The sequence below is a fragment of the Plectropomus leopardus genome, chromosome 10 (genome assembly GCF_026936395.1).
Source record: "Plectropomus leopardus strain MGB_pleo_1.0 chromosome 10, ASM2693639v1, whole genome shotgun sequence".
NCBI classification, from domain to species: Eukaryota; Metazoa; Chordata; class Actinopteri; order Perciformes; family Serranidae; genus Plectropomus; species Plectropomus leopardus.
Genome location: NC_142185.1, coordinates 30,778,969 through 31,018,635, shown reverse-complemented (window position 1 = coordinate 31,018,635; position 239,667 = coordinate 30,778,969). Strand labels below are relative to the sequence as shown.

Here is a 239,667-nt window from a genome sequence, read left to right as displayed (position 1 = left end):
CTTAAATCCGGGAAATGTCCTCAAACCCTAAAATTGTCGTGAAATCGGAGAAATGTCCTGAAATCTGAGAAATGTCCTCAAATCTGGGAAATGTCCTCACACCCTAAAAATGTCCTGAAGTCTGAGAAATGTCCTAAAATCCTACAAATGTGGGGCTGTTGCGACTGGCCCCTGGCCTCCTGTTAAGCAAAGCGAGAGGAGATTCCCTGGCTCAGGGCATCGTCTTGTCTCAGTGAAAAGGACGCCTGATGTTACAGCAGTTTGTCTCCTGCCAGGATGAGCCATCATGAGTAAGCAGGTTTGTCAACATGCTCCCTGTTTGCACTCTAACTCACTCACAAGAACGCATAAAACACACACAACACATAATCAGCAAAATCATCATCCCAGAAAACAGATGCTATCGACGCCACAGCTCATTACTCCTGGATCGCTCGCCTGGATGCTGATGAGGTTTCTCAGGGATCTGCTGTACTGTACATCAGCCTTTCATCGAGCCAAGCACTAATTAATCTGGCCCGACCCCGAGGACCCCGCACAGTCTCACTGAAAACAGGAAGGAAAGGGTAGGATATGAAAGCATTTTTCAACATTAATTACCACACAAATTTAACTGGTGGCAACAAGCTCCTCAGCTGCGAGGCCAAACGTGAAAATGAGCAGCAGCTGTGGGACGTTTTGTGCCTGTTTGTTTCTCAACACCAACTTGAAATATTTGACATTGTTTCTGTTCCTCACAAGTTTTAAGAGTACATTGGCTCGCAGCAGCATCACAGTTATAATGACGATTTCTGGAGGTCTGTCAGCTTTGGAAATGACTAATCGTGCTAACTTTACTCTGCCCCACGCAGTCAGACAGCTGTGGGCGTTGTTAAACAGCAAAGTCAATCACCCACTCTGTAAACACTGCTGCCACACAAACAGATCACTAACTCACATTACTAACTAATAATTGATTTTTAAGAGGTGCAAGAGCTTTTCCTGTTGGACTTTGCTTGGCAGTGTTGGCCAAATTAAAATTTAAGATCTGTCAGTATCTGCAGCGACACTCATCAAGAAGCATAAAGAGAACGCAGCTTTGCAAACGTCCTCTCCTGCAGCTGTCTGCGAGGCGCTGCCGTCCGTTCGTGCAGCAGTATTTATTGTTGGATGTCAGTGGGAGTCCATCATCCCGCTGAAGTAGCACGAGTAAGATTAACTGTGCTGAAAATTAAAAGTTAATGTTTCCCCAAATTTGTTTTAAAGAAAAAATAATAAATGTCTGAATTTTGTTCACCGCAAACATTTTTGTCCCCAGTCGACAAACTATTAACCCTTTTGAACCTGGATCAACAACAGTTTTATTGTGCTGTGTTTCACAAGCATGTAAACCTAAGAAACCTTAAAAATTAGCTTCTTTTTAAAACTTGTGGAAAGGCAATTTTGTTGTTTCTTAAGTAGCAATGATGTGTAGACGATAAAGGAACCGCCGCTGACACCGACTTGGTTGCATAAGAATTAATTTATTACAACAAAGTTCAGCATCCACCAGGCACCATGGTCTGCCTGGGAGAAGATTCAGGACCAATGCGAATCTCTGTCTTACAACTCATGCATGTCTCTTATATAGATACAAGCATCTACACATTCATCAGTAAACATTCCTCACCTATTGTGTTCAATCACAAAAATAACCCCCAAGGGGCCACAGTCCATGTCATTTAAGCCTAGTATCAATATTCTACTCATCTGACTCCGAGACGTAATCATCCCGAGACCTCTGAGCTCAAGATAAGACCCATACAAACAGAGCATAATACACCTCAACAACGAGGCAGGAAATGTGAAGAAGAGAAAAGTGAAAAGACAATGACTGGAATATTAGCTGTTAGGGGATTATTAGATATTATACAAAAAAAGGAAAAATGTCCAGAAAACTGATTATATTAAATAAAATAGAGGCTGCAAAGGGTGATTTTTCTTTTCTTGGCAACGTTTATGTTTCCCCAGATGATGTGCAGATTTTTAGGAATTCTTTTATCTGAAATGGCTTGAATTATAGTGCATGTAGCTGCTGAAAATCAGAAAAAATGTCCCTGGGGGCAGCGTGATCCCCCAGACCTCTCTAGGTTTGGGCTCAGCCCTGAATGTTTATGTCTGCTTTCTCCTTTGTATTTACACAGTACGACTTTGCAGATAACCAGTCCAGTGTTAGGTCTACTTATCAAAATTACTCTCTGCTGAAAATGATAGATAGTTCAGATCTCTGAGCAGCAATAATTCTGTCACAGTCAGTCTCATTTTAAATTGTAATTATTGTAATTTATCTTAACTGTATTGTTTAATTGCTTCTAATTGGTTAGATTATTTAATTAGTCTTCTTGTTGTGCACTTTTGCTTTTTATTTTTGTGTGATGTATTTTTTGACGTCATTGTAAATGCTTGCTTCCAATGATCCATCGAGTCTACGTAAAGACTGAACGAATATATGTTGAAGAACGGACAATAAACTGGTGATAAAACCTAAATGACCACAGTCCAACAATAAAAACTGGGAGAGGAACAAACTCAGCTGCAGTGGCAGGTCTGTGTGTGTGTGTGTGTGTGTGTGTGTGTGTGTGTGTGTGTGTGTGTATGAACCATCACCCCACCACGCTCTCTGCTCTGTGCTAACTGTCTATTGTCTGTCTCTCCCCTGCATACTTGTATGAGTATTTTTCCAGAAATCATGCATTGTTTGACCGGGCTAAACACTGCTGGAGGGGTTTTGTGTGTGTTTGTGTGTGTGTAGGTGTGTGTAGGTGGTACGTAGAGTTATTTTTGCATGTACAGAGGGGGAGGGGGTTTTGTTGGGGCCCTGAAACTCTCTCATGGAGGCCAGTTATCGGATCACTCAGTGTTTCCGCCTCCGACAGTCAGGAAACGAGACTCGTAACTGAGAAAAGGTGACAACTCAATAAAAAAAAAAGGAGATGAGTGGTTGACAAATACGCATCTATTATGGGCCCATTCTTTTCCTCCCTTCTCCATAAGTCATTGAATTTTAATTAGCCAGCTCTGTGATATTTACACACAGCATAGTGTACCATACTTTAAACCCAAAAATAAATTTAACTTATCATTTTAATATTATTATTTTTAATAATTGTAATGTAATAACTGTATAATTGTATTATTGTTTTGCATGAAAGGACACTGGCATTTTAAACCGCTGTGTTTCACTGTGCATATGATAATAAATAATCGTCTTGCATAAAAAAAGCAGCTATGTCCCTGCAAATAACCGTGTTCGTAGCACTATCCCTGGTGGATAAACAGTGACAGGTTGCCAAAAAAACTCTCACAGTTGGGGTCTAAAACGCTGCAGGAAACACAGCGTTGGATTCCCAAATCAGACCCTCATTTGGTGGCTAAAATCTGTAATGACTTACCAAATTCGAATGGATTTGTTTTTGTTTGTTGGTCTCAGATGTGACGCAGATGCAGCAATATTAATGGAACTATAAATGACGATAAAATCAAACGCAAGGATGTGAAGAGCAGGTAGTCTGAACTGGAGAAATCGACTTGCCATGCAAAAAATGAAATAAAAATAAATAAATAAATAAATAAAATAAAATAAAATAAAATAAAATAAAATAAAATAAAATAAAATAAAATAAAATAAAACAAAACAAAACTGACCAGACAAATTCTTTTACAAACTGACCCAAAAAACACACTGCATGACCAGACACCAGTAGAGGTCAGAGGGAAACTATGTTTGTGGCTGAAACTTTAAGATCAGTTGGAGCGGGGACAGAGGGAAGGGATAAAAACATGAAGGAAGGAGACACATAATAAAAAGAGTAAAAACATACAGTAGAAGGGACAGGAAGAAGGAAGGAAAACTGTCTGAGCCAGGCCATCTGTCAGTCTTGTGATCTCTCAGTGCGCCGAGTCACCAAATCTCTCAGTCAGTCAGACTGTGGAATCCACAAACATTGACTCAAGACCCCAGTTTTGTTGGAAATCAAGCTTGATGCTCTCGGTCCGAAATTTCACCCACTGATGTTTGTGTGGGCTCGGGACCAAAGGTGTGTTTCACCTCAGCTATGTTGTGACAAAGAAAGAAAAGTTGCATGTTGTGACTCTGAAGACTAGTCTAATTTAAAAAAGGAAAAACAGACAGAAGCACAGAGAACAGCTGTTGCTCTGCAAGAGTTAAAACAGCGTAACAAGTGGATTTTAGGACATTTCTAGGATTTTTGGACATTTCTATGGTTTATGGACATTTCTAGGATTTTAGAATGTTTTTTGGATGTAGTCTAATCTCTAGGACTTTGGGACATCTCTAGGATTTTAGGACTTGAGGACATTTACAGGACTGTGGAACATTAGGGGCTTAGCCAGGACCTCTGTGTGGGGAATCCTCCTCTGTCACTTTGGTTTTTTTGGATAAAAAGCTCTGTTTTCATGCTGTATCATGTGCTCTGGCACCTTATGTATACTAAAATAACAAAAATAATTCCCATTGCGAATCACTTTATTTTTTTATTGTTGATTAAAAAGTAGTTGAGGGGCCACTTGGCACCCTTGCAGGGGCCAGATTTGGCCTGTGGAATTGGTCATGGAAATTCCAATTTTTCAACTCTAGCAAATGAGCAAATGATGCGAAATTTGCATTAATGTGTTGCGAAAACGCACTACTCACGTCTTTCATGCTGCTTAAATCATTTCTTTTGCATCTATCGTGTCTGTCGGGTCCAGCGTTTCCATGGTGCCGCCTGGTGTGAATTTGCACCTTTGCAGTGACTTTATACGTAATTGTGCTGCAAAAAACACCTGTCACATCGAACGTGTGAACACGGCATTATGATAGCATGCCAGGTGGCCCATCAACCATTTTCTCATTCACAATAAAAATAAATAGATTTGTTGTTGCTTATAAAAAAGTGCCAGGGAAGGATCCTCTGGTCCCCCAACAGGGACAAGCCCAAAATGGCCTAAAATCCTAGAAATGGCCCGTGTGTACACCTGACCAGTGAGGGGCTGCTGCAACTGGATTTGCCTTTTAGACAAAGATAAATCAGGAGAGCAAACAGTTTTTATTATATGTACTGATAAATATTATCAGTGTTTTTTTAGTTACTGGCCCCTGGCCTCATGTCATTTTGCAAAAGTGCCCCCCAGGCAAAGCAAATAGAGTAGCCCTGCTGTAAAGGATAAGAGATGAGAACTGAGAAGGGGGGCGGGGGGAGGAGGAGGAGGAGGAAAAGGAAAAGGAAAATGAGGCATGAATAAAAAATGTAAAGGTTAATCGGTCTTTAAAGAAGCATCTGGACGTGGACGGATGGAAAAAGAGGTTGGTGAGGTCACAGTGCTGTGTCACCTCAGTCAACACGGTGAGTCATTCAGTGCAGATAAGTGAATGTGTTTTATGAATGGCAGCGAGTGACTCAGGGCTGGAGGGGGGGGTCAAAGGAGAAAATGACATGGAAGATAACGCGCATCGTTGGCCGCATCAGAGCACGGATGAGCAGACTGTGACTCAGGGAAAACATACACTTTGAACCACATACTGTTTCTGTGACGGCAAGCAAAAGAGAATAAAAAAACATCAACAACAAAAACACACATGAAAAATGCATGTTTATGATTTTAGGACATTTCTTGGATTTTAGGACATATCTAGGATTTTGGAACATTTCTTGAATTTTAGGGCATTTCTATTATTTAAGAACTTTTAAAAAATGATTTTAGGACTTTTCTGAGATTTTAGGACATTTCTTGTATTTTAGAATATTTCTATGATTTTAGGATCTTTTAAAATAATTTTAGGACTTTTCTGAGACTTTAGGGCATTTCCTGTATTTTAGAATATTTCTATGATTTTAGGATCTTTTAAAATAATTTTAGGACTTTTCTGAGATTTTAGGACATTTCTTGGATTTTGGGACATTTCTATGATTCTGGGACATTTCTTGGATTTTGGGACATCAGGGGCTTAGCTAGGGCCTCCTTTGGGGAGTGCGGGGGATCCTCCACAGTCACTTTCTTTTATATTTTGAAGCTGTTTTAGGCATCCACACATGTAGACTAAAGGTACAAAAACATGTTCCAGTGTGAATCACTTGATTTTTATTGTGAATTAGAAAATGGTTTCATCTAAACCTACACAGCGACTGTGCAGTGTGAGTGTGTGGACATGTACACGTATGGGTCTATAGGCTTTGAACTATCTTCCTGTTCACAGAAAAAAATGCCCAGACTTTTATTATCCAGTAAAACTCTGGCAGAGAGAGGGAGCGTTTTCCACTGAACTCAGATCAGCAGGAACAGGGTTTAAAGTCCTGAATGCTGAGCTGACTGATCTCCCCACTAACCGCTTCCCCAGTGATGGAGACGGAAAACATCTCTGGTTAAAGCCATCATCGGGATGCCCACAAGACTCGAGTAAAGAGGTCACGAAACTGCACAGGACGGTAAAACTAAAGCTGTCAGAAATATACTAACAGCACTTTCTTTAAGTGCATTCAAAGATTAAATATTCCTTCTAACTACGGTTAAAGAATTAAGTTTATGTTTCAGTTTTTTAAAATATTTCAGCATAAATGTATCTAGTTATAGAACATCATCAGTCGAGGCCTGAGGGTTTCACAACGTGACCTCATTATATCTTATAAGACATTTGTGTGAAATTTTGTCATAATTACATCACAACCTTTTGGGCTCACAGTGAACTTGACCTTTGACCACCAAAATTAGTTCAGTCCAAGTGGACATTTGTGCCAAATCTGAGGAAACTCCCTCTTGAGATATCACGTTCACAAGAACGGGACGGACAGACGGACATCCCGAAAACATAATGCCTCCAGCCACGACTATCGCAGACGCGGTGACATGAAAAGACAGACAAGTTTAGTTCAGTTGTTTGAAACGTTTCACAAAGACTTGACTCATTTTTACAATAAATAAATAAAATTACAACATGATAAATAGAAAACAAAATGTTTGTGGCAATTACAACCTAAGAAGTTTAAATTTGAGACCGTATAGTGACTTCAAAGGCTTATATTTATAAACTGGAATTAAAGATGTTTTAAGGACCTGCAAACGTCTAAATATTTTTGTGGTCTGGTAGTTAGGCATTGAAAGGCTTATTTGTCTTTAAACAGAAAATACAAGATTAACCCTTTGACACCTGAGCAAAGCGGCTCGATTTTGTTCAAAAACATGGGAAGAGGGCGATGAGCAACTTAACAAAAAAATGGCAATTTTTTTTCAGTTTGTGGGACATTTCTTGCCAAGTTGCTCATGTTTTTTTCCCCATGCTTCTGAAAGAAAACAAACTAATTTTCTCAGGTTTCAGAGGTTTAAATGCCAGTGAAAGGCATCCGAATGCAGCACGAGAAAACTTATCCTGATCCAGGTGTTGAAGGGTTAACAGTCAGCAATAATCATTTCTAAATTAAATTAAATGGCTGAAGCGGATGTTGCATTTAATACTCTTTATTCACTATTTCCTCTTCAAACACATTTTCCTGATGTACATGTACATTTCCATTCAAAAAGAAAAAAAAACTCAAGTGAGGTAAAAGTCCTGAAAAATGAAATAGTATAATGGTTGTAACCATCAAACTCATCGTCACGATCACGAAGCTGACAAAAAAGCTCTTTTGCATTAACTATTTCAAAAAAATATATATAAGTGCGACAAATTTCATATTCCCCACCCCCACTTTAATTTTTTTTTTTATAGCAACAGGCATCCCTTCATACACACATGCAAACAAGCACACACACCTCCACGCATTAACGTAAACACAAATCTGCTGCAAAAAAATATTCACGACTCTTCGTCTAGAAACTTCAGGAGAGCCTCCGTCACATTCCTATGGTGTAAGACTTGTACTTTAGACAAGCGAAACCACTACATATCTGATCCACGGCTTTCTCTGCACACACTCCGGCAAAGAATACATCTACAGGCGCCGTAAAGAAAAAAACACGCTGCACTAATACAAAGCCCAAACAAATGGGACGACCAAAGGCGAGGAGAGGGAGAGAAGCGATGGGATCGATAAGTAGTTTACAGCAGAAAAAAAAGTGGGGGCCAGAAAATAATAAAGGCAAAACACACTTCATCCTCTGTTTTTTTCTCTCTCCATATCGTCCTTCACAAAAACTTCATACATCGACACACATACACCAACCCTGACGAGGTGACTAAACATGAGCCCTGCTGCACCCCACACATCTAGTGGGGGAAGGTAAAGCTTTCATTAACGGGCACAAAGTTTCAGTCGTCAGAAAAAAAAACGTCACAAGAACCGTAAACACATGAAAGTTGGGTGGACACAAAAAAAGATGCAGAGGATTTACATTCCAGGCTGCGTTCACTATCGACTCTAGAAAATGCACTTTTTTTTGTTTGTTTGTTGCATTTTCTTTGACCTTGCTCACAAATATTTTTAGTGAGCGACGTCAACAAAAAGCCCAAGAAGGGACAAGTCCTCACCCGCTCAGCAGACTTCAACCTGCAACTGTGAGCAGCAGCATCACCACAATAAACCAATTTATCATCACGCAGATGGATACAAAAAACGGGGAATGATTCAGACTGTGTGCTGCTATTCTAAGAAAAGGATTTTAGCACTAAATCAGTGTTTGTCCCATGCTTTCAACCAAGGCAAAGATAATTTTAGGGTTAACAGTATGATAGTAAATTCAGCTGTTAGCACTAAAATAAAGCTGCGTTTACAGTACGAGCGTCACAACAGGCTACAAGTCATTTTCAATGGAAGCTGTGACACAGAGCTGCAAACTGACGGCCAACAGAAATCAAAGTTGAGCTGGTGTCTTTTAACCAGCTGACACTAGCTTTCTGTACACTGAAGTGTGCATCAGATGCAATCTGGCGACTAAATGTGATGTTACGAGGATCGTTTGGATTTTTTGAAGTGGGTTTTTATGCTGTATGTATGCACAGAAACGCCCCGACACGCCCCCAGTTTGGAGAAGCAGGCTGAATGCCGACACAGAAGCTAAGCAATGTACTGCTGTGGATGGATCAGCAACAAAAGTTTTTTTTCAGTTTCAAAGTAGGTTTTTTTTTTTAAACAACATTCTCACCACTTTATCTTTCTGTCAGACTGATTTCCACCTGGTAAAAATGAAGCTGTTAAATCGCTATTTTCAAAGCCAGACTCCATTCAGAAAAACAGTGATTGAATATTGCTGAACACAAGAGCTCCTGTCTACCACTGCTTCCTTCAGTGAGTTTGTTGGTGTTATTGTGTGACTTTGGTACTTTAAAGGGTTAGTTTGGATTCATCAAAGTCACACAATAACACAAACTAACACAGCAATCAGAGCAGCAGTAGACCAGCAGCTCCTGTGATCCGTGAGCTAAAATTACAGTTTTGCCAAAGGAGTCTGGTGACAAGGGGATGGATGGGGAACTGATCTCCATTGGAAGAGGCTGTCTGACAGAAAGCTAAAGCAGTGAAAACACTCAGTGAAGCATACACTTAAACTGACTGATGTTTCTTAGGTGGGGTTTTCTTTAGATGGATAAAATAATTTTTGATCCTTATTTTCTGTATCTTATTCCTGCTGCTTCTCCAAACTGTGAGCATGCTGACATCTACTGTATATACACTGACTATGGATAAGTACACCATACAAAAAATCCAAACTTGCCCTTTAAAATGGGGCCCAGACATTAATCAAAAGCATACATTTTTCTTTTTCTGACGCTCAGTCGGGGTGCTTTGTGGCAAGTTGCAGCAACACAGGAGCCCATGACGTAAGCAACACTCCAGTGAGTTGGCGATAATGTCATGCTTTTGCATTGAGGCTCGGAGTGTGAACACAACGTAAGAGGGCACTACCCACTGAGTGATGATAAGGTTTCAGAGAATATGGATGCACAGATAAAACCCGGCGCTGCAAGCTGAAGTCTGCTGGCTACCACCTTTAGGCATGATCTACTCCAATAAGACCCTGCAGTTTGGGTAAGAAGAGAGTTACAATTAATACAAAGACAAGAACAAAATGAAGGTGAGTATAAGGAGGGGACGTCTCAATGTCAAGGGCAGGTTAAACCAATGTATCCTCCCAAAATAAAAAAGGGACAAAACAAAGCTCTCAAAAACACATTATGTCCCTGAGAACCAGCTCAACTCCCTCCAGCAATCGACCATGTTAGCTTATTTACATTCCTCTCAGGTGGCTGGGTTTGGAGTTAAAAAAAGGCCTCTTTAAAGTGCTTCTGTTAGAGTGGGGTCTCTGCTGGGTGACCTTCAGCTACTGTGCCAAAGTTTAGCTCGTCAGTGCACTTCAGGTATTGCTTTGGTTTGGATGGGGACAACACTGTCGTCAAAATCAGCCTCCGGATTACGTGGAGCTACAACGCTAGGCAGTCTGTCAAATCAAGGGTGTAAATATATATATATATAATGTCTGTTTAGAAAATCAGTTTCAAAAAGGCATTGAGGCACGAGTGAGGTCAACATGGCTGCCAGTGACAACAAGGCCCAAGGAAAAGACGACAGGAGTGAAACGAAATGGCTGAGAACGCTGTGACAGGAATGACTAGACACATGAGACTGTAACTAAAAGACAAAAACTAAAGAGAAAAAAAAAACGGTAAAAGAAAAATAAAACACACAAAAAAATTCTTCAAATTCAAACCAAAATTATTTTGCTCCCCAACCAGAAATGTTTGTATTCCCCCAGGCTGCCTTGTTCACAAGGTTTAAAGAGGCTGAAGGAAATGCTTTCTCTCATGATCACCATTAAAAAACACTTTTAAAAAGCGTCAAAAGGCACTTGAGTGCTTCGGTTGCTGGTTTTAACTTTGGTCCAGAGCGAGACAGTGTGTGGCACCTCATATGTTGATAAAAAAAGACCTAGGTGGTTCCCATACCAAAGTTCAGCAGCTAAGCCAGCAGAGCGTGCCCTGACCCCGGCTGTGACCTGCAGAACAGGCTGAGCTGACTGTCCCACGTACAATTTTTTTAAGTCGGCAGGAGCTGTGGGGCAGCCAGATAAGAGACGCTCCTGGTTATCTGTATAAACACGAGCCGCAGATGATGAGCAGCAGCAGCAGCAGCAGCACGGGAGTGTGCAGGAACAGAGGGAAGAGTAGAAACACAGCAGGTGTCACTTACACGAGACGTTTAAGAGCAACATTTGTCCTCTTGAACCTGGACGCTACAGAAAGATGGTATGTTAAAGTCACTGCCATGTGATAGTAATGCCACGCTGCAAGAGTTCAAAACTTACAGCTAATAATAGGCTCGGCTAGAAATAGTAATTTAAAAGGTTTTAAGGGGGGCAGCTCCGTCACATTCGAGCCGTAGGGGGAGAGATCGTGGCTCAAGTTAGTGGTAGCTTCCAGGATTCATAGAAGTCCAAAGAGTCCAAAATGGGAGTGGCATCTCAGGGTGTGCAATATCATATCATTCACCATAATACCAGTTAAAATTATTGATATGATGGGAAAAATTCATATTGTGATGATGGTAATATTGCAACTAATGTTGTCATACTATTATAGAGGGAAAAACAAGCATGACTGAGGGTGGATTTGGTATTGATTTCTGTTGTTTACAAACTAAAATGATGAGAAATAATTTGAGAAAAATTTAAAGGCAGTCGTTATGCTGACATGTGAAACTGTACACATTTTGTTGCAATTGTATGTTTTTGAAATATTTTTTTTCTGTATTGTGTCATAACTTTAAGAATATTATCGCAAAAACATCGTGAGATATTGTCACATTATTTTGTATAGTTTTTACCGAATATTTGAAGGCAAACTGTTTATGCCGACATGTAAAACTGTAGATTTTGTTGAAATTGTTTGTTCTTGCAATGATTTTTTCTGTATTTTGTCATATCTTCAAGAATATCGTTAATGCAAAAACACCTTGAAATATCATCATATTATTTATGGGACATATCGTCCACCCCTAGTGGCATCCCACTGGCAGACATGCTGGCATTTCTCTTAACATACCAGTTGCACTCCTTGGTGTCTGTGCTCCCATGACCACAAAAGGGGTTCAAACACTGCGTGGTTACCGGATAGAAGAGGACAGGAAGTGACTAAGCTCCCCACACATGTAAGGTGACAGTGCTGCTGCTGCTGCTCGCACACCCATGCCCAGTTCCCTGCGTCGAAGATACCTCCTCCAGGAAAAAAGAAAAAGAGGATAATTATAGACGGCCCGTACAGTTAGAGAGCCAGTCGCTGCGTCAGAGGAGGATCCCGTTTCAGGGCTGCTGTCGAGCCTGCAATGGTTGTGAGGGACGACCCTGCGGGCGCACCATGTGCTGCTCCTTTTAAGGGAAGGGACAGCCAGTCAGCCTGTCACTCCAGGACTCCCAGCCAGCTTTCAACGAGGCCATGCTCTGAGCCGGGGCCCGTGTCCACTCACTCAGCTTCCCACAATAGCCAGAGGATTGTGACATGCGGAGGTCACTGGTGAGGCTTTGGGCTTAAAACACAGAGGAGCGTAAACTCCTCAGACACACAGGAGCCTGTCTATCTGAGGCCCAAACTGTCTCGCTGCAGATTTCCGCTCAAAGCCGGTCTCCACTGAAAAGTACAGGGCTGAGTAAACTGGTTAAAGGGGGAGGAGGGGAGCTCGTCCTACACTGAGATTCACAGTGGAAAATAAAAATCCGCACATTTTTCTCTTGCATTGTTTACAAATCACAGGCACTGCCGGCATATCGGGGAGACAAACGTCTGTGAGAGATATTTACACGTCAAATGAATTAAAACAAATCGACTCCTCTAGCCTCCCCTTCATTTTAGATGAGAACAAAGTTATTAGTGTACCACCTTCATCCCTCCCCAGTGAACTTAACTTTTTAACACTGGTGCTCTGTTTTTTGGGGGGCCTTCACCTATTATATTACCCCTGCCCCAATAACACTATTTTTCAATATTTTACTTTTTTTCTCGCCTTTTCACTTTTTTCTTCTTTTTTTTTTTTTTAAATCACAGGAGAAAACCAAATTTAAAGCAACAACATCTTTTTCCTCCCTGTCTTCAAAAAATATTTAAATTATTGGGGGGTAAATCGGCAGGTTAAGGCACAAAACAACTCTGCTAAACAGGGAAACAACCAAACATGAGGAAAAAAATATGAACACTTAAAAATATCACTTTCTATTCAATGACCTCGACAACTCTAGATAAGGAATGAGAAAGGATTCCAAAAAAACAAAGCAAAACACATGTCCACTTAAATATACTTGTGCCTTGAGAGGAACAGCATTTATTGCCTCAATAATTTTTTTGGGGGGGAGTTTTTTTCTTCAATCATTCCTTCCCTCTTCTCAAAAGCAGCAGCGGCAGCGTTGCCCTCTTGTACGTCCTTCCACTTGTTGTACTTTTTGTCAGTTGCACGGCAGCCATGTTGGAATGTTCTGGTTGGCGACATAGTAGTTGCTGAAGTTGTGGTCTCGGACATAAGGCGCCGGCTGATAGTAGCAGGTGACGCAGGATGCATCGGGGATGGCGTTCTGCTCCGCCAGCACACGGAAGGCCATCAGCGAGATGAGGTGGAGAGTCTGCCGCCGCTCGTGGCCCATGAGGCACACCGTGCTCTCGTTGACCACTCGCCGCAGGATCATGAGGTAGTCGTACTTGCTCTTCTCCTCGCCTATGAAGTGGCTCTGGAGGTAGGCCTCCACCTTGCGCTGCTGCTCACCGATGTCGGGGAAGTCAATGAAGAAGCGGGAACACATGTACCGCTCCAGGCCCTTGAACTCCTCCTCGCTGGCGGGCCGAAAGTCCCGCACCAGCAGGTTGCAGTATTTGAGCAGGCCGCCGCCTCGGATCTCCTCGGGCCGCTTGGTGGCGATGAGCTTGTTCCGCAGGTGGCTCAGTGCCATGCCAAAGTCCCCGTACACGCTCTCCCCACTCACAGTGGGGTGAAAGGCCTGTGACATGGGCGTCTGTGCGAGCTCGTAGAAGGCGAGCATGGAGTCCAGTACAATCTGAAAGGAGTCCACACTGAACTCAAACTGCCGGCGTATTGAGTCCACAAACTTGAGTTCCACGTTGCGGCCGTTGTTGTTGGAGAGGGAGATGAGGCTCCAGCGGTCTTGCTCTGTGTTGACCTTCACCAGCTTCTGGACATAAGCCTCTTTGAGAGTCATGGGTGTAATTTTCTCTTTGTTCACACCCTCGGGCAGAAAATCCAGCAAGGTACCCAGCACCACGTCCTTAATGAGCCTGAACTCAGCCTCGTGCGGGAGGTCCACCCTGAAGATGACGTCCAGGTCCTTGTAGCTCCAGCCGATATCCTGCACCAGCACGTGGCTGGCCGTGGAGCCGTTGAGCCGTATGTCCTTTACTCTGATGCCGCTCAGCTCCAGGCGGGAGCGCACCCGGGCCACAATGTCTTTAAGCCGCACCTCTAAGGTGGGGAAGTTCCCCCGCCCGTGAACAGGTACGACCTCCGTGAGAACTTCATCCAGCCGGCTCACCTGCTCCCAGGTCAGGACGCTGACGGAACAATTCTTCAATTCCTCCCTGTTATCCATCTTCTCAAAAAGTTCAGATTAACTGAGGTGACAGGAGAGAAAATAAGTTAGTGATGGCTTTAAAATGACACGAAACAAGTCAAATCTACAAAATTACAACATATTCAACCCTTCTTTTTTTTAACAACACAAAGTAGATCGAACTTTGCTGAAACAATGCCAATTAATACAAACATACATAAATGTAATAAATTAGGGTGAAGTCAGGTAGTGTGGGACATCAGGTAAAATGGCACAAATAAGATTTTACATCTTAAGCTCTATAAATATTAGCAGCCAAACGCGAAATATGTTCTTTAGTTTTTGCTACAAATAAGCTTTACATGAAAATATCATTTTTACTGGTTTGAGACAACTAAGAGTCAAAAAATATCTGGTCCAAGAGCTTGCAAGTAAAGCCATGTGGCATTTTGTTTTTTTCATGTTAGTAATAAGAGTTCTGCAGCTAAACACTGAGGGTAAAACACGAATGTGATTTGTAGGGTGTTGCTTTTTAGTAACTGTTTGAATTATAAGCAAAATATTGTCACAACACTCTACTTTTTATGGGAAAGGATTTTGATTGAGTTCATGATGTATCAAGGTAAAATGGGCTGAAAATTTCAGCTAAAATGGGACATTTTTCTGAAGAGAAACCAGTATGTTTCAGGCTACCAGGTGCCATAAAATCACAAATTACGCAATTGTGTGCCATCCTGTGACATTTCAGATATTTTTTTGCAATTTTTTCACTTAAAAAGTATTAAATATGATGCTTTGGGTCCATATCTGCCACAATACTCCAGAATAATTGTTACACATATGCATGTCCATCTTAGACGACATGGCACCAAGGAAACAGGCAACAAAAGCACAGAGAAGGCATAGCAGAAAAGTTGGCCAACCCTTTTTTTTTTTTAAATAAAATGCAACAATGCAATTATGTCATGATTTAATTAATTAACTGATAAATGCATTTAACCATTTAAAAAACAAACATTATTGTCAGAGTTTACCTTACCAGCTGTCCCCATTTTACCTGAACATATCATAAAATTGAGGTCGAGGTTGTTTGAAGGCGCAAAGTTTCTAACATATTTTACTCAGCAACATATTTCCTTCAAATAAATACAACAAAAATTGCAACAAGTTATAAAGTAACGCTTAAGACAGTGTGCAGTTTTAAGTGGTCTTCTACCAAAAAGTATCTCAAATGACCTGACTTCACTCTTAACTTCCTTTACAGCTTTACAATATCTCAGTAAAACAGTGGCAGCATCATGACCCATTCAGCACGAGCACAGCACAACGCGAGCACGAGACAACCTGCTCGCCCTCCGTTAGACACACAGTACAGGACACAGCGCGTGAGGCTTCTAGAACACCTCACTGCGCGAGCCTGGGTTTTATTCCAGAACGGCGGAGACAAACACTAAGCTAGTTTAACGTGCACTAAAGCCGGCGTTTCCGAAATAAAAACACGCATCCGACACTAAAAGTAGCGAGACAAGTTACCGTTAAGTTACACACGTTTCGTCAAAACACCACCAGTGATCATTTGTTCCAGCTGATCAATTTAAGCCGCGACGAATGCAACATAGTTAACCGCTAACTTTACTCGTCGCTAACTGCTAACGTAACAGTTCACCTTTCTAACAAGTTAGCTTTAAAACTAACGCTAACTTGCGTTGCCATTACACAAGCTAATGTTAAATTTGACTCAATATTAGTCCATATGGCGACAATCCCGTTTGATAATTCAGCAAACACACGCACAACACGGTTGAATTATCAAAAAACCCTACTTCTTACGCTAAAACATCCTAATTGATTTCATTTTTTTTTAAATTATCGTTTCAATGTAGCAAACTTTAATTTTAGTGAGTCTTAGTTCACGCTTACAGAGTTTAAAAAACACGGTGTTCTTGGACAGAAATGAACAAGAGGGATGAAAGCGGTACATACATTTCCAAACGCGTGCTGTGAAAGCATCCAAAGTCAGAAAAAGAAGATGTTAACTTTAAATTCGTGCAGACGCCTCCACATAATCCACAGCCTGGGAGACAAACACATGTAACGCTGTTGCTGTAAACTCAGTATTTGAACCACACTGCTGGCTGAAGACACGCCTAAAGCCGAAGCACGACCCACTGACACTGATACACAGCCGTGACACGACACAGTCCCCCTGCCTATATACACCGTGGATTACACCGCAATTACAATATTAACAATATATTGCGTTGCGTGATTAAAATAAAACATTAATTTTGTTTACTTACCAAAAAATTCCAACTTTTATCATCGGGAGATCACACAGGAGTAAAATCGCCGACTTTGAATATACCAATGCGCCGAGCGCCGAGCGGGGCATCTGATTGGCCGGCGAGGTTTTTGTGTTGCCAAGTAACCAGCACGGTCTCCAGGCAGGCGACGTTCTGTGGCACAGTGGAGTTTAAAAGCAGCACGCGTCTGTTCTTTCAAAATAATTTGAAAATCCACTGGTTATAATTGCATTTTTAAATGTTATGTTTAGATTCTGTTCATATTTCTGCTTCACCAAAGGTGTACAAGTGTTTTGCAATATATATATATATATATATATATATATATATATATATATATATATATATGTATGTATATATATATATATATATGTGTATGTATATATATACACACACATATATATATATATATACACACACACACACACACACACACACACACATATGTAATGTAAATATATACATTTTTTTTTTTAAAACTGTTATGAGCCCTGCAAAAATAAGCACTGGGCCCCTTCTGTGTCACACTCATCTGTGTCACTGAATTCAAGATGAACCTTGAACCCTAAAGCTGCCGAGGGTCTGAAACTCTGGGGCGGTTGCTTGCTTTGCTTGTTTTTGATGAACAGATTTTTGGTTTAGTTCTTAAAATGTCAACAAATATTGAAAAAAAAACATTTCAGAAGTGCAAATATATTATTGCAAACATTAAAAAAAAAAGAAAGAAAAAGAAACAGAAAAGTGGTTGTATATTTGGATTTTTTTGCTTGATAAAATTAAATCTAATTTGATGTTTTATTTCCTGTAAATCATCAAATTGAGTCACTATTTCAGTGCTACTTTATGAACCTTAAAATACTAGCATGATGGTGAGGTGTATGAAAAATGTTGATATATATTGCCATTAATATTGCATCTATATCTGCCCAAATTCTAAGAATTTCTGTCTCTTTTTTTGGGTGTCATGTAACAGTGTTAAAGGGGGGCAAACACCCCACACATACTTTGAGACCTTAGGGACTGTTCTTTATTTATCAGGGGAAGGGGTGGTGCGAAGAAAAGGGGAGGCCTGTCAAATAGTTTTTAAGCACTGAGGAGGGAGGCCTTTTTTTTGCTTAAAGAAGAGGCATATATCTTTAAATGTTTGATGTATTTTACCGTCAATTTAGGTGTGGTTTGAAAGGCATATTTTCTTTAATAATCGACAAAATTACCAGGAAAACAAAAAAAAAAAAGAAACTGATTAAAAAATCATTGAATTTTCATATTTCCGACAGTCCGTGTCACTGTATTCTCATTTACAATCCAGCCAAAAATAAACCATTTGCAAAAACTAACCAGCATGCATGCAAAGTTAGAAAACAAAAATGACAAAAAATGACAATATGCCAATACAAATGAGCAATTATGAGGTTTATATTTCTTAAATAAACCTAGCTGTTACCACTGATGTTTATCTCCAACTGATTGACAAGGTAGACCATAATAATATATTTTTCTAACATCAACATTTAATAAACTCAGAAGTCAGTTTATTGTATTGTGGTTGTTTCTAACAAGTCTAAGTCTATTCGCACTGAAATCAAATGAGGCCAAACTTTAAGAAACATCTCTCAGTGTAACACAGCTCAGCTCAAAAGCACATTACCCGAATTAAGTTGAATCACTTTAAACCAAAACTAAACTTTATAAATTGTACAGATGTTGTTAATTTTTGCCATAAGTGTACCTAATAAATTGGACTGTATTAGCAGTATTTGTTTATCTGGAATATCCTTACACATATCCAATCTGTTATACTAAAAAAAATAAAACAAACAAAAAAACCCCATAGTTGAGTTATTGTCATTCATTACACTTTGCATAGTTTTTTCCATTAGTCTAGTTTGAGTATGTTATATTGCAGAACTGATGGCCAGTTGATTAAAAATATTTGGTAGACCTATAATGTTTATTTAGATTACTCTTAGACACAGGTGCTGATTTTTTTTGGGGGGGGGGGGCACATCGCCCTCAATATTTAGAACATGTGCATTTTATCGGCCCTAACACAAAAAGGAAAGTAGCACTGAGTTTATATTTTGACCAAATGAAAGACCTTTTCATCATAAGTTGATGCAAAGTGAAACACTGGTGCATAAACATTCTCCAGATGGAGGAAATTAAGTGTTTGGAATACGTCCTTGATTCTTGATATAAAAATAGCTAAAACAAAAGCAATCAGACTGGTCTCAGTGTTGAAAATGTCCCTTGCAAAACAGGAAGTAAGCCACCAGACATTATTTTGTACATTATAAATATCTGAAATTATAAAAAAAAACATTATCATCACACAACAGTGCTATCAGCTGTTCAATGTATAATGCAGAGTCCTTTGCATAGTTTAGGCCTGTGAAAATGTTGTGGTATGTTTGGGAAATGGAAGAACAGGCTGCTGTTTAATAGCAGAGGGAGCAGGAGACTCAGACGCTCTGCCGACGGTCCCGACAGGACGTTAGTTCACTGGAAACAGAGCAGGCAGACATGTACTGGGCGAATGCCACCAACGCAGCAGGGGATCCCTCCCTTAGACTTCTAAGGTAGTCGAGACTCGAACACATAAAAACATTCCTCTGTAAATCTCTTTCTGTTGCACACTCTCACACACAAACACACACACACACACACACACACACACACACACACACACACACACACACACACACACACACACACACACACACAAACACACACACACACACACACAGCAGTGGAGAACCCCCCCTCCCGCTGTGACGTGCTGGAAGTGAGTTTTTCCCTCACTCAGTCAAAGGTGTATTTTTGTGAATGATGCAGGGAAACCACGAGAGGCATGAGTGCGATGATTCCTCGGAAAGTAAAACACAGGCCACAGAAAAAAGAGTGCTGCCTTATATGATGATTAACAGTAGCTGAACAGCTTAAAGTCAGTGTGCAGTGCAAAGCAAAGCAGGTTTTTAACCCTTTGAAACCTGAGCACATTTGGTTTTTTGAAAATCATGGGGAGACCCGGATCGACATCAGTTTTCTGCATACAGACGCCTGTCACAAGTATTTAAACTTCTGACACGTGAGCGAATTGGTTTAATTTCTTTTGAAGCATTGGAGAAAAGGCAGTCAGCGGCTTGACAAGAAATGTCCCGCAAAATGCAAGAAATTTGCAAAGGTGGAAAAAACAGAGAGGTAGAGATATTATTAGAAAATTATCAAAACACACATATATTTAAAATTAAGTATTATAAATATATTTCTATTTTATAATTAATATTAGATACCTTTTTTGTCTTTATTTCAGGCATTTCCTTGTTTGTTTCTCTATTTTATTTTTTCTTTTCGTTCAGGTAATTTTCAAATAAATAAGTTCCCATAAGTTTTTTTTAGGACCCTAATGGTATCTCGTTAAGAATTTGCCTTGTTGCCAACGTCAGCTCATGGCCTGTGGGGTTCGTTTGGTGGCAATCTTGAACTAACGTCCACACATATGATGAAAAACATTAATTTTCATTTTTTAAAAAAAGCCATTCAGGTACCTGGGAACCTATTTCTCCTGCCAGACTAGTAAAATTAACTTTAAAAGTATGTGATAGTGACGTTTTCTACATGACCTCAGTCATATCAAAAGCATTTCAGTTACTTACCAGCCAATACTGCAATTTGATATTTTTTTGACAAACTAAAATTTGACTATTAGCCCAGAGGATTTGGTGGTCAAACACTTGCTTAGTTCATCTTTCTCATATGTGAGGATTTGCTGCTTTAAATATCTTTTGGTTTTGGACCGTTCATCAGATAAAACAATTGATTTGTTGATGTGGCGCTGAGCTCTGGAAAAATGTGGATGATTTTTAAAAATATTTTCTGACATTTTATACACTTTTTCTTAGAAATTACACAATAAGAAATGATTCTCATTTGCAGCAACAATATTTGACTTTACTGCGCATGTGCCTTTTTAGTCAGAAGGATGATGAAGGCCTGATCTCAGAGCTGAACTCAGAGAGATTCACATTATAACCCTCCTGTCTCATCAGTTTTCATCACGTAGACGTGCTACCACAAAGCAAAGCCCCACACACCAACGGACACATTCTGCATGAAAACTTCATGAAAACTTCGTCCTTTGTGGGGGGTTCAGTATCTGTGCGTGATGATGATGGAATAAAAGCTGTGTGTCTGTTCTGTAAATTTCAGTTTAATATCAGTTTGAGTGAAAGAAAGATGCAGACACAGAGGGAGGGAATCCCCTCTCTGCTCTGTTAATTTCCCATCAGTGTTGCTGCTGACTCACTCACACTGAACTGATGTACAGTCGCTCCCTCAGGGGCTCCCCCGCAAAACAACACAACCACATCTGCACAGCTGACACGGCTCAAGCTCCCCGCTGTCGATCAGAGGTTTCATCTCATCTTCTCCTCCCACCACTTATGCCGCAGAGAAAAGGATAAATCTCTGATACGGGAAACTGCATCTCAAGTCTGATCATAAACTCTCCTCCTTACTGACTCACTTATTGTGTGCGTGGGTGTGTGTTTGTGTTTGTGTGTGTGTTTGTGTGTGTGTGTGGGTGGGTGTGTGTGTGTGTGTGTCCTACAGCTGTCTTATCACATTTCCAGTTAAGCCAAAAACACTCTTCAAAACTCACGGTCAGTTTCACAGTTTTAAAAAAGATACTAACACTCAAACTAAACAAAGCCTATCTGGGACGATGCTAAAATATTTGACTCTATTTTTTACTTTTTAAGAGGCACATTTTACACATTTGACATCGAGCTGATTTCCTCTTTCACTGAATTTCTTGTTACAATTATGTTTCTACATTCTTGTCGTTTTCTGGAGACAATAAGAAGAAAATATTGAGAATACACCAAAAATATAACGAATTAGTCGAATTATGGTTATATTTATGACTTACTTTTTTAACAAGTTTCAACCTCCGGGACTGAAAAATAAAGCAAACATGGAAGTGCCCAAAATTTTGATGAATGGCGAAATTTCCAATTTGGGCCCCCAGTAGCTCACCTGGGAAAGCGGTCGCTCTGTGAACCGATGCTGTGTCCTTGCTGGAGCGGCTACGTGTTTGATTCCATGTCATCACCCTTATCTCCCCATCTCATGCTTATCCTGTCAAATAAAGCCAAAAATAATCTAAAAAAAAGCCCAACATTACAGCAGAGATAAACGTGTTTACAAACTGGTACAAAAACTAGCTTTGGTCCCTTAATGACAAATTCACGTGGGATGAGCCAGACACACATGGTACAACCGCTCTTTATTGGTGAAGAACAAACAGGCAAATGACACATTTAAGGCCTATAACGATTTAACGTCTGCTATTCTGTTTCGCGGTGGTTGCAAAAGCCAAATGAAACTAGTTTACTCTCTTACATCACTTGCAAGGTTATTAAATGGATTAGGTCGGTTGTACCATGTAAATGACCCTTCTTTTTGATTTCTTGTGTCAAAATTATATGAAAAAACAGTTCATCTGTCTTTGTATGTTTTCTGGTTCAAAGTTATGAATATTAATGTTTTCTGCCATTTGTGTGGACATCAATTCAACATGGCCACCGAACAAACCTCAGGGGCCATGAGCTGACATTGACAACAACGCAAATTCTTAACTAGACACTATTAGGGTCCTAAAAAAACAGGTTTCAAAAGAACTCCATTTGGGTACATGGGAACGTATTTCTCCTGCTAGACTTTACTTTTCAGCTGTAAAATATGCCGCTCACATCTCAATCACTGGATCCCAAATATGTTTTGTATTTATGTCTTTGGATTAGACACACAAGCTTTGTGGCTTATGTCAGTATTACTCATATTAACACATACTGACCAAGAAAAGACTTAAAACGACCACAAAGAGATGTTAAGAACTGCAAAAAGACGCAATTGCAACAAAAAATGTCAAAATGACCACAAAGAGACGAAAAACATACACAAAGAGACACAAAACAGCCACAAAGAGACACAAAAACCACAACCACAAGGACACACAACATGACCACAAAGCAACACGAAATGACCAGAAAAGGCACAACATTATCGCACAGGGACACAAAATGACCACAAAGGGACACAAAATGACCACAAAGGGACACAAAATGACCACAAAGGGACACAAAACAACCACAAAAGACACAAAATGACCACAAAGAGACACAAAACTACTACAAAGTCTGTGTGTCTATATAGGAGAGGAAGTAGGGCCTTTTTTATTTCTGTGCCAAGGGGCCCACTGACTCATAATCTGCTCATACTTGTGTATAGATAAAAAAAAAATAAAAATCTGCCAATACATTGCTATCAAACTCCCAAAAATCTGTGTCTGCATCATCCTCCAGGACTAAAGTAAACTGACTCAAAGAATAAGACTGGTTGCATTGCAGCTATAAACATATACATGAAGATAAAATATTTGCTCTGTATTTAAAAAAAACTTTAAAGTTCAAAAGCTTTAAGGTGAATTGTGGCCTCACAGGTCCGTTTAAACAGAATCCAGCTGGATTGCTTACAGCATTGTCCACCTTTGTGTGAGTTTAGCACCAGATTTAGACAGAGCGATGCTATGACCAGACGTTTTGTTGGCCACTGTCAACATGGCCTCAGGGTGTTTGGTGAACTGTCTGGACGAATATTAACCTTTGACCTCTGAACCCTTTCTGACCCGAGTGGGCTGACAGGCACTGAGAGCAAAAGCAACTTTCACTAAAGCGTTTGACATGTAGCCCAGTTGGCACTGTACGTTTCTGCAAACCACGGATACGTTAAATTTGCACGTTCCATAAATGTCATGTTAATGTTTTTAAAATGACGTAAAATATGAGCTGACTTTGACATCGGCAGGATGAAGACCAGTGGATCACCAGTGCAGACTTCTGTTTAAAACCAATAACCAACAAAATGGTTATGATTTAACACATTACATCTGTGTTTCCAGCAGCTTTTTGGGCAACAAACATCAAGAAAGTGCACAGATAAATACCCTTTTTGCAAGACAGTATTTTTTCTATTTCTTTCAATAATTTTAGTTTTTAAAATTTGGCCAACTACATAATTTCTCAATTGAAAGCATGTTTAGGCATATTTTAAAAAGTAAACTCAAGACCTATATTTTTAGATTGGCTTTTAATTTAATTATATTGACTGTTTATATATTTTAGTCTCACAGTTTTACTACCTTCTATGTCATTTTAATATTTTTTTTACATATTTATTTATTATTTTACTTTGTGCTGTTATCCTTTCTTTAAATTCTCATTTACAGTTTTCATTTTACTTATTTATTATTTTTATTATTTTTATTATTTGTTTTTTCATTTAAAGTGTTATACACATAAAGTCTGATTGGTTGATTGATTATTAATTGATTCTATGTCTGCATTATAGTCAAGCCCCTTGTCACAGTCACCATATTTAAAACATGCAAATCGAACGCCCACGTCTCCCTGACCTACCGTCATGGACAGCCAAGTAACGATAGTGTTTGCCCAAAGCCTCATCATTGTTAGTCATTATGATGAAGTTAAACTATTAAAACATCTCAGTACAGTTGTGCCGCAGCGGAAGCAGACATTGTTTAAATGGCGAGATACGACTGGAGGTTGATTCAGGAAATATGTCTTCTTTATAATCATGGACAAACTGATCCTTTAATGATTCTGGGACTGTGTAATGAGAGGCAGTGGAGCAGCAGGGGGACGGACAGAGCAGAGGACACAAAGATAACTAAAGACCGGGACTGAGGTCGTGGTGGGCTGGATGGTTACTGCTGACAGGAAAAGCACCTACACAGAGATGACAGTGTGGACGGTTACAGACAGTTCATTACGTGCTGCCATACTGGCCAAAGCTGAGACCTTGAAATAAGGCAGGATTCTGGACCACATTCATTCATTGTCCGTTACCGCTTGTCCTCATAAGGGTCGCGGGGTGTCTGAAGCCTATCTCAGCTGTCATTGGGCGAGAGGCGGGGTACACCCTGGACAGGCTGCCAGACGATCACAGGGCCGACACACAGAGACAGACAACCATTCACACTCTCATCACACCTACAGCCGATTTAGAGACGCCAATTAACCTGCATGTCTTTGAAATGTGGGAGGAAGCCTGAGAACCGGGAGAAAACCCACGCTGACATGGGGAGAACATGCAAACTCCACACAGAGAGTGCATGGATCCTGATAAAAACATGTCCGAATTAGAGAAAGGGTGAAATCAAAGCAAAGCAAAGCAGTTAGGCTGGGGCACCAGGCCCCCAAATCATTAAATCTGCCCCGAAACCAATGAAAGCAGCAGAGGGCAGCTGGATGAGGGTGCATCCCCACTATAGGCAACCAATTTGCCTCAATTCACGTCCGCCCTACCCCGCCGGTTGTGTCCATCCACACCCCCCCGCCCCTTTTTCTACCACAGAAAGTTTCACTTAAGTTATTTTGTGGATTTATGCAAAACTGATCAGAAAGTCACTGGAGCGACAGCTTGAGTGGCTGTTTTGATGTAAGCACCGTTTGAATTTTTGAAATTGTCACTAGTGGGGCTGCACCCTGAGAGACGGAGCAACGCATCATCATATTTATCAAGAATTTCATCTGAAGTCTGACTAAAACTGAGACTAAAACAACGTCTTCTGTAGAAGTCTGAAGAAGTCACTTGACACCGCTGAACATTTTACTGTTGAGAAACTTTGACGCTGAGATCTGTTTGTCACTGTTGCTGTGCTGTCAGTCTGCTGCGATCTATCGATCAGCCGTGTGATCAGCCAGGTGTGTTATTTGTTTTCATTAACACTTGTTTTTTAGCGGTCGAAAATAGTAAAATTAATCTCTTGGGCTCAGTTACTTTGGTTCAGACAGGAATTTGCAGCCTGATCCGCACTCTAACATCGTAATGCACACCTGGCGCACAGTTTGAAGTAGGTCAATCTGTCAGGCACAAATATCTATTTCAATGAATTTCTACCTGTATAAATGTAATTAAATATGGATTAGGTCACTCTGTCAGGTGGAGTCAGTCATTTTATCAGAGACAAACATCAATCAGAATGGACTACTACCTGTATAAATTTAGTTACATGTGGAATAGGTCATTCTTCCAGGCACAAAAATCTAAAACAATGGACTATGTCTTATGTGAATGTAGTAGAAGGTGCTGTAGGTCATTTTGTCAGGTACAAATATCCATCAGAATACACCACATCCGGTATAAACGTAGTCAGCTGGGGAGTGGGTCATTCTGTCAGGTGGAGTAGGTCATTTTATAAGGTACAAATATCTACCAGAATGGACTGGTACGTGTATAAATTAAATGTGGAGTTAGTTATTCTCTCAGGCACAAACATTTATCAGAGTGGAAACTTCCTGTATAAATGCGGCGTGGGTTATTTTATCAGGTACAGATATCTATCAGAGTGGACTACCTCCTGTATGAATGTAGTTAAAGGTGCAGTGGTCATTCTGACAGGTACAAATAAAGGAAAAGACCACAACCTGTACAGAATATATATACATTTATGTATTAATGGTAGTTTTTTTTAAAATTGACGTGTTTCCATCAAGCATATTTTATATACGCAATTTCAATTTGTGTAGTTCAAGGGTTAATCGAACCCCGCCTAGTGTTTTTCAGGTGTTTATAGGTTTCCACTGGACCTCCATGATGCTACACGATGTTTGTTTGCTAGATTTCTATTACAAACACAAAGAAACAAATATTCCAGAGTCTGTTTACGTGGTGTTATTTTTGTCAAACCATCTGCTTCCTGGCTGTGAAAATATCCAGTATGTATGGAACTGCGGCCCCGTCACAACACCCTAAATCAAGTATCTGCGCGGCGGCGACTGAACTGATCATGATGCTGTTGTTTACGGATGAACAGCAGCAGGTTGTGGTTGAGAACATGGCTCACACTACCTGAATTGTGTGTGTGTGTGTGTGTGTGTGTGTGTGTGTGTGTGTGTGTGTGTGTGTGTGTGTGTGTGTGTGTGTTGTTCATCCTGTTTTGCTCTACCACCTGCTTCTCTCCGGCACCGTGCCATCTGAGAAGTGACTCAGTGTGTCCAGGCCACGGATGGATAAACAGCCCTCGCCATTAATACGTTAAACACACACTGAGACACACAATTGATTCGCATGTACCTGGGTACACGTATTGCGCCCATGTGAGCAAACACACTCACACGAGAGCGCCATTAAAGGTTCCACTACGTCAAAATGTGCTAATTTTTTCAGAATGACTCAGTCAGACGGTTAAAAGCTCTGCGCTTTCTCTGACATCAGTTTGTTGGTTATCTGAGGACGCACTACTTTCCTCGCCCGCTCCATATGCTCGTTATTTCATGATCATGTGAAGCTCTGCACTCTGCTCTATGACTTTATCTGGCTGGTGCACTTTACTACGCTCTAGCCAGCTGTTAAAATAAAAAAGTCTCCCCTTTTCCTCCGTCCTCAGCATTGATTTATGTCACCCTGCAGAGTTACTGCCAAAATAATATGTTATGTGCATAAGTGAATATTAAAAAGGCGTTTTGGGACTGACCCCACCGGTGGATCATGGACCTGAACAATACTTGGCGCTCTTCTCCTCAGTGCAAAAGATAACACGCTGTACTGTAGATTTTGTTCGAACATTGTATGAAACATTTTGTGCTTTTTTAGGTGTTTGGCTCTCGTAGGGGGAAGAGGGGAAACCCCGTCTGTCTGCTGAGCGTGATCATTGACAGAGAGTGTTTTCCACTGCAGCGAAAGAAGAGAGAGAGAGAGAGAGACGTTGGCAAAGAGAGCTTGTGACAGAGGGATGAAATTTGTGGAGTAATTGAAAATCTGACAGAAAGTGACATGAGAGAGGGAGATGACAAAGCTTTTAATGATCACTCACTGAAACGTCAGTGGTGCTCGGGGGGAGTCTGTGTGTTGGCCGACTCGCTGTATTTACTTCAGGAACCTCAGAGCAATCAGTTTTTCCGATAACCTCACTCTGTCTGTCTGGACGACAAAGAGGCTGAGAAGGATCCGTCCCGAGATCTCACGCACTTAGTCATCAGTTAAATCAAACCGAAGTGAACTCAGTGAATCTAAGGGGAATTAAAATGCTGAAGCAGGCACATGGAACGAGTACAACACCATATTAAGTTGTCAGTAATATCAATTCAATCAATAAATGTGTTGTTTTCTAACCATCTATCACCAAAATAAACCGAGCAAAACACAGAAATTGACATGGATGGATCCTCTCGTTTAACCTGTTTCCAGATGCGTCAACAGTTTACAGACAGGTTTGATTTTGTCGAAGCCAAAATGAAGATGAGCTCACATTTGGAGAACCTTGCAGATGAATGCGAGACACGAGATGGGCGCGCTTCTCTGCATTTTGCTTCTTACACGACAGTAATTTGTTTTTGAGTGAGTTGTCACATTTGCTTTTCAGCAATCGAATGTGGGTGTGGTTCGGGGACCCTTTGCTTTGCCAAAACACGGCATTTTAACCCTTTGAAGCCTGAACAAATTGTTTCGGTTCTTTAAGAAACATAAAGGGAAGGTAACAAGCCGAAAATCTAGCACATAAGAAAAAACAAGAAAAATACTTTAAAATAAGCAAAAAAAGCCCGAAACAAATAAGAAAACGACCTATAAAAAGTTCTGAGAAAAAGTATCTATTTTAAACATTTTATTTATTTTATTTTTTCTGTAACATAATTTTGAATATATTTTTATAAATATAGTTTTCTGGACATTTCCCCCAGGTTTTTACATTACAAACAATCTTTCTCTCCTTTTTAAAACAAATTTGTGGGACATTGTCTTATCTATATGTTTTCAAAAGAAATAAAACCAATTTTCTTAGTTTTCAAAGGGTCAGGTGTCAAAAGGTTAATGCCAAACATGATCTTTTGTTAATCATAGCCAAGTGCTTTCTGTGCCTAAACCTAACCACACGTTAACCACAGCATCGCTCTAAAGTTTCAACATCAACTTTCAACATATCGCAACAGAATAATGAGGAAATGTATCTGTGGTTTGCAGAAATGCACAATGCCAACATTTTTCTGGTGACTGATTTGCTTTCCTGTCAGTTTCGTCTTTCAGTCTTTGATGAACAAGAGTTTTACGTAACATATACGTAAACATATTGATGACTTCCAATTAACCAAACCTGAATCATGAAACTGTTATATTCATATTTTTTTATCAGTACCTTGTTTTAAAAGAAAGTCTCCCTGCCAATAGGAGCAGAAGATGAGAAAAAGCTCAGTTTTGGGTCGATTTGGAGAGTGATGAGAAATGACCTATTTTGTTGTTAAGCTGGCTGACTTGTTGGCATCGAGGGTTTGAAAATGCAGGTCACACCACAACTAAATAAAACCCAAAACATCCCAATTTAATCCAGACTTTGGGAGGCGGCCCTGACTCATCACCACATCGCTCCCTCTTTACTCTCAGAGCTGCTGATGGTTCTTTTCCTTTTCTCCGTCCTCATGTAAACAGTCCAGCTAATCCAGGATTACTACAACGTCCGTCCTCTTTATGTCTCTTCTGTTCCCTCTTTGTCCGGACATACTGAGGACGTTTAACGTTCGCTGTTGCAGGGCCAAAGACAACAAGGGTATGAGTAATTTTATAAACAGAGCGGCTCTGGTTCAGCAGGCTACGGCGTCTGGAGACCAGCCTCACAACATGTGCTGAAACGACACTGAGGCATGATGGGACTGATTGCAAACATGTCCATAAAAAAATAAAACCACAGTTTATGGATGTTCTGTGTACATCACCGTGTCGCAGCTAAATAAAAAAGAATCAGAGAGGAAATAGCTTGTTGTGATGTGATAGCTAACACGTTGTGGTTAGTTTAATAAATTTCCTGTGACTGATGGAGACAGTGTGGTGTTTTTTTTCTGTCAGCTTTTGGACAGCTGGAATGATCTAAGTGCTAAATGTCAAACAGTGACGGTACACCACCTGAACTGTGGAAATACAGCGTAAGCTTTGTGTCAATGATGAGTTTCCCTAAACAGAACAGGAAGCTACAAACACAGAAACTATCAACACGCTTGTGAAGCAGATGAGCAGAAAACGAACGCTGAAACCTGCAGACATACAGAAACTAGAACCTACTTCATGGATTTCTTTGTCCTACATACAACATGTACAGTGTAAATATGTTTCCTGTGTTCAGATGCCTGTCACAAGTGGCTAAACCTCTGAAAACTAAGAAACCTGGTTTGATTTATTTAGTTTTTTTTAATAAAAAAGGCAATGAGCAACTTGGAAAGACATTTCCTGCAACTTGCAAAATAAATAAATAAATACATGGTATAAGGTGATGAAAAAATAATCTCAAATTTAGCTGGGGGGGAGGGGGGCTTTATATGATATTAGCAAAAAAATAGGGAAAAATGACCATAAAACTGTTTTTATAAATCTAATCATTATATATTAAGAGTTAATCTACAAAAAACAACTTTTTGTTGTAACTTTTTGTACATTTTCTGTTGCTTTGGCCATTTTTTGGTCACTCATTGCCTTCTTTCTCTCATGCCTCTGAAAGAAATCAAGCTCAGTTCGCTCAGGTGTTAGCCCCATTCACACACTGGAGGCCAAGGGTACCGTACAAAGTGCCACCTGCTATTCAGTTTTTAAACATTCATACACACGCACGCACTGCCAGAACAGCCATCAGGAGCATTTTGTGGTTTATATTTTACTCAAAGATAATTTGACATGTTGACAGGAGGAGCAGGGGATCAAACCCCCAACCTTAATTAGCTGACGACCCGCTCTATCTGCTGGGCCGCAGACGCCTTCAAAATGTTCAACAGTCAAATTTTGCTCAAATCCCACAAATGCAGTTTCAGTGAGCGACATCTCAATACACCACGATGTGTCATCTTATAACCATTTGAAGAAGCTGCAGGCAGCTACAAAAATCTATTTACTCACACCCTGCAGCTCACATCATATCTAGTAACATACAAATTATTAGTTAATATTGATTTTTTGTGTCAGCAACTCTGTACCCTGTAGCCTGACCTAAACCTGCTGAACCTGACACAACACAAAACTCCTCACACAACACAAAACTCACACAACACAAAACTCCTCACACAACACAAAACTCACACAACACAAAACTCCTCACAACATAAAACTCCTCACACAACACAAAACTCCTCACACAACACAAAACTCCTCACACAACACAAAACTCCTCACACAACACAAAACTCACACAACACAAAACTCACACAACACAAAACTCCTCACACAACACAAAACTCCTCACAACATAAAACTCCTCACACAACACAAAACTCCTCACACAACACAAAACTCCTCACACAACACAAAACTCACACAACACAAAACTCACACAACACAAAACTCACACAACACAAAACTCCTCACACAACACAAAACTCCTCACAACATAAAACTCACACAACACAAAATTCCTCACACAACACAAAACTCCTCACAACATAAAACTCCTCACACAACACAAAACTCCTCACAACACAAAACTCCTCACAACATAAAACTCCTAACACAACACAAAACTCCTCACAACATAAAACTCACACAACACAAAATTCCTCACACAACACAAAACTCCTCACAACATAAAACTCCTCACAACATAAAACTCCTCACACAGTGACGTAACAGTCGGTGCAATGTTCATGGTATGCACAAGCACTAAACTTATCAGGGACCTGTGTGTGTCCTGGGATCACAGCTTTCCAGTTCACAGCGATCTTTGCAACAGGAAGCACCTGTTCACTTTCCCTCCGTCTATCTCAGACAAACACACACACACACACACGAAATGCCCTAAGTGCCTGGAAAGTTTTCTAAACATAGAGCCAGAGGTCACCTTGACTTTAAGACCACACATACTTTTTTTGTCCACAAGTAAAAGAAACTGTCTCAAACACACACACACACACACACACACACACACACACACACACACACACACACACACACACACACACACACACACACACACAGGTGAGTGGAGTGGATGAGATGTGATTAAGGCTCACTCAGCAACAGGAGATCAGAGACTGCTCTGCACACATCTTCACAGAGACATGGTTAAACCCCGAACATCCCGGATCAAGCTGTTACACTGGATGGACTGACCTTGTGAGCCATAGGGACACAAGGCTGGGATGCAAATTCAAAAAATGCACTGCAGGAATTGAATAATGCCACCAGCAGCAACGTGCCCAAAGAACCAGATGGAATTTTCACAGTAGCTGCAGACTTAAATCAACTCATCCTTCAACTCCAAAGATGTAGCAGGATCAAGGACAAAAGTAATTTCGTTTTTTAAACTTGGTTTAAAAAATGACCAATAAATCCTTCTACCTTCTACACACACACATGCACACACAAAATATACATACACTTGGGTGTGAGTTTGTGTACAGCACTGGCAGGTGTACAGTCTAAATATTAGCTATTAGGCATTAAATATATTCATGAATGTTCAAATTCTTCCTCAGGACACTATATCAGCTCTCTCAGTCTTTATCTACGTTCAACTTACCATGCGTATGTTAAACTAGTCAGCCCAGAGAGGCGTGAAATCGTTTACTGTACGAGAATAAAGTGAAGAAGCTTCATTCCAAATTAAACAGCAACACAATGAAGGCGAAGACGTCAAGAACAGATATTTTTTTCTTTTTTTCCCCCTTTTTTGTATGAAAAAACAGTAGGTTGTTTCAGACCTCACCAGGTGTGTTTCCATGACATATTTCACAAAACTTAAGGGATATGTGGCAGGCGATTCAAAATGTCACAGGCTACAAAAGTAGGAGCACCCCCATCATACGTGAGGCCACGCTTCCAGATGAGCTGAACACATTTTACGCTCTCTTTGACCTCCTTAATAAGGACTCAGCTGTGAAGTCTACTCCGCCTCCAGAGGACCGGCCACTCTCAGCGACCACAGCAGATGTGACAAAACTCCTGCTCAGAGTGAATATAAACAAGTCTGCCGGCCCAGACAACATTCCTGGACGAGTACTAAAAACTTGTGCTGATCAGCTTGTTAATATTATAAATGCTATTTTTAACATCTCACTCTTACAAGAGACTGTTCCCTCCAGCATCAAGACAGCCATCATCATCCCTGTACCTAAAAAGTCTGCTGTGTCTAGTTTTAATGACTACCGCTCTGTGGTTCATACCCCCATCCTGATGAAGTGCTTTGAGAAACTGGTTCTCCTGCACATCAAAGACAAAACCCCTGCCAGCCTGGACCTTCACCAGTATGCTTTCAGAACCAATAGATCCACAGAGGATGCCATATCTACTGCTCTTCACTCAGTCTTCACTCCTGGAGAATAAGAACAGCTACATCAGGATGCTGTTTGTTGACTTCAGCTCAGCATTCAATGAAATCTCTCCCATGAAGCTGATGGGAAAACTTAACACTCTGGGCTTCAGTGTAACACTCTGCAACTGGATACTGGACTTCCCCACATGCAGACCCCAGAGATTTTGAAATGGCAGTCACACCTCCTCTACATTCGTGTTTAACACCGGAGCCCTCCAGGGCTGTGTGCTCAGCCCCCTCCTGTTCACACTGTACACTCCAAAACATCAGGAGAACTTGATTGTGAAGTATGCGTACGACATCACCATCATTTGTCATATCACAACAATGATGAGAGTTCATACAGGGAGGAAATCAACAATCTTGCAGAGTGATGCATGAAGAATAACCTACTGCTCAACGTCAGTAAAAACAAGGAGCTGATTGTTGATTTTAGAAAGGAGGCAAAGACACACACCCCTGTCTGTATCAGTGGAGCTGAAGTGGAACAGGTGAACAGCTGCAGGTTCCTTAGAATTACTATCAGAGAACTTATCTTAGTCATCACACATCACCACCCAGGTTAAAATAGCACAGAAAAGGCTCTACTTCCTCTACGTACTGCCTATTAAAACTTAGGAAGGCCTGGTTAACTTCTACAGAGGAGCAATAGAAAGCATACTAACTCGAAACATCCCAAAACTGGCATGGTTCGAGCACAGGAAGGCTCTACAGCGGGTGAATAAAACTGCCCAGAACATCACTGGTTCCCATCTACAGAGCATCAGTGACCTCGGAGAAGCGAAGTGTCTGCACAGAGCCCAAAAGATACTGAAAGACAGCAGCCACCCCAGTCACAGTCTGTTCACCCTGCTACCATCTGGAAAAAGATATGGAAGTATCTGCTGCCGAACCACCAGACTATGGAGCAGCTTCTCCGGAGTCCCCAAAAATGCTGTTGTCATTTGAACAAAAGGCCAAACCGCAACAAAAGTTTAAATTTTTCATGCAAGAACCGCTGCAGTGTAAATGGCAAACAAGAAAAAGAGAACCCTGAAAAATGGCAATTCAGTGCAAAATAAAAGACAGCAAAAAGGTTATAAAATGTCTAAAAAAAACTTTCTGAATTGTCCAAGTGTCTTGTATCCATCCGTGGGCTCACAGAAATCCAAACACAATGTTTTATAACCATTATAACCCTGCAAAGTCAAATGTTTTTGCACTGACGTACTTTAATTTTTTCCGGCGGTCCATTCTCCTAAACGCAATTTGATGGAAAACTTTTTCTGGGACCATAAAGAGCCCGGGGAAGTGAGCATTATATACAATTTAAGTTATTCTTTAAAAATCATGTGAATGTATGTATCTCTCCAATATACCAGAATTATTTGTATGTTTAAAAACTTATGTTAAAAAGTATTAAAAACATGAAACAGTTTTGCCAAAAGGTTATGTTAAATGCTTGATGCTCATATTTCTTCTGCATAAACCCAACAGAAAATTCCAGATAGTCACATTTTAACTCAAAGTATCCTCAAAACTCAAGTTTAACATAGAAAGAAGAGAAAATGTTTGATGACAAAAATCTGGTGTTTGTGGCTTCCTGCGTGGAACCAAACAGACGTCACTTTGGTTTTGTTTTTGGGGACATTGAGTACATGTTTCTTGTGAAAACGAAATAACAAGCTCTGGCAGGACGAACGAACGCTCACTCACACCAGCACGCACTTACAGGATGGTGGTTTGCAGCAAAAACATGACATAAAAACCTGTCAAATATTTGCCTCCATTAAAAATGATGGTAAGACTGTCTGCGGGCATCAATTAATTTATTTACCTTGTATCAGACTGTATTCCAGTGAAGAGACACAGACCTGTTTAATTAAATAAACACACGCCGAGTCGCTCTACAGGTTCAGAACACTAACACTGATAACACCGACACACTCGAGAGCTCTGTGAGAAATGAAGGTGATGAGAAAAATTTTTCCTGAAAATGTCATTAATTTTGTTCATATTGGTAGTTGTGTTAATAAAACATTATATCGTAATACTTCCATAGATAGACCGGGTTATTATTTGCTTATTTGCTTTGAAGACAGGATCAACATAAGTGTCTTGTGTTATGTTCATTTAAACCTCTGAAATCTGAGAAAATTTGTTTGATTTCTTTTGAATAGATGGCTAAAAAGGCAACTTGGCAAGAGATATTTTGCATATTGCAAGAAATGTGGGAAATCCAATATTAGTTACAGAAAATGAGGCAGAAAAGAGAGAAAGAGAGGAAAATATTGGAAAATAATTCTTGAGTAATAATTATATTTTTATTTTATATTTCCAAGACATTTGCTTGTTTTTTTTTCTTTTCTTTTACATTTGTCTTTTCTTTTTGTGTGTGATTATTTTCGAGTATTTTTTTTTGTAAATTTGACAAATTCTTTGTTAATTTTAGTTAATTTTTTGCAAAGTTGTTCATTGCCTTTCATGTTTTGATATGAGATTAAGCCAATTTGTTCAGGTCTCAAGGGGTTAAACCATAAACTCATCAGGCATCAATATGGGACATGCTTTTATTTCCTTTCACACAAAACTGTACCTCAGTAAAAATGGAAATACAATGAAATTGTTCAATCGAACCTCTTCTTTCCATCTCTCTAAAAATCAATTAAATGACTGATCTGTAGAAAATCTTACCAAGCTAACCGTGTGGCATGTCCATATTGACAAAATTTTAACCATTTATATCTGTATGCGTGATCTAAGCAGCTAACTAAATTGATCTCCCTCGGCAACATACATCCAAAAGAACTTTATTTGTCTAAATGTGTAAGTAAAAGGGACTTGCTGTTTAATTGGAATTTGAAGTTTTTTACTTTTAATTTACTAAATTTAATACAGAATAACAGACTCTTTAGTGCCACTATTTTCTCCTTGATGTAGTCGACTGATAGTTCACAAGTTTGTCCTCAGCGAGCTGAAGTTGGAGCCTCTACTTTGTCAGATGGTGTCAGCAGCATCGTCCTCGATGTAACTGTGAATTTTTAGACTCTGATATTTATATTTTTACCTGAGTAAAGGATCTAAGTACTTTTCCCACCGCTGGTCGGACTTCCCTCAGTGAACATGAGATTCTTCTGCAGTCATTATCAGGCCACATGAACTGAATTTAATAAAACCCCAAAAGCCAAATGACATATGAAAAGAGATGATGCGAAGGAAAGAGAAAAAAAGCAAAACAAAAAAGCAGAACACACACAGATGTGTTCCTTTCCATTTCCAATTTCAGTTTCAGAGAAGCCTCTCAATTCTCATTTCATATTTTTATTTTTGACTCCTAACATATTTAAAGTGCAATTTTCTTTAATGACACCCAGCGCGGTCGGGAGGTTGGTGTTACTCTGCTCAGCCTATAGTAGTAGTCACCTGTAGTTTGGGTTAATGTTCGGTTAGGTTTAGAAAAAAATAAAAAATAAATAAATAAATTATGATAAGAAAAACATTGTATTTGTATTTAAAATATCTGCTTTTGGGGGCACTTTCAGGGCAGTGATGTCTTGGTGGAAACACATAATAATAATGTTTGGTGGCTAAAAAGCTGCTGGAAGACAAAGAAATCACTTACCTAAAAAAACAACCATTTATGTTGTTTTTTCATCTTGGACAGCAGTCCTTTGATTAAAAAAAAAATGTTACTTTTAGTATGTGATCTGCTGTGAAAATAAAAAAAGATTTTATTTGGGGCCTGCATTTTCTCATAATTACTTATTTTTCGACTGAAACTCTGACTGTCTTGTTGCAAGCTTTCATAAACTTGATGTCATGGAAAGAAAAGTGCCAAAACTCGACTGTGAAATATTCAGTTAACTGAAGTTATATCACATGTGGACAATGACTCACAGCTCAATAATACTGTGGTTAAAATTAATTCATCCAGCTGACATTTATTATCTTTTTATTTAAAAATGTCAGCCCAACCCACATTCCTCTACTACCATTAAAAGGTTGCATTGGTTGGAAACAATAACTATATGTGAAGCATTTTTCTAAATCTGGAGACTTTCTTAGATAACATTTTTTAACACCAATGATGTAACTTGACTGAAGACAAAAACACTTTTTTTGATAAGAACAAGATAACAGATAAGCAATTTATAAAAAAAAATCTATGTTGAGTTTAGCAATATTTTGTATTGACTCTGCGTGGGTTCAATGTTAAAAAAAAATAGAAACATCAGATCATTTCATGCATAAATGATGTGCGATGACATTGACATTGCATGTAAGGTTAACTCTGCAGTTCCTCAGTTAAAGTGAACATGAGCCGATGCATTTTCAGCATAATAACAAAGCAGTCTGTGACTAAACAAAACCTGCCACAGAGAAAGGTGCTTATTAGCATGTGAGCTGCCAACTTGGAAGAAGCCGCTGTGTGTTTTGTCCAAATTGTCGGGCGGCTCGCAGCCAGCATCCTGGAGTGATGCGACAGCAGGCTGAGCAGCAGAAACCACAACACATTTATCTTCTCAAACACGTCCGAACAGACGGAGAACACCGATTTCATTTAAAATGAAGCACAAGAATTTATATATTTCTTACTTACAGGTCAGTGTTGAGGTTGAACGAACATCTTTAGTTTGAATCAGGCAGTTTCATTTGGAGCCGAGAGACTGGACTCTGGCTCTCATTGGCTCCAGTCACCAAAGAATCACTGAACTCTGCCCAAACAGGCCGAAAAGGCTCCACTCAGCAAGTTTACCAAATCTGACTCAGAAGAGCCGCAGCAGTGGAAACTAACTAAACATCACTCGAGAACTGCATTTGAGTGCAATATTGAGGTACTCGCAGGGCTGGACGCAGGGTTGTAGAAATACTCAGGTCCAAAAACTGAGCTTGCTAGAGAGGTTCGGGTCATGCTCCCCTGAACATTTTTTGATTTCCCTGATGTAAAGATGTGCAAAATTTGGATAACAATAGCTTTGAAACCATGTCACCGGGCAGTAGCAAAAACAATCTGTTTTTGTTTGTGTTTGATATTTATATCAGTGGTGTGAAGTAATAATACTTTGTTACAGTTGTTGAATGAATCTGTACTGTACTGGAGTATTTGTATTTCTGCAAACTTTCACTTTTCCTCCACAACATTTCCTAAATAAAATGTGTACTTCTACTCCTTTACATTTCGCCGAAGCATCTTAGTACCAAAGTAAAAACAGAAAACGTTTGGTTGCCTGCAAACGAGCAGGTTTGGTGAATCAGTGCTCCTAACTTAAAGTTACATTAATCACAATTAACACGCCGTTCCAGTCGGTGGATGGTCACTTTTTAACAGAGCTTGTATGAACACAGCTGCAGCACAGAGGCTAAAATAATACTCCACTAATTTTGATGTGAATTATTAAAGCTCAGATGACTGTGGATGAATAACACTGAAGAGCAAACAGTTCACAAGTAAAATCATCTAGTTACGTCACCTCATCTGTAGGATCTCTCATCCAGTCTGTCTGATGGATTTCCTGACGTTCCCCACATACCGTGAATATTGTGAAAAAACACCCACGGAGTACCCAAAAACCACAGCGTCTACCAAATATTACGTATTGACAACAAGAGCATTCACTTCATCACCCACACACACAATCAATGACTATTACCACAGGAGCAAGTTGCTCTCTTTGCATTTGAAAGCAAAGTTATTTTAAGGTATACACCTCGAGAAAAAATACAGAGGACCTGACCACTTGTACTTGAGTAATTCGCTTTTCTGCTTATTCTACTCCACCACAGAGCGCCTCAGGGATGATGTTTTTCTGCAGGCTGCGTCAGTAGTTAGCGTCGCCCTGGTTCCCTCATCAAAAAGCCTATGGGATTTTTCAGTTGGATTCTGGATCATTGTGGAAAATCATCTCTGTGGTAAATGAACGTTCATGATACAAACACGCTTTGTTCAGCAGATAATCTGCACAGATGAACACCACTTTTCTGATTTTTGAAGCCTAAATGCAAACGGCAGAAGTAAAAGCTGATGTTAGCCTATAAATGAACTACAACGCAGTCGCGTGATTTAACATCACCGGCACATTAAGGCTGGAAAACCGTATTTGGCGCAGTTTGGCTTGATTACGTTGTGTAGTATCATTTAGCCATTTGTTAGAAACCACCTTGTTGAAGACACATACAAACTTCAGGGTTCACAGCGTAGTATTAAATAATGTATTTTATGCTGTAAAACAAAATGTTAAAGTCTCTTAGGTTTGTGTTAACCACAGACCTTAATTAAAAAAAAATAAAAATTTAGAGACGAGGGAAGTGGAGGTGCAGAAATGCTAAAGAATTTCCGAGTTTTAGGACCCATTAATGGGGTTTTCTATATACATGTATTTTTAAAAATAAATTGAATTAATTTCAGATTATCTAAGAAGTATTTCACTACTGGAAGATGATGTTTTCATAAACTGTCTATGCTGTGGAAAGACGAAAATACGTTTGAACTGGTGACCACAGTAAAGAGAGAAAAGGGGCTCAGGTGTTCGTATTTGCTTAAGAGATAGAAAACCTACAACTACCAGAATGCACTTTGCTTCACTGGACCAATAAATGCTCCAGCTGATAGGTGACAAAATGGGAGCTTGGCTGTTTTTTTCACAGTAAACAAAACAGTTTGAAGGCTGGAATAGATAAACAGATAAACGGTGAGTTCAAATATGTTTCTGGAAACATCAGTTTGCTTTGTTATATATAGCGCAGTGACGGCGTCCTGAGCAGAGAATGAAGTCGTACCTCTGTAGATGGCGTGTGCATTTGAGTCCCTGTGCGTGGATCACACCGGCTCGGTCAGCGACGCTGTTCTACGGCAGATAATTTTGAAAAAGTTTAAGGTTTAATGTTTGTGAATCAGCTGCTCAACTTTGTTACAAAGCAACAAACTCGACAGTCAAAGCAACATCTGCACGAAGCATCACAGGAAGTTCAAACAAACAACACGCTGAACAAAGTCTTCGTTTCTGATCACTTTTCATAACATCTTTATTGAATTTGTGTCTCAGTTTTAAACATATTTACAGATACTTTAATTTTATTTTTTTTTTAGTTCAGTAAAAATACAAATACAGAACACTCAATTTTCAAAATCAACGTCGCTCCCAGCGACTTGATGGCCGCCCAGGTTTTTCGCCTGGGGCCCCCCCCCCCCTCCCTATCAGATACAGGAGGTGGTGATGATGTCAGCGTGATGTCAGAGACCGGGGGAAATATACCGAGAGCCGAGACCGTACTGCATCAATGGACTGTTATGATCGACTGCCACCAGAGATGAAAGAAGATGATACGGGATGGATGACGGAGAGAAATGTACGGAGGTTGTTGAAGGAGCAGAGGAATATTCTGTATGTACACTGATTCAATCTGCGGAGGACTTTAAAACAAAAAAAATAATGATGATTTGTTTCATTTATTTAAAAAAAAAGGTTTAAATATAAAGTCCGACACCGACCTGAATGTTGGCCAGAAGTTTGGTCAAAGCCAAATCACATTTTGATATTAAGACGTTTCCCTATAAACCTTCACTGGTTTGTCAAATCAAGATGTATTTACTTTTTTAAATTTGTTTAAAGGGAGAGTTCATTTTAAAATCAGAAACATATTTTTTCCTTTTAGCTTTAGTGCTGTTTATCAGTATAGATTGTTTTGGTGTGAGTTGCAGAGTGACGGAGACATCTGCCGTAGACATGTCCGTCTTCTCTTCAATATAATGGAACTAGATGGCACGAGGCTTGTGGTGCAAAACCCAAAAAAACAAACGGAAACCATTTTCTCTCTACAGAACTAAAACCACTAAAAAGTGCAGAAGGAATTGTGCATCTACTGTTGGCTCACCTAGTACCACTGAACTAGGTGACGTTACAGTTCAGCCGAGGAGGACGCCAATAATGTTCACATCTGTCGCTGTCATGAGTAGATGCACTCTTCCTTCTGCAGAGCGATACAGTTGGTGGATGTAGTTCAATAGAAAGAAAATACATTAAACTGCTCACAGCAAGGTCTGAGGATTATCTTGAGTAACCAGGTCATGATTTCTGGAAAGAGACATTGCTATTGAGTTTTTAAAATGTAAATTTTTGGTGCTTTAAGCTCCACAAGCTGAGTGTTATCTCGTTCCATTACATTGAAGAGAAGGCAGACATCTTTACGGCCGACATCTCCAACACTGCAACTCACACCAGAACAGTCTAGACTGATAAATAACACCAAACGTTAGAGGAAAGATATGCATTTTTGATTTTGGGGTAAACCATCCCTTTAAAGTTTAAGGCAGATACTATTTTATATGTGAAGTTTTTCATGTCTTCTATCATGTCACTCCATGAAAAGACCAAAACCAACAATCTTTTATCTTTAAGACTTCCTTATGCTGTCTGTGGCTCTAAGCCCAAAACCCATTCATTTCTTATGAAGATAATAAAAATATCTAATTTAATATTTTAAGTCAGATCAAAAATATATACAGGGTTCCTACACATTTTCATGGACAGAATTTCAAAACGTTTTCATGACTTTTTAAGGTATCATAATGATTTTTTTTGCGGGGGAGCAAAAGAAGGAACGTATGTGACGGTAAAACAAAACGTCACACTTCTGTGCATATTACAGATATGTTACGTCAGCAGCTACGAAAATTAAATTTGACTTTATTATACAAAACCTGAAGGTTATCTATGAAAGAATACTGCAACAATTTCATTACACACAACAAAATTCCATGACTTTCTCAAAACTTTTAATGATTTTTATAATTTCGATGACTTTTCAAGGCTTGAAAGGTGTGATTGTTAAATTCCATGACTTTCCCATGACTGTGGGAACCCTGCATAAAAATCAAAATTTTAAGACGTAATTTCAAAAAACAGATGGGGAATGCGGTATTTTTAGTTACTCAAGCAGGAGATAACAGTACATTTGTGAAGGACTACTTTCCGATGCGGATTTATACACATTGGGTGCTCTAGTGAGTATTCCTGGTATGTGGGATCGACTCAAAATAAACTACAGTGATGAAGCAACAGTGTTGTGTTTTTTTTTAACAGTTTTTGGAGAGCAGTGGAGCTCTGTGGCACGGAGGAATATGATATATCAGGCTTCGGACCCACGCTGTCATTTGGATCAAATCTTTGTTAGTTTTGGTCTTTTCATGGGATTTATTGACGACAAGAAAAATAAAATATCTCTAGCCTTTAAATCTTAACTTTTACTATGTCTTTGTATAGTGCACGCACTTTGTGCTCACTTAAGTCGAGCAGCAATTTGAGGCGTTTTATACATTTCTAAATAACTGAATGTAATCCTTATTGCCTTTTTCCATTGTTGTTGTTAGCAGCACTGTGTCAAACTTCTGCTAAAACTGTGCGAGCTGTTAGTCAGTGTACTGATACGTTTTTAGAGAACCTTGTAAATGTTAAAGCAAATTTATTTTGAAGCTCTGAGAACTTTATTTTTCTACTCCATCACAGTTGTGCACGTCGGTCTGCACATATAATGTGTGTGCAAAATAAAAAAGAAGTGTGTGTCATAATGACGCACCGCAAAACACAAAGCAAAGGTCGAGAAAGAGCACAGTATCGGACAAGGCGTCACACATTTGACAATAAGGCTTAAAAAGAATTAAATGCACACTCACACACAAAAATTCTTACTGGTTTAGTGCAAATTCGTACTTTTTTAACTTCAATGCCTGCATAAAAATCATCTTTAGTAGTCGCACCACTCAGTTTCTTCTCTTCACTTAAACCAGTCAGTTGATTTGCAGTTTGAACAAACTGCAGATTCACGTCACACAAACGGGCTTATTAATGAGCTCACACACACTCAGAAAATGACCGAACATTCGAGATACACTCACTTTCTCAGTCACACACGCAGTCATTGCACAGGTTTATTGAGCCCATAATTAAGCCTGTTTTTTAGAAATGAAGTGACTTTTTCTGACGAACAAAACATCATTGTTGAAATTCCACAAAGGATCAGACTTTAATAAAAAATGACAAAATTAAGAATATTTGGCTGATGGAGGTGAAATCTTTGACATGGTGTTACAGCAACGGCAGAAAGCGATACTAAAAAGTAAAGTGTTGTTGAAATATTGGATTATTTACCTCGACAGGACTCCTTCAGTCTCACTTAATACAACAGGAAAAATGTAGTGAAAGCATCTGTGCTGTGGTTGGTTTTATGAATGTATTATTCCTCCTCACTCTACAACATTTTGAATCTGCATCATTATTTTTCACTTTAAAAGAAAACTAAGTAGCTGCTTATATTCTTTGAATTATATCTACTCTTATTGGTATTGGTTGTTATTATTGTTTTTGTTTGGTAATTATTTCTTTTGTCTGGCATTTATTCGGCATTTTTGTTTGGCTCTTATGGTTGTGTTGCCTCTGCAAGAAACTCTTTTTGATTCTGCTTTTCCTTGTTTGTCGAAGTACTTTGTAAACTCTGTTTTTAAAGGTGCAATATAAATAAAGTTATAATTATTACTGCTCTTATTTAAAAAGCAAAGTGATGGTTTTCATTTCTCATTTTTGAAAACCAAACAGAAAAAAAAGAGCAGGTCAACTCAGGGGTTAAAATGAAAACATGAAAAAAGGCAATGAGCAAGAAACTGGTAAAAAAGTGACAAAAAATCTGAAATTATTTTCAAGAGAGAGAAAATTAGAATATACCTATTAAAATGTAGGAGAAATGTACAAAAAACTATAATTATGAGTATTATGATAAGTATTTAAGATGTTGTTACAGAGTATATGAATATTATCATATGTATTTTGGCAATTTTTTAAACTACCTTCCCTGTTCATTGTTTTTTTTAATTTTCTTTCTAAGTTTCAGGTAATTTTCTTCGAACTTTTTACTCTTTTTTAAAAATGTATTATTTTTTGGATCATTTCTTGATTAGTTGCTTGTTACCGTCATGTTTTTGAAAGACATAAAGCAAATTTTCAAATAGTAATAAAGGGTTAGACAAACTGTTAATGCTGATTAGGCTTCACTAACAGCATCTTTTTGGGTGAGATTTGCAGGTGATGGATGTCAAAAACGCTTCTACGCAGGCTTTCAGTGGAGGATCGGCCGCAGGAAGAACTCTGAGATACAGAAGTTCACAATGAAGCGAGAAGCGGAAACTCTCTGAGTCAGTCCACGTTCAGTAAATCTGTCTGGACTGTTCTTAAAGCCGAGATGTTTTCGTTTGTTTGCTAACATAATATTTCCTAACAGACTGTACTATCTCCTATCTGAGGAAGCGGAGCAGTAAATCCCTCACGCTGCTTCGGATGTAACAGAGAGAGTTGTGTCAGGAGCGATAACTGGAGGCAGAGCCGAGCTGAACAGACAGCGTGGTGTGTGTGTGTGTGTGTGTGTGTGTGTGTGTGTGTGTGTGTGTGTGTGTGTGTGTGTGTGTGTGTGTGTGTGTGTGTGTGTGTGTGTGTGGTGACTCTGACTTCTCTCAACGAGGCCGAGCTCTTGTGATATCTCAACATACGGAGCCACTTTATTATTCTGAATAACAAACTCTTACAAAGAGGAGAAAAAAGGAAAAAAAATGTGCAGTTTAAATTAAAAGCAAATTCAATAAATTTCCCAAATTTGCTCTGTTTCAGGATTTCTTACTTTTCCCAGAACTCAATTTTTCTACAGATTAAAAGATTTTGATGTTTGTTTGATATGTTGTCAAATTAATCTGCAGTCACAATTAATCACTAAACAATAACCAAAAAGGGGAAAGTTTGCAGCTGTGATTTAATGATGAATTTTCTGTTTATCTGAAGTTGAAAAGAAAATATTCCGCATTTTTATCTGAAATAGTTTTGAGATTGACAGATTATCCAAAACTCGGACATCATGAAATTAAACTTCATACTTTTAAACTTAAATTCCAGTAAAACACAGACACACAGAGGGGAAAAATGTGAGATAAAAGCCGAAAATGAGAGCGGAGTTGTGCGAACAGTGTTAAATAAAACAGAACTTTAACATCACGGTGAGTTTGTATGACTTACAGTCGATGCGGTCCAAACTGGTGATTTGGGGATGAACAGAGCGAATGTGTCATGAGAGCTCAGCAGGGAGACTTCATTTATTCAGCTCTTTCAGTGCTACACTCCTATGTTCCTCTTCTTCATAGCCTTCCCACACAAAGTGCACAAATTTATGATTTACAGCAGGTTTCTTAAACCACCACACACTCATACAAACACACTCACACACAAGCTTTGTTGGGTCCTAGTCTGATCTCAAAATGTTTGACCTGAAGATGATTTATGGACAAAACAAAAAGGGAAAATAAGAGAACAAAGAGGTGAGAGAAGAAGCTGGAGAGAAACGGTGTGTGATCTGAAAAAAGGTGGAGAGAAAAAGCAGCATCCGAACGTGTAGCAGCAGAATGTTTTGGGGTTTGTGGTTCGTCTCTAACTGGGAGAGAAACTGGAAAGATGTCGAGGTGGCGAGTGGTGAGGATGGGGAGGCCTGCTGCTGTCCCCGTGTCGTTACTGTTCCACTTACAATGGTCCACTTTTCTGAAAAAAAAGGATTAGAGGAGGAGGAGGAGGAGGAGGAGGAGGAGGAGGAGGTGGGGACTGTAACCCGCCCTCGCACTGATGATGTGACGAGCTGCTAACAGTTCCAGGTCAAAGTTCATCTGAGGGTTAAACAGGAGGTGGAACGGGGAGGGGTCGGGTCGGGGAGAAGCGAAGGGCTTTGATTCAACCCTGTGTCCCCATTAACGATTTGTCCAAACAAAAAAATCCCCCAAAACATGTCTCCAACAGACCCTGTAAAGTCCTTAAGTCGGCCCGCCTGGGAAAAAAAAAAAGACACTTCCATCAGTACAGCGTCAAACTGACTGCCTGATCCTTCACAGAAACCCCCGAAATGCACTCTCAGTGCCTCCGCTTGAGTTTGTATGGGAGGAAAGTTTGGTCAAATCTCAAATAAACACTAAAAATAATGATAAAAAAAAATAAATCAAGCCTCCCTTTTTTTGGGAGTTCAGTCCTTCAGAGTCAATTCAAGCCAGTCGTGAGGCTGAGCAGCACACCCACCGTCTCTCTGATTCAAAGAGAAGACAGAGAGATCGACAGAGTCAGAGAGTAAAACATAGAAGAAGAGAGGGAGACTCAAAGTCCTCTCCCTCCGTCTCCTCTCGTTGATGTCTGCAGTCCAAAAGCAGGTGAGAGTCCGTAGAGCTGAATGTATGTTTGTCCAGTGTTGGCGGGTGGGTTTTTTTGGGCATACAGGCAGGCAGGCGTACAAGTGGCGCCCCCTGGTGTTGTGTCGGAGAGAGATGGCAGCGTGCGTCTACCGCTGAGCCGGCTCGCTGCCTGGGAGGGTGATGTTGCCCAGGTGGAGGACAGGAAGTGGGTGAGCCTCCGTGTTGAAGACCCAACTCTCAAACGGCATCAGGTCGTCGCTGGAGAATAACAGGTACAGATACCTGAGGGCGGTGGGTGAGTGGTATGTGTGGGGGTGGTGTTTGACGGAGGGAGGGAAAAGGGGTGAGGATGAGAAGGATTGAGGGTGAGGAGGGTGAAGAAAAAGAAATAAGTGAATCACCGCAGCATAAAACAAAAAATCATTTCTGCAGGTTTGTTAAAGCAGAGCACAAAGTCAGCTTAAAGGGTCGGTTCACCCCAAAATCAAAAATGTGCTGTGATTTGTCAGTCTAGATTGTTTTGGTGTGTATCGTATAATATATATATAACGGAACTAGATGGCACTCGGTTTGCTAAAAGCACCAAACAAATACATGTGAAACTCAACGACAAAGTTTCTTTCCAGAAATCACGACCCGGTTACTCAAGATAATCCACAGACCGTGCTGTGAGCAGTTTCATGTAGGAACTACTTTTTTTGTTGCGAACTACATCCTCCAACCGTATCAGCAGCTCAGCTGACACCCCTGACTGAACTGTAGGTGAGTAGATGCACGCTTCCCTCTGCACAGTGATTTGTTTGGTGTAGTTCAGCAGAAAGAAAATAGTTCCTACATGAAACTGCTCTGTGAGCTCTGTCTGTGGATTTCTGAAGTAACTGGGTCATGATTTCTGAAAATGTACTTTTTTTTGGCGATTTGAGCACCATAAGTCGAGTGCCATCTTGTTCTTTTATATTGGAGAGAAGGCAGATATCTGCAACACTGCAGCTCACAACAGGACTATAAATAGCACTACAGGTAAGAGAAAAAAAATGTTTTTTTCATTTTGAAATGACCTCTTCTCCTAAATTTGTAGTTATATAGGAATTCACATGAATGTTGTTTTTGAGCAAATGCCTTACAGTATGTTCTTTGTTTACCTAAATTCTAAAATATTTGTTTCCTTGTTCAGATTTCAGGTCTGAAACCAGTTTATCACCATTTGGTCCAAATAGGAGACTCTGCTCCACATGAGCATCTGTGCTGACGTTTTATTCTCATTAGTTTGACTGAGCTGACAGGAGGTGACTTACAGACGTCTGTGAGGTGTTGGTCCGTGCACGAAGAAAAAACTGACAGTTTTTCCCAGTGACAAAGAAGACAGAGATTTGTGTCCAGTGTGAATTTCAGCCAATAATCTATATAAATCAACAGTTTTGTGTAAAGATGGCTCTCGGGGGTTTATCTTAGTCACACATACAGTTATTCTGAGTCCTTTGAGTCCGCCTTAACACAGTTTAACTTCTTTGTGTTGTTTCTGCGGTCATCGTGATTGCATCTAATGGTAATGCCCACACAGGACCCTCACTGTCCGCACTTCTGTGAGAAAAGGTATTTGATGTTTTCTGCAACTTGAAATGCTTTGCACGGTATATCAAATGTTTTTATACATGGAACATAAATACGAGAAAAAACCCCCCACATATATTCATTAATTTACAGCTAGAATAATTAAAAAAATAACAAACATTTGATGCATTTTTTGTGAACAGACTCCAGTGTATAAAAAATTGGGTAAAGCTCAAATTTTGAGGTTTGATTTAAAACCTGCTCACTTGGTTTATAAAATCTAAATAACGTCAAAAGAAGTCAGACAAACACACACAAAGTGCTGAGGTGATTAGGTTTCACATCAGCAGATGTTTGGATGCTACACCTTAGTGCGACTGGCAGCCAATCAGCAGCCTGTTGCTGTATCGCTTTGATGTGATCGGCCCGCAGTCAGCGGGGACAAATATTGAGGGCAGAGATGGACACCAAAGGCTGCATAACACCGAGACATTCAAATGTCACCGTCTCAGAGAGCCAGCGTGGCAGCTGACCTTTAACGACTTTTACACCAAAGACAAATTTTACTGCTGTTTGACACTTCGTGGGTGTTAATTTCAGACACATCCAAGGTAAAAACGGAGGCCTGATAAACAGCTTTTCTGCTAACAGAGGGGCTGGCACAGCAGCTAATAAAGCCCAGTTTGGTTTGGAAATGATTATGTTTGATCCGTCACACTGTGTGACTGATGGAAACAACTGTGTGCAATGAATTAAATCTGTCAGCAGGAGAATAAAATCCACAGAGCGGCCAGCAGGGGGAGTCAGAGAGCCACATTAGTGAGTCACGGTCTGCAGACAGAGACTCTTCATCCTTCAGTGATGATGCTGATGATGCACCACAGAGACATCAGAGCTGCCCTTTGCATTAATCAGCATTTAAAATATATTGTGGCAATTAAGACAAAGAAGAAACAACAGATGCCAGTGTGTTGACTTTCATTATAACCCTTAGAAGAGTAAAGCTGATGTGCTGCACAAAAAGTGTTTGTGGTCACATGACTGCCTCCATAATGAGAAGAAATGAACAGAAAATGAAAATAAACTGTCAGACAATATGATTTATAATGCGTCTTTTAAATCTTCTGTTACATGTATATAAATTTAAAGTTTTCACAAATCTGTGTTCATTATGTCACTAAGCAACAGGATCCTTTTCTCCTCTATCACCCCTGTTTCTGCTGTAGTGTGTGGGACTGTATGTAAACAACAGCTTGTGCAGCTAAATAACACTGTACTGTGATGTGGTAACATGATGTTAGCACAATCAACTTTATACTTGTTTTATATACATTAATTGTGCTCTTAAATCTGCATTTGGTAACTTTTGTAAAGCTCCACAAATTTTAACGGCCGGTATTGACCCATCACAGATATATCAGAATCACCTTATGTGTTATCCGATATGCATGGTATAAAAAAAAGTTGATTTATAACAGACCATAATGCAGAAAGATGTTTAGAGAAATGTATAATTGTTAAAATCTGAATATAAAGTTTACTGTTTCAGTGTAATGTTTGAAAATAAAGGTTATTATTAAACTGTAAAATATCTTATTTCCATTACATATTTACCATACCCACAACAGTACATGAGACAGATAATCTGTAAAATAATCATGTCCCTCCTCCTTCTCCTTGTGCTTCTAATGGGCATTTTCTAGAATTTACTGCTGTTAAATGAAAACGTCCAATAAGAGCTAAGGAGTCTGTAACAGCTGTCAATCATGAACTCAAACTAGACAGCGCAGATCAAACATAAAGCAGGATTCTGTTGTTGCATTGCCTTTTTCTCGCCTCAGATGTTTCCAGAAACATTTCAGTGTACTGTTTAGCTGTAAATCACTAAGTTTTTGACCTGACCAATAGGTGCTGCTTCATTAAGATAAGAGTAGAGAATAGTTCCTACATGAAACTGCTCCCAACAAGCTCTGTGGATTATCTTGAGTAACCAGGTCATGATTTCTGGAAAGAGACATTGCTGTAGAGTTTTTTAAAGTATTTTTTTGCCGCTTTGAGCACCACAAGCCAAGAGCCATCTAGTTTTGTTACACTGGAGAGAAAGCTGACATCTCTACAACCGTGTCCCAAACACTCGCCAACTCACACCAAAACTATATGGACTGAATAACAGCACTTCAGGTACGTGGAAAATGATTTATTAAACAATTTATATTTTTTGGGGGTGTTTTTTTATGTTTTGGATGTATTTTATAATAATAATATTGATTTTTTGGGGTGTGTTTTAAAAAAAGATTTTTCTGCATTGCGCGCTTCTATTTCTCATACTGTACTATACATACTAAGTACATTTTTCAGATCATACTTACTGACTTTTACTTGAGTAACATTTGCAATACAAGGCATTTACTTGTGATGGAGTATTTTCACAGGGTGGTATTAGTACTTTTACTCAAGGATCTGAATACTTCCTCCACCGCTACAAAAAAGCCAAACATTTTCTATAGCTGCTTGTTCTTTATAAAAAGCATTTAAAAAGCAAAAATCGTAGCGTGAAGTGGATTGTGTGTTTGTCAGTGTGGTAAGTGGAAACATTACAAAACAATGCTTATTTTTGGCCTTTTTTAAAAAGTGGGTCATTTTAAAATATTGCAGAGAGGAAGCAGCCACTGTTAAATAAAGAGCTGAACACCTCCAACTCGTCAGCTACATAACCCGCTCCTTTATCCGTGCTCTGCTGCTGTGTGGAAAACTGCTCATGTGGCGGGCAGCAACAAATCCATTCGCAGTTGCTCATGTCACGATGGAAAAAGGCCAGTTATTGATCGACTTCTTTGTTAAAACAACTTAAATGTGTTTGTCTATGCTGTGAACAGATAAATCTATTGTTCTGTTGATTTCTGATAAAGTAGCAGCTCAACAAGTGTTTAGTGTTCGACCGTACTTGCTAGCACCAACAGTAATCACTGTATCTCGAAATCAGCCAGGGACTGAAATCATAGCAGTTTTTGGGACATTAAACTAAACCAGATTTTGTGTTTGAGGCTTGCTTTTGAAGTTGGAATTGATTTAATTTTTCATTTTCTGTAATAAGAAAAATGTTGAAAGGATGCCTGCTAGAGGTCTGTGACTGACATGCTGCTGCTTTTATCTTTAAAAAAGAAATCTGCTAATTTATTTAAAAAAATTCCACAGAATATGAGCGAGTAATTGTTGCAATCACTTGTCACTGACAAGTTCTTTCAATCAGCCAACCCCACCGCCTGCCCACCAAATTATAGCATTCACCATGAATGCCATTAATTAATCATAAAAGGTGCTGTTGATTCGTAGATCGAGCAAATTAATCAACCTATTAATGCTTACTTGAGAGTCTCGGCGAGGAAGAAGCTCTGCTGCACGTCATCGTAGGTCGGGTTGGAGGAGTAGACGTCCTTCACCCCCGAGAAACCTCCGCTCACCCGGCAGTACTTATCGATGGCCTGGAGGAGACGAGGAAAGGAAAAGAGGGAAGGAGGCAAAAAGATGCGCAAGTAGTGCAATAGAAATGGCGAGAAATACAAAAAGGAAGACAGAAAAAGCAATGAAGCAGAAAGAAAAAAGGCGACAGAGTGACAAAAGATCAAATGGAGAAAGAAAAACGAGAAGAAGGAAAAGGGCAAAGAGAAAAGAGTGGGGGGGGAATGGAGAGCACAATTTTAATAAGCTTACAAAAGCATGCTATAATTAATTCCTTTGCTTGTGACAGATTAGAGCAGGTCCTGGGGAGACCCGTACAGGAAACAGCAGCTGTAGAAAAATGGGAGGAAAAGAAGATTACCACAAACGCCTCCCCTGCATTTACATTTTATTCTGACATTTTCTGTTTCGTCCCTCCTCTACACAAAACGGCTTCATAATGAGGGAACACGCTCATTTGATTCACGTAACGTTGGATCTGAAGGGAGCTGCGGCATAATGGCAAAGTAAAAGTTTCCTCTAAGCGATGCAGAGCCTTCTTACAATCTCCCAATCAGGTTGTCTTTGCAGATTTCCAATGAAATGAGAGTTGATTGGAAAATATGAGCTGTTGCTTTCTAAACACATCTTCAGTTCTCAGTTTTGAGTTTTTAGCAGCTGTCTGCAGTAAAGAAAACATGTAATCTGTGCATGCATGGGCTTTAAGCTACATTCAGGGCGAGGTTGAATCTGATTTCTTTGGACATGAGATTGTCTTTAAATCCCAACACAAAGACACATGGTGTCCAGCCTTTTCAGGACAATTTTAAGCTACTTTTGTAGGTGGTTTGAATTGTAATGTAAATCCCCTCTCTGTCCATTCGCTTTGGCTTTTGAGGGTTTATCTCCGATCCCAAATGCGACAGATGTGATGTCGATGTTTCAACGACAACAAAAACAATAAAAATGGAGGAGAGCCAGACAGTCAGATAACAGCAGAGCCTGGACCATTCAAACGGTTTCATTTTCTTCACTGCAACTCGAAAAACATCCAAAATAAGCAACAATGACCAACTGCAAGTTACTGACCTGTCGCATCCAGAAAACACCTCTGCACTAAAATTCTGCACTGACAGCACATATACTCTACCAAAACTAGCCTTAGATATTGATTCACAACATTTTTCACAAATTAGAAAATTATTACTTTATTTCTGCTGACTTCCATTTTGATAAAGAAATCAAAGATATATATATTATTCAATCATTTAACCGGATAGTGAGGACTTAAATTTCTGAGGATTTAGCAAACCTCGAGGCAGACATGAAGAAATCCCGACCACCACGTTGTTAATTATGCGTAAGTTTAAGCCTTAATAAAGTTTAAACAGGTGAGATTCACCCCTGTACAGTTGTCACAAATGGGGAAATTAGCTATTGTCGCCAAAACATTTTTTGTACCTTTTGGAGCCAGCCTCAAGTGGCCATTTAAGAAACTGAAATCGTGGCGCCTCGGCTACATTTTTAAGCCCCGTAAGTTGCCGCTTGGACAGAGCAGAGGACTCTAAACACTGCTATATGCCTTTCAAAGGCGGCTGCAGAGTGAAGTTGTTGCCCTTGTTCTGGAAGAGTGACCTTGCAAGGTGTGTAAACAAACTGTGACGCACGCACCCAATGACAGGAAACGAAGAGGCCGCCCTGCAGTCTCCATGCAAGTCTGCAGCACGTTCTGAGACTGTTGACGGCATGACATCAATAAATTTACAGAGTATGTGGTGGATTTAACCTGTAAAACAATGGAAGCAGCTGTACCCAAAACTACAGCTGAATCGTTCCAAAATCACCATAGATTATCAGAACCATCTGGAAACATGGAAAATTACAGAGCAGCAGCAACAATGTAAGTAGCCAATAAAATAAAAAATAAAATACTAAACTACAATGCAGGAATTGAAGGAGCTTATAAGATCACACTTTACTGTAGTTATATTTTGACTGACTGACGCATCTACTGAAGCCGAGTGTATTGAGTCATTTCTAATTTCAATCTCCAGTCTATTCAGATTACAAGACAGATTCACTATAGCGAGATTTTCAACGTGCCATCTGGCGAGCGGTGGAGGTACTGAGGTACTGCCAGTTGTTCAGATCAAATTCAAAATTAATTTTGTGGTAATTTACAAATCTAATTCTTTTAATCTAAAAGTACTAAAAACGATGTGTGAATAAAAATGTCAAAGTAAAATAAACAACTTCAATGACTGTTTGTTACATTTAAATGTCACCACACCAACCAGGACACATCATCAGGTGGAGACAAATGTGTTTTGATACTGTCAGACGCAGTGACATGAAATGGATCAGTTTCTGAAATGTAAAAGTGATGTGGGAGGCAACCCTGAGCCGGGAAAAGCTCCAAAGCGTGTGGTGAGGAAAAATGACCCTGAATACATTAAATTTGAATTCATATCTGCAGTCAGAGATGCTGAGCTGAAAATACAGTGTGGTGAATGTGTGGAAATCCTGTCATATGAGGCGCTGAAACCATCAAAGTACCAGTGACACCTAAACATAGAGCGGTGGGGATGTGCTGGGAAGCAACGGGAATATTTCCAAAGGAAGAGGGACGGGCTGCAGACACAACAGGAAGTCATCACAACAGCCAACAGTGGCATATTTATTTTTTCTCCTTTTTTATGTTATGTTACGCTTTATTTATCATTTATTCAGTCAGAAGTGGGCCTTAAAGGTCCAGTGAACAGGATTCTGGGGAATATAATGGCAGAAATGAAAAAAAAATTAAAAAAATAAATGTTTTGTTAGTGTATAAGCACCTGAAAATCAGAATTGATGTGTTTTTGTTACCTTAAAATGAGCTGTTTATATCTACATAGGTAGTGAGTATTCATCTAATGGACAAACCAAACACTGGCTCTAGATAGATTTGTGTTTTTAGATCGGCCAACATAGTCAGAAGCCCCTCTGCAACGAACGAGGAGTGTCATAAAACAACGATTTTTAAAATCTGAGACTGCTTTATTTAGTGTTTTCACTGGTTTGAATCACGAGCTGTTTGTTTTGGAGAGAAAGAGACCTCTGTGGATAATTCTGCTCCGGCTTAAAACCTCTTGAATGTGTGGATCCGAAATAAAGTGAGGACATAAAGTTATCAGAGAAAAAAGGTGAGCCCAAATAGGAGGCGCTGAGTGAACGCCTGTCTGTTTGTGCCAAACAGCATTGGGGAAACACTGATTTGTAACATGTTTTTACCAGTTTAGTTTTTACCTTGTCTCTTTGTTTTGGAGAGGATGAGACCTCTGTGGATAATTTTTTCTACCCATAAAAAACCTCCTGAACCATGAACACTGAGTGAACTCTAACCAGAAGTTTCAGCTTGCTGCAATCTGCAACCTCACCGCTTTAATTTTTATGTATATTATCATTTTAGGAAGCCTATTTAAAATATATATATTTTTAGTATTTAAGGATGCCTTAAAAAAATGTTTAGATGCCTATTAACATCAGGTAAGAGACCACCAATGAAAACTAGCTCACCAGCTAACTCCATGTATTTACATCTATTTAACTGTGGATTAATGTTGTTTTAACATTGATTAACATTGTTCCTTCTTAAACAAATACATTACAAATGACAAAATCTACCCACATCTCACACACTGTTCCTTTAAGTAGTAAAAAGTTTAGAGACCCTGCACTATAGTAATCTTATGGATTTTCCCCAAAAGAGTGTCAAATGAGTGCGCCAGCAAAAAGCAAGAAAATGTCTTCACAGATAATAGCACTTTTTCCCCCGAGAGCACACCTCGATGATGCCCTACTGACTAAGTGTCAAGGGGCTGTTTTGACTCTGAGGAGTAAAAAAATGTAACCTCTACTAGAGAACAAGTTCAATTTGTGAGCAGGTGCTTCCCCCTTCTGCACACACACACACACACACACACACACACACACACACACACACACACACACACACAATAACGAGTCAGCAATACCTCATTTAAAATGCAGCGGTCGTCCAGCTGGTGACTCTGACACTATGCTATTACTGTACCTGTGTGCTCTATTGATTTGCGATGAGAACTTGTTACAGTGAAATTGGTGCCTCCATAAAAATTCTGTCTGCATTACACTCCTGCTCATACCTTATTGACTTTCACTATTAACGCATGTAATTGAAAGCATTATCTCTGTCCTTGTCTTTCAGTGTCTCTCTCTCTCTCTCACACACACACACACACACACACACACACACACACACACACACACACACACACACACACACACACACATAAATGTCTTCTCCTTCCATCCTGCCCTCGGGTGACCGTTTTGCTGTCAGCAGATTTCCATCGCAAGGAGTTTGGACCTTAACGCCTGTTATTCATGGACTGCTGCGTGCAACGTGTATTTGCCCTTCTGGATCCACACTGCAGTGTCCCGCAACAGCCTGCACAACACACACTCAGACACACACGCTGACACACACGCAGACACACATAAACACACACATACACTCAGACACCGGTATCAAGCCGAGTATATCCTTCATTAAGTCTGGGTGCTTAAAAGACAATGCCAATGCAAAAGTGCAAAAAACTGTAGTTCCTCTAATGGCCACTTGGGGCTGGCTCAAAAGACAAAAAAAGATAAAGGCACAATTATGCTCAATGTTACACATGGAGCTGGAGACAGACGGAGACTTTTGTCTGTTCTGTGTTCATTTTGTCTGGATTTGAGCACATTTTCTGCATGATGAAGAGATTTACATTAAAAACAAAAAATGGTTTATAGAAATATGTGGTGAAATTAGCGTAAAGAATTCTCTGTCCTCATTTTGAGATGTATATAACGGCTGCACAGACCTCCGTTGTCTACAACTCCACCTCTGTTAAAAGGCTTTATTTTATTAACGTAATCTCGTTTGTTGTTGTGAATTTTTCACCCCATCTTCTCGTGCCATCTATTGGCTATATCTGTGCTAAAATAAAAGACGCATGGAGGAGAGCGGTGATGTTTACAACATTATAAATAGACAGATCTATTTCCTTATGTAAAGGAGCATAAATGAGCCTTATATCCACACAGAAACAACATGTCAAAGTACCCATCTTTACAGAAGAAATAAACATTTTGCAGCTCGGTAGAGAAAATTGTTTTGATCGCTTCAGCTGATTGCCAATTTCATGACAACTGTATGGTGAGATCTGATATAACTCACCTATTTATATTCTATAATTGTGTGTAATTAAGGTCACCGCCGCTTTGACTGACAGGCTGTCTACGAGACATCATCACAGTCTGTAGCCCATTTTACATCGCCTGTTCAAGGTGGGAATGCTGCACTACTGACTCCTCCACTGCTCCATACTCTTGTCCAAATATGGCCACTACTGGCCCCAAAAAAGCAAGATGGCAACCGCCGAAATGCTGAAATCAAGGCTTCAGAACAGAAGTCAACCAACCAACCAATGGGTGATGTCACCGTAGCAACATCCATTATTTCATACAGCGTGGGAACTTCAAATAACCCTATTGGGTTACAGTATTTTCCCAGTAAAACTGTACCCATAAATGTAGAACACACACACACACACACACACACACACACACACACACACACACACACACACGAACACACACACAACGACCATCTGTTCTAAATAAATTATCCGATAAAAAGTCTACCTGTAGGAGAAGGAGGAGGAGGAGGAGGAGGAGCAGCGTGTCTGCAGCTGCTAAGTGAGGACACATGTCACATTACAGCAGCTGGGCTTCACCTACACACACTCAAACACACAAACTGCACACACAAACAAAAAACAACTGACGCATGGTCTATGTGTGGCACATACAAAAAACCAAAATCTCTCTCTCTCTCTCACACACTCTCACACACACACACGCACGCACGCACGCACACACACACACACACACACACACACACACACACACACACACACACACACACAGAGTAGTGAAAGCGAGCCAGTGATAATGGCTGCTGTGAGAAGAGGAAGCGTGACAAACAGAGGCAGGTTCAGTGCAGCAGATTGATGCAGCTGGGGTGCATGGTGAGTGTGTGTGTGTGTGAGTGTGTGTGTGCCTGTGTGTGTGTGTGTGTGTGTGTGTGTGTGTATGTGTGTGCGCATGTGTGCGTGCGTGTGTGGGGGATAAAGAGAACAACAGAAGAAGAGAGGAGGACGTCAAGCTTCGTGTGAACATAGAGAGAGCCTCAGGTGTTGTGTGAGAAAATTCTCTGTGTGTGTGTGTGTGTCTGTGAAAGAAACGAGAAAGAAACATGAAAAGACAAACCAATACAGAAAAGAACGATTTTTAGAGATCATTTTTATCAGAGATCATGCAGTAAGCTAAGAATCTGAGATGGCCCAAATCCATTCTAAATACTAAACTCTTGGCAGGTTTTGAGTTTGCAAACTGAAAAAGTCACAAAATAAAAGTCTACTAGAACAAAGTCAGTTAATGGTAGGTAAGTAAGTTTTTACACTAATTGAAAAAACAGTAGACTATTAAGATTAGTATCTGCTGCATACAGTGTACAGTTAATACAGTATGGAATGGGGACACAGCAGTGAAGGTGTGTATCTAGAGCTGCTTCTGAACTGAAGAACCAGGGATTTTTGTGGAGGATTTAGCATTATTAAATTCCTAGAAGATGATGTTTTAACCTACTGGAGACTGCACGTTTGTAGTGTTAAAACATTTGGATAACCAGAATTATGTAATGCTTACAAATGTATTTTTTCAGGTGTGGGCCTAACAGGCCTTAGCCCACCAACTTGTACAACCGGCCATTCTACAAGAGAACAAATTTTCCCTTAACTTTTATTCCTTATTATTCAAATTCACAATAAAGACTGAATAAAATGTTTCTAAACACAACATTTAAAAAATATATATATATATTTATTTGAAGTTATTATTATTATTATTATTATTAATATATTTTTTCAAAGTTAGAGTACATGGTTAGCAATGGACTTGACATGACATTATTCAACGTGGATTCATTAAATGACAAAATTAGTCATGATTCCTTTGATCTGACGACCTTTACGGACATATTTGGACTTCAAAGATAAGGAGTTCCCATTCATTTTTTTTGTCTCTCTTTTACCATGCCGGTGAATCTGAAAGAATTAATTTGGTGCTTTTAGTTTTCTGTAAAATGCACTGAAATCATTGAATTTTGTAGACTTTAACTGAGCTGATGATGTGATGCATGTCCATATTAACAAAAGCAGTGATCTCTCTCTCCCCTGCAATCAGCTTCCACCCAGATCATCTGAACAAGACCAAAAAGGCAAAAACTTATGTTAAGCAGGTAACTTTGAACTTTTACATGCATGGTAAGATCAACAATAAGATATTTATTGTCTTTATTTAACTTTTGAAAACTGATTTGAAAATACCTCATCATTTATGACCCCAAAAAAAAAAAGTTTCCAGCATCCCAAATCTGCAGAAAGTAAATTTGCTTTTTTTTTCTTACCCAAATAATATAAAGACAAGATTAAATACACAAACCCTATCAGACATAATCTTTTCCTACAATTTGAAATGTGAACTTTACTTAAACTCAGTGAAATTAATTAAAAAAAAGCAACCTAAAAATTAAATAAGATCAGCACAACATGTCGGCTCTGTCACCTTCATTAATATGCATGCGTATGTGCATAATTAAATAATGCAACAGAGGCAAAGCTGAGCCCTTCAGCAGCGGCTCTCTTTAGTGTCACTCATACTCGGCACAATCATGCATCGTAAACACACTTTGCCAAATGTATTTGCTTTCCGCACAAGCACGTACGCACTTACTCCCACTCAGAAAAACAAAGAGAAGTAGTTTCACTGCTTCGAAATGGAGGAAAAATAGGTGACAAGAAGATTGGCAGGAGAAAGAGGGAAAAATGGAGAGTATGAAAAGAGTAGGAGAGTTAGAAAAAAAAAGATGACAAGCAAGCCGGTTGAGATTTAGACAGACACATCGGCTGCTGTGTAGAAGACAAGCTCTCTAATCCTCTGTTAGGAGAGGAGCAGAGGAGTGAAAAGGAGAGAGTGCTTTTATTTCTGTTCTACTTTCAGAAAGCATTTCATTTTTAAACACAAGGGGAAGAATAAATAACTAATAACACCTGAAAGAAGCACATTCACCTGCGAGCTCCACTGTGAGGTCAGAATCTCTTCTGACCAGGGTTCATACGCTTTTACCAAAACATTTCTTTGACTTTTTAATGACTTTGAGGCAAATTTTAAATACCAATAATTCTCTAAAACAGCCATTTATACTACTTACTTGCCTTTTTTTAAAAAATAAAAATGAAATGGAAAAAAATTGGAAATTTTTTATTTATTTTTCTTCTTTTTCAAAATGTTGGTTCCTTCTTTCCTCTTAAAATATTTTGTCTGTATTTATAGAAAACATTTTAGGAAACTTTTTCTTTTTTGTTAAATTTTGAAAGGCATGTTTTATTTAAAAATCACAAAAATTACACTATTTATCACAGCCAGAAAATCTAAAAACAAAATCCGTGATCCCTGAGCACATTATGTGTTATTATACAGGTTTGTGAAACAAAAGTCTGACTTCTCCAAAACTTTCTGGGCATGTCTAGTTTTCGAATGCCTGGAAATTACTACCAGCAAATTCCATGGCTTTTCCATGTTTTTCATGACCGTATGAACCCTGTATGACACTGCTACAGTCTCCACATACACAGACCTGAAAACACGATAAGAAACTGGAAGATAACACTTCACGAGACCTGCACTAAATCTGGTTTCTGAGCTCAAATGGAGCTGGAAACAACTCTGGCTGTCTTGGGCACGGGGGAGAAAAGGCATGAAAACAGCTTTTTATTTTTCCAGAGAGACACATGAAGACTTGCAATTACCCGCAGTCTGACCCTCTGATTCAAACTCATCTACTGACTCAAAAGTCAATATTAAATCACAGTTTAAAATGCAGCAAAACAGACTTGGATCACTGCTTCAATACTTTTCAATGGACACAAAGCATATAAAGGAATATAAAGAAGCTGTGACATTTGACTTGATCGCAAAGCAACGGAATCAAATTTAAAAAAAGTCATTCTTAGGGGGATATTACCTTAGAATACTTCCTCTCTAATGATAAAGCCCAGAGTTTAATGGTGCAAATGAAATTACTTTATCTGCAACTGCAATCGCTAACGGGTGAGAGCATAAACCTGCCAGCTGTTAAGATTCTTTCATTTCATCTACGACTGTGCTTTTAATACATCACTTAATGCCACAAAGCAAAGTGAATGTTCTCATATTTCTAAGTGCCTCCTAGATCAACAGCGAATTCATCCAAAGCTGAACTTTCCAACATTCACCCACTGTAAGTAAAAATCACAAATGTACTCTCTACGCTCACTTCAGGCTACACACTGTGCTGCAACGGCCTGAAACAGCACAGAGAAAACTACAGCTGGACACTGGTTTAAAATATTATCTCTTTTGGCTCAAAAAATCAAAGATGGCGACAGCTACAATGTCGCATCAAGGCTTTAAACAAAAGTTCACAAACCAACAGGGGACGTCACAGTGGCTCGGCCCATTATTTTATACAGTCTATGATTTATTCAGCATAATAGCTATGCAAGAATAGCTTTTTTTCAGTTTATTTGTAAGAGCTTTGTATATGTTTCTGTTTTTCTTATTTCTGGAAAACCAAATAAATATAATTTTCAAAAACAAACAAACAAAAAAAGAACAAAAAACAACAACAAATCAAACGTACAAACTAGATCCATCCTGGAGGCTTCCTTTGGATCATTACAAACATGCGTATATAATAAATTAAGAAATAAAATAAAAAAATATATTAATAAACACATAATTAATTAAAGAATAAAAAGAAATGAAAAATATAAAGTCAGTGATCTTCAAATTTCAGTTAGAGATGCAAATAAAATACTACTTTAAAAAAGCACTCATTACCGTACCTAAAGATCTTTATTTAAACCGTTATGCATCATTTACCCCGGTGTAATTAATTGTAGATGGATTTCTGACTATTATTAGACCACGTTTCCCATAAACTTCACTGAATCCTGCTCCCTCTCTCCCCTGTGATGCTCTGTGTGCTTTGTTTTCAAGAGTGTGACATGCGAGCAACAGCTGATGATCGATGGAGTGAACTTTTCCATTAGACTTTTGGTTTTTCATTTAGTTCACAACTCTGAAAAGCCCTTTTTGTTTTTTTCGTTTTTCTTGTTCACCTCTACTTGTTTTGAGCCGCAGAGCAAATCCGACAGATGTCTCACCAGATTCTTCAGCAACACAAAATGAAGATGGGATTTTTTTACAGCAGTTGAAATGATAAAATGTCTGTTATTTACCTGAGCCGCCTCCCAGCCCCACTGCCGATATTTGGGATCGTGGGTGAACCTCCACATGTACCAGTAGGTCTCGATGACCTCCGGCCGCAGGATGTAGTACTTTTCGTTCTGCCGTACGGCCACCGCCTCCAGGCCGCTGTCGAACTTAAAGGCCTCCGGGCCGAGCTTCAATACTTTGGGGGGGAGAAGAGGAAGATGGAGGTGCAGAAGAGTAGAGGAAAGAGGGGAGGGGACAAGAGGGGACACAGAGGAGGGAAAAGAAAGGAACGGAGGCAACAAGACACTGGTTAGATGGAGGAAAGTTTACCACAGTTCATCTACTCTTCCAACAGAGCTAATAACGTGTACCAACTTTCAGATTACGGATACTGTCACAGCAAACCTGCACACATTTGCCAGTTAAGTGGAGATGGGGCTCAGGACTTGGGATTGTACAGCATTGTAACATATTTAATTTTTATTGTGCACATATTTGTTAATGTTGGGGGGTGGAGGGGGGCAAAATGGTTTTAGGATGTAAGAATGACTGTGCCCTGATCATTTAATAGCAGCAATTTTGCACAAATTTGAGATTTTTTAGGTGAAGTGGGATACAGGAGAATAATGTTTGTAAAGTTTTATGAAGTGATGTTTTGTACTTTATTTAATCAAATTGTGTCGTTAATTTATTTATTCCACCTACCTGCCCAGGGACTATGGGTGGACAACAGCAACATTGCTTAAACCTGGTACACTGCATCTCTCCTTGCTTTATATAGAGTTATTGTTTTATTGTCCCTGTCTAAATAAAATGACGTTACATCACCACATACTACCCACGTAGTTTTGGTACAAAGCCTGTCGAAAATCGGCCAAGTATCCATTGTGCGATGGACATTAAGACTGTGGAAAATGAATGGATAGTGCATGTTTCATGCGTCAGACCTGACTGTGTGTGAGTATCAGGAGCACACTGTGATGTAACTCATAGCTACCCATTGTCTGCTTGTGAAGGTTTTGATTCATAACCCTTGTCTACAGAACTTTTTTTTTTAAAAATTTTGCTTGACTTATTTTCTACCCCTTTTCTATTTTAATGTTTTATTATTATTATTATTTAATTACCCTACCCTTTTTTTCTTTTCTCTATCTATTAATTTGTTTCGTTCATTTTATTTTCTATTTATTTATTTTCTAAATTTCATTTCTTTCTTTATTTATCAACTTATTTATTTACTTATTTTCCCTTTTTACATGATTGAAAGGTCTTCATGTTCATTTGGTTGTGTATATTGTTTTGCATGTTCACATAAACCAATAAAAAGAGACTTACAAAAAAAAAAAAATACTGTGGAAAATTACTGAGAAAATGAAGGAGGTGGTGACAGACAGCACTGTCACTGAAAGGACTAAAATACACTGACACACACGCACGCATGCACGCACACACACACTGGTTGCCATGACTGCTCATTAAAAACTAACAAACTCAACTTTGGACAGCCTGACCGCTGCTATCAAACTCCCCGCCACCAAACCAGAAAGTTCTCTCTTCCCCCCCCTCTCTCTCCATCTTCATTTGTTGCCATGGCAACCTCTCCTCTTTCTCTCAGCAACCTCACGATTTCTGTCTAACGCACTTACAATCATGATGCAAGATCACACGCTGGTGTTTCTTTGCTGACAACTTATTGATCCTCGCCGGGGAAAACATCCCGAGCAGGTATTTTTTAAAGGTCTCCTTTGAATGGATGAGATATTTACGCTTCCAGCAGCTGAAAATGTAATACCTACGAGAAAAGAAACATAACCAATCGACCTACCAGGCTCTCGAAAAAATAGTATTCCTGAGACAGATGCAGTGAATTTATTGTCCTTTCGGTAGTTTTATTGCTTTTTCTAAATATCACTCCAGCTGCACAACAAATCACTTTGGGGGATCAAACAAAATAAATCAGTTCCTAAACTTGAGAAATTAAAATTCACTCTCAGGGACTCTAAAGATTTTAAAAAAAAAAAAAAAAAAAGTCAATGCTTAATAATTAACAATTATTTCAACAGCTTTTACACACTCCCTCTTGAATGGCAGAGAAATATTATGTAATTACTCAATATTACTATTTACTCTCAAAAGTTTTACCTACAAGACCTTCTCTCCTTTTAACCTTCTTTTCTTTTGTTTATTTATTCTCTTTTTTCAACTCTTTTTTAATATCAAATCAATGTTATTGAGTGTTGAACTGTGCTTTTATGGACTTTCAAGGTAGGGTGGGAGGGGATGGGTTGTTAAAGAAAAGAAGAGTGGAAGGAAAAATAGTTTTAATTGTAAGACTGTATGATTCAAATAAATCAAATAAAACTAAAGTCTGGTTTGAAGCACTAGTTAATTTGATGCAGCGTTTTCATCAAAAATTGTTTCTGGCTGATAACGTTACCTCTGGCCCTTCTCACACGTTATTTGAAAAATATCAGCTTTTGCCATCACACAGAAGATTTAGAGTCCCACAGGCTCAGCTGAACAGGTTGAGAAATTAATTTGTTCCTCAGTCTGTCAACCTTTTAAATCAGAGTGTGGCTTCTAAATCGCTTTGGTCGAACACTGAATGTAAAAGGCAGTGAGTGATATGCTGCACTGGACCCACTTTTTGTGATGTTTATTGTGATTTGCAGCATTTGTTGTATTACTTTTGTTGATTCTTGTTTGTATTTTTAGTATTTATGTGAAACTTAAATATCTTAAACATCCCAGGACAAATTTCAGAATTTTCTTCTGTCATTAAACTGCAATCAGCAGATCAGTGTATTAGGTACTTAAACCAAGGACTGACAAAAAAGAGTGTTTCTGTTGATAACATCCACATCTTTTGACAATGAAAACACTGTGAAATGCAAAAAAATAGATGATCTAAAGTGTAACGAACTGATATAAACCACACTGCTTGGCTGAGGATTAGGTTTTGAGGTCACAGGCATGCAATTACAGCGCATTATAGCAGTAACAATATCGGCTTAAATGTAAGAATCACCACTGTTATAAAAGGTAAAATAATATCATCTTGTTATCACCTTAAAAATTATTCTTATTATTATTATATAAATATATATTTTTAATTTTAGAACCTAAAAGATTAGCAATTTTTGAACACCATAGAACAGAGATGGTCAAACACATAGGCCTTGATTTATCTATTTTTCTATGATATGTTTTAGTATAGAAGCAATTTTAATTAATTAATCTATTTAAATTTTTATTTTTATTTTTTATAAATGTGATAGATGTAATTTTGATATTTATTTCCAATTTTTGTACAGGATGTTTTTCTGAACACTTGTGGAGATTTGTTTTCTTCAAATAGGCTCCTCATTGTGATTCATTGCTCTCATACCTCCTGCATTCACTTCAGTCAGGATTGGGTGAGAACTGCCAGGTTTAGAAATCATTTGCTTTATTCTTGTCCCCCTTTTTGCACCCTGATGAAGACCTTAGGGTTGAAACTGGTCGGTGTTTTCATGCAAGTCGCAATGTTTTAAATAAAGGCTTTTAAACTGAATAGAAGTACATTTGTTGCTGCTCCACACGAGTGCCTCAAGATCGATTTTTTCCTTCTAATATCTTAAGTTTAGTATTTTTTTTCCCAAATATTTAGCTTTACAGACGATCTGTACTGTTCAATCATGCCAGTTTAATTCAGAATCAAAGTGTGTGTGTGTGTGTGTGTGTGTGTGTGTGTGTGTGTGTGTGTGTGTGTGTGTCTCCCTCCTCACCCGTCCTGTCGTAAGACTCGTGGCAGGTGTGTGCGATCTCGGCTCCCAGCTGCAGGTAGTGTCCGGCCTTGTCGTCGGGCGAGCCGTCAGCGCCCAATGCAAACATGCCGCCGGCGAAGCAGGCCAGGTGGCCCATCTTCCTCTCCAGGTGGCCGTTCTTCCACTCACCAATGAACGTCAGACCGCCATTAGATTTGCGAATCAGGTGGCGCTCGATAGCCTTGAGGGAGAAAGTGTGTGTTGGTTAAATGAGAATGTATTTAGGTAAAAGTGTGAACGTTTGTTGGAAAATAAGTTGGAATGAAGCAGTATGTTTTCAGTGAGAATGTGGACAGAGGTTCCACATAAAATATTAGGTGTATGTGTGTGTGTATTTGTATGCAGGTAGAGATTAAAACAGCACATCAAGTTGTGTGAAATGTGTGTGTTTGCGTGAGAATATGGATTTTGGAAGAGATAAGGTCAGAAATGTGGAATGACAGTGTTTATTATAGAGAGAATGTGAATGGAGGTTATGAATGGAATTTTAAGTGTATACGTGCGTGTAAATGTATTAATGGGGTTAAGGTGTGTGAAGGGGGCATTGACATTTAGTGCATGTGTAAGAGGGCAGGGAAGAAGAAGAAAACAGGACAAGGAGAGCGTAGAATTAAAAATCCAGCCACATCCCTCAACCTCCGCTCTGCAGCGTCTGTTCTGCTCACTCTGTGACACTCTCGATGACTGACAGACATCTGCATCAGCCACAGACCACTAACATCTGCATCAGCCACAGACCACTAACATCTGCATCAGCCACAGACCACTAACATCTGCATCAGCCACAGACCACTAACATCTGCATCAGCCACAGACCACTAACATCGGCTCCCCGCTGAATCCACCTTCCTTTATTAGCAAAAACAACCTCTATTTTGTAACCTACAAACTAGGCTTGTGCGGTATCACGGTATTATAGGGTATTTAAAAAACCCAAAGGCATGTTTTTATTAATACCGTCATATATATAGGCAGTCCTCTTTCTATGTATGTAGTGCACAGCACGCACCACCAGAGCTCAGTCTTCAGTCTCTACTGATGAAACAGGCAGCTGAGCTGAAAGACTCAGCGACACCTAGTGGTGGAGGAATAAATTACAGGACTATAAACGGCCAGCGACCAGCAGAGCGAGACCGCGGGAATAACAACATGTTTATTTTTTATATGTAACTTGGAGAATTAAGGATTTATTTTGAACAAACCAGAGCTGGTGATTATTGTAACATAATGACTACATTACTAGTTACCAAGATGGTTTGGGTGAGTTTTTTGTTTCTGTCAAGTTTGAATGAAGTGTGTTTTATGATGAGTTAGAAGGCATTTAAGCTTCATCAGTCTTCTGTGACCAAGTGAAAGTTTATAAGGTGAACAGTTGCATTTAAGGAAATAATAAAATTAGGAGTAAGAATATCAATATTCTTTTTTTTTTATTTTTCAAAGATATTTTTGGGGCTTTTTTGGCCTTTATTTGATAGGACATAGAGTATTTATGAAAGGGGGAGAGACAGGGGACGGCATGAAGCAAAGGGCCGAGGCCAGAGTCAAACCCACGACGGCTGCGGCGAGGACTCAGCCTCTGCACATGGTCCCGCTCTATCCACTGAGGCACAGATGCCCCTAAGAATATCAATATTCTTAACATTTCCTGTGTCTCTAGTGTTTGTTTATTAGTCTAAAAAGCTGAAAGTAAGTATCACACTTGCCACCTAGGAGGTGGGGTGGGGGTGTCGGCGCCGCACACTTACACTGTCATACACAGTTCACCCCGGTGAAATTTCAGGAGGGTATGAAGGTATGAGAAAAATTCAACACTGCCCATACCTACTATGAACCTAATTAACATACTATAAATATAAAACAAACCAAAAAAAAGAAAAAAAAATACTAAGTTCTTGCAATTAGTGGAGGCATTTCTAGCCAAGTTGCTCGTTTGTCTTTTATCCCATGTTTTTGAAAGAAATCAAACTAATTTTCTCCAGATTCAGAGGTTTAAATACCTGTAAAAGACATCTGAATGGAACACAAGTAAAGTGACGTCCATCCAGGATTTAAAGGGTTAAAAGGGAATGTCTTTGTTTAAAACTCATGCAGAAAACATCTGATAACATTGTACCTCGATGGCGTCATCATAGGTCTTGCGGGCCTCTGTGTCGGTCTTGTCTGACATGAGCCACGCCTTCAGCAGGTACTCGTAAAAACTGTCGCCAAGTCCTCCAACTGAGGTGTGATCTGCAGAGAGGGAGGAGAAATAAAAAGGGTTAAAAAGTGCGAAACACGGCAGAGGAAAAAGGAAAAGCAGCGAGAAACAGACAAATAAGAAAGCCAAAGTGAATTATTCATTCTTCGACTTTGCCTGAAAGTCACTGGCAGAGAAACATATGGCATCAAAAGCATCCATCGAAAACCCAGGCTGGTTTTCTTCTTCCACACCCACAATATATTGGCAGCATTTTTTCCCCCACTCACTTCCCGTTTTTTTGTTTACCGTTTCCCTGATGGGCTCACATTTCACTGTCCCCAATTGTCCCCTTGAAAGTTTACACAGCTTTCATGGCTGTCCTAATTTGCAGGACACCACATAGAGAAGATGGGACGCAGCCAGCTCTCGTTCTGACCAGACTGTGAAAATAACTTATTTTCTCCAGAGGGACTTTTGAGCCCCACTTGATCTGATTTTTTATAATGACACTTTGGTCTGTTTCAGGGGCAATTTCACTGACCTATAGAGGAATTACCAACTATATCACACAAAGAAAATAACTTGTGCATTTAAAATTTGCCCAAGAGTACCAGTATGACAGAAGATACGATACATTTTTCACTTTTCTGAAAAAGCACATATGGTTTGATTGCTTTTGTTAATTTGGTTTTGTGAATTACACATAAATCATTGGCAAAAGTACTGATACATCTTTCACTGCTGTGCAATATTCAGAGTTACTTTAAACTGAACAAATTAAGTAAATGGGTCATAAATTCTCCAGTTTTATGGGGGAAAGTTCAATACTCCTCTGATCATTTCCTGAAAGGGATAATTTAGACTTTTTGAAGTGGGGTTGTTTAAGGTACTTGAGTGTATTACATGTGGTAGGTGGTAACTGGCCCAGTTTGTAGAAGCAAACAAGAGTCCAACCTGGAGGATAAGAAACGTACTGCTGTGGAGGGGCAGCATCAGACAGAACATATTTAACAGCCTAATTCATAGTTATTATATATATATATATGTCTATAATTTCAATTGTTTCAATTTTTTTGTGTTAAGGATGTTTATCAATCCTGCATAATGAACCTTTGAAGTGCTAAAAGTAAATAACTCCTTATGCAAAATGGCTAATGTCAGAATAATGTATACTAAATTATTGTGCTATAATTACTGATGCATTCACGTGTTCATCACTTTAAAGTTGCACCTCGTAAAGGTGGAGCTAATCTTGTTTGTTTTGTTGATCATATTTTGTATTAATAATCTCAATCTGCAAAGTCACTAAAGATATCAAATAAATGTAGAGGAGTAAAAATTACACTATTTCCCACTGAAATGTAGCTATAGAAGAATAATGTAGAAGAAAAGGGCATTACTCGAGTAAAAACAGTAGTTGAGTACATGTACTTTGTAAGTACCACCGATGCCTCTCGCTGCATTATCTCAAAAGTCTTATTGAGGCAGCAATCTGGGATGAAAATGGATTAATTTACCTTCGACTTCACCGGATGAAACTGTTATATCCGTCATCCTCTGCGTGTGACTATCTCTTCAGCTCTGTGTAATCATATTCGATATCTGATGCAGATTCTTTGTGTTTCATCTAAAGAGATTCTTTTCTGTTTGTGATTAACATGCCCGTAGGTAAATGGGAAGATCGGAAAAAAGGATGGGGACGAGAAAAAGATGAAGAAGCAATGAATTATTCATCTTTTGTCACACGGAGAGCACAAACCGCACAAACAACCTTGGAGTCATCACCAAAGGCAGAGTGTGCTGATGTGTGCGTTTGAGTGTTCATGTTAGTGATCAAGAAAACTACTTTAAAATGTGCATATTGAAACATGGTAAAGATTTACTCACATTTTGTAAACATAAATGAATAAATGAGCTGAAATCCTTTTGAAACTGTTCTGAAATTGATGTAATAAAAGTATTTATTGTTGGTGAGCCAATCAAAGAGACTGTAGGACAATTAGGATGGCAATATCAAGTCTGTGTGTCTGTTATTTAGAGTATTTTAGGACTCATATCACTGGCATTTTGCTGCAATAGATACTTCCCACATGTTTTATGCAGAGCATCAGCAGCACTAAAGCACTCAAAACGACACAGACTTTCTCTGGGGTGTTATTTGGCAGTTAACGATGCATGAGCACGCAATGAAATGTTTTCTTTTTCAACGTTGCATAAAAAAAAAAAGAAAAAAGAAAAGTAAAGTAATTACAATAAGTCCCTTGTTAGAGATACGGCACTGTTCTTCTGCACTGTTCTCTCCTGGATGGAAAATAACCAGCAGACCTAGATGGATGCTGGTATATTTTGTATTCATCTTGAGTATTTCTGCTCCGCCAGCATCTGGCAGGTCACCAGCCCTCTTCTGGTGGCTCTGTTCCACGCCAAATTATCATACTTGGTTGGTGAAGTACTGAAAGTGGCATGTGGGTATTTGTGAGTCTGCTGGCTGGAAGGAAAACACTTTCATGTCCTGGTTGAAACGGCGTTGCACCTTGGCTGTTTGTGGAGCTCTTAAAGGTGTCTAATGAGTCGAGAATATGTAGCAAATCTTCTTGGTGGAAAAGTCAGTCTACCTAGAAATAAATCTACCACGTCTTTGGTCACAAATCAAAGCATTTGTTGAAATTTAGGATGAAAACACAAAAAGTTAAGCATCTATCAGGATGCTGGAAAAGAGATTTGACTGTTGAGCGTCAAATTCAAGCAATGAGGATTCAGTTCTAGTAGCAGCAGCTCTTGTAATCAGACACAAGTTGCCGAAATGGTTTTACTTTACAGAGCTTCTGGGCTCACCTTTAGATTAAAGAGAAAGTTCACCCAAAAATGAAAATTCAATCACTATCTAGTAATTCTGATGCTGATGGAAAGTCGGATGAAGGTTTATAGTCCACAAATCACTGCTGGAATTGCACAAGGAAAGGGTGCTGCATTTGAGCCCACTGCATCAGTTGATGGATGTAATTCCACCGTTTGGACACTAAAAACTGGCTTCAAAGCCCAGCACTCTTACTGAGGGCAGTTAGTAGATGAGTGTACCTTTCTGGGGTTTTTTTTTGGGTGTGCTTAAAGTGACAAACTCTCCAAAAAATAGGGCTGGTAAACAGTTGAAAGCAGTATGGAGGCCAGTGTAAATGCTACAGCGATAACTTTTTTAAAACATCTGTTACTTATTCAGTCTCTCTCTTTAAAACTTGTTACTTACTTTGCACTGCTTGGCTGGAGACAGACAGAATTTATAACGTTAATATAATAATATAATAATAATAATAAGTTTTTCATGACTTTTAAAGTACTTTTTTGTTTTCTTGCCCCACTTGTCCAGCATTTCTCAAACATATCAGATTCAAACTATCTTTGCACATAATTTCAGCTAGTGAGGGGGAAATGAAAAAACGTATGGAAACGTACAGTAAAGAAAATAATGTCACATATTGACGCATATTAGAGGTATGTGATGTCAACAGCTACGGAAAATAAATTTGCTGTTATGTTTGATTAAGTGTAAGGTTATCCATAGGAGATTACTGTATTCATTTCATTACACACAACAAAATTCCATGATTTTTTTTCCAAAACTTTCATTGAATTCCATGAATTTTCCAGGCCTGGATTGCAAAATTCAAAGACTTTTTAAAAGTTTTTTGAAGAAAATGGCAACCTTAAACTTAGCATGTCCACTTGGTTGATGTTTCCGTTGCTGCCAATTGGAGCCGATAAATACTTGTGACTACTGCAGACTTATTCGTCCTGGAGAGGGATGACAATTTTAACCTTTCCCACTTGAGGCAAAAGCCAGATGTTAAAGGGTATTACTGTTTTTCTGGTCCAGTTGAAGAGGAGTGTGAGAGACCGAAGGGCAAATCCCTGGAAATGCAGGATGGATTTCATATTACATTCTCACAACAGAAGCCAGAATAATGCTGGAGTATGTGGTTTGGGAGAAAGAAATCTGAGCTGCTTTATTAAGCCGGCTGCTGCTGTAAACAGACCCCTGATAAGCAGCAGAAAATGAATGGACGGAGAGACAGTACTGAACGCCATTATTATCATTTCGACTACAGTTAATGTCCATTCCTGGCGCTGAGGGGAATTACCAGCAGCCCTGAGCCAAGTAGCTACATTTTTAAAGCTTATTTATATTCAAAATGTTGATTTGGCTGATAACACAGTGGACTTAGTTTGACAAACTTTGGAAATTACAAGATGTTGTCGATAATAGATTTTAAAAAGTTTTAAAAGTTTACTTATTTTTCAGGGGTGAAACTCTTCACTTGAGGACAGAGATCCTCTCTCTTTGGATTTGGATTGGAAGTCGATACCCCTCTGTTCATGCACAGAATAATTCATTAGCAGTAGAGAGAGAGAGAGTGACGGTGAATCCTCTATAATACAGTAAGAATGATTTCACTGTAACACAGCCACTGTTTAAAGATAGTTTATCCATGAAGACCTTGAAACTTGAAACTTAAATTCAACCTGATAATTGCATCAGGACACACGTTAGGTGAGGTCACTGTACCTTCATCTGCTAGAGTGACCTGATGAAATGTCGTGTGCTTACTAATGTCAATTGTAAGCAATAGGACGTAGTATGTGAACAGCATCGTAATAGGATGCAAGGATTCTCTTTTCTTCACCTATGGACACTTACACACCTGTCTACAACTTTTGAAGGAGTGTGTGAGCCTCTGCATTCTAGTTTGGATAAGTCACCTTGACTTTTAAATATAAATATCTAATGAGTTCATCTTTGAGTCCAAATGGACGCCAAATTCGAGGTAATTCACTCAGGGAGTTCTTGATATATTGCATTCATAAGAATGAGACAAAGGACAACCTGAAACCACAATGCCTCCAGCCACGGCGAACGCCAGCGCGGTGGCATAAAAATATCAGGTCGAGAAAAAAAAGGATGCTGTTGTGATCAGCGTCTTCACTATTTCACAAAGGATTATGGAGGGTTATACGCTTTTGTGTCTTTTGTTTAAGTTCTGTTTTTTCTCGTTTTGCTAAATCTAACATTAGTTATTATTTTCTAAAATGGTTTACTTTATTTTAATTATTTTTTATCTTATTACTATTTTTTTTCCACCTTGGACTGTCTGTAACTTCTGCTGTTAAATTATTGTATTTATTTATTTTTATAATTATAAGTATATTTATTTCTATATATTATTTGGTTTTGATTTTTAGCACTCACATGTAAAGCACATTGAGCTGCATTTTATGTATAATAGGTGATAAAATAAAGATTATTATTATTATTTTCACTGAGTATTAACCCTGTCCTGTAAACCACAGAGAAATGCCCTGTTTTTATATATTTGGCTGTTCAAATAGATGTCAGGTCACTTTCAGTACAATTGATGTGTTTCCATATCTTAAGTGTGTCAAAAATGACAACTTTTATGTTTTTTGTGTGTCTATTTAGTATGGGCTCTAGGGAAATGCACAAGCCTTATTTTACCCAAATCTGTTCTGTGGTCTCATTATCATTATCTGAGTGTGTTTCTCTTCACCAAGTTATATTATGTGGACTGGCTGCCCGATAGCACCCTCCAAAGTTGAGGAGATGATATATGTGACATCTTCCTTCAAAAGTCCTGCTCACTGCCTCGGTGTCCACAAGCCTCTGCCAGATTCAGTCCTCTGAAAACCAGACTCTCATCTAGTTTGGAGGCTCTGGATAATTTCTTGCTGTGCTCATCTTGCATTGTCTCCCTATCACTCTCTCTTATGTTTGCAAATCTCTTGTTACTGATTGAGCTGCTGTTTGATTTTTGTTACGATAAAATATGTGGAAAAAACATCTGAGGTGTTGGCACATGAAAGCTAAACCTCTTGTTTCCAACATGGACCCTGATGTATCACAGGGAGCACAACACAAGGAACAAGTAAGAGGAAAATCACAGCATCAGATCAGAAAAAAGATAATACACCACCCACAGCTCCAACTGCCCTTTCACATGAGACAGGTTTTAAATGTAAAGAAGAAAATAACAGACTAAAATACAAGCTGGAACAGGAAATGCTCATTCAAGTTCTGTCTAATCTTTTTTTGTACTTTTCCCTTGTCCTTCTACCTTTCTCTGTTTCACAATCACCTCCCACGCTCTTTCAAGTTAGCATCCACCCACACGCCCTCCACCGCTCCACTCTCCATCTTTTTTCTGCCAATCAAAGGATCCGGGTCACGCAGGAGGCGCCTGTCAATCAAAGGCAGGGCTTGCTGAGGAGGCGCCTTCAAACGCACAGTATCACCGCAGACACACACTTGTACACAAGCGGACGTCTTCACAAAGCTTCAAACACACTCTGGTTTAAAACACAGCAGGTCAAGGGCTCAGGCTGCGGAGGTAATACTAATAACCTCTGTGTGCAACAATTCATTTCCATGCAGCACCGAACCTAAAGAGGAACACAGCAGCAAAGGGCAGCGATGATTTAGCTCAAACTCATACACCACACTCATCTTTTTGACTGACGACTATATAATGTTGACAACAACATCATTATGGATTTGCAAAAGGGAAAGTGCAGGTTAGTGTATTTAAATATTTGTTTAAATTAAAACAACCAATATGGCCAAAAAGAAAAAAAAATATTCATATGACTTATTAAAACTTAATGGAAAGTAGCAAACAAAGTTTATACCACCTGGAAAGGCTGTGACCATGTAAATTGGAATTTTACCATTTTACACGGACAGGAATATCCTGTTTTAGAAGTTCCCATTTGTGTTTGAGCTCATTAACACCATATTCTGTGTGTGAGAAACCTGAATATTTTAACCGGAGTACTCTAAAGGAAACCATGATGTATACAGAGAAATATGAATAACTTGATTTCTCTTTGCTCCTGGATATGATCATTAGCGGGATAAGCCTCTTAAACAGCATATAATAAGGTGAATGTTTTAAACATTTTAAACAGCATATAATAAGGTGCTTGTCAGAAAAAATATTGGGGAAAAAAAAGGTTGGTTCAAATGTGCAAGTTTGCTTCACTCACAAGCCAAAAAACAGCCACAGTGGCCCGTGGACAAAAAACTGAATTTCCAACCCTGGTAATCACGTCAGCTAATGATGGAGCCGACAGCGAGCTGACGTGACTTCATAATTTGCTGAGGTGACCTGAGTGTATGTCGTAAAGCCCTCCAAGGCTAATTATGATTTGTGACTTTGGACTTTAAAGATGAAATTGAAATTGAATTGATATTCAGCCTTTTGGAGCATGCTTTATCATTGTGTGAACTTTGACCTGATTAATTTGTAAAGCACTTTGTGTTGCCTTTGGGTATAAAATGTGCTATATAAATAAGTCTGCTTTGCCTTGAGTGGCTTTATAAAAACACAACAGGATGTCTGCCAACATTCAAAATAAAAAAATGACAAATTTTGGCACTTACGGTGCAAAGAGAAAGAGTATCTGAGGTGAGGGAGTGCTCACTGTTTAGATCAACGGAGCCATCGATATAAGCATGTTGAGCAGTTTTCCTGTAGCTCCTGTAAGTGTGTGCACACTTCACAAGAAAAAAAGACAGAAAAAATCCAAAATGCTGTGATTTTTTTTGTAATTATTAGCAATTCAGATTCTCAATTGTGCTCATTGATGGGTGTTTTACTAGTTAAAAACAACTGAGCCGATCACAGCGTTGCAGATTGTACTGCTGAAGTTAAAACTGTGAAGGAAAAATCTATGGCGCTACTCAAAAGAGATAAAAGGTGTTTAAAGAGTTATACACGATGCATGTTAATTCATATTTGACATAATCCATTTACGTTAATCAGATATGATAATACTCAGGTTGAGCCTGTTTGTCAGATGTGAGGGGTAAGTGTGTTTGGATTGTGGGTCTTAATTTTGTTAAAGCTGCAACGAGACATAACGAGATATCTAAATAAAATCTTACAGAATAACAAAACTGGCAGAAGGTGTGGCTGAGATCAACACGACTGTTGTTTTAAGTCAGTTGGGAGAAATATTAATTCTTGGAAATTGACTAGATCACAGAAACAAAACTAAGAAAACTGATGACTGTATGATTGTATGATTATAATTCTGATTATTAGGCGACAAAAATACATCCATAGACAATTGGAGCAAATATTTCAATTTAACTTTAACTTTACGAGGCTGTACATGAACAAATTCACACACATTTAAGACATAATTTTATTATTTAGATTTCTTTCTGTTTCAGAAATAATTAATTTTGCTGCATGGAAATACAGTGATGAAGAAAGGAGTGTTTGACAGAGTGTCGTTTGTGTGCCAACAAAGAAGAGCGTCGGTGAGCAGGTTAAAAAGAAGGGGTGGTGTGTGTGTGTGTGTGTGTGTGTGTGTGGGCAGAGGAGTGTGTGGTAATAAGGCTGTCAGTCACAGCAGGATCTCATTAAGACAGAGGAGCTCAGCCTCATTCCTCATTAGTCGAGCTTAACTACTGTCTACACACCTACACTACACACACACACACACACACACACACACGCGCGCATGCACACACCGGCACGCACACACAATATTTCACATACAGCGATGCATTCACACACACTCTCAACACATGCTTCTACCCCTCACATGCTGTCTCAAACTCCAGCACACATTCACATATTATTCTCACCCAGCGCTTAACAACCACTTACAATTTAAATGTTCATAATTCAAACACACACACACACACACACACACACACACACACACACACACACACACACCATAACCAGGGTGAGAGACAGTTTTTTTGCGTGCAACAGGCTGGCTGAAGAAATCCACTCTCAATTTTACTCTTTTACAAACCAAGTTGGACGTTAAAAGAAGATAACAAATCCTCCAACCAGCAGCTGATTGATTGCGTGCCACAGCAGCTGATACAGTAGGAAAACACTCGAGCCACAGGCAGGTTCTGGCTGCTTGTTTTTGTTAATTTTGTGCCCGGATACCAGCGCACATAAATCTAACGCGAGACAGCCGTGCTGCATCAATTCAGCCCTGAAAGCTCGGTCTAAATGTTCCTGTAATGAATTTAAATAGATGTCCCTGTTTGACTCTGCGGGAGTTACAGGTGTTCAAAAATATGCAAATAATCCCACAACAACACGTTGTACACGCCGCAATTATCTGAAAACAGAATTGTTATTTTCTGCCTTCCTGACTCTGTGAATGATAATCACGGTATCATGTCGGCGCTGTGAGCAGCGACTGTGGAGGATCTTTGTTGTTGCGTTACTGATGTGTCTGTTGTTGATTAAAAACACGTTTAACAAGATAAGTGAGGTTTGTCTTTCTGCGTTTGAAGTCTTTTCTCTGACATCTGCAATCCTAATTGTGAACAGTGACACCAACTGGACAAACTAATTTAAAGACAAATAAACAGGCCAACATTCATTAAAAGGTCCAGTGTGTGAGATTTAGGGGGATATATTGGCAGAAATGGAATAAACCATAGTAAGCATGCTTTTTTAGTGTATAATCACCTGAAAATACAAATCTCTGTATATTTTTTACTGGAGAATGAGCCGTTAATAACTCGTCTACAGCATCAGCCGTGTTGCACCTCCATGTTTCTACAGCAGCCCAGAACAGACAAGCCAAGCACTGGCTCTAGAGGAGAAGGCCATTAAGGTTTTTCTCTTTGTTTTTTAACATGAAACTGCTTTCTTCACTGTTTCTACCAGTTTAAATCACCAGATCCGTTTGTTTTGCAGCTAAAGAGACCTCTGCAGATTTTGGCTCCTGGTAAAAACCTCCTAAACGTCTGGATCTTAAGTTATCAGAGAAAAAAGGTGAGCACATATTAGCACGTGCTGGGACAGCGGCCTGTTTCTGAAATGCCAAACAGTGTCAGAGGAGCATGGATCTTTGCGTGAAACTTCTTTATTTGGTGTTTTTACTTGCGTTAATCAATCAGTTACCATTAAATACCTCCTGAATGTCTGGATCAGAAAAAAGATGAGCACACATAACATTATTTGAGTAAAAAAAAATGTGAGCACACATAAGCAGGTGCTGGGCTAGCGGCTAGTTTATACTTCTTTCTACTCCTTTTTGCACATGTCAGTTTGTGGATGGGATTTATTGTCTTTTATTGTTATTTATATGTTTTTACCTACTATTTTTGCTGTATTTTACATGTTAAAAATACATCAATCAATTAAACATCTCTGACGAGCCAAACAGCATTGGAGAAACACTGATTCTTAACGCGAAACTGCTTTATTCAGTGTTTATACCAATTTTCATCACCTAGTCTGTTTGTTTTGAAGAGGAAGAGACCTAACGGATAATTCAGCTCCTGGTAAAAACCTGAGCAATGAACAATGAAGGAACACTGAAGTTTCAACTGGTTACAATCTGCAATCCTCGTCTCCAGATGCCACTAAATCCCCCTAAATCTAAAACTGTTTTAAGGGCTCTTTTGGGTGAGGAAGATGAGTGGTGGATGGCTTGATACTTTTACAAACCACTGCCAACAATGTTCCCATATTTGCGGCTACTTATTTCAGACCCTGGTCTCAGTATATGTAAAATTTGGAGCTAGAAAAAAAGTTTTATGCTTTGTCTGTGTGAAAACAATGTTAAGTCTAGACATGTTTTCGGTTCGAACAAACACCTAAAAAAAATTGACCAGCACATCAACTCTGTTTTTTTCTTTCTTTTTGATTATTTATCTATTCTTTGGTTCATGTTGTGGTTTCTCAGTTTGTGTGGTTTAGTGCCAACATTTCACCCACTGCCTCAGGCTGCTTTTTGATCATTTTTCTTTCCCAGAATGCACTGCAAACAGTCCCCAGTTACTGACACCCACAAACAATCTACACTGGACAAGGGTACAGCAGTCGCATGGTTGGTCATGATTACTTCATATCTTAATGAATAAACTGAAAATGAAGCAATGAAGAACAGAAGCAGTTTTCTAATCATCTGGGGCACCTTTGCCTTATCATTTATTTTTTGTGAGGATTTATCAACATTCAAGGGCAGTTTTTGCTCTGAGCCCCTTCGGGTTTCACATTAATTACATTCCTCTCTCACCTAACTCCCTCCCCCCTGCTAACAGCACCATGCAGCCTCCTCATGCAGCCTCCTCATGCAGCGCTCAGGGGCCTCTGCAGCAGCCCAGGTTGGTTCTGGAGGAGCTCCAGGCTTTAATTAAACTGGTGCTGCTTTGCTGTAATAAACTGAGCTGGTGAAGGCAATTAATGTGTCCTCAGCACACGTACAGTAACATTTAAGGAGATCAATAGATGTGTGAGGTGATGTGTGCAGAGACACTGATCATGCGCTCACAGACACTCACTGACACGTGCAAACACTATATCTGCATGGCTCAAATATAAACACAAAGAAAGACTCTGACCACGTTCACATCGCAGCTCTAAATGCTCAATTACGATTATTTCCTCGGATCTGATCTTTCTGCCGAGACTGTTCAAATTCATATTGAAGTGTACCATATCAGAAATCAGTGTTAACACATCTGTCCTAAAATGCCTCACAAGCAACCAGTAATAGCACACACCTGCTCGAATCCTCTGAATTGGATATTTGACTGATTTTATCCTGCCAGCCGCATAGTACAAAGTCTGTGTAATGTCCCATCCATCCATCCTCCTGGGGGACCCTGCAGCGTTGCCATGCCAGATGAGATACGCATATAATCTCTCCAGCATGTTCTGGGTCTACCCTGGGGCCTCCTACACGTTGGACATGCCTAGGAACACCTCTAATGGGAGGCGGCCGCCCAAACCTACAAGCTTAAACCATGGATGTGTGAGAAAAACACATACAAGTTCCTCTACCATCATTCTCATGGCAACCGCATGGATATATAGGAGGAGGATTGGATTATATTGAATTTAGGACCACATATAAAAGTGGCTCAAATCTGATTGTAAAAAAAAAAAATGTTTTCTGTAACCACACTAAAAAAAAAAAAAAATCAGAATTATGTCACACAAGAGCAAAAATTGGATTTTGGCCACATTTTCTTGAAACGTCTGTAGCCTCAGTCTCTGATTCTCTCTCTCTCTCTCTCTCTCTCTCTCTCTCTCTCACACACACACACACACACAAAACACATCAAACATCCGTCATCACCTTCCCAGTCATGCAGCTCGCCAGCTAACTATCCATCTGTTAATGTACTCATCCATCCATCAATCAGTGCACCCTCCCTCTATCTTCTGTCCATTTATTTTGTCCTGCTTTTGGCCCAAAGTCTGTGCACTTACAAGTCCATCAGTCTGCCTGCCAAGCCACCTACCCATCCATTAATGAGCCCCTCCATTTATCTATCCGTCCATGAGGGCTCTCCATTTGTTTTGTCGACAAGTAAAACAAATAAAACAAGAAGTTTCATCTTGCTGGACCACAGTAGTGGTTTAAAAAAACTGTATTTTTTAAAAAAACAGTACTATCTTCCATCCCCTGTGCTCAGTCTGTGTAAATGCATGGCCTATTCCCTATTTACTTGAGAGTGTTTTGAAATTGAATAGACCTGATTTGGCGCTCTCGTATGTGGTGACTCATTCATCTGGACAAATGAAAACAACAAAACATATTCAATTTTAAACAGATTTCATCTTTTCATTTCCTTTCACTGAATGAAAGCACAAACCTGAGTGGCTAGTCGCATCTGCTCGACAGGCGCTCGGTTAAAAAAATCATTCTAAAGCAAGTGTGCGCAAAAAAAGGAATAATTTAATATCCACGAGGTTATAATATTCTGTTGGAATATTAAGACAACAAACCACAGATCTTTATATAAAGTATCTGTCATCCAGCATCTTAGTCGCTGTTAAATGCTTTCTCAGGTCCAAACTTCTCCCTGCTGTAATGTTGCAAAGTAAACAAAAAGGAATATTTAACAATCCCCTGTGAGAGTTTGGATGATAACTTGAAATATCCCCAACTAACTGTAGAGAGAAACGTACACACATCCAGATTGCACCGTGTGAGGGAAAATGTAAAATATTCTGAATAAATGTTTGAAGGATGACTCAAAGGACCGATATCACGCTAAAAGTTCAGCAGCAGTCTGAAGTCACAGCAGCCAAAAGAGAAAAATCTCAAAAATGTAAAGATTTTAAAGATTTTAATTGTCACACTGGTATTGAATAATATGTGCCGTGAAATCCAGACTCTAATACTACAGTGTGCTTTAAGGCTGATGGGCCATAACTTATGATAACTACCGTAAGAGTGAAAAAATGAGTAGAAAAGGACATATTCAATATAAAAATTCAAAGAGAATAATTATAAATATAGGCAATATAAGTATTAAAATGCTAAGTTGTATTTTAGTTCCGTGTGTAGACAAGTTGTGCTATATCCCAGAACATTAAAATGGAAGTAAAATGTACATACGTCAAGGATGTTTGACATGTTTACACTTCACAAAGTATAAATCTACATGTGAGCAGCTAATCTCACAATCAATCAGCCTCATATTTAGGACTGCATGCTCGAGGATCTCTCGCAGTGATTCACAGTTGTTGAAAAACCTGTTTTATTACATCACTGACTGCTGACTTCTCACTCGTTTTAACCGGCTGGTAGTGTCCGCGAGTTGGAAATCGACTCGGCTAAAACAAGCCTTTACCATCTGCTGCAGGACACATTCTGGCTTTTGTTGTGACTGAAAACTGACATCCATAGAAATGTTTGGACTCATTTTTTGACTGGAGCATCTGCAGATATTTCCATACCCAATATGTTGTGGATAAGAAGATGAATAAATACCCATTTTTGTTATCTTAGCCTCCATCTTGATTGTAAGGGAGCAGGGAGGGATAATTTCACCGGGCATTACTGCACCACCTTTCAGCTGCCATTACTGTGACCTGATTTTATTCTTTCTGCCTGCATGGCGTCATAGCACAGCGGAAGCATCTCAGAAACAGAGCATTTTGCTTGACTGATTTTGTAGACGGGCAGATTTTGTTGATTTGGTCATTTTTCGTTGATATTTGTACTTCGATCCAAAGTAAATAAGTTGGTTATGTATTAAATGGTTTGTTTTTTTGTGTTTATTGTTATTTCCTGCGTTTTTGTGCTGTAAAGCCTACAGATAAAGTTAAAATTGTTAAAAATGTAGTTATGAAGCACATGGATTTAGGATGTGTGGCGGTGTTTTTAGTTGCTAAACAAAAAAAGTCTAATTTATCCTCAAAAACAAACTTTTTCTATATTTCCGGTCAGGAAGAAAATACGATCTGCGCTGTACAACATGCCACGGCCCTGTCAGAAATGGACAAGGTATGTATTTGTATTGGCTTCTGAAACAAGTGCCTCATGTCTGCTGTAATTACAAGAATTGTCTAAAGTGGCCGCCATCGGTTTCGATGCCTGCTGGAAAGTGGTCACCTGGCTGAGATCTGCACTCTACTTTCTAGTGTATTTTCCAATTACTGTCTTCCACAAACACATACAACTTTATTCTAAATATGTTATATTTTAACCCTATATTTTAGCTTCTGCACTATTTTACAGTATGTCTTGATATTCAGTTTTTTTTGCATGATTTTATACTCATTTGCTTGCATACTGTTAGAGAGAATCTGACATCTAAGATATTCATAGCCAAGAACCATGTCACTGTACCTACTGTGCATATAACAATGAATAATTTGAAATATGCAAATGTACAGGGTGTTAATTTGAAAGGAATGACAGATGACTGTGCTGGACGAGACCGAGGATATAAAATAAACTCTGAAAACTTTCAGCACATCACTTAACCAGCTAAGACAGGTTTGTACCCAACATGCACCTGTAATCAGAGTCGGTACTTAGAATCCTTCTTTATCCTAAAACTGTATTTTGACACATTCATTGAATTTGTACTGTTAACCAGATAAATACTGCGTGGGTTTTCACTTGTTTGTTGAGGTTGTGCTGCTCTATTTTCAGTTATTGTTTCCATTTATTCAGTGTGACCACAATTAAACAGGCTGTTTGTTCATCACCACGTGTCAAGCGGAGGTGAAACACCAAATTATTGTAGGTGTAACCACCAAACACATGTGGTGCTGCACCAGCTTTAATTATATACTCGTCGTAAATTACTTTAACCAGAAATGACAGGATTCAGGGCAGGAGTGGTGTGTTACTGCACGTCTAACTTCACTCTGCGAGCTGATAATTCCCCCTGGCAGACCGCCAAACTGTAATCAATATAGTGGGAATACTGCGTTCCTTCTCTTCCATCTTCCTCTACTCGCTTCAATTTGTTCTCATTAAAGAAGATCCACTCTGCTCCTTTTCTTTCCTTCACTTAGTGTTAATTTCTCCTGTTTCACTTCATATAGTCGCTCATCTGAGTACATGATCATTTAAAGCTGACATGAACACTTTGACACTTTTCCCAAATGGCTCCTTGTAAATCAGTGATCTGGGAATTCAAGGGTCTTTTTTTTCATGTAACTTAAAATAAATGAATTTGAAATGCAAGATATTTTTTATGCAATGTGCTAGTTGAGCTACATTTTCATTGACTAATAGCCACAAAAGAACATGAATGCACATGCAAAATTTTAAGGCATTTAAGTCAGGGCACTATAATGTGAAGCAGTAATTCATTACCAAAGCAACTACTGACGGAAATGTTCTGATGCAGTTTTAGGTCCCTGTCAAAGAAAACCAAAAGAGGGGTACTTACGTTGGCCCCAGCGACCCGTACGAGGGTTCAGGTAGTTTGGGTAAAGCCCGTTGGGTCTGTCCATTTTGGCTAGCAGCTTCCGGATATGCATCACCTGAGATCAAAACCAGACACGAGAGTGTAATCGAAAATATTCCTTATGAAAAATGGTGAATCTACTTTATGTAGTTAACTGCTGCCATGAAACTTAACCTATTAGTCCTTTTTATAATGCATATGCTAATAAAATAAATGTTTATTTTTAAACAGCGACAGCAAAAAAACAGAGAAAACGTGCATATTGTAAACAAAGCAAAAAGACAGCCACCACACACAGACACAGATAGTAAACCACGGTGTTACCTTCTGGTAGTAGGCGGGGTTTCCTGTCAGGTAGGTGAGGTGGACAAACTCCATGTGGAGAGTCCCGAACTCTGCCAGGATGCTGCTGCCTGCCGACGCCCAACCCCAGTTACGACCAACACCGCTGAAGACAAGGAGGAGGAGGAGGAGGAGGAGGAGGAGGAGAGGTGAGAAGATGAAGTGGTGAAGAGAGAGAAAAAGGGCAAGAGGATGAGAGATTGATGTGTGAGAGCGAGAAAGAAAGACAGAGAGAGGATTGGACAAAGAAACAAAAATGTTAATTCTATGCACCCAATGTAAAAAGAGTAATCAAGGTTTTAACTGGCCGATAGAATACAATGACAATATTGTATCTGTAAGTGCTGACACGGTTTTCAGTATGGACGGATGACTCAACTCATACTTTGTCAGGCTGTGAGGTTTCTGGCTGTCTAGAGGTTTTTTTTTTAGCCTGAAATAAAGTCCTTCTGTACTGAAAATAAAATAAAAAATATTAAAAAAAGAGTTTCTAGTATCTAAAATGGAGAAAAAAACGAAATGAAGTTAAATGATCAAAAGTCATGATCAAAAATCTTGATGATGAACTTCATTTCTGTAAATATTAAAGACTGAATAGGGATTGAAAATTCACAGCAACTGTAATTCTCTCCGAATGTGAGATACTAAGACACTAATGCGCTTCAAAGTTTAATAACACCATTAAACCAGAAAATATACTTTATCACACAGTGTTGGTGTTGGATTGACTGCAACAGGTTCAGCACCAGTTCAGGGGTTTGTCTCGTCACATTTACACAGGACCATATGTGGCACAGGAGGCATCTGGAGCTGCTTCAATTTTACATGAGTGCATGTAACATTAATGCATTGCAACTGGTGTGTATGTGTGTGCGTGCGTGTTTGAGTGAGTGTGTGCCTGTGTTTAGGAGGAAGCGTGTCTTTGTCTAAACAAGCTTAAAAACACACAGTCTTACATGTATGTGTGCTTGTATGTATATATGTAATGTGATGTTAAATGCATTTAATGTACATAACTGTGTGTTTAACAGTGTGATTTAGGAGAACTAGCTGAAGTCAAGGCATTAATGGGGATCCCAATAAACTAAATTAAACTAAAGTGTTCGCTCTTCAACATATCTGAATGAGCTCGAGAAAAGGAGGTCTTCTCTTGTACAACACACACTGTCAACAATGCAACGCATATACAATAACAGGATGCTGATCACACGCTCACAAACCATGTCAGGGTTTATAGTTACAAAGTAGCCTGCAGGTTCACATAGCAATTTTATTTCTTCCATTGTTCCATTCAGTGAATAAGTTAATTAATAACACAGAGAGAAGTGGGGAATGGCTGGAGATAGAAAGAACACACACACACACACACACACACACACACACACACACACACACACACACACACACACACACACACAGTCATACAAACTGACTCAATTCCTTTTCAGGTTGAAGTTGAATGAAGCGACGTTGGGAAAAACACGAGGGCACTGAATTATGTAATAACGAGTGATGAAGGTGAAAGTACAGTTTGTACACACCTACACACTCCTGTGAAGAGGTCTAAAAATCAGGCAAAAAAAGTCAAAACACCTGTGTGGGCAGACTCAATTTTAAAAGACTTAGAGCTGTTGCAGTTCAGAAAGATGAAAATGATTTGTATTTTTACTTTAAAGATTTACTTAACGATTTTTCAATGCAGGATTTTCACTTGTAATAATGTTTTACACAGTGGTATTAGTACTTTAAATTCAGTAAAAGAACTTAATACTTTATACACCACTGTGCCTAACCTAACATTTGTCCTAAGCTCTATGAATTTTTTCCCTAATATATATGTATATATATATATATATATATATATATATATATATATATATATATATATGTATATATATATATATAGAGTCAAGTCAAGAGACAGAGGGAGAGGTATTTCTTCAGAAGTTAGAGGAGACCAAACCAGAGCTCAAAACACACCTTTTCTTTTTAGACTTGCCTATTCTGTGTGACCATTGATGTGGACCTTTCACTTATTTTTAGCATTTTACTGTATATTGTTTTACTTTTGCATTTTGTTTTTTGATAATTGTATCTGTAAGGTGACCTTGAATGTCCAGAAAGGCACCCATAAATAAAATGTATTTTATTTATTATTATTAATGAGCCGCAGGTTGTCTACTCCTGAACTAGGTGACAAAAGGTGCATATATTGGTATCAACATTTGCAATCTGCCAACTGAGTTGGAAAATATTGAGGTGTATTATGCTCTGTTTATATGGTTCTTATCTTGAGATCAAAGGTTAAGGGATGGTTAGGCCTTGGGGTCTGATGGCTGGAGTATGGACACCCGGCTTAAATTACATGGAATGTGTCCCCTTGGGGTTTTTGTGAGTGAACACAATGGGTGAAGGAATGTTTACTGATAGATTTGTAGATGCTTGTACCTATATAAGACACATGCATGAGCTGTAAGAGGGAGAGATTCACATTGGTCCCGAATCTTTTCCCAGGCAGACCATGGTGCCTGGTGGATGCTGAACTTTGTTGTAATAAATTGATTCTTATGCAACCAAGTCGGTGTCAGCGGAGGTTTCTTCATCGTCTACACATCATTGCTGCTTAGGAAACAACGACAATATCAGCATATTAGATATCGACAAAAAATCCAATGTCATGCATCCCTATTGGACACAAACACGACTCCATAATAACGATAATGTTTATCTGTATCTGCCAAATGTGTAAGTAATCAGTTGTTTCTGTACAAGTCTGTCGCATCAATCTGTGACATAATGTCAGTGTCGTGTTCACAGTTTAGGTCCAAAAGTGGTCAAAAAGTACTAATACTAGTATAATCAAATAATTTTATTTTGACATGCAGGTTTCTATGTCTTCTATGTCTTTTGATGTGAAGCGCTTGGTGCATGGAATTTCTTTCTTGTAAAACAGGTTGGGCTGCATTTCTTGTATGACAGGTGCTATACAAATAAAGTTTATCATTATTATTATTATACGAACATCTATCACGGCAGGTTTAAATTTTGATAGGGAATAGTGAGACTTTTTTTTATCTACTAAAAAAAATCTTTAGGAAGAAAGAAGAAAAAAGGCTTAAATTGACAAAAAAAACAATCTGCCAATCAAGTCACAGCAGAGTTCGTTTCGGGCTGCTCAGTCGGCCGTCAGTGATTTTGAGTGACACTTCTCACTTTATATTCCTCTCAGCTGCGGGATGAAGGGGACGGATTTCAGTGTCACTGACCTCTTAAGGTTGACCATGGCCCAGGGGATTCCTGTGGGGGTGTTAAAGGCGGGAAGCAGCTTCTCTGCAAGCTGGACCGCCTTCAGCTTGAAAACCTGTAAAAGAAGAGAACAGAGAAGGAGAGGGTTAACTTTGGGATTTGTTATCTTGCCCCTTTAACACCTGGTATATTCTGCAGTCTGTCAACCTTTTCCTGCTTAATATTCTTCTCACAGCTGACAGGTACGAGCATAAAACAACTGCCAACCACCAAAACAAATGCAGGATGAAGGCAAATAAGGCAGAGTGAGATGTCAGGAGACAAACGATTGCTAAATGATGGCCACAGAGTGTCAGAGCTGTACAGATTTATGGAGGAGTCTGGCAGACTAATATATGCAAAAACCCTGCCTTCAAACTGCGCTGCAGTAATATGAAATGTTGCAGAATACCACCGAGATGTCTGGAAGAAAAAGCTTGGAGGTCAAACCACAGCGACGGAGCGGCAGAGTGAGATACCAAAGCACACAGTCGGAGTTGGGTTTCTATTATCGTGACTGGCGTCTAATTTATACGGAGTGAAAGAGAGAAATGGACATGTGTTCGTTTTGAGATTACACAAGTTCCTTGCACTCGTCTGACAGATGAAGGATCACAAAAATCTGCTGCAGCCCTTGTTCTTTCCTCAGCGTGCCAATCAAAGAGATAAAAGCAAACTAAGGTTATTCTGCTGCTGAACTCGCTGCATACGAGCAATATGCTGAAAGCTGGAAATGTAACTGTGGACGATGTCCAACTGCTCAGAAGAGAGACGACTCAGGCTGAAGGCGTTTACACATCAGGGGCCAAACGACAGAAAAATGTGAATTATTTGCCTGCTAATATTTCACACCAAAACTAATTGCACAGGCAGCGATGCAAACAGTGCAGCAACAATTAATCAGTTATCCTCAGCTAATAAACTAATCATCAACTAATTTAATCACTGATTAATTAGTTTGAGTTTAATTAAAAAAAATGTATTTATTTATTTTTTAATAAACATTTTTAATTATTTTTCAGAATACAGGGCTGTTATTGTATTTTCTAACTATCAAAGAATACATCATTTTTACTGCTATTTTAATAATCAAAGCAGATTGATATAAATTTTCTTTCCTTGTTACAATTTCTTTGTTTTAAAACACTGAATGTATTTGTGCTACTCAAGCTGAGTTTCAATTTAAAGGAACACCTGTAAAGAGCATTATAAACCCACACAAATATGATTCTTTACAAAAGTGTCATATTTATGTCCAAACAAAACTGAAGTCTTATTTAAAAAATCCAATTATTCACAGCATGACTCGAAGACATCAGAGGCAAACATGACATTCACAGCAGGACGCCGACTGTAAGAGTTCTTCTGTTTTTTGACAGCTGATGAGCACACGGCAAATACTCACATGAAAACATGTCACCTGTGTTTAAGGTCCTGAAATAAAATCCAAAATCCACAAGTGGCAACGAGAGACAAAAACAGAGCTGACAAAAAAAAAAAACCATCAAACTGACAACAAATTATAATTCAGTGTTGTGATAATTCAGGTTATTATTTTTAAATGTAAAATACTTTAAAAGTTTTATAATCAAGTTAAATACCACTTGATGCTTCATCTTCTTTGTTCCAGTATTGTAGCAATATAACATTTTGATAAACAACTGGATCTCAGTTTAGGCATTATGAAATTATACTACTTAAAAAAGCGAACAGATCGAGACAAAAGTTTCACTTGACTTTTTCTGTAGAAACAAATAGTTTTACTGCACCTCAGTAAAACAGATTATAGTCGCTCGCAACAACTGGCTGACAGTGTTTTTATCAATTTATGCTAAGCCAATACTGAATCAACTGCTGGTGCAGTGTGCTTAAGAAAACGAATTGCTTAATTTCTCCCAATAATTCATGATAAATAATATTTTTTTTGTGTAAATGTATTAACCCCATGACACCTGGATCAATATCAGTTTTCTTGTGCTGCATTTGGATGCATTTCACAAGCTATTTGACAGCTGGAAACATAAACAAATTGGTTTGACTTCTTTCGAAAATTGGGGGGAAAAAAGGCAATGACCGATTAGGCAAGAAATGACCCACATATTGCAAGAAATTTGTAAAAAGTGACAAGAAAATTACCTAAAGATTAGTTTTAAAAAAGAGTAGAATTGTTAGAAAATTCTCTAAAAAACTGGGAAATGTGTGTTTTTTTTATATACATTTTTGCTGATTTTTGGGCCATGTCTTGTTAAGATGCTTGTTTCCCTGTTACCTTCTAGAGCTCCAAATATTCTTCTGAAGTTATGAAATCTGTGAAAAACAGTGGGGCCTTTCTCAACGTCTCTCTGAGAAAAAGTCAAAAGTTTTGTATACAATTATGAAAAGAAAGCGAGAACCGAACTAAGTGACATGTCTGTCTTTCTGTCTGTCAATCTCTTTCACTGCCTTTCAGCATCACAGACAATGCTGCTACGCCACCTGCAAGTGCACCTACACACGCATCCCTGACACGCAACAAACAGCACTGGATGAAACATATCCGATTATAAAATTAATTATTATGCCACTCAAGAGGACATGTTGTTTAATTGCATGTTTCAGCTCTTTTGTCTGGAGTGAAAAAATGGAAACTAATGTCGCAAATGATTATATGAAAAAAGGAAAAGAAAACAAACATAGTTCGACTAGCAGTCCACGACAGACAACACGAGTCACAACAAATTTGACTGTGTAAATTCTTAGCCTGGGACAACCCTAATATGCAGTATATGAGCTGGCTGAGGGACGACAGAATTTGTTGTAACTCCAGTTTGCTGCACAATGTTAAAGGAAAGGCTGGCTACAGACTGCCAGCAGAGAGGTGTATCAAAGAGGGCCTTCACTGTACAATCTGTCTACATGGCTACCTCAAATTCTTAACCACATTGTTGGAAGAGTGAAAAAAAAGCTGACAAGATGTTCAATTTCCACTTTTGCAATGTATATTTTGCTCCTGAAGGACAGTCGTGGGATAAATGCACAAAGAGGGAGTTGTACAACTCTCAGACAGCAGTCAGGGAGAGCAGCGCCACGCAGAAAAGCACCGAGGCTGATTCATCAACACAATCTGTCAGGGCTGAGCAGTTTTATAGAGAGACCAGATCTATGGAAAATTCTTGCTGTCTCGCAAAGTGAGAGGGAGCAATAACACATGCTGGTGTTTGCAGAATGCTTAAGCAGCCAGTGGGACATCTTACAGAGGACTCGGAGGTCAAACTGTGCCGTTAAACACGAGACAAATATAGATACAGACGAGGGGACAGAGAGAGAGAGAGAACAACGCAGGTGGACAGATGTAGAGATACGATGAACATGAATGGGGCAGAAGTTATATAACTGAGGAAGATGAGAGAGGATTAAAGACCACCAAAGGTTTGTTTCTATCCTCTCTCCAACTCTCATGCTTCCATCATTTTTTCCTGCAACAAGTCGCCTCTTGTGAGATTTGGGTCTTTTAACGAGACTACAAAAAGGAACAAGAGGTTACAAAAAATGCCTAATTTCTCTGTAGGTTCCTCTCTGCAATGTTATCAGACTCATAATAACATTTGAAGAAGGCATCCTTCTGGTGGTTTTGTGTATGTGTGTCGGGTCATGGTGTGTGCAGTCATGCACGCCCAGTCATCATAAACGCTCTCCACTGATTCGTGGCCTGTCTGCTGGCCGCACCGAGGCCCCTAACGAACTCCACTGCGTTTTATTGGCAATCCTGCTGCTGATGTCATCAAGCAGGGACAGGATCCAAACGACCCATCAGAGGAGACGGCCAGCCGCCCTCACAGATAAAATTCTGCAGTTTATGATAATCATCTTCCTCCGCTGCTTTCATCTACAGGCAGGGTGGAGAGAAGAGGCTGCAGCAGCCAGGTCCTCTCCAGAAACAAGGCTGTTATTGTTGTTTGTTAAAGGAAGTAAACCTGCTGAGAGGAGGAGAGGAAGATAGAGTCGGCTTAATTAGTGCCTCAACATTTTCCTTATCTTGTTTATATTTCTATGGAGGATTATCACACTTGAGACAAGTGGTGCTCTGACTGTTTTCACTTGTGTAGCTGAACTCTTTGCTCAGCAGCTGCTGTGAACAGACTCAGAGGAAATGCAACAATATGCTGCAAAATATGCCACATAAACGGAGGTACACTCAGGGTGCTGATGTGTCATGATACTGGAAATTTGTATTATGTTATGTTATGTTATTATTTGTTGGTGTGATTTGGTGCAGCTAGTGCTGTTTTGTTCATATGTAGTTTGTTTTATCGTAAGTCAATTAATTTGACAAATTTCCCTACACGGACAATAAAGTATGTTGTATCACATCGCATTATAAATTTAATAGTCCATACCAAAACAACTAAATACTACCGAAAAAAAAACACAAACAAAAAAAAACCCACAAGAAATCCTATGTACTTGAACATACACTCCTTCATTTAAAAAGTTCAAAGGAAATTGAATTCAATTTTTATTATTAACTCCTTGATGATTCACCTCTAAATGTGGGGTGCTGATCTATGTGGGTTCATGAAATTTTGTGGGTAGGAAAAATATTAATAAATAGCTTGCTGTATATTAACATTTCTCCTCCGTTGTTGTTCATGTTGTTCACTTGTAGATGCAGGACTTGAGAGCTGGTCTTTGTAGTAACCGATTTGTCCCGCCCCGCCTCCACTGTGATTGGATGGCTGGATTAAAAGTGACAGTGACAAGCTCAGTGTTTTACCCAAACTTGAAAATTTTTAATTTCTCTGTGACAAAAAAACAAACCAAACATTCAGCACTCTGCACAAAATAGACACTCAGCGCTTCGTCATGCAGCTGCCATTTGTAGCAGTCTGTAAATAAGCAACACTCATTTTAAAGGATTAACTAAATACACTAGCCTCAGAAAAAAAATTCTTTTAGATGAGTTGAGATGAAGCTGTCTCTGCAGCTGCAATTATCACCATCCTGCACTATTTGTTTGTTGGCATTGACTTGGGACAACAATATTGGTTCTTGTAATATCCCTAGAGCAGACTTTCCCGCCACAGACTCTGAATCATAAGCCCCTTTCCCACTGCATAAAAAATCCAATAATACCTGGCTTTTGTATTTCGTGGGAAAGTTAACAACTGGCATTCACACCCGGGTCAAATGACTCTGCAGTAGTCATGGGTATTTATGGGCTCCAGCTCCAATCAGGAGTAATGGAAATACAACACCTGGGTGAACAAACTGGTTGTAGCCCCCACAAAAACCGTTCTTCCCCGCCCAAGCAGCGTTCAAACATCAATCAAAATTAGTCTGCACTGAGACTGAAAGAGAGGCTGATTAATTTGTCTAAACCAACTGTATCACTGGTCTCCATGCTGCTTTCTACTGTTTACTAATCTGTTTTCTGGCCTGGCCGTGATGTCAAATGTGACACACCAATTGTCAAAACAAAACAAAAAGGCATGCTTGTCTGCTGCAGTGCTGTGTTCCCGGCTCTAGTCTACTGGCAATGGAAAAGGAGTTTTTCCCTTGTTTAAAAAACCTGTGTACACATGCTAATTTGGGTAAAAAGGAAGTCATAGATATGATCTGAATGTTGCATATAGCTCCTTTAAATGATCCTTCAGATGGAGTTAAATCACACACACACAAAATCTGATTATACAACAATAACTATAAGGAACAGACAGGATTGGGTTGACAGTTCAGGATGTGTTTGTATAAACATAATGTGAGAATGTGTGGGAGAAGACCTTCAGTTCTCTTTTCAATGCAGAACACAGTGCAGAGTACAGTTTTTTTGTTTATCTTTTTGTAATTTCTTTTTGTGGCTTTTTGTACTTGTTCGCACTGTTCTGTGCGTTTCTGTCTAGACTCTCGTATCTATCAGAGCTTCTCTGCTCTACAGTGAGTTCAGTCTCTCACAGCTGCTTGCAGCTTACAAATGATATCCTCATGTGTAATAACTGGATCATTGGCTGAGTTTAGGACGTGTTTGAGTGGCGGATTACAGCTCTCCCTGTCCCTGGGAACGTAACATTCATGTGTCATTTGGCAGACGATTTCATCCAAAGCTCCTTACAAAACCAATGCACACAGTTATTTTTTAGCACGGCTGGTCCCAGCAGGAGTCGAACCTCTCACCCCGGCTGTGTTAACGTCATTCCCCACCATGAGGGGCCACAAAACCAGCCTGTGTCCCCCTCTAACCTCCTCACCCTTCCCTGCCATGCTCTAAATCTGCTGTCTGGGAATTTGGCTCATCGAAACAAACAACCCGGCGGCCTCGGGGCACCACTAATCCTGAAAGAGGGAGAGAATGCAGAAAAGATTAATACGAACGGAGAAATGGGATGGAGAGAGGAGTAGAGATAGGACGCTGCTAATGGGCGAATGAAGGAAAGATAAGAGGAAACCAGCAGAAGGAAAGAAGAGAGATTGGTATTTAAATATTAGGGCTCAACCGATGCTGGATTTTTGGATAAATACAGGAATTATAGTTGAGTGATCTGATAAAAACATATTGGCTGATATTCAGTTAACAAACAACAAGAATATATGATAAAGAGCTTTTAAATTAACTCCTTAAAGTAATTAAAAATAAGCACGTCACTCTCTGTTGGACCAATGAGGTAAAAGCGACAGTTTCCAGTTGACATCACACTTGTCAAAATATACACTCATTCTGACACATCTGTGATAAGTTAACCCTTTGATATCTGAGCAAATTGGCTTGATTTCTTTCAAAAACATGGGAAGAGTGTGACAGCAACTTAAAAAGAAATGGTCCAAAAAACATAAAGAAATTAGTAAAAAGTTAAAAGAAAATCAACTGAAAATGAGAAAGTAATAAACAAACAAAAACATAAGAGAAAGAAAATGACCCCAAGAAAGTGCAGAAAAAAACCTTTTCTTGTCACATTATTGTAAATACAAAATTATAAATATAGCTTTTAGGAAAATGTTCTGTTTTTTATTTTTTTAAATAATATCTTAAATAATATCTTATAACCATCCACAGCTAATTTTCCATATATATTTTCTTTTGTATTTGTGGGACATTTCATAAAGTTGCTCATTATTTTTTTCCCTTATTTTTGAAAGAAATCAAACTAATTTTCTCAAATTTCAGAGGTCTAAATGCTAGTGAAAGGCATCTGAATGTAGCAAAAGAACACTGATGTTGATCCAGGCGTTAAAGGGTTAAAATCGGCTTTTAAAATCATCTAAGCCATGCGAAGTTTATGTGCTCTTAAAAAAATGACCAAATTTATTGCCCGAGCTTGTCTTATTTCCAAAATCTTTCTGCATGTGTGTGTGTGTTCACCGAGTCCATCCCTCAGTGATCGATTTTCAAGTGTGCTGTAATGCATTTTAAAAGGCTGAACACTAAAGCTGTCAAACCTGTAGGGAGAGAGATAGGAAGACGTTCAGGGAAAGCCAGACACCAAACAGTCTGGACTCGTCCTCCCAGAGGATTTTTTTTTTTTTTTTACCTCAAACCTCTCAATATCTTAATCTTGTCTTCTTGCTACAGTAAATATGATGTCAGCAGGAAAGATGCACATCTGCCTTGTGGATATTTTGTTGCAAGAATTTGGAGATGAGGTGAGGAAGAAGACACAAACCAAACTTTGTTTTGATAATTTAAGGATATACTATGCAGGATTGTCTGTCAATGTCTGTAAACACACTCGCCACCAAAAGTGAAAATGAAGGGCCAGCTTGTTTTTATTAAAACTTGCAATATTTGCGTTTTTTTGGCACTGTTGCTGACAGTTTGCTACCTTCATATAAAGTGCCAACCTAATGTAGTCGCTGTGGTACACGCCCATAAACGTACCAAACACAGAGTCACTGCAGAAAAGAAAATACAACGTCACACACTAATGGGTCATTAGTTATTATTGAGAGAGAATACTTTTCTATGAGCCTATACACTGTTTTTTTGTTTGTTTGGGGTTTTTTTTTAAGAAAAACCCTACATAGTATATCTTCAACAGTATAACACTCTTTTTAGTGCAATTGAACTACAGGACAAGCAAAGTTTGCAAAAACTGGTGACTCTGTGTTTCAGAGCCTTTGATTATGAACATTCAGTGTTTGCAACAGAATAAGAATCTATTTGTGATGGGAAGGAAGGTCTCATGAGAAACACAGAGGGAAAGAGAGGGGATGAGTGAATCAATACACTGTGTGCCACTCTACCATGAAATGAGATTGTACTCAATTTGAATTTTCAAATTTAGAATGATTGGACAAAATTGAGAAGTGAAGCAGAATGCAAAGGGATTGAGTTAATTGCTGCACTAACATCATCGTGAATTCCTGGAGAGACTGGTTATTGTTAGAAAAGGACAAGAAGGTAAAAGATAAAAGGTAATAACTTTCATTCAATATGCAGAAGGAAAAATCTTTACCCCAGCCCGTCTGCTGGTATGTCTGATGTTCAGGGTTTTTTTTTGTATGTATTTTTCTTTAAAATGTGTCTTTAAAAATGTCTTTAAAATGTACAACCACAATATTAGATTTGGAGCAGCATGAAATTTAATTTTGTAACATGTTTTGTAGAGGTGGGCAATTATAGAGAAATCAAATATTACAATATTTTTGACCAAATACCCTGACATCAATATTGTGACCTAAAAAAAGAAAGAAAATGAGCCCGGTGTAGAAGGGGGGCGACTAACCAGACACACTCACAGGGACTCACATGTACTAACATACATTTTCAGCTGGACTGTCAACCACAACAAAAAACAGAGAAGCTCAGGTTACTACACACACAGAGGTAGCGTGCATCATTTTCTGCTCAGGATGCCATTACTCCACTAGATCCTCACAGCAAATACTACTTTACTGCTTTATTAATGTTCTGAATGTCACATACAGAAATTATTAAAATAAATTGTATTGGTGCAACTACCTTAGATATAATAAAGCCCTCAGGGGGCTCTTTTGCCCCCCAAAATCTGTCTGTTATTACACTCAAATATATACTTACACATATTGTACTAAGGATAAACAGGAAGGAAATCCACACAGAGAGGGAATGTGAAAAAAAGAAAAACTAGGAGGAATTACATTTGAAAGCCTTTTATTATAGTAAAAAAGTCATTAAAAAAGCCAACATTTTTCAGCCATTACTGGTCTTCTTTAAAGCATTTAAAGCTATGACTAAGACTTTTAGTGGTCGAAACATGTTGGCGTTTTTAATAATTTAGCCAATAAGACTTTTTAATGTAATTCGTCCTTGTTTTTCACATTTTTGGAGTGCCTGTATTTCCTTCCTGTTTATCCTATTGGTTCCCGTTTCCATGAGCACCTGACACAAGTTTTTGACCTACGGTTGATTTCAATAGCCTACAGAGCAACCAGTCATCTCTCTCTTTTTCTACATATAATACTAACTTCTGCCATTCAATAAATGCAGGTAATATTATTCATTCTAATCACCGACTTGGTCTCCTCTGACCTAAATGTCTCCTTAACAAATACATAGCGTGAAAAGACGAATACTGAGCATCAAATGACTTAATGAGATCAACATTTTCACACTGCAATGAAGAATCTGTTAATACATACAAAACACTGTACACACACACACACACACACACACACACACACACACACACACCATACACAAGCAGACACACACAGTCTCTGGTGTAAGCAGTGGGCCACTGTTGACATGTAATGGAGCCTCCTAAAGGGATTAAGGGGTAGACTGTGAAATGTGCTGAATGCGCCTGCTTGGTAAGAAGGGCCCTGAGGGCCAGCAGGAGAGACAGGATTAAGTCACCCGCTGTGAGTGTGTGTGTGGTTACTGTGTGTCATTTTCATACTTTGTCATGCCACTTTGCCATCAGCTGATCCATTTGCTCATATTGTTTAGCATCCAGTGGGGTTGCATCAAAGGCAGGAGGCACAAAGACGAGCTGCCATGGAGACCATCGTCAAATTAGCGGTGTGATCCCAGCATTTGTTGCCATCACACCGTATCACACTGACTGCTGTCAGCTCTGACAGATATTTTGCATTTAGCATTAATGGAAACGGTGCACTTGTGAAGTCTTGAAAAGGATATGACTGATGAGTTATTCTGCCCTCAGCACTCTGAAATAAATGTGGCTTGTTCTGCTGTGGAAGTCCCACCTGATGTGCTTATACTGCATTAGTCCTCTAGACTATCCTTTCTTCAATGTTACGTCTCTTCCCCCGAGGACGGCTGAAAATAGAACAAAGCTGCTGAATCTTTCTCCATGCAAGAAAACATTAAGTAAATTTAAAATGTGGGACATCCAATAAAGTAAAGTAGAGGGCGTCTAGAATAGCTGCAATTGACCCTTTGCTGAGCTCCTCCGTAAAGCTGCTATGAGTCAATCCTAAGTTAGCATCTCGAAGTGGGCACGTGAGGCTTATCAATCTTTCCGAACGAAGGAAAATGCCAAAACCGTGCATATGTAACATGCGAGTCCGACAGCAGACATTCTCAGACTTTAGAGCAGGGTGGATTTTTTGGCTGATATCAGACACAATAGTCAACTTGTTACACTATGTTTCCATTGTCAGTCTGACATTGGGTCAACACTAACTGATTTCTGTGAGGGATGAGGATTCGATTTTCCCAAAACAATCACCACAGACCAATATATCTGCCGGAGTCTAACACTGTTTCAAGTCCAGCCTGATGCTTAATAATGCAGACAAACTGGATTTGCCCGAGTTTTTAAGATTTGAATAGAGTGAAGTATACAAAACTAAAATGCACTACTGAGAAATCGTGTCCATTTAGAACAGCGTTGATAGTAGCGTCTATCTTGTCTATAGCGCTCGCTGCTGTTACTTCTCATTGGTTGTGGCACACTGTTTGACCACAGCTCAACAACGGCATTAGTTCTCCCCCTGGTGTAAGTCCCTCTGCAACATTAATTGGACGTTTTTTTTTTAATTTCAACCCAGAATGTACTGTTTCACGTCATGAGCCCAGAAACGTAGGAGGACAGCTGAATCCATCAAAGATCATCAAAAACTCCTTCATTTGCTCCAAGGTAATATGCTTACTAACTTCAGGTAGCATAGCATGTTAGCATATAAGGACAGCTCAGTATTAATTATAAGTAACTCATGCTTTAACTTCAAGTTTGGTATTTGTGAACCATTTGAAGCTGTTTGCGCTTTAAACAAATGGAAAGCAAGATAATTTAGTTTTGCTTGCAAAAAGCTAAAAGATACATTAGATAATGAAAGCTATGGGGTGTCATAACTAAATATGCATGAATTTGCTTAAAATAAAACAATATGTAATTATTTATCCCGCTGTACAAGAACGTTGTTGCTCCTGTTGCTGTAAATTGTCAAACCTGTGGAGCCACTTGAATTGGGACCAGTGAGCTTTTCCCTCCAATTAACTACCTTTTTATTCACACCACTCAGCATATGTATTATAACGTAAAAGCAGCTCTCAAATACATTTTGAAGTCCTTTCTGTCTACTTTTCTCTGATATTTCAGAAATTTGATATTCTTTCCTCTCACTGATCACTATAAACAGAATCTGAGTATATATGCAGAATCTAAAGGTGACGGGACAAGATTTCCCTATAATAAGTGTTCTAGTCCCCATTATGGTCCACGTGTAGTCCAAGTAGCACTGACAATGTTTTTACAGCAGGTGAACAAAGGTAAACTTGGGTCTGATATTGTCATCAGTCTGAAAGCTGATGGGCTTCAAGATTGATCTTTAACAGATATAAGTAAAAACGACATCTTAACATGTCACTGGCGGTGCCAAAACTTGAAAAGGTTGACGACAGCAGCCAAGGAGGGTGAGGCTTAGCAAAGGGTCAATTTGTTGTCATAATTATGGGCTTTTAATTTGAAGTTATTTTGCATGGAGTTTTCTTATCATTCTTAAATAACTGAAAAGTAGAACTTCCTGTGTGAACGTCTGTATACATCTGCAATTGTTCACCATTAAATCATGGGGCGATATCTCTTTCTTTATTTCCCACTCTACATTGGTCTCTTCTTTCCCTCATTAACTTAATTCTCTATCTCCTCTTTTGTTCCCTGTATTCAGTGCATGGTCCATTTACCCACATCTTTCTGCTTGTCATCTCCGTTACAAGAATCTCTCACTCTTTTTCTGTCCTCTTCCCTCTACATCCATTTCTGTCTCATCTCCACACCTCTCTGACTTAATCCCATTTGGACTCTTTTAACCTCGTCGTCCTTCCAACTCTTCTCCCTTTGTGACTTTTGCAATGTGGTTGAATCATCATTATCAAAATCTAAGCAGGATAGATACCTTGTAATTTCCCCCTTGGTTTGTAGAGGCACGGTAGGCCATTTGTTTGCAGAGTGGAATTAAAATTTCTCTCCCGTTTGCTACAACATCTTTTCCCCTCAGTCTCTCAGTGTGTGTGTGCAGCTGCCTGCTGGAGCCGAGCTGCCAGTTACTGAGCATGTCATCACAGCAATATCTGCAAAGGGGAAAAGGACTCCCAGGGGAAGCCAGACGGCTGTTGCTAGAAACAACTGGGGTGGCCTCAATATGTGCTGCTCTCTTGCAAGAATGTCAAAACATTAAAGTTTGCATATTTGAAGCTGCTGTTTCAGATACAAAGACTTTATGCAAATTGTATATATATTGTCATTTCGCCCTTTTAACTAATCTGGCAATAGTCAGATAAATACGTCACTACAGATTTGTTCATTTTCTAACTATTCTGCACACTGGCTGCACCTAAAAGGCAAGAAGAGCCAGAAAACTCTCATAACACACAACAAAACTGGCCTAATAAGCTGAAGGTGTCATTCAAGATTCATTTATTGTCATTTTACAACATGGGGTTGCACAATGAAATGCAGTCGTAGTCCCTTAAGGCCGGGTGCCCACATAGCATTTTCTTTTTTCAGCACCAACATGTTTTTTTTCAGCTGTTTAGGTTATCCTGAGAAGCTTATTGTTAATATCTTTATAGGAATCAGAAATCCTTGACTTTTCCCAAGGTTTTAATGATTTTGACAAACATGACTTTTCCAGGTTTCCTGTACTGTGATGTCAGGGTTTCCCACACATTCCTTTTTTGTGGCCACCACAACTAAATTTTTGGAGCTAGACTGTTCATACGGAGTGTTACGGGAATATGATTAGTTTGATTATGATTAGTGCACTGGGGGCAGAGACGGCGCAGCAGAACAACAGGCGCACTGAAAGAGCAACTCTGGGTCTAAAAGTTTACTTTCACTTACAAAAAGTGGTTCCTCTCATCCATCAATCTGATCTGATCAGCTTTGAACGGATCGACAAATTAATTATCTACCCTGCGAGTGACAAAATGCTGCGGAGGTGAAAAAAAAACTATGTGGAGCTCTGCCTGATGCACTGCATTCACAGACTCTCAAAAACCTCTGATTTTAGAGATATGCAGAATGATACAAATGCTTTTCTGCTCGAGTGAGACAGACGCCCTTCTGCAACCCAACAAAAACAAAAAAACAAAAACAGATGTGCATTTCCTGTAGTGCATTTTTTGATTTTTGCATCAGGAGGATTGTAAACAACAGAAACAGAAAGCCTGGGGAATTCTCTGGGCGGATAATATGTCCAGCACATTAAAAATTCAACACCAGGGAAACATTGTCCATCAACTTTGACTAGGTTTGAGTACTAAGCATCAACAATGCAAACATGGAGTCCGCCTCGCCTCGTCCCACCGGAGTCCTCTCCAACAGCCTGATCTGGGATTCCACGACTGAGCCAAGTCTCTGCACAACAGTCCTCCAGAAAAATCTCCCCACTATAAACCAAAGTCTGTATATACTGTGCATCCTTGTGTTGCCGGATAAAAAGTAAAATATCCTTGTAACAGACACCTTTTTTCTGTTTTTCCTTGAGTCTGACCAATATTGGATTTTTGGGGCCATTGCCAGTATCAATTGGAGCGTAAAAAAAAATCGCAATACTGCTTTATCGGCTGATATTACATATATATGTAATTATGCAATGTTATTATCCCTCAGATATGGTTATCAAATACTTGTGACAAAGATATGTAATGAAGGCAGGATATTTTAGAGTTTAAAAATACCCTTTTTTTAAAAAAAAAAAAATGCCATCAGAGCACTTAAACTTAATTGGGAATTTGATCATTCTAAATTACTGTAAGTAAAACAAACTTCATACAGTGTACGCTGGACAACTTAGAAGCCGATGTAATCCGCAGATAAAACTGTCAGACCCAAATATCAGTCGGCTCCAATTTTTGCCATCTGCGACATTGCCCCTCTATGTTTGAAGCTAGTGAATGAGAAGAGTCTTATTCATGTTTACATTTTGACTTCCAGAATGTGAAGCCTCAAATTGCTGTTAGCACACAGTGATAATTTCATAATTACTCCACTTCTCTTTGATTTGTTTTGCCTTCCCCGGAGAAAATCTGGGCACATTCACCTCCTTACAACTTTGCCCTCTCTCACATCTTTTTGTGCCGAATCCCTAAAAGTTTTCCTAATTCACAGTGATGGCGATGCTAGCCAATTCCACTCTTTCCTTTTATGCCGTGTGTGTCTCTCTGGGTTCCTGCTGGGCAGCGGCGCAGTGGCAGTCAGTCAGAGGGAGTGAGATGCCCTGAATTTGTTTGACAGGTTCAGTGTTTGACAAAAAATGAGAGGGGAATCAAATGCTCCCTGGCGAGATCAAACAGACCGGCGGTGTGTATACTGCAGTGTGCAGTCATATCAGTCCCTGGACAACACGACAGTTAAGCTCTATATCACAGCACAGACAGACAAAGACAGAGAGTGAGAGGGGAGTAACAGGTAAAGTGCAGCATAATGAAAGAGATACAGGGACAGAACTGAGAGGATGAACAACTGACAAGAATCTGAGAGAAGGGAGAGGAAAATACAGGATGTCTTGGTAGCAGAGACAAAAGGCGTGTTATTTTCTTGTCGTTTATGACAACTTCTTGTCTTTCACTTTGACCCTGTTTACGATTGGTTTTAAAATGTGTCATGGGTAATCGGATCACAAGTAAACAGCCCTAAATTCAGGGTTCATACACATTTTTACCAATAAATTTCCATGACTTTGAGGCAATTTTGAAGTAGATATGTTCTCTGAATGATCATCGATACTTCTTCTACAATAGCTTTTAATATATACATATATGATAAAAATATTGAATTCAAAACCAGATTAGAACGGAATATTTAAGTATAACTTAGAGACTGTTCATTATTTATGAACTAACTATTTATGAACATTATTTTTTTTAGTTTGCCTTTAGGAAAGAGGATGCAACTTTAAATGTTTTAATTTTTTTTGCTGCCATTTTTTTTAAAGAAAAATTCCTTTAAATAAAAACTTTCCTTTAAACTTTTTTTTTAAACCCTTCATTAAAAAATTATGACCATTGTTGTTTGTTGTTACAGATCTTTGGGGATTTCTAAAGAAAACGTTGGCATGTTTTTTTTTTTTTAAAGAAAATTTTTAGAGAAAACATGCCTTCCAGCCTTTTTTATCACAGCCAGAAACTGTAAAAACAGAAATTATTACTAGATTTGCAGATTTCAGATGGTCGTTGAACACATCATGTGTTACTATATAAGTTTGTAAAAACAAAAATTCCAAAACTTTTCCAGGTCTGGAAATTGCTCTTGCAAAACTCATGACTTTTCCAGGTTTTTCATGACCGTACGAACCCTGTAAATAAAACTGTAAACAGCCACCAAGACTCATTGTGATCTGCTCACTCAAACCATTGCTGAGGTGGTCTTGGACACATTTGACCACATACAGGGTCCCAAGATTCCTTTAAAAGTCTTAAAATGTCTTAAATTTAGTTTTTGATATTTCCAAAAGTATCTGGAATCGGTAGTAAGGGAGGCATTTAAATTTAATGGTTGAGCGTGTCTATTCTTTGTTCAGTTTTTATGATTATTTCACTCTCTATGCTCAAAACTAGTGAATCAGGTTAATCTTATTTATGTTTATCACCACCATTATTGCAATTATCTTTTTCCGCTGTCTGTCTACGAGCTTTCCCTTCATTTGCTGCTCTATTTCTGTCATCCTCCTAACTCTTTATCTTCCATCGGTCCACAGGGTGGTTGTACTGTAGTGTTTAGTGCACAGTCTGCAGCCTTTTTCTTAGACGCTCTCATCTCGTTATCCTACATTACAGCGCTCGGCTTGCTCCCCTGACTTCTCCCGTCTCTGTGCAATCTGCTGTTCCTTGCTCAAATCATCCCCGTGGTTCCAGCCCTTCTTTTTTTGTTTGTTTGAGGGAACAAGGAGAAAAAGTCTCAGTTTTTCTTCCTCCTCACATGCATAATGGATTTCAGCCAGGAAAAAGAAAACTTGAAGTCACATGGAAAAAATAGTATTTAGTCCTTTAGGCACTTGAATCTGCAGTAATAATTTTATCACTATTAAATTTCATTTACCAGCGAATATTACTTTTAATGGAAACAGTGATGCAGCACTTAGACTGAAGAATGCTGTCAGGTCAGTGGTAAGTCTTATTGTGGGAAATTTAAATACATTAGAGTTGGGTCGATTTTCCAATTTGCCGGTCCAGGCAGGTATACAAGCTCAAAGTGGTTTGATTTATGAAAACCGACTGAACCAGCATTCGTCATTATGACACAGCCCTAAATCCAAATAAAATTGCATTGGTAATAAGCAATTTGACAGCAATAAAGTTGTATCGTATTGCATTGTATCGCATCGCATCACATTGCATCACAACATGTTTAGGAATCATATTATATAGCTAAACAAGCATATTTTCCAAAGTAGTGGAGTGGTTGTTTCTTAATTGCAAGTTCCATTTACTTAATTGATAATGACATCAGTGAAATTGCAGCAGTAGTAGAGTGCCAGATGCAGAAAAAATGCAGAGAGGGAGATGTCTGTACCACTGCTTCACTAAAGTCAGAGTGACACAAATACATCACTGTACTAAACTCTACTGAGCTGACACTGGTGGGCAGCATACCTGCCTGTATACAGCACACTCTGCTGCAGTCCTCAGAGGTTTACTATCACATTTGCTCAAACAATCAGAGGACAGTATGTCAGACTGGAGGGAAAACACCATCCGAATGTGGGTACACTGACTACAGATCCTAAGTTTCTGTATTTTTTTTAAAAACCGAAGGTAAACACACCCTTGAGCTAATGAGCTGCAGGTATTGGCAGAACAAACTCAAGAAGAGAGAAAAAGACACCGCTCACCAAAATAGCTGCAAGAAGAAAAGCCGACAAAACATTGTGTTTGATAAATAGGTTGTTTTATCTTTTTCGAATTGTAGCTGTTTTTCTATCTTTCTTGTCAAGTTTCTCTTCCTGCCAGCAAAAGTAGCTGATGTAGATTCATCAGACATCATGTTATCCTCAAACTCTCCTCTACCTCCTGCTGCTTTGAAAGTAAACAGAAGGCTAACGAGCCCCCCAAAATATTGCTCTGATTAAAGACACACAAAAAACCCTTCAAACATAGTTATTGAAAATGCTAAAAGTTACACTCTTTTCTGCTCTTTCATGATCTCAAAGTGGAGATGAAAGAAAAATGCCGCTTTGACCTTGAGATCTCATTCCCATCCAAACTATGCACCTATTAAACATTTTAAACCAAAAACTTCTAAAGAAAAATCCATTTCCTTATATTCTTATTTCAAAATCCAATTATGTTTTCTTCCTGTAAAACAAAAGATGACACATGATACCACGACATCCATCATCAATTAATCTGCAACTTTTAGACGCACAGAGCCAACATTCATTAGGCAGCTATTAACAGCAAACTACATCAGTATGTCTAACACTGTTTTTCTGGCTAGAATTCATTCACTTTGAGAAAAGTGGTGTCTGTGACCAGATTATACGCAAAGCATTTTACAGTGAACTGCTTCAGCAACTGACGTTACGTGAAGCATACAGTGGACTTTGTCTCTCTCTTTCCCTGATGGACACTACTATCTCGTCAGCATTACACCTTCAAGTAGTTTTGGGCGATATATATCGAATACACTACAAGTATTGTGGCTTTTTCCACATGTGATATATAAAATGACTATATCGTGAACACCAAGTATAAATTATCACATTGATTTTAAACACCACTGATGTTTAGGTTCTCTCAATCTCTTCTACGGCCGGCTCTCTACCTCTCACAGGCACACACTCTCACATATACACACACACACACACACACACACACACACACACACAAACACAAACACACAGAGCAGGGCTTTTGCAGAGCTCCAGACTGTGACTATTTAGTCACATTTTGCGACCACAGAGCAACACTATGACTTACAAATACTATTAATAAATGAGCTAGAGAGCTGTTAGTTTGTTTCCAGCTTATAGAGAATTAATCATCAAGTTTAACGTCCCTGCGGTAACAGTCTAACTTAATGAGTGTTTGTATTTGCATAACTCCAGTCACGACTATTCAGTCCCATTTTGCGACCACGAAGCACCAGTGTGACTTGCAAATATTAGTAATAAGTGAGCTGGAGAGCTGTTTGTTTGTTGTGCGCTCACAGTGAATGAATCCTCACGGTTAAGGCCTTGTTTTTTAGATTAATTGATTAAATGCCTTTTAAGACTTTTTAAGGATCCCCGGGAACCCTGGAATAGAGAGGAGAAACAGCAGCGTGGAGATGAGTAAAAGAAGGAGATGATCTAGTTATACCAGTGTAGACGGGCGACCAGGAGAGCAAGCAGAGGTGTGAAACGAGAGAAAAAGGTAGTGAGGACATCAGAGGAAGAGGTACAAACAGAAGGAGAGACTAAAAGAATAACGGTGGGGACGGACAGAGCAGTAAACACAATCCATCACCGCTGCTGAACAGAGACCAACACCTCCTCCACCTGAATGCTGATCTCAGACTCTTATTCTCTGAATCTCTCTCCTTCCTGTTCGTTCTCCTTCTCTGTGTTTCTGTCCCTCCGTCTGCATTTCCTTCTCTGCCTCTCTTTCTTTTCCTATTTGGTCGGACATTATTCACCTGTTTGTCCTTTATTCTGATGGTTTTATACAAAGATTTGTGACTTGGAAATCTTTTATCACTTCCATTGTTTTGTAATTCACAACAGCTTTCTACTAGAGAGGCGTTTTATAGGTCTTATAGTTCGAGCGTAACTCCTTCATTTCCTCTCAAGTCTTTATAAAGAGCTTGTTTCAGTTATACAACTCTGAACCAGCTGGGAAATGTGATAACCTTTAATAATAATAATTAATAATGTGTTAACTTCAATGTCACAGAAGTTTACTGAAGCATTTATCTCCTGGAAGTGACACTTTTATTGTCTTTCAATGATTATTAACCCCTTGAAACCTGAGCAAATCGGCACCAGAAAATCAGCAAAGAAAAAGGAAACTAAAGAACAAAAACAAACAAGAGAATGGCCTAAAAATGTGCTAAAATAATTCTTACAATCATAAATATATTTTCTGTTAATTTTTCTATTTTTTTATCATTATTTTTTATTTTTAAATTTTGTATTAATTCCCTCTCTGCCCTTTTTTTTAAACATCAATTTTCACTTTTTCTTCTTCTCACCTTTTACCAGTTTCTTGAAATTTGCTCATTGCCTTTTCTCATGTTTTTTTTTAAGAGAATTAAACTTTTCGCTCAGGTTTTAAAGGTTTAAATATTTGTGAAAGGTGTCTGAATGCAGCACAAGAAAAAACTGATGTCCATCTAAGTTTCAAAGGGTTGAGCACATAAAGCACAGAAAAAATAAATAATGGACATTCAGAGATGGTGTCTTCAGCATGAGTCACTCCTGGAAAATTTTCAATGCACTCGAAGCGACAGACCAACGACACAAATCCAAAGTCTGTTCAGTCAGTTCTTGGAGCGATAGTAGGAGCTTCCTGGCTTCCACCTCCTGTCTGAAGATTAACTCTTGGGCTCTGCAGAGCCGGCCTCAGAGATCAATGGCTGGCCTCCATGCTTCGCGGCACTTTATGGCACTTTATTGAAAACGTGATTAACAAATGCAAACAATCAAAATGAACTCTTCTGCAGAAGGACTTTAAGCTGCTCTCTTTGGTTTCTGTGGCCTGTTTTAAAGCAGGACTTTTGTACGTTTTGTTCTTCATGCCAAAGTCAGGGAGCATCTCTGCTGGTCTTTTGACTGTCTTGTTTTTACAGTTTATTTATGGCATATGTTAACATACTTTTTAACATACATGTTAACATTGTTGTTCTTCCTTGAGGTAACTTTATTTTGTGCTCGTTTTATGTTGTATATGGTTGCTTTGGAGTTAATTTTGTATTTTTAATCCACGTTTCTGTCTGTAACTTTTTTTGCTCTCTGTGTTGGCCAGGACACTTTTGAAAAAGTTTTTTTTTTTAATCTCAAAAGGTTTTCCGGTTAAAAAAAAGGTTGAATTACAAAAATTAAAAGCAATCGAAATTCTGCGATTAATTGTGATTAAAAAAACCTGACAACCCTAATTATTTCCTTTTTCTTTACTCTGCATCCCATCTATCTTTACATCTCCTCTGTCTCGATCTTTCTTACTGTTCCACGTCTCTCTTCTGTTCCCTTTGATGTCGTCTGTCTCATCTCCTCCTGCCGTTTCCTGCTCTTCTTCGGCACTAATGTCTTAATTCAGCCCTGTTTCATGTCTTGTTTTCTCTCTGTGACTCGGCCCCTCCCTCAGTCACAGCTTCATCCCTAACGACACGCTAACATCCAACTGGGAGCGACGCTGATAAACTCTGCGTCTGCTGGGAGTGGGCCCAGGGGAGCTTCCCAGTAACAACCGTCTCCTCTGCTGCTGGTTGACTGGAGCAGTTGAGGAGGTTAAGTGCCTTGCTCAAGGACACGTCCGATGAAAGTGAAGAATGAGTCTCACTGGCTTTCCTCCCCCCTCAGCCATTCATCATCCTCATCCTCCACTCCCATCTCTTTATCTGTAAGCATCACCTTCACACACCCTCCGCTCATCCTCGCTGTCCCGTCCCAGTTGTTCCTCCACCCTCTCCTCCACTCCCTCCATCACTGTCTCTCCTCCGAGCCCTCCTATGCTCCATCTCCCTCTTCTCCCACCACCCACCGCTTCTATTATCGCTCAAGTGCGCTCTGATGAATGACTGAGTTTGATTTTTTAAGGGGAGGAGGTGGAATCAAATCGGAGAATAAGAGTTGACGTAAGTTTTGCCTGTGAGGCACTTTAGCATATGTTGTTATTCAGAGTGATTTAAAATCTCTCTTCATCAGTTTCAAAAAGCCAACGCGCGACCTCTGCATCACTCAGTGTGGTCGGGCAAAGTTTAATGTGTGTTTTCAACGTTAGGGGCGTTATTCGTGGGAGTAAGCCAAACTTGTAGGTGATTAGATCAGCTTTTACTCATTGTTGTTGCTTTTACTAACCGACAGATGACTAATAAGTCCTCTGCTTTGTTATATCACCTGATGAGGAGAACATTTATGAAGCAGCTATACCATCTGCCACAATCAACTCTTAATAAACGCGTTTTTATGTATATTTCGTCTATTTTTCGAAGGAAAAACCTGGATAGTTCTACATATTGCTATTTTTTTAAAACTTTGTGCCAAGCCTGCATCATTATTCATTCCTCTTTTAACTGATCAAGAAAAATAATAAAATAAAATAATAAAAAATTTTAATTTTTTTTTTAAAGTTTTTTTTTCATATTTTTATTATAATTTTCTTTTATATTAATGTATCTTGATTTGACTTTTATCTCTCACTATGTTTATTTTATACACCAATACATCAAAGCAGATTTCATGTATGTAAAAACCTACATGTCAATAAAGCGGATTCTGATTTTTATTGTCATAATTGTCTTGTTTTTTGGAAACCCTTTTCAAATTTAAAATTTCTTATTAGCTTTTTTCATTTTCTACTCTGATTCGTCTTTATGTCCAGGTCTTCCACATCTGCGCTCTCATCATCTCTGCACCATCAGTACAGTCAGAAAATGGCTATAACGGCACTATCGAAGCAGTTTCTACCTTTACATGGTCCTGGTGGCTCGTTTAGGAATACGGACTCTGTGTATTTCTCTGTGGATTGAGCTTTTTGATACTTTCATGATATATACATAGCTGCTTCGCCTGCTTTACAATTAAAAAAGACATTAACATTTTACTTTTTACAATATGGGACCTTTAAAATAGTTCTAGAGGGGGGTTTAATAAATCATGACTTGCAAGAAAATACCCATTATTATATATTCTGGTTCACTAATGTGAAATGAAGCTGAATGACGATTCTTTTCAACCCGGAGAGAAACAGAACCCTCATTTTCAAATGCAGTTTAAAATGAGGGCAGCATTAATAAATAAAATAATGAATGAGGACTCAAAGAGCTGATACTGAAAATCAGCAAATGTGTTTTCAGGCTGTGTTTTAAATAAAATGACATATTACTACTACTACTCTCCTGGTACCTGCAAAAACCTCCTAAAATTGTAAAAGAGGGCGCAGAGGATGTGGGCGTTGTAGTGAACACATATTTGATGTATTTGCTCCCATTACAGAGGGAGCGCTGCTTGGCTGTGCATGAAAGCGAGGAGTGGATGGGATGGACAGAGAGAGGAAACAGAAAAAAAAGAGATACATTCAACTTTCATCAGCTCCTTAACCGAGAGCCAAAATCTGCCTGCTGACCTTAATAGGAGCAGAGAAGAGGAAGGATGACGAGAGGAGGTGAAGAGGAAAAAACAAAAAGAGGAGAGGGCTGACAATGAAACCTCCTTGCTCCTCGATAACAACACGCATACAGCTGAGTACTCACTTCCTGTCCAGAGAGGTAGTAGGCGGCCAGCAGTCCTCCTATGAAACGGATGTTGACCTCAAACACAGAAACCTCGGCATTCTGGAAAAACAAGAGAGCACAGAAAAACATCAGCTAGGATGACGCAAACAATTTATATAATTTTTTCCTGTTCATTTTATGACGTAAGTCAAATCAAATTAATTGCCATTGTACCATCTATGTTTGTGCAAGTAAACTAAGAGTGACATTATTCTGGAACAAAGTGCAACATAAATGACATCATATGCAAGGACACAAACATTTTTACAACACAACACAGTCCCAGAGAACATATATCTAAGATCTATGAACAACAATAAAACAACAGCAGTATGAAGCTGTAGAAATAAAAAATGAATATAATCAAAGAGTCCAGCAAAGTGTCCTAGATAAATAATGTAAAGTAAGAGTCTTATATAAGTTGAAAAGAAACAAACAAATATTGTTCCTCTTCCTGTGGTGCTGTTTATCAGTCTAGATTGTTTTGGTGTGAGTTGCCGAGTGCTGATGATATCGGCAGTGGATTTCTGCCTTCTCTCCAACATAATGGAGCTAAGTGGCACTCGGCTTCTGGTGCACAAAGTGCTTCAAAAATTAGGGCTGTCAGCATAAACGTATTAATCTTGATGCAGTTAAGGGCCGGCTATTAACGCATACATTTTTTTAAAATCACATTAATCGCTTACTGACATTTCCATCTTTAAGAGGCTAAAATGGGCTTTAAGTTTTAAAGGTCGATTTATGATACTGGTATCATCTGAAACTAGAAGATCTGAGGAATATGGTTAACCATGTTAACAGATTAATCGTGATATAAGGTCCCTTATTTATTTATTTTTCTATCAAGCTAATTGCCATCTAAGATTTCTGTTTTAAGAGGCTTTTCTGGGCTGAGTTTTAAAGTTACAGTGATGACATTGGTATCATCTGAAACTCAAACTGAAGAATCCAGTAGTACCACTGCATCATGTCATGTTAGGGAGCTACACAACGCTCCAAAGTTAGGCTACATTTTAGCAATGTCACTGCCATTTAACAGGGATCCCTTCACCTCCAGAAGATGTGCGTACCCACGAGCCTCCCCTTTATAGACCTGCCCACTTTATAATAGTCCCATGCAGTTTTTCGCTGTCTTTTGATTCCTAGTCCAGGCAGTCTGGTAAGAATTGTTTTAGCTTGTCAATATGGACTTCAAAACTTTCAAAAAATTGAAAACACGCAATTAAAAATATAGCTGCATTTCACTAAAGGAATTCTGCGATTGATCGCAATTTAAAACATAAATTGTTTCACAGCCCTAAAAATAATTTAAAAAACATATAAAAAGTTCAACAGCAATATTTCCTTCCAGAGATCATGACCCAGTTAACATTAGCTGGCTGAGCACCGCTGAGCTAGTTAATGTTACAGCTCAGCTGAGAAGGACTCCAGTATTTTTTTTATTTCTACAGGAACAACGCACAATAAAAAGTCCCTGCACAAGAGTTAACTAGCAGCCAGTTTGCATCTCTAGTCCTTGAGCAGGCAGATGAAAAAACAACAGAGCAGCAAACATATCTCATAAGACAGCACAGTACATAAAAACTTGAAAAACTCAAACTGAAGGGGAATTTGAATTCTGGAGAAGAAAGTAACATCTGAAATCAAAAACTCCCCAAATCTGATAATACTTGCGTCATAAATCTGTAACCTGCCTGCAGATTGATGTGGAGCTGCACAAAATGTAAGCAAAAGCCTCAAACATCACCATCAGAGTTAAAAAAAAAAATCCAGATATTTACTACAAGTGAGTTTTTCTATGGATAACCACTGCACACACAGTTTATGCATACATTTCCTCCACTAATTAAGCCCATTGTTGTCGCACTGGCTATTATTTTATAGCTTGGGGTGCTACGAGGAGGATGAGAGAGTACGCCAGTGTTCACCCCAATTTTCTTGTTTGCAAAGCACAGCTTAATTGGGGCTAAATCTCAACAAAATCTCCTTTTTTCCCCACTCTAATGTACCCTGAAGAATTATCGCGCTGCTGCTGGTCCTCTTCTGGTTTAGACAGATTTCCCAGAAACCACAGCGATCTCAGTGGCCTCGTATCAGCATGTGGTCTTCAGCATTTTCTTGAGACAACTTAAAATTATTTAAGATTATCACAGCAAAGTAATGAAGGTGAAATATGTACATTTTTGGGACTGACAACTCCCTTGGTACCATGGTAACCCTGACGTAGTAAGACTACGACTTGTGGCCAAGTGCATTTAAATGCTGAGAGCTGCGTGCAAATTACAATATGATCTCACTCTGATATTTTCGCAGAAGAGATGAAAACATACAAGAGTTGAGGACTTAACCTCCACATCTCTCTAAAGGGCAGTCTCAATGACCTCCATTTGCAGTAAATGCACTCCAGAGGTGATAGACAGTAAGAAGCGGAGGAGGAGAATACGAGCATTGTCTGAGTTTTAAAAATGGGGCTTCAACATTTGCTACTGGAGGTCGACAAAACGAACATAATTGCCACACTTATTTGTGCTCTCTTCTGTTGCTGCATGAGGTAACTGTAATCTTTAGTCAGGAGCAGGTGTCCGCAGACAACATTCATCACCTGTTTTGACGCTCAACCGTAACAGCCTCCAGTTTCGGGTCACCAGTGGTGGCTGCCAAATCACTGCCAATTTACCCTTGACTTCCAGCTACCCTCCACTGACATACAGGAATACTTCAGCTGCAAGATGACCTTTTCATATCACTTTACTCCCTACGTGTTGCCTTGAATTTGTGAAGATTTTTTTTTTCTCTCAAGGGTGAACAGGAAATCCAAAACAGGCACACATTTTCCATGAATTAAAGTAATCAGGGTCCTATTTTAACAAAACCAAAATTGTAACCAAATATCTATTTGCAATCTTTTCCACCACCCCAGTATGATCCAACTCATTCATCATGTTACAGGCTCAGTACCTCCCAAAACAAATTCCCAAAACACCCTGATTGCTTCAGTTCATGCAGAACTGTTCACCATAATTGTTCACGTTTACTGTGGAAGAAAAACTGCATCGAGGGTTGTGGAGCTGAAAAATAAAACTGAGGATCTGCACCATAATTGTGTTTATTTAGCCTTTATCTGACCAGTTTGGTCCCATTGAGATTAAGAATCTCTTTTTCAAGGGAGACTTGGCAAAGACAGTCAGCAGTGAAAAACACAAAATTGCAGAGTCACAAAATGTGTAGGCTGATGTAATTTTTTTGTTATAAAATATTTTATAGAAATAAAAATCAGCATTGTTTGGGAACTGGACAGTCGTCTTGGCACCCCTTCTCTCACAAGACTATACAAATAATTTCTATCAGAGTGTTTTCTGATCTACTGAGGACCACAGCATTGTGTGTACATGTAGAGCAAAGCTGCCTTATCCCTCTTTTTTAATGATCTGAAAGCTGTCTGTAGTTTGTAGGATTTTTGCCTCTAGTTCGTAACAAATCTGACTGCCTCCGAAAAAAAGGGGGCCGCTCTACCTGCTGCATCTCTACAAACTGCCTCCCCTCTGGTGTCAGAAAAGACAGCAGGGACGTAGCAGCACCTACAATCGACCTTGAGTTAAAATGATTTCGCACACTTGTCAGAATGTGTGATAATGCAGCCGTGTCACTAGCAGCTGGGTCCTCCCTCACATCCCATGAGTGCAGTTGTGCTGGCGGGAAGAGAGTGCCGAATCCTGACTGTAAAAGGAATGAGGTGGAGAATCTGTCTCATCTCTGCAGCTCCACCTACGTTATTTTCTTCTTGAGTAGATCCCACTTTGTCCAAGACCCCTGAGAGCATATCTCTACTGCTCTTGCTTTTTTCCCTCTACAAGGTTCCCTCTCTGTTTTTATCATCTGTCTTTTGTTTGCACACTCCATGCGTTTCAATGAGGTCAGTACAGATAAATGCATATGCATTAACCTCGTAAATTCCTAATGCAGAGAGCTCTCTCTTGAAAATTAGCTTACATACCATAAAACTATGCCTCGTTTTCTCAATAATTAACCCAGTACATTTTTTCACACAATATCATATCACGCAGATTATCAAATTAAACTAGTTTATAAAATTGATTACACAAAGTTTTTATGTGGCAGCAATGGATGTCTACAGACACCTTTCAGCCACTTTTCATCATTTTAAAATAAGTGTAGGCCGCCGTGTAAACCTCTTTTCAAATCACACCTGTTTGCTGGAAGCTGAAATGTCACAGACAATCCCTTTAATGTCCAATTATGAAAATTAGAGCAACTACTTTTTTTTTTTCAAGTGCGCAATTAATCTGAAGCTGGGATGTCATGTTTGTTAAATTGTGCTTTTGATGGCCTCACACCTATAAACTAATTGGTTTATTTTTAAGGGAAAGCAAAATGATGTGAAATACAGGAGATCTTTCCCTTTAGTTTGGTTCTCCACTGATTCAGTGAGCTTTAGCGGCACATTTTAAAGCGCTTTCTGTTCAGAAGTGAAGTTTTAATGTTTTGTAAAAGTAAATGTCTTGCGTTTTTTTTTCTGCTAGCTTTGCTGACAGACATGAGAGTAGCCGTGTTAACATCAGTAACATAGTGCCCACTGCTCACCCTCTGGTCTCTACTGGTTAGCTTGTGTTGAAGCGAGCTATCAGTACCTCTCATTCAGCAATTTACAGTCGTCACTCCCATGGTGGCCGGACAACGTTGTTGCACAAACACGGTGGTGAGCTTTCAGCCTCCCCTAGGTTGAGTAATCTGTTTCCTTTTGAGCCACTCAATTGCTTTTGCATTGTTAACTGTGTTAGCATCATTAGCCTAGCCAAAAGTACTAGCAGAGCTGCCAGTGATAACTTAGTTAACAAGTGACTTAACCCCCAAACTCTCTTTTTCCCTTAAAACTGATGTATAAAGTTATTTGGTAATGTTGTTGATAGGTTCAGGTCCAAATCTCGACATTTTAAAGCAAACTATATGAACTCTACATATTGTGTTTAACCCTTTTTTCCTTCTCTCTGCTAAAAACATGAGCAACTTAAAAAGACAAAAAATACCAACAAATTGCTAAAAGAAAGTTACAAGAAAATCACCTGCAAATAAGCAAAAAATAAATAAATAAATACACAAAAGTGCAGATAATTAAATGAAAAAAATTTAATTATCTTATATATGTTATTACTTTTTTTCCGGCCAAATTTTAAATATAAAATGTATTATATTTATGAATATGGTTTTCTGGACATTTTTCCCTTTTTTGTAATAATTTTCTAATAATCTTCCCCCCACTTTTTAAAAACTATTTTTAAGGTAATTTTCACCTTTTACTGATTCCTTGCAATTTGTGGGACATTTCTTTCCAAGTTGGTCGTCGCATTTTTCCCCTACGTTTTCATATAATAATAAATAATAAATAAATGATAAATAAATAATAATAGCTTGTGAAAGACTTCTGGATGCATCACGAGAAAACTGATCCGTGTTTCAAAGGGTTAAATATGCAAAGCGACTGCCCTCTACTAGTTGAAACCTGGCTTTTGCAATTTCTTTTTTTCCTACTGGCTGATCTGGTGGCTGGTGACGTATTTGATGGCAGCTTTTATCACCAGCCAATCACACGCTTTTTTCCATTCTCATGATAGAGGCACTCTGTGGTTCAGTTACTTTTTTATGCCAGAGAGGTTTTACGGCACACAATTAAGCCGCCTACACAGCAGGCCAACTAAGGTGCACGATGTCTCCGAAGCAATGCTGCCTCACCACCTTTGGTCAGGCACCACTAGCTAGCTGTCACCTCACCCGGCTGGTGGTGGAGTACCAAAATTAACCTCTAGACCCACACACATAACCGGTCTAAGTGTTTTCATATTTTAATCTTCACCCTTAAACTGCAGAATAAAACAGCTGCCCATCAGGAAGGAGACAGCAAAGCTACAGAGACTGCTACACATGGAGTGGAAGTTGTGTTGGACTGAGTGATGGTGGTACGGGAGGCTCTCGTAAAGCTCAAGGCCAGCTTTGTTTGGCAGCATCCATCTATCTAACTCCCTGTCTGTCAGTCACCCTCGCTCGTTAGCCATTTACAGCTGTGGTTTAGGAGGCCGGACCCCAATGAGCAGAGGAGCTATAAAACCAGCCCGAATTTAAAATCGCCTGCAGTGAACACAGATAGGACAGCGAGGAAGCACGTAGGTCCTGTGCGCTGGTGCATGAGACTCGCACAAGAATAGAATTTTTGATTACAATGCATTGTTTCGTTCTGAAAGTACAAAATGGGACAGCAGAGTCATTTCTGTCTCTGATCTTAGAACATGAGATAGCTCTTAATGACATACTGTACTAACTCTCCCCCGAGGATTACATCCACTTTCCAACCTTTTCTGCTTTCTCTATTAATATCCACCACCTACCAGAATAAACAGAAATCTGTCAACACATCTTATAAAACATTTCTTTGCTTTTACTTTCCTGTCACAAATAATAACTGTTGTTTATTTCAACTGGATCACTACTGTAAAATGCCTCATCCTGCTATTACAGGCATATTTTGGTTAATGTATTAGCAGTGGTGGAAAGCTCAAGTGATGTACTTAAGTACAATTTCGAAGTACTTAATTCATTACTTTTCCTGCAATTTTACTTTTACTACATGACTACATGACTATATGTATTTAACAAACTTCATTATTTCATGTAATGTTTTGAAGGTGACAAACTATTTCAACACTCCACAACCTCCACCACGTATGCAGCCAGTCATCTGCAGTTCTGACTTTTAAGTTCCATGTATTTGTTTCATGGATCTATCAATTTAAGTTTATCATCTCACCTTGGTGAGTTTGTGTGAGCTAAACGTGCATATAGTGTACAATCAGTTGCCAGATATGTGATCAGCAGTATCCCAAATCTTTCTGGTTCCAGCTTTTCAAATGTTAATAATTGCTGGTTTCCATTCAAGCAGTGGGTGAGGAGCTGGACAACCCGACTCGCTACCAGATCCCAAACTTTCTGTTGCTGCTGTACACAGGTTAGACCTGGTGCTGCTGGCCACCATCCCGCTGGGGGGTTTGTGCTGGCTAAATTCAAGCTGCTACAGCTGCCAACATCAAGGTTGGTCTCCGGTGCTGCTCTCCACTAGACAAAGTACAAAGCGGTGGAGAGCAAGGCAGAGGGACGGTGGGGTAGCTAGCCAGAGGGGCTGAGTGAAGTCGGTAAAATAATATGAATAAATAAATCAATGTATCGGAAACACTGGGTTACACATGGGACACAGCCTGTGTGAGAGGCATGTGTGTGTCGCTGAACCTGCTGTCTTTGTGAAATCCATGTCAGCAGGTTGGAGAAGCCAAACTGACCACGTGAGCGGCTCTGCTCAGGCGTGAAGTGGCTGCTGCTCAGCTGCGGCACATCTAGACATAGATGATAGAGTCTCTCTGATTTTTTGTGTATGATGCAGTCAGTGCTCAGCAAAAGTAGACAGTGAAAAATACTTCTAATCAAATAATCATATTGACATTATAGCAGCTCCTACTACAGTTTCAATGTCTGTTTTTGTCACAGATGTAGAAATGGAAATATCTGTTTTATTCAACCTTTCCTTTTTCTGCTTCAAAGTGAAAGCCCTTTGACAATGTTTCTGTCAAATGAATTCCTTCAGTTGTTCACCAGGCTTTTTTATTGTAAAAAACTTGTATGTCTGTATTGATGACAATACAGTAGCCTGCACTGTATTGTCAGTGGAGCATTGGCTTTTAATAGGTGAACTACAGTAGTTAAAACAGCAGGCAGCTCTGAAGCAGCACCGCAGCAACGATGCTGCCAATGTGGACACTGCAAGCATGCGAGCCGCAGCACTTCAGCAAGGTAGCTGTCATGCACTGCTCACACATACAGTGTGGCCTGGGCGTTATGGAAAGGACAGCGTGCAGGTGCTCGTGGTTGTCTTGTGGTAGAGGCTTAGGACAGACGGGGTGATCTGCAGCAGGAGGGTGTATTTTCACATTCACATGCCTTTTATTTTCTTCCTTGCCTTTTTCAGATCTCTGCCTACCGCAGCTTTCAATCACAGATAAGGCTCAAAGACACGTACCTAATGTGTGCGTCTCTGTTCTCTACCTGCCACTTTCCTGAATTACGTGTGTTAATGGCGAGATATTAGAACTGATGCACTGCTTCATATTGAAATATCAGTAGCTGAGGTGAAGTGAGTAGCTCTCAGCACAGTACGAACATTTTATCAGCGAGCGCGGTGTTTCTTTGTGTTCTTTCAGGAGCTGTATGCAATTTATGTTGCCACTGCTTACTTATACCCAGCATTCTGTGTGTTATGTAATAAATGCCTTTACCAGAGCAGGTGAAAGTACATAAAAACCTTCAGCATTCATCTGTTATTATTCCCTTCTCTTTCATAATCCTCCATCTATATTTTTATAGCACAGAGTATATTGTAACAAAAGCGCTGCACACAAAACACCAAGATTTTTCTCTTTTTTTTTTTATTCGCAGTTTGTGTTGTGCTGGTGTGCAGCCGAACACAAGTTTGGGCTCAAATATTTCACTGGAGCATGACAAAAATGTGATGATAGTCCTTGAAGTTTGAAGGCAAACAACTGGAAAAACATGTCATCCAGGCGACTCCTCTAAAATATTAAATTCTGCGATGACATGTCATTCCGGGAGACAAGATAGAGGAACACACAGAGCAGGGGAAGTCACTGTCAAATGTCTTTCACCTTCAGCAAGAGGGGGGCGTCTAATCATGACGAACATGACAGCTTTCACCGTGTAGGACTGAGAAAGCTCTGCAATGTCATGAAAAATAAACAGCAGAATGTTACTGGGGAGGCGGTCTTCTCTGCCTCTCATGTCTGAAGGAACAGTGTCACATGCACCAGCTAGGAGCTGAAGTTTTCATCATGGAAACTCCCGTATCAAATTTGAAGAAGGAACTCTTGCTCCTTTATGATTAAATCTGGTTAATCAAGCTGAGCTGGAACGTACCCTTTGACAGCTCGCGTTAATTTATCTCTCCATCTCCGCTTCTCCATCTCTGATCAAATCCTCAATTTAACTGCGGTTATTAATGCGTCAGTTAACGGAGTCCATTAATTTGGTGGATCTTTGAGCCTGCTGGTAGATGCAGACCTCACGCCGACACATCCATCATCTGAGGGCAAGCTGCAGCGCGGGGGCCCCCAACAGGACACGGGAGACTCGAACAATGACTCACTGCTTGGCTCAACCTGACATGGCAGCTATTTAATCATTCATTAGCGGTGGTGGACGGTGGATGTGGTGGCGGCAGGTGGGTGGCTGAATTGAGAGGTGGTGGAGGGACTGCACACAATAGAAATGTGCATGCATTTGTTATAAGCACGTTAGAGCTACAAAACTATGATTCTAAGCAAAGACGATTTAGAAATCGGGCAACATGCACTTTACTGCACTCATGTGAGATCAAGCCAAATGAAATTACGTCAAGATCTTGCACATGTTCAAACACACACACAACCTTAGAGGCTTAAGTGTTGTTATTTTTTTAGTGTCTCACAACAGAGTAATTATCTTAAATTGCACTGAAAGTTGACACAAAATCAGCAAAATCATGATCAACAGTTTGTTATGTCTTGGTTTCTATTGGTCATGGTAACATTTTGGTTCTGAGAATGAGGCATCGTGAAAAAAAAGAAATCAGGTGGGTCAAGAGAGACAAGTGGTATTTCTCTGTGCTGTGAGGGATTACAGACATTACAGGTACATTAACTATCAGTTTTAAATCCAAACAAAGTGAGTAGACTGATCAATTTGGGTTCATTTACGGCTGGTTTACAAGTCTGATTACTGTACGTATGACGTTTTGTGGGGGTGTAATGATCCATCTGCTTGGGTGAAATATTTTGGATTTCAGAGAAAAGATGGATCAAGATACAAAGCAAATGCCATGTAAACAGTGACGTGAGAGAATGTACACGAGGAACACGAGGAACCGGGCATCTCAATCTGCTAACTTCTTTCTCTTTCTACAGCAATATTAGCTGCTCTCTTTTAAGAGTGTTAGGCTGAAAAATGATGCATGTGGGCTGAAATTAAACTCTGCTGTTCTGTCAGGAGGCACAGTGATTTAGGAAAACATCTGTGAATGAGAAAAAATGTAAATTAAAAATGTAGTTTGTAAAGATATAAGAATAGGAAAAGTCTGAATCATAATGCGATGACACTAGTGATTTACAGCCCTTTGTTTCTTGTCCCATCAGTCTTTGTTTGAGCGTTATTTTCACAGATCACAGCAACTGAGATCGGCACAATGTTACTTGATGCCAAAGCTACAATAATAAAAGGAAAGCAATTATCCTTCTGAGGACGTGGGGCAGTATGAACCTCACAGTAGAGCTTATTTAAAGACATGCTCATTCGAACAAAGTCACTCCTGATTTTAAAATATAATTTGATTAAGTGAAAAAGGTTAAAAACATCCTCAGTGTAAAAGGTCAAACTGGCCCTGACGAGATGGCGCATGCACACACACATGCGCAGCGGCAGTTAAGGTCAGTGTAACGTTCGGCGACTTGGCTTCACACATGCATGCACAGGAGAGTGATTAAACTCGACTAAGAGTGATGTCTTTAATCTCCTACATGGAAATCCAGGCCATGCCCTTATTCCTGCCTCTGTGTGACAGGAGCGGCTGGGTGTGGCTGCACCCTTTGGGTTGAACAAATCTTTGATTTTCACGAGGGGCCAAGCTTAATAACATTTCTGCTGCCAATTACACAGCCAGGCTACTGCAGGCTTGAAGAGTACTGCTTCCTATGAGGCGGGGAATTACCTGTTTTGTAAAAAGCCCAAGCAGAAAGCCAGAGTAATGCCGCCGCCATACTGCAAAGATTCAGCTGAAGCTAGCTTAACATTTCATGAATGCTACAGTAGCTGGAAGCCGCTGCCTGAATCCTTCGCCTAATGCATGCAGGTATAAAGGCATCAAACCAAGCCGTTAATGAAAACATATCGACACACCTCCCTCCTTCTCTCGCTCGTTAACAGGAGCTTCAAGTCTCATCTTCTCTTCTCCTCCCTCTAATCTCCTCTCTCCTGTGTAACCAAGGGGCCTCTCCTCTTCTCTCCTGCCTCACATTCTTATTACTCAATTCAAACACATTTGCATTTTTTTCCTCATTGTCTCATATTCCTGTCATTGTTATTGCATTTGTAATACTCTTAATAATTTGCCACCTTTTTCATAAGGCACGGATCTCATATTGTTTGTTGCTGAGGCGAGTTTTATTACAGCGGCTGCTCCTGCAGGTATTTTGGATATCGCTGTGCCGAAAAACACAGTTTTCGCTTGAACATTTCGATTTAATGAATCCCAGTGTTGCCATTGTCAGGTGAATGTGTTTATTTTCATTCTTATCGTCATCATATTAATGATTTTTCTGTGTTTGATAACTACACAAGTTCCCAATAACAGCTTATCTGTTTCTCCCCACTCACATCTAAACACACACCCCTCTTTTTCTGCTTCATTTTGTCATGACAAGGTTTCTTTTAATTTTCCAACAAACCATCCTCAATCTCAGAATTTTCAGAGAACTGTGTGGACAACTCAGCATGACTCAATAATGTTCTGATATGAAAGACATTTTTGAAATGTTTTTAAACGTTATTCACAGACAGCTCCACATAACACCTTACAGACGTACTTTACAGCACTAACTAACATACATGATGCACCTATTTTTAGATTCAGCATGACTTACACTTCAAAATATACAAAAAAGATGTTCATTGTAACTTTCCAGATAATCATCATATTTGGAAGATTTCTTATTAAAAGTGAAGGTATAAAGTTAATAAAGAGTAGACTATATTCCAATTAACCCCCAATTTGAACCCATATACCCATATAGTGCAACTCTCACCCCATCCATGTCAACAATGATCAGAGACAGAAGATGTCTTACTTCAGTGTGGTCTATATATTTTCCCCATGTGGTGTCATAAAACTGCACTGTGTGTCTTAAAATTGTTGAATTTTATATCATGGCTCCAGTTCTTTCATTAATTTTTTACTGGTGGTGGCCTTTTTACGAGCTACTAGGAACGATCACAAGGATAAGTGTGGTGGAAAGACACTTAAATATCACTTTCATTTTTTAAATGATTTTTTAAAGCCAAATTTTTTATGCCTGATCTGAGGTGGAAACAGTTAGTCACTTTTTTTCGTGGTAGTCTTTGAGTAACGTAACGTCATCTCCATTTCAACACTATAACAACAGTGTAGATTTTTAGCACAAGTAATAATTATTTATCAAATAACTGAATTTAATATAACATGTTATTAATACTCACATTAATATGTGAGTTATGTAGCTTTGTGAGCTGTGTGTCTGTACTCTAATAATATCAAACTTAATAAACCAAACACTTCTCAGTGGCCTTACAAAATAACTTTCGGTAACAACAAAAACTCCTACTTGAACTGAAGCTGAGTAAGTAGGTAAACTCCCCTCAGAAAAAACAGAAATACTTTACACACAAAGGCTTTGCGAAGTGTGTGACTGTAGCTGGAGTAAAATAAGCGACAGTTTGCTGCAACATCCAAAACACAGCAGGACATGTAACAAGCAACATTACTGTGAGAGGACAAGTGAAAAAAAATTAAGACCTTTGCAAACAAAATTTAAGACTTTGTTGACTTTTAAAGGCCTTAAATTTAAGGCTTTTTAAGACTTTTAAGACCCAGCAGTTACCTGGTATATAAATGAAGTCACCATTATTATTAACATTATAATTATTATCTTTTTTTTTTAAACTTGTCAATAAAGGATACATGGCCTAGGGTACAAAGGTTTACCTGACCCCTCTCCCTCTCTTTCACCTCTATCTGTCCACAAATTGTCTTTCATTTCATGTCTTCTCTTTGCTTCCTGTCTCACAGCCATCTTTTCTGCCCATCTTTATCCCCCTCGATCTGTCTTCACGGCTGATCTTTCTTCCTCCATCTTTTTTCTTGATTCATCCATCCAAACTCCTGCCTCCTCAGACGGTGATTAATCTTTGCTGGTCTTCCTCTTTCTGTCTTTCTTTCTCTCTCATCTCTCTATCCCTGATGCTTCTTTCTTCACACTTGTTTTACTGCTGAGCCTCTCTCCACCTTTCTCTCCATTTCCCCTCCTTCTCCATCCCCAGCTCCTCCCTGTATCCCTCTTTCCGCTGCTCGACCACAGTGATCCAGAGGTTAATTAGCCCTCCAAGTGTCAGACTGTTAGATCCCCTCTGCCTACCTGCTAGCTGCCCTGTGATTGCCTCGGTAGGGGGACTAACAAGCTCGGGAGTCAAACATCGGAGCAGGCAGAAAGAAGAGAAGAGTGAGAAAAATGAGGAGGAAGAGCGAGGAGAAAGCACGGACAGAATAATGATTTAAAGGGAAATGTAGGGGAGACAGATGTGAGGAAAGAGGGAGAGAGGAGAGATGACAGCTTAGCTATTATGGGGAAGCAGAGGGAAAAGGGGAAGAGGAGACGAAAGGTAATGCAGAACAAAGGAGAGGAGGATATGTGAGGATAGAGAGAGGATAAAGGAAGGAGGGAGAGCTTTGTCAGGTGGACGAGTAAACGAAGGAAGCCTAGTTAGGTGTGAATAAATGTTCATGAACCAACTGGAGGATAGAAACAAAAATAAATGACAGGCGAGAACGGAAAAGGGGGAAAAAAGTAAATATCAAGTTGGAGAATAATAACGAGCTGGATAAAGCGAGATGGTGAAGAGATAGAAGATAGAGAGCAAGAAATAAATTCAAAGGAAAGGCAATAAAAGAAAAACTAGGAGGATGGACAGAGGGTAAAAAGATAAAAAGAAATAGACGAAGCAGATGATGATAGAGGGACTGATAAAAATTGTGACTGTCAAATGTAATGAAAGGGGAAAGATTATGGACAATAAATGAGTCAAATACAAAGACTATGAATAGATTATAAATAAAGGGACAGAGTGATGGAAGAGCTACAATAGATTAAAAGATTCGAAAGATTCAAACTATTCAAACATTCTATTCTATTCTATTCAAACAGGACCACTTGAAATTTATTTTGTTTTTACAGTTTCTGGCTTTGATAAGCAGCACAATTTTTGCTTTTCTTTTTTTTAAAAGAAAAGATGCATTCCAATCCAGTTTCCTTAAAAGAAAAAAAGAAGAAAAGAAAACAAAAACTACATTTTTTTCAGTTTTCTATAAAAATTGGCAAATATATTACAAGAAAAAAAAACAATCTTTTTAAAGAAAACAATCCCATCAAACACATTGTTTTCTTTAAATATAAATTTTAAGGAAAAAAAAAAGAAAAAAATGTTTGTTTTCGATAAAAATCACCAGAAATAAAATAAGAAATTTTTTTTGCCAAAAAAAGAAATGTGGGTTTGTAAGGCATGTTTTCTCTGAAAATAGGCAGTACAATAGATAAGAAATACAGCCATTTACAGTTGTATTCCCCTTCCTTGGGCCAAAAGTGCTTAAAAATTATTTGACATGCCTTAAGGAAATATATAAAAAGAGAGACAGAATGCAGGGAGAAAACAAAGAAACTTTCGTGATGAACAAATAAACAAAAAAAAAAAACAAAACAAAATAAACATGTATACACATACTTAAGTTACGTTACATCACCAGCTGCAGAATTCCCCTTATGTTACATTAATGTGCTTAAACTTATTACACACAAAAAACCTCCATGATTTTTACTAGTTGTATTACTTTCAAGACCTAGAAAATGTGATTGTAAAATTCCATGACTTTTGCAGGTTTCTCACGACCGTGGGATCCCTGGCTGTAAGAATATGCAGGGAGCAAAGTAAAAACATAACAGAAGCAAAGATAAAGATGGCGGAGATGACTGACAGCAGGACGGGAGCTGGAAATGGGAGAGGAAGGCTGAAACAGAGAAATAAATGAGGAGAGCTGCAGATCTGATGCACGAGAGAGACGAGAAGAAGGAGGCTGTTAACCAAAAGACAGAGATTAGAGAGACGGGAGTAGAAAACAGAAAGAAATGGACAGAAAGGAAGATGAAGGCTGATACAAACAGACACTGAGGAGGGAAATCAAGCAAAGAGCGCTGAGATAATAACTCTGAAATTAAGTGTTATTATTGCTATTGTTTCCCTTTTAAATGTAACCCCCTTTGACTGCTTTAAACAGGAGCAGGTATTCTAACTGTGAGGAAACACAACAATTATGATACAAATCATTGTGCAGCCTTATCATAAATAAGCGTGGGGAGAATATGAGCAAGAGTTGTGTGTGAGACATGACAAATGAAGAAAATACTCAACACTTCAAGGTAAAAATGTGGATGATTGATTTTGTTTTTTAACCAAATAAAAACAATATTTTTTGTAACCTTTTCAACATTTGTAAGAGAGTTATTTACGAGTAGTGAATAAGAGGCAGCTGATGTTTGTATTTTGAATTTGTTTTGACACAATTTGACTGATCCAGATCAGCTCATAGTGACAATATGGTGCTTCAGGGATTCGAATCAAACTTGAGCAACACTGTCAGAGTATCCTGGTGCTGGATTGCATTTTGAAAACTGCAGCAAGAAAGCTGCATCAACTGCATGAACTCAAAGTTTTTGTCTTAGGCTCTCATCAGAAAGGGCAGCCTATCAAAGTGATTGAAATTTAAGCATTTAGCTGTTGACCTCATTAAGAAATTATGATTCGTGATTCCAGAGGTCTTTTTTTTAAGTGTTCTTCACAGCAGGAGCAGGTAATCACACTAGTGTTTGTACCCAAGTAGCAAGATTCGTTAAAACGTTTGCTTCCTCCTAAACTCTGTAAACGGATATCTGCATATGTACAATGAAATTGTAGGCAAGAGTGAGATTTTGGTATCAAAAGTGTTCTGGTTTCTGTTTGTTGACCAAGTAGCGCTGACAGATCGCATTTGAGCGGGCTTCGGTTGCCTGCAGGTAAGCAGTCTGTATGAAGAACAAACTGGCCAAACAAACAACAATTTCAGGCTAAATCTGATTCCCTTTGTTTATCTTTATTATTATTATTATTTGGTCTCTGAAGTTTGTACATGTTGTCCCTGTGACCTTAAAGGATCCAGGATAAGGATCCTTTAGGACTGGGGAACTGGAGCGCTGGGATTTAAGTAAAGTGAGGTTAGGTTTGTTTTAGGTCATAATACCGTCTCTCTATCTATCTTTTTCTTTCTCGTTTTTTCAAGGACTTATCTTATTTTATGGTTCATCAATTAACGTGTAACAGCAAAATTGTCATGCAAGGTTTGATGCGGGTTTACATATATCTTTGTAAATCTCAGTTTGTTTATCAAAAACCACTTGGTAAACTGACGGTAAATGACAATATCTGTTCACAAGGTTTAACCGAAATGTTTACTGGATCTTTCTCAAACTGCTATCTGAACTGTATTGCAATCACAAGAAATGTTTGATTAAAAAGATGTGTGGAGAGTTGCCGGGTTAAACTATAAACTGATTTGTCTGAGTGAAATCAAAAAACCCAAACATACATTCCTCCAGATAAACTGGCTTTTACAAAAAAGTTCAAAGTGATGGGGTAACAAATGAATTAATCAAAGAATTAACTAAGATTAAACCGAACACACAGCAGCTGAAGACTGTGTCCCTGTGAGCGTCTTTCACGCTCAACTAATTTCAGCACATCTGCTTTTAAAAAGAGCTTCATGAGATGCCAGGTCAGGTGATGCTGTACACTTAAGTTTGTACCAAAAAACGTCCACTAAGCACTGCCAAACTATTTACATCAAAGTGATTTAAGAAAAAAAAAAAAAGGATATTATGGCAGCTCGCTAAAAATTGCTCTAACAGACGAAGTCTTAGCGCAGAGCGGCTACACAGGAGCCCCCAAAAGTATCGGTCTCTGACCGTTAGGCCAATAACCAAGATTGCCCTCAGAGCTAAAGAATTCCTGAGTATGTTGTTGTTTTTGAAAAATTAGAAGAAAGAAGTTTAGGTACACACCACTCCGAAGTCCAGATTTTGTTCGATCCACTCCTGGCCGTCCTTGAACTCCTCGTGCAGACCCATGATGTAGAGGGTGTCCAAGGCATCCACAATGGTTGCCCCTAGTTGGGAATTGCCTGCAGAAGACAAACGGTAAAACAATTAGGAAAATGAGATTCATTTGTCCAGTCACGCACGAACTAATTCGCTTCATATAAAACCTCACCTCTGGGAATTATGGGCGGAAAACTAATCACAAAACACAATGGGCCTAATTTGTGGAAGGAGAAACGAAGATAGTATTTGTTGCATTGAAAAAATAAGAAAGTGCTCAGATGAATTTTATATATGCAATTAAAACTTTGCTGCATGGTCATCCATGCACAACAACACAGGAAAAAAATGCAAAATCCATTTAGAAAGAGATGTAAATTGTGCTCGGACAATCACTGAGGGAATCAATTGATATGTTAAATCAAGATGAGTCAGAAAATATCTTACTTGGAGGAAAGCCATTTCTTCCAAGCAATTAAATCTGTGCAATGTTATCCCCCAGCCAGCATTAGGCGCTGTGACATGAGGAGACCAGATGAACACTCAGTCTGTCTGTATAACTTTTGTATATTTTTTCAAAATACATGTCTATAAATAAATACCAATAAATACGTACATATCACACACACATAACATACATGTGTAAATAAATGTATAAATATTCATATTGTACCTAGTCCTTTGTTCTAGGACTAGGTACAATATGAATATTTATACATATATTTACAGATGTACACATTAAAGTGTTTTTACAGGTATTGTATGTACTCCTGGCAGTAGAATAAGTCACCATAAACCTTTATAAAGGACCAGTCTTCCAAAAGAAAAATACAACAAATTAAAATAAAATAGTAAATATATTATAATATAATATATAATATAATAAATACATTAATAAAATAAGTAAAAAATAAAATTAAATTAAATTAAAATGAATAAATAAATAACAGTGTACAGTGAATACATCAGAAGCTGAAAAAAATTACTTGATACAGATTTTTGGTCATAATGTCCAGCACTATTCAAGAGACAGCGATTCGACTATAAAAAAATAATGTAAAACATGCAGCTATTGCTAAGTTGCCCTTGAGCAAAGCCCAACTGAACTGGGGATGTTCAGTGCCCTGCAGCTGTGTACCTTTTGGATCAAGGTTAAAATTAATATTTGAACATTTTCATGTGATGTATGAACTCTATCCACCTGCATGTGTGACCAGCGGGAATTAAAACATTGTTGAGCCGCGACCGATCCTCCTCCCCTGAATTACAGCAGTCTGCAGCTGACGCAATTAGGTCAGTGTCTCGCAACAGAGATAAGACATCAAGTTAATTAGTGCAGAGATAAAATATCAAAGGTGTCAGATCATCATAAATAATTTGCCTTGTTCGCTTGAGAGTCTTGGTTTGGATGTCATCGACACCAAAAAAGTGTTGTGATTCTGTTCACGTATTTATAACATAGCTCTCTGTCAACAGGGTGAAACTAGGTCTGTTAAAGCAAAGTACAGTATCCGTAGTTTCACCATCATTGATCAGCCACCTCCTAAACCCATCAACATATATTACGGTTATTTCGTGCACCTGAGAAATAAAACGTTACTGATTGCCCCTTTATGTACGTTGCAACATCATCAAGCAGCGCTGGTTCACTGCTGCATTTTCACTCTTTATACTGTTGTAATTTTACTACAGCTGAGGTCAGCAGCTCTGTGACTCCGGCTTTGGGACCGTTATCTCCTCATAATGCACAGCCATTAATGCTGTGCTTTCTAAATACAACAAGCTTTGAATGTATTGTCACAATCACATCACCGCAGGGTAGATCTGACCTTAATTTCAAACAGGGAACACACATCAGTCAGTCTGTCCGTTAGCCTGACAGTTTGTTAAATCCACGTTGTTCTTGTTGTTTCCTTCAGTTGTGATGATGCTCAATAGCTGCTTTCAAAGGTTTATTCAGTATGTCATCTTGTGCTATTCATCATTAGAGTCATTAGAGATATTTGCACATTTGTGTTTCCACATTAACACTTCTGCAGCAGATTAAGTCACCACAACACTTCGTTACCACGATATATTCAACAGTTATGCTAATGAGATCAATAATTAATTAGAGATACTCATCTTCTGCTGAACATGTAGTCACCATCAGGAATGCTAAATTTACAGAAGCCACACTCATTCTGTCACCATATTCCATTATCAAATATAACATTTTAAAGTTTCTTTTAGATTATATCAATATTTTTTCCAAATATTAATTAGTTCACAATCCACATGAAACTTCTAAACTGGTTCGCCTGTTACTCCTGTTATTTCCCTCCCCTAAAACGGGTGAAAAACATCCTGAATAACATCACAAGCTGAGATTTCATTAAACAAAAAATTATGACCAGTGTGTTAACAGCATGCCAAACTAATCAGCACACGAGGCCAAATTGACACCTAAGTGAGCACATGGCTGGTAGCATTGAAAAGGTTATTTTTTTAAACAGGGTTTGGTGCAGTCTTCACTCCACATAAATCACTTCCAGTGAACAATGAGGGCAAAACACCATCACTGATCTGTTTTTGCAGTTTGTGGAGCTCTGCAAAGGAATTAGTATGGGGAAAAAAATAAAACTGATTCTGATATTTTGTGTTATTTTTGGCATTTAAAACAAATCTATTTTTTGGGGCCTGCCGGGGTTTCTTGTTGGCCTGGCAGACCACCAGACCTGTACAATTTCAGGGGAAACACTGGGCTATTTTCAGGTCAGTTCAGATTGACTACATTTAACAGACACTTTGAATGTTGCATTGTGCTACAAGGCTGAGCTGCAACACATTAATAGTTCATATTTACGGATTTTGTTTGACAAATGTACAAAGATAATTTTGCATTTTTGATATTAAAAATACCTTACAAAAGTTACTTCTCCTTGTTCAGTGGGATCAAGCACACAATTACCCTTGGTCAAGAGATGTTTCTGCAATATTTTCATGAATAATTTGCAGTGTAAAATAAATGCAGTCAAACAAAAATTACTACACCTCTGTAAGAAACATTGGAAGGAGGAGATTTGGTGCTAGCCAAAACTCAATTATGTTCAGATTAAAGAAGATTACTACACAGAACCTTATTTAACATTAAAGTTTAGGAGGGGACAGAGGTCCCTGTGTGCCCAGCTGAGGTCTGGGACCTTGCCTCTGGCGATAAAAGTCAGTAGGTAAAAAGGAATTCCTGAAGAGCAGCGTATGTGTGTTTTGTGTGAGCTTGAAGTTGTTGAGGATGAATTTCATTTTTTGTTCTACTGCTCTTTGTGTAGTGACCTTTGTTAGAAAAAGATCGGGTGAAGAACCCTGACTTATTTTGGTTGGCTGAGTGTGATATGTTGAGTTGGTTCTTTAAGGAGGAGATTTATGCCAGAGTCACTGAAAACGTATTACGCCAGAGAACACTGTATCCACTATAATAGTAAAATTGCCTAATATTGATTTGTGTATTTTGAAAGGCACCTTGTATAAATTAGAGGATGTATTAGAAAAGGCTATGTGACCATCTTTGTATTCTTGCATTGTTATCGTCAGTGTCTTATAAGCCCATGTGAACAATTAAGTGCATGACAGTTAAATAAACCAATCAATCAATCTCCCTTTGCAAGTTAGTCCAGTATATTGGTTTGAAATGGTTTGTATTTATCAGGTTAACCAAAGAAGAAGATGAACTTACATTGGAGACCAAAGTTAATGTTTTTATTATTATTATTATTATAAGAATAACCACCTGTAATTGATATATTGGCATAATTGTATTCTGACTATAGATAAAACACTTTAAAGCACATCTTGGGCATCATTTCGTAAACACAGATGGAGCACCTCTGTGTCATAGGGGTGGGGGAAAAAATTGATGCAGCATAGTATTGTGATATTTTGCATGGCTATTTGGTAATGATACATGGATGCCAAGTATTGATTTTTTAGTTAACCAAACTGTTTATACTGAAAATACAAATTACACTTTTGGTAGCCTACTGGAATAATCAAATTAAATGCTTTTTCAGTCCACTACATACATTTCTTGCTGCAATAAAAATATTAAAGTGAGATGAACAGACTGAAAGCTTAAACTTATTAGAAAAGACAAATATTGACAAAGTTTTCCTTTAGGGACCTAATTTGCAGTTGTAATAAATTCAAGGTTCAAGGATACCTTATTAGTCTTATAAGTAAAACTGTCTTGGATAAAAAGAAATTTCTGCACAAACCAGACATCAAATACAAACAACAGCAACAACAAATAAGACATCAAATATTAAATAAGACACATGCAAAACATTTGCTAGTGATAAAATACTGAGCAAATTGGACACTGACTCACAAATTAGAATTATGGGGCTTACTACTGCTACCCGGGTACTCATTCACTTATTACGGTTATACTCAGCATAGCGCAAACGTAAAAGATTACAATAATATTGTATCGTGCCTGAAGTATTGTTGTGATAATGTGATAATATCATATCGTAGACCTCTTGTGATTCCCACCTCTACTGTGTAATAGAGATGATGCATTAACAGCACATTTATTGTGTAAATATCAAACTGTGGGACTAATATTTTCCCTCTTATAAAAAATAAATAAATAAATAAATAATGTCAGCTTACTTTCCTTACCATTAAACAAAAGAACCTGGAATAAATCGCCTCACTGATATGTAAAATTATACTGCGAGGTGTTTCAAGATCTCATCAGATCACCTCAATAATCTGTTGATATGCTAATCAAATCTACAACTGCCCCCTGTGTTTAGTTTAGTCCCATGCATATACACTCACAACATATTTCAGTGGTAAAAGTCTGTGGCACTGCCCTTTAAATTCTTCCCTATTTCATATCAACCTCAGCGTGTGCTGCTGGAATTCCTGAGCCTCCCGGCCATCCCCTCCTTATCTCTGACTCCATTCAAAAGCAGAGCGTCTGGCTTCATGCAGGAGCTGCAGCGTTATTATCATTATAGACAGGAACCTCTAAATCACTCTAAAAATACACTGCAGTCAGGCAGGCCAGGCTGATAGCAAGATGCCCTGGCCGCCTGCCGGATCTTGACAGATTGGCCCGACTGTTGGTGGAGCGAAGCCCCCTCTGCTGCACCACACAACCCCCAGCTCCCTCCCTTCTGTCACTTTCATCACCCGCAGGTACGCTGTAGGCAGTCGTAGCAATGTGACACCATTGAGGCGAAGATAGAGGCCTGTCAAAGTTCTCCAGTCGGAGAATATTCCATTGATGTCAAGGTCTTGTGTAACAGCTCCTGAATACAGTGCTCCCAGTGTGTTCACAACAATGATACACCAAAAATGAAAATGTGATATTGACATTAAGTTATTTATACATGTTTTTTCCCCTCTAAAATACCAAGAAGCGTATTCCCAAATGTATCAGAAACAATTCTTATTATTTCTCTTGATGCTAAAAGTGCCATCTTGCCAGCAATCCTCCAGAGTAATCCAGGCATCTTATCATTCATCTTTAACATGCATGTTTAAACATGTTGTTGGTTCAGTCTTACAGACAAACATCCTTTTATTTTGAAGTATTTCAACTGAATTGTACAGATAAGGAAGAAGGTGCAACATAAATGTGAAACAGAGGTATTTATCGTTCCCCTTTGCTCTGCTGATACACACTTCATGATAACAGTACCACTGTTATGTCTGCATTATAGTGAAATATTGAAAATGCATCCTTCTGCAGCTCTCCCCTCTCTGTCCTAAGCCTCTCCCTGACGACAATGTGCACACGCGTCATACAGTATCGCAGTGTTTCCCATACACTGATTAATTTAATCTTATTTTATTGGAGATGTATGCATCCGGTGCATTTGCTCGGCCCCTCCTCACCCTGCTTTCTCTCCATTTCTGTTTATCTGACCACAAATGAGACAAGATTTAGCTGCTAGCCACCCCACAATCCCTCTGCCATGCGCAACTGTGGACTTTGCCAGAAGAAGACATGGCAGCAGCTCGAGTTCGGCCAGCGCAACCTCCCAGCAGGCTATTGGCCAGCAGGCCGCGGCAGGTCTAACCTGCAGCCACTTTTACACAAAGATGGCGCTATAGAGCTGCAACAAAATCCCACCTTTATACTGCCCTGCACATTTACACAGAACCAAATGATGGCGGCATCATGCTGCTCCAGTGTGTGATTATACACTGCATCGTCAATCAAAAGAGCCATGACGGGCGTGACGATTAACACACGAGCATCCGCCTCTAGCGTGACATATAATATATGCATCAGCAGTGTATTATAAACAATTACAAAGGCATAACATGTCAATCACAATCATTTACTGTCTCTGTTATATATGCTCGGAGGATAAGGAGCTCCTGAATCTCATTATTTTCATAGTTCGTGGAAATGTGCAGCCGCTGTTTGATTGGGTGGCACATAAACACACGTCATGAAAATGTCACGTCTTTCTGGCTTTACGTTTTACACAGACCTCGTCATAGTGCTATTACTACCTCCGTGCTCAGCTCAGAGGCAAGACCACCCTGTTCCCACTTTCTGCGATCTGACGTTTTATACAAAAAGGAAGGGCGGCAAAATGGCGTGATATTCCCTCCTTTATCAGGCAGTGTAAATGCAGCTTGTGTAACAGCAGCAACACAGCTTGCTGACTGAGCTTGCTGGATTCATGGTGCTGCAGCTGCTGGCCGTTCTCTTCTCTTTCGAGTGGTCTGTAGCGACAGAGAGTGAGGCAGAGGACACAGTGTGGTTGGGGGCTGTAGCTAATGTTAGCTGCATACAGTGAACGTTAACTTAAGGCCGCAGCTGTGAGCCTTAAGCTCTGTTTAGGAGAAAGCTAAACTATGAGCAACCCCCCCCTTTTGACAGCCATTGCTACTGGTTATTTGTTTTTATTGAATTTATTGCTATCATATGCCATGTATTCCTTTAGCCAACTGAATGTAAATCCAGGGCATCGCTGTCAAAGAGCTTATGGCTCAGTATATTTTCTCCGAATAAACAATTGTTGGTGACCAGTGGGTGATTTTTTGGGTTGCTTTGCACTGTAGACAGTTGTTGCCAATGCTGGAATAGCAACCTTCTCTGCAGGATTCTCCACCACTGAATCAGAATTTCACCACCTGAAGAGACATGTACGCACTTCTGCATTTGTAGAGCAGCCCAAAGAAACGCCCTCTCTCTGAAATGACCTGTGACTGGACAAAGTCTACTGTCACAGGCTAGATTTTCTGTAGCCTTAAAACGGAGCCAAGGGGAGGTGCGGGAGTCTAGTTTTCAGAGGTTATTATGTGATTTTTGCCCAGTGACACAAAATTCAACTGCCTATCCCAGCTTTAAATGTCCAATATTATGTCTAATAGTCGTCCCTACACATATCTACAATTAACGTTACTTTTTATTGGTGCACTATTATGGTTTTTAGCCTCAATGTTGATGATTTTTTTTTTTTAAGATTATTTTGGGGGCTTTTTTCGCCTTTATTTACAGACAGTTATAGTGCGAAAGGGGGAGAGGGAGGGGATAACATGCAGCAAAGGGCCGAGGTCAGAATCAAAACCACTGCTGCTGCGGCAAAGACATAGCCTTTGTAAATGTGGTGCCCCCTCCACCAGCGAGCTAGTGGGCACCCCAATTATTGGTTTATTGACAGAAAGATTCATGGTCAGTCTGTACCTAACATTGTTTTAATTTTTTTTATTAATCTTTGATTCATAGATCCAAATGCTAAACTTACAGCCATACTGGATTAACTAAAGCCAGTTTGTAGGATATAACAATTTCCATGTTTCATCTAAAAGGTACGCAGAGTCCTCAGTGCAAATGATCTAAACCAATTTATGATGGTGGTTCAGCCTACTTTTAATATTCCTCCTATCTATCTGTTCTCATTTATTTATCGCCCTCCCTGGTTTGTAATTTCAACCGCAACTTCAAAGCAGAAGAGAAATTAAATTTACACTTTACTTGAGCTTCTCTGACTCTGATGCGGGGTTTGTTTTCCCAACCTTGAGAAGTTCAGCTCACTTTCATGTTTGGATATAACCTTGTGATCACACCTGAGCAGTCTCTCCTCTCCATCCCCTTTCTGCTCCATCACACCCTCCGTCTTTTCATCTGCCCCTCCCTCTTCAACCTAACCATCTGTTTGTTCTCATTTATCACTGCCTTACTGTGCTTTTTCAAATCTTTATGCGATTCTCCGTTCAAACCCTGATGCATGAATGTTCCTTTCACCCTTTTGACGGTGCATTTTTCTGTCATTGAGCATTTTCTCGCTGTTAAATCTTCTCTGTTAATCTGACTTGATCGTGCCTCTACCTGTCTCATCCTCATATCTGGGCTTGTATTGTTTCACTGTCCTCCTTGTCAACACGGTACTGTTTCTGTCAGTTTCCACCACCCTCTGTGAGTCTGAGCTCTGTGCAGCCCTTTCACATAATGCCAGCAGCATCAAATGAAGCTGAATTGGCACTTCCAAAAAGGTGGGTTTAGGGTTGCCAGGCGTTGCTTATCAGAGACAAATTGGCCAGGATGAGGTTTATTTATTTGGGGAATTATAGCCACAGCCTCGAGCACACACACAGACACCCTCAGCTGAAAACACACTCTTCCTATCCCGACATAGATACAAAATCACTCCCTTTTTTGAAATCAGTTTTCTTGAGCTGCATTCAGAGACCTTTCGCAAGCTATTTTACTCTTCGTAACCTGAGAAAACACGTTTGAATAATTTTGAAAATATCGGGGGAGGGTAAGAATTGTCCCACACATGGCAAGAAATTAGTAGAAGGTTCCAAGAAAATGACATGAAAATTAGGTATAAAAAAGAGGAGGGAGGGAGGGGGGCTTTTCTGTAATTTCTCTGTTTTTGTCCCTTTTCTGCTCATTTTCATGTAATTTTCTTGGAACCTTTTACTTGCTTTCATAAATGTTGAATGTTTTAAATTATTTTACAGAACTTTAATTATTTTTAGCACTTTTTTTTCAGGTAATTTCCTTCTGTACTTATTTTTTCTTTTCCTTCTCTTTCTAAAAAAAACCAAACTAATTTGTAAGTCATTTTCATATACTTTTTACTAACATTTTGCTCATTCTGGGACCATGTCTTGTTAACTTGTTCCTTGCCGTCTCCCCATGTCTTTGGAAGAAATCAAACCAATTTGTTCAGGTTTCAGAGGGTTAAAGTGACACCACACAACTACGGCAAGGCCACAACTAACCCGATAAAAAAAATTTTAAAAAATTTTTAAAAAACAACACAGAAACACAAATAAGACAACATACATGCACCTAATGCAAACACATACACTTCAGAGGCAAAAGTATAGATGTTATCAGCATCAAACAGGCACAGACGCACCTCTTTCATCTAATGTTACTGGTTTTCTTTTATCTATTTATTTTAAATAAAACTTTTTTGTTTGTTTGAATTCATTTATTTATTTTAATCAACAGTCCTTTTTTTAATTTGAATTATTAATATTACCCTATATTACTAATGAGATACTTTTCTGACCAAACCATCTTCACACAGCTGCTTCCCTATAATAAAGCTTTCTCCATGCGTATCTACAGTTAATCTCTCTATTTCAGTTTTCTGTACATTATTAACCGGTACCCACGCCTACCCTCCTCTCCTATCTGTGTCATCCTCGCCTTAATTACTGCTACTTTTTTTTTTAAAGACACCACACACCTTCTTTCTACCTCATCTGAACTCTCTCATACACTCCAACTTCCTCTCTCCATCCATCAACCCCTCTCTCTTTTTCCCTCATTCACAATCTCTCTTGCTCTCTCAAACACTTTCTGTGCCAGTTTCATTAGACGACAGGTTTCAGAGCTCTTCGGTATGAATTCACACGAGGCAGGGAAACGTGATGTCATTATTCAGTCTGCGTTCTGTCTGTCTTGTAAACTGTCGGCTGTGGGAGATGATGGAGAGCTCAGGTGTGTGTGTCAGAGAAGACGGTCGTGTACGTGCGTTTAGTTGCTGGATTTCATTTGTTTTTTGGGGGGGGCTAAAATAAAATGAGAATGGAGAAACAGTGCTTGGATGTGCATGTGGAGCTTTTGTAGTTCATGCATGAGCGTGCTTCCTCCGTGAGAGTGAGTTTCTCAGCAGGATCAGATTCAGAAGTCTGGGGGCAAGTGAAGATTTCTCTTGACAAAAAGCTGGACTGAGCACTGGAGTTGCTGCATTTCTAGGACTCCCTCCCTCATATTCACCTTTCTAGTAACCTTTCTCATTTTGCTTTCGACCTCCTCCTCCATCCCGTTCAGTCTCGAGTCTTTACTGTAGAGCTCCTTCTGATGCCCTCCACACAACCTCCTGCACTGGCTCACCTCCTCCTTCTGCCTACATTCTCTCATTGTAACATCCAACACAACTGTAACTGTAAAGTTGAGCAAACTCTGTAGAAAAGTGCACTACTTTCTCCATAGTGTGCAGCAAAGTTGAGAAAACTTAATAAGTCTTAACACTCATGGGGACTAGATGAAAGCAGTTAGAATGAAATGGGTTCACAATGAGGTTGTGCATCATCCAGAATACTAGAATATTGTTTCTTGCAAAAGATGCTGTTGATTTTCTCAAATGTAATGTTCAGTGGTGTGACACACATAAATAAAATTCCATTCACCTTCAATGTGCTGAGCAAAAATGTCAGAGATAGATATCTCATAAAAAAGTGACAAGAAGACAATGTGCACGGTGGCCCTTTGAACTGATTCACAGTATAGCACTTTTGAACAGGAAACCCTCAAATTTGGTTCTCAAACAGTGATCATTAATCCCCTGCACCAATATCAGCTCAGCTGTCACGCTTCTCTGCCAGCTCAGCCGGTGTGGATTATTGTAAACAATAAAGTCTGCTGGACAAACTATGTAACACAGTGACAGTAGTCCCCATTCACAAAGAGTGCGTGCACACAATTTTCTGCAAAAATCCCGGATTCACTCGTATTTTCTTATCTTAATTTGTTCATACTAAGCCAACAGATTTCAAACAGCCTCAGACCACGTTTACGCACAAATGATGAAGGTTGTTGTTGTTCTTTTTTGTATTAGCCGCTATGCTAACAGATGCTTTTTAAATCTCCCGCGATGGGTTGCACACATAAACACAACTTCAAAATGTCCCACTCGTTGCGCCCAAGATCACGTTTTCCAGCTTTATGTTTTACACAGACCTTATTTCGAGGTTGTTCCTACCTCCTGTTCCAGTTCAGAGGTGATACCACTCTGTCCCCTCTTTCCCTGATCACACATTATATACAGAACGGTGAGGCAGTAACACAGCGTGATATTCCTGCCTTCAACAGGCAGTGTAAATGCAGCTTAAAAACAGCTAACATACCAGCCACTTTAGTTGGGCTCCAGAGAAAAACGTGGCTCTCAAAATCACAAATTTTAATTATACTAATGGAAACAACTTTTATCCAGAAGATTACCTTGTTCTTTCTGTATTCAGCCTCAAACCCTTTAGTCTTTGTTCCAACATGTTAGTCTGTGTCAGATTCAAGACTTATAACACTCACAGTCACAGGCTGCTTCACAGTTGTGTGAAAACTGTACAGCAGACAGCCCCATCTCCTCCTCCTCCTCCTCCTCCTCCTCCTCGTCCTCCACCTTCTGTAGCTGCAGGTCCGTAGTGGCATTTCAGCCCCTTTTTGTAATGAGCCCAGCAGCGATAAACAAAGCCAACCCTGGGCCAATTCGGACCAGTCTGGCTGGCAGTGTGCAACTGGTTACCAACTTATTTGGCAGCAGACTGAAACATCTGCTGTGTTCTGTTTTCTGCCTCAGAGGGTTACTGGTCAGACTGGGCCTTCCGCTCAACATGAGCTCCCCAAATAAACCCCAGCCTGAATGCCCATCTCCGGGCCCGTTGCCAAACAGCCTCAGTCTGCACTGGTCTTACTGTAGCGGAGTCATTTGATAAAATGTGGATAAAATAAAATCTAGCGACATATAGCAACTGCGACATGATAGCTTGTGTTAAATCTGTGCGTAAAGAAAATGCAGTATGTGCATGTAAAATGCAGAACTGAAGCATCAAAGGAACGCCTTAAGTTCTGAATTTCAGAGCCACATTTGATAGACCTACATTATATACAATATGTCCAACTGAAAGCCAGCGCTACAGGCCAAGCCCGGATTAGACTGAATCACACAGCACGGATCCACAGGCTGTATGGACTGTGGATAAATCCCTATAATACTCATACAATGCTTCTGCAGGGATGCATGTAGAACATCTTCTATGGTGATATCACTGTAGAGTCTACCTTGAATACATGCCTGTAACAAACCTGTCTGGGTTTATTAAGGACAGAACAGCTGCTCACATAGATAGAGTCAAAGAGTGCATCATTTTCTCTTTTACGCAATTTTCTTGGCACTTAAAACCTGAAATGCAGTTAAAACACACACAAAAAAATGAAAAATATCAAATATAATCCCTTTTTGCCCATTTGATGCCCGATAAATGTTTTGTATAACTTCAAGTTCAAGCAAAATGGAAATCTTCTGGGCTAAAACACATTTTCCAGTGAAACAAATTATTTAAACGGTGCAGAGGGATTTAAATCGAATCCTTCACATTTGATTGGACAACTAAAAAGAGGGCGGGCTTTCAGTTGAGTGTGATACCAAGCTACAGCTGAGCGAACTGTTGGCTCCACAAACACCTCCCTCATATGGGGCACGTTCGATGTGAAAATGTGCACCATTTTGTCAGGTTATTTTAGGGTTGAACGACACATTTTCTCAAAACAGTGTGAGCGGTGTGCAAACAGGTTTGGAGGTATGTTTTCTCGTAGGTGCTGGGCGTGTCAGAGGTGTCACCCAGTCAGCAGGTGTAAATAAACCTCGGTGTCTTAAAGAGCAGTGTGCTTTTATAACAAAACAGAGTGATGGACACTGGGGATAAAAGAAAATATTAATACACTTGAGTGTATTATTTGCCCAGTGTTTGATGAATTTTTATAAACGCCCCTGAGTGCAGGATTAGTCATAAAACATTAGAAACTGTTTGACAGTAAGAGAAAAGAAAGGGATACTGATGTAAAAGCACTTTTTTAAAAACATATATTTGGCATTAAACAAATGAAATATTATCAATTAACACTGGGCACAGGATTAAAACTGGGAAATGTATTTTTCATTTCACTGGGTCTTTAAACTGATGGTAAGATGAGAAAAACAGACCAGCTAAATTAAAGGCTAAATAAGGAAAAAGACTGAGAAATGTTTTCCTCTCCTCACAGAATAAAGCTTCAAGCAAAGCCTACGAAGGTTGCACACAAATAACAGAAGTGCAATGAGGCAAGATCAGATCTATAGATTTTTTTTGTACCCAACTGCAGTACAAATACCTATATATACTTTAAACATCACTATTACTTTTTATTTTAAATCATTATCATATAACATTACAGAAGATTATATTCCACATCTCTCACCCTGAGTATAATTTTCTTGTAGTCCTCTTCTACGTGACAACATCTAAAAAGCAAACTTTAAAAAAGCGCAAAACATTATCGTAAATGGAGATTTTAACAAGGTACAGCAGCGCGGCCATCCACTGAAAATCATGTATTGCTTCAAGGCAACAATCTCCCACAAGGACACAGGGAAAGCAGAACTCTACAAAGAATATTTTTCATTATGCACTCCACCTCTTCGTTAAAAAGACACCCAAAAAAAGGCAGTCTAAATTATCCATCTGCCCAACTGTGACAGAGAATATGTGGGCTTTGAGCTGGTAACTGGGGAAGTAATTGGCCTTCTTGTTTCCTTTTGTTCAATGTGTGACTCAATCTAGTCTTTGAAATGTCCAATTTGTGCTCCCCACACTTGTAGCGGGTAGATTAATATATCTAGTTCAAGATGTTAAAAGTAGGTCTATGTAGCCCAGAGAATAACAGCAAGAGTAACTTGATCAAAGACATTTGGGAGAAATAATAAAAGTTGGTCAAAACGGGGAGATTGATTGAAGGGGGAGGCGGGGTGAAATAAACTCAACAGCTTAGCCAGAGAAAGTTCGGCAAAAAATACAGCACACAAGGTCGTCAGAACTTGGATTACAGTAAATGATCGGCGCCAAATACAAATCAAAATATTAAAAACAAGCTCAAAACTGTCGTAATCTACCAATGTAATGTTAGACTGATTAAGATTCGCTTTATTATAACTTCTTCTTGTCTGATCTTCATGCCAATCCGCCCCTTAGAGCTACATTTGGTGACTATAAAGACAATGTTTTGTCATATTTGCTAAATTGTCCCTGTATCCACACAGTACTGCATGATAACAACCAATCACAGCTGAGGAGTCTGTAACACAGCTGTCAGTCATGTCAATCACTGCTCGTGTACTGAGGTCAAACGGTCAAATTCGGCAGCACTGATCAAATATGAATAAATATTCTGTAATTGCATTGCCTATTTGTCAGATGTTTTCAGAAACATTTTTAGTGTACTGTTTGGCTGTAAAATGAGAACGTTTTGCTCTGGCTGTCAGGTGGTGTTTCGTTTTGGTTCACTGTTTAACACGGCAGCCAGGTCACAAATATTTACACACACACACACACACACACACACACACACACACACACACACACACACACACACACAGTGTATAGATTATATAGATTAGATTATTGTTAAGAATTAAGAATTGTGTTTGATGGGGCGTCCAGTGGCTTAGTGGATTGAGCAGGCGCCCCATGTATAATGGCACTGCTGTGCCAAGAAGCGGTCAGGGTTCGAGTCCGCTCATGACCCTTTGCCGCATGTCGTCCCCTCTCTCTCCCCCTTTTGCACTGCTGATCTGTCCTATCTAATAAAGGCAAAAATACCAAAAAATAATCTTTAAAAAAAAAAAAAAAAAAAAGAATTGTGTTTGATTTTATTTTGTTGTACAATTCATTATTTTACAGAATTTAAATCTCACTCTGAGTTACTGTTGTTTACAAACTAAAGATTTGAGATTATTTTGTTTTGTTTTTACTGAATATTTGCTGTAACATTTAAGTTGACATAAAATTAAAGACAATAATAATAAAAACACTTATTTTGCTGCAACTGTATTCTCTAGAAAGTAAAAATTATGTATTTTTCAGTGTTCTATTAAATCATCAAGAATATTATTATACCAGAAATACCATGAGATATTGAGATATTACTTTAGGGCCATATTGCCATCACTCATGGTATTTGCACAGAGTCTGTTTTGTTCTTACAAAATTTCTGTTATGTCTATACTGTATTTCAAGAGGACTAGAGGCACATTCATGTGTTTCTAATGGGAATCCTTGAATAAACAGTAAGCAACAATAAACAATAAACCACGGGTAGGAGGACTAACCAGGCAGCTCTCCACTGCCACCAAAGCATGGCTCTGCTCCCGCGAGTCTGTAACGAGCTAGTTACACCAATATTAATAGAAACCCTAACTGAGTTATGCAGAGCTGCATTGTGGGTAATGGTTCCAAACTGACTCATCCAATTATTCAGTGGCACTACTTTGCAGAATGCAGCTTTTATCGTCATCTGGTCACATAGACGGTGAACAATAAAAAATCTAAAGCCTCTGGGTATGAACTTACAAGGTAATGTTTTTCATAAAACTTTTTTTTTCTTTACTCTTTCTGAAGGGCTTATGCACATTCCTGCTGGACTCAGCAGCAGGCAAATCCTCCTGTTTCCTCCTGTCCAATTTGGCACCGGCAGCCCTGCTGAAAGTTTAATCTGAAAGGAAAGAGGGGAGTATGGGAGTTCTGAAGGAAATTCTGACGTCTTGTGGGGACCAGAATTCAATTCTCTCCTTATTCTCTTTTTTGCACTGCAAATGTGCCAACCAAAGTCTGCAGAGCTAGGAATAATGTAGGAGCTGAACCCAACCAAACTGGAGATATACCAATTACTGCTAACAGGAGCAGATCAGGCCTGAACTGGGCCCAGAGGGCTCTGACATGAAAAAAACACCATACAAAGGGGCAAAACTGTCAAAGTCACATATCTGTGGAACTTTCAGATCGTATGACTATCATATCTCATATCCCATGTTTAAAAAGTCTCTGTGGGTTCAAATTTCTTGATGATAAGCAGCACCTGACGAATCCAGACAAGTGTATTTTTATCAGTGTGTTGTCCTGGATAATGACCAGTTTACTCTGCCATGAATTACCATAAATCGACAGCTCTTAACTACGTCATCATACTATAATACTTCTACTTAGCAATACAGGAACAACAAAGCTCCTTCTACACATCTTGCTACATCACTATCTTCCTTTAAATCACTTTTAAAAACATATATTTATCAAAAGGCAGTCTTGTGATCTCTTTATAATAGATTGATTTATTAATATATGGTACCTGAGTCTTGCATTGCACTATTTTGATTTTGTTTGATTTTCTTCTGTGCTGTATTTCTTTTTTCTAACATTTTTTTTGTTGTGTGTTTTTTAAGTGTACAGCACTTTGTAACATTGGTTTTCATAAGTGCTATATAAATAAACATTATTATTATTATTATTATTACATGGGTAGTTGCTAGGTACATGTCCTATGTAACTGAAAGAACGCAGTAAACTCAGTATCAATATGTCAAGGAAATGCACCCTATTATTTTCCTAAATAATGCTAAATTGTGAACAATAAATTTGGCATGGCTCGACTTTTCCACTAAGTGGGGCTATGTGTTGTTTTTGTTTTATGTCTAAAGTGGCAGACCAGTTTCCCTCTTGGATATTAACAAAGTGAATCCTATCCTATCCTATCCTATCCTATCCTATCCTAGAAACAGCCCAAGCTAACTTCTATGTCAGGTGACATTGCCACAGTAGACGCTGTCATTGACATTAGAGACAAATGTCTTAAATGTAGACTGAACGACTTTGTTGTGTGACTTCTTCTACAAGCTTGTTGAGACAAGTTGAGCCGTGTCTGTGTGAGTTTGTTGGACCTGTTTAACAGCTGCAGTTGTGCTAGCTTGTCCTAACTGGGCAGATGTTCACGGGTGCGGGAGGTGAACGGGTCTGGGGACGGTCTTTCGGCGCTGCTTGTAAGTGCAAAGACATAATCAAAGACATCAGCTGCGAAGGTAAACCTTCTATAATACACATAAGTGTTCAAGCTGCTAGAGAATCTAGTCAAGACCACCTCCAAAAGTGATCTGAGCAGTCAAAACTAGAAACACATTAAGGACACACTGGATGCATTCACACCTGTGCATAAAGCAAAGTAACACAAGGTTTATACTGGGCCAATGTCCTATTTCCCTCAGCACCCATTTGTGTGGGAAAAAAACAGAGAGGAAAAAAAAAACGCTTTAGTCCTTACTGGAATTAACCGTGATAAAAAATGTATGCGTTAATGGAACTGTAAATTGCTCTGGATAAAAGCATCCAGCTGACAGCATGCTGTATTCATAAAGTTTAGATAATCACTGTAGTAGTACTCTAGGACTCCTGTCTGCAGGTTATTTAATATCTTGCCCTGTAATCAATCCATCCTGGCAGTGCACCAGTGAGCACTTTATTTTAACAGAGACTAATACACTTGAGCTTGAGACAATAGGCACATCTAGCTTTTAAGAATTCGCCTGCGCGGCTGAGTTTCAAATAAGCAGATCAACACTCTGATGTCTCTGTAGACCCCATATTTTTATGTTTTCTCACTCTGTCCTTTTCTCCAACATTAGAAGTGCATTAAGAGAAAGAAATGGACTCTTCTTATCCAACTCACTCAGTCTTCCACATTATGTCTATTCACTTTCCTTCAGAGGAGTGTCTGAAAACTTGGGCCTAATTCATACTTCAACGGCTATTTTGCGGCATCACGGAAGGAGGGTCACAAACAGATCATGCATTAGTGTTGGGTTGATTTATGTTTTTTGTATGTCCAGTGTATAAGCTGATACCGGTTTAATTTTATACAAACTGGCTAAACCTGCATTTCTCATTATGACATATTCTGGCAAATTAAAAGGTAGCCTATATCAACAACCTGTGCTGCCGGCGTCACAGTCCATTTTTAATCCAACCTCGTAAAAAGCAATAAGACAATGCCATTAAGACTGTGTTGTTTTACTAGTAAGTTCATATGTTTTTTGTAGTGACAGGATGAGCAATGGCAGAGTTAGTGCCTGACAAAAACTAAAACTGCACCAACATGGCAAAAAAGCAGACAAAAGAGGTTACTGCGTTTTGAGCTGAACTTTTTTCTGGACGCCCTGTTTCATATTATTTTTGTCACTCACTGACAGTACTGCAATAAATGATCTCGAGCACACAGCTGATATTCCTGTGGTTTGTTTACATGATGGAACTGAAGTGCATAATTGATGGATTCAAAGTGGACAGAGAGCTCAGTTGTTATGTGACGCTATGAGATGCTGTTAGCAGGTGCTAAGTCCAGCGTGACACCTAGAGATAACAGTCAGTATACTATATAGAGTTTGGCTTAACATCAAACTTCGTCACAAATTTTGACACCAGCCAAACTGTACCATGCACACCAAGAAAAATGCAAAGACCCAAGTGAGGCTTCAGAAATCACAGAGAAATAACTGGGCAGGAAGGCAGTCATGGGATTTCGTGTTCATTGGACATTATCCAGCTGAGCAGCAGAGAAGATGCTAACAATACTCATTCTGTGCTAAATGAACCAAAACGAGACAATTTGGCCACAATCCAGTGGACAGAAGACCCAGTATAAATAAGCCTTTGCAGGAGCAGAACTGATTTAGTCATGCATTAGGCATTGCTGTTGCATTGATTTTTTACTCCAATTTATCATGCATTAAGTGTATCGGTCTACTCCATTGGTCCGTTCACACAGTAAACACATGCATGGAGGTCTTTTTATGGTACAGGATTTGGACTCTGATGTTTCTGGATTGCCTTACTCTGCAGCTACACATACATATGTTATTTCTGTTTCACTGCTCCTCACACCCATGAGTGCATTGCCATGGTGCCGCTACACAACCCTTTTCCAGGATGCAATGCACTGTTTCGCCCTGGGAGCCATTCATGTGAAGACATGACCTAGATGCTGCTGAAAAAAAAGTACAGCTACATGGCTGAGAGCGAGAGCAGACTTCTGACTTAATGGTTATCACGGTATCCACATGTGCCCTGCAGAGAAACTGCTAGAAGAAACGAATATCCAATAGCTGAAGATTACACTCCTCAGTGTCTATTGATTAGAAAAGCTGGAAAATCAAAGCAGTATTTGATCTGGTATTGTGGTTTTATGTGAGTCTGGATGAGGCATTATAGCAAACAGAATCTATATCGAGCCACCTCCCTTTATCATCAGAGCAACAGGTTTTAGAGATGATCACACAGAGGTAAATTCTTGCCTCCAAAAAATGAAAACAGAGTATTTCTGCTCTCATCCAGTATAATGGACCTTTAGGGTTTTGCTGTGATTTAACCCTTTGAAGAAGAAGGCAATGAGCAACAGAAGAAGAAATTACCCAAAAATTTGCAAGAAATCCTACTATAAAATGAAGAAAACTGGCTGTATTCATTTTTCTCCTCCGTGTGTTGCCATCAATCTGAAATTGCACATGGGCATTGAGACTTGTCATAGGCTGACTGACGAAGCCCTTTCTCCCATTCACCCACTGCCTGTGCCTGTTTTGCATGAAAATACCTCATAAATTACGTTGGCTTGCTTCTTCAGTGAGTCAATAGGTGAAAAGACGGACAGCGCCACTCTGTTACTGCAACCCACACTGTGGTCGAAGGTGGAAATGCAGTTTGAATGACAGAAATTAAGCATTAAAGCCATAGACATTTTTCATTCTTTCACAGTGGTTAAAAATCTATGTTGTTACAAAGCTGTTTTTAAACTGTTTATTTGCATTTTTGTCAAAGTCTGTACAAACATATACGTGTGTGTGGTCTGCACAAGGTTGTGGCACACACACATCCCCTTAAGTCTGCATGTAGTTGTGGTGCACAAATCCCCAGGTGTGTACTAGTTAGTAAAAAGTACAAGAAAACTGCAAGAAAAATAGTTAAATAGAGAGAGAGAGGGAGAGAGGGAGGGGGAGAGAGAGGGTTACCTGAAAAAAATGCAAAAAAAAAGAAATTTTAGAACATAATTTTCAAATATATAATGATTATTATCAATATGTTTTTTTCTCTATTTTTTTCTTTTTCTCCATAGCTTTGTAGAAGTAATTTTCTAAATACACAAATTTCTTGCAATTTGTGGAATTTTTCTAACCAAGTTGCTCACTGCCATTTCCCCAAAAGCTTTGGAAGAAATCAAACTCATTTGCTCAGGGTTCAATGGTTTAATACTTGTGAAAGGCCTCACGAGCAAAGTGATGTTGCTTCAGGTTTCAACAGGGTTAACAACCAATGAGTGAAAACCAAAGTAATCTTATAATGGACAAAGCAGGCGCCAGAGCTCCAGTACTGGGCCGGAAGAAGGGTCAAGCGTCCAAACCTCCATTTCAAATCATCTCTATTGCTTCCTACCTAACAGGCCTCCAGCAACTACATGCCTGAGGCAGTGTGTGATATCATTTACCGTGAGCATGTCAAACTGCCAATGGAAGAAAAGTCATGTGGCTGAGAAGTGAGAGACTCTCCACTTGCAAGTTTAGATTAAAATCATCAGACGGCGAGTTTTCAGGGGAAACCAATAAAGCAGCAACAGTCAGTAGGTCAAGTGTGCAGGGCAGGCCTCAGACTCACCAGTGCGTTCCCTCTTGTGCAGACAGGATTAAATCCACTGAAGTAACTCCAATAAGGTCACTAAAAGCCACAAATGAAGTCTGTAGAGAGAAAAAACTCCGAAAACTGACAACTCTCCAGATCCGCTATTGTTGGCTGAGAAATATCTCTTACGCAGAAACTCAAGTAATCTTCCAGCCACCCGATAATAACTTATCAAGACAAAACACAGGTTTCCCCGACTAATAAGCAAGCTTCTTTTTGTCTCCTATTGTTCATATTACAATTGTTTGTCAAGTTTGGTTACATGTTGGGCTGAAAATATGCTGTGGTGGTATGGATTCTTTTAACAAAGACAACTTATCATCAGCTGACCCGAAAAATTGCGATCTTAGTTGTTTATCTATAAAGTGCATGAACCTCACAACAGACTGGATTTTCGACTTACAGTAACAAACAGAGTGATGACGACTGAATCATATGTAAGGTCCAACATGGGTTGAATGCACCCTGGCAGTTATATGTCATATGAGATGTTTTTATCCCAAATGCACTCCATTTTTATAAACTACGATCGTCTGATCACATCTCTCTCTGTGTCTGGGCTAAGTCTCACTCCCTCTTCTTCTCCTCTAAGTTTTGGTGTCATATAACTGAGTTTACGGCAGAAAGTTACAGCGCAACGTCACTGTGATGCTTCTTATGACTTCAGTAATTTCTGCTGTTTGATATTCGACACACAGATCTGAGTCTGCTGGCTCACCACAGCAGCTTCAGTCTGACTTTGGTATGACCTATGACAGGTAACAAAGGAAATAGTGTTATGGGTGGGATACTGAGTGGAGGCTGTAGACACGGAGGCGGCATTAGAGCCAAAGTAGCTAATTTTTCAATGAATTTATTCCTTTATATCAACTCAAAAACAAATTGTGAAGATGGTCACATCACTGACATACCATCATGTGACCACGGTATTGGAGGTTATTGTCAGCACTCGAGCTGCTCATCATCATTCCTCTTTTTTTGTTTCTTTTTTTTTTTTCTTATTCCAGAAAGTTCCACGGGTACTGTAACCTGATTAGCCGCTGCTGAATGACTGACAGTTAGAGTTTTATCAAAACTGACTGACGGAAAAACGGCCTGTGTTGCCTAAGGCTGTGTGGTGATCAATGGGAAAAGGGCTCACTCTGTTAATACTGATAAATCTATCTACTGGTATTTTTCAATGAAAAGGATACTTTCCGATTCTCAACCAGGTCTGTGTCAACACAGTTTGGGAGTGTGTGCAAATACAACAGTGTCTGGACTTCCAGTATGCTAGAAGCACTAGGAACTTCCCATCCGTGAGCAAATATCTGCGAAAACCATCATTTTGCATCATCTGTGACCTGGTTGATTTTGGCTGGGAGCTGGCGACACGGAGAGCACCTTTACATCATTCATCTGGACACACATTTCACAAACTGTGGTGACACAGACCAGGTTGAAAAATCGTCAAAGTATCTGTTTAATCAATGAATCGTTAAGTCCAATCAAAGTATCCAAAATTCACATCTTAGATGCCAGAACAAGCAAATATTTTGATTTAATAATAAGCTACACGATTCATTGATTAACAAAAATGACTGAATTTGATACTTTGCTGATTAATGCATTTTTTAGGCCCATGGAGAGGGAGAGGGAGAGAGAGAGAGATGTCTCAGTCATCTTCAGGCTATATCCAAGATCACATCTGTCATGCTGAAAAAAGGTGATTCATGCTTTACTTCATCTCGCCTAAACTACTGCGACTCTGAAAACTAGGGGAACGTTTGGTTTGTATGTGGAGAAACAGCGGTGTGGACTTACACTCACACTGAAGTCCTGATCAATGTAAAGTGACCTGTGTCCCCTGAGAGCATTTTCCAGCAAACACTGAGGAGTGTGTTTAAAGATCAGAGGCTGTACCGTCCATCTACAATAAACAAGGCCACTTCAGCTGCCCGTGAAGGCCGGCCTTTGCTTTGACTGACCCACAGCCTCAATAAAGGTCAAATGCTTTCAGGCTGAATCAATGGTGGCTGATTTTCCTCATACGATTACCCATGGGTATTATTACTGTGTGTGTGTGTGTGTGTGTGTGTGTGTGTGTGTGTGTGTGTGTGTGTGTGTGTGTGATGAATAGACCTGTCCATCATCTTGCTGAACAGGCTAACCACCGAGGACAGACCTAATATGATCAAAGCCACAAGACAAAAAAAGCAGTCATGTAACTGGCAGTGTGAGTTGTTGGTTGGTTCATAAATTTGAAATGCAGCTCAGCACAGTGTGTCAGTTTTTTCTAGCCATAAATATGTAAGAAAAACGTTGAAAGTCAGGAGACTCAAATTAATCTACTGAGAATGCTTTAAGTAATGCAGTCATGTTTTTTTTTGTCCTGTGTACTTCTGAGGATGTTTTGGTCATCAGATTTTGAGGAGTGAGTGCTCTTGACTTTTATGCTACTCTTTGCAGCTGAAGACATGCTGCTTTGTTTGGGTAAAAAAAAACAACAAATCGTCAAATATCCATCTTGAACAGCAAAATCCAATTTGACTGACATAATTCTAAGTTGGGTTCCGCCCTAATTCTGGGGCCCATTCAAACTTTTATGTGTATAAAGGTTTAGAGCATGATATTGGAAGTAGTTGTTGCAGCAATTTACCACTATTTACCATTTGTTACACAGATTTTCTGCTTAATTTAAGCATTTTTGACCACATCTTATCTTCAGATTCACAGAGTAGAGGCATGGCTGGAGCTTTGGCTTTTTTCAGTATATTTATCATGTATTTTAAAAGTTAACTGTAACATTTTGGTGTCTAAAAAAGTCTTGTTCAGTGTTTGGTTGCATTAAAAGAGCCTCTAAGTAAGGTCCTGGTTTTACACCCTGGGGTCCAGACCCCCATTAGGGGTCGCCAAGGCTTCACATGGAGTCAAAGGCCTTCTTTACTTTACAGGATATCAGAAAACTTTTATCTGTAGACAGTGAGCCTATATCTCAGCAGCATTCATTCATTTTTTGAATGAAAACTTAATGAAATCACCTTTTTTAGTTTAGATTATTAATTAAGATATAAATAAAAAATAAAAAAAATGCAGGAGAAAAGTATGCAGTTAAAAGAACAGATGAGCTAATAGAACAATGGCCAAAAATATGGAATTGTTAAAAAAGAGGCCTTTTAATTCATGAATGTTATAAAGAAATTCAAAATACATAACACAGACAGAAAATTGTATAGAAAGTTCCTAAACACAATTAAAACTTTCTGATACATTATTGACAGGAAGTAACCCGCTCAAAAATCATCCAAATCGATTTTTTTTTAATGCAATTGCTGCAACTTTCTCCAGTTATTGCGTTCATTATTTGGATCAATTGTAGAGTTTATCAGTTGCTCTGCACCATTATTGTGATGCATTAAGATAATATGAAATATCCATTAAATATGTCCCTTACTCTACTAAACAGTTTGGAAACCACTGCTCTAAGCAGTCATATATTCAGTTTTACCAGGAAGTAAGTTTTGCTTTAATGGTTTCTAACCAGTTTTCCAATAGCAAAAATTAGCATGAGCATTATTGCAGTTAACCATGGTTGTAAATGCACTGTGCTAATCAAGCTAGCAGCTAGCGTTCCACCCTCACTCCAAAATATGTTCACCTCTGGCTCCAAAAATCGGCCTAAAGCTTCAAAATTGGAGTTCACAATACCATGGGTGACGCCACAGTTGCTGTATGTATTATTTGTAACAGTCGGTTGTTTTGCCTCCGTGCACAATGTTTTTGGGCGTTATTGTAATACTGACATTGCTGGAATATTATGCAAAAACTATCTTTAGCTGTTTGTACTGACATTTTGTTCCTTCCTTCCTGTCCTGAAAACATCAGCTTTTTCTTCACCATCAACTCTATGTGGGTGTGTTTGTGAGTGAGTTTGAGTTTAAGATAGCTTGCCGCGTCTGACACAGCTTGAACCATGCTTTTCTTAACCCAGCTTGAACTGCATTTCCTTTACAAGGCCATGTGTTATCCCTGCTTGAACCGCTTACCCCCGAGACAAAGGCCGTGTTTGTATCTCTACTCAAAATCAGCTCTTCTCATTCTCCACAGAAGAAGAAAACGGAAAAAAGGACAAAACAGAGGCCAGGCAGTGAACTCAAGGTTATCTGAGCCTGGTGCCACAATGAGAGCTCCAGTCCTCGTGTTACCATTCTGGCCTCTCCTCCTCGTCTTCTTTGCACAGATTAAGGCTGGGCTGTAAGGCGCGGAGCGAGCGCACACAGCTTTGCCCTTTGTGTCTCCAACAACTGCGTGGAAGGCATGTTTAATGGAGGCAAATTGTACTCAAACTGTGCCTGTGTCAGACAGGAAGACTGCTCAATTGTACTCTGGCGCCGGACAATACTGTACAAGCAAAAGGAAATCATTCCACATCGGCTGCAGTCCCTGTGGTCAAAACTGTAGTTATAATGGCTCTAATTGTCTCTGATTGGTTTTACCATCAGAGTTCATTGCACTAGGGTTCACTTTAAATGACAAAACATCAAAGTGATTTAAATCCACAATTTGCAGTCAATCAGCAGTTCCTGTTTCCATTCAATCACTCAGCCTCTGTGCATGTGTGTGTCCCTTTGGTGCAAGCTGTCAATGCTCCTAATAGTTACAGCAACACAGCAACAAGAGCCTGCTGCATCCCCGATATATGGCTCTCTCTTTTCTGTGCTACTTTCGCTTCACGCACACAATCAATACAGCCAAGTTCTGTAGGAGGATGGGATATGCCTCATCAATACTGGAAGAGTGTTTTGTGAAGAGTGTGAGGCTTGATTTTTTTTTCTCCTTTGTGTTTTACCGACCACCCTGTGACTAATAACCGTGAGTGAGTGAGTGAGTGAGTGGGTGAGTGAGTGAGTGAGTGAGTGAGTGAGTGAGTGAGTGAGTGAGTGGGGCGGAGCTGTGCCGAGTGTGGGAGAAAAGAGATGCTCATTGGCATAGCATGTTATGTAACACATCTTGACCCTCTATCCATATAAACAGTATTGTCTAAATCTAATGTCTAAATCTTGAAAATGTATCAATATATCATACAAAGTCTTTATATCGCCCAGTCCTAATATGCACACAAGCACACGCATACACGTGCATGCACACAAAGACATGCTGCAGATGAACAGTGAGACACTCGAAAACTTCAACAAACAGGAACACACACAAGCAGTATCTATCTACCATTTAGCAGCAGCTCATAAAGTAACACAGGTGCCTCTGGCCAATTTGCCAGACGAAACATTCCAATTTGACACAAAAGCCTCATAAGCATGCATCCTCACACACAAACACAGACAGGAACCTCAGGCACAAACATACACGCAGAAACCCAGAAAAACACACAAATCAAACTGGCAACTGAAACACTCGGATAAACAAGCATAAAGCAACATCTTCACACGCATAAATTCACACTAAGCAAAGACTAATGTAGGATTTTGGACATCTGTATCAGCACTGATTATTCAGGATTTGAATGTCCAATAAGCAATGCATCTATTGATATGCATATGTTGACATTATCATTTAATTTAGAGGTTCAAATAATTCTCTCAATCATCAGAGGGGAAGAATATTCACTAAGGCAAAGGATGCCTGCAGCACACAGACATTTTATCCATATTTATTGCTCACCATGAAATGTGTTTATTAATATTAGCTTTATAAAGCTGAGACTGTGGGCTGCAGATCTCTGGATATTTTTACACCGTCTTTATCCGCCGTGACAGCTACAAGACCACAGAAAAAGACATGCTATCGCCTGACAAGGGAAGAAAGGTGTAGTAGCAGAGTAGACTGAGGAGATGTGAAAAGTGTGAAGACATAAAGTGCTGCTTTTCTGGAGTGTTGGCCATGTTAACGCTGGCAGGGTCTGTGTGGAAGAATCCACTAATGCCAACGTGCATCTTACCAGTGACAGTTAGTGGGTTTATACAGGAAACAATGGAGAGACGTCTCAAAGGGGCCGAGCAGAGTTTAAGCAATAAAAACTATTATACATTCATATTATTTCCTACTTTCATTTAATTAATCTTTAACCAGCATCAGCCCTAATCATAAATATCAAATATTAATTAATTTTCAGAATTTTAAGCCTTTAAATGCCAGGTTGTTGTCATGATGCCACTATATCTTTAGATGAAAAGAATTATTTTCAATATACTACAAGCTAATTAGATTTTTTAAAATTATCCAAGCCTGCAATATGTCAGTGATTAGCAGCAACATTGACTGCCAGTGCACCTTGTGGAAACAGCATGTATTTTCTCCATATGCCAAATATGGTAAAAAAAAAAAAAATGACATCAGCGGGTAGTAAATAGCAAAAATTACAAATTCCAAGGCAAAAGCCCCACATGGCACCCAGAAATGATACAATGCATGTTTTTATGCTTTGATGGCTGTGGGATCAAAACTTGCAGTGTGAATGGGTTTCAATGGTGCATTTTTTGCACTTAACAGTATGAATGTAACAGTTTTGCTTAGAAAGTATATTTTAGACTTATTGTAGGAGCTGAGCTAGAAATACAAAGACTAAACAAAAATACATAATCTTGCCAAAATGTATGGCATATGCATAAACACAGCCAAAATTATCCAAAAATGAAGAACAAAAAGCAAACAAGAACTGCCAGAGAAGCTTATAATTCAACTCTGCAGGGTGGAAATTTATAGCCTGCGATACTGTCATTCTGCATTGCTTTTTGTACAATGACACAGATCAACAAAAGTGAAAAAAGTTGACTGACAAAATGAGATGTGACCTGTGTACGTCTCCATTGATTTTTCTAATGATTGGTTTTCAGAGGCCAGACTTAGTCTAATCACTTTGCACTAAGTTATACGTTATTGAGAGTCTATTTTTACAATTTAATTTAATCATTTTAGAAACTTCTGTGTGCAAAATGTTTGTTTCTGTGACAACTTTCTGCTGCTACAAGTGCAGTCCGAGTCGTGTGACCTGTGCTATCATGGATGGCAGCTGCAGAGGCGGAAACCAAAAAGCAGCCTCCAAAACACAAATCACAGATGATGAGAGGCTGCACTGGACTGACCTCTCTGTGGGAAAAATAATCACTGCCAATGGCAACGTTTCTCTCTCTACAAACAGGGATTTCCCTCGTGACTGGACCCTGACAAAGACCTCACAAAGTGTTTGTACTCCCACTGTCTATTGCAGAATCTAACATTATAACATTTTGCCGGGTAAGGACGAGTGAAGTATTCCCAGTACTTCAAATGCATGTTCTTTTATCTGGCATTTGGGGATGTGTGTTCTCTGCTTGTGGTTTCGGTGATCTTGTGCTTCTGCTCGCAAACGCTCTTCCCAAAGTGATATGCTTCCTGCCGGGGGCATTATCACATAACCTTGTACACAAGGGAAAAGCCAGGGTGTGTGTGTGAGTGAGTGAGAGAGTGAGTGAGAGGGAGAGAGAGAAAGAGACAGCGTGTGTGTGCATTCATGCATGCATCCATGTGTGATTTACAACTATGTGAGCAAAGTGCCAATGGGTACAGACAGCAGTGGGAGAGAGGGGCTTGCCCGGCTTACCAAAGATATTTGTGGAATGTCCTTTCTTGGCGAGGGGCTTCAGCTCGTTGTGACCCCAGCCGTACTGTCTGTAGCTGTCCCATGCATGCTTCATCATCTGAAAAAATAAAAACCACAACAAAACAGCACGTTAATATATGTAAAGTCTCCAAACTTGACACAGGAAGAGTGTGAAGTCACAGCCACAAATCTCCACACTCACGCGGTCATGAGACGGCTGGATAATAGGAATATAAATCAATCTGTTGTATCAATGCATCGATTTATAATCCTACTAACATACATCGATAGGTAAACAGCAAGTTGTTCTCCTTGTGTGACTTGCATTAATCTAAAATCATTTTTCAAGGCATAAATTGTTTGTATCGATACCAACAATTTCTGCCTTGTATGTATGTAAAAAAAGATAATAGGCCCCTTTTAAGGTACCAACAAACAATCTTTCATTTTTCTATCATCAAGATAAAAAAGTGACTGTAATGTGATGCAGATTATTGCCAAATAATCCAGATAATACATTTAGACATAAAAATTAACTCCTGCTGGCCAACTGTCCTGCTAAAAGCCACTTCACTTTGGTTTAAGTGTTTCTTTTTTTAATCTTAAATTGATTTGCACACCAGGGCAGAGCTATTGATAAGTTAATCAATCAATAAAAATTAAGAATAAAGACAAAACAAATTCCTTAAATTTAAAAAAGAAAAAAAATTGAAACCAGCACAACCACACACACAAAAACAATGGTTTAGTAATGGTTTAGTAGGGCTGAGGGGAGTTCGTGACCCCAATGACTTTAATATGGAGGATGATGCCACCGAATCAAAGTTCACCGTCAAGCCTGCCTTATTCATAACACAGCGCACACACACGCAAATGCAGGTATGACAATAAACCCATTTAACACAAACTCAGGATGTATTCTGAAGCTCTCTCTTTGTATTTCATGTTAGTGCATCACTTCCTCTCTCTCTGTAGACATTTGTCTACCGGATAGAACAAAATTCTATTCTTCACATGAGGCTGAAAGAGATCGGCTCGGGGAGGAGGATGCGGATAAAAAAGAGCAAGAGATTGTGAGATGAGCCCTGACATGGAGGCTGATGCTGAGAAGAGGCGCTCCAGGGCAAACAGAGAAGATGACGCAGCCGAGGAAGGAAAGAGTGCCAGCTTTTACTGAAGCGCTGCTGCTCTCTTTCAATTTCTGACCGTTTTTTCCTCCTCCACAGCCCTTGCTCAAGTGGCATCGACAGCCTCAGAAAAGTACATTTCCTGTCTATGTGGTTGTGTCAGTCACTGTCTGGTTCTATGGACATCTGTTGATTTCTTTCTCTATATTTTGTGTCAACCTGGCAGCTTTCCTATCTGTCCGTCTGCCAGCCTCTCCCTCTCTACATGCCTGTCAGCTCGTCACATCGTTTCAGTGATGACCTTGATGATGACAGTGATGATGATGACTAAGTTGGCACTGATGCCCAGCATCCCACAGCACACAGTTGTTCTTATTGCATTTTTTGTGTTGCATTTAAGCTCCATTGTTCAACTCCAATGTTTTATCAGTATTTTGCCCCCTTCTCATGTTTAGGTTGGAAATTTATTCTTATGACATCCTGTTTGCTGAAAAAAAACTCTCTCTCTTTTTTAAGTTTTCTATAAAAATCACTGACAATTCTTTTAAAAAGAAGGAAAAAAATCACCTTGTTTGAAACATGCCTTTCAAACCTGCATGTTTTCTTCAAAAGGCAGTAAATACATTCTGAGAAAGTGAAAAACGTTTCTTGCTGAAAAAATACACAAAAACAAAATTAATCTAATAAATAAATAATATAAATTCATCTTTATATTACATTAATTTAAGTTATTACACACAACACATTTCAATGATTTTTCCAACTTTCAATGGTTTTTACTAGTTCCATGACTTTACTAGTTCCAGGCCTAGCAAATGTGAAATTCCATGACTTTTCCAGGTTTTCCATGAGAACCCTGATATCAGCATTCCTGCAAATATCTTGAAAGAGTCCAACTGAAACCTACTCCTCCACCTGCTATTAAATATACTTTTACACAAAAATATTATTCAAACTAATTTCTTCATCTTGATGCTAAAAGTTCACACAGAGAGCATCTCAGTAGTAGCGAAGCTGTATCACTCTGTTTGTGCATCTCTTCGTGTGTAGCTATTTTAATCCTGCAGGATGGTGAGAAATCCCTGAGAGCTCTGAGAGAAATTGTGTGTGTGCAGCACCAGGTGGGATAATAAAAACTGAACAAGCTATCAGTAATACACACAAGGCTATTGGCAGGGCTCAAAATACCTTTGTTATTGTGAACATGCACTGGTGCATGTTACGTTTTAAATTGCATGTACCATTTGAACCATTTGAACCAAATTGTTTTTGTCCTTCTTTTTCAGCACGTCTGTCACAGCCACGCAACACATTTCAGACCAGAAGAACTTCAACTTCAACTTTTCTTTCATGACAGTTCAAATATGAGGAAAAAGTCAACATGTTTTAATGTAATTTTAGGTTTTAAGAGATTTTTTGCCATTTCTGATGCTTTATTGAGAGACAGAGACAGAAATGAAAGGGGAAATTTAGGGAAAGACCTGCAGCAAAGTGCCCTAGGCCAACCTGGATCCAAGCTGCTGCACTAAGGACTCAAGCCCTCAACGGCATGCACTCCTTGCAGCGAGCTACTGGGCCACCATGTTTTAGTGTATTTGAGCTGACTTTCTCTTCAATTTTCTACAAAACTGTGAAGTAAAATAACTTTTACATGGTCATTGTCAGGGAAGAGGAATACAATAAAAATTTCAGCAAACATCTAAAAGCAAACATTTATGGGATTTAAAAATGGGTCGTTTTTTAACATATTACAGCATAATTTAAGACGACTTTCCCTATGCAGTAATGCACATGATTTAAACTACTACCTTACACAAATTGTATACAGTTATAGAAACATTTTGAGGAAAAAAATCCATTGTTCTTCTTGGAAAAAATCTAAGAAAACAGTTCAAACATCTCATATTTCAAAAGCTATTTGAAATATAATGTGTAACAAATTAAAGCTGTCAGCCCTGCATGACATATTTTCGGTATCTAGTTATGTGCACAAGTGCATGTAGAGCTGAGAAATTCATGCACAGCTAAAATCTTACATGCACTACTGTGCATATGAATCTAGTATTTCGAGCCCTGTAGTGCACTGCATCACATACCAGTAAGGGGACGGTCAGCCACTGTGTATTTCTCTACTACCGAGCTACGCCTGGTTCCCTCCCTGCCAGCATGTCTGCTGCCTAACTGCATGCCTCTTCATGCCACCATATGAGGACGACCATCCAGATCCTCCTCCATCACTCTCTCCTTGGAGCAGGCAGGCGGCCAAGCTAATAAAGACAAGGGCCAGGAGCTTCATTGTGTTCTTGGCCTCGTGGCTTTCCATGACGCACTCCATGCACACACCAAGGATTATAAATCAAATTAATACACACCGTGACATGGACACTAAAGTGTTGGCCGGCTCCCTGTGATCTGTGTTGATTGGATGCTTCATCAAATTTTGATTGGCCCATATGCCAAGGACAAGCGCAACAGTGCAGGGTACTTGACAATGTTGACAAACTGCTTATTTGAAGGACCTTGGAATACTAATTGGACATTAAGCCACAAAATTCTGTGATTGATTCTGACAGCTACCTCTTGCCATCAAAGCATCTTGGGAGGCACAAGAGAAGGAGGAAAAATTGGTTTGCATTGGCGGAAGTGGCTGGTTGCTTCCACAATTAGAGCTGAACCTCATCGGCAATGACTGCAAAACTGGGCCGACACAGAAAAAAAAAGAGCCAAACCAAACATTTTTGTGATCTCTGACAAGAACAGTGAAACCATTATCAATTAATAATGGCTCTGTGTAGTACCAATAAGTCACCAGTAGATCCAAAATCATAGAAAATCATCAACAAGCTCTGTTTTAGCCAAATGACTGCTGTATAAGATGAACTGCTCGCTGTGTGGTTAAAATATGAGCAATTACAAAATTTTGTAAAATGATGTATCTTCTTAAATAAATCAAAGTGTTACCCAAGTGTTACCCTTGAGATAAAGTTTTGACAAAATCAATGACAATGTGAGAATGGTTCATGGGATACTTAATAAGCAAAGAAAATACTTTAAAATGGGACATGAACACAGCAAGATTGTGTTTTCTTTGCCTGGTTTTAAAAGCATTAAAGTAAAGTGACATAATTTTCTTACCAGACTGTTCTAGCGGTTCTATAATTTGGCTTTACCCATTTATTGTATCCACACTAATTATGATTATTTATCACAAATGTTGTTATATGATAAATATTTTTCTTTTTTCCCCCAATTGAAAGGGTTTCTTTTGGGGAGTTTTTCCTTATCTGCTGTTAGATTTTGAGGACAGAGGGATGTCACATGCTTTAAAGCCATATGAGGCAAACTGTGATTTGTGATGTTGTGCTTTATGAATAAAATCAAATCTAATTGAATTTCATTGATCTGCATTAAACTGAATCAAACTGAATTGAGTACATATTTTGTATAAATACCAATAGCCAAACCCACTACATAGTCCCCATATCAATATTCAGGTTTTTGGTCAAAAACATTGTGATATTTGATTTTCTGCATATCACCCTGCTCTATTTCCAATAACATTTATTTCAAAAGACTAATTATTATAAGCCTGGCTTTGTCGGATTCATTCACAGAGATGAATAAATCTGGAACCTCGGAATTCATTTTTCCATTTCTAGCTGGTGTTGCCAACAAACAAAATGCCTCCGGACACAACTGGATAGACTTCATCTGTAGAATCAGAGCAACAAAACATCTGACACAGCGCTTATGGAGAACATGCTGCTCTGTCAATCATCAAATCAAACCAGCCACATATTGGACAAATGGTTGTGATTGGCCAGGCGGGCTGTAAATCTGTCTAAAAGAAGGGGGACCAGACGCATCAGCCAAAACAAATGAAACATGAGCTGGGAGATTCGTCTGGTTCCAAAGTTAAATCACTTTGGCTAGGCTTTTTTTTTTCCCCAAGTGGCTTACCATGACTGCCCAAATAAAGAATCCCAAACCACTACGTCAAAGTCAACCCACACACAGCTTAAGATCCAGACAGAACTGTGTGGCGTGTATCTTTTAGATGTGAAATTATCAAACCCAACTGGCACATTGTCTTGACTGTTTTAGGCATACTATTACATTCAATTACTTGCAAGGATGGGCTGTTTTCACAGCAAAGGAACCACTTAATATGCTTTGTTTTTGGTTGCCTAAAACCTTGTTCTCATTGCACAAAAACTGGCTAACACCTGCTAAAATCTGGCTTTTTAATGAAATGGGAATGCATATGATCGGCATTTACACGCAGATCAAATGACTGCTGCAGACATGGGTATTTGTCACCTCCGGCTCCAATCAGCAGTGATGGGAACACAACACCCAGGTAAACGCAGTGATTTCAGCTCCTTCACTGGCAAGAAGTAGTGATGTGCCGTCACTAGCTACCATCTGCAGTGCTCAAATTTATTGGAAGTTAGTCTACACCAGGTTTAAAAGAGAAACTGAATAAGTAAGAGAAGAGAAGAGAAGAAGAGAAAAAACCACTGAAGAGTTTCAACAGACCTCTGTTTCTAGTGTTTTGTATTGTTTGCCTGTTTGCCTGCCTATCCACGACACTGCATGGACACACTGACACACCAACCCCCCCACACACACACACACACACACCAGCTGATAGAAAGGCAGGCTTGTGTGCTGCAGTGGTGTGTTCTCTGGCAGTGGAAATGTAGCCTACTGCTCATATTTAGCAGGTTTACCCATGTTTGAAAAACCTGCAAGCATGCTTTTCTATAGCCCTAAAATCATGTTTCTATGTTGGTGCAGACCCATAAAGTAACACATATTTATTCAACATCTTGCATTCTGTGAAAAATGACTCTCTTTGAGTGATTTCCAACCTGCTGAGTTCTTTGGAAAATATAGCAACTCCCATGAGACTGTACAACCATCACTGTCTCCAGTTTGCTACAAGAAAATATCTCAAGCTTTGTCTTCAAAGTAAACCGAACAAATCCCTCTCCCCTATCCGAACCAGCATTTCTGTATCACCTGTATCATGTCAAAAGTCCTGCGTCCCTTCAATCCACTTTGTGCCCCACTAGCTTCCCCGTCACACTCAGCTGTTTCTCCCAGTGAGTCCTGATGGTGGTTTGTCCTCTTGTCAGTTAGTACCCACTGTGAATGACTACATCTGGGACTGTGGAGCATGACAGCAACCAGCAGCTTGTGGTGTAGGATGAAGAGAGCCTGTTCAACCCTGACAACTCTCCAAAGTAACACAGACAGACAAACACAGTCTGCTCCTTTGCATGATTCATCATCTCCTCTGTGGCAGCTGCTTGGTAAGACTGGGAGTCACTGTAATCCGTTTCACAAATATATACTTTATAATGCATGTCTCCACTATTCACATCTATTAAGTACCTCTATATTAATTAGGCGGTGCAGTAAAAAAAACCTTTTTACCTTCAAATCAGGACTAAACAACGTGCAGTGGCACTGGCTCCTATTTACTGTTAATAAATGGAAAGTCAAGTGTGCACCCTCTTTAATTAAGTTTACAGTGACATTTTTGCCAGTACCAATACTGAGATAAAGGTTTTTCATTTCATCCAAATACCTCCATGTGTGTATTTTCTCCCTTGGAAATTCCTATTTTCACCGTGTTTACAGGAACAGTCTAATGTGATGAAGTCTTCACACTACAGCTTCATTAGTACCTGTCCCTATTTTTTAAACATGATGCCACAGTTTGCAATCCCTGAGGCACAACTGACTTCAAATGCAGAAATGAAAAACATTTACTTGGTAAAACACTGTCAATTGTATTTTTTGCCATTTTTGTTGCTGTCATTGTTGCATTATGTACAAAACTTTAGAAATGCAGACAACATTTTGTTTTATTTGTTACATTGGAAAGGCTTTAAAATAAACTTCTTTTTGAAATTATGCCACATATTTTATACTAAGTGAAGGCAACTTGGCCTAAATTCTACATATATTTTGAATATTGGTTGCTAAAATACACACTGTATCTTTCTGTGTATATTTTTCCCCCTCAGAATTTCAACAGAATGGGATTTAGATGTGGCAAAATTATCTGGAACAAAACTGAATCACTGCCTGTAGTTATTATCAATCTGTCGTTGTCTGTTTTATTTTCCCTTTTAGGCCACCACAAGAGCCACAGTAATATTTGACAAGCCGTAGTACACAGTCTAAACATTGCTCATATTCGTAGTCATATTTTGTTTAGAGGTGATAACAGAGGTTGCTAGAATTGCCACATCCGGAAAAATCTGCCCCCCTGCTGATGCAGTTAAATGCACGATCTTTTGGTCCGTGTGTTTGTTTAAATGACAAACAGTCTGTGGTTAACATACAGCAGGGCTATGCAGTAGTTCCCAGCAGAAATGTGCAAATGTGATGATTAGCATCCTTTCTATACATATTCAAACGGTATAGCCAAAGCCAGTTTCAGCACTGAAACAGTGTCTACATAAACAGGACAGCCGGCAGGAGGGGACAAAGGACGGCACAGGTGTGACGTTTTGACAGCATGTAAAGGGTGCGACCAACTGCGGGACATTTAAAAAGTAGATGTCAGCACTTAGACGTGGAAAGTCAGTGGTCCAAAATGGCCCCAAATGGGGAAAACAATGAGATTCAGAAGCTCCTTACCCTCCGAGCAGAGGATGAGATCAGGCACCATATAACAGAGACGGTAAATGGTTGTTATTGCCACATTATGCCACTGTTATTGTTTATAAACTGCTATCAATGTATGTTTTATGTTCCTTTTTAGGCTGACTACTGGTTAAGCTCCAAGTGCCCGTCACACCTCTTTTGAGTCTGCCATGCTGGCATGCTATCTAAAGTCATTATCATTATCTGTCACTCTAAGGCAATGTTTGGTATATGGAGGTGAGCCCGCAGTCGTACACTGTATCATCATTAATCAGCACACTTATCTGTTCTGTCTCCAGTCCAACCACATTAATATGCACACTCGCTATCACATGTGGAATCTGTGTCTGAAAAACGTTAGAAAACGTAATGAATCATGCTTCGTTTTATTCTGTGCCCGAGAGGACAGTAAGACCGTCGCTGTAGATGTCCATTATCACCTTCTACGGCAATCTGCATATTTCCATGTGGCCCAGCCTCTACACTGCCACTGTAAATTTATTAATCATGCCACATTATACGCTTGAGCTTGCTTTGGAGCGAACTGGCAGCCCAGGTGTGGCTGTGTGTTATTAAGGTCAGAGTCTGAGGGAGATGAAAAACTGCTCTTCCCCTCCCTTTCCCTATCGACTGACGAGCTTGAGAGTGAAAAGTGAAGCCTTAAATATGGTGCTGGGTTTTTACGAGAAATGCAACAGTGTTTCTTGTTCGAAGCAAAACAAATTGGTTTGTATTTTTCCATTTCATTGATTTCAAAATTTTCAAATACAGTCCAAAGTGCAGACTGATTTAAATGTGTGCCAGTGTGGTCTAACACTGTGAGAGGCTGTATATTTCTTACTAAAATCTCTTGATGTTTAATGCTGCTCCGAGGTCAACCACAACAAAAAAAGGCTAGACAGGCTTCATTAAAGGGATATTTCACCAATTTTCAACCAGCTTTGTATCAAAACGTGTAGATGAACTGTGTCCAACCTTCCTCCATCTAGCAAGTGCCTAAATATCCCCCCTTCACCCCTCCCCCTCCTGCCAAATTATGGTGTTTCATTGTCTCTTTGGGCTGATGCTTGAACTACAGGTGTATTTCCACATTTCCATGCCGCTGCCACCACGCACACAAAGAATATAGCACTGCTCAAAAGACACACCTACCATTCTCTCTCTATTTCAAACTCAGACAAAAATCCGATAAAATGGAAAAACTCGGCAGTGCTGAGCCAACATAAACCAAGATAATGTTACTGCTCTGCCTATTTCTCGCCTAATTTGACCCATTTTGCTGTAATGGCGAGAGTTGGTATACAGGAAATGGGCACCACACTGCTTCCTGCCCAGTAGAAACAGAGGCCATAAAAACTGAGATTAACAGTCAAGCTAAGCAGAGCAAATATAAAGCAGGATTCTGTAACTGTGTTGCATATTTCTTGCCTCAGATGTTTTCAGAAACAAGTTTTAGCTTACTGTTTAAGTGTAAAACAAAATCCAGCCGGCCACCATTGTATCAAACGACAAGGTTGCATTACGAGAACCAACAGATGAATTCTGGGAACTGTAGGTTTTTTTTAATCTTTTGAGCAACAGCCAATGCCACAGACCTTTTCTCCTGTTTTCTCTGATCATGTAGCACCAATTTCAAACGTATTTATGCTGAACAGACAGCCGAATTTTACGTGAGGACTGAACTGCTCCTCAATCATTTGATAACATATTCTAATATGCACAAGAACCTGTGATTAAAATTGTGTGTGCATGTGCATAAATGTGAATTTAATTAAACAGTGTTTTCTTGCATAACTTTTATGCAAAGCGTTTAGATTTTGAGAAAAGGCGGGTTGCTCTCCCTCTTGATGCCCAACAAGATTGCACAGTCTATTAGGAGCTGTGACCTTCACCATGGCAGCCAATTGCCTGCTTGCTGCCTGTTCTAGAAAAGACGCCCAATCTGCCCGAAGCCATCTCTTTCCCAAAGGACCAACGGCCGTGATTCATGCACCCTCATCCCTGATGTGCCACGGTCTCATACACACACACACACAGTTACAATGTCCAGACACACACAACCACAGGGCAGTGAAATATTCATAAATCCCTTTCAAGCCAGCGGCTGAGAGCAAGGCCATTACTTTTGCCATTGTTTGAAAAAAAAAATTTAAAAATCAGCTTAGCTGGCACAGAGGAGGCACACAGTGAGCTTTTGGGGGTTTGGGGAGAAGGAGAGCTGAGCTGGAGTTATGCGCCGCTGCGATTGACCTCCAGAGTCAGTTTGACTGATTTAAAGCACCCGTCCGCCCGCCCTCGTCTTTCTCATCTCCTTCCAACTCACCCCATGGAGGCTTCCTATCTGGCTTAACGGAAGGCCTTTCAGAAGATGCACAAGGGTGGCGAGATTGTGACATCTGAATTGCTAGCTGCAGTAAATACATTCATGGCACTTAGGCAGAGGGTGGCAATAAATTCCCTGTGAAATAGAGACAGTAAAAGAGTCTAGATAGGCTGTTTTTTCATGGCGCCAGAGCCAAGAGTTCAGACAGATAATGGCTAACAATACGGTAAAAGTAATGAAGTGTGGCACCTACAAACAAATTACAATTCACTACCCCCATCATAATATCAGTTTCTGGTTCAAAAACATGTTTGTTTTCTTTTTGTGTGTTTTTTCATGACAATGACCCTGTTGAGTAACCTTAATGCTGTATATCTGCTATAGTAGCTGTGGCAGTATCGATTTGTACTTACTGTGTTGAAAAACAAACATACACCCCTGTTCTGTGGTTAACTGATGGGTTAATGTGCATCTGGTATAATTTCGTGAGCATGGTGTTGCTTTGAGTAGTTTGATCTACATGTTATGTTACATATGTTTCTAAGATCTTAATATTTAAGGTGGACATTTTTTTTCTTTGTACATTAGCTATTGTCCTAATTGTAATGGAAATGTTTGCCTAAATTTGTACTGCACTATACGTTGGTCACTTGTGCTATGTGTTTCCATGTCATTTGCAAAAAGTCAACCAATATTTAAAAAAAAAAAAAAAAGAAAAAAGTTGAATGCTGTTTTAGGTATTAAGTAAAAAAAAAAAAAAGTCCAAATTGTATTCACTTCGCCAAACTAGCCAGCCAGCTCAAAAAGGAGGGACAAAGAAATTATTTAATAATTGTAAGCATTAATGTCTTTTAAAAGGCTGGGTACCAAACTCAGTACTTTTAAAGGTACGGACCAAATTACATCTGTACGACTGAGTACCTATTAACGTTACATCTATCTATGCCAAATGTTAGTACCCGAGACCACATCTGGGTGAGAACACCAGGTGAAGATAAGAGGCAGAAGTGCCACGAAATGCCACGAAGCCTGGAAGCCAGCCGTGGAGCTCCACAGCCTGCAAATGAGCTTTGTGGAGCCGCTGGGTTCAAACACACTCAGGAGGCGGAAGCATCTGGATGCCGGGAAGCCAACTACAGAGATCTGTCAGCCACTTTGTTAGCTGTTGTCACTTTTCTGGCAAGCCAAAACTATTGCTGCAGCACCGATCTACCACAAAAGTTTCAGCATCTGGTCTTTTTGTCTTTTCTACATTATATTAGTTATAGCCTAGTATAGACAGAAGATTAGAAAAAGAGGAGCAGAATGCATTTCAGTCTACTGAGTCACCCCTCCAGGCTGTTTAAAAAATTTTATATTTACAAGTACTAAAAAGATGCACTGTTGGGTACCAGAACCTAAATTGGTACCAGTACAATTTCAGATGTAAACAGTACCCAACCCTAGTCTTTTCACATTTCATTTAGTTCCACAAAAAATAGGTACACTGTAGTGAAATTAGAATTTATAAATTGTGGAAACCAAATGCAGTTTACTTTTCACAAAAGCTTTACACCTCTCCTAAACTGGAAACAGATAAATTAAAAAATATGGGAACAGGATGCAAGAGAAGACACAGAGTGACTTCTTTAAACTCTAACAGCTGGCGCTATGATGCAAAAATTACATTCTAATAATGAGACTGGAAAAAAATTAACTGACATGAGGACCTTTTTTTCCAGTGATTAATGCTGCGATACTTGCTTCATATACCTTCATGTGACTTTTTGAATCTTTTAACACTTAATTTACCACCTCAGCTTGGGTAAGAATTAATGATGAACGTGGGTATGCTGTCGCAGTTTGAGTGTGCTGGACTTCCTGGCAGCCACCCTGGCCAACATGTTTTGAAATTTTAATATGTGCCTCTTAACATGTCCAAAATCCTCCCACACTGCTGCTTTAAGGGTTTTTCCTGATGGCTACAAGGCTGAGATGCAGTCTCCCCTCTCTTACTAAATTTATGCAAATAGCAAAAGCCATGCGCACGTCATGTTTTTGCCAAAGACAGAGCATGTCACATATCCCACAATCTTTGGCGAAAGCAGCAAGTCTGCAATCAAAACAGAGCCGCAGGGGATAAAAAGTACAAGCATATTTGAAGTCGTTTTTAAATTCATTTTATGATGACATCAGCTGATCTAGCATTTCCTGAGCATGGTATGAGGCGGTCTAAGAGAGAGTAACCAGGAACATCTTGTAAAGAATACCATTTTACAATTCAAAGCATTTTAATTACTTTGGCTGTCAGCTGCTTTTTTGCTTCACAACAACATTTTTTGCAACATGGATCCCTTGTGCAGATGAGTGCACATAAAATGTTATACAACAGAAGCGCTGAATAAAAATCAACTTGCAAAAAAGTAGAAAAAACGCAGGCAATAAACATTTTGCTTTAATACATTTTGGCTTCTTTTAATTTAACTCCTTTACATAACTGTAACTTCTTAAAGGGACAGTTTACCTCAAATCACAAACACATTTGCTCTTACCTGTGGTGCTATTTATCAGCCTAGATTGTTTTGGTGTGAGTTGCCAATCATTGGAGATTTCATCCGTACAGATGTCTGCCTTCTTTTCAATATAATGGTACTAGATAGTACTCTGCTTGTGGTGCTCCAAGTGCCCAAAAAATACAGCAATGTCTATTTCCATAAATCATGACCCAGTTACTCAAGATAATCCACAGACTTTGTTAAAGCAGTTTAATGTGTGTACAATTTTTCTCTACCGAACTACATCCACCAACTGTATCATTACGCAGAAGAAAGTCTGCATCTATTGCTAGCTCACCTAGCTCAGCAGAGCAAGCTATTATTACAGCTCAGCCAAGGAGGATCCCATTAATGTTAACATCCAGAGCAGATGCAGGCTTCCTTTTGCTCAGTGATACACCACAAGCTGAGTGCCAACAACTTTCATTATGTTGGAACGAAGACAGACATCTCTATGGCTGATATCTCCAACACTCAACTCAGACCCAAACAATCTAGATTGATAAATAGCACCACAGGTTTGATTTTGGGTTGAACTGTCTCTTTAATGCAAGTGCAAAACTGTTTCAGCACTGACAAATTATTCCTAATTTTCATATATTTCATTTTTGTTTTAAACTCCATGTCCACCCATAGCTCTGCTTATCGTAAGCTCCAGCTACATAAAATGTTTAAGTATTCCACACATGCCGCTTTTCTGTTGCGTCCCTGAGGACCTGCAGAAACCCATCCCCACACTGCAGCCCTCCACCTTGTTCTCTGGTAGCCAATTCCAAAATGTCAGACATCAGAGTTATTGAAAGCATAAAATGTTTTCTGCCCTGCCTGCTCGCTCTTAATAGAAGAAGAAAAAAATGCAGCTTGATCTATGATGCCCTTGCATGCAGGTTGCTTCTTCTTTATCTCTTGCAGTGCTGCACAGTTAACATGACTAAAGCTGTCAGGCACACCCTCCTATTCAATCATGAATACAGACACACACACACACACACACATACACACATACACACACATACACACACATACACACACACTCAGATGCAGTCATACAGACACAGGTAGACATTTTGTAAACAGAAAAGATAAGGAGAAACTGTGAAAACGTATCTCCCCGTCAGTTCTGAGATCTTGCTCGTTGATCCAGGCGGAGAAAAGATGACCCTGTTTTTGTTTGGTATTTTTTGTTGTATTAGTGGTAAAAAAAAAAAAAAAGAAAGAAATAAAGCTGGAGATAAAGCTGTTCTTCTGGGGCAGCAGCTCACAAGCACATAGAGCTGCTGTTGGGTGATCCTGTCTCCCGCCAGCTTAACTGTCACTCTTTCTCCATCACCTGAACTCTAATTGGCGAGGCTCATTACACCTCTCCTAAACTTAAAACGATTGAGATGCCCTCTGTTTAATTTACCACCAGTTCTCCAGTTAAACACGATTAAGCACTTAGGCTTGGCGGATGGCTCTGTCCCACTATCAGACATTTCAGGAGATATAAACGACAAATTGTTCACCATGGGTTAAAGAAAAAAGACAGTATTGCACGGGGGTGGGTGTACAAAATTCTATATAATATGTTTATAATTATACATGTACTGCACACATGTACTGTAGGATAGAAGCAGATAAAAAGCAACACCTACATGCTCTGGCTCAAGTCCTGCTTAGACACCACATTCATTTGGAAACCTCATTAGAATATTCTTGGCATTTTTTTGTCAGTGTTTGTGATCAAACTTATTGAACTTATTCTGAGTTGATGATGACGTCTGTGTGGTTAATAGCTCACAAAAAATGCTGCATTTTTCCACACATCAATTTGTGGTATTCCTCCACAAATAGGTGTTGCAGTGTCTTTCATCTCGGCTGACTGTTCCACCAGCAAAGACTGATTGATTGATTTTGATTGACTGATTTTTAACTCTGTGCTGGTATAGTGTTTACTGCAGTTTTAGGCAGGTTTTGTGGATTTGTTGCATTTAATTGCATTACACTGCCAGGTGTATCAAAAGACAGAACTTAAACACGAGCTGTAAATAATATTCTTGTTGAGAAAGACTGAGGAAGAAAATACAATGTCAAGAGATGAGAAAGACAGCAGTATTCATTTTCCAAGGCAAAAATATGTTTAAGCAGAGGATGGATAAAGGCACAGCAGAGGGAGAGAGGGTTTAATAGAGTAAGGCAAACAAATGAAATGAATGTTTCTGTACCAAAGAACCTGAAGAAATAACCACAGCTGAGGTCTATTTGATGTTGAAAAAAGAAAAGATGAAGGCTACACACTGACATTGAACAACACCTTGACACGGAGCAAAAGGAAAAAATTATGATCATAACTAGTCGAGATTTTGTGAAGAATGTGAAGTTACAGGTGTACTTGCTTTTCAAGTTTTCCATGCTTTAATCTTGTCAGGAAAAAATGTGAAATTAAAAGAAGCACAGGTTCCTCAAACATAGAGATTAGAATTTGAGAAAGGTGCTAAATACATGTTCAGTCCTTGAAATCAATTTCACAACAAGTTGAAAAAGTTCAGGCCAATGGCCTTCAAAAAACTTTATTTTGCTGTATTTAAAATATCTATTTCTCTTATTTCTCAATATGTGCTCTACTTTTCAGCTACTTGTGTTTCTTTATTCTTTCATAACTTTTGCTCAGTTTCTCGCCTGCGTAAGCATGTCTGATCACAAAAGCTGTGCTTGGAGTTGTCCCAAATTATGGCTCTGAACCTATCAATAATTCTTTTGGTTATTTGTGATATGGTTTATCTTAGTAACACTCTAACATTGACACTGCAATCACACAGCAGGGGCAGAATGGGAGGAAAGAGGAAAGCTGCAATTATTCCAGCTTCGGAGTAGTCATGTCTTATTCCAAGATGTTATCTTCACCAGTAAGAAGGAAAGGATAATCGCTGATGAGTTGTCGGTGCCGCCAAGTTAGTGACAACCACTGGTTACGCTGTCTCAACCCCGTTGCTGTGGAGACATTATACCCACCCTACGGCCTCTCGCCAGTGTGCTCTCAGTGAGTACATGACTCTATTTTAACCTCTAAACCTCCTTTAGCACTGTTAACTATTAGCATCATCATTTTTACTGGCATGTCAGAGAAATAGTGATAAAGAATAAAATACAACCAAAACACAATACAAAAACATGTGAATGGGACACCCCAAATATGCTACCTAAAGCTTTTGAGAGGGAGCCCAAACAATTAACATGTAACATCCAAAAAAAAAACAATACAGTCAAAACAAAACAAAACAACTTTAAATACCAAAAAATGCCCAGCACATTACACTGTAGTACTACTATTGTACCATATTGGCAAAAACGCACACCCACAGGATAGACCACATATACCAGTCCTCTGTCCTGAAGGTTAATACCTGTATTCATGAATACATTAAGCAGCTGGGAGCCCAGTTGACATATAGCACCATGCATAATGTATAGATATACATAATGTCTTCTGCAGAGGGGAATCAGTTGTCAAATGTCATCTCCCTACCACAGGTTACGAAAGGCTGGCTGACAAGACACCATCAAGCTTGACACAACTAGACATGATTGCTTCACAAATAATATGTTGTCCAGCCACAATCCGTGTTCAAGAGGACATAAAACATACACAACAAAGCTGGGGAATGCATGTAGCATTCTCCACCTGCCGCTTTACATTCTCAAGATAGCTTTTGTTTGTCGCCCCTGCCCATTCTGTCGTCTGCTTATTGTTCAGCACAAATCAATATAGCAATCCTGATAAAAAACAAGAAGATTTTATGAGCCTTGTTAGAGCAGCTGGATGAGGGATATTCCCTCAAGGAGTCTGCAAAATGATGCTGTTTTAACCCCTCTTGTGCTGCATTTGGACAGCTTTTACAAACATTTAAGCCTTTAACCCTAAACAGATTGCTTTGACTTTGGCTTTTTTTAAATTTTACATTTTTCTATCCCTCTTTTTTTAACCTCTGAAACCTCAACAAACTGGATAAATTAAATTAAATTATTAAAAGAAACATGGCTAAAAAGGCATTGAGCAACTTGGTAAGAGATGTACCACAAATTAAAGAAACAGGAAAAGGTGACATGAATATGACCTGAAAATTATTTTTTCAGAAGAGAGAGAAAAAAAGAGAGAAAGAGAGAGAGAGAGATTATTAATAAAAAAAAGTTTAGAATAATGAAAAAATATGGAAAACGTCAAGAAAGCTATATTTATAATTATTATTGTAACTATTCTTAATCTATTTTTTTATCCATGTATTTATTTAGATATTTTTGCTTTTATATTTTTAAACATTTTTTTATTTTTTGGGGTAAATTTCAGGTAATTTTCTTATTACTTATAACTTGCAACAAATCAAGCTAATCTGCTCAGGTTTCAAAGGGTTAAGGGAGACAGAGGGGAGGAAACAGCTGCTAGAGCAAGACATGGTAAGGAGGGTAAGAAAGAGATATTAAGGAAAAAGTAAGAAAGAAAATGAAAGAGATGGACAAGAAGCAAGCAAGAGGGAGATAAAGGGTTAAATACCGGGATAAGAGAGAAAGAAGGAGAGGGGGAAGAATTAGAAAGAGAGTCTAAGGGAATGATGAAAGCCGAGCTGTGCCCTACCCCGGAGGCAATTGTGCTACAAACACACACACGCATGCAGTATCGGCCTGGTGGGCAATCAACATACAAGGCCATCTGCCGAGCGCTGTCAAGGTTTCGAAGAGCGTGAGTGAGCGAGAGGATGAGGGAGGATGCTAGAGAAAAAGAGAGAGTTAAGTACAAGAGATGGAGGAGGGGATTCTCACTGCCTATCTCTGCAGATATTCCACATCTCCATTGGAAACCTTCGCTGTCTCTTTATGGGCCCATACGTCCGGATAGCAGCACCATTTAGATCGCACTTAAAGGGGACTGCTTCGGCATTCGATTTATCTGAGCTTTACAGCCACACTCCATAGCTCTCTGTAGGGAGACGCGCTCACCCTTTTCAACGCGAGCCACAAATCAGTAATTGTAAGCACATCATTCAACAGTCACAGCTGAGTGACTGACGAGCCAACTCCGCAATCAAATCTACAGCCTTCGAAATAATTGTACCGCCTCCCGACGAGCCAAAGTAGGCCACGAGACTCAGATCTGAGAGATTCCTCTTTTCAAGTTTGCACTGCAATTACTGATCAGCTGTCAGTCGAAGGCAGTCGGCATCATTTCCCTTCAATACGTCATTAAGGATGTTTCTCAAGGGGGTCCTCCTGTCTGCAGCCCTGCATTCACACACATGGAGCTGTGTGGGAGTGTATGTTGCGCTGACAGTGTAGTTATGCATATACTCTGGCCTAGTATTTTGTCGATACCTATTTATTCTGAATAACTGAAACAGTTTTAATACTCCCTCTCCGCATTATCGATACACAGGAACAGCTGCACTTTCTCATTCTCTTTCTTATTGTAAATGTTAAGTCATCAAGAAAAGTCATCAAGAAAAGTCATCATTGTCATAATATAGCCTTGTTATATTTATTTTTAAATAAACCTTTTAATTCTATGCCCTCATTTTAATTGTTATCCCTGTGGTACTGAAAATTATATTGAATATCAATATTTTTCAAGGTATTGTATTGAAGTTAGACATGCTAGTATCGTGACAACAAGAGAACATAGATAATCATTTACATTACTGGAGAACATCATTTTAAATTCACATTATATTTTGATCAGACAAGACCGCATCAACCAGAAGTTTACAGCCCTACGGATGCATCAATTTAGGGTTTTCAATAAGCCATCTAACTAAGCATCCTTGCATCTTATTTTGAGAGGTTTAGCCTTTACCCTAAAACAAAAACAGATCTGACTAGTTTCCAACACATATGAGAGGACAGAACGTAAGCAAAGACATTATGTTGCAAATTCTCCACTGAAAAGTAATTATACCCAGGGCGAAACATCGACTTCTACCATTACATTTAACATCTTTTTGATTCCTGCATTACCGATTCTAGAAATTGTCGAGACTAACTAGTGTTTTTCCAACATTATTGATGAACAAACCTTATTGGAAGTGAACTGTGCCTTTGTAGCACAGCCCATTAACTGCAACAGCCAGCTTATTTCAACAGCTCTGGGCCAGCAATACTTCATGATCTGACAGGTGAATAGTACTGGAACAGTTAATAGTCAAATTCATTCCATTCCTTTTCTTTTATTGCCCTAAAGCGCTTTCCATCTCCAGACAAAGGTTTAATGGCCGCTAATGTTCGGGTCGCGTAATTAGCAGAAGAGAAAAAGGGCACACAGCTGTGAGCTGATGGCAGTGGTGGAAAAGGAAGGTTTTTTTTCCTGTAAAGTCTATGAAATATGTATTTGGAAGGCATAAAAACTAGGTTCTTTTCTATTTCTGGAGGAACAAAGGGCCTGAGTGGCATGACTGGTCCATAGAGCAGCAAAAGTGCCCTACTGAATTCCTGATTTTTCTGATTTCTGTCCTCAGTTAACATAACCAGCAGTTATCTATTTAATTAACAAATCCCAGTGCAGATTGAGAGTACCAGGCTGCTGATATAGTCACAAAGGCTTGGCTGAATAATGTTATTAAGACTAATAACTACTATCACTTATCATAACTGTCAGACCAAGCCAAAAAAAAGACACTATTTTGCCAATAATTCTGATTTATTTGAGCCTGATCAACAGTCCACAAACCAGCTGCATCCCAGCTAAATCAAATATTGGAAAATATTCAGAAAACTCCAGGAAGAATTCAACATAATTAATCATAATCTGATATCTTCCAGTATTTTTACCTTTTCCAAATGTCAAAACATTTTGTTAAAATTTTGTTACAAATCTCACAGTCATTGTGTCTTGATGTGGTATTTTGGAGGGATTTTTGACAATTTATTGCTGACTGAGAAGAATGCTTAAACGTAGCATCAAATCTGTGTAACAAATTGTATCAGCAATGGCATCAGCCCAAAAATTGCTTCAACAACTTATGAGAAAAATTAAACATGGGAATGGCCATCATATACTTGTGTAATAATTTTTCGCAGTCCCAATACACCTTTAACTTTCAAAGCTTGAACAGGGCCAAACAAAAACACGATGTTTATTATGACTACTAAAACTTGACACTCAGTGCTGAGCTGCATCTCATATTAAGCTTCATGTTCTTCCACACAACCACTAAACGTCCCTCACAGCTAAGAAAATGTAAAAATAATCACGATTGATCATTAAACCCCCCCTCTTATCATTATAACTAGAAGCAACGATTGCAGTTATTGATCCCTCACGTTGATGAACTGAGCAGAGGGCCAAATTGGTAACCAAACCAAAAATAACTCGAAGAAGTGATGCAGGGAAGACAGTGTCAAACAGTGTCAGACAGATGGCATAATCCCAAGGAAAGTGATGTGGTAACAGACGGGCTCAAAGACTACCTCTGCTTGAATTACCTCTTACATGAAACATAAATGATGACAAGAAGATGGATGCTGATACTCCTCCCTTGACTTGAATTTGCAACATCAAAATGCAGGCCAAATGTCTGCCTGTAGCCGGGATTTTAAAAAAGAAAAAGAAAGTCTGTAGTCACAATTGTACGCCAATGCGCGATTATGATTTCTCCCTGGAACCACAAGGCAATCAGGAAAAGGGGAGTGCGCTGCACCGTGCTGTAGCTCATACAGCTGCTAGTTTCTTGCTCATTTGGGAGTGTATGGCATTCTCTCTGAATGGTAATTATGAGGGGAACAAAAGGGGCATTTAGAGACAAAGGCGGGTTTGGAGTGAATGGGCCAACTCCCATGCACGGCAAGTGTTCTGACTCCAAGTGCTGCTTCAAGAGAGGCGATATGAGGTAATTATGCAGGAGAACTTGCAGAGGGGGGAGAGAAAGGAAGGAGAGGAGCAGAGAGAGAAAGATAGGCCGGGGTTGGCTTAGTGTCTATAGAGAGCGAGACCAGATAGTACCATCTGCATTCTGCACGGGCACTGTCCGTCTGGCTCGCTGTTGCCTTCAATAAAACCTGGCGCCGAGACAGACAGCGAGCAACAGAAATGTATTCCGACGTACAGTATAGTGAAGCACAAACTGGCCCCCAAACAGACACACACACACACACACACACACACACACACACACACACACACACACACACACACACAGGATACAGGGGTGAGTAATATATCGATTACACTCTATGAATCACATGATTTTTTTAAGCCACCGACATGAGACTCAATTTGGCATTTCGGTTCTCTTGCTTTCTCCTATGTCTCTCACTGACACAAAAAATAAATTTAAAAAAATCATAATAAACATGAAAAAATAACAAGCACTCCCCGGCCATCCAGACCACTCTCTCTTGGACAAAAGTGTGTAAGCAGACGAGGTTTGTGTTTTTTCTATGTGTAGGGCTCCAGACCACAACCATTTAGTCGCATTTTGCAATGATGGAGCACCAGTGCAACTTGCAAATATCGTTACATTACTAACTGGAGAGCTGTTAGTTTGATTTCTGCTCAAAGTGAACACATCCTCACCTTTAATGGCGCCACTGTAATGGTTTAACTTTTCGCAATTAGCCAGCAGTCTACCAAAAGCCTTCAGTTCACAGCAAAAACATCGAAAACTTCCAACTAGAGACGAGCCCGGTGCTTCAGAATAAAAGCACCAGTGGTTACACTTTGATTTATGCAATTATCAAAACATTTTATTTAACTTAATCATAACAGTACTTCAACTTTATTGTAACAGTGCTTTATTTATTCATATTCATTAAGACAGTATTTATTTTACATATATATATATATATATATATATATATATAAATATAAAAAGCACTTTATTTAACTTTGTTGCAACTGTAGTTTATTTAGTAGTTTAGTGTTATATTAATCTACAGTAGAGATTTTGAAATATCGAAATATATGTACATCACGTACTGTAATATAGCCTAAAAATAAGCAATATTATTTAGGGGAAATATCACATCACCCAACACTGCATTTCAATGAAAACCAATCGTGTAGCTACAAGTTTTCAGCCCAGTCTATTGCACGATGGCCTCACTGAATTCAATGTGAAAGGGGAGTTGATGGCACTTAATAAGTGGACCAATGCCCCAAATCCTGCATGTCTCACTCTGGAATACATATACTCAATACACAACCCAACAATCATACTTGTTTTTCTCATGAAATTTAAGAAATACAGTATAGTGGCACTTTCTCTTTCAAGATTCCTCATTGGATCTTGTGCTCTACATGCCGATATGTAAATGCCATGGATTTGAAATATTTATATGGTCTAGAATACAGATTAGTAGTGTGCCAAAGGAGACGGTCCTTATTATATAGTAGTCGAGTGATAGATATGGATAGATTTATTGACAATAATGAAAATATATAGATATCAATAACCAGATATAGCTGCAATTTGCAGTTTTAATTTAAGTGCATTTTTATCACACTGTTTCGTTGATTGCTCTTGCGGCACTCACACTAATATGAGTTCCTACAGTGTAACCCATCAGTAAGAAGCAGTAAAATAATCTGCAGCAATTCCATGATGGGCTCTAATGTGCATGGCCAAAAATGACACCACAGAGGTAAATCCCAGTACAAATTAAATCTACTTAAGATACATCTGAGTATTTAAAGTCTAAGGTGATCTTACCTCTCTGATCTTGTCACGTTTCTCTTTGGCGTCAGGCTCTGGCGGCTCACCATCGCTGACGCCCACCACTTTGGGCATGGGGACGGGCGGCAAAGGTTTAGGCCCCGCATCCTTCTTCAGGTCCTCCACTACTTTGTTCTTCTCTGTCTGAATCTCAGCCTGCAGCTCTTCGCGTGACTTTCTCAGCTTCTCCTTTGCCTCCTGCAGTGCTCGCTCATGGTCTGCCCGAATCTTGTCCCGCAGGCTCTCCTCCTCCTCCCTGTAGGAGGCAGGTAAAAGGCAGGAGGTTAGTTTTTTTATTCTTTATTCTTTGTTTGGATCCCCAGTAGCTTCCACAAAGTGAATGCTCGTCCTCCCAGGGAGAACAATCAATTTTATTTTAACCAAGTCTGACAAACACAAACAAAATCAAAACCGTTTGGGGGGAAAAAGGTGTTCAGAGGGGTTTCTTTTTTGAATTAATTAAAGATGAACTTAGAGAACAAACACTGAACCTCTGGGAAATAGATGTGCAATAGTGTTGGAGATGAAAACAGGAAAAGTTATGTGTTTGCTCTCTGGAATAGCATTTCTGCCCATTTTTTCCCCTGAATGTCTATAAGGTTTTATTTTATTTACTTTTATTTAAAACAAAAACACATTGTTATGATGTTAGAAGAGGTGGTCACCAAATAAGCAGGTTCAGAATCCTCCGAAATAAACAACCACAGACTAAAACTCGCACACCTCTAATTCCAATCATTATGGAAAAGATAAAACCATCAATCTCTAATGGAAACCAACCCCTCCAACCCACAACTTGCAATTACATCGGCTCCCGGAAATAGGACAGGTGTCGAAGAACACAATGAGAATGCAAGCAGTGCCAGAATGAGAAACATCATCTTTGGTTTCACATGGTGATAACAAGCTCCAGGGTGTTGACACAACTTTACCCCATGAGGATGCGGGTCAGTAATGAAAAACAAACGCAGCGGGATGCTGAAGCAAAGGTGACAAGAGGACGATGACACCGTACTGTTCCTCCACTGTTACTGAGGGAATAAAGTTTCTTTTTTTTTCTTCTGAATCTCACTTGGTTGTAAAATGGATTCCCACAAACACAGTCACAGCCAAATAATAAACGATGTGCTTCAGGTTGATGAGCTTACAGTAGGGCAGGAGGCGGCTTTTTGGGATACATCAGCTCAAGTCTGCTACATGAAGACACAGGCATTAGATGACAAACCTTTTTGTGTTTCGCCTGGGAGATGCAGTACCTTTCACTAATCACAATTATGTGTACGGGCCCTTTGTGTTAATCACATTCAGGAGATGGGTGCAGTGTGGGTGGAAGGACACGAATTTGAATATGGTATGCATTTGTTCAATGTCAGAGAAGCTGATTTACATTTGAAATTATGATGTTACTCTTAGCTGTAAAACTGCAGCTTTAGGTTTTAAATCTACCTGAATGGTTTTTGCGTATTTGCACAAGGCAACACATTAAATTATGAAACATTAAAATGACGTGAATGGAACAAGGAAAAAAGAGAGTAAGGACACAAACATAAGATTAATTTCCCTTGAGTCAGTCCCTAAAGTTTTCACTGTCTTGCTGTATTACTCCAAGTCCCAATACACTCAAAACTGTGTTTTTCTTATTTTCTTATGAATGACCTTGATGATACAAACTTGTGTCTGTGCATAGTTTGTAGAGAGGTGTTTTCACATTCCTCTACTGAAGAGGGCGATGTCTATGCATTCACCTAAAATCTGACATTCAAACGTACGCCCGGCAAAATAGATTATGTATGTCTCGAATACCAAAGTCAATTTCTAATACTGGAAAAGCATATCAACGACAGAACAGACTTTGACACCCTCAAAGACACATGAAACCTCCAGCATAGAGCGGACTTGTCAGTGCAAAGAGCAGAGTTAGCATTAGCACTGTGAGTGATTCTACAGCACACACGATAGACTGAGCAATTTTTGGGATAAAACAACCGATGTGAACCTTATAACAAAATAGCACAAGCGTTAATGCTCTGTTATCCATTGCCAATATGTCTACAAGCTGACAAATAAACAATTAAAAGATGCTACCTACAATTACTACTCTGATGCATCTGCTCGTCTTGTTGCCAATTTTAATGCATAATGAGCACATGGGGCTCCAACATGTATGGCTGAATCTCTCCAAAGTTTCCTGCGACACTAACGCTAGCCGTCTTGATCCCGCCTGCACTTTCACCTGTCAATCAATCACCAATACCTCCATCGCACTGAGCCAGCGCTTGAGAAAGCAGAAAGCAAAACATAGCACAAGCAGCGACATTAGCAGGGTGGAAGCTGGATCCAAAATTTCTCAGTGAGGGATTTATTTTTTTTTTACTTTTATGTGGGAAAACAAGTTTAACTCACATATTAATAAATTGCCCGAGTGTTGTGTAGTTGGATCAATCACCACACTAACATGTGTGATTGATTCAGAGCCACATCACTCTACCACACTAACCCCTTCATACTGCATTATGTATTATAATTGTGCCTTTTAAACTATTGTTGTGCTTTGTTTTTACTTAGAGACCCATTTTAAATTATTTATTTGTTAATGTGTATTGTGCACCACAGGGAGTTTGTAATTTCATTGTATGCTTGTTCATATAATGACAAATAAAACTGTTCTTAAATAGTATTTCACTGTAAAACTGCTCTATCAGTTCCAAAATTACCTCTACAGTAAAATATCAAGGATCAATCATTGAAAGTTTGCAATGTGTTGCAGCGTAAAAAAAGATAAAAGAATTTCTGAAAATAACGGAGTGTCATCTGAATGCAAACACGTGACTCTGTGTTTATTAATGACTCTCCGTGTGATAAACACAGGAAACGTTTGGGGAACTAACGACCTGCTGTGATCCATGTGGACTCAGCTGCAAATCTCCAGTGCCACACATAAACATTTTAGAGAAAACAATACTGAGTGCATGTGTGTGTGTGTATGCTTGTGTGTGTTTAAACCCAGACTGTAACCATGAAATGCTTGGAGATAGCTGCTTATGTGAATCTCTATCCTCTCCAAGAGAAGAGCAGTGCAGGTTGTTAAGAGTCAAATTTAATTAAAAAAAGGCCCAAAAAACAGATGGCTTTGTGGGTGCAATATCTTTCAGTTCTATCTTTCTGTTTTATCAACTGGCATGTAGACCAAAGAATGAAATACATTGTACATCTTAACTTTGTGGTGTGGCAAAAAAAAAACAAACCCTGAAGGTACAATCACACCTATGATGTTCAGTGTGTGTGTATAAGTGTGTCACACTCAGGCAGGTGTATGTAAATTTATACTGTGTTATTCATGAGACTAACTGTGGTGTCTGTGGAGCAAGCAGAGTTTATACAAACTGCTTATCGAGTGTTAGTTATCTTTTAAATCATACATGTGATGTCTATCATCCTGCTCTTGCCTGTGTTGATTCTTATCCAAGCTTTTTTTTCCCTGTACAGCACTATTTTAAGGGTCAATGTACTTTCCCATCTGCTCAGGCGTTTAACAGGCACACGTGTATATCCATACATAGTCTAATATTCTGATTATAAAAAAAACGTAGGACGGAGAAGTAGAGTGAGGTGCAACACAGCCTACATTTGAGCAGATGTCTTTATTGTAGTCCTGGTATGATAAGACCAAATGGTGCAACCTGAGCCAACTTCACCGGAGCAACCATGAAAAACAAGGATTGTTTGGAAGTGTTTGGGGGAAAAACAGACACACGTGGCGCACATGATTCAGCAAACCTGCCACCTTAAGATGGCTCTGAAGGGAGTTTTTAACTGAAAGTAAAGGCCTTTACGCATGTAATTTGGATGAAAGATGAAGCTAAAATCAGTTCCATCTTACTGGTACAACTAATATAACTGGAATAAAACTTGCACTATTGTCCCACTCTAAGCAGGCAAACAAGCATTCATTCATTAGTCCCACTAAGGTTCATGGTGAGCCACCAAAGTACCAAACAGGAGCAGGTGAGGGAAAAAACTCCATGTACCTCAGCTAAAAACACTTGGCTATGTGCCCTCCAAGTGCTTCCTCACTCATATAAAACCCAATGACAAACAGAGTATATGAGTCTGCAAGGGACTTCAGAGCAGGGCTGCACGGTATATTGTTTCAGCACTGACATTGCAATATTGTCCATGCACAATAGTCAAGGGTAGGACATGCACTGTCAAGTAAGGTAAACTGACTCACATAAGTCATGCTACAAGGTTTTGCTGCTTGATACAAAACGAAAACTCACACAGTTCTCATTATAGACGACCAAGTGTAATGATCAAAGCTGAAAAATGAAGCCAATGCAAAAGTGCCAAAAACTGCAGTTCTTTGAATGGCCACTTGAGGATGGCTACAAAGGAGTCAAGCCCAACAGTTCCCCATGTTAAAATGCCCACTTTACAGAAGAAATAAGTGTTTACAGCCTGGTATAAAAACGCTTTAAGTCTCTATACCTATTTTCAACATCCGTGACAACTGTACGGGGGCTGAATTCCTATAAAACTCACCTGTTCATATTTTATTAAGGCCAAAATTTATGCATAATTAAGGGCGGGAACACAAGAGCGACAGGCTCTGCAAGTCGTTGCTACAGTCTGACTCAGTTCCACCCCACGCTCTTAAAGTGCCAGCCTCTTATCCAAATATGGTCATTTCTGACTCCAGAAAACCAGCCTTACGCTTTAGGGACAGGTTATAAGTGTATGCAATGTAGTTTGGCAGCATTTGTCATGGGAGGTGAGACTCCTCTGAGAGTGATTGTATAGAAAAATAATGTTACCGGGACAGTAAGTGTTGCAAACACAGCGAAGCGCATGCTTTTCTGAAGCTAGTCAGCAGAAAGTGTCTAGATAGAATGAGGTTCCAATATAATGACTTTAAAAAAGAGCATTTTTGTGTTCGCTGCACAGAAGAAATAAAGCACCTGTTAAATACAACATTACCATGATGTCTGACGACTTTTTAATACAGAGTGACTGTAAGTTACCAGCTACAAACCAGGCTTAATCTAACTGAGTTAATCTGAAGAAATCAGAAGTCTCCTGGCTACAGTTCGGAGCCATAAGGCTGAAAAGGAAATTTCAACACTAACGTTCATCTACAACCAAAGCATTCCCCGTTAGCAGTCAACTCTGAAAATAAGCGAAGAATAGGAGAAAAGCAACGTAAGGGAGCCCCCTTATTTTAATGATTAATTATTTCCAAATATTGCTTCTTAAGTCATCTGATAAAAATTCATGCAGTGATTCATATCGTAATACATAGTGCAGAAAACTAAATATTGCAATGTCAGTTTTTCCAGCCCCACTTCAGAGCTGAGTGTGTCCTTATTCCTGTGTGACATGTAAATGTAATACTGTGTATGTGTTTAATAGTGACTCTATGTCTGATTTTTGCAGAAATTATAAAATAATAGTGTAAAAGGACTAGAAGTACAGTTGCAAAAAGAGTGATGAGAGTAACAGATTCAGAAAAGAAATAAAAATAGAGAAAAATATGTCTAACGAGAGAAGAGAACACTACTGAGGCCAATGACTGGGCAACCAGACGAAGAGAACCGGAAAAGACGATGCACAATCAGCATGCATCAACCATCGATTTGCTATTACCGCTTCTTCAGGTTCAATAGGGGCTGCAGCCTCCCTATGCACTGAGCAAGAGTGAAAAGAACAATGTGTAAAAGATATGTAGAAGAATAGCAAGGAAACACAATGTGAGAGAAAGTGATGAGATTAAGAACTAAAACTGTGACACAAAGCCTATGAGACGGAGGAAAGAATGTGCAAGACAAACGGAAAGAGACAGACGTTTTATACTAATTATCTCTCACACAACACAATGTGCATCCATTTTATAATTCTATCATGACGCTGAATGTGGGGCCAACAGAGACCAAAATAAACAGCTTCCGAGTTACGCAACATCGCCCTGGAAACAACTCATAAATATTCATATCTCAACTCAGCGTGTCTGACTTTAATTGATAGAAAACATATTTTGCAACACCAAGGCGGCAATTACCGTGTATATGCTGATGCCAGTGAATGCATGCACTTGTAAGAATGTTTCAAATGTGCTGTATTGACTTTGTGGGGATTTTCATGTTAACATGTAGGACATGTGTGTGTATGTGTGTGTTGTGCGTGCCAGCTTGTGATAAAGCTTGCGTGTGAATGTGAGCCTGTGTGTCTAATTCATCTTTCAATTCTCTGTTGAATGTGTGTGCACGCATATTTGTGTCTTCTATTTCGAGGTCTGCAATGAGATTTCTGTGTGCAAATGTGTATGCGTGTGTCTCCGGGAGTGTGTGTCTGCACCCAGGGGGTGTCACGCCTCCTCTGCGCCTCTGTGAGTGAGTGTGCCCTCAGCAACATGCATTTAAATGTGATATTTAGTTGGTGCGGATGTTAAATGACTGGCTAATGTTGGATGTGTGTTCACATATATCTGTGTTTTTATTAGATGTGAGGGAGCATGACAAAAGAAAATGAAAAGGTTGAGCTGACATTATCATCTCTAATGGCTGCTGATTCAGCTCCTTATATGTCCACGTATGCAGAACGAGTCAGCACGATGTCACAGAAAAACAAACACCGTCATACAAATTACACAAATGTGCAGAAACAGTACACACCAGCAAATCGGGTGAAAATTCATTCCCACGTAAACATGAATTAGCCTTCAGCGCCATCCTCTCCCTCCCTGTGCAGCCTCTCCTTCTCCTCTCCTCTGCCTTTAATCTCACGTCACTCTTTTCTCTCCCTCCGAGCCCTCACATACTCACTCTAGCATTGCCAAGGATTCCCTTCGAGTCTCGTGTAATGTCAAACATGCAATTAAGACAGCACATCAACAGCTGCCTGACTCAATTACCTTGACAAAGACAAGCATGGGCCGCTGCTGTCGAGTACCCAGGTGACCACGCCTACACCTTGAGCTTACTTACATGTTCTCCCCCCCCCCCCAAAAGCTAGGAGAGCCCCACCTCTCTAATTAGTTGTTTCAGCCATGTCAGGCCTTTAGTGATCACTTCCTTTTTTTAATCAGCCTCCTGCCACTGAAATTTTTTCATCAGTGGTGTCACGATATCTGCCGCTCAGCAAAATCCACCGCTTTCCATAGCAACTGGAGAGAAGCAGCAGTTGTCCGTCTGCCTGGTGGGGTATCTAAGAGAGGGTTTTTTGTTGTTTTTTTTTTAAGCTGTGGAAACACAGGCTAGATGCTAAGTAACCATGGCAACAAACAGAGACGTACACACACATAGGAGGTCATAGAGAGCATTCGAGTCATTTATGCAAGGGAACAGGACTGCTGGGTTATTAGTGACAGCACAGTGTTTGAATGTCGTGGTACCTGAACTGCAGGGGGTAAACATTTTGGAAGAGTTACTGTGAAAATTTTAAGGCAAATCAATTTTCACCTGAGTAACAGACAGACTGTGTGGAGAAAAAGTGAATTATTCATTATTCAACATCACGTCATGTGTTGGTTATGTGCAATAAATTAATCAAAGTTGAAAAGCAGCTGCAATGTGTGCAAACAATGAGGTCAGAGCAGCACACAGAGGGTGAAGAAAGCACAGCACTGATGTTAAAGTTGTTTATACTTGTCATCATCCTTTTCTGTTTCCATTACAGCAAGGTTGAGAAGTATAAAATACTGACAGGATCTGAAATGATTTTTTTTCACTGCCTGCCACTGTGTCAGGCAAGTATTTTTTTTGTCAGTTCCTCAGAAATTGTATCTGTCACTACTGAAAATAATGTACAAAATCAAGGAATAACAGATCATTTATAAAACATTATATACTGTAAAGAATGATGTCACTCAATGTTCAATATATTTACATAAAAAAAACTTTACATGAATATTAAATTCCAATGCTTGAGGTAGGAGTGTACTGCACATGCATGTACATGAATGCACACACCTGCATATAAGAATATACTACATGCTAGAAAGGGAAACGCCAGAGGCCCCACGATATAATATAATTACGATAATCAAGTCACGATAGAATATTATAGCAATTGTGACAAGCAGAGTATTGTGATAACATATATAGCAACATGTTGCAATTCATTACCTTTTTCCAATTGCAAGTTATGTCCACAAACAAAAAATTCTTTTAACATCTCTTTAATATAACAAGACAAAGTTTTCAGTCAATTCATCTCATAAATTTTACTGCAGCAGTGTTTCTAGTAGACTAAAAATGCTATTGATTTTATTATTCTGGAAGGCTACTACAAGTTAAATATGTATTTGTAATATTAATAATATATATGATATAAAAATCAATACTTGGCACAGTGTATCAATACAATATTGCCATGCAAAAATATTGCAATACTATGCTGTATATACTGCTGGACTGTGCTGTAATGTCTACTAAATTTCAATTCATGGAGAGAATATTTAGCTTAGGAAAAAGAAACATTCTTTGCTGCAATTTTGAAATTAAATGCTTATTGCTCTTCGTAGTTGGGAAGCACCTGTCAGCACTTAACACATCTATCGTCACTCTCTCTCAACCACACACTCACTACACGTTGCTATCCCTTCAGATGAAATTGATACAGGAGCTAGTGAAGTCGTTGTAAGTGTGGCTCTATCCACTCTTTCACTAAATGTACTGAACCTGTCTTTCTGTTGTGTATTTTCCCTGTTGATCAAATTGGCAGATTGCCTGACAATTTCACACACCACTGCCAACAATTTACCCGCAGTTGGCAGGTGACAGATGCTAATTTCAGATCTTATTTTCTGAGATAAGATAGGTATGTAAACCTTAGCGGCTCATGTTGCTATTGTCAAACAATGATGCAACAAAGACTGACATTTCCAATAACAATACAATATTCAACTCATGACTTCCCAACTTTTAGGCTGCTGCCCAACGAAAGTCTTATATCTTTCTCAAGTATTGCTGAGTTGACGATCAGGCACCACTTGGTGGCTGAAGCAACATCAAAAGACCCACAGAAAGGTCAGAAAATAATAACATTGCACTGATCTTAAGACCTTTACATCTAATGTGAGATGTGACGGAAGAATGTAAGAAATCAAAATAAAATGTAAAACCAAATTCTTGACGTACACTGTCTCTCTTATAAACAAGACACACAAACAATCCTGTAAATGTAAATTATAGCTATGGATAAATCCTACCACTAAAGGTCTTTCTAGCTTCTCAGCACAGCAGCACCTTGTTCCCTTGTTGGTGATATTTTCTTCTTACTCTTCAACTTGTCGCACAACGGGACAGAGAGAAACTGTCTTATCGAAAGAGAGAAAAGCTTTTGTACATGATTGATTTTGCTCACTGACAATTTATTTAGCCATTTTAGGTGTGATTTCCTCTTTATTCACAATGACATAAAAGATAACAGGCTTCAAATATATCACGCAGAGCTTGATTACACTGTCATTATCACTGGCAACTCATTGTGGTAGCATTGTGAGAGGCCAAAAGAATAACATCCTTACAAAACAGTTTGTATAAAGTTAATTAGCTCATAAAGTCAATATGGCTAATAGCCAGTTATTAAGAGATACCACATGTATATTTGCACCTCATTATCCTGTCAAAACACAAAGAGCCTTATTGAAGCACATGGTATGAAATGTTCCTGGAGGATCACAAAGTCTTGTGTAAAGGAGCTAAGGCCTTTCGCTAAATAATCTAAGTCGATGCTCCACCTGCCTGTCACACAGGTTTCATCTCCTTGACAAACTACTGACAAGCTAAATCAACAACTGATTCCTGTCATCAGCTCTTTTGTCTTTTTTGTGCAAAGGTTCACATCAACAGCCATATCTTCTCTTGAAAGGAGAATAAATGAATAAAAGCCAGCGATGGGAAGGAATAGTTTTAAAATGCTGAGAGGTGCTTTGCGAGCTAATTGGTGTCCACTTCTGAGCAGATGGAAATTAGGAGGGAGCAAAATGGTGCAAATGTATCAAATCCATAATGCTGAAGGTTAAAAAATGATTGAACTGTACTAGTCTCTTTTCACTTCTGATGAACCCAAAAAAGGCAGGGCCATGGAAAAGGAGCCAGTTGAGAAGATCTTTGTTGGAGGTTTGAACCCAAGGCGTCTGAAGATACCATCAGAGAATTTTTTGGAGGGACCAAAACCATTGAGCTTTTAATCAAACCCAAATCAAAGAAAAGGAGGCATTTCATCTTCATCAAATCGCAACACTTTCCAGTTTAATATTTTTCAACTCTTGTCAACCAGAACAAAAAACTTAAGGCAAGTTAGATTTTAGACTTTTTAGATTTCTTTATGTCATTCTCAATCAAATTTTGGACCAATTTTACAATAACTAATGAACAAAAAACATGAACCTGCATCAATTACTGAGGTAAAAAACTAGAAGAACAAAAAGCTCCTAGATGCTCAGAAAAAAAACACAAAATAAAAGGCCAGGTTACTTTTGTATAGACGCTATCAGATTAAAAATTCGTGCCAATGTTTGAACAAACAAGACATTTTCTTGGAGGTACCCTCTTTAAAGCAGAATTACTCCTCTAGAGTGACAATGTCCGCTGAAACATCCAGGGCCACCGTCGTGCATTCCCAGCCAAGCTTGTCCAGATTAGATTAACGACTGACTTAGATTGACTATTAAGACAACGTGCACATTTAATAAAGTGCCGCTACAAACAATGATTAGCTATACAAAGTGATTAGCTATGGTAAGTGTCCATAATAAATGCCTACCTACCAATCATTGCTGCACACAGCAGTATGAGGATTGAACTGCTGAGGACTGCCACATTCAATACTTTAAAAACATTTAAATACAATCTGGGGAAAAAAACAGCAATTTTCAAATCAATCTGTTAAGAAGCACATTTCTTAATTCATCTGGAACTAAAACCATTGCATACCTCCTAAAACATGGGTTTAGATAAAAGTGTGTTGAAGGGCTGGGTACTGGTACTCAATTACCATTAAGCTTTCTATTGAACTATGCCAGCACTAAGTAGTGGCGAAACTTCTTCACTTAACAATACCTGCATTTGATCCTTTTTGTACCCTGATCTACAAAAAAAATCTCTGCCTATCACTGCAAACGTTCTTTGATTTAATGTGACCTGTGATGGCCCAAAGCAGCTACGGATACAGACTGTGGTGTGGTGAGGTCGAGTGCTGTGCTGTGCAGAGTTGGTACCATAGGTACAGGGAACGCAATTCTTCTGGACCTTACAGGGCAGCAAATACAACTACAAGTGTTGTAGTGTGACGTTAAATGCCAAAAGAAGGAAAAGAACGTCTACCAGCACAGAGGAACAACCAAAATACGTGGAAGACAGCATCAAGTGCAGCAACAGCTCCACCTCAACTTGTCAAAAAAGAAAAAGAAGATTATTATTTTGTTGATTCTTTGCAATGTGAGTGCTGCGCTGTGCCACAAACACCAGCCACATGAAGAGGTGCTGATCAGCTATTTCGCAGTTCTGCAGCTTTCTGGTCAACGAGAGTTAAAACTTTTTTAGTTTTGGAAAAAATGCTGTGCTTTTCTCTAGCACTTTTAAACTAGCCATCCAATCACAGTGGAGGAGGGGCAAGCAAATAGAACAACAACAACAATAGAGAAGAAATATATGTTTACATACTGTACGATAAACATGTATCAATATTCTGTTCCTCACACACAAAATCTCATAAACACACACCGACCAGTATGTGTTGTTTGAGGCAGATAATCAGGGATTAAGAGTAAAATTTAGATTTAACTGAGATGTTTTTTTACCCAAAGGAGTGCATTTGGGTACTGGGATTTGTTTTTGTTTTTTACCGTGGATAAGTGAAAAGAATCATTAAATTTCACAACTAAATTTCTGGTGATGCTGAATTCCTAATTGGCATCATTTTTAGGGTACTGGTATTTGTACTGGTACAAGTTTAACAACACCCAGCCCTAGTGTGTGGGCAATTCGAGTCGACAATCTCTTCCTTTTTCCCAAGAGTCACCTCAGTCCATCTCTGACACGTGAGCACGCAGTGTTTGCTTCTTGTCGAGCATCTCTAAGCCAGAGAGCTCTCGTGGGAGCAGCTCCCCTGAGTTTCAAGTGATGTGAACAAGTCTGCCTCCTGCGAGCACATGAACATCGTAAGTGCAGAGAGGAGGCCAGTGCTGGAGGTTGGTAAGGCGGCAGTTTTGTCTCTAGCTCCCGGGTTTCCCTTTACGACGAACCATCAGACAGCTTCCATGTCCTGCTTTTCCCATGACCCACTTGGCTCGCATGGAAGCTGCATTGCTGTGTGTGTGTAACGGCTCTCCCAAGCTCAACAGTGGGTGTGTAATAGCATCCCCTCTCTCTTATTCTTTCAATCCTCTCTCAGCCCTAACATCCTCTCAGTGACACACACCACTTTCTCTCAAGTGTATTCACCATTTCTCCTTCTCCTGTTCCCACTCTTAACTGTCTCATCCATCTTTGTACTATCTTAGAACCCCTACTCCTTTCTCTTTTCCAATTATTTGTCCAAAATGCACTCCTCCTACTTGCCAAGTGTTGTGTGTATCAATTACTCTCCTGTTTAGGCTGCTCATCAGTCTGTCAAAGCAGTTTACAAAAATACTTGCCATGAAAGCATGACAATGCAACAGTACATACATCCTCTGTATCTTTAAAGGTATACTATGCATAAATTGTCCATTACTGTTTGTAAACACAACATTCAAGATTAGCCACTCCTCCCCGTGCTGCTTATACATACACTGCAAGCTACTACTGTGGGAACGTTACATTTGCTGTAATGGAAAAGACGATACTTTAGCAAGCTAAGCTTACTGCAGGGTTCACACACATACATTACACACATACATCGAGAAATGTATGCACTGGTTAACAAAACCATGTCACACACTGATGGAAACAAGAGCTATGTTATATTACTGTAACGATTTCATTACACACAACAAAACTCCATGACTTTTCCAAAACTTTCAATGATCTATATTAATACCAAGACTTTTATAGGGGAAATATAATTGTGAAATCCCATGACTTTTCCAGGTTTTCCATGACCATGGGCACCCTGCCACTACATATCCAACAGAAAACAGGTCAACTCTGGGTCGCCCTTCACCCCATCTCCTCCTTCAGTGCTTGCCAGTGAAAGTGAAAGCCAGCCACACATTCATGAGCTTTGTCCACTTGGCATTTCACCTTTTTTCAACAAAGTGGGATCTGGTTTTTTAGCTTCCTCTTAGATGCCCGCTGCTACTGCCTGGTGGCTTTCCTTTTATAAAGTCTCGTGCTCACCTGCACGCTTTTATTTGCTGGGCGCTACACACCATTTCCCAAAGGCTGCAACCCAGAAACATCCCAAACACAGAGGAAAAGAAGAAAATACATGCAAAAGGCTTAGCAGATAAATACAGCGCACACACCTCCAGTATTACTTAAGGACAATTCTATATACTTTGCTGCAATAGTAAAAATATATATTTTATGTAAATGCATCTCCAAAAAAGCAGAGACGACCTTGTTCTCTTTTATCGCTTCATCACTGTGTACCTCTCTCTCACTTGTGTACAAGATGAACATAATTTATCCATCTTTCTCCTAGTATGTTTCAGGTGAACACCTGAGCCCCTGATAGCCCTCAGCCTGTACCCATGTTCAGATCCAGCCCTTCTGACCTACATCATGGCTGGCTGACTAATGCCTACATACCGAACACAAGAGTCCATCTCCTGCAGCTAACACAGGCCGGGTTAGAAAACAAAGAAACGCTCAGCCTGATTGGTTGCTGCACAGCTAGATAAGAGTTTTCCAAGTGTGGAATCTGATGATTGAGAGGTTCAATCAGCAAACCTTTAGAGAGAAACATCCTTTAAGGTGCTACCATTTTCCCCCTGATAAAAACGAGGCAAAAGAGCTATTTTGTCAACAACAGAAGACAATTTTCTTTGCATGTCTGCAGTTATGTTGTTTAAAGTCCACTTAGGGGTAACAGTGATTCTAGGATTGACCCAAGACAATCCAAGAGTGGCATTAGAGGGAAAAATGGGGATGAATCCTTCTATCTTAATGGTGAGCTGTCGTGCATTTTTTTCCTGCTTATATCCTCTAACTTCCTGCTGCAAGTATAAAATATTATGTTGTTTATAATCGCAATGAGGGCTGCAACTAATGATTATTTTTGTTGTCAATTACTTATTTAATCTAAAAAATGTCCTCAAACGCCCTCAAATGTCTTGTTTCAAAATCTTTGAGAAAATCTTTTGGATCATTATGTTGTGTGTTAATTATTTCAATTTTACTTATTTATCTATTATTAATGCATTTTTTAATGACAATTTAAATACTTTAATCATGTATTTTCATTTATTTATGTACATAACCTAGGTTGTTCAGATTTTTGGGATATGAGGTGTTAAATTGTTATGAGATTAAATGACATCACAATAAGTAAAATAACAATGAACGCACAGGAAAACCTATTAGAGAGCTCAAAGGGTTAAGATGCAGGAAACTAAGAGTTTTTAATTTTTTTTCTTAAAGCAGTACTCAAACCAGAGAAGCCATTATCAAATAAGTTTGCATTTCACTTAAAAATGGACAACTAATCTAATAATTATTGCAGCTCTGATCACAATGCAATTTTAAATGGCAAGAAATACTTAAAAATGATTTTAGTTGATATATTGAAACAAATCTTAACAAAAACTCAAGTTTTGCTCTTTAAACTGTTGACTCACTGATAATGGGCACAATATTAAACCAGATTGTGGCACTAAACTCTTTTATTGCCATTGATTCTGCCCTTGTTTATTAAATCGCCATCACACAGGCGTTGCTGCGGATCTTCACTGCTCCTAAAGCTTTCCCAAAAGTCATGACAGTGAGGGGAAAAAATCCCTGTAAGAACAGAGATCCCATTTCCCATCCCCAGGCCAATCATAAATCCAACAGCTGGCGTGTTTCAGCTCTGGTACAAGGCACATTTATTATCCGGCCCGTATGGCTCGAATACAGCTTGTGTGGCCGTGCCGGTTATGGAGAGAGGGGGGCTGAATTCAGAAAGGTTTATTTGAAATTCAAGGCTCAGAAACCTGAGGGCCAATTCTTAATTTGCCGTTGAGCGATCTCACTTTGATCCCATTGCTTTAACTGACAGGGAGCCATTGTGGAGCAAGGCTGCAGCTCCAGTGTTTGGCAGGGATGGGATTTGGTGAGAAGCTTTGTAGTTAACCATGGTCACGTCGTCCCTGAGGACTGAGAGCTGCTCTCACTCTGTCTTTCTCTGCCTCTCTCTCCAAATTCCTCTGCACTTTCTTGTTCTTGAATTTGTCTCCTTTTTTGGGGTCTCTTATTGTACTTCTGTCTCTAAAAACTTGCTTTGTGGCACTCATGCAAACCAATTCAAACAAGTGTCTCTTTTTCTCTCTTCGGCTTTCAAGAGGTCTTGTCACCACTGGTGCACTCCAGGGAGATGACAAATGGGAGAAAGAGTGAGGCACACTCCCAGTGGGCACTACTGATTTGTCTCACACACTTCGTCTCTCTCACACAAAAAGGGAAAGCACCAAAGATGACACCCGCTCATTTAGTCTTTCAATTAATTAGTAATGTCAAAAATAATAACAAACCCCTACAGCAAATAGTCCACAGTCCTTCATTTTCCTGTCTCTTCTCTATTCCTATTCATCCATCCTTCATCCACTGAAAGGGTTGTAGTATCCAAAAATGGGGCACCAATTCAATGCGGCGATCATTAGGGATGGTGGTTTTAGGCTCCACATCATTCACTAATCTGGATTTGTTCTATTTTTAGATGTATTGTAGTTCACACATAAGAAAATGACTAACGTCAAGGGGCTACCCATGCAGTTCCCTCCATCTATACTAGTGGTAACTCATTATAAAAGTAATTTTACCAGGAGCAGTGATTCATTACTTCTTGCTCTATCCTGTTATGCCTTGCAAAATCTGCAATTATCTTCCGAAATTCTGAATACATCTCCCTCGAGTGCTCGCCTCTATGAGTTATAGAGCAGCTTCAAAGATGAAATGATATTGCAAACAGATTTTTTTTTTTTTTTTGCATCCTTTATAATAAAACTACCAACAAGGAAATGACATCACTAGGGTTGCAGCGGTATAGCTGTTTTCACGGTGTACCCTGATGTGGAAGTTGATTGTTAACATACTATCTACACTTCTTTACCAATATTGTGGAAAATAATGCCACTAGGTGGAGAATCTAACTTTTCTCTTATTATTATTTTTTTAAGGGGAATTTTTATACATTTTCCATTTAAAATAATGGTTTCAAGATTATAGTAATAAATACTTTCTTCAACCAACAATAAACCCCCAACCTTTTCATTCCCTAAAGGGTCATTCTGACTGATAATAATAACCATTCTGTAACTATTTGTGATACAATGAAATCGGGATATTACCATACCATGAAAATCTAGTACTGTGATAACCCACCTTTGCTGTGCTTGCTGCATGTTTAGTCCCACATACAAAATCTATTTTTTTATTTTATTTTTTATAAAAAATTACATTGTCAGCTCTAATTAGTTTACAATCACAAACCTCCAAAGTTCACCCGACTCTGTTTGGAGTATCACCATCGTCAACCATAACCAAGCTAAATTATAACTTCTAACACTTCATCGGTTCAAGGACATTTGAATTCAACCCGTTCCAGTCGCAGCTCCTGTTTTCCTCCTACAGCTTTCGCTGTGTCATTTGACATACATGATGTTGCAGCTTAATGAATTGAGTTTTCTATACATAGTTCAATGTCGGTAGGGACAGAGTGAGAAAAAGTCACTATATAGGTCTGGTAATACCATTAATCCTGTCAAGCCTAATCGTCTAAATCATCATCATCTTATTAAGTCATGAAATCTGGCAAAAATCAATTACAGAGTTGTCCTCTATCCTGATAAAGGTCATGCAAGTCACAAGCTCTTGGCTATATTTAGTTTTTCATGGCAACACTCTTGTTCTTAAATTTATTTGGACAAAGTTTTACAGGCTTGAGCCTGAAACTTGTACTCCAAAATGTCCTAATTTTCACATTCTTTAATCAATAAAAACTATATTATGGGGGAAAAAAGTGCTAATACACAGCATTTCTATTTCTAATGCAAAGTCTGCATGCAGGTGTACATGATAAGTCTTTTTGATCCTCTGCTGCACGAATATGACTACAGGACACTGTGTGTGTTCAAAGCAACCTATGTGTCAATCAACATTGCTAAAATACCAAGCAGTCAAAGTACCTGTTAGTCGACCTAAAGGTCTGTCTGTGTTTTTAAAGATCTTTGGCGCCAGTACTTATCTCATAGGTAAACTGCTATGCACAAAATTTGGGACTCTCTTGTTATATATATTTTTCAGCACAGTCACAGAGTAGTTTTTTTTGTAAAACTAGAAGCTGGATCTTCAGCATACAGGCTTATGGAACTGATAGTAAGCCTGAATATGTCCTTACAAAATGTTTAGATTTGGGTGTTATGGAAAATATACTGTTCAGAATTTTCCTAAAAAATAATGATAAAAGATAAGAGACTTAAACAGAAGGAGTCCTTCTAAATCATCACTTATAACCCAATCAAAGTGTGTATTTATCTGCATAGATCCTGTCCTGTGCCTGAATGTTCTTATTTTCAGTGTTGGGGACATTTATGGGCACTCTACCACAGCACTCAGGTGAAGTTGGGCTTTATGTAGAGGAGGCATCCAGATGCCAAAATGTTAACAACTGGCATCCAAGAGACACCGTGCTAAAAAACATGCAAATATTGCAAGGCAAACCACCAAACGAGAGTAAATCTGGGGTTGGCTTTTCTTTCACTTTTGCTGGTAAACGAACAGTAACTGAAAATTCTGCATAGTATAGCCTGCCTTTCAGTCTCTGTTATACTTTACAGATTACTTTGCAATTCAATGTTATATTAACCTTCTTCAGACACAGTTCTACTTTTATCTAATAAAGTGATGATATTATTTTGAAACACAACCCCTAATGTTACAGATAGCATTACTTCACAGACAGAAACCAGCACCAGCACAGCAGTATGTTTTGTGTTTATGTATCATGTATCTATTTTTCAGTACCTTGTGTCCTGTTGTGACATGGCGTTTGAATCTTTTAAAACTGAGTGACATCTGATCTCCTCGATGGAGTGTGGAAAATACAGCCTGACCTTGTGACCTTGTGACTAACCGCAGATAATGAATTGTGACAAGCCCACACAACAGCACGTACAGATATCAGTGGGGATACTCTATTTGTGGGTCACTTTCTGCCTCATTATTTCTATAAATGTAATATAATAAAGCAAAACATACCCGGCTGTGCTTGTTTATACAAATCAGACAACAATGCACAATTCATTATTGCTATATTACATCCTTACTTGTATGTACATATATCAATTCATACAAAAAACTGCTCTACTTCTTTATCCTGCACATTTATAAGTATTAAAATACAAGGGTTCGTCTTTCCCAATCTCAGTATCTCTGGGAAAGCCATACCAACTCCCAGGCTCGACAGGTGATATTCTTTAAGGCATTTGTACTTTTGACTGGAGACCTGACTTTATAAGCAGAGGATGCAGCCCCAGACAGCCACACACAACAAACACAAACACACACAGGCGCCTACGATAACAGGCAGATGCAGTAAGCAGAGGTGAGTCAATGTACATCACCAAAACAAAGACTTGAATGCATCAAGAAGTTGAAGCATGTTGTAAGTAGCAGAGATTATTGCAATTAAGTTATTACATTACACTTAATGAATGTGATTGCATGACCAGTTTCAGAAAAAAATTGCCTCATGTGCATTCTGGTCCAATAGAAACTCCCATCAAATGCAAGTAGAGTATTTTGGAAATGATTACACCCATCTTTTTTTTTTTTTTTCCATAAAAATTGGACTTTACAACACTGTCTGGATTGCACAAATCGGGCACAGTTGGATGCAGCTGCAACTGGAATCTATTTCCATAAGTAATATAATAATAATATTAATATTAGTTTAGCCTAATTTTAATCTGCAACTGTGCAGAGTTGGGGTCGACAGATCATCGGCCTGGCTGATTATTGGCATTATCATTATTTGCGATATTTGGCATTTTGCAAATTATCTGTATCAGCATTTTATTTTAATGATTCCTAATAAGATTAATTAATTCAAAAGTGCAAAGAAAGTGTCAGCATTTTAAAATTTAATTTTGCTGCATGGAGCTATTTTTTTTCATTCATTTTTTTGGTTAAATTTTCGCTTGACTTTATAAAAAAAGTTGCTGGGAACTTGCTGTATATGATGTTGAACTTTTCAGTTTTGTTTAAATATTTGCTAAAGGCATTTTTTTTGTGTTGAAGTTTAGTTATATTCCAAATTCTGAGTATTGACAGACAGAAAGCATTTGACTGTTGTTGAAAATTTAAATGTCAACCTTATGAATGAAGCTTTAAGCCTTGAACTATTCATTACAGCCCAAATACTCTGTCATTAACATAAATAATACATCGCAAAACAAACTCAATTGTAATTTTAATTTGGTGATATCTGGTGAAATAATACCAACTCCTAGAACTCCACTGAGCATTCAAGGCCAACACTAAAAACTTGACAGTATTCGATACAAAGGACAAAATTCAGCCTGTATTGTTCAGTTTCACACCCAGCAGAGGTGTAAAAGCACATGTCATTAAGAGTTAAATATATGCAGGCTTTTGTTTGAACTCAACACTCCCACAGGGAATTTAACTGACTTGTTCTTTCTTTAATCAGTGAAGGAAGAAACTGTATTCTTTCAATGAAAACCTGAACTGCAGCGCAGACTCACAGTAACGTAAGCGCGAGTGAAAACCCCGGTTCACAAACCAGACACAAAGACATGCACACTATCTCTTCTTCCACACATGCACACACCCACTGCTCTTCAGCCAATGTGAGAGGCTGCAGCTGTGTCCTACAGATATAACAACATTGTGATCACATGAAAAAGATGGAAACAAAACCAGAGAAAGAGAGACAGGAAATGAGACATACAGAGAGAGCAGATCTGATAAAAAAACGAAAGCGGCAGTGTTAATGAGGAGATTAAGCATGATGGAAGTCCACTCCTCATTCTGCCGGCTGTTCGCTCTAATACCAACTGTACTAGATGAAATCTCCTGACAACAGACAAATTAATTAGGATGAGACTTAGTGAAATTACTATGAACATTGATCTGAAAGATGAATTTTTTTTGATATCTCATTCTGCATACAGTGATATCCAATCTGAAGCAAACAAAATACAGGCTTTAAATGGAATAAAATGGGCAAAAGGCCTCATTTTTTAGTTATTTTTATTTATTTTTATTTTGCGTCAGACTTTCTTATTGTCCAGATCTTAGAAATTCCTTCATAATCTATTTTTATTGTTGTGTTGTTGAATAACAAGACTCACCAATTGCTAATTAACATGTGCAAAGGACCAACTGGATTTCCTAGGATAGTAAAGGCATGACCCGCCCTACTCTGCCTTACTCTGCCAAAGATTGTCTAATTCTGATATTCATATTCTAGTCTAACCAGTATACCCAATACTTACAACCAACAAAATCAAAAGCTACAATCCAATCAGAGAAAGAGTAGGGCAGGTCGTGCTTTCTCCATCCTAGGAAATGACAATTTGCAGCTAGACAGGGGTGTGAATTACTAAATGTTACCGTGTTTTGATGACAGAGGGCCTCCAGATTTTTTTGTCAATGATGGAAAATATTCGATGAATGCAACCTCTACTCTTCTTTCTCCTGGAACACTTGTTGCTGTAAATTTCATACTCATTTATGTTTAAAAAGAGGATCTATTTAGAAGGTCACATCTAAGGACAGTCACTAAAACGAAACATTCCTTGTATAATTCAAATGTTTTGATTCTGACTAAGTGAACATCTGTGGGCATTGTTGGCAGAATTTGAGTTATTGGAAATTAAAACACAAGCTACAAGTCAGAAACGACTGCAGTGAATACTACTTTTGAAAAATAAAGTAAAAATACATGACAAAGAGAAAAGAAAAACTACTCAATGCCAAGTCCATGTTGCAGCTGGAAATTCAGAGTACGCTGCCAGCCACTTGGGCAAGCAACCAGACATCATTTGGAGGGCCTGAAACTCTAGCTGGTGGGTAAACCAGCAAAAAAGAACAATGCCTTTTAAAATTTATCACCCCAGTGGAAACTATTAGTTTCATGGCCTGACCAATAGTGAACTACAAATGTGAGTATAAAGATGGTCCATGCAGCTACATGCTGTTTAACATGATATGGGTCATAAAGATGTGTCAAAGCAGACATATAATGTTTTTAATCCCCTTTTTTTGTGAGGACACAGCAGGTGTCTTCTGATTTTCAGAATGGAAGACAAACTTGCAGTTGAACTTAGCATATGCACCGCTGTGGGTTTGACTTTTTAAAAGCAATCATGGTGACGGGACAAAGCTAAAATTGAAGTGATGTTATCCTTTGAAAGCTCCATTTTAGGTTCACAAAAATCCAATCCCAAGCTTGATACATTCATCCCCGTAGCCTGGCTTTAAATGAAAAATTTCAAGCAGCTCAACAGTGGTGATGAATGTGTGAAAAGCCTCTTTTATGCAGTAGTTGAGGTACATTCACACCTCCATTTGCTCTGAACAGAGGCCGATGTAAAGTAGCTATGCCTCTGTTAAAATCTACACACTGGTACGAATGGTTTCATGAGCCCTCTGCACAGACTGCAATGCCTTGGTATTCTTTCCAGGTTGAGAAGCTTGACAGTGTGCGTACTTGTGCGTGATGGAGCGAGGTGCCCGTACACGCTGGCGCCGCCTTTACCAGCAAAAAGGGTTCTTACACATCCAGAAATACACACAAGACACAAACAACCCAACCTAGATTTACTTTGCAGCTGACAGGCCAATGAAGCGTGAAGACACAGAAATGATATCTAAGATCACACTAAATATGATAAATAAGCACACTTTGATGTTGGCCCAGGCCTTAAATATGATCTGTGGGGCTTTGATGCTGATTTATGGCCGTATCAGAGCGCAAAAGCAAAGCTATGGCCGTGCAACACTAACAATAACTGGCAAGGCAATAAGTGGTGAAACCAGGTTACTCGCGGTCACAGAACTGAACTCCATTATGAGAGGGATGCAGTGTGAAAAGGTTGTGCTTGTACATTTTTCTCGACCTTTGGCTGTGTTTGAACATAACATGACTCACTTCTCATCAAAAGACAAAAAAAAAAAACAAGCAAACAGCACCATAGAGCACACACTTACAACACCCTGAGTGATGCCACGCTGAGAAAATGTAATGAATTAAAAACATACCGATTGTTACTGACTAAACTTTTACAAGAAAAGATATTCATCATTGATGTGCAGAATCTGTAGAGTGCTACATTAAATTACTGCTAATGCAAACCGATCATCTCCGACTGCTGCAGCTTCACATTAAAAGCAGTCCAAGGAAGTGATCACAGGAAATGCCATGCTTTTGTTAGTAAAATTAGCACAACCACTTTTGTTAATCAGAAATGCATCTACGAGTAACGACAACAGTCATTTTTGGAATCTATTCAGAGCAGATAAGTCTGAAAACAGAGTCAAAGAAACAGTCGGTTACAGCCACAGAGAACTTTTAGGGGAAGAGCTGCTGATGAAAGGCTGCACATCCCCAACATGTAAGCAACTCCTTTTCCCTAAACTACCTTTACAGTTCCCTACAGCTTGTTTTCAATCATGTTACTATTATGACATGCAAATCCTTACGGAGGGCAGGAAGTGATAAAAACAAATACTGCCTGGATTGGAAATAGAAGGTGACTTTACATAAAGGGTTGAATGAACCTGCAGGCAGCACGTATGATCAGAAATTAAAACTCACATTGAAAGTGATTGACACAAAATGAGGAAGGATTAAGTTCCCCACTACGTGACCGATTTGCCTGATTGTTGTTACATATTACCTCGTCTTTCTAACGTTACATTGCTAACGTTACATGGCAAGCCGATGAAGAGTTCAAATGTAACATTAAGAAAAAGAAAATTTTGTTTTTGTTTTGTTTTCCCAGCAAAATAAAAGAAAGTCAAGTACAGTAAATAAAACAAACTAATTACGAACAAAAGTAAAGCCAGTTCTGTTAATAAGTATTGTCACCTTGTCTTTCCACCAAATAATAGAAAAGTATCCGTAGTGGTATTGATAATGACTTATATCGTTAAAGAGTCAAAATTAACAATCCCCATACCTGCTTATTCATGAAATCTGACTACTGCTACTTTGTGCTGCCATTTTGCTGCTGCTGTACCAACCAGACACGTTCAGGTTTTAGTAGTAGCGTCCATCATCCAACAGAATATTGATTAAAAAAAGATGGTGAGGGTGATGAACAAGTTATGTAATCATTGTATGATTACACCTTGTAAGACCAACTACTGCGGCGAGCCTATTCACCACATCAGAAAATTGAAGTGGTGACACAGACAGTACGGCTATGAATGCTTCAGAGGCAGATATTGTGTCAAAGTACTTAATGTGCCACTAACATGGACGCACTGAAACTGCAAAAGCGCATTAATATAATGGCTCCAAGGGTATTCAGCATTGGTTCCACTTGTCTCACACTCAAAAATGTTCACTGACAGTAATGTCAAATTGCCTACTAAAGTGAAAGTGCCATCAGCTTTTATTCTAAAAAAAACTATTCTAGCGTCTTTTGCAGTATCAAATGTCACACTGCTCAAAGCAAGTTTTCTCAAATTGGTCATCTAATAGCGTGAGGTCTGAGCTTCCACACAGTCTTTCCCTGCCGGGAGCAAAGAGTCGGGTGTCATATGATGAGAAGGGGTGAGACACATGGGTAAAGACAGAGTGACACCTTTGTACAAAGGCTTTGGGTGGAACAATTGAATGCTTCGGGTTAGATAGGAAAAGTCTTCTCAAGTTTTACTCTCAAACCTTTCAGACACAAGAGGCTCCATCAGTATCGTATAACTTTTCTGATATGACAGAAGGACGGAGCAGAGTGGCAACTACTACATCTTGCAGGAGTAATACATAATAATGCAGATGCAAAGAAGAAGTTCACTCAGCCACTTGAGGAACCACTGGTGGATGATCCGATATTTAATGGACTATGGGGCCAAATATTCATTAAAAAAAACAGGATATTGGGGCTTCCGGTTCCGCTTCACACGAGATGGCAGCTTAGACAGCGAGTTCCTCCGAAAGAATAATAAAGCGTCCTGCTAAATAGAGAATAAACGTCTGAAGTGTTACAAACAGTTAGATAGCAGGACCGCAATGGAAACGAGAGACAAAAGCAAGAAAAACACGATGGATTTAATGGAAAACGAAGAAGAATCGCGGCCTGCAGAGGCAAACGCTGTCGGCAAAGATGGCGGACGTCAGAGAAGTACCGACAAACAAAAAGTGAACATGGAGCGGATTTTACAAGAAATTCAGGACTTCCGAAAAGAGAACAACCGCCAGCTGGACGGTATAAAAGATGAGATTAATAAAACAAACCAGAGGATTGAAGAAGCAGAGGATCGTATTGAAGACGCTGAAGCCAGGCTGCAAACAATGGAGCATGTAATGAGGAGCATGCTTAAAGTTCAACAACAACAAGAGGAGAAACTCATCGACCAGGAAGGAAGAGCAAGGAGGGAAAATATCAGGTTGTATAATGTGCCAGAAAACGAGGAAGGAAACTCAATGATAACTTTTATTGAAACACTTCTCAGAGATAAACTGAATATCCCTCCCGACACCGAGTTGCACATTGAGAGAGCCCACAGGGCATTAGCCCCGAAACCTGCAGCTGCAGGGAAGCCTCGGTCGATCATAATTAAATTTCTCCGATATAAAATAAAGGAAGAAGTTTTGCGAAGAGCCTGGGAAAAGAAAGAAATCCTCTTCAACAACCAAAGAATTTACTTTGATCACGACTATCCCTCCGCCGTCCTGAACAAGCGAAAGGAATATAACGAGGTGAAACGAATGTTAAAGGAGAAGAGGATTCGCTTCCAGACCCCCTATCCAGCCAGGCTGCGGGTCTTCTATGAGGAAGGTACACGTCTGTATCACACGATCAGCGAGGCCACGAGAGATATGGAGGACAGGGGTCTCCCGGTTAAAGCAGTCCCACCACCAGAGGACCCGCTGGAGAAAATGAACCGACATGCGTGGCACACAGCAGGAGATGGACGAGCGATGGGCAATAGATCACCCCGGAGAGCCGACATCAGAGAAAAGCTTCAGGTTTTCAGACGACAATCACCTATTTGAATTAACGAAGGAAATAACTGATAAAACCCGGACATGAGGTAACACACACTTCGTTTCAAAAAGTAAAACCCCTCGCCATCAAACAAGAGAAACTGACTGGATTATGAAGGCTAATTATAGTACACAAAAAACTATTGAACTTTACTTAGCCTCCTCCCCAAGAATACCAAAGTTAAAGTGACGGTTCTTCTTTATCTGTGTTTCTTCGTTATTTCTCTTTCCTTTCCTGGAATAAATGGAGGTTAAAAACATACAACACTCAGTAGGATGGACACTTTATGGACTAAGCTGTTGTGGAGGGCCCTTCTGCAGGAGTTTAAGGAGGCTTTCCCTTCTAAGCCAGAGGTTCTCTCTGGTCAGTTAAGAGGTCAACTTATAAAAACCTCACTCTTGGAAGCTACATTATGGCGTTTCATTGGTTCTTTAGAAGTTGTTAACTGTTCTAGTTTATGTCTTTGCTTTTGTGTAATACCAGAGATGAGCTCTATGGCAGATATCCTGTGGCAGCTGGAGGTTACTTAAAGGAAAATGACAAACGAAAAACTGAGGATTGTTTCCTTCAATGTAAATGGCATACTGAATCCGGTTAAACGAAGTAAAATACTCTCAAAAATGAAGAAAGAAAAAGCACATATAGTCTTCCTCCAAGAAACTCACTTGAATGATATTGAGCATGAAAAATTAAGTAGAATGGGCTTTTCAAAGATACTCTTTTCATCATTCAAATCTAAACATAAGAGAGGTGTTGCCATTCTGTTCTCAAATAAAATAACTTTTGAATCAACTTTTACTTTGAAAGATAAAGAAGGTAGGTTTATTCTAGCTACAGGAACATTAGAAGGAATAGAAATTACCCTGCTAAATATATATGCCCCTCCTGGATGTGACTTCTCTTTTTTTAAGAAGATTTTCGATACAATTGTGAGATATACTAAAGGGGTCCTAATATGTGGAGGAGATTTGAACCTACATCTGCAACCAAAGTTAGATGTCTCAAATCCACTACGCACTTCTAAAGGAATAAGTAAAAAATTTAAAAAATTGATGAACGACATTGGCCTGATAGATATATGGCGAGAAATGTTCCCTAACACAAGACAATACACACACTACTCCAATGCCCATTCTATCTATACTAGAATTGATTATTTCATAATTTTTAATAAGGACAGATCAAGGATTTTGAACTCAGACATAGGCACAATAGACCTCAGCGATCACGCTCCAATTTATATTACTCTCGACCCGGAAAATTGCCGGAGAAATACACAATGGAGGTTAAACTCTAGTCTTCTCAATGACTCATCCTTTAAAAAAAAAATGATTGACGAAATTCAGATGTACATTAAAGAAAATAATAATGAAGAAACTTCACCACCTATGATATGGGATGCAGCAAAAGCCGTCTTACGGGGTAAAATCATAGCTGTGACTTCACTCAAAAAAAAGATCCGACAAAAAAAATTACTTGAATTGGAAAACCAGCTGAAGCAAATGGAGAATTTACATGCACAAAATCAAGATCCAGGTACGTTTCAACAAATTAAAAAAATTAGAAATGAGATTAATTTAATATATACACAGGAAATTGAGAAAAAAATGTTATTTACCAGACAAAAATATTACGAAAGTGGTTCTAAATTTACAAAATTGCTGGCATGGAAACTGAAAAAGCAACAGGCGGATAATACAATACACAAAATACAGAACCCTCAAAATAACAGCGTAGAAACTCAACAAGGGAAAATTTTAATGGCCTTTGAGTCATTCTATAAACAACTTTACTCTAAAACAATAGAGGCCCAAGAAAACCAAATAGACTCATTTCTAGAAAGCCTAAACTTACCTGCCATGACAGAGGACCAGAATAAAGCCCTAAGTGCAGAAATAACGCTGAAAAAACTGAACGAAGCAATTAAAAGATTAAAAACCAACAAATCACCAGGAAGCGATGGTTTTACAGCAGAATGGTACAAGGCATTTAGTGTAGACCTTGTACCAATACTATTAACAACATGTAATTGGGCATTAAAAAAAGCAGAGACACCTCCTTCCTGGAAAGAAGCCATAATAACGCTAATACCTAAGGAAGGAAAAAATAAAATTGAGTGTGGGTCATACAGACCAATCTCCATTCTCAATGTCGACTATCGCATATATACATCTATAATGGCCAAGAGAATGGAAAAACTACTCCCCGAAATAATCCATAATGACCAAACAGGGTTTATACATATGCGGCAAACGCAAGATAATATAAGATGCACCCTACATATTATGGATCGCATTAAACAACACAAGTTAAAGGCATTGATTCTAAGCTTAGACGCAGAGAAAGCATTCGACTCGGTCAGTTGGCAATATCTCTATAAAGTCTTACTTAAATTTCGCTTTAGTGACTTAATAATAAATAGTATTAAAGCCATTTATGACAACCCCACAGCAAGACTTAAAATAAATGGCTACTTATCTAAACCCATCATGTTGGAAAGAGGAGTAAGACATGGCTGTGCCTGGTCTCCTCTTCTTTTTGCACTTTTTTTAGAACCCCTAGCCCAACATATGAGACAAAATGATAAAATAAAAGGAATTCAAATGAACAAAGTAGAACACAAAATAGCCTGTTATGCAGATGACATCCTTTTATATTTACAAGAACCGGAAATATCTTTGCCAGAAGCCATGACAACTTTAAAAAAACTAGGCGCTATATCAGGATACAAATTGAACATCACCAAAACTGAAACCCTTTCATTTAATTTCAATCCATCCGAAAGACTTAGGGAAACATACCCCTTGAAATGGAAAACGGAATCTTTAAAGTATTTAGGGGTAACCTTACCTAAAGATTTAATAAAAATATATGAAAAAAATTATGACCCACTGTCCCGTAAAATCAAAGACCTCTTCAGGTGGAACCTTATTCCCTTTCTAAGCCCAAGCTCAAGAATCGAAACGATCAAATTCAGCGTACTACCTAGATTCCTATACCTATTCCAAACACTTCCAATTCAAATTACCCAAAACCAATTTGCAAAATGGGAAAAAATGATATCAAGATTTATATGGCAGGGAAGAAGACCCCGTGTCCGATATAAAACGTTACAGTTATCAAAACAGAAAGGAGGCTGGGGACTGCCCTCACTGAGAAACTACTACATCTCAGCACAGATAAGGGCGATTCTTTGCTGGTGTAATCCATCTTATAAAGCTCAATGGAAAGACATTGAATGTAATATAATACCCAATTTTCACTTACAGGCTATACTCCCAGATAAAAAATTGCAACAATACATAGATAAATTGGAGAACCCTTGGGTAAAATTATCCCTAAAAGTTTGGCGATCACTAATCAGAGAACATAAGCTAGAAGATGCTGTTAAAATTTTAAGCTGGTGTGCCTATGATTCAGATTTTGCACCTAACAAACTAGACGATAGATTTAAACTATGGATTAAAAAGGGTATTACAGTGATGAGCGGTCTTACACAGAATAATGACATCTTAGATTTCCAAACTCTAAAAGACACATTTTCACTAGAAAAGCAGGATTTTTACAGATATCTTCAATTAAGGCATTATTACAATCAAAAAATTGCAAACAAGGACGCTAGGGAAGCCAGTAGCTCATTTGCTCAACTGTTTATTGAGGCCTATAAATCAAATACTAAAAGAGGGATAATCTCTCAAGTGTATAAAAATCTTCAAAACCTAGAAAAATACTCAACGAAATACATACGAAACAAATGGGAAAGGGAAGGAGGCCTGACACTGACAGTTGAGGAATGGGAGAGCATCTGTACATTTCAGTGGAAAAGCACAAAATCTCATACGTGGAGGGAATTCTGCTGGAAAAATATTATTCGATACTTTATCACTCCCACGGTGAAAGCTAATTTCTGTAATGGCAGTCCTCAGTGCTGGCGAAGCTGTGGCTGTCAATCAGCAAATCATTACCATGTTTTCTGGGGTTGTGCAAACATACAGAATTATTGGAAAGATATACATAGAGCAATACAGTTTATTCTTCAGACAAATATACCACTAGATTTTAAAACCATGTACTTAGGATATATCCCACCTGAACTCATAGGTATTGATAAATATCTAATGGGTATACTGTTAGCAGCGGGAAAAAGGCTTTAACTAAATGTTGGTTGATGCAGACCGGGCCTACAATAAACAATTGGATTGATTTGACAATAGACATATATATTATGGAAAAGGTTACTTTTTCTCTCAGCCTTAAGATGGATCAATTTATCAAACACTGGGAAAGATGGGTTCAATTTGTTAAACCTATGAGACCTGATTTTATCAAAATAATGAATTGAAGGAACATCCATTCTTCACGAGTTCATTCACCAAGATGTCACTTCTCATCTCTTAACAATCTTACTAAAAGTTAACTAACTGCTACAGGGTTGTTTTTTTTTTTTGTTTTGTTGTTGTTGTTTTTTTTTTTTTTTTTTTCATATTTGTATTCTCTCTCTGGGTGTAAATAGTTCATTATGTGTTTTCACTTAAATCCTAACCAACAAACAAAAGGAAAGGAAATGGTTGACGGACCAGTCATAATGGACACTGGACTGAGAGATTCTGGTTGTAGAGCAAGAGGACTCATTCATAGATGCTGTGCTCTTGACCCTGTACAGACTGTGTCTCTGTTGGAAATGACAGGTCCTTCGGATTTGCTGAATCATCTGTTTCAATGTACATTTCCCAATAAAAAGATTAATTACAAAAAAAAAAAAAAGAATATTAAAAAAAAAAACAGGATATTGCAGAAGGCTTGGGTGGTATCTAATTTTTCATACCTTCCTGAAATTTAATTGGGGTATGCGGTAATGGCGGTGTAAGTGTGCGGCGCTAACCCTCCCAGATGGCGAGTGTTGTACTTACTTTTAGCATTTGAGTCTAATAAATACACAACAGAAACCACAAAATTTTAAGAAAATAAATATTCTCTACTATTTTCCCTTTTAAACAGAGAAATACAACTGTGCACCTTTTAATTCCACTTCCTCTCATTCACCAAAACTTACAGGGCTTGATTGCCTCATTAACTCATAATAAAACACACTTCATTCAAACTCGACAGAAACAAAATAAAACTTGCCCACACCGTATTGGTTACTCTTGCTAGTAATCTAGTTAGCTATTATTCTCCATGGTCTCATTCTGTCACTGCTGGCCACTGGCAGTTTACAGTCCTGTAACTTATCCCTTCACCACTATGTGGTGAGGGGCTTAGCTGCCTGTTCTACCAGTAGAGACCAGAGACTGAGGAGTGCACAGTGGAGTGCTGAAAACATACTTTCTGGATTTATAAATACCCTGGTAAACTGCAATAGCATGTTACTGCCCAAGCCTATTTTGCAGTATTGACTGTTTTTTAACCTCAGTTGTGAAGATGATCAGGACAGAATGCTAAAACTGGTCCTTCAGTGTTGTATAAAATCCCTGACCTACAAATGAAGTTGCACAACAAAGAAAAACTTGATTACAATGACACTGCATATTTTCCTGTGCTTGTGAGGGAAAAAAACACATGATATCCATTCGTGATTATGCAGCACAGACTGATAAATGATTCACTAAAAAACACAACAACACAGCCAAATTGTGATTAATTTTGGTGGCAGATGGCAAGCCTGTTGAACCCACTGAGCACTTTGGCCAGTACCCAGCATGAATGCTCATGTTGTAATTTCCAGACCTGGACAGGGGAACATAGTTCAGACATTTTCATTTGACTGCTCAAAGTCTGACTGGACAAGTCACTGTCATCAGAAAATACATAGAATAAAACAAAATTTGGATAATCAGGCCAACTGCAGTGTAAAGCTGAGTGATATGATTAGATTTGACAGATTTTATCACTAAAAGTGTTTTCAGACGCATCTCATTGTGGCAAATGTGGGGCTACGACTAACAATTATCTTAATTACAAATTTATCTGACATTTACTTTTTTAATCAAACATTTAGACTATTAAAAGTCATCACAATTTCTCATAGCCTAAGGCTACTTCTGCAAATAGCAGTCAAAACAAAATCTAAAGATTATTTATTTACAATGATTTAAAGCAAACAAAGGCATGAAATCATCACATTAGAGCTCCTGTGAAAGTTTGCCATTTTTGCTCGATAAATGATTGAAAGTCTCAATTGATTATAAAAAAAAATCTTTGTTGATTATTTCCTGTGGAGCAATTTATTGATTAACCAGTTGATTTGATCATCTCTGGAAAAATACATGCAATATCGCATAAAATAATCAAGAAAATCTTTTATCCAGACTACAGTACATATGCATCTCTGAAATCAAACAATGTTTCTTAAAGGGGCCCTCTGTCAAATTCTTGCGAGTTATTTGGACATGGTTGCCAAGATGAAAGCGGCTGAGCTGGTGGCTTGCAGCTAGAGATGGTCCATTAACAGCACTAAACAATGGCAGCATTGCTGGTGGTGCTAACGGCGTTAACCAGGGCGTAACCGGAGGGCAGGCGTTACACTCTCACAATGATGTTGTCCAGATATCAGCGGTAACAGCTTTATGAGCGCAGTGGAAAGCAAAGGCAATGAGTCAGCCATTGAGATTCACACATGCACCCAGATGGGCATGTCGCCAGACCGGTTTACCACAACAAACCACAGAGGTAGCGTGAATTTATTTCCTGCTCATGACATCATGCACTATATCTTCACATAGCAAAAAATAATTTGCTGCCATCTTACTCTTCTGAATGTCACATACAGAGTCTTGCAAAGATAACTGCACTGCTTACCGTTTTCCTCAGAGCTAAGCAACTACCGACAACAGAGAACACACTGCATTTTATTTTCCAGTAATTGTTTCTTCCACTGTCTGCTACTTTTGCTACCGGAGATAGTAACTGCAAATAAGTCAAACTGATATTCCCTGCTAACCAGGGATCGCTGCTGAAAGCTACCAGGGGAAACTAGATATACCAGTCAAGTTGCACTTACAGTTTACATCCATGTCTATGAAAACACAGATGCTTCAAACGTCACAACCCCAACCTCAGATATGATCTATGCAACCACCATTTTAAGGTGCACCAACGCATGAAAAGTGCTATTTTCTTCCTGTTTTGGTTGCACAGTAGTTGACACACCTCCTTTGTGCTGTAAATAGAGCCTACATTTTCCTGGGAAATCATACCCAGAGACAGTCAGAACTGCACAGTGAAAGAAAGGCTTATGAGGGACAAAACTTAACACTAATGGTGTCATAATTCTATAGCCAGTACATTGCACAGTAAGTATTTATTTCATAATGATAAATTAAAGCAAAAGACTTGTCTATTTCCATTTAAGCATGCATTAGCTTTGGTCATTCATTACCTGGTAGTCTGGAGGCAAAAATTAATTATTTATGTTCAGTGAGACAAACTGCCTCAGTCAAAATACAGTATTCATTTTACACTGATGTCCAAATAACAAGAGGTATTTTTTCTCAGCCTGCCTTACTGCTACTGTACCCACCGCCCATGGCACTCTGCTGAAATGTCACTGCTTCTGTCAATATGTCAACTTGCCGCCCTCTCAGATGAAGAGCACTGCTCCTGGCTACTCCTTTATTGTTTGAGTCAGAACCAAAACAAAACCGAGGCAGAATCATTAATGACCTCAAGGTATACTGAGCTGGAGAGAGCAAGTGATTTCTGGCACTCCGGACAGCCATACGAAGGTGTTCCATTTCAGTTCACCTTGCAAATTGTCGCTTATAGTATCCTAGCTCTCCATCCTTCTTATAATCATACGCAGCCAAGGTATAAGTCCCTCGACACACATTCATTATACACACTGCAGAAATGCAAACCATTTCCTAGAAAGCTACACCAATCCAGTCACAAAAATGGTCACATTTAAGCAACTAGTTTACAGACTGTTCCCTGCATGCCCCATCACATCAAACTAGACAAAAATGCAGCAGTGGTTTGACCTATTGATACCTGACCAAATTGCTTTGATATCTTTTAAAAACATGGGCAACAAGCAACTAAACAAGAGTTAAAAATGAGCAAAAAATGAATTAAAAAGTAACAAGAAAACTACCTGAAAGTAAGCAGGAAAAAAGTGTATTTTTTTAAAAAGTACTGAATATATATATATATATAACTTTTCTCTGTTAAATAATATTAAATGTAAATTATTATTGTAATCATAAATATAGTTTCTAGACATTTTCCCAATTTTGGGGATAGTTTTCTAAAAACTCTTACCCAGTTGTTCATTGCCTTTTTCCAAATGTTTTCAAAAAAAAAAAAAAAATCAAACCTTTTTGGTCAGGTTTCAAAGGGTCAAACTGTATGTGAAAGGCATCTAAAAGCAGCACAAAAAAACTGATGTTGATCCAGGTCTTAAAGGGTTAATATGCATCATTTCTTTAATCAGAATAAGCTGTACAGCAAGCGTTGCAGTATTTCAATACATATTGATTTTATTGTATATTTTCCCACTGACTCCTTTTACTACGATTGTTTCGGCTTGGTTTAATGACGTTTTGTGATGTCTTATGCTTGACTGTAGTTGCGATCCCAAAGGAGATTCAGTCAATACAAGGCTGGCCAGTCATAATAATCTATGCACAGAAGATCACTTTCTGGCACTCATCCTAGCGTACTCCCCCCTATACCCCCTGCTGTGCAGAAATATTCAGTTGGCAGTCATACTAAAGCAGAAATTTGTTCTCAATAAGGATGGTTGGCATGAAGGTTTGAGGATTATCCTGAGTAAATGGAGTTTATACAAATGCAACGACCAAACAACATCAACCTTTGTTGTATTGGATTGGCAAGCTCATTAGTGGACAACACAAACCTTCCCAAAGATACTGAAACTACTGTAGTGGCAATACAGGTGTCACATGTGTTTGCCAGAGTTTGTCGGCCCTTACATGTGCGGTGAAACCAGTTTAACCCAACACACATTCACTGGCTTCTGTTACATAACTGCCAAAGAGGTAAAGGTATCCTTGTAAGCATTTTCAGAGATCTTTAACACAGATAAGGACCACACAAAGATATATGTCAAACAGCCATGAAAAACATGGTGAATGTCACAGAAAGACAGATTTGTACAGGTGGTTGTAAACCTGACTGTTTGACAGCAGAGTGGTTGAGCATGTGACTGAAACACAGAATGGCTGAATCTGGATGAATATATATATATATATATATATATATATATATATATATATATATATATATATATATATATATATATATATACACACACACACACACACACACACACACACACACACACACACACACACATATATACACTTTATATGGCTACACAGTTAATCAAATATTAATCTCAATCACTATTTTGGCTTTCCACAATTAAGTGAACATAACTGAATGCAATATTGACGTTTAGCTGTAATGTTGCTGCATGCGCACCCTGCATAGGCAGACTGTGAAAAAAATTCCTGAATATTGCGGCTGTAGACAAGCAAAATGAAAATCAAATGTCTGGGGCAGACATAAAATAGCTAGTCCCTTGAAACGCATTGTTAGACGTTGTTTTGAGGTATTTCAGGCAAGTGATGTTAGGCCAGGGTGCTTGAGACTTGTGTCCACTGCAACGCAACACAACAAACTTGTTTAACCACCTGAAATACAAACACCTCAATGACACAATGGTCACATGATGGCCAAGAAGAAAAATAGTGCTGACGTCTCCTCACTGAACCCCCGTCCTTCTAGTCCAGCGTCAGCTGGAGTGATGCCACACAGAATGTCACCATTTCCAACCAGATTAGTAAATTAGCAGGAATAGAGCACAGGAAGTGAAATCAGCGCTCTGTTGATTTAAATGTGAAAGTGCAGTAAAAATTGTTTCCCTGAAACCAATGAAGAATCTTGATAAATAATCGTGATCTCAACATCGATCAAAACTATTGTGATTATCAGTTTGGTCATAATCGTGCAGCTCTGAAGGAATTAGGGCCTAACACTCTCTGCCCGAGCCACAGGATCCTCGTGAAGACACTTCTTATGTTTTGGACACAACACCAAACCTTGTATCAGCAAGTAAAAAGCAAAGCAAGTGCCACTGGCTCACAATTTTTCTGCTTACAAAACTCATAACTCAAAACAAGATGAGTCAACTACACAAAAAAGAAAAAATTAAGTACTGTACTGTTAAAAAACACTCTAAACCATAGTCTCAGGCATTATGAATTGTTGTCAATATCTTCAGAATTAACCAGAATAGATGGATTACCCCGTGGCAAATGGAATAATAACCTTTGCTCTCACAAAAGCTTTCATAAGACTATTAACAGGGTGGACTTGTGAACAGAGAGCTGGTTCTGTGGGGTTTTCTGTGGCCGAAGAAAGTAAAGGTGAAATTATTACGGGCCCGCCTGTGCTCCTGAGGGTCTCTTTAAATGCTAGCGCGCCTCATTTTCCGGGGGCTGTTTGAACCCTGGTCCTCTGGCGCTCACAATGATGACTTTAAGAACAGCTGAGGCAGCCGTACCGAGGAGCAAATTGAACACATTTCCATAAGCCGCTATAAGCAGTGGAAAAAAAAATAAAAACATATCACATCACATGAATGCTTATGTAAGGTTAAATGCACAGGGAGCATTTGAAAACTGAATTTGCATAAAACTAATTTAAAAGATCTCAATGGTATTATTCTTGTTCCTCAAACCCTTAAATTCTCATCCCAGGGACAGCTCAGTGGCTTCTTCTTTTATCTCACTTTAACAAGCCACTTTGGACCACCACTCTTAAATTCAATCGATATGTGTCGAGACATTTGTGTGTCTTGCTGCATTCCTGAAAACTGAGCTCAGTGAACATACTGATGAATTTCCATCCTTATACTATTTTAATAAAGCCATTTTAATTTGTTTTGAAGACTTAATTTCATGTCATAAATTCCAAGGAATTCAGCTTTGGCAGCAAACTAAAATTGAACATGAAGTAAATCACAAAGCAAAAAGGGGAGTATGAAATGAATAAGATCCAGCCTGTTTAAAGGAAGATTAATTGATTAATTTATACCAAAACTTATAGGCACATCATGTAAACAAATATGGCAAAAACAGCAACTCGCTTTAGTTTACAAAGAACATTGTTTAGGATTTAGGTTAGTTATCAGTCAAACATCAGTATCAGGGGATATTTGCCTTGGTGATTGCCATCAGCTTATCAGCATAAGTTGACATTCGCTGATGACAGAGGCTGATATTTTTCTGTTGTGTCACATTAATTTTGTACAGGCTAAAAAGCAGAACTCTAGACGAATGGCATACAGTTGCTCAAGAGTCAACAAAGAACATGTCTGGTATGAGTATGAGAGATCTTCCCTGGGACACCTTTGGGACGAAAAGATGCAGTAAAGTCACCATCGACAGGTCAGAGGATGCACTCCATTTTTTCCCTGATAGAGCTAAATTGTGAACAACCAATTAGCTGTTGGCAGCCAGTCACTGTGACTAACAGCTCATGGAGGTTGCACTGAGTTACATTACGATGCATTCACGGTCTACACTGTAAAAAGGAGCATTTGGCAAAAGTAAATCATGATGGGTTCAAAGCAAACTTGTAAAATTTGATTTTTGCCAAGTTACTTAAATAAATACAGCTTTTTGAAGGAGACATTTGTTAATGTTTTCACAGCAATGAATAACTGATATTAGAGAGGGAATGATGATAATTAGGGATGGATGATAATATAAATATGTCATTGGTATCGGCAGATTTTGGTTATAAAATGAAATATCAGAATCGGCCAGCATGCTGATTTTTGCCAACATGACAAACCTTTTTTTTTTAATTGACAAAGTGAACATGTGCAAAAAATCAAGTTGAAGTTGAAGTATTTTTCTTATGTTGCACAATGAGTTTTGTTTTGATTGTAAATCACTTTGTAACTGTGTTTTGAAGGGGGTTTATACATCAAATTTATTATTTTATTATTAATGAATGAATAAGACATATTATTAAAAAGCATTATATTTCATGTCACCATCTGCTGCAGGGCTTTCATGATAAGAGTAAGCATAACATAATGTTAATTCCACTACGGATGAGACTTGATGTTCACTAAAATTAGGTGGGGAAAAAAGTAGATATATCGTTTTCAATATTGGATATCAGTCAAATGAGTTGTTATATAGGAATATTAGATATCAGCCAAAAAGTCCAATATTGTGCATCCCTAATGATATTATATTATATATAGTATTAAAGCATTTTTAAAGATGTTTTTCATGTGTAAGATTATATTAAAGGTTGTTTCATAAAATTCTGTGGTAATACTTGTGCTCATTCAAATGTAGTATAAGGAAAGTCTAAATGATTTTAAAACAGTTCTGTTACTTTTATAATGAAGATTTCTTTGTTTCCCACACATGCACAAAAAGGGAATAAATACTGATAAAAGCAAAAACAACACCAACAAAAATAAAAACATGTGTATCAGCTATCAGCCATGCTGTTATTTTAAACGTCAGTATTGACACAGTATTTCACAATCATGCATCCCTTATTGCAGTTTACTCAAAACGGACAGGGCTCATGAAAAATTTCAATTTCACACTACCTTACACCCTAAGTCGCCAGAAATGCAACCTGGTCACATTTTGCTGCAAATGCTACTGTATTCCATCACAGAGTTTGTTCTCATGCAAGCTATAAACTGCCACCTCTGGAGGAACATGAACATCTCCAAGCCTCCTACCTTTAAGTTTCAAAAAACTCTTGTAGTTACGACTACGACCAGAGCACCACTTGAGCCCAATACTGTCTGCTTCTTCTGAGTTGCTGGACTAAAATAATTATGTTATTTCAAGCAGGCAGAATCCTGAGCTCTAGAAGGCTTTCAGGATGGAAAAATAAGGGGCGCCACAGGGGACGAGAAGGCAACACTCAGTGGTACCCACTGTGAAACTGAGAAATTGCTTTTAACACCTTGCCCAGCACTCGGTAAAACTAATGACCTGCTGATGGAAGATCTTTCCGATAAAATTATCCTTTACACCTACTGTTTGGCATTTTGTGCATTTTATTTCAAGTATAAGTAGTTTGTCATCACAAAATTGCACATATGCATTGCAGTGCAGTGCAGTATGATTCATATATGTATGGGTTATGCCAACCAAGTGATACTGTATATGTAAGAAGGAAGAAAAGAAATATACTTTTTTACTTTTTTTTAAATTCTTCAGTGAGTAGGTGGTGCATTGCTCTTAACATCCACAGAGCCTGACATTCAATGCAACTGATCAGAAAATGTCAAAAACGGCACTTTTATTTTGTTGCTAAATGTTAATGATATATTTTGATATATGTTATTGATATATTTTCTTTCAATAATAATAATAATAATAATAATAATTCATACATAAGTAATCCCTCTCAGTCATTGCTTGTAACCCACGAGAAAAGTGTGGCTATGTATTTTTCTGCAGAGACTTTTACCATTGCCTTTATTTTCTTGTTTTCTTTGTTGGTGAGTTTATGGGAATGTACCACAGCACTCAGGTGAGATTGAGGCTTTACAAAAAGGTAGCAACCAGGTGTCAGACTGTTAGCAGCAGGCATCCAAGAGACACAGTGCTGAAAGCGTGCAGATATAGGGAGGCAAAATGCCAAACCAGGGTAAAACTGGTGTTTGCTTTTAGTTCCACTTGTGCTGTCAAGTAGGGCTGGGCTGGGGTGATTCGTTGACATAATCGACGACATGATTACAGAAATACCTTGATTTTCAAAATGTGCATCAGCACATCGCAACATAGAAAGCTGCACCCAGTCAGAGCATGGATTCCTCCAAAGAGAGAGCTGCAGCCCATGACTGCGGCTAAAACAGCTTTTCACAGAAGTACACCTGCTCTGCACGGACGCATGAAGCATCCCAGAGCTCTTAGTCAAGAAGACAGCAGACAGCACCGTCCTGTTTACTTTTTGTCCCCAGCAAAGCATGATACATTAGGTTTATCAACACGTCGAATGTTTTTCTGTTGGCATTAGTCACTTACATTTTCTGCATGCCGCTAACATTGCACTTAATGTTATTATTCGGCAGTTTCACATTTTCCGTTTATTTTAACTGCCATATACAAGTGAGAAAACAGCATCAGCTCATATTACAGACTGATGTTAGTCTGAAAAATAGTTTCAGTTTCAACGCCGCACACTGATGCAAAAATACTTTTGCCAGTGATTATCTAAACTGCATTTTACTCCAGTGATAAAATAAATCCATGTAATAACCATTTGAAGTTTTAAGTAAAGTACTTAAGAAAAGATGCTGATTCTTCAGTTTAGGGAAAGGACTGAATGATATACCGTGATTAAATAAATGTCACAGCAATCACTAAGTTTGAGGCCCAGTATTTTTCTCCATAAAAATAAATACAAAAAATATGTATTATTATCTATTATTATTATTATTATTATTATTATTAGTAGTAGTAGTAGTAGTAGTAGTAGTAAAAGTAGTAAACAGCAGTGATATGAAAATTTCAAAATATTCCCCTAATATCATTGTTTTTAAGATATGAAATCATTTAGATATTCAATAGACAACTTTTTGATATTTATTTTTGGTAATTAAAAAAATAAAATTATTATTATCTCATAATAAAAAAATAATCTTTAGAGTAATCAATAAATTGTTAGTTAATTAGTTGACTAATCCAAAAAAATTATCATTAGATTAAATCAGAAAAAAAAATCAATATGAGCAGCCCTACTGAAGAGCAAACTGTACCTGAAAATCCAGCACAGTATAGCTTTAATATTCAGCAGTGCAACTTTACAGCTCAGACAAAAAACAATTAAATTAGACAAACAGCTTCACGATTCCCAAATATTGAGCTACCGATGTGTTAGATTATCCTGAAAATTAAAGCTATGCAGCTTTTACATCACAAAATAGCCTCCAGAGCTTATTTACTGGCTTACGGTGAGTAATTAAAAATGTATTGAAATGTAAATATGATTAAACCCACTTTAAAGTAACTTGAGTCAGTTGAGAATACAATTTGGTAGCAGGGCATGAAACTTGCCCAGCAGAGTGGATTCCAAATAGCACACAACACTTAAGGAAGTCAAACATGAGCTCTGTTTAGGAGGGGGGCAGAAGAGCCTCAAAGCGACGGCTGGCTACTAGCCAAAGGCGCTGGGCAAACCAAACGACGAATGCAAAAGCTGCAGCCAAAAGTATACCAGCGTTTGGCTGGTGGCAGGCAGTAATTTCCGAGCCTGTTTAAGCAGTTACTAAAGCTTTTCAAACAGTCTGTGTGTTCTAGCTCATCAAGTTCAACCACAGCTGCCCGTGGGACAATATGAGAATACTGCGGCCAAGGTGATAAAAATTTCTGTTGTACAAGAACTTAAACAATTACACCCAATGGAGACACAAAGGGTCAGAGTACTCTGAGCAAACGAGGCTACACAAAAGGAAAAAAAGGGAGGAGGAAGAAGGAGCACCTTTGCTGACGTGTATCTGAAGGAGAATGCGTATCACTCTACAAACTCTGCAACATCCCTGCGTGTCACAGCAGACGGCTGAGGCGGTGATAACCATCAGTACACCTGCTTTCATAGCCTGGAGGAAATATCTACGCAAGAGCCAAGAATACACCTAGCTATTAAAATGTTTATTCTCGTAATCCTTCACCAGCAGTTTAACCCTTTAAAACCTGGATCAACATCAGTTTTCTTGTGTCGCATTCAAATGCCTTTCACAAGCTATTTACCCCTTTGTAACCTGGGACAGTGGTTTGATTTCTTTGAAAAAAAGTCAATGACCAACTTGGCAAGAAATGTCCAAAACAAATTCAAGAAAATAGTAAAAGGTAACATGAAAAAGACCTCAAAATTAGTTGGAAAAAAATTAGGGGGTTAGAAATATATGATCAATACATTTTTTAAAAACAATTTTCAGCAGTTGTTTCTGGGGTTTTTTTTGGGGGGGGTGTCACTCTTTTTCTTTTTTCTTTTTTTTACTTTAAGTACTTTGTTGTTTTTAGGCCATGTCTTGTTAAGATGCTAATTGCCCTCTCCATGTTTTTTTTTTAAATCCATATTTTCATGAACAATAATTACAAAACTTTTCCATGACTTTTCAAGAAAGCATTTTTTTTCTGGCAAATTTGCCTGTCGTTTTTAAAATGTATCATACTCAGTCTCTATTCATACAAAATTTCAGTAGCTGACAGACATAAAGGGAGAGACATAACGTGGAGACAAAATGCATGTGATGGTAAACAAAACATTATGTGAAAGGTGTCTATGGAAGATTCTTGTAAAAACACACAATAACACATGACTTTTCCAAAACTTTCTATGATTTTTACTAATTCCATTCCTTTCCCAGGCCTAAAAAAGGGACTGCAAAATTCTCTGACTCTTCCAAGTTTTCCACGACTGTGGGAACCCTGGAAATCAAACCAATTTGCCCAGGTTTCAGAGAGTTAAGAAGTAACAGGGCACAATGTGTCACACACCAGATAAACCAAAATAACACTTACCTGTGTCTGTGCTCGTCATGTCCTCCTTGTCCATGTATGACCACATGTCCAGAGGCGTGCTTCCCCTCTTTGGGCGAGTCAATGTGAGGGATGAGCACATCCTCCAAGCCCAGGTCAAAGCGCTTGTGCTTGGAATTGTCCGGGAGAAAGAAGAAGGCCCCGAAGCATAAGGTGATGAAGGCACTGAGAATGAGGAGGAGGATGAACTTCTCTGAGAGCCTCAACGTGGCCCTGTGGTGCGGGAAGGAGGAGGCGCCCGGCGACAGAGTGGGTATCCTGCGGCCTGACAGCGGCAGCAGAGCCGGCGTCGTCATGTTTTGACGTTGACTTGAACTTAGCTTGGGGAGGGGTCGGGGGCAGGGTAAGGGGTGGGTTTACAGGTGCCACAGGTGTTGTTGTAGCAGCATGCACGAGCTGGTTGACTTTATTATCTCATCCCTGCATTGATTAGTCCAGAAACCAAAAAGGGTTGATTTCCCTCGTTGAAGGAGTGACAGGTCAGCAGGAAAACGGTCATGACGATTCTGGAAAAAAGGGACAGCACAGGCAAAGCGTTAGCACTGAGAGTTATCACTAGCTGCTTTTACACAGAGATCACGCCATAGGGCTGCAACAAAGTCCCCCCTTTATACCGCCCCTGCACTTTTACACAGACCCAAATGATGGCGGCATCATGCCACTCCAGTGAGTGATTATACACTGCATCGTGGCATCCCATAATCAAAAGAGCCATGACAGGCATGACGTTAAACACGTAAGTGTCCACCGCTTGGGTGTCGTATAACGGCACGCTTTATCACATAACAAAGGCATAACGTGTCAATCACAATAATTTACTGTCTCTGCATATGGCAGCTGATCTCATCCTCTGCTCAGAAGTTAAGGAGCTCCCGAATCTCATTGATTTCCCAGTCTGTGGACATTTACGGCCGCTGTTCTTATTCGAATTAGCCGCTATGCAACAGCTGCTAGTCAAATCTCCTGCGGTTTGAATGTCTTAATCTGTCAACGACATGAGAAAATACAAATTTGTCCATTTTACTCAACCTTTCCTGTGTCTGTTTAAAAGTGAAAGCCCTCTGACGCCTCTGTCGGCAGAGTCCATTCAGTTGTTGTCACAAGGTATTTTACTGTGAAATATTTGCAGGACCGTGTCGGTGATGATGCAGTAGCTTGCACGGCTTCATAAATCAGTGGAGTATGTGCTCTCAACTGTGAAAATTCTGTAGGTATAACAGTTGGCAGGTCTGCAGCACAAAAAAAACAAACACAGCCAATGTCAATGCACAATACTTACACGTGCAGCGTGGCCCAGGCTTAACCTGCAGGGCACTTGATATGCAATGAATGCAAAACATTGTCAATACAGCCTCTCCAGTATGAAGTTATTAAAAAGGATGAGGATCCCTTTATTTGAAGGTATTAAAAAAAAAATCACACTGTCGGGATTTCTAAATACCCTGATATACCATAATACCGTGAAACCACCCATACTTGGTTATCTAAGTCAAATAAGACGAACAGAGGCGAAAATGTCCACAAATTAAAAAAAAAAAAACACGTCCAGGAGCTCCTTACCCTCTGAAAGGAGGACGAGATCAGCCACCATATATCAGGGGCAGTAATTTTTATTGCCAAGTAATACAATTGTTATTGTTTAGAAAGTGCTGCCAACACGTACGTTATGTTATAGACGCTGTTGTGTCAAATGTTACACCTGTTGAGCCTCTTTTGCTTCAGCAACACTGGTATGCTGTCTAAAATTACACACTGGAGCAGCATGATGTCGCCATTATCTGGTTCTGTGTAAAAATGTAAAGGGACTTCATAGCGGCCCTATAGTGCAATCTCTGTGTAATAAGGCTGTAGAAACCTATCTGCAGTGTCGTTATCACAAACTTTCCCCCATTTTAGAAAAATCTGATGTTTTCCTCCCTTCATTTTAACCACGCTGCCTCGACGCCCTCAGGATTCTGTGTTCTGTCAGAACAGAAGAGCTGATATCCTTCATATGCTTTCTTTTAGTTGTCATCCCTCTACCTCAGCAGCATGTCCCTTGTAACCTCAAGTACCATCTCACCAAGCTCTCTCTGACAGCGCTGAATTATGATCAAACATGTGCTGGCAAATCAAAAATACATCTTATATCAAGTGATGGCTGAAATATTAGAGCAATAAACAATCCTCTTGTATGCTATGGGTGACTTTAATAATATGTCATGTCAAAAATAAATATCTCAGAATCTCTCGTACACAAAACACTTAATCCTTCGGCCATGAGAAAAAATGACTAACATATTTTCCAGAAGCTTAAGGTATCAAGGGACTGTGCAATATCTGTGAGACCATCACTAAACATCTGCCCTCACTTTAACTGTGCGCCCCTGAAGAATGAATCCAGCTTTTCTTTTTTGCCGTTTTATATATAGCATTGCAGTGCCATAAAGCTTGGTATCAGATATAACATATATGGTGCTAAAATGACAAAGAATAACAGGGACTGGGAGCAACATCACAAATCCTCTTGTATCTAAGTGTGTTCCCACATCAAATAGTGTTTCCATCCAGTTAATACATGGCGCCAAACAGGTTAAGTTTGGTAGGGGCACAGGCACATGAGGACTACGCAAGTAAAAAACACATTTTACGAAGAAAAACCATAAATGTTTTGGGGGTTTTTTTCAATATAATAAAAAACGTAAAGGCAGAGGAAGGATCAACTATATAGCACCTATGGTTAACCATTTTTTGGTTGCATTGATCAAAGTTGTACTGTCATAATTACAGTTTAAAAAAATATAAAATATAGCATCTAATATGAAATATGTAAAATTAAGATTACCTTAAAAGAGGGGGAGAAAATAAAATAACATTTTAAAATATATAAGAAAATAACTGTATTTAAAAAACAGATAAAAGTAAATAAACACATAAATAAAAGATATAAAGTACTGTGCAAAAGTCTTAGAGCACAACTGATTTGTTGTTTAAGAGTCTGAACAAAATGGCTTCTTCAGGCAAAACAATATTTATTGTGGCCTCCCTTTACATTTAGCACTTTGTGAACTCTCTTGGGCAGACTGTCTTCAAGCGTTCTTAAATAATCTTGTGTTATATTGAGAAATCAGCATTCTATATCTCATATTATCTGCTCAAGAGAGTTCAAGACATGCTAATTGGAAAGGGAGGTCACACTGAATACTAGCAATTTTAGCCTCTTGAAGTTATGTTTTTCTGAAATTTTCATAAAACAGTTTACATATTTACTGTGTGCTCTGTATGTATTTGAGTGAAGAGAATGCTGAGAAATAAATATGTATGACCATTATAACCTTGCTAAAATAACAAAGTTTAAGGTGGCCCAAGACTTTTGCACAGTACTGTAAAATAATTTAAAACAGAATTATGCAAGTACTTCAAGTAAAAATAAGTGCTGAAATAATTAAAACACACTTGGGTTCGTAATTAAACCACAAAGTGATAAGTGCTGTAAGTATCAAGCCTTAACAGCTAAGGGTTTGGGTCAGGTTTAGGTGGGGGAAACATATCTACAGGGAAACAGTCTTTGACACAACACCAGAATGACAATTCATAGTTGTGTGGCAGCCCTTTGCAAAGGGGGCAGGACATGCAAGCTAAATACATGCACGCCTCTTCTGCTGTATTGCATCTTTAATTTAAATCCTGATAGCAAATACCCATGTGGCTGTATTTCAAAAGGCGCAGGCTTTATTCCCCCATGGCTGCATATGCAGAAGGAGGACGCTCGACAACTGTTCTAAGTGATAATATGAAGGATGGATGGATGGAAATAAGCCGACTAGCCCCTTTAAACACAAATATATTAATGCAAGAAGGGTCACGTCGGCTAATGTTAACATATATGTACATCCGATCTCATTTATTGTAATCCTGTAGCTTTCCATCGGGTCTGTATGGGGCTACGGCGTCTCCACACAGAATACCAAGTTCATTCTCACAGTGCCAGTCTGTGACGACTCTGAAGTTAGCTTCCAATTCGTTGCCTTCGTTTCAGCAGTTAAGGGGAGAGTTAAGGGGAAATGTACTTAAATTGCTTATCATGCAATTGACGGCTATTTGGACCTTTCAGTGTCGTGAAAGTATGTTAAAAGGTTTGGGTAAAGCTCTGACGCTGTCTGAAACCCATTTCACATTTGTAAAACCTTTATTCTGCTTGTGAACAGATTGTTTTCACGCTGACCACATTAGATGAGATTCAGATCAAAAACCACTATACCTAGACAGGTCAAATTTGGACTAGATTATCCCAGAGAGGCTAAATATTATTTGTAACAAAATTTCAGATATGAGAAACATTTAATCTATTTGTGAAAATGCAAAAAAAGGAGACTTCACTGTTTGTCAAAAGTAGACCACATTAGACCAGGTCCAGATCAAAACACACTGTACCTAGACAAGTGCTTTTCACATGTTGACTACAGAAGACCAGATCCAGATCAAAAACCACTACATTTAAACAGGTTAAATCTGTACCAGATTATCCCAGAAAGGCTACCTATACTGCAAACCTTAATTTAAGACACAGTTTTAGATTTGTGAAATCTCTATTCTCTTTATGATCATGCAAAAAAGGAAGATTGCACCTCATTTTTAACAAGCAGGCCACATTAGACCAGGTCCAGATCATAAAAACACTATAGCAAAGAAAAGTCAAATCTGTAAATTATGGGGCTAAAAATTATTTAAACACAGTTTCAGATTTGTGAAACCTTTCCTCTCTTTTTGAAAATGCAAGAAAGGGAGATTTCACTTTTTTTCACAGGTATCCCACATTACATAAGGTCCAGATAACACACAGAGAAATTTGAAACTTTTTATCTTGATAATCTTATGGTTTGGCCTGTCTTCGTGTGGTTTCTTTTAATCTGGTCCTGGTCTAATGTTTTCCACATGAAAAAAAGCTGTGAAACCCCCCTTTTTTGCATTTTCACAATTGAAATCGTTTTAACAAATCGTAAAATGTATTTTAAATCATCATTAGCCTCTCTGGGGTAATCTAGTCCAGATTTGACCCGTCTAAATATAGTAGGTTTTGACAAAGGTCTGATCTACTGTGATCAATATTTTAAAAAAAACAACAAGCAGTAAAATCTTCCTTTTTAACATAATTACCAACAAAATAAAGGTTATACAAATGTTAGATTGGGTTTCAGACAGAGTCGAGGTTTTACCTTAGATGTTAAACATGCTTTCACGACACTATGAGGTGCAAAAAGCCGATAATGGGTCGCTAAGCGACGTATCACTTTCCCTTTAACTCTTCTCTTAACAGCTGAATCGGAAGCTACGAGTCTGAAGCTAACTTCAGCGTCAACGTCTGTGTGAGCTGATGAGCCGATACAAAATGCTATGTGGCTAACAAGCGGCTAACTTATCCAGCTAACGTTGGCTAGCAGGAAACGCGAACAGCGGGGAATAAACTGACAGACAGGGCGCTGGAATAAACGTGGATAAAAAATAAAAGTTTTCCGACATACGTGTTTAGGCTCGCTGACATTTTTAGGAAACCCGCGGGTGCTAAAGACAGAGGTTTGGTGATATAGATGCTAGCTATCAGGCTAGGCTGCTAACGCTAGCTAGCTGGTTGTGAAGTGAGAGGTCTCTCTCTCTGTGCTGCATCACCACCTTTTCTCATTTGCTCGGTGAAAATCGATGCCAGTCAGGATTCCCGGTCCCGGTTTTGGAGAAAGGAGTCGCTGTAGCGGGTGTCCTCATGTCCACGAATGTCCACACGGTCGTGTCCAGCTCCGGTTGAATCGTTATCCGTCAGCTCAGAGGCAGCGTTGGGAGCTCCGCGGACGGTGAGAGGATGTTGATGAGTGGCCGCTCTGTCGGACTGCAGCGGCGGACTGGCAGTCTGCTGCTGCTCGGAGATCCAGCATCAACTACTCAGCCTGAGCACTTAGGGACCGTCTGACAATTTCCACAGGCAGAATTACTGTGTACTGTGATAAGGCAACGTCAAAAAGTGTCACACCGCCAACCTCCCGTAGAAACAACTGTTATCATCTTTGAAATTCAGCTCTGCAATGTATTATCTGACTACAAACACAAAAGTATTAATTCCCGCTGAATAATAGTATTAATAATAGAGACAACAACAATAATAATGATAATAATAGAATCGATAACATTATTATTAGTAGTATTAAAACACATTAACACAGCAGTGATGTGAAAATGTATTATTATTATTATTATTATTATTATTATTATTATCATTATTATCAGTAGTAGTAGTAGTAGCAGCAATAGTAATATGGAATTCAGCCTTGCAATGCATTATCTGACTACAATAAAAATATTAATACACAATGAATAATAAGAATTAAAATAAATAAATAAATAATAGTAATAATAATAAAATTGGAAGCATTAGAAAATTGGAAGCATAGTAGTAGTATTAAATCACATTAACACAGCAGTGATGTGAAAATGTATTAGTAGTAGTAGTAGCAGCAGTAGTAATATGGAATTCAGCTCTGCAATGCATACTCTGACTACAATAAAAGTATATATATATATATATATATATATATATCCAACACAATGTTAATATATATATATATATATATATATATATTAACATTGTGTTGGATCCTGAAAATAACCAAATAAACGAATGTGACTTTTACATTACAAAATAACGTCCAGAGATTACTTACTGGCTTACAGTGAGTAATTAAAAATTTGTTGAAATGTAAATATGATTTAACCTGCATCAACTACTCAGCCTGAGCAATTATGGACCATCTGACAATTTCAACAGGCAGAACTATTGTATAAATACAATGGTCTAATGTCTGCAACTATAAACTATTAAATAACATAAGTAACAGCATTAATAATAATTATTAAATATTCATTTATAATTTGATTTGTTTAACTGTAAAATATGTTTAAAGTTTAAATAACCATGACTTTACCATGTGTTAATTATTGTTCATATGGAATGTAAAATAAATTCTTAAATCTGCTGATTATATTCCTCATTAACTGATTCATTGTTTGATTTGTAAAAAAAAAATAAAAAAAAAAAAAATCATAAAATAGTGACAAATGCTGTCACAGTTATCCTTTACAATGTTTTTGTCCAACTGACAATCCAAACCTCAACATTATTATGAATAAATTAAAATTAATGACACATTAAGTTGAAGATATTATGCACTGGTCAATAATTGCGTTTGAAGTAAACTATGTTGTCCTGTTGTCCAACAAACCAATTTAAACCATTCCTCATTAAGATAACGAACTGGAACTCTTAAGCCTTTTCTCATCCGCCCTATCAGACGAGCCACTGAGTTGATCATTCTGCCAAGATTTGTCCAAAAATTTAATAATTCATGTCTTAGATATCTTATGTGATATACATCTGAGCACACAAACACAGAGGCTTTTGTCAGATCCTGTTAATGAGGCTCACATTTGGCAGCAACCCCACGAATACTTGCAACATTTTCTGTGCATAGATTTTCTGTAGGATCACTGAAGTGTAGCAAGAGCAAAACAAGAAAGCTTAAAAAGGAGGTCTTTGTTGCCATCATTAGGCTAATAAGCATATCTCAGCAGCACTGGCCTCTTAAAGAGGTTTTATGGAACAACTGAGTACGAGATGTCTTCTGGGTTTTTCCTCAACTACACTGAGCTCTTACATGCCCGAAATCTCAAGATGAGTGACTTCAGTATGAAGATAGTTAGTCAAAACTTTTGTTTGAGCCAGCAATTACATAAATGAGTATACATCATGTTTACTATCTCTGAGATGCTGTTTACTAAACCTGCATAATATTATACATGTGTTACGTTAGTTACCCTGCAGTTTACCCTTAGGGACATTGATGTGCAGTTTTACGTGCTTTTCATTCTCCATTTTTTGATCATTTTGGCTGTGTTGATGCATTTCACAAACATTTTGACAAGTTTGTGTATTTTGTTTAATCCTGGAATTTTCAAATCAGCTCCTAACAATAAATCGAAAATATACTGTGTAAACAAAATTGTTACATTCATATTGTTAAGTGCAAAAAAAATGCACCACTGAAATCTATTCAAACTGCATGTTTTGATCCCACAGCCATCAAAGCATGAAACATGCGTTGTGTTATTTCTGTCTTATTTCTTTGGGCTTTTGCCTTGGAATTTGTATTTGTTACTATTTTCCACCTGATTATGTCATTTTTCCCATATTTGGCATTTGGAGAAAATACATGCTATTTCCACTAGGTGCACTTTCACAATTAATGTTGCTGCAAATCATTGACATATCCCAGGCTGTGATCAAATCAAATCTACTTTGCATGTAGTATATTGAAAAAAAGTTTTTTCCCTCATCTAAAAACACAATGGCATTATGACAAAAACATGGCATTTTAAAAAGGTAGAAATTCTGAATAATAATGAAAATTTTTGATATTTATGATTAGGACTGATGTTGGTTAAAAATTAACTCAATGAAAGTAGAAAATTATATTCATTTATAATATTTTTATAGCCTGATTTTGAAAAGCACAGTTTGTGCAGATCGATACGAGTGTGTGTAATATTAAAGCAGGCCCCAGGGGTTAAACAGGTCATCCCATTCAAATCAAGAATGTTTTCGAAACCTGATTAATAAAAGATTTCTATGTTAGTGTACATATGCAGAAATCAGTATAAAACTATAAGACAACCGAGGACTATTCAAAAACACAGTTAACACGCACAAGAGACAACAGAGTCCATTTTCTGGTCATGTTACTAGTCAGCCTGTAAAAAAGTTATATAACGTTTCTGTGTCTTTTGAGGATCTTTGTGAGAAAATAACCCTGAAGTGATAATGTCATGGTGATGCTATCAGGGTCATCTAAGCTGAGGGCATGCAGGCTTTGATTTTATAACAGAAAGCCTCTGTTACAGCTGGAGTTTAAATGATACGTGTTCACCAGGCAGGCAAGCTCTAATGAAAGGACAGCATTGAAATGCATTTTGGGAAATGTAGGATTTAGTATTTTCAGAGCATAATCCACACTAAGGACTAAAAGTCAGAAGTATTGACAGAATAAAACGAAAAGAAATCAAACCAATACGCTCTGGTTTCAGAGGACAAACACAGATGGCTAAGGAGACTCTTTTTTTCTAACTCTGATTTTGGGTCAACTTCAAGTGGCCATACGAGGAACTGCAATTTTTAACATTTAAGGTGTTTTTTTTCCATCTTGGAATTTGCCACTTGCTGATAAAAAAATACATGCTTCTAATATTTTTTTGTCTCCTATGAGTCACCCAAAATGGAAATACAATATAATATCACTGGAGTAACTCTTTAAAATCTTTTTTTCAAGTCTAGAATAAGCACATGTTAAAGTCAAAACGGTGCTCTGTGAGCTTTTCTTTTGTTTTGCCAGGAGCAGAGAGCAAAGACAGTTTTACAAGCAGAGCCTCAGTGCATTAAATCCTTATTAGGTAAAGAGGACAATCTCAGCTTTACATCCAAGATAAACAACGAGGACTGAACCTGCATTATGAGGTGGGAGACATGCATCTACAGTATCACAATACTAAATAAATGAATAATAAAATAATAAATGGATTATTAATTGGATTATTAATACATGGATTAACTAAAAAAAAAAGAACATGAGACGAGAGAGAGAGAAATTCAGCTGATGTCTTAGTCATCTTCTGGCGGCTATACGCAGCAGCACATTGTTCACTACACAGCATGGATATATGCACATCATAAAAAGGCTGCTGCAAAACATTGAAAAATCTTATCAAAAGCACTTTCCTTTATCAAATGCAGCCCAAGCTGTGTCGCTTAGAAGGACACAGTTTATCATATTAGTCACCTGGTGTATGCTGTGAACTTTCTTCCCCCCCTTTCTTTTTCTGGCGCTGAAATAAAGTGCTCCATCTTCTGTTTCAGCAGAGACACGGATGAATATGAGACAGGTGTCACTTTGCTTTCAGGAGCGTTTTGCTTCAACTCTCAGAGCAGTTTTCTCTTCATACAGGCCAAGAACACACTGCAGCCAAGAGCTCGCTCGGCTTTCTCCACAAGCGAAGGGTGCAATTTGTTAGAAACCTCAGTGATGACACTTCTCCTGCTGCTGAATAGCTGGCCGTCCTGTGGTGCGACTTGGGCGAGGGCCACAAACCTGGCTGAACCGCAAAACTCTCAAAGACATGCCACCAACAAAAGGTGACCACGATTTGTTCTACTGTGTTGAGTTTTAGAGCGCCCAGCCTCAGTGTGTGGAGGTGACCACATAAACATACAACCCACCATTTCAACAGAAGTGCTTATTACACAGAGGTGAATGATTGAAAGTATGACAAGGTCTGCAGGCTTTGAGCAGTGTTAAGTGGGTGTGCAAAAAAAGGAAAAAGTACTGCTGTAGCACCACTGTAATAATCTTTGATCAGTTTTCAAAAGGGACTATTTCTTTGGTAAAAAGTAGATCTAGATCTGTTCTGTGGGAATTTGTAATGACACATAATGACATTGTAGCTCTGGAAATGTCATATAATTTCTCAGCGAGTATTGATTACGGTTTTAAAGAAACAGTCAACCCCAAAAATCAAAAATACATATTTTTCCTCTTAGTGGTTTATCAGTCTGTATTTGGCTTTGAGTAAATGTATCAAGTTAAATTCCATCTTTGTAGATTCATAGATATTTCCGAATCAATTGCAACAAATGAGACTACAAAATACTCCAGTTACTCCCTTCACTAAGGAGGATTGTATTTCTTGTCCGTTTGTCTTTCACCATGAATGCTCCATCCTGAAGCAGAGCTTAGCAGGCAGTTAGTCTGCACCGTGACACTGTCAGCCCACATACCAAAGTGAGCTTTTCTCTGACAGGTAATCTATCCATGTGTAAAGTTCAACCAGAAAGACAGTCCCGGTGTTTTGCTGAGTGTGGAGACGGCCCGGCCGCCAAGTCCATCAGTTGGTCCTTGAGCCGCCACCGGCTGCGGCCTCCCTCTCAGCAGCAACAACAGGACCGCTGGGACGTCTGATTTACAGGACACCCCTCAGTGAGTGAATTAGTGGCAGTGCTGCGGCGTGCAGTGTCGTAATCACTGAAGTCCTCCCTTTGGAGAGGCATCACCGTGAGTCACCCTCTCCGCTCAGCGAGGAGGGCTGGTTGACGCCAGGGCCGGTGTGGGTGCAAGGAGACACACACACACAAAAAGAGCTGAGCAGACACAAAAAGGCTGACAGTTTCCAAATCGCAGCCAAGTTGCAGTGAAGGAGGGTGTGTGTAGTGAAAGGAGAGAGGGTGTCCTTTGCTTCAATGCATCTTTGATTATCATTGTCAGAGGGATGGATTGCTGGACAGGGAAGGATTTATTGCACATTTTACACCCACAAAGAACAACGCTGCAAAGACAAAACACTCATTCTTTTCCCCTTTGTGAAAGGGAGGAAGAATCAGCAGAAAACAAAACAAAAGGGACACAAAATCTTTACAGTGGGCCTTGGCATGACACCGAGAGGCTGTATTTCAGGCGGTGACCAAAAGCCGCTTGGCCTGCTGCTGCTTTCCTGACAGGATCAAACGGTGAATCATGACTGACGTGCCACACCAGAGCACCTAAGGGAGCCCGCCTGTCAGTGCGAGGGCAAGGTCAACTGCAACCTCTGGCTCCGTTGGACAGCAGCATGTGTGTGTCCGCAGAGGAAGTGTGTGTGAAGTGTCAATCCCACGCTCTAGTGGCGATAACTGCATATAGTGCTGAGAGGGGGCTCTACGACACACTCTTGAGGTTTTTTTTTGACATTCCAGGTAATGGTGCGTCGCGGCACCTTCCCACAGCACCAAGAGCAGTGATCATGAGTCCCTGCAGGCAGCGTGGCATCATGGGTAGATGAACAGAGCTCTGTCCGTCTGTGTAAAGCACATCTTCTTTAGGTGCATGGATACTTAAAAATCTAACAAATGATGCTGAAAGATGGCAGCGGTGGAATGTAACTAAGTCAACCTACTCAATTACTGTACTTTACTTGAGCATTTTCATATAATGCAACTTTATATTTATACAACACTACATTTGTCTGACGGCTTTAAATTGAAATTTCTTATACCCTTTCTGTCCAGTGATATATACACACACATATACATACACACACACACACACACACACACACACACATATGTATGTATATGTATATATATATAGAATTATATATATATATAATTATGCATTGCTGCATTGTAAAATCCAACAAGATGATCTTACTGAAAATAATCTTGGAATTGCCTTGAAAAAAGAAGGTAAATATTTGTATAATCTTAATTTGTTTACTTTATATCGAAATGTTAAGTTTACAAAAAAATCAGCCACATTTCTGAATTTTGTGAAGTTGTTGCAACTTAAAAATGAAAAGTTTAATCAGATCTATCTTTCCAAGTGTGAGCAACTTCAGTAAAGCAAGTTAATCTGACTAAGTTGATCATGACAAAGAGGATTTTGGCCACTGATGAAGTTGGGAGATCTGCAAGTTTTGTTTACACGTCTAAGAATATACAAATACGACTGACTAGTTTGCAACTGACAGAATTCAGATGTTATAACACAGTAAACTTGGTTTACTTCAGTTGCTTTAACTTGGAAAGATAGATCTGATTAAACTTTTCATTTTTAAGTTGCTTCAACTTTACAAAATTAAGTAAATATAATTTGTTTTAAGTAAACTTAAAATATTAGATATATAGTTAACAACAAATTAGTAGTTATGTTTAATTACATTTTTCAAGGTAAACAGTTATCTAGTTATTTTTAAAGTAAAATGAACTTGTCAGGTTTTACAGTGTGTAAATTAAACTAAATGACAATGTAAAGGAGTTAAAATTGGCACAAACTTGAACATCTACAGCAGTAAAATGCGATGAACACACTAATGACATCTGATCTTGCTTAAAAAATGCAGGAAAGCAATAAATAAACTAGTCTTAAGTTATGTTTACCAGGTCTGTTTGACTTAACTTGATCATGACAGTGAAAGTTTGAGTTAGAGGAAGGATATCTGCACGTTCTGTTTTGTTAAGAATAAATGTGACTGACTAGTTTGCAGTCAACAGGATATTGATATTTAGCACAATGTTGACACCTACAGTGTTGTTCTGTTTATTACAGTTCAAAGCGTATGCATGATATGCATAATTTGACTTAATGCTTTATTTAGTTTATAAGCTGGCTAAAGCTTGATTTAATGTTGGTATTTGTGAACTGTGCAATGAAGCAATGATGAAATCTTAGGTTTAGAAAAAAAGGTTTGGTCTAAATGTTTTGGTGTTCTTTTTGGAGATTGTTTTGCACAGCTGAAAAGTGGTTTTGTCAAGAGTGTATACTTTCATTTGTTTCCACAAACACTGGCCTCATCTATATTTACTCAGAATGGCATTTTGTTAAAATAAGAAATAGTCCTGCAAACTAATAATTCTTCATTGTGCTTACTTTATTCATCTAAGGCAATTATTTTCCTAAAGAAAAAAAAGAAGTCAGACTCACTTGGTTTACTTGGTTTAGTTAAGCTGCGAACACTTAGAAAGAACAAATTAGTTTAATTTTTCCTTTTGATTTTGCATCAGCTTCACAAAATGAATGCTTTATTTGTGTGTTGTGTAAATTTTACTGTCCTTGTCCCTGTCCTTATTCTGCTGGCTGTAAAATGAGTTGCCCCTTGGGGATAACAAAGTTTACCTTGCCCTTGCAACGAAATTTTGAGAAAACCTAAAAATTTGATAGAAAAGAAACATAACTTAGGACTAATAAAACTTTTAATCTTTTTAAGGCAATCCATTTTTTCTAAGTATGAAAGATTAATTTGTCTTATTTTACTATAGCAGTAAAACACTGTCTTGGAACATTTTACTACTCACCAAACACTTACTTATGATACTTATAGTAAATGTAGCTATCATTTTGTGAGAGCAGATTTGTCATTTTTCCAGCTGATACGCCACATTTTGCAATTAAATTCCTCAAATGTAATCTGTGCAGATGAGACACCGAAAATCCAAACTGGCTCACAAACACAACTGACTGAAACAGAGGAGGAGAGAAAATTACCGAGGCATGCAGAGATTCACATGAGCTGTGCAAAAGAAAAAAAACATCAAACTGCAGCATTAAAAATATGTTTTTAAAAAAACTGCACAGATATTCTCCATGATCTTCAGTATATTGATCAGCCTGAATCATTACTTATTACATTAGCAGTTCGCACTGTGCTTTTTTTCAGTCCCATTAAACCAGATCAGGTCTGATGTCGTTTTCTGATTCTGCTGCTCCGAGCCAGTGTGATCAATCACTCCTTTTACACTTGCGTTGTAATGGAAAATGATACATATCCATTTGAAAACACATCCTCACCCATAATATCACACTATCACACAATAACACTTAATCAAATCAATCAATCAAATCTTTATTTGTATGGCACTTTTCATACAAAGAGTAACACAAAGTGCCTCACAGAGATTAAAAACAATAACAGAAATGAAAAACATTAATGAAAATCAAGAAAAATACAGACAGCCTGACCCTCCCACCCCCACCTAGACGTACGCAACAACACACACACAATCATGTAGATATTCCCACACATATTCGCAAAGGCACCCGAACATCCACCCTTACCACCCACACACACGCACACATACACCAACACACACCAATTGTTACTAAAGAGACATGGCTAGGCACTGAGACCTGAGGCGAGGGAGAAGCTACCTTTGGGGGCCAACCTCACTGAGAGAGGTCACGGTCCAGCACCATGGGCGCCGCCACAGAGACTATCCCAACCCGGGCGGACAGGAGTGCCCGCACCAAGATGCCGAGCCCTCTAGCCACCCGGGCCGAAACAGTCCACGGTACAGCACCCCCAATGGTGGACCAGAGACCACTCCCAGTCCGGTAGGCCCCGATGAGGAAACACTGGAGCTAAAAACTAACACAATAAAATAAGGTAAAGAACATAAAACCTAAGAACGTAAGGGACTGAAACAGTAAAATAAGACAAAGAATACAAGTGCACAGTAAAATAGATTAAAGGTTATAACCGCTAATAATTAGATAGATAAATAAATGGGAGACTAAAACAGTGGGATAAGATAAAATAAAAAAGGAGAATAAATAAATAAATAGTTAGTTAGTTAGTTAAAAGCCTGATTGAAAAGATGGGTCTTGAGCCTCTTTTTAAAAACCTCAACACTGTCTGTGATCCTGAGGTTCTCCGGGAGGCTGTTCCCACAGGCAGGGGCCATAGTAACTGAAAGCCGCCTCCCATTTCTTTTAGAGCTAACTTGTGGTATGGTTAAAAGGCCAGTGCCGAGGACCTCAGGGTCCGCATGAGGGTTGATAAGGTAAAAGCAGCTCAGTTAGGTAAGAAGGCCCAAGACCTTTGAGACACTTAAAAACAAGTAAAGAACCTTAAATCAATCCTGAAACGCACCGGAGCCAATGAAGCGATTTTAAAACCGGTGTAATATGCTCCGCCCTCTGGTCCTCGTCAGCACTCGTGCGGCCGAAGTTCTGCAATAGTTGTAAATTGGAAATGCTCTTTTGGGAAGACCAGAGAGCAGGGCATTACAATAATCTAGACGACAAGAGATAAAAGCATGCATCAGTACCTCCGTGCTGGCCTGAGAGAAAGCAGGCGGGACTCTGGCTATGTTCTTTAGATGATAAAAACCAATTTTTGTTGTGTTTTTGATGTGTGGGATAAAAGTAAGCTCAGAGTCAAAAATCACACCCAGATTTGTTACAGATTGTGATGTTCTAAAAGCCTGTAACTTTGGTAAAAGTCTCTCTTTCTGGCCTTCAGGACCGATGACTAAAACCTCTGTTTTGTCCTGGTTGAGCTGTAGGAAATTTGCTGCCATCCATGAATTTATGTCTGAAATGCAGTTAAAAAGGGCATCAATAGGCCCTGTGTCATCAGGAGACACAGCGATGTACAGTTGAGTATCGTCAGCATAACTATGAAAGCTGATGCCGTGACTCCTGATGACGTCCCCAAGGGGAAGCATGTACAGATTAAAAAGAGTTGGGCCTAAAATTGACCCTTGGGGAACCCCACACTTTATCTCATGGATTCCTGAGGAACATGTATCCATACTTACAAAGAATTAATAGATCTGTGAGGTAGGAGTGAAACCAGTTCAGAACAGTACCAGAGAGGCCGACCAGGTTCCTCAGTCTATTTAATAAAATGTGATGGTCTACTGTATCGAAGGCGGCGGTTAGATCCAGTAGTACCAAGACAGTGATTTTATGGTTATCTAAGTTGAGCCTGATGTCATTTAAAATCTTTACAAGGGCCGTCTCGGTACTGTGATTCATCCTAAAACCAGACTGACACCTCTCTAAAATGTTATTTGTGGTTAAAAAGTCATTTACTTGGGTGCGCCCCCTGCTGTGAGTTGGCTGTGTGACATGCTGTCTAAAATCTAGGCAGTGTAAAAGGTTTAAAAATTCTCTGGACACTGTGTCTGAGGAATTGTCCATGTGCAAGTTAAAATCACCAGTTATTAAAATTCTATTGTATTTACTATAGATAATTGATAAAAGTTCGGAAAATTCATTGATAAAAGATGATGAGTACCTGGGTGGTCTGTAGACGGTTAAGCAAAGAATGGGGGAGTTGCTAAAAACAAAGGCATGATACTCAAATGATACGAAGTTGTTAAAAAATACTTCATTTGAGCACATGGTAATCTTTGTAATTGAAGCAGTTCCGCCTCCTTTTTTGCCCTCTCGAGTTGAAAATAAAAAGTTAAAATTTGGTGGGGAAGCCTCAGTGAGAACGACAGGTGCATCAGTGCCAAGCCATGTCTCTGTCAGTAGAATGATGTCTAAGTCGTTGTCTACAATAATATCATTTATAATAAATGATTTGTTTAAAAGGGAGCGCACATTCAGGACAGCTATTTTAGTGTCTGCACTGGACGTGTGCTTGTCACCTCCAACTCAGGGGATTTTTAAAATACAGTTATTTCTATGAACAGACCCTGGTCTTACCTGTCTGTTGTTTGTAATTCTGGTTTTGATTGTCTGAATATTATCCTGCGCCTGTATAGTGGTGGGTGACAGTGGAGGTGAAGGTAATTGGGAGGCAGGGGGTCTGTAAGTGCGTGTGTCATTAGTGAGTCAGGAGGAGGGTGTGGAGCATGAACGGATAGTCAAGTCAATGTTCACAGATAAAAGATGTGAACCATTCTTGTTTGGGTGGAGGCCGTCGTGTTTTAATATCATTAGACTGAGCAATTTTCTGTTTACTTTGCACTTTTTGGAGTCGTTTTGTTGTTTTTAGTGAGTTTACTTTGCACACATCATTTTGTAGATTCTTCATAATCATCGATGCAGCCAGTAAATTAACATTTGTATCTTATTTGCAAAAGTAGAAGTACTGCCTTGAGACTGAATGCCTCTGCCAACCAAGTTTCAGTTTCTTCCATGTCTGTCGACAACAACAGTCGCCAGAAACCATGTTGGCATTGTACACTTCTGAAACCACAGATACGTTACATTGGTACATTATTTTGAAGTAAATAAATGGAAACTTCACATTTCTCAACAATGTGGTTACAAAACATTTTGTTATGGTTGGTAAAAGATCAAGTTTTGGCCTAAAATATCCATGTCAGGGGTTGATCACAACAAGACGCCAGGCACGCTGTACCACAGGGAAACAACAGGTTTGCTGGTGACGCTTTACTAGCAATACAACTCGGTGTGATTGGCCACTTAGGTGGCACAAGGGCCCTTTTAAAGCAGGGAAGGGTTAGTGAAAAATGTCCAGATTCGATGACTGAACACTGATGTTTCAGAGAAAAACGTCCAGGTTCAGTGGCAAAAACACAGCTGGAAAATGCTGCAAATTGTTGGTAAAAAAAAATGCCCAGGCTTGGTGGCTCAAATGTCACCAGTAAACATAATGTGTTTGTGCAGGAAAACTGGATATTTTGGTGAAAGATGTCCAGGTTTGGTGGCTTTACTTCTCTGGGAGATGCTGTGATGTGTTGTAGAAACACCCGGGTTTGGTGGCTTAAACCACTGAGAAACATTGCAAAACGTTGGTAAAAACACCCCGATTTGGGGTCTCAAACGCTGCGGGAGAACACTGCAACCTGTCAGTAAAAAATGTAAAGATTCAGTAGCTTAAATGCTGCTGGGAAACTGCAATGTGTCAAGGAAAAACATCCAAATTTAGTGGTTTGAATGCTGCTAGAAAAACACACCCAGGTTCTGTGGCTCAAACACTGTCGGAAAAAGCGGCGATGCGTCAGCGTGAAATTGTCAAAGGTTCAGTAGCTCAAATGCTGCTGAAAAACATGCTATGTTTCAGCAAAATATGCCCAGTTTTGGTGACTCAGATGCTACATAAACATTAAATTATCCAACATCCATGTAAAACTTCTCTATAACTTTTCCATTTAAAAAAAAGTCGAATAAAAGTCAAACTACAGCATTATTGTAACTGACTATGAGTTACTTTTTTATACCTTCATCATAAGTGAGGCGTTTACCTTCAGGAAAATTCACAGTATTCATATGTCACATTAAAAAGTCACAATTTATAACCCTGACTGAGGTGAAGGTTTTTTCTCAGGGTGTTTTTATTAGACTACACTATTTAATTCAGTGGCTTTATGCAGTAATGTATTTTTTAAAGTAAATTCAAACCGTCCTGCTGTCATTCTTGAGCCTCTTGTGACCCATCCTTCAGAAAGTGTCCTTGCTGATTTCATGTAGCTGTAATCTTTTTAAAATGGAGGATGTCCAATTTAAAAAGCCAAGGTCTTTGTCCTTCTCTATCGGCAGCGTGTCCGTGAACTGAAGACAGCAGAAGCTCCAAACACACACGGTACATGGTCTCTTACAGACTCTGCTGCTTTCCTGTGGGAGCTGGTTAGGCTCCATTTAGAGCTCAGTAAGTATATTACTGCCATGACTGTGGCCTAACCTCTTTGTCTATAATCAGGTTACACAGTGTTCAACCTGAATGACCTGCAGTCTCTCAGCCTCCGCTGATCACACAGCCACACAACATGCAAGCTTATTCTTTAGACACAAACGCTGGCTTTCTGGGGTTTTTTTTAGCATTTCTGTGTCAGCAGCAGATCATTCGGATAATTTACGTGAGTAATGCCACACTGTGAAAATAGCCAGAAAAAATGTTGGCAAAGCACAGATACAATACATTTGCACGTTATAATGTGGGGAATGTGTTGAAACATTATGTTTTAACAATGCTGTGGTTAAAGTGTGGTTAGGTTTAGGCACAGAACTACTTGGTTACGATTATTTAGCTCAAACAACCCACTTTTTGGAGCACAATGCAAGCAGTAAAAACAGCGATGTCTCTGTAAAAACAACCGTTTTTTGTGGCTCTATCCCTGCTGGAAAAATGACTTTTGACTTTTTTGTTTTTTTAGTAATCTGGATTTTAGGCTGTTTCCAGTTGCATACAATAAACTAAAACCAAAAACTAAAAACTACAAGGAAATACTCAAAGTAACTGAAGTCAGAACTCTGTACTCTGTTATACTCTCCCACTGCTTAACAGTAATAGATTAATAATAGAATGTATCTTAAGTCTTAAGTGCTGGTGGGTTTTGCTTCATTTGTTACATAACTCGCTCTGGAAACTGGATTCTGTGACGCCCATGAATTATTGACACCACACTAATTTTAACAAATCAAGATGAATTATTCACAACTCAACTCACACGGATTCTCCAACAGGGAATTCTGTAACAGTGCGTTCGTTTTCTCAGAGCCTCCTTTCCCAGAGTGCATTTCAGGTGACCTTTGATGAACAGTTTGTGTGTGTGTGTGTGTGTGTGTGTGTGTGTGTGTGTGTGTGTGTGTGTGTGTGTGTGTGTGTGTGTGTGTGTGTGTGTGTGTGTGTGTGTTGACAATGATGGAAGCCAGTGCTGCTCTCTTGCAGCATGGAGATAAAGTATCTCTCAGAAAAGGATGTCGGGTGCTGTCACAACACTGGACTTGAGGTGACATGTTGCCGTTACCTGCATCTGCGTCATCAACAGAGTTTATTTCTCTTTCTATTCTTCTCTTGTATGTGTCATGTCTTTGTACCAGTTTGAAAGTGAAGCCTTTGTTGTTGTTTTTTTCTACAAAAAAAAAATTCAAAA

The 239,667-nt window shown here is 39.0% G+C and overlaps 2 protein-coding genes across 4 annotated transcripts; both read right to left on the bottom strand.

Annotated features, from left to right (window-relative positions):
- Positions 1-7,454: 7,454 nt before the first annotated feature.
- Positions 7,455-16,664, bottom strand: tent5c (terminal nucleotidyltransferase 5C). Its single transcript, XM_042494302.2, has 2 exons — positions 16,474-16,664; positions 7,455-14,551 (listed from the first exon to the last, which is right to left on the bottom strand). The coding sequence occupies exon 2, from the start codon at positions 14,527-14,529 to the stop codon at positions 13,378-13,380; it is 1,152 nt and encodes a 383-aa protein (XP_042350236.1). The 5' UTR covers positions 14,530-14,551; positions 16,474-16,664; the 3' UTR covers positions 7,455-13,377.
- Positions 16,665-21,865: 5,201 nt separating this feature from the next.
- Positions 21,866-225,490, bottom strand: man1a2 (mannosidase, alpha, class 1A, member 2). 3 transcript variants are annotated; one of them, XM_088083570.1, is made up of 14 exons: positions 225,141-225,490; positions 219,474-219,997; positions 177,573-177,831; positions 155,255-155,351; positions 126,871-126,989; positions 109,853-109,933; positions 87,023-87,117; positions 83,739-83,862; positions 83,397-83,490; positions 67,628-67,743; positions 65,476-65,695; positions 61,732-61,904; positions 51,254-51,369; positions 21,866-21,932 (listed from the first exon to the last, which is right to left on the bottom strand). In XM_088083570.1, the coding sequence occupies exons 2-14, from the start codon at positions 219,785-219,787 to the stop codon at positions 21,881-21,883; spliced, it is 1,860 nt and encodes a 619-aa protein (XP_087939696.1). In that variant the 5' UTR covers positions 219,788-219,997; positions 225,141-225,490; the 3' UTR covers positions 21,866-21,880. The 3 variants fall into 3 exon arrangements, with proteins under 3 accessions (XP_087939696.1, XP_087939697.1, XP_042350387.1); XM_088083571.1 differs by lacking the exon at positions 21,866-21,932 and adding an exon at positions 39,848-39,980 and having other exon boundaries at positions 225,141-225,489; XM_042494453.2 differs by lacking the exon at positions 21,866-21,932 and adding an exon at positions 40,573-46,618 and having other exon boundaries at positions 225,141-225,478.
- Between the last annotated feature and the right edge of the window lie 14,177 nt (positions 225,491-239,667).

Bases quoted from the DNA above. Each gene is read 5' to 3' on its own strand.
- tent5c (XM_042494302.2), bottom strand. From the start codon at position 14,529: ATGGATAACAGGGAGGAATTGAAGAATTGTTCCGTCAGCGTCCTGACC.
- man1a2 (XM_042494453.2), bottom strand. From the start codon at position 219,787: ATGACGACGCCGGCTCTGCTGCCGCTGTCAGGCCGCAGGATACCCACT. The intron at 155,352-177,572 runs GTAAGATCACCT...TTATTTTTTCAG, and splicing joins AACGTGACAAGATCAGAGAG to ATGATGAAGCATGCATGGGA. The intron at 87,118-109,852 runs GTGAGTACTCAG...CTTCTTTTACAG, and splicing joins ACTACCTCTCTGGACAGGAA to GTTTTCAAGCTGAAGGCGGT.